Source organism: Lynx canadensis, chromosome E2 (assembly GCF_007474595.2).
Source record: "Lynx canadensis isolate LIC74 chromosome E2, mLynCan4.pri.v2, whole genome shotgun sequence".
Lineage (NCBI taxonomy): Eukaryota > Metazoa > Chordata > Mammalia > Carnivora > Felidae > Lynx > Lynx canadensis.
In genome coordinates this window covers 239844-459558 of record NC_044317.1, presented here as the reverse complement: position 1 = coordinate 459558, position 219715 = coordinate 239844, and the positions used below count along the sequence as shown (strand labels likewise).

The 219715-nt window shown below is 53.4% G+C and overlaps 10 protein-coding genes and 2 long non-coding RNA genes across 25 annotated transcripts; 7 read left to right on the top strand and 5 right to left on the bottom strand.

Moving 5' to 3' along the window:
- The first annotated feature begins 8038 nt into the window (after positions 1-8038).
- Positions 8039-45158, top strand: SPIRE2 (spire type actin nucleation factor 2). 2 transcript variants are annotated; one of them, XM_030298852.1, is made up of 15 exons: positions 8039-8349; positions 20959-21002; positions 26142-26498; positions 29522-29602; positions 29730-29894; positions 30633-30719; positions 30965-31088; positions 31177-31346; positions 31959-32148; positions 33293-33414; positions 36626-36760; positions 36890-36957; positions 42571-42598; positions 43662-43802; positions 44114-44295. In XM_030298852.1, exons 1-15 carry the CDS (start codon positions 8079-8081, stop codon positions 44201-44203), a joined length of 2073 nt encoding a protein of 690 aa, XP_030154712.1. In that variant the 5' UTR covers positions 8039-8078; the 3' UTR covers positions 44204-44295. The 2 variants fall into 2 exon arrangements, with proteins under 2 accessions (XP_030154712.1, XP_030154711.1); XM_030298851.1 differs by having other exon boundaries at positions 8043-8349; positions 43662-43777; positions 44114-45158.
- A 3081-nt stretch (positions 45159-48239) lies between these two features.
- TCF25 (transcription factor 25) lies at positions 48240-72114 on the top strand. The gene is given in 21 exon segments (XM_030298850.1): positions 48240-48608; positions 55230-55379; positions 56358-56432; positions 57113-57231; positions 57804-57869; positions 61013-61095; positions 62154-62284; positions 62733-62832; positions 63624-63717; positions 64870-64962; positions 65086-65191; positions 66324-66353; positions 66356-66404; positions 66407-66487; positions 67936-68023; positions 68978-69102; positions 69105-69135; positions 69287-69377; positions 69825-69904; positions 71443-71515; positions 71801-72114. Coding segments are annotated over 21 exon segments (2199 nt in total). The 5' UTR covers positions 48240-48257; the 3' UTR covers positions 71984-72114.
- An 870-nt stretch (positions 72115-72984) lies between these two features.
- TUBB3 (tubulin beta 3 class III) lies at positions 72985-93719 on the top strand. Its single transcript, XM_030299203.1, is given in 12 exon segments — positions 72985-76663; positions 76666-76755; positions 76758-76899; positions 76901-77211; positions 77214-77505; positions 77583-78150; positions 81868-81977; positions 82443-82572; positions 84142-84249; positions 90827-90935; positions 91459-91569; positions 92297-93719. Coding segments are annotated over 12 exon segments (3144 nt in total). The 5' UTR covers positions 72985-76566; the 3' UTR covers positions 93373-93719.
- Positions 93720-96847: 3128 nt separating this feature from the next.
- Positions 96848-97870, bottom strand: LOC115502973. The gene is made up of 2 exons (XR_003965265.1): positions 97833-97870; positions 96848-97420 (listed from the first exon to the last, which is right to left on the bottom strand). It is a non-coding gene; the product is annotated as an uncharacterized LOC115502973 (long non-coding RNA).
- A 3085-nt stretch (positions 97871-100955) lies between these two features.
- On the top strand, positions 100956-117708 carry DEF8 (differentially expressed in FDCP 8 homolog). Of its 7 annotated transcripts, XR_003965264.1 has the most exons (13): positions 101284-104357; positions 104928-105061; positions 106526-106623; positions 109095-109244; positions 110142-110283; positions 111589-111753; positions 112286-112413; positions 112606-112719; positions 113288-113368; positions 114163-114303; positions 114445-114554; positions 114806-115371; positions 115631-115710. XR_003965264.1 is itself a non-coding variant. In XM_030298848.2 (12 exons), exons 2-12 carry the CDS (start codon positions 104938-104940, stop codon positions 115731-115733), a joined length of 1356 nt encoding a protein of 451 aa, XP_030154708.1. In that variant the 5' UTR covers positions 100956-101025; positions 104928-104937; the 3' UTR covers positions 115734-117708. The 7 variants fall into 7 exon arrangements, 6 of the variants coding, with proteins under 6 accessions (XP_030154708.1, XP_030154709.1, XP_030154707.1 ...); XM_030298848.2 differs by lacking the exons at positions 101284-104357; positions 114806-115371 and adding an exon at positions 100956-101025 and having other exon boundaries at positions 115631-117708; XM_030298847.1 differs by having other exon boundaries at positions 115167-115724.
- A 3546-nt stretch (positions 117709-121254) lies between these two features.
- Positions 121255-124975, bottom strand: CENPBD1 (CENPB DNA-binding domain containing 1). The gene has a single exon (XM_030299572.2). The coding sequence runs from the start codon at positions 124368-124370 to the stop codon at positions 122745-122747; it is 1626 nt and encodes a 541-aa protein (XP_030155432.1). The 5' UTR covers positions 124371-124975; the 3' UTR covers positions 121255-122744.
- A 204-nt stretch (positions 124976-125179) lies between these two features.
- LOC116737776 lies at positions 125180-135611 on the top strand. Of its 3 annotated transcripts, none has more exons than XR_004342944.1 (6): positions 125180-125299; positions 131727-131843; positions 132191-132284; positions 133229-133376; positions 133476-134602; positions 134737-135611. It is a non-coding gene; the product is annotated as an uncharacterized LOC116737776 (long non-coding RNA). The 3 variants fall into 3 exon arrangements; XR_004342945.1 differs by having other exon boundaries at positions 133476-134851; positions 135216-135611; XR_004342943.1 differs by lacking the exon at positions 133229-133376 and having other exon boundaries at positions 134360-135611.
- A 1874-nt stretch (positions 135612-137485) lies between these two features.
- Positions 137486-154768, top strand: LOC115503156 (AFG3-like protein 1). The gene is given in 12 exon segments (XM_032591430.1): positions 137486-138000; positions 138003-138203; positions 140318-140452; positions 141136-141139; positions 144555-144622; positions 151235-151342; positions 152142-152220; positions 152223-152267; positions 152270-152334; positions 152430-152688; positions 153859-154040; positions 154371-154768. Coding segments are annotated over 10 exon segments (1101 nt in total). The 5' UTR covers positions 137486-137808; the 3' UTR covers positions 152634-152688; positions 153859-154040; positions 154371-154768.
- A 505-nt stretch (positions 154769-155273) lies between these two features.
- DBNDD1 (dysbindin domain containing 1) lies at positions 155274-164451 on the bottom strand. Of its 2 annotated transcripts, none has more exons than XM_030297221.1 (4): positions 164357-164451; positions 157424-157591; positions 156924-157064; positions 155274-155991 (listed from the first exon to the last, which is right to left on the bottom strand). In XM_030297221.1, exons 1-4 carry the CDS (start codon positions 164385-164387, stop codon positions 155834-155836), a joined length of 498 nt encoding a protein of 165 aa, XP_030153081.1. In that variant the 5' UTR covers positions 164388-164451; the 3' UTR covers positions 155274-155833. The 2 variants fall into 2 exon arrangements, with proteins under 2 accessions (XP_030153081.1, XP_030153082.1); XM_030297222.1 differs by having other exon boundaries at positions 157424-157570; positions 164357-164450.
- Positions 164452-164793: 342 nt separating this feature from the next.
- GAS8 (growth arrest specific 8) lies at positions 164794-189121 on the top strand. Of its 3 annotated transcripts, none has more exons than XM_030297218.2 (12): positions 164794-164891; positions 168896-169268; positions 171610-171696; positions 174910-175107; positions 176090-176296; positions 178161-178215; positions 179094-179299; positions 179838-180005; positions 180468-180554; positions 183231-183440; positions 186158-186223; positions 187843-189121. In XM_030297218.2, the coding sequence occupies exons 2-12, from the start codon at positions 168996-168998 to the stop codon at positions 187990-187992; spliced, it is 1707 nt and encodes a 568-aa protein (XP_030153078.1). In that variant the 5' UTR covers positions 164794-164891; positions 168896-168995; the 3' UTR covers positions 187993-189121. The 3 variants fall into 3 exon arrangements, with proteins under 3 accessions (XP_030153078.1, XP_030153079.1, XP_030153080.1); XM_030297219.2 differs by lacking the exon at positions 164794-164891 and adding an exon at positions 165219-165363; XM_030297220.1 differs by lacking the exons at positions 164794-164891; positions 168896-169268; positions 171610-171696; positions 174910-175107; positions 178161-178215 and having other exon boundaries at positions 176239-176296; positions 187843-189075.
- Positions 188235-191049, bottom strand: LOC115502054 (5-hydroxyisourate hydrolase-like). 2 transcript variants are annotated; one of them, XM_030297223.2, is made up of 4 exons: positions 190918-191026; positions 190344-190483; positions 188972-189107; positions 188235-188507 (listed from the first exon to the last, which is right to left on the bottom strand). In XM_030297223.2, the coding sequence occupies exons 1-4, from the start codon at positions 190975-190977 to the stop codon at positions 188418-188420; spliced, it is 426 nt and encodes a 141-aa protein (XP_030153083.1). In that variant the 5' UTR covers positions 190978-191026; the 3' UTR covers positions 188235-188417. The 2 variants fall into 2 exon arrangements, with proteins under 2 accessions (XP_030153083.1, XP_030153084.1); XM_030297224.2 differs by having other exon boundaries at positions 188425-188507; positions 188982-189107; positions 190918-191049.
- A 3824-nt stretch (positions 191050-194873) lies between these two features.
- Positions 194874-216805, bottom strand: LOC115503155 (cadherin-1-like). Its single transcript, XM_030299200.1, is given in 12 exon segments — positions 194874-195060; positions 195263-195504; positions 204530-204712; positions 208592-208720; positions 209551-209649; positions 209652-209731; positions 212034-212178; positions 213415-213570; positions 213677-213820; positions 213900-214001; positions 216400-216458; positions 216721-216805. Coding segments are annotated over 12 exon segments (1611 nt in total).
- Between the last annotated feature and the right edge of the window lie 2910 nt (positions 216806-219715).

Below are 219715 nucleotides of genomic sequence, written 5' to 3'. Positions count from 1 at the left end.
TATGTGTGTGTGTGTGTGTATATATATATATATTTATATATACGGGTGGGTGATGGGCATTAAGAAGGGCACTTGCTGTGATGGGCACTGGGTGTTCTACATAAGTGATAAGCCACAGAATTCTACTTCTGAAACCAATATTGCACTGTGTGTTAACTAACTAGAATTTTAATCAAAAATTGAAGAAAAAAAGAGATAAAAGTATGTTTATTTAATGGATTCAAGGGTTGTCTTGATCACATCATCTTTTATTGCTTTACTCAGAAAATTATCTTTTTTCTAAGTTTATTTTGAGAGAGAGAGAGAGAGAGAATGAGCAGGGGAGGGACAGAGAGAGAGGGAGACAGAATCCCAAGCAGGCTCCATGCCGTCAGCTCGAACATGGGGCCAGATCCCATGAACCGTGAGAGCGTGACCTGAGCCAAAACCACGAGTTGGACGCTCGGTCGTCCGAGCCACCCAGGTGCCCCAACTCAGGAAATTCTTTAGAAGAATTAGCTTTTCTTTATTTCTTCTCTCTCTCTCTCTCTTTTCCCTTCAGCACACGGTGGTATGTAATGTAATAATTACTACTACGGTTTGGTAGCACAGCCTTGATCCGTGCTAAGGTCCCGGCAGTTTTGCTCCCTATAGAGTTATATGGCAGCCCCTGGAAAGAACTGTCCATGTCCTACCCTGAAATCTGTAAATGTGATCTTATTTGGAAATAGGGTCTTTGCAGACGCAACTAATGAAGGGTCTTGAAATGAGATCATTCTGGACTGTCTAGAGTGGGTCCTAAATCCAATGACAGGTATCCCCTCATTCACTGCTATACCCTTAGCAGTTAGAACACTGTCTAGCACTTAGAAATGGATACATAAATACTTGTTGAATTGAATAATTTTTTAAAAGAATCTGTTGTTCAGCTTAACTTTAATAAGAGAAATGGAAATTAAGCGACTCTTCACCCATCAAAGATTCAAAAGTGTAATCATACACTGTGAACTTAGGCAAGCAGACCCCGCCCAACATTACCAGTGGGGAACTGGTACAGCCTCCGTGAGAGCTGCTTTAATAATACTTATCGAAATTCTGAATGTGTATATCCTTCAACTCAGCAAATCCATTTCCTAGAATTTGGAGTGAACACATAGAGGGGCGGCTCAGTCAGTTAAGTGTCTGCTTCAGCTCAGGTCATGATCTCTAGGTTCGTGGGTTCAAGCCCCACATGGAGCTCTGTGCTGACAGCTTGGAGCCTGGAGCCTGCTTCAGATTCCGTGTTTCCTTCTCTCTCTGCCCCTCCCCCGCTCGCGCTCTGTCTCTGTCTCTCCAAAATAAATAAACATTAAAGAAAATTGTACTGAACACATATAAAAGGATAAATGTCAACTGTACTCCCACAGTGTCTGAGGTACTTGGAACAGCAGTATTAAGCCCAGAAAATCCTGGCCATCATGGAGCCCATGCTATGTATAAGGCTATTCACTCAAGACTGGGAACATCCTACGTGCCCACCAGTAGGGAACTGGACGGGGAGATTATGGCGTCCCCACGAAGGGATATGCAGTTGCACAGACAGGTGCAGAGGGTCCTTACACACTGATATCAACCACTCCCCCCACACCGATGAATGGAGAAGCAGAGCACAGGACAAGGTGTATGATGTGCCTCTCTCTGTGTGAAAAGGGGATGTGTATGTTTGCAGCAGGCGTGTGGCATTTCTGGAAGGACCGATAAAAGATCAGTCACGGTGACTGCCTGGGGCCAGTGTGTGGTTGAAGACTTCTCAATCTTTGCACATCAAGTCATGTCAAATTAGCCAACACCAATTTGCACAGTTATTTCTATATTCTCACAGAGGGCAGGCCCCACACAGGCATCTGAGGCTCATCCTATCATCAAGATAATTGTCACTTGTGATGTAAAATTTCCTTTGCTCCAGGCTGAGAAAGATGTGATGAGAGAGAGAGAGAGAGAGAGAGAGAGAGAGAGAGAGAGAGAGGTTCATACAGCAGCTAGTGTTTGAGTAATAATTTGGAAAGTCCCGGACTCATTTTTAACCATCCTGCATTACCTGTTCATAACATAAATAAATTCAAACTTTGTAAATGACCTTGAATGTCTTCGGTGGGAAGCAAATAGTGTCCTCAAGTATTTACCCCTGATCCCCCCTCCTTGTCCTGTGACACACAGAACGGCCCTGCCTGCTGTCTATGACCTCCTAGGGTTTCCTCAGTCATCTTGGCTTAGCTCTGGAACTTTAGTCCCCATTCTGTGCTCTGAATGTCCTCCTCCTCTTCCCTTTCCCTCCTGCTTTCTCCGTCTGTTCGGGCTCAGCCACGTTAGCCTCTGTGTCTTCACAACTACTAGCCTTCAAGGAACACCCAGGCTCAGGGTCCTTCCCTCGGGACTGTCCTGCGCTCCCTTTCAGAGATGAAACACAGCCGGGCTCTATCTGACACCCATGGGATTCATGGCCTTTATCATCATCCCAAAATAAACCTAACGTACAAAACCACTGCCTATCAAGTTTCAGCTTTTCCTCCCAGACCCCTGAGCCTTGCCTGGCTGCAAGGAGCATGACAAAGGGGACATTCAGGGGCCTCTGAACTGCGGCCACAGGGGGCCTGGGTGCTCACTGCCCTGTGTATGGGTCCCTCGGGGGAAAAGCTGACCTGCTTTTCAATCGGAAGTGGAGTAAGGTGTGGGCAGAGAGAAACTCTGCACTTCGCTTGCCACAGGTGAAGTGGTTCTCCCTGTGTCTAGGGGAATAGAACTGCCCGTGCACTTGACCCGCTCTGAACTTTGTCTCAGAACACGCAGAGCACTCTCGTGATGCCACCCTGGACCCCGGAGCCCTGTACTGCTCTCCTGGAATCATGTAACTGTAATCCACAAGCGCACCTGGGAATCCAGCCCCAACTTATCTTTTTGAACCCCAGGAGCCTAAAATTAGGACTCTAGCTTCTGTGTCTGCAAAGATGCTCAGAGGTGTTTTGTTTTGTTTTTTTTTTAGTTTTTTTTAATGTTTATTTTTGAGAGAGTACAAGTGGGATAGGGGCAGAGAGATAGGGAGACAGGGGATCCTAAGTGGTCTCTACACTGACAGCAGAGAACCTGATGTGGGGCTCAAAGTCGGGAACCATGAGGTCATGACCTGAGGTAAAGTCGGACACTGAACCAACTGAGCCACTCAGGTGCCCCTTTTCAAAAAAATTTTAAAGTTTATTTTCTTATTTTGAGAGATAGAGCACAAGCATGAGTGAGTGGGGAAGGGGCAGGGAGGAGTGGTGGAAAGAGAAAGACAGAGAGAGATTGATTGAGAGTCACAAGGAGGCTCCACACTGCCAGCGTACAGTCCTATGCGGGGCTCAAACTCAGGAGCCATGAGCTCAGTCCCTGAGCCGAAATCAAGAATCAGACACTTAACTGACTGAGTCATCCAGGGGCCCCTTAGAGGTATAATTCTTAGAGCTTTTGGATCTATGGCTAACTGCAGTTGTGAGCCACCCACCCCTCCAACTGCACTCCCATGGTATGGGCACGATCTACATAAGGCCCCTGCAAAGCATCAAACACATGGTTAAAAACAGCATAACCAGTGGGGCTCCCTGCTCACATCAAGCACCTGTACCACATCCATTTATGTGGAGTGCTATTATTCGCTCACAAGGGGCAGGGAGGGACATCAGTGGGTTTTCTACTGGTCCTTCCCAGGCAGAAGACATCAATGCTTGGTGCTCCCCAGTGTTGTGAACATGAACAGCCTACCCCATAGAGTGAATATTTGGGGAGCATCTTTGCTAATGTGATGAATTGATAAGTAACTCTCCAATTCCAAGCATTGGTGTGGTTGGTCAATGCACTAAGTGTTCCTATCCTGTCCCCAAGCACAGCAGCCAAGAGAGGGAGATGCAGAATCCGAAGCAGGCTCCAGGCTTCGAGCTGTCAGCACAGAGCCTGATGCGGGGCTCGAACTCACAGACCACGAGATCATGACCTGAGCTGAAGTCGGACGCTTCACCGACGGAGCCACCCAGGCGCCCCTTCACTACCTTTTATCAAAAGTGTGGGCTGGGGGAGTGCCTGGGTGGCTCATCTGGTTAAGTGTCCAACTCTTAATTTCTGCTCAGGTCACGATCTCATGGTTCGTGAGCTGGAGCCCCAAATCCAGATCTATGTGTCAGCGCAGAGCGTGCTTGAGATTGTCCCTCTGCTCCCCTCTGCTTGTGTTCTCTCTCTCTCTCTCTCTCTCTCTCTCAAAAATAAATAATTAAACTTAAAAAAAATATATATGGGCTGGGCTTGGTACTCCCCCACAGGAAGGACATGGTTATCTTGACTGTGACTTGTGACTAACAGATAGAACTTGTCACTGCACCCAGAGTTCCCACCACCCAGGTGAGAAGTCGGGTGCGCCCAGTTGCTAGAGCCACGGGAAAATTTTATCAGGTTTCTCTTCCAGTGGATTCATGCCTCATTTCTTATTATTGACTTAGAAGCTGCTCTTGGGCACCCTGTCTACAAGCTTAGAATCCCTCTCACTGCTGCCAGCACCCTTAGGCCAATGTCAGCCTTCCTCCTCACTGTAGGCCCATATCTACGTCTCATCCGGTACTTTCTGGGAGGCTGCGTGCATAAATGACCTAGGAGAATAAGCGATGTAGTTTCTACAAACATCTAGAGAATTGACTGATGCTTCTGGTCCCTCATTTTGGTCACGGCTAAGGGGACAAAGCTTGAAACATCAAGAGATAAGTACTCTTTCGGCATATGGATTTGGTTTGATTTCCATCATGCTGTTTTGCATAGCTAAAGCACTGTAAATCTTATAATTTAAAAATAAATTACTTCGGCATCTGGGTGGCTCAGTCTGTTCAGCATCTTGTTAGGTTTCGGCTCAGGTCGTGATCTCACAGTTTGTGAATTCAAGCCCCGCGTTGGGCTCTGTGCTGACAGCTCAGAGCCGGAGGCTGCTTTGGATTCTGTGTCTCCCTCTCTCTCTGTCCCTCCTCTACTTGTGCTTTCTCTCTCAAAAGTAAATAAACATTAAAAATTTAAAAAAAGGGGGGGAACACCTGAGTGGCTCAGTTGGTTCAGCATATGGTATCAGCTCAGGTAATGATCTTGCAGTTTGTGAGTTCGAGCCCCACATCCGGCTTGCTGCTGTCAGTGCAGAGCCTGCTTTGGATCTTCTGTTCCCCTCGCTCTCCTCCTCCACTGTCACTCTCAAAAATAAATAAAACATTAAAAAAAATTTTTTTTAACTTTTATTTTTTATTTTTAAATTTTTTTTTCAACGTTTTTTTAAAATTTATTTTTGGGACAGAGAGAGACAGAGCATGAACGGGGGAGGGGCAGAGAGAGAGGGAGACACAGAATCGGAAGCAGGCTCCAGGCTCCGAGCCATCAGCCCAGAGCCTGACGCGGGGCTCGAACTCACGGACCGCGAGATCGTGACCTGAGCTGAAGTCGGACGCTTAACCGACTGCGCCACCCAGGCGCCCCAAAATTTTTTTTTAACTTTTAAAATAAAAAAATAAAAATAAATTACTTAAGGAGCTCCTTGTTGGCTCAGTCAGTAGAGCATGTGACTCTGGGTCTTGGGGTTGTGAGTTCAAGAGATTACTTAGGAAAGAATAATCTTAAAAATAAATAAATGAATAGCTTAAGAACAAAAAAAAAAAAGGAAAAAAGATAAAGAGAACCTAACTTTTTTTTTAATGTTATTTATTTGAGAGAGAGGCAGAGTGCTAGTGGGGGAGGGGCAGAGAGAGAGAGAGAGAGACACAGAATCCGAAGCAGGTTCCAGGCTCAGCACAGAGCCTCACATGGGGCTCAGACTCATGAACCGTGAGATCATGACCTGAGCCAAAGTCAGACGCTTAACTGACTGAGCCACCCAGGTGCCCCTAGAACCTAACTTTTATAAAATCCCAGTAAAATCCCTGTTCTGAATCTTTCTGGCTAATGTCTTGGAAGGTGCTCAGGGACTCCTGAAAGAACAGAGCCAGATCAGAAAGAGTATTGTCATCTCACACAGGTGAACTCAAGGGCCACTAGTCAGCTAGGTATGAGTCCACTACATGAGGCCCCTTAGCAAGGCCCATGCTCATCAAATAAGATCCTAAAACCATGTGGTCAATTAGGGAAATCTGAGACCCTTTGAAGAACGGGGAAGGAATGTCTTGCTACAACCTAACCGGCTTCCAATCAAAGTGATTATCACCTTCCGCTCTGTCCACTCACTGCACCTAAGGGTGCCCCTCCTGAGGGTGCCCCTGGCTCCTGGAAGGGGAGGGGTCAGCCAGGCTGTGGTGGGAGCAACGGCCCTGGTTTCTGAAGAGTTGGTGGTGAGAGCTACACGACCAGAGGTGTTGTGAATGGAAGTCTTTATTTCCCTGGAATCTGAAAGCAAAAACCACTCCTTGTTTGGGTCCACTGTGTTGGGAGAGGAGTTTCCAGATCACATACACCTGGCATCGTGTGACCTGAGGCAGGAACTTTCCTAAACCACTGTGCAGAAGCTACTGCTTGTGCATTAAGTAAGACTCTTCCCTGAAGGTTTCTTGCTACTGCTGTCCTAAAGTAGCCGTGAAATTTCTCGCTCACCCTATTGTACCCATGGTTGGTGGGGTGGGGGGTAACGAGCAAAGGCCAGACAGGAAGATTAACCTGAGTCCTAGGTTCTTTGCACAATTTATTCAGGAGATAGGATATTCCTCCACCCCATGTCTCTACTTTTCCTTCTACAAAGCACCAATGCTGTTATTTTTGGCTGTGTAAGCTTGGTGAACTGAAAGTTGCCCAGCTGTTGAATGTAAAAACTTTTGGCACAATTCATCTTTATCAAATTCCTTTCTGTTCGAAAATTATACATCCAGATGGGATGATGTGACATTAGGGCCCCAGGGGGCAGCCTACACCCCTCACCAAGTGCCCATCCCCTTTCCCCAAAGTGGAAATTGCCACCTTGCTGTGGCGATCCCCTCTTCCCAGGGACCCAGGTTTGGGGCCAGTCGCCTTAAGGCCAACTATTTTCCAATTGCATTTGGGCCCTGCTATCCTGACCCAGTTACAACTATGGCTCAGGAGGTCTCGGGATTTGCGTGAGTAAAGTTACTTGTGTGCCGGGGTGCCGCCCCTCCCGTGAGTGAGCTGGCTTGGAATGCAGGCACAGATAACTTTCAAGTGAGAGCTCCGCCTCTGTTTATTTTTCTGGGAGACACTCGAGCATTTAATCCAGACTTGGGTCTCCTGCTACAAAGGGTCCTTCATCGAATACTTCATAGCGCAGGGTCTCCCTGGCTCACATCGCTCTGTAGTAAGTGACCTCTTGAGGTCACCTTGCCAGCCGGCCCCCACAGAGGCCACTGCAGGCATTTGCTCCTCCGAACCAAAATCGGATGTGTGTTTGTGCGGGGTGGGGGTGGGGGGTTCACACGCCTCTTCACTGTCTCCCGCATTCCAGCATCAATAGTGCCCGAGGCCCCCAATCACTGCAGTGTCTTGGACGGGGTGCCTCCTTACACAAGCGTCAGAGAGCCTGGGGAGCGCGCCTCCCTCCGGCCCCGGCTCTGCGCGCCCAGCCAGCCCGCACCTCCCCCACTCCGCCTGGCCCGCCCGGTCCCCCCAGGGCCGGGAGCGCAGCCTTCCCAGCCTCCCTCCCCACCCGCCACACCGCGCCCCTCCCCACCCGCCACACCGCGCCCCTCCCCACCCGCCACACCGCGCCCCTCCCCACCCGCCACACCGCGCCCCTCCCCACCCGCCACACCGCGCCCCTCCCCACCCGCCACACCGCGCCCCTCCCCACCCGCCACACCGCGCCCCTCCCCACCCGCCACACCGCGCCCCTCTCCTCTGCGCCCTGCGCCCCTCCCCCCCCGCCACCGGACCGGCGCCCCTCCCCCCTCGCTCCCGCGCCGGCCCCGCCCTCACCTGCGGCCGCTGCGCGGGGCGGGGCCGCCCGAGGATGACAAAGCAGCGGCCGGCGGCGCGGGACCCGCCCCCCGCGCTCGGCGGGTGCGTCGGCCGCCCCGGCGCGGCTGTTATGGAAACAGGCCGGGCGCGCAGGAGGCGATAATGGGGCGGCCATGGCCCGGGCCGGCAGCTCCAGCGGCGACGCGGCCGCGGGGGAGCGGGCCGGGGGCGCGGGGCGGCCCGAGCCGTGGGAGCTGTCCCTGGAGGAGGTGCTGAAGGCGTACGAACAGCCCATCAACGAGGAGCAGGCGTGGGCCGTGTGCTTCCAGGGCTGCCGCGGGCTGCGGGGCGCGCCGGGCGGCGGGCGGCGCATCCGGGACACGGCCGACATCCTCCTGCGCCGGGACGGCTCGGTCAGCGCGCGGCGGGAGCCAGGGGCCGCGGGTGAGGGCCGGCGGGCGCGCGGGGGTGTGGCCGGGCGCGCGGGCCGCGCCGGGGGCGGGGGTGGGGGCCGGGGAGCGCGCGCGCGGGGTGTGGGGGGATGGGCTGCGACCCTCCCCTCTCCTCGGCCCTCTCCTCCTCTCCCCTCCTCTCTTCTCCTCTCCTCCCCCTCTCCCCCCCTCTCCTCTCCCCCCTTCTCCTCTCCTCTCTCTCCTCCTCTCACCTCTCCTCTCCTGTCCTTTCTCGTCCTCTGCTGGGTGCGAGCCCTCTCCGTCCCCACCCTCCCTCTCGTGGACCCGAAGCCCCCTCTCTGCACCCTCCCTTTCTGGAACGGTGCCCCCTTCCACACCCTCCGAGTCCTGAACCCCTGCAGGAGCCCCCTTTCGTACCCTTCCACACCCTTCCTTTGCTGGACGCCTTCTCCCCATCCTTCTCTCTCTCACCTGGTGTTGGGATACCCCCTCCCTTTCCTAGAACCCTCCGCCGACCATCCTCTGGTTGCCGGTGGGCAGCCTGCGGTTCGCGTATTTAACTCACAGGAGAAGGATTTTGGCTTTTGATGGTTGAGTACCTTCCATAGACCCAATTCTGCCTCTCCTACCCCCACCTCTCCCCACCTGGCGCTGGTTCCTTCTGCTTTGGGGTCTGTAGCCCTCAGTCTTTTTCATCCAGTGATTCCTGGTGTGGAACCCTTGTTGCTGGGTGACTGCAGATGCCTTACGCTGGAAAGGAACGAATGAATGTCTTCTTGGAGCTTTTTTTCGTGGAGGTGAAGGTCTAAGGAGGAAGCTGTGTCTTCTTTGGAATCTGCTGAATTTACCAGTTTCCTGGGTTTAATAGCAAGAAGAGTGTGTAAAATTTTGGGAACAGTCTGCTTGGTTTTCCTGCTCTTAATCATCAAGAACAAATAATCCCTTGAAAGATATTTGAAGTCTACTCAAAATAGTGAATCTAAGTGATTCTTAGCCTCTTTCTTAGGAAAAAAAATAACGTATTTTCTTCCCTGGAGGACTGTACTACTGGTCTAGAGCATATGGTGATTAAAAAAAAAATTTTTTTTTGATGTTTATTTATTTTTGAGAGAGAGAGCGCAAGCAGGGCAGGGGCACAGAGAGAGACACACACAGAATCCAAAGCAGGTTCCAGGCTCCGAGCTGTGAGCACAGAGCCCAACGTGGGCTTGAACCCATGAACTGTGGAGACCATGACCTGAGCCGAAGTCAGACGCTCAAGTGACTGAGCCACCCAGGCACCCCTAGAATGTTGGGTGATATTAACCCAAAAGCTAATGCTGTGTAGGAAACACAAAGGCCCGCTATGTGTGCTGGAGGAGAGCTGGGCCCTCTCTAGTCCTGAGACTATGGTTTACACGAGTCCTCATGGAGGACACGAAAGGACCAGCACAAAGCTGCATAGGAGCTATAGCTGCTCTGGTCACAGGAGGGTCTGTTGAACCCGCCCTGCGACCATCACTCTATTTCTCCCAAAGTCCTTCTCAGCCCTGTGCCCCGCTCCTACCTCCCTCTACACCTTTGCTGAGACATTTGCAAGTTTCTGTATTTTGTACACAAAGCACCAAGATATTTGACAGGTGAAAACAGTGAGTAGACACTCAAATGGTATTATTCCCATTTTACCAGTTAAGCTGAGGCTCAGGCTTCCCCAAAGCTGCACAGAGAGGAAGGATTTGGATTCAGCCTCCATCTCTTGATGTTTGCGTGCAAGGTCTCCATAGGTGGGCCTGAGAGGCTTGCCCTTGCTGAATGGCCTTATCCCCGCCCTCCTGCAGGGGTTGGGGGGGGGGGGCGGCAGCTAGACTCTGCATATTCACAAAGAGCTTTTCTCCTGAAGCTATAGATTCCTCCCTGTGTCCCTCTCCATCCCTGGAGATAACAATATATGGGGTGCCTGGGTGGCTCAGTCGGTTAAGCAGTTAAGCCTCTGCCTTCAGCTCAGGTCATGATCTCATGGTTCGTGGTTCCTGGGTTTGAGCCCTGCGTCAGGATATCTGCTGTCAGTGCAGAGCCGGTCTTTGGATCCTCTGTCTCCCCCTCTCTCTCTGCCCCTCCCCCACTCACATTCTTTCTCTCAAAAAGTAAATAAACATTAAAATAATTAATAAGAAAAGAGTGGGGCGCCTGGGTGGCGCAGTCGGTTAAGCGTCCGACTTCAGCCAGGTCACGATCTCGCGGTCCGTGAGTTCGAGCCCCGCATCAGGCTCTGGGCTGATGGCTCGGAGCCTGGAGCCTGTTTCCAATTCTGTGTCTCCCTCTCTCTCTGCCCCTCCCCCGTTCATGCTCTGTCTCTCTCTGTCCCAAAAATAAATAAACGTTGAAAAAAAAATTAAAAAAAAAAAAGAGTATAACCCAAGATGTGGCTCCTGGCACCACAGAGCGGGACGGGACTATAGGGGCCTGCCTGGTCTGACCCTCTGATTTTAAAGATTGGAAAAGTGAGGTACAGAGTGGTAGCTGGTTAGCAGAGAGCGCAGCTCTCACAGAGAAGTACAGCTCTGTGTGAGAACTGGGAGAGAGTCAAGCCATGTTTCTCATTGGTCCTCCAAAATGCACCTTGATGGCTAACGTTGTTGGGAGTCACCAAGCTCCCTCCAGTTCCCAGGATGTGTCAGCTCCTACTTCCTGCTGCCTCTACACCCACAACCAGGCCAGAGATCCAGGCTGGGGTTTCAGGCTCACACCTGGCCTCTCTGTGGAGACTTACGAGCCCAGGACATCAGGAAGCCCAGTTCCATTTTCCGTTCAAGGCAGTCTTTGGTTTCGCTCATAAACGTGTCTCATAAAGGTGGATAAGAGATGTGACGTGCTGGTCTGTAAAGATAAGGGAGAGTGGATTGCCCTGAACTTTCTCTTCAGTCTTGTTGAGCTTTCTTGAATCAGCTGAAACTTTAGACCAACTGCCCTCAAGGGTGGCTAATCCACCATTTCGCTGGCACTTGAGTGGTGAATTCACTGAAGGATAGGTGTTTATTTCTTGCCGTAAAAAGCAATCGGGAAAATCAGCATCTTTTAATGTTACCTCACCTGGTCCCTCGGTACAAAGTGCTGGTAAATCTAGCCTTAAGTAAGTGTTTAAAATAACTTTAAAGGAATCCGCAAAAAAAAAAAAAAAAACCACATTTTGGGGAATGATTAATGTATGAGCATACATCTCGCCTCTAACAGCGAAGTGGAAACAAATCCTAACCTTTAGTCTGAAGACTTCATAACTGCTTGGAGTACTTTTTTTTTAAGTGGGGAAAACGTGTTAACGTGAAGTTATTTTTTTTTTAAGTTTATTTTATTTATTTTGAGAGAGAGAGAGAGAGAGAGAGAGAGCACATGTGAGCGGGTGGGGGGGGGGAGGGGCAGGGAGAATCCTAAGCAGGCTCCCAGTTGTCAGCATGGGATCATGACCTGAGTCGAAACAGAGTCAGTCGGTCACTTAACTGACTGAGCCACCCAGGCGCCCCACATGGGAAGTTATTTTTAAGAGGCCATTATTGAAACCTCTTGATGGGGAGAGGGTTCCTTTTTTTTTTTTTTTTTTTTAATTGAGGCAGGAAACTCTGTTAGGCATCGATGTGAATGCCTGTGTGGAGCCGTTCCCTGGGGCACAGCTAATTCCCTAAGTGCAGCTTGGTCAGTGATCCTGTGACCCTGGAATGCTTTTAGTGGCTTTTGTCCACCTGATGCTGTCCTGGGCACTTCCCCCCAGGAGAGTGACTGCTTCCCTTCCCTGTGTTTGGCTGTCACCTCAATGGAAAGACCGTCTGCCTTTCTGGCCTACCACTGCTCGGGAAACACTTCTCCAGGCACCGGGCCGTCCACCATAACTCTCTTGGGCAGGCAGAGGTGGGACGTGAATGTGGGTAGAGGTGTGTCTGAGACGGGAGTGAGCTCATCACCTCCCACCTTCCCCCTCCTGTGGATGCTAAGGCACACACTGCCCTATTATTCTGATTTTTTTTTCTTGTCAGTTTTGGTACTAAAACTTTTCACAGGCCCTACTTTTCGGCTTGGGCGCCGCACGTGACCTGTCCACCGGGCCCCATCTGCCTCTCCAGCCCCTTCTTGTTCCTTCCTCTTCTGCCTGGAGGCCAGCTGCCCCCATGGCCCCCATAGCGTTGGCACCTGCCCCCAGGGTAGGGCTCTCGGAGTGGCCACCACTGCACAGACCCAGGGCCCTCCCATTCATCTCATTTTCAGCCCCAAGGTTCAAACACAGGAACGATTGATAGTCTGTCGTGCATTGGATGGTGGTGTCCTGTGTCATGAGCTCTATGGGGCTTGGAATTTTTTTTTTTTTTTTTTTTTTTTTTTTTTTTCAGAAATGTTTGTTTATTTCTTGTGAGAGAGAGGGAGTGTGAACAGGGAGGGGGCAGCAGAGAGAGAGGGAGAAAAAATCCCAAGCGGGCTCTGCGCTGCCAGCACAGAGCCTGATGTGGGGCTCAAACTCATGAACCATGAGATCAAGACCCCAGCTGAAATCAAGAGTCAGACACTCAACTGACTGAGCCCCCCAGGTGCCTTGGGCTCGGAATTCTCTCTTCCACCTCGGCCTGGCAGCTAGAGCAGCAGCCGAGTTTGGCATCTCACCATCACCAGTGCCCCCCTCCTCCATAAACTGGTGTGCTGGTAGCACATGCTGGGGAGGGGTGAGGACGAGTGAGGGAACACCAGTACAGAGCCCTGGGCCCGGGAAGTGTGTGTGCACACAGGCACAACACACACACACACACACACACACACACAGATGCCCCCTCGTTCGTTGTCTCTGCGGTGCTCTGCACAAGTACGGGGGGCTGCTGGCCCCGCTGTGGATGTTCCTTCCGGTCTCCTGGCCCAGTGCGTCCTCTCCCTTTCCCACAGGGTGGGATCCGTGGCCACTAGGATTGGCTCTGGGCCGCTGGTTTGGGAGGCCCCCTAGTCCTGTGGGCTTTAGGTGTTCAAGCTGGACTCCATAGACCTCACTGGGAGGTCGCCTCCTGAGTGACTGAGGACCTTCTCTTTAGCTTGCCTGTATTTTTTTTATTATTTATTATTTTTAATGTTTATTTTTGAGAAAGAGAGAGAGTGTGTGTGTATGTGTGTGTGAATAGGGGAGGGGCAGAGAGACGGTGACCGAGGATCCAAGCAGGCTCCGAGCTGTCAGCACAGAACCTGACTCGGGGCCTGAACCCATGAACTGTGAGATCATGACCTGAGCCAAAGTCGGACGCTGAACCGACTGAGCCCCCCAGGCGCCTCGTTGCCAGTATTTTTTTAAATGGCATTTGCACAGATGAAGGTGGATGAGTGTCCAGTGATGTTGTCCCCTGATATGCTGGGCAGAAGTGAGAGCTGGTTGGAAAGATGAAATCCTGCTTCCCTCGTCACAAGTCTCCTCACAGTCAGAATATTTCTGGCTGAAACTCTCAGGTCCTGCTCCTTCTCCCACCAGTGCTGTCTGTGCTGCCCGCCCTTGCTATCACACAGGACCCTTGGCATTTGGGGACTCTTTGTGCCTTGGTTATGCTTTGTGAGGGTCACCCAGGCAAGGCGCGGTGTGGAGATGAAGCCCAGCCACCCAGGGACAGGTGGGCACTTTGCTTTACAATCCAGGGTGGCAGCGGCTGACATTTTCAGGCTCTTGCAAGAATGTGCTGGGCCCACTCATGTTTACGCCTCTGACGCTGTTCTGATCCCCATTGCACAGATGAGAAAACTTGTTCACGAAGCAACCATCTCGTCACCTAGTGGGGAGGGGTGGGGGCAGGACTGGGAGTGAGGACTGCGGCCTGGCCTCGGGGAGTTACTCCTCTTCTTTGCACCTCACGGGCTGTGCTAAGCCTTGGACGTGCCTGGTGTGGTAAAGCACTGGGTGCCACAGGAGTGGCAGTGAGTCTCCTGTCTCTGTTTGTACCTCGCCCAGCAGCCCTCCAGGTGCACGTGAGTGCCTTCACAGGATTTCGGGTCCTAGTGTTCGGAAGAGGAAGGGGCTCTGTAGAGTGCACCTGGTCAGGGTCCCGTGCGCATTTCTCGGTGATGTAAAACATCGTCCATGTGCCCTGTGATCTTCCTGGCCTCTACCTGGGGAGGGTGTGAGCGCTGGGAAGGACACCTGCCTGGGTGTGACTGTGTGAGCCAGGTGTTTGTAGATCTCATTCCTGATTCAGTCTCACCTCTGAGCAGAGATTACCTCACAGGAAGGCGTCCCCCAATAAGCCGTGCTCTCTGTCCAGACATCTGTGAGCCTGGGGCTGGCTGTCACAGATGACCAAGAGAAGTCTGTGTGGCCACTTTGGCTGGCCCAGTACCTAACTGGCCATTTGCAGCCTCTGCCCTGTGCTCTTAGGAGAGGTTGAAGCTGTCAAGGTGTCTTTGGGGTCCCTGTGTACCCTCGAGATTGGCTTATGAGACAATCAGGGCCCTGGTCACCCCCACTGCAACCCCCACCACCCAGGTTTTCACAAAGAAGGGGTTCTCTGTCCCCTGTGATGGAATCAACTATCTTCTCACTTGGGCACTAGGGGGTGACCTATGGGGGCCGGAAGTATGTGAGTGGCTCCCACAAAGGAAGCATTGTGGTATTGGTTGGTCTGGTCCTGGGATGTGGCCATTTGAACAAATATGCCAGTGAGTATCAGCTGCAGGAAGGCGCCAGGGTTTCGCTCTGATCCTGTTTGACTCCTCAGAGGGAGTTTGACCTCCAATGAGGACCTAGTCAAGGAGGAAACTTGCCTGGAAACGGCAGCCCAGTAATTAGGCAAATCAGCATGCGTGGAGTCCGGGGCTCCTGTCACTGTCTTAGCTCCGTCTGGAAACCCCACTTGTTCGGTGTCGAGGGCATCTGGGTCTGCAAAGGAGAGAAGGCAGAACGGTTTACAAGCAGGGGATAAGGGTTTCCTTTGGCTGCTGTAAACAAGTTACACAAGCTCACTGCTCAAAACAGCTCGAATTTATTCTGTTACAGTCGGAGAAGCCAGGAGTCCAGGATAATGTCTTTGCCTTAAGGTCAGCAGATTAGCAGCCTTACTCCCAAATGCTACCCCAGTCCCCTTGCAACTTAACATAACACGTCCACAGGTCCCGGGGATTGGAATGTGGACAGGTTGGGGGCCATTATTCGGCCCACCGTGGAGGGGAAAGTCACATGGGTAGAATGGTCACTGTTCTGTCACCTGGATTCCATCATCAGTGACATCAGAACACTGGTTCTGGAATTATGTTCCATCTAATGCTTTACAGGGGCTGTTCTCACTTGAGTCCAGCGGTGGATGTGACAGACCCTCAGATTGCTAGGTCTCACCCTGATGAGCCCGATTCTGCCTGGGGCTGGGGTGGCCCTAAGATCTGCATTTTCAGCAGGCTCCCCATGATGCTGCTGCTGCTGGTTCCAGGACCCACTCTGTGACCCCCAGTCGACCGTGTGTGGTTTCCCCAGGCCACACTCTGTGTTGGGACACCCCCAGGGCCAAGACTCCTTTCACTTGAGGTGACTGGGATGGTCATTGAGCGAGGGGGACAACGCACGGTCTGGGTGTTGGCTTCAGAGCCAGGCTAGCCGTGGATTGGATCTCAGCCAGGTGACCTTGGCCAAGTTCCTCACCCTTCCCGGGCTACGCAGTGGGGCAGCGGGGAGGACTACAGGAGGGGATCCCTGAGGAGCACTCAGGGAGTGCAAGTAAGCCATCCTTAGGCGAGCCGGGAGGAACGCCTCCGAACGTACTGCATTTCAAGGCTGCGGCCCGTGTGCCGTGGCCATGAGTGGGGCCTTCCCGGGCTTAGCCCCAGGGCACACTGGCGGGCACTGGGTGGGGAAGTTCTGCAGGAGCAGAGGAACGCCGACCGTTCCCTCACCAGGACTGTGTGAAAATGCAAGGGTTAACTGATCCTTACGCTTGCATTGTGGGAGTTCTCTGGCCCACACGCATTTCCCTGACTCGGGTCTTTCCTGGAATTGATTCGGGTGACGTTGGTCCTGGGTCCTTGCTGCTGGGCGAGGACACCCCACCCTGCGGTGTCAGTTCGCGGACAAGCAGGTGGGTGTCCGCCAGAGCCTGTGGAGGTGAGCACGGGCGGAAGTGAAACGGAGGCTGGGGGACACGGGCGCCGTTGCCCCACGGAGCTCTCTGTTTGCTTTGCAAACACACAACTTCCCAGTCTTGAGCAGGCATTTTCCTCTTAGCTTTGGTTGCTGCCAGCTCGTTTCTAGACACCAGTGCTTGATCTGAGGCATTACTTAATTTAAGTTTTAAAATTTGACATTGAGACAAGCATTTATGGAAGCATATACTAGGTGCCAGATACCACGTGTGTTTTCATTTCTTTTAAGACTTTATTTTTAAGCAGTCTCTATACCCAACATGGGACTTGAACTCTCAGCGCTGAGGCCAGTGCTCCCCTGACTGAGCCAGCAGGCCCTGTTTTCATTTAATCTGTATAATCCCCTGTGTGGTAGCCGATAGCTGTTTGGAAAGAGGACTCCAAGGAGGCTCAGAGAGAGCCAGGGACTTGCTCCGGACCATGAGCTCCCGTCCTGGATTGAGAGAGAGCGAGGTGGGTGCTGTGTTCTTGCCACTGTCACGTGCACGGAAATTAATTTCTTAATGCCGTAGCACACGTTCCAATTTCAGAAAGTGTGAAGGCAGCGCGGTGGGAGTCTCCTGCCAGCCTTCTCACAGTAGGAGAAGGCCCGGTGTGTTTTACTTGTTGGCCAGCGTGTGGCAAATAGCGCCCCTTCGCAACTATTCCCCCCAGTAGGGGCTCTGATCTTCTCATTACCAAGGACACCTCCTCCATGTCGGTGGCTGTCCAGTGCCCCCTTGTGCCGACATCATGTCGCGTGTCCAGTGATTGGCTGTTAGGGTGATTGGGGATATTCGCGTCTCCGGCGATTGGCTGTTAGGGAGGCACCACGCGAGTAGACTCTGGTGTCACGGCACCTGAGCACACCTGGTGAATCAAGACAAGCAGGGGTGGTAGTTTTATTTATTTATGTATCTATTGGTTTATTAAAAAACTTTAATGTTTATTTTTGAGAGAGACAGAGTGCAAGCGAGGGAGGGGCAGAGAGAGGGGGAGACACAGAATCCAAAGCAGGCTCCAGGCTCTGAGCCGTCAGCACAGAGCCCGACACGGGGATCGAACCCATGAACCGTGAGATCATGACCTGAGCTGAAGTCAGACGCTTCACCGACTGAGCCACCCAGGGGCCCTAATTATTATTTCTTATCTTGAGAGGGAGAGAGTGCATGAGGGGGAGGGGGCAGAAGGAGAGAGAGAGGGCCTTAAGCAGGTTCCAGACTCAGCTCAGAGCCCAACACGGGGCTCAGTCCCATGACCCTGGGATCACGACCTGAGCCAAAACCAACAGTCGGACGCTCAACTGACTGAATCACGCAGGCGCCCCAGGGCTGAAGTTTTGAGAGATGCTGCAGGCTGCCTTCCTTGGGGTTGTTACCATTTTCCACCAGCATTGAGTGTGGGCCCTGCAAGGGCCTTGGTCTCCCCACCGTGCTGTTTAGCCGCACGGGGGTACTGAGGAAACAGCCTGAGATCTGGAAAGGCAGGGGCCCCCTGGGCTTGAGCTTGGACCCTGCCCTTTGTGGAGTCTGCATTCATTGTCCATAATTAGGGACCTCGGTTGGGGGGGGGGGGGTCCGGCCTGGGAGGCCTAGTGTAGCTGCTGCTTTGGCTGGCCTGCCCCCGACCCCCGCACGTGTGCGGTCTCCTTCTGGGGGGCTGAAGAGGGCGTCTCCTCCATGGCCACTCCCTGTCCTGACCTCAAGCCTAAAGAGAGTCAGGCAGGATGCCCTTGGTCTGAAACTGGCCGGGAGGTCCTGGCGGTCCTATGGTCATCATAGCACAGTGATGCCTTGCACATCCTCACAGGCTATGGCGCCCTCAGAAGTGTCTGCATCCGTTCGTTACCTCACCTGTTCTTTGAGGTGACACCGTGTGCCTCACCTGTTCTTTGGGTGACGCCGTGGGTTAGCTTGGGCAGGTATTGCCTCCATCCGTAGATAAGGAAATGAGGTCAGAGGCAAGACCCTCAATGTCGTCATCACAGGTGGGAGTCTGGGCTGAACTCCTTCCCATACTCCCCACTCAGGCACAGAGGGGTGAGGCTGTCAGACACCTGTCCTACCTCTCGCCCCACCCGCTTGGGGGGGGGGACACTTCCTCTGGGAACTCTAGCCTGCGAAGGCCTCACAGACTTCTCCAGATAATCTTTCATGCTACGCTACTGTGACACATGATCATTTCCAAGAAAAGTCCGTAGCGTCTTGGTTTCTCCTCATTTGTCATTTTGTACACAAGAAGTCGCATCGGCTTTTCTTCTCCTGTGCATCTTGGTGAGGGTGCTCTTCTCGGCAGGGAGGGAGAAGCACCCAGTGGGGGGGCAGCACCATGGAGACCATGCGTCCTGGGTCCAGCCCTACCTCAATGAGACATTGATGGACATGGAGAACCCTTCAGTCCTAGATGCCTCCTGCTTCGGTCTGGGTCTCACTGCTTTCCCTCCAAGACAGTTGTGGGGTTTTTTATGTTTATTATTTTTCAGAGAGAGAGTGTGTGGGGGAGGGGCAGAGAGAGAGAGAGAGACAGAATCCCAAGCAGGCTCCAGGCTCTGAGCTGTCAGCGCAGAGCACAATGTGGGGCTCGAACCCACGAATCGCGAGATCAGGACCTGAGCCAAAACCAGGAGTCGGATGCTTAACCGACTGAGCCACCCAGGCGCGCCAAGGCGGTTTTTGAAATAAGGAAAAGGGGGTTTGTACAATGCTATGTGATCAGCTTGGTGACAAAGTTACCGTAGCTCCGTGAAGTCATATTTGGGTGTTCTGGGTGGGCAGTTCAGGAGGGTGCACTTTGGGGTCTGGCAGTGCTTGGGAGGGGTCCCCGCTCTGTCATTTTCTAGCTGTGTGGTTTTGTGTAATTTTCTCAATCTGCCTGAGTCTCGGTTTCCTCATCCGTAAGGAGGGAGTCATGGCACCAATCTGTATGTGGTGGCTGTGGATTGAAGCCGTAATGAATCGTTTGTTAGTTGTGCAGCAAAGAGCTGGACACAGCGTCTGCCCTGAACCTCCCAAGGGGACAGCCTTCTCATCAAAACCCAAAGACTCCCCAAGTCCTTACAACGTGAAGCACAATTAGATTACTAAACACGTACTTTTGTTAACATACGGACTGCTTAAACCGGGGACACAGGCATTAAAATTATTCCAACCAGAAGGCTTCCCGTTGACCAGAGGACTGTATGGTGCTCGGTCTGTAAAGGGCACTGAAGGGCTGGCTGGCCCCAACCCTCCCCCTCTTGGTCCTCAGGATGACTCAGGGCCCTGGCCTCTTCCAGGGAGCACCTCTGTTCTGAGTCTGTTTTCTTCTTTCCATTGCCCCAATCCAATCACAGCTGCAAACACTCATGGAACTCTCAAACACGGGCCACAGTCTGCCACCTGCTGCTCACTTCCCGCTCTCTTGATGTTGGAGTGGATGGTTTTCCATTATTTTAAGGGATCAGCTCAACACAAACTCTATCTTTGGCAATCTTCCTGGTTCTTAATGGCATTTTGAAAATATTTGTGGAGTTAGCAGGTTCACTTAGCAGAGAATTTCATGGTGTATGTTTTTTTTTTTTTTTCATACCCTACCTCATTCCAAAAAGAATTAAGGCAATTCAAGTTCATCTCTTAGCACAGATTCCACCTACATGCTTCATTCAAGGAAGGTTGCAGAAGTAGGTGGGTTTTCTCTGTTTCATCCAGCCTGGCATCTTGAGGGACCCGGGGGGTGGGGTGGGGGGTGGGGGAGCAGCTCGGGCAGATTCCGGGGCCCCTTGGCCTGGCCTCACCACTTACTAGCTGTGACAACTTCCGGGAAATGAGCTCAACACTCTGGACCTCGGTTTCCTCATCTGTGAAATGGGTAACAGAACCACCTACCTCCTGGCTTGTGTACGGATTACAGCAGATGAGCATTTGTAAACACATTAATTCAGTGCCATGTTTTAATAATGAAATAAAATACACAGTGCTGAATTGAGCTCCTGGGCTTGAACCCAGAGACTCTGATTCTCTGACGGAGGCGCTGACAGTCTGGGGGCAAATCTCTAAATCTGCAGGTAGCGGCCGGATGCTGGCTTACCCAGCTCAGCTCTTAGCGATTCCGGAGCAAAATCTGTTGTTTCTGTTGAGCCTGGGTTTCTCATCTGACTCTGCTATGATTCGGGGGCACATTCGGGGGACTGTGAGTTTCAGACCATGAGGTCTTTCCTACGAAGGAGGAGGCTTAACTCATTCTCTCTTGCCTCCAGCCTCCAAGCACGCTTCCCCAGGGGGCCCTGCTCCCCGCTGCGTGGTCACTTTGGGGTGTGACTGCTGTGTGGGGTGTGGGCGGGGTGTGTGTCACTCTCTGGCCCCTCACCTGGATGTCCACGCCCAAAGATGGGTCTGCAGGTGTCTGTCCAAATGAGTGGCGGCTTGGCCTGTCGAAGCTTTCGGGGGTTCCAGTGGAGAGTGTGGAGGGTATGCCGTATGTCCCTGAGGGGGAAGGTAGGGGGGGGCAGTCCATCTGTTGGTTCCCGGGGATGCTGAGGCGTGTCCTGACTGCCTGTTATCTCCTCTTGCAGAGTCCACAACGATGGTGTTGTCACCAGCCAGCTCAGAAGCCCAGGTACCTTTAAAACAATTTTTAAGTTTACTTGGTACACATTAAAACTAACACGCGTCGTATAATGTAAATTAGAAAGCATATAAAGTTACACGATTGTTCCCAGGAGGTGGGACACAGACAAAATACTCAAAGGCCTTAATCGAAAGGACTTGATGAAGAGAGCGGACAGGTGAGGACAGAGAGCCCACCAGGGCGGTGCGGAACCTGGCAAGCCAGGAGAGCCTGAAGGGGAAGGGCATCGATGACACCCCGTCTGCCTGTCTTCTAGGCCCAGACTCCAGGCTCTGCTTCGCACCGGCCGGGGGAGGGAGCAAAGGTGATGTGGTCTGTAGGCGAGAGCCCCTGGGTGCAGAGTGTCAGGCGGAGTGGGTCTGGGGGGCAAACAGGAAAACCAGCCCAGTGGCCAATGTCCAGGAGCCCCCGCCCGACCCAGAATTCAGATCTTCCCAGGAGCACTTCTCTCTGTGTCTCCCTGTCCCATCCACCTGCCCCCCGGGGAGTTCGTCCGAACTTGACGTTTATCATTCTACCGCCTTTAAGAAAGCTCTATGCAAATGTGTTTATGTATTAAGTACAGTGTTACACCAAGGGTAGGGGGTGGGCACAGGCCAAAAGAGGCTACATATTCTGTTGTGGAGAATTTAAAAACAATAATAAAGTCATCCCAGAGTTTTCCTCTTTTTTCTTATTACCACATGCTTGCAGTTTTTTTAATGTGTATTTTGACAGAGGGAGCACTCGAGGTAGGAGGGGCAGAGAGTGAGAGAAAGAGAAAACCCCAAGCAGGCTCCACTCTGTCAGTGCAGGGCCCGACTCAGGGCTCAATCTCTTGGTTCCAAGAGATCATGACCTGAGCCGAAATCAAGAGTCAGACGCTTAACTCACTGAGCCACCCAGGCGCCCCTACATGCTGGCAATCATGTCAGTGATAAGGGGCGCCTGGGTGGCTCAGTCAGTTAAGCGTCTGACTGCGGCTCAGGTCATGGTCTCACGGTTTGTGAGTTCGAGCCCCGCGTCGGGCTCTGTGCTGTCAGTGCACAGCCTGCTTCCGATCTTCTGTGTCTCCCTCTCTCTCTGCCCCTCCCCTGCTTGTTCTCTGTCTCTCTCAGAATAAATAAATAAACTTAAAAAAAAAAATCTTAAAAAAAAAAACGTCAGTGATAAGATACCGTTCCCAGCAGCACATTGCCTGTGGTTACCGGAGCTCTGAAGCGGTCTGGTGTTGTCACTATATGTTGCTTTCTGTAATTTGTTTTGGAAAAAAGAACAACATGTTTTCAATACTCCTCTCCATTCCTGGCAGGGCTGTCTGCCCTCCGAGTGTTCTGGATACTTTGTTTATCCACGGCCCGGAACACTCCCCTGCCTTTCAGATGGTGCAACCAGGGCTGTCCCTACGGCCCAGAGTCCCCAAGTGAGTTTGTATCCGCTACCCAGCATTCCAAAGGAGACCTGTTGTTATCAAGTTTGAAAGTATTTACGAGGTAGATACACACAAACTTTGTACGTGGAGGTCGAATCTGGACTGTTGTGCTGGGGGGCCCAAAAATGAACCATGCCAGCCACTATGGCAGGGCGGCCACTCGTGTTAACCCAGATTCTTGCTACTGGCACCGGGGTAAAGCTGGCCTCCTGTGGCTACTGGGCGCCTGTTCAGTTCCTGTAACTCCGGGCAGGTCGGGCTTAGGTTCTGAGACTCTGGCTGGCTGCCCAGATTTTTCCTTATGGGAAAGTACGGGCTCTTTGCCTTTCAGGGAAAGTTTCCAGGGACCGGGCTGGGGCACAGAGAAGCTTTTAACAGAGCACCTATCAGATAAGAGGCTCATGTTGGAGTTAACCCTCTAACTCTAGGCCAGCTACGAGGAGAAAGAGGCATGGCTGGGTTGCGGTGATACTCTGCACTGCACCGGGGACTGCGGGGGACTTTCCTACTTGGCCCCTTTGTCTGCCTCCATGCGGTAGGGACCAGGGCAGAGCCGCCCTGGGGTCGGCAGGGTCTCTAGAGCTGAGTGGGCGTGAACCCCCACCATCGTCTCCTTCCTGGCACCTACCTCTGGGCCAAGAAAGAACCAGGGGCAGTTGTAGTCCTGGCGGGTATTAGGGTACTCTCTGGAGATCTCATGCCACAGAGGACTCCCCCTGGCCCTAGCCTCGTGCCCTCCAACTCATGATTTTGGGTGGTGACTTAAGAGCTGGGTCTGTGACCCTCGCCTGCGTAAAGCAGAGATAGGACCGCCTCCAAGTGGGGCTGGGGGCGGGGGAGACGGGTGTTGACTTTGGGCTGGAACTTTGCTCCATTGGAGCCTTGTTCTTCCCAACAGGCCCGCCCCTCCCCCCACGCTGGCCCCCTCCCGGCTCAGGGTGTTTCCTGAGGCACTTCTGCAGGACGAGAAGGCTGTCTTGTCCGCGTCTCCTGCCCAACGTTGGCTCCCTGTGTGTCCTCCTCCAGCTCTGCTTGGGGCTGCCCCCACCCTCCGGGCCCCAGGCGGTGGCAATGCAGGAAGTGAAAGGAGATGCCAGAGGGCCCCCCACCCCCTCAGGCCCAGTGGACTTGGGGGTGGAAGGTGAGGGCGTGGCTCCACGAGCCACCACGAGGCCTTCCGTCTTGGCATCGCCGCCAGCAGGGCCCCAGCCCTAAGTCCAGCTTTGCCCGCTGCCAGCAGTGCCCTGAGGTCCTGTGCCTCCCTCCTTACCTATAAAGCAGCCATTGTCTTGTGAGTTATGTTGTCCCCTAGGTAAGTAACAAAGGGCTCAGAGTAGTAGTTAATGACATGAGAAGAGCCACTGTCATTTTGTATCCTTGTCGTAAAGGGAAGATGTGGAAATAGGAAAGCCGTGCGGAGCAGAAGTGGGGACCCTGGAGGTGCCCGCGCCCTCTGCGTTCAGCTGCATGTGGCGCTTTGCTGTGCGAACCGATCCGACTTTTCAGGGCTGTGTTCCTGTGAGCAGGGAGTGTCAGGTGCGGATGGCATTTGAACAGATAAACGAGTGACAGTTGGCAGATGCCCTCCAGAGAACACGGATTCCCCAGTTACTAATGGTGGTCCGTGAAAGTAGGGTTTCCTGCCAAGTAAAATTGAGAAGTGCTGAGTGAAGAGGTCTCCCTCCTGCAAGACTCACACATTTTTTAACGTGCTAATACGCTTTTAAAAGAATTAATTACGGGGCGCCTGGGTGGCTCAGTGGGTTAAGCGGCCGACTTCGGCTCAGGTCATGATCTCGCGGTCCGTGGGTTCGAGCCCCGTGTCGGGCTCTGTGCTGACAGCTCGGAGCCTGGAGCCTGCTTCGGATGCTGTGTCTCCCTCTCTCTCTCTCTCTCTGCCCCTCCCCTGATCGCGCTCTCTCTCTGTCTCAAAAATAAATAAGTGTTAAAAAAAATTTTTTAAAAAGAATTATGGAGAATTTCAAGCACTCACAAACAGTTGCATTGTGGGCCCCAGCCATGCCTGGCTGGGCTCCTGCAGTCACTGTGACACTTGTTTCGGGGGGTAGCCCCTCCTTCTCCCCTCCTTCTCCCCTCCTTCTCCCCTCCTTCTCGCCTCCTTCTCCCCTCCTTCTCGCCTCCTTCTCGCCTCCTTCTCGCCTCCTTCTCCCCTCCTTCTCGCCTCCTTCTCCCCTCCTTCTCCCCTCCTTCTCCCCTCCTTCTCGCCTCCTTCTCCCCTCCTTCTCCCCTCCTTCGCTCAGGTGCCAGTATCGTTTTGTTCTTTTCTTTTTCGGGTTACATTTATACACATTGAAATTTGTGTGGAGTTTAAAATATTTTGAAGTGAGAGGATGCCGTTTTTCATGAGTTCAAGTGTCAATACTTTAAAATTTGTAGTTAACTATTCTAGCAGCGTTTATTAAGGATGCTAACCTTGTCCTCTGATTTTAAACGTACTGGTACATTGGGGCGCCCGGGTGGCTCAGTCGCTTAGGCGTCCAGCTTCAGCTCAGGTCATGATCTCACGGTCCGTGAGTTCGAGCCCCGGTCAGGCTCTGTGCTGTCAGTTCAGAGCCTGGAGCCTGCTTCGGATTCTGTGTCTCCCTCTCTCTGTGCCCCTCCCCCACTCATGCTCCCTCGTATCAAAAAATGAATAAACGTTAAAAAATTTTTTTTTCAAATTAAAAAAAATAAAATATACTGGTACGTTACATTAAAAGCTAATATTTAATTAGATTGTCTACTTATTTAAATACTTATTTTTGAGAGAGAGAGAGAGGGAGCACAGGAAGGGGAGGGGCAGAGAAAGAGGGAGAGAGAGAACTCCAAGCAGCCTCTGCGCTGTCAGCTCAGAGCCCGACGCGGGGCTCGAACTCACGAACCACGAGATCTTGCCCTGAGCCAAGATCAAGAGTGGGGCCCTCAACCGACTGAGCGACCCCGGTGCCCCAGGTTGTGTATTTTTCAGATCACATTGACTGGGGTTTACTTTGCGTTCAGTGAGCTTGATTAGTTCTGGCAAACACAGTGCACACCGTGTCCCCGGTACCATTGGCCCAGAAGCTCCTGTGTCCCTTCCAGTCCCCACCTCAGCACTCAGCCGCCCTGCCTTCTGTGGCTGCAGATCAGCCTCACCTAGAGTTTCGTGTAAATGGAAGCACGCAGCACGGAGGCTTTGGTTCCTCTGCTCTGTGTTTACTGTGGGTGTAGACGAGCATGTGCGGTTTGATCCGCCGGGCCTCTGCCCGGTACCCCGCTGTGAGGATGGGTCGGCTTTGGTCGCCATCTGCCAGTTGAAGACATTCAGACATCCCAGGTTTGGGTGCTTGGGCCTTCTAGGACCAGCCCTGTGTGGATGTGTCTTTCCTTCTTCCTGCTTAGACTCCTCCTCAGACTCCCTCCTGGGAGAGGAGTGGCCCTTGCTTCTCGCGGTGACGGCATGTTTGATTGTAAGACCTGGCCCGCTTGCCCACCTGCTTCCCATGGGGGCTGTGCTGTTGGGGGAGCGGCTCGGCCGTCGTGGGCGTGTCAGCTTGGCTCCTGGCACATGGCCGTGTGGCCGGCTGGCTGTTAGAGGCTGTGCTGTGCTGTCGCCTTGGGCGGGTTGTCCCGTGACCCCTGCGGCTGCTCTCCTCCCCCTGCCCCCCCCCCCCGCACCATCCTGTGTCACCCCCCCGCCCCCACCCCCCATGACGCTCTGGGCCCCTGTCCTGCAGATGGTGCAGTCCCTGGGCTTTGCCATTTACCGCGCGCTGGACTGGGGCCTGGACGACAGCCAGGAGCGAGAGCTGAGCCCACACCTGGAGCGGCTCATCGACCTCATGGCCAACAACGACTGTGAGGACGGCGGCTGCGGGGCTGCGGATGAAGGCTACGGGGGCCCGGAGGAGGAAGAGGAGGCGGAGGGCGGCCCCCGCGCCGTGCGCACCTTCGCCCAGGCCATGCGGCTCTGTGCGGCGCGCCTGACGGACCCGCGGGGCGCCCAGGCGCACTACCAGGCCGTGTGCCGCGCCCTCTTCGTGGAGACGCTGGAGCTGCGGGCCTTCCTGGCCAGGGTCCGGGAGGCCAAGGAGGTGACTGGGAGAGCACGTGCTAAGGAGGGGGGGGGGCTTCCCGTTGTGGGGGGGCTCCCTGAAGGCCAGGGGTGGAGCAGGTGGAGGGGCAGCGGGGCACGAGCCAGTGGCCTCCCCAGGTGGTGCGCAAGTGGGAGGAATCACAGGAAAGGGGGAAGAGGCCACCGAGGTACCTTTGTGGCCCTCTTCACCACCCCCCCCGCCCAACGCAGTGGTCCCTCTGTCTCTCCAAAGGAAGTGGAAGTCCTCAGTGCAGGACTCTGAAAAAACTAGCCTCACTGTCTGCACTCAGTGTGGGCGCCGTCCTAGATGCTCTGCAGGTTTTAACTCAACCCTCACACCTACTTCGTAACCGGTTTCGCACAGGAAGGGGCTAAGGCTCAGAGACGTTAAGGAACCTGCTCCCAGCCTCTGGCCCCGGGCCCTTCTTCCTGTTGCCTCCTCATGTTTATATCTTCCCATGGGGCTGGCTGTCCTCCCCTGTGCTGGTTTCTTCTGGAAACGGGTGCTAACTGGCACCGCTTCCTGTAGCTCAGTGCACCCAGGTGTTTGGAGTTTGGGGGAGGTAGGAAGTTCAGTGACAGTTGCCTTTTGCAGATAAGCAAACGGAGGCTCTGAAAGGTGTCCCCTTGTCCCAAGCCAGCGCTAGTACAGGCAGAGCTGGGGTCTCCCCAGGCCTGTCCTGTCTCTTTGTGGTCTCAGAATTAGTAGCTGACAGTCTTTCTTCAACTTTCCAGCTTTCCCCTTGGTGGGACCTGACCTGTTTCCTCGAAGCAGGGGTCTTGGCACAGGGACTCCTGCCTCCCATCAGCAGTCACGAATGAGAAACTGCAGACTTTGTAGAGGTCAGGGCAATGGCAGAAGCTTTTTGAAATTGACTGATGCTGGTCCCTGGTTCCACCCTGACCAACTTCCCCGAAGCTCTGGGCCTGAGTAGGTTCTCAGGATTGTTCTGATTAATGGGGCCTGGGACCCAGCCTGGGACAAGTCAGAGATGTGCTTGCACCACTGGGCCCTTATCTGCAGCCCAGTTGATGGCCCAAGGGTGGGTAGTTCCTCTGCCCACTCCCTGTCTCCCCTCCCCACTCCTCCTTGGCATCTTGGAGATGTTCTACTTCTTCTTCTTTTTTTTTTAAGTTTATTTATTTTTGACACAGAGAGGGAGCATGAGTTAGGGAGGGGCAGAGAGAGAGGGAGACACAGAATCTGAAACAGGCTCCAGGCTCCGAGCTGTCAGTACAGAGCCTGACGCGGGGCTCGAGCCCATGAACCATGAGATCGTGACCTGAGCCTAAGTCAGAGGCTTAACCGACTAAGCCACCCAGGCACCCCTTGGAGATGTTCTTCTAATGCACCAATTAGTGGATGGGTCTTTTTTTTAAACGTTTGTTTATTTTTGAGAGGGTGGGAGAGAGAAAGAGTGCGAGCGGGGGAGGGGCAGAAAAAGAGGGAGACACAGAATCCGAAGCAGCTCCAGGCTCTGAGCTGTCAGCACAGAGCCCGATGTGGAGCTCAAACCCACAAACTGAGAGATCACGACCGAGCTGAAGTCAGACGCTTAACCGACTGAGCCACCCAGGCACCCCCGGATGGGTCTTAATGCTTTTGTCTTTCTTGCTCTGAAGTCACCTGCTCTGTTGCTAAGATCAATTCCTTATGCAGACAATAGAAGCTCTTTCTTTAGCAGGAGCAAACATCTCTAGACTTCCAAGTAATTGACCCAGGAGATGTCCAGGGAGTTGGTAGTGACGGGGAGTGAGAGGAGGGTCTGTCGGTGGGACACATCTGGGCTGGCATTTTAGGAAGAAATGGCCTGTTCAGGGACAGGGGTAGAAACTACAGGAGGGATGAGAGTCCCACCCTTCATGCCCTTCGCCACAGGGACTGCCACATCACGCACAGGTCTATTTTTAGAATTACACACCTTGTGCTGCTCTGAGACTTGGCAGCATTTTCTAGAGCGTCCCAAAGCAGTTTAGCAAGTAGCTTGGGGTGAAAGCCAGGGTAACCGGTTCTGTCTTAGTTGGGGGGATGGGGTGGGAGCTGTGTGCTAAAGGTTAGATGCTTCTCTAGGGTAGGAGAGTTGGTGAGGACAGAGGCTCCAGCTGCTGCCAAGATCCAGGGCAATGGAGGCAGTGAATGTAGCAGCTTCCCAAATTTTCAGCACAGAACAGTTACCCGACAACCCTTGATGTCCTTCTTTGGCCCTCACCACGATGGTGGCATTTCCCCCACGTCATTAAATACGTACCCATGTCTGTTTCCCAGGACTTGCTGAGTAACTCACCCTCTTACCCTTATACCCATCCATCCACCCATTCAGCTGTCCGTCCACACACCCACTCATCTATCCAGCCATCCATTCATTCTTTCAACCGTTATTTAAGACTTAGCGTCCATCATGCTATGCTAGGAGCAGAAATACTAAGGTGGGAAAAAACCAGAAACTAAACAAGGTTCTGGCCTTCTGGAGCCAATAGTACGGACAACAGTCAAAGAAACAGATAAATGTAAAACTCCAGCTGGGATCACGTGTCGAGAAGCGACCATGGGTGCTCTAAGAGGGTGGGTGTGTATGTGCCCTGGGAGCTGGATCTGAAGGAAGACTGGGAACACTTCACGGATGGGGGAGAACGGGGCTTTCCCCTGCGTCCGCCATCTCTGGAGGACACAGTGCCTCACTGGGCTGTGTAGATCAGGTGAGAGAAGGGTGCAGGTTCTTTTGCAAACCAGAAAGTTCTATGTGGGTGCCAGGTGAGTGTTCTACTCTCACCCTTGCCCTTGCCCAGGAGAAGCTGCCAGAGACAGCTGACGGGCTACCAAGTGTCCCATGTGGTTCCAAAGCTAATGGCTTGGTTTCTCTAGATCCTTCTGAGCCCAAAGCCTTGGCCAAAATGGCCGCTTGTCCCTTTTCCCGCTGGTGGAATAGTAGTGCATTGGGAAGGAAATGTCCCCAGACGGACAGACCGGCAGGGCCCATGTCCCCCTGGCTACCATTCTCTTACCTTCTCTTGGACGCGCAGATGCTGCAGAAGCTTCGGGACGATGAACTGCAGGTAGAGAAGCCTCTGGCGGAGCTCGACAACCTGGGACACACAGACTGGGTAAGATGTGGCTCCGCTCCTGACCCGGAGCACTGGGCTCAGCCCCCACACCCCGGGGTCTGTGCCTGGAGGGCCTGGGGCAGCCCTGCTGGCGCTAAGGGCCGTTTTCGTCTTCTCGGGGGCCCAGGCCCGGCTGTGGGTCCAGCTCATGCGGGAGCTCCGCCACGGAGTGAAGCTGAAGAAGGTGCAGGAGCGAGAGTTCAACCCCTTGCCCACCGAGTTCCAGCTCACCCCCTTCGAGATGCTGATGCAGGACATCCGCGCCAGGAACTATAAGCTGCGCAAGGTCATGGTGAGCTGGTGGGGGAGGGGCCTGCCAGCGGCCTTCTGCCCGCTTGTGGCTACTGAGCCGGGTGTTTAAATGTGCACAGGCGGACGTGGCCCTTATTCCCATAACTCACTGGGCACAGTGTGACATCAGGGACACAGGGAGGGACAAGGGCAGGGAGGGAGAGGGGATGCATGGAGGGTTCCAGAGGACCAGCGGCAGGAGTTGAGGCTGCGAGTTGCCCCATCTTATGTTTACACGGCTCTTGCCTTGTGCTGGCTGCACTCGACAAATTAAAAAACTTTTTTTAACGTTTATTATTTACTTTTGAGAGAGAGGGAGAGCAGGGGAGGGGCAGAAAGAGAGGCAGACGCAGAATCCGAAGCAGGCTCCAGGCTCCGAGCTGTCAGCACAGAGCCCGACGCGGGGCTTGAACCCACGAACCATGAGATCGTGACCCGAGCCGAAGTCAGACGCTTAGCTGACTGAGCCTCCCAGGCACCCCTCACTCGACAAATTCTCAATGTGCCAGTTATTTCATTCTTTTGGCGACCCTGTCTGGGGTGTCACTGGCCTTCATTTCCACGTGAAGAATGGAACACGGTGGTGCCACTGCTGCCCTTACGCCTGCCACGCAGCCCCTGAGGGGAGGGCTGGCGTGAGGCCCTGGCCCTGCTCAGGGCTGAGGGGGCCCTCCCACGGCCCCAGCCCATGTGGGTATCAAGCCCTTAGCCTTGGTCTTCTCCCCATCCTCCCCAACAGGTCGATGGAGATATCCCTCCCAGGGTGAAGAAGGATGCCCATGAACTCATCCTGGACTTCATCCGCTCCCGGCCTCCGCTGAAACAGGTACCGGCTGTGCGTGGCCTCCATCCACTCTTGGCCTCCCCTCCCCCAGGGCAGAGTGGAGTCTCCACTGAGGGAGGCGCTGGCAGGCTGGTCCCGAGATGGACCTGCCCCAAGACCACGTAGGGCACCTTCCCGTCTGCCTCCTGCTGGCCGGCTGCTGATAGGCGTGGCTGTATCCCAGGGCTCCTCCCCGCTCCATTGTGTCCCTGCCACCCCCTTCCCTCACGGAGCCGTACTCCCTCCAGGTCTCAGAGAGAAGGCTTCGCCCCTTACCCCAAAAGCAGAGGACCCTGCATGAGAAGATCCTGGAGGAGATCAAGCAGGAGCGGAGGCTGCGCCCGGTGGGGGCCGAGCGCTGGCGTGGCCGGGGTGAGCATGGGATACCTCCCCCGCCTGCCCCCTCCCCCCTCCCCCCCCCTCACTGTCCTGTCCTGCCCTACCTCCCTGCCTCCCCCAGGGTTTGGCTCTCTGCCCTGCATCCTCAATGCCTGTTCTGGGGACACCAAGTCCCCTTCCTGCATCAACCTCTCTGTCATGGACGCCGGGAACAACACCCAACGCCCACGGCCCCGGGTCCTGCTCAAGGCGCCCACCTTGGCTGAGATGGAGGAGATGAACACATCTGAGGTCAGCGCCCACAGAGTCCTGGAAAGAGGCCAGGGAGGAGGAGGAGGAGGAGGGCAAGTGAGAAGGGCTGAGGGCAGCACTCTTCTTTGGAGCTGGTGTCCTGCTGTGGGGCTGGGTCTGTCCCGAGAGCAAACATGGTGGGACTTGGGAACACTTCCCCATGTTGGTGGCTCAGACGGGTGAGTGGAACGGTGGCCTTGGGCCGCCTACTCCCATAGTGCAAAAAGGGCTGGAATGGGCGTGTTTCATCATCTTGGGGCTGGGAAGCTGAGCAGCCCCCTGGCTGATGTGAAAAGCCGGTGTGTCTCATTGTGGCCCTCTGTCATCCCCTCACTGCCTGCTGAGCTCAGGGAGACCTAGGGCAGTAGCTCTCTTGGTGGGCCGCACCTGACACACACCTGTCACCTTCAGGACTTTCCACAGGCCTCAGCGAAGTGGTTGGTTTTCGAGGTACTTGCCTTCCACTCTGCTAGAGGGTGGTCAGGCTGGGCAGTGAGTAGAGGATGACCCCATGGCCTCAGTGGGTCCAGCAGCACCCCCTGTGTCCTGTGCCTCAGTCCAGGGACAGGCAGGAGGCGCTGGTGGTCAGGGCTGGGTCTGGTGTGTCCACAGGAGGAAGAGTCTCCGTGTGGGGAGGTGACACTGAAGCGGGACCGCTCTTTCTCGGAGCATGACCTGGTCCAGCTCCGGAGCGAAGTGGCCTCTGGCCTGCAGCCAGGCACTCAGCCCCAAGGAGGGTTGGAATCATCCCGGCCCCGCACGGGCAGCATGCACGCCTGGAGGCCAAGCACCCAGGAGCAGGGCAAGTGGTGGCTCTCACCCCCTTCTCCCTTGACTCTATTCCGTGGGCACCATGTCCTGGCCTGGCCCCATTGTCTTCCTGAGGAGGCAGCATCCAGAGGGTATAGGGAGGTCATACCTGCAGGAAGGGTGTTTAAAGTTCAAGCCCGGACTTACCTCATTGCCTCAGGCAGGCATCCCCCACTTTCTTAACTTGAAAACTTTCTTATTAAGTCGGTAATCCACATTTATTATAAAAACACTTTTTAAAAAACTTTAAAACATTCGCATGACGCTAGTACTCAGGGATCATTACTAGTAATATATTGGTATATGAAAAGAAAATTGGACAGATGGAGGATGGGTGGATGGATGGATGGATAGACAAATAGCTAGGTGGACAGATAGATGATTGACAGATCCTTCTAGTCTTTTTTTTTCTGATCGGTGAAAACTTGTCCGCAGTGAGCCAGATGGGCCGTGCCACACCCACCACTCTAGAACCTGACTTGTCACTGTGTTTCCCTGTTCAGCACACAGGACAGAAAAATCCTACTGGCCACACAGGGTCAGTTCGTCCCACTGTTGTAGGGCTGTGCTCCACAACGTGCTGACGGGACATGGGGTTATCTTCCCCCATCCACTGTTTCCTACTACACGTGGCCAGGCCACCCTTTCTGCTCCCAGCGTTATCTTGAGCCCCCCTGTTCTCTTGCCAGTCTCAAGGCGGTCCAGCTTGGTAGCTGATGCGCTTTCTGGAGTGAAGAGGTCCAGGCCAGGCCAATTCCGTACTTCACTGTCCTTGTCCCCCCACAAGTGTCCTGAAGACTCAGAGCTGCCTCTCTCGTCCTGCTCCACCCCTCTCTGCGTGAAGTGCAGCGAGTGGCACTAGTGACGTCTTCCTGCGTGACTGCTGCCATCTGTCTTCACTTTTGGCGGCCATGCGGCTCCTGATGTTGGCTCGTTCACCGGGATAAGATACGGGGCCCCTGCAGGTGTCCCTTGAGCCTGCCACGCTGACGTGCTCTCTACATGACCTTCTCCTTGATTACTGCCCCCATGGCCCCCTACTGCTTGACCAGCCGTCTCCATCACCCCCTGGGCACAGCCCTCCCACGCAGTTTCTGCCTGGTTGTCCTGACGGGGCTCCTGTGCTCTCACTCTAGGTTCCTTCCCTGTAAGTGTCCAGGTCCAGCCTGACCCTAGCTCTCTACCACACAGTGACCTGGGCTCAGCAGAGGACCGGCCGGGGGCTTCTGCAGCCCCAGACACCAATCATCTGTGGCTGGTGAGTGATGGAGGCGTTGTCGTCCAGGGTGCTGGGTGGGGGCGCCCCTTGGGCCCTTATCCTCACCTCTGCCCTGGACAGGGCCCAGCAGGGGTGGGGCAGTTCCTTCCGTGGGTGTGGCTCGGTCTGCTCCTGAGCCACCAAATCTGAGGTTGGTCTTTGCTGCTCCCTTCTGGGACTTCTGGGAACTGCAGCCCCGAGGCCAAAGAAAGGACCTTGCTAAGGGGACTGGGGACATCTGAAGTTCTTAGTTCCCTGTGGGGGCTAGGACAGACGAGAGACTGGAGCTCTGTGCCCGAAGGCGGCGAGATGTGACAGCATCTTATAGGGTCATGATTCTGGCACTACGCTGCTTACCCTCTGCATCTGGGCTTTCTCAGCGGTGGGTTTTATCTGACTTGTGACTGGGAGGAGCTAACACCTGCTGGTATTTTGAGCCCCGCCCCCCTCCTTGGACATGAGCCTTGGTGTATGCTTTCATCAGAGGGACAGGTGAAGTGCCTGGTGAGCACAGGGCATCCGGATGTCAACAGTGTCGTTACCACCATTTCCTTGAAGTTTTGTCAAGAGGCTTAAATGAGAACACACGTTAAAATTGCCTTGAAAAGTGCCCTAAAATTATAAGGTAGTGTTACCACTGATACTCCCCAACCAAGTTCCGTATCATCTACTGCTGCATTAAAAATTACCCCAGAACTTGAAACTGTAAATGACAAACACTTATTATCTCACACAGCTTCTGAGGGCTAGAAATCCAGAAGTGGCTCGGCTGGGCGGCCTGGTTCAGGGCCTCCCCGCAGGGGGCTCTTGGAAGGTGGCTTCTCCTGTGGCTGTTGCCGGCAGGCCGAGCCTCCCCTGCACGTGGACCTCTTCACGGGGCTCTCGGGTGTCCTCACAGCATGGGGGCTGGCTTCCCCCAGAGCTGGTGGTCTGACAAACAGCAAGGCAGAAGCCAGTGTCTTCACGACCAAGTCTCAGAAGTGACTCATTGCTATCTCCAGCTTTCTCTGTTCATTAGAAGTGAGTCACTGAGTACATCCTCAGGGGAGGGGGATTAAGGCCCACTTTTCTTTATTTTTTTGTGGGAGGAACAAGGACCACGTTTTTTACCTGCTCATTTCTCGCATTGGAAGCATTCCTTGACGACCTGCTTGGCCTGAGACCCTTTGCCGTAGTCCTTAACCACCACACGACTACAACCAACCACCGTACAGGGTTTTTCCTGTCACTTTTACAGAGGCCGACCCACTCCCCTCGCGTCTCGTCGTCATCACCAGTACTTGGGTTGACCTGGTGCTCAGCACGAGGTGCCTCCGCCGCGCGGACACTCACAGATGGGTGTGGTCCTCGTGCGAGGCGTTGGCAGCTCCCCAGAGTGCACTCGCTGGGCCACCACGGGTGAGGGCGGTCTTCAGCCCCTCTCGTAAAGCAGCGATGCCTCCCTCGGCCATGGCGGTGGGAACGGGTGGGGCTGAATCGTGAGCGCACTCAAGCCCCTGCTTAACTCAGGGCGGCAGGGAAAGAGGAAGGCCACTTCTTGAAGGGAAGTCAAGGAATTGGGGGACACGTATGTGTTCCTTTAATTAAGTATTCAGGGTGGGGAGGCCCATTTTAAAATGGCAAGTGCCATAAGTGTATTTTTTTTTTAAGTTTATTTCTTTATTTTGAAAGAAGAGAGAGATCACAAGCAGGGAGGGGCAGAGAGAGAGGGAGAGAGAATCCCAAGCAGGCTCCACGTTGTCAGCATGGAGCCTGACACGGAGCTTGAACCCACGGACCGTGACATCATGACCTGAGCCGAAACCAAGAGTTGGACATTTAACTAACTGAGCCACCAAGGCACCCCCCCATAAGTGTACTCTTTTTTTATTTTTTGACGTTTATTCATTTTTGAGAGAGAAAGAGCATGAGCGGGGAAGGGGCAGAGAGAGGGAGACACAGAATCTGAAACAGGCTCCAGGCTCTGAGCCGTCAGCACAGAGCCCGATGCGGGGCTCGAACCCACGGACTGTGAGATCATGACCTGAGCTGAAGTCGGATGCTCAACTGACTGAGCCACCCAGGTGCTCCACTCTTACTTTTTTTTAAATGTTTATTTATTTTTGAGAGAGAGAGAGTACGTGAAGGAGGGGCAGAGAGAGAGAGAGAGAGAGAGGAGACAGAGGATCCAAAGCGGGCTCTCTGCTGACAACAGAGCCTGACGCGGGGCTCAAACCCATGAAACCGTGAGATCATGGCCCGAGCCAAAGTCGGACGCTTAATTGACTGAGCCTCCCAGGCACCCCCGTAAGTGTCTTCTTAGCACAGATGTCAGGAGTGCTTTCTGAGACGTTTGGCTGTCAGACCTCACGTAACCTCCACACCCATCTCTGCCCTGAACACGGACTCACGGCCAATCTGATGAGCAACCTGCTGGTCTCCGCTCCCAACAGGAGCAACCCTAAATAGGAAAATCCACCAGCAATGTGAAAGAAACAAACCACGCGTCCCAACCCCCGTCTCTGTGGCCCCCTCGTGGGGGGCCGCCCCTCATGATGCCTCATCTCCGTAGCTAATGATTTGGGGTGCCAGGTGTGGCGCTAAGGACTTTGTGTGTTATCTCAATGAAGCTGGAAGACACCCCACTTTATAGGAGAGGAGCTGAGCAACCCCTCCGGAGGGTGGGCAGAACGAGGCACAGTCACTGTGGTGGCCCAAAGGGGTAGGTGGCTGTGGCAGGCGGGACACATACCACCTACAGATGGGCAGGCTTGGTGGTGAGCACCGAGTCAGGCAGCATGCAGGAGGCGCCTAGGGCCTTCAGCCGCCAGGGGAGAGAGAGCTCTGTGGTGAAGGCCTTCAGAAGGAGAGGAGGTGGGCCTGGGGCCTCTGGACGGTTGCGACCGGTGGTGGTGTGTGTTTGCAGGTGGGGAACGAGGTGGGAGGCAGATGTTTCTGGTCTGGAGAGCACCGTGAACAGAGGCGGGAATGCTAGAGGGATGTGGTCATCAGCAGGCTGGGTGCGGGCCAGGTGACGGGAGTAGCGTGTGTGGGTCCCAGCAGTAGATGAGCTGAAGGCTGGGGTGTTTTAGGAAGTTGCTAGGTTTGGGTAGACTGAGGCCAGGAAGATTCCAGAGTCCTCAGAGAAGAGAGACCCTTATGGACAGACTCCTGAAAGGCCTCGTCCCTCAAGGCCCCAGGAGCACTGACCCCTTGACCCTTTTATCCCCAGGAGTTCAGCCACCCCGTGGAGAGCCTTGCTCTGACCGTGGAGGAAGTGATGGATGTGCGCCGTGTGCTGGTGAAGGCTGAGATGGAGAAGTTCCTGCAGAACAAGGAGCTGGTCAGCAGTCTCAGGAAGGGGAAGGTGAGGTGGCCCGGACCCAGCTGCTCCCTCAGCAGGCGGGAGCCCTGGGTTGAGGGCGGGCCAGGCAGCCTGGACCCTGGATTGCTCCCTCACCACGCAGGACTAACTCATCTGGTCCTTCGCTTACAGATTTGTTGCTGTTGCCGAGCCAAGTTCCCGCTGTTCTCCTGGCCACCCACCTGTCTCTTCTGCAAGAGGTAAGCCTGTGTAAGCACCTTGGCTGTGAGTAACACGGGAGGAGCAGTAAGGTTTCTAAGCCAGCACCGTCCGGTAGAATTTCCTGTGATTGTGGGGATGTTTCTTCATGCACTGTGGCTAGTGCAACGACAGAACGCTAATTTCTCATTCGTAAGTTCATGTTAATAGCTAAGGGGCTTCCATTTTCAGCCAAGGTAGGGTAACAGGCATCAGAACAGGCACCTTCCACCTGAAACAACCAAAAATACCCACAAAAAGTAAAAAACCCAAAGAACAGGAAACAACGGTTTTCAAGATATTGACTATCGGGCAACAGCAGGAAGGAGACAGGTGAGCCCAGTGATGGCCTCAGTTGCCTGGAGTTTCTAGGTCACAGCCCAGAGGCCACTCGGCTCCTTGACTGGAGGAAGTAAAGCTGAGAAGCCAGAGGGACCAAGGCAGCCGGAGGTCTTAGTGCAGATTTCCAGCCGGGGGAGAGCTGTCCCCAGGGCAAGCCTCGGGCCTGCAGGAGATTGTCCTGGAGTGTTCAGTAGGGGACCAATCAGCACATACAAGCAAAGGAAGCTCCTGAAGGCTGGGAAAGAATCATCCTGAAGCAGGTACTGGCAGACTCCGGCCCCCAGGCCAAATCTGGCCTACTCCTTGCCTTGTGAATGAAGCTTTATCGGAACAAAGCCACACCCATTTGTTTATTATTCATTTAGCCATATCCAAAATGTTTGCTCGGTGACCCTTTACAGAAAAAGCGTACTGACCCTGTGCTAAAGCTTTCAAGGAACAGTACTAGGAGTAGTGTGTGCTCCCACCAGCCATGGTGGAAATGTTGTAATTCACGAACCATTGAAGGTCTTGTTCCACTAGTGGGGAATAAGTGCCCCCAGACTGAGCATTGTTCCAAACCTAAAAGTTCATAAAAGCAAGACCTGGAAATAGTTTGGAAAGGACCAAACTATTCCTAACTATCTTATCCAGCACTCAGCAAGAGAAAATGTCTAGCATCCAATCAAAGATTATCAGGCATGTCAAGAAGCAAGAAAATACGCCCCATGATAGAAAAATCAGTCAAAATCGCCCAGAACTGGGGCACCTGGGTGGCTCAGTTGGTTGAGCATCCGACTCTTGATTTCAGCTCAGGTTGTGATCTCACAGTTTATGGGATCCAGCCCTGCACTGGGCTCCGTGCTGAGTGTGGAGCTTGGTTGGGATTCTCTCTCTCCCCCTCTGCCCCTCCCTTCCTTGCTCACATGCACGTATATGCTCACTCTCTCTCACTATTTAAAAAAAAAAAAAAAAAAAAAAGAAAGACTCCCAGAACTGACACAGACATTCGAATTAGCAGTTCTGAAGTTCTAAACTATTTCATATGTTCAAAAAGTTAGAGGCATGAAAGATAAAAAGACACAAAGTTCCAGACCTGGAACTAGAATGTTTGGATGAATGTTTGGAATTACACTGGATTAGATTAACAGCAGATTGAACATCCAGAAGAATGTGCAGAAGAAAACATTAGTGAACTCAAAGACCAAGCAATAGAAACCACCTAAAATGAAAACACTGAGAGAAAATGTTATTTTTTTAGAATGTTTAAAAAGTTTACTTATTTAAGTAATCTCTACACCCAACGTGGGGCTCAAACTCATGACCTCAAGATCAAGAGTCCCATCCTTTAACGACTGAGCCAGCCAGGCGCTCCAGAGAAAAAATAACTTAAAAAGTGAAAATGGTCTCAATGACCTGTGGATTAATGTTAAGCCTAATATAGATGTAATTAAAGTCCCCAAAGAAAAAGGGGGGGGGACACAGAAAAAGTATTTGAAGAAATAATAGCTTAAAAAGTTTTCCAAATTTGATGAAAAATATAAACTTACAAGAAACTTAATCCCAAGCACGAGAAACATGAATAAAATCATACCAAGGCATATATTAATCAAATTGATCAAAACCAGTAATAAAGAGAAATTCTTAAAATCAGCCAGCAAATAAAGACTTCTCACTGAGAGCAAGAGGACAGTAAACCAGCGTTTCTGATGGACTGAAAAACTGTCAGTCTAAAACCCTAAACCAAGAAAGAGTATGCTTCAAAGATAAAGACAAGGGACACCTGGGTGGCTCAGGTGGTTGACTGTCTGACTCTTCATTTCAGCTCAGGTTGTGAGATGGAACCCAGCACGCTCAGCCTGGAGCCTGTTTGAGATTCTCTCTCCCTCTCCCTCTCTCTGCAGCACACAAGCACCCTCTCTCTCTCTCTCTCTCTCTCTCTCTCTCTCTCTCTCTAAAATAAAACAGGGACACCTGGGTGACTCAGTCGATTGGGCATCTGATTTCAGCTCAGGTCATGATCTCGCGGTTCCTGGGTTCGAGCCCCGGGTCAGGCTCCGGGCTGATGGCTCAGAGCCTGGAGCCTGCTTCCGATTCTGTGTCTCCCTCTCTTTGCCCCTCACCTGCTCATGCTCTGTCTCTGTCTCAAAAATAAGTAAACCTAAAAAAAAATAAAACAAACGAACAAGCAAAAACAAAGACACAAATAAAAACATACCCAGAAATACAAAAACCAAAAGAATTCTTTACCAGTAGACCCACACTACAATTTTCAACAAGGTCCTTCACATAGAAGGAAAATGATAGCAAATGGAAAGAGAGGGAGAGCACCAGAAACAGCAAGTACGAAGATGACGTAGAAGAGTATTTTGTTATAACTTTTTACAAGGTAAATCAATATCTAGCACCCAACAGGGTGAAATTCAGTGCTTGGTATCCAATTGATGATTACCAGGCATGCCAAAAAATTAACAGCAAGGTACTGTAGGACTTGTATCTGTAAGAAGTATCATAACCGTAGCATTAAGGCCAAGGAGGGGACCAGAAGTATGCTATAGGAGATTTCTTGTGCTCTACGTGAAGTGGTAAGATATTATTGAAGGTAGAGTTAAGGAGTGTAGTGTAAGTCTGAAAGCAACCACTAAAACAATAAAACAGAGGAATAGCGTGGAATCATAAAAAATAGTCGATTAATACAGGAGGCAGAAAGGAAAAGGGGACAAAGAACAAATAGGGCCAAAAGAAAACAAACAGCAAAACAACAGCCCTAAATTCCACTGTGTCATAATTACCTTAACTGTGAAAGGTCTAAGCAATTGGACTAATAGGCAGTGTCCCAGATTGAGTGAAGAAAGCAAGACTGCTGCCTGCAAACACGCGCTTTATGTATGTATGTATGTACTTCTTTATTCATATATGTATGTACTTCTTTATGGATGTATGTGTGTATTTACATATTCATGTATGTATGTATTTATGCGCAGATGAGTGAGGGGCAGGGAGAGAATCCTGGGAGGGGCAGAGGGTGGGGGAGGGAGGGAGGGAGGTGGGGGAGAGAGAGAGAGAAGTGGGGCTCAAGCTCACCCAATGTGGGACTCAAACACACAAACCCTGAGATCATGACCTGAGCCAAGGTCAGATGCTTAACAACTGAGCCACCCAGGCACCTAAGACATGTACTTTACTTTTTTATTTATAAAAAAAATTTTTTTTAATGTTTATTTATTTTTGAGAGACAGAGTGTGAGCAGGAGAGGGGTAGAGAGAGAGGAAGACACAGGATCCGAAGCAGGCTCCAAGCTCCAAGCTGTCAGCACAGAGTCCGACTCAGGGCTCAAACTCTCGAACCATGAGATCATGATCAGAGCCGAAGTACAACGCTTAACGGACTGAGCCACCCAGGCGCCCCTAAGACATGTACTTTAAATAAAAAGGCAAAAGTTGGTTAGGAGAAGAATGGAGAAAGATATGCCATGCCAATACCAGTCAAAAGAAAGATGACACATTAATATCAAAGTAGATGGCAAAGAACATTACTGGAGATAAAGGAGTCCCTTTCCTAACGACAGAGGGAGGAAATAACCCTTCTGAGCATTTCATATAACTAACCAGAGATTCAAAATACATGAAGTAAATATCTGATAAAGTTGCAAGGCAAAATAGATAAATCCACACTTAAAGTGAGAGATTTCGATAGCCTTCTCTCAATAATTGGTAGGACTTGTAAACAGAAAAAAACTACGAAGATTTGAATGACACTGACGACCAACCTGATCTGCTATCCATAGAGCACTCTGCCAACCACAGCAGAGTGTACATGCTTCTTATGTGCACATGGGATATTTACCAGAATACACCATATTCTGGGTCAGAAAACAAGTCTGAAAAACGTGGAAGGACTCAAGTCATGGAAAGTAAGTTTCCTGACCGCAGTGAAATCAAATACAATTAACCTAGAGTTTTCTTGGTGGCAAAACCATTATGAGACATCCATGTAAGACAGCACGGTCCCTTGCTTTAAAAAATGAACTTGAGGGGCGCCTGGGTGGCGCAGTCGGTTAAGCGTCCGACTTCAGCCAGGTCACGATCTCGCGGTCTGTGAGCTCGAGCCCCGCGTCGGGCTCTGGGCTGATGGCTCAGAGCCTGGAGCCTGTTTCCGATTCTGTGTCTCCCTCTCTCTCTGCCCCTCCCCCGTTCATGCTCTGTCTCTCTCTGTCCCAAAAATAAATAAAAAACGTTGAAAAAAAATTAAAAAAAAAAAAAATGAACTTGAGGGGCGCCTGGGTGGCTCAGTCGGTTAAGCGTCCGACTTCAGCTCAGGTCACGATCTCGCGGTCCGTGGGTTCGAGCCCCGCATCAGGCTCTGGGCTGATGGCTCGGAGCCTGGAGCCTGCTTCCGATTCTGTGTCTCCCTCTCTCTCTGCCCCTCCCCCGATCATGCTCTGTCTCTCTCTGTCTCAAAAATAAAAACGTTAAAAAAAATTTATTTTTTTTATTTTTTATTTAAAAAAATTTTTTTTTTCAATGTTTTTTTTAATTTTTTTTATTTTTGGGACAGAGGGAGACAGAGCATGAACGGGGGAGGGGCAGAGAGAGAGGGAGACACAGAATCGGAAGCAGGCTCCAGGCTCCGAGCCATCAGCCCAGAGCCCGATGCGGGGCTCGAACCCACGGACCGCGAGATCGTGGCCTGAGCTGAAGTCGGACGCTTAACCGACTGCGCCACCCAGGCGCCCCTAAAAAAAATTTAAAAATGAACTTGGACCATCTGTCCTAATGCAGAGGAGAGCCCCAGATGTATCTTTATAGAACAGTATGCATAACACCCCACTTCATTTATTTTTGTTTCATTTTAAGCGTGTATCTTTGTCCGTCATACTTAGATCTAGAGAAGGGGAAACCCGTCACCAGGGTCTGCCACGGAGGGTGGGCTTCACGATTTGCAGTCACGGCTCTCTCTAGTGTCTGAATTTGTACAGGAAGGTATTTGTGTTTTAAGTCAGCAGTGGGGATTCAAAAGATGTTAATCACTGCTTAAGGCTGAGCTGCTGGGGCGCCTCTGTGGCAGGAGGCATCAGGCACATGCAAGTGCAGAGGGCGTGGAAAGCTCCAGGCCGAAATGTTTCAGAGAAAAAGCCAGCTGTGAGGGGCAGAAAAGAAAAGATTTGGGGGGGGAAACAAGTAAAGCACTGAGGTAACTGGTCTCTAGCAGAAGGGCGGGCAGTTCGCCGGGTGGGGATGGTCTCTCTGTGGCTTCTTCGCTGGTGACCCCGCGTCCCTCTTCTTTCCCTCCAGGGCTGTCTGCACTTCCTGCAGCATAAAGGTGAGGATCGTCTGGGGTCTGAGCGAGGCCCAGGTATCTGGGGTGTCCTGTGGTTGACTTGGCTTGTCCAGGAGGGCAGAGCAGGGGGACAGAGGCTCTCCTGTCTCCTGTTGGCCGGTCAGACGTGCACCAGTCACTTCGTCTGTCTCCTTCCTCCACACAAGACCCATCCCTACAGTTTCCAAGACTGTAGTTTTTAAAGACCCTTGTAGGTGTTGTTTTGTTTTTTTTTTTTTAACGTTCCATGTTAGCAGGCTACTGCCAAGAAAAACCCTTCATTTTCCCTCTAAGACTCCTACCTTCTTTTATTTTTAAAAAGTTTAATGTTTATTTATTTTTGAGAGAGACAGAGCAAGCAGGGGAGGGTCAGAGAGAGAGGGAGACACAGAATCTGAAGGAGGCTCCAGGTTCTGAGCCGTCAGCACAGAGCCTGACATGGGGCTTGAGCTCATGAACCGAGAAATCAGGACCTGAGCCGAAGTCGGATGCTTCACTGACTGAGCCACCGAGGTGCCCCTGGACTCTTACCTTCTGACGCTACATCTCCCCTGAGTGTTTCCGGAAAAGTTCTTTGTAGCAGTCTGGGCACATCTGCGTATATGCAGGTGTGCAAACGTAGAAGGGTAATCACACCTAGAACTCTGTCACCCCACCACACCTCCGCCTGGAAACCATGGCCTGCTGGAAAAGGGTTTTACCACCAGTTTTCAAACCCTTTGCGTTTTGCGGTTTCAGCACTGAGCAACCTCCAACTCATCAAGTATCTACTGCGTGCAGGGCATGCTGGCGGGCCCTCTGGGTACGCCCGTCTGGATGAGCAGCGTGTGGTTGGGTGTGGGGAACGAGTGAGGAGACACATGCCTTCAGGTGGGCGGCATGGGGTGGGCATCTAGAGAGCACACACGGTCACAACGGCACCCTGCAGACACTCCCCTGCCGCCCCACAGGCCCAGAGCAGGCAGCTGTTCGTGTGTGTGTGTGTGCGTGCACGCCCGCGTGCACGCTTGTGCCCCCGGCCGTCCCTGTTGGGGTAGCCTTGTCCACATCTCCCTCTGTGTTGTAGATGAAGATGCCTTCTAAGAAGTTTGCACACATTCCTGTCTACACGCTGGGCTTTGAGAGTCCTCGGAGGGTGTCAGCTACCAAAACGACGCCGACCCAGAGAAGAGATGCCTTCCAGTGCGTTCCTTTGCCCTTTGCTGAGGTCACTGTGGTGATCAGGCATCGAGAGTAATACAGGAGCTGGGGTGGGTGGGGTGGTTTGCTGGGACACTGCCAGGACACAGAAATCCAAGGCACTTGTCCAGAAAGGGATGTCTCAGAGAGCTCTGGGGGCTAAGTAGTGTGAGCTGGAAACTGAACCGGGTGGTCAGATCCTCTTGAGGAACAGCTTTTGCTGGGGGCGGGGGGTGGGTGGGAAGGGTGCGTGTGTGTGTGGAGGGGGGGGGTGGTAGGCTGTGGACATGGAGAAAGGAACCAGAGGGAGACTTCCCTGATGGCTCCGTCCTGCTCCAGATCCCTGCAGGGGCCCCAGTGGCCGAGTGTGGAGGAGGCATTCCCACACATCTACACCCACGGCTCTGTCCTCAAGGACGTCTGCAGTGACTGCACCAGCTTCGTGGCAGACGTAGTGCGCTCCAGCCGCAAGAGTGTGGATGCCCTCAACACCACGCCTCGCCGCACCCGCCAGACCCAGTCCCTGTACATCCCTAACACCTGGACTCTCAACTTCAAGTGATGGCTCTCAGCCTTCCTGCGACACCTAGCCAGAGGCTTTTCAAGGTGGCCAGACCTCTGAGGAGGAGCCAGGCTCGTCCTGGACCTGGCTGAGAAACTCCCTATCCTGAGGCACAGCTGCTGGCCTGCCCTCCTAAGTGTGCATGTACATATATACATATATAGATACATTTATACGATATATACACACAGCCTATATATTTATATACATCTGTCCTGGCCCTAGAGTGTATTTGGGGTCAGGCTCGCTGCAGGACCCTCCCTGGGGGAGGCTGTTTCCTGTTGGGAGACCTTGGGTGGGATGGGAGTGGGTTTTCTCACTCGGGAAGGGCATGTTGGAGATACAACAGTGGATTCCAGATGATGGGGCTCTGGAGAGACCCCCCACCCCCATTTTTGTTCTTTCCTCCATCCCAAGGATGAGAACACGGCAGCTTCCCCTCCCTGGGTAGACGTCCAGGTTGGGACAGGACACCGTGGTTCCCAGGTAGACGGGAGCCTCCTGCTGGCCTCTGCACTCTGAGCAGGAACCCGGGCAGCAGAGGCCACTGGGGAAGACCGTGAGTGGGCTGATCTTCTCCTGGTGGGTGTCACGCCCTTCCACTTGGAAGGCCCAAGGCCAAGCTCACTCCTTGCTCCCTGCCCAGCATCCACGCCCCAGCCGGTATGCCACACGGCTGGTGTTGCCATCCTCACAGACTCAGAGGTCCAGAGATGGTGCTGGTTCCAGGGCCCTGGCGATGCCGGGGGTCCCGGTACAGGGAGGAACTCTGTAAATTTGTACATGAGGCCACTCTTGGCCTAATAAAGGTGGTCTCACAGTCTTCTGTCTGGGGTGTGGAATGAGGACTATTGAGCCACAGTGGTGGGCACATTCTCCAAGGGCAGAAGCTGGGCTCTGAGGGACAGCCCGCCCTCTGGTGCGCACTGGGCACACACGGGCGTCTCAGGATGCCCAGCAGGAGATGGGGGTGCTCAGGCCCCTCCTACCCATGATGCCCAGCTTCACGATCTGGCGTCTTGGTCCTCTGGCCAGCAGGGCTGCATTCGGCTCAGCCTGAGGCCTGCAGCCTGCCAGCCTGGGAGACCCTGTGGCCTCATCCCCAGATGGCTACTCCTGTTCTCTGGGCACATGATTCCTTTAGGTTTGCACCTGTGTGCTCTGCCTGCCTCATGCATCTGGGGGGGGGGGGGGTCTGTTGTCATCCTACCTTCCGGATAAGGAAACCAAGGCTCCAGACGGAGGAAGGAATTTGCCAAAGATACACAGCTCACTTGGGATCTCAATTCAGGCCTATCCAATGCCAGGCTCTAATGTTTGCCACACTGGCCCAGAGGAGGCCTTTGAGGCACAGGACTTGTGACAGATGGGCCTACAGGGGAGGGTACTTCGTCAGCTGGGGTCCAGAACATTCAATGACACTAAATTACAACAGCCAGTAAAAACAGCCAGCTCTCAACACTTGTTCTAGGTACTTCATGGGCAGGGAGTATTATTATTCCCATTTAAACATAAGAAAGCAGGCACAGAGGGGCACCTGGCTGGCTCAGTCAGTTGTGCGCCCGACCTTGGCTCGGGTCATGATGTTCGTGGGTTCGAGCCCTACATCAGGTTCTGTGCTGACAGCTCAGAGCCTGGAGCCTGCTTTGGACCCTGTGTCTCCCTCTCTCTGCCTCCCCCACTCTCACTGTGTGTGTCTCTCTCAAAAATGAATAAACATTAAAAAAAAAAAACAGGCACAGAAAGGTAAAGAATTGCCCATGGTCACACAGCCAGCAATGGGAAAGCTGACATTTGTGCAGCACCCTCCACGGGGAGACGCTCCTGGGAGGTGAACACCGTCCTCATTGTTCTAATTCCATAGCTGAGGAAACGGGCCAGGGGACAGGTGCAGGCACACGTTCCCAGTAGGGGAAACCAGAGTTCTAACCTATATTTGGAATATTTGGAAATAAAAACCCGTCTTGGGACAGTGGAGCTGAATGGCAAGCTTGAAGGTGAAGTCAGAATGGAGCCAATGCAGGGCTCGCCGCCTGTGGACCCCAGGCACTGAACACGGTGCCGTCAGCCCACCGAGCCACCTAACTCAGACTGTGACAAACACAGGTCGCTTTCTCTAGAACTGTTCACAACCTAATTCCTTACTGAGGACCACGCCTTTGGTAGTACAGGCAGAAATGTACGTTCAGGGAGGGCACCACTCAAGCTGGGCCTGATGTTGCCATCTCAGTGTCACCTGGCCGCACTCCTGTGGAAGGCAAAGGAGAAAGCTCCTGCAGGTTGAGACTCCCTAAGTTTCCATCCACAGGCAGGGCAAAAAACCTGTATAAATTGGTCACATCACTTTAGGGGTGACAAAAAATCTATTTAATAACTAGCCTGGCCCTGGACAATCCGAATGGACGAGAGTGGTGTCCTGGAGGGTCCACCTGTGCTGGGCATAACCCTTTAATAGTGGGGTTATGGGAGGTGATTATGGGAGGGAATTATGGGAGGGAAGGAGGGTAAGTTCTAGGGTACTCCAGGGGAGTGGATGGAGGAGGAGGGGCATGGGGCAGGCTTCAGAGAGCAGCCATGTGCCCTCCAGTGCTGTCTTCCTCTGTGTGTCTCTGGAGACTCAATTCCCAATCTGAGAGAGGAACATGCAGTCTTATGAGGGAGGCAGGATGCGTGCAGCTCACTCGTCAAGAGACGGGGATCCGAGAGGGCATGACCCACCCCGTTCCGGCCTCCCTTTCTTGGTCCTTCCTCATTTGAACTCTAGACCCACCAACCTGCAGCAAATCCAGGTCCTACCTGGGCCAGTCGTTCTCTGAATCCCAGTTTCTTTACCTCTAAAAGGTGGGGATACCCACCTCCCAGGACGTAAGAATTTAGTACAGTGCCACCCCCACACTCAAGGCTGCCCTGTATTCTCTTCTAACAAACTCACACCAGATCGTCTTGCTCCTGCATTAGATCTCTGTGGTTCTCAATCTTGCCTGCACATTTTAATTCCCCGAAGAGCTTTTTAAAAAATATTAATGCCAGGGGCACCTGGGTAGCTCAGTTGCTTAAGGTGACTTCAGCTCAGTCATGATCTCTCAGTTCGTGAGTTAGAGCCCTACGTGGGGCTCTGTGCTGACAGCTCGGAGCCTAGAGCCTGCTTCGGATTCTGTCTCTCCCTCTTTCATGGCCCCTCCCCTGCTCGCGCTGTGTCTCAGAAATAAACCTTAATTTTTTTTTTTTTTTTTAATCAATGCCTGACGCCATTTCGGAATTTCCAGGGGTATGTCCTTGATCTTTATTGCAAAAATCTCCCCAGGAGGTTATGAAACACAGCAAGGGTGGCGAGCCTCCACCTTAAACCACAGATTCCCATACGTAAACAGGAGAGTCACCCGGGACGCATTAACGACAACAAAAAGCAAACTTCCAGGACCGCCCCTAACATTCGGTTTCAGTCTATCCCGGGGAGGCGGATGTCCAGAAATCCGTCCGCAGCTTTGGGAAGCTCCTCGATTTGGGTTGCTTACTTTTAATAAGGAGGAAAATGTCCCACCTGCAGCTGTGGAGGCAGACTGAGAGGAGTCACGTGCAGAGCGGGCACTAGGACCCTCCAGGTCGCCCAGCTGTCACCTGTGCATCGCCCCGGCTGGAACACCACGCGGCAGTACGCCCACCTGCGCGCACCCTCTCCTCACCTAGCCCTACCTGCGGGTTCCTCCCGCCCAGCCAGCCCGCACTCGGAGAGCAGAGTCTAGGTCCCCGGGTGCAGGTGGCTCGGAGCCCGTGAGCCCCCATCCCCGTCCCAGCCGGACGTCGGTCCCGGGCACGCCTCCGGAAGACCCGGGGACGCCCAGCACCGGGGCAGCCAGGACTGCCGCGCGGAGGCGCCCAACTCGCGCGAGAACTCGCCCGGACGCGCCCGCACTTTCTTAGATGCCACTGTTGGCGGAGAGGAAGTTCCGGAGGGCCGCAGCACGCAGACGCCAGAGCTCGGGCTCGCGCCAGCGCGCCGTAAGTGCGCAGGCGCGCCGGTCGTTCTCTTTTCGGCTCTTCCTTCTCCCGGTCTCCGGACGTCAGCGGCCGTTGGGTCCTATGTCGCGCCGGGCCCTCCGGAGGCTGAGGGGGGAACAGCGCGGCCAGGAGCCCCTCGGGCCCGGTGCCCTGCAGTTTGCCCTCCATGATGACGATGATGCGGAAGAAGAAGGTCCAAAGCGGGGAACAGGCGGCCGGCGCCCCCGGGGCGCAGGGAAGGAAGGCGTCTGCGTCAACAACCGGTTCGAGCTGGTGAGAAGCGGGGCTGCCTGGGGTGGGGGTGGTGGGAGGGGGTACTGTGCCAGGCGGGTCGTGACGTCAGGGGGCGGGGCACACAGGTCTGGGCTGCGGTGGGGGCGGGGCCAGGGGCCAGTGGGTGGAGCAGGTGATGGGGTGGGCGGGGCCACGGCGGGTTGGGCGGGGCTGTCGGGGGGTCTGGGCTGCAGGGTGGGCGTGGTCTTGACGTCGAAGGGCGGGTCCGCATCACAGTGGGCGGGGCCTCACTTCCCCAGGTCTGGGCGCTGCATTTCAGGACCGAACATTGCCTACGTTAAGCTGTTGCAGGGCCATTGCTGACATTCTTGTTTACTTCTCACAACCCAGGACTTGGTGTTTTCCTCATCGCTGCATTAGCTGCGATGGTGTTTAGCTCATCTCTGCACCCACAGCAAGTGTCTGACACAGAAATGACACCGTAGATGTGAATTGAGGAGTAAACGCCCACCGGGGTTTCTTTAGCTGGCCTCAGTCTGTACTTTGGCATGTGCGCGCATCGCCTTATTCTTGCTTTCTGACCTCTGGCGGGTAACGTGTCCGTTTTGCTCACCTTGTATCCTCTCCTCGATGTGCCCGAGTGGTTGAACAAACAGCAGTAGGTCTGAAGATCATGGAGAAACCAGTGACTCTTTCTTGGTCTTGTGATTGCTGCTTGCTTTATGGAAAGTTGGCAAGTTAGACACCCATCATAAGATGGCGGGGCGTGTGGGGCGTGTGGGCTTCCAGTCTGGGAGATTGGTTTAGAGATTATTGACCTTCCCTCTTAAGGTGAGAGACAGCCTCACCCTGTAGTCTCTGGGGGAGTTGGGACGAAGCGCTTTCTTCATATTCTCCAGTCTCCCTCCACTTGTTCCGATTCCGAGATGAAAAGTAACTCCTTCCCCGCTACCTGTCTCTTCTCATTTCTTTCTTCCTTTTTGGCATTTTTATCATAAAAAATTTCAAACATGTACAAAAATAAAAGTAGTATTAACCTTCACGTGCTCATCTCCCAGCTCCCACAGTTGGAAACACGGCCAGTTGTGTCTGCCCAGTATTTCCGTCACATCACGTGTCCATAAATTTGCCACTTTTCTGACTTCTCTCAAAATACTGAAGTCTTCCTTCTCATCTCACTTGTCCACGGGCTGAAATCAATTTGTGCTGTAGGCAGCCATTTCCACGGGCGTTTTATCTGCTTGTGCTTTCTCTTTCCCCATGTCCCCAAGATTTAGCCCTTAACACCAACAGCTGCTCTTTGGAGGACATTGAACATTGCAGGTGCTGCTGCTGCATCATATGATTCTCATAGTCTGGGAAGGAGATCGTGTAGTCCCCCCTGTGCAAATGACATGCTAAGTGACACTTGGAGAGTAAACCCAGGCTTTCTGACCTAAAATTTGTACCCTTAACCATGTCATGGTTTTTGTCTCTGAAGCAAAGTTAATGTTCCTGCTGAAGAAGAAAGGAGGGTAGATGGACAGGGGGGCAGAGTGTTTGGGAGAAATGAAAAAAATGGCAGATGCTTGCCTGTGTGAATGGAGGAAAAGAATTCTGATGTGGACCTCCCCATGACATCATGTCAGAGGGACTCAAGGTCTGTACCTGCTCAGGACTCTGCTGTTTGTGTGTTCCCTTCCACTTTCTGACACTGGTGTCGCCAGCTCAGATGTCCTTCCTGGTCTTGGGATTCATACCTCCGACTCAACGTCTGTCACCTCTTAGACCTTTCACAGACATCTCAAACCCAGTGTGTCCAACTGTTAACTGCTCTTTCTGCCTCCTCCAGCCTTCTCTATCTCTGTTTTTCCTTTTGTCCACACCAGCAACCTGAAGGTATCCCTGATCTTTCTCTCTCTCAACAGTATACGAGACCATTCTGAAGTCCGGTAGCACCTGGGTGGGGACTGTTGCCTCTGGCCTGGATCACTGTCATCCTTCGGCCCAGTCCTTCTCTTGTCGTTCCTTTGCCACCTGTCTGAATGCAGCAGCTACAGTCACACATACGTCTGACCTCAGCCCTCCTTTCTTCGCAACCCCCCAATGATCCCACGCCGGTCTCGTTCACCCCATGAGCTCTGCCACCTCATTTCCTTACAATCTTGCTCGCTCTTCTGTAGCCATAGTGACCTGTCCCCTTTGCTGTCTCCTCTGCCTTTAACACCTTGTATTCAGATGTCCCGTGTCTCACTTCTCCTTCCTCAGGATTCGCTCAGAGGACGCCTTCTCAGTCTTGCCTACCCTTCCTACCTGCTTTCAGAGTGGAGCTAACTGCACATTCCCATTCCCTTTCTTCTGTTCTCTCTCAGTTTTCCCTGGCAGCTAGCATAGAACATACCGTACAGATTCTCTGTCGGTTCTTTCTATTTGGTGTTACTTTCCTTCCTTGCTCTCTGATGAAGTAGAAGCTTTGTGGGAACAGAGACTTTGCTGCTCCCTAACATGTCCCCACCACCCTGTGTCTGGCACCCGGATATGCAGAAAACTTACTGCATGAATTAGCATTTCCTCTAAGCGGACCAGCATGTACTGTCTCCAGCCACAATGTATGTGCACAGGCGTTGGAGTCAGAAGGACCTAGGTTTGGATCCCAGCCCCATCTCTTCATAGCTGTGAGAACGTGGACAAGATATCTAACATAAGCTTCAGTTTCCCTGTTTCTTGGCGATGATCTCACTTCATGGGATTTTCATGAGTGATAAATGAAGTAATAACGTGTGTCGCCTTTAGCCCATACTGGGCAGACAGCACTCTGCAAATGTAGGTATTACATGAAATTGAAAACCACGGTAGGAACGTGACCTGAAGTGGTTTACTGAGAAGCCTTTCCGGGGCACTTAGAAGTGCTCTCCTGGAGAGAGGGAAGCGGAGCAGGAGACATTCTTCGTTGTTGGTTCATGGATTTATCCTCACAACTAGCCCTTGGGTGATTTTGTTGCTGTCGTTGCTGTCGTTGTTGTTGTTTTGGCTTTAGATTAGAAATCCTCTCACTCTCTTTTTTAAAATTCTGCATGTAAGTGGACCGGCACATTTCAAACCTGTGTTGTTACAGGGTTAACTGTATGTGTATGTGTCTCTGTTTTTATGTTCAATATAGTGGTCATGCCTGGAAAGTAATTGAAATAAGCATCTAAGTTGTAAAATTAAATAAAAAACCAAACTTCTTCCAAAATAAGTTTCGGTGATTAGGCTGCTGCTGTTTGGCTGGAATAAGGACTTGAAATTGTTCAGTGATCTTTGAGTTGGTGTTTCAACACGTGTCATCTTTGATATCGAGTTGATTTTGATCCTTTGTGTTTTGGGTTTTTTTTAAATTTTTTTTAATGTTTATTTATTTTTGAGACAGTGACAGAGCATGAACAGGGGAGGGGCAGAGAGACAGGGAGACACAGAATCTGAAACAGGCTCCAGGCTCTGAGCTGTCAGCACAGAGCCTGACGCGGGGCTCAAACCCACGAACTGTGAGATCATAACCTGAGCTGAAGTCGGACGCTCAACCGACTGAGCCACCCAGGCGCCCCACAGAAACAATACTTTTAAAGTAGTTTTTCTTAGAGACCATGCAAGCAGGGGAGGGACAGAGAGAGAGGGGAACAGAGGATCTGAAGGGGGCTCTGCGCTGACAGCAGTGAGCCCTATGCGGGGCTCGATCTCACAAACCACAAGATCATGACCTGGGCCAAAGTTGGATGCTCAACCGACTGAGCCCCCCAGGCGCCCCTCAACATAAATCTTGTGTCTTACAACCCAGTGATTCTACCTCTGCATACTTACCCAAGAGACTTCTGCAAAAACGCTCACACAGTAGCTTTCTTCCAAACACCCGCAGATGGGAAGACCCTCAAGCGACTTCCTCTGCCTGATGGGTAAGCTAACATAGCGCGTCCACACAAAGGAGTACTGGTGACCAATAATATGGGCACCAGCAGGATAAGCGTCAACACATTACACTGTGTGAATGGAGCTAGACACAAAAGAAGGCATACTCTGGCTCTTTCTGCACCAAGTTCTAAGACAGGCACAGGCCATCTCTGGTGGAAGAAATCTTAGCAATGTTTGCCGGAGTCATCAGGAAATGTTAGTTGGAGATGGTAGGAGGCATATATTTCTGGGGTAATGGGAGCATCTTACATCTTGGTAAGAGTGTGGGTTACATACTTATGCAGTTTCCAAAACTCATACTGTGCGTCCGTTTCAAGCCACATAAATTATACTCCAGTTCCGTGCTCCTCCCCCCAAAAAAGACGAAATTCCCACCCGGTGTTTATTGAAGTATCGATCAAGCCTTATCCCCGTGGAATAGCAGAGAATATGTGTGTAGTGAACAAGAACCTCTTGAAATTGTTACCCATTTGAGACCGTGAAACTGATGAAAGTACCAGCTTTTGGATACCAAATGAGATTTATCTCAGGATGGTGGGTGGAGAGTCCTTGAGTGCTGGTGCCTGCTGATACAAATAGCAATGAATCATGCGCAGTTAGCAACTCTTTCCAGTAAAGAAACAAGACTGAGTATGTATATCGTTGGAGGTTTGCACATGTGCGCACAGACCCAGAATATTTCAGGTGAAGCTTAGCTTGGCATAGAGCTTATGCATTTGAATTTCTCCGAACACCTCAAGTTTCCAGAAGGGGCTCAAAAAATAATAACTTAGTGGGGCGCCTAGCTAGGTCAGTCAGTGGAGCATGTGACTTTTGATCTTGGGGCTGTGAGTTTGAGCCCCATGCTGAGTGTAGATATTGCTTAAAAATAAAATAAAAAATTCTTGGGGCACGTGGGTGGCGCAGTTGGTTAAGCGTCAAACTCTTGATTTTGGCTCAGGTCGTGATCTCACAGTAGTGAGGTCTAGCCCTGAGTCGGGCTCTGCGTTGGACACGGACCTTGCTGAAGATTCTCCCTCTCCCTCTGACCCTGCCCTGCTCTCGCGTGTGCATGCACCCTCTTTGTCTCAAGAAAATTTTTTCTTAAAAAAATTTCTTTAAGGAAGCGGACGTGACTTGAAGTAAACCAGCACCCGGCTTCACTAGAGGCATTAGGGGTAGAATTCCGTTGAATACCGGAGAAAGTGTAGGTGCCAGTTCCCCAGTGCATCCCCCACTTGTTTAGAGGAAATGTCCCAGGAGGCCACGTTCTGGTTTTCTTCCTTTGCTCCAACATCCAAACCAACCAGACCACACATGGGCCTCTGGCTTTACAATGCCACCACTCAAAAGAAGGTGTCTGCAGTAGGAGTCCCCGCAGTATCGGCGACGCGGGGACAGAAACTATTGTGCTAGAAGTCGAGCATTTTTGAGTCAGATATGGATTTGTAGACAGACTGGCATCACGTACTTCTGGGTTGTGTCCTTGGTAGGCTCCGTTGGTAAAGAAAGCAAAACCAAAGGACACAAAAATTTGTTCCCGTGTTCTTTTCTTTGACAGTTTCCCAGCTGAGACAGTAGGCCAAAAGAGAACCATCACTGAAAAACTCACCGGCTGCGGTGTGACCTCAAGTTTAACAAGAAATTGTCTCAGGGTTGTGGGGGTTAAAACATGTTATTTTGGGGTGCCTGGTGGTTCAGTTGGTTGAGTGTCCAGCTCTTGATTTTGGCTCGGGTCATGATCTCGCCATTTGTGGGATCCAGCCCCACATCAGGCTCTTGCTGACGATACTGAACCTGCTTGGGATTCTCTCTCTCCCTTTCTCTCTGCCCCTCCCCTGCTCGTGTTTTCTCTCTCAATAAATAAACAAACAAATAAATAAGTAAATAAAAAAAATAGATGTTATTTTTATTTTTTAGCTTTATATTTTTCAGAGGTTCTAAATTGAACGTACGGTTTTATTTTTGTGTATTTTGTGTATTTCAGTGTACTAGATTGGGTCCATCCCATCTCATCTGGTTTATGAAGCATAGTTAGTATTCCTGCTAACCTCTCTTATCTGTTTGTTCATTGACTGGCTAAAGGGCCAGAACTTCCCCTGTAACTTGTACCCACCCCTGCCCTGTCTCGCCTCCAGGGTGTGTGTTTAGGGTGTGCGGGAGTGTGTGCACGTGTGGATCCTTCCTTTTCGCTACTATGTAAGGTTCTGTCCTGAGTTATTTTTATTATGGTGTGTTACTTTTATCAGGGAAGAGTTTCCAGGTAGGTCAGTCCTTGGGTACTGTTTCTTCCCCCAGGTTCTTGTCCTGTCTGCTACTGTAGATGAGCTACCTAGTGTCTCCAGTAGGAGGAAAGAATATTAATGCATCGACAGAACAAATGTATATACGAATCTTTGTGCTAGGGTTCTGTTCCATAAGGGAGGTAAGTTGTAACGTTTGGGGGTTCTTCATTATGTCCCCTCTGAAGACAGAGACCCCGTGGGGCCATGCGGTGCCCAGCATTCTCTGGAGTTTATTGACTAAAGTAACCGTGAACCAGAGCTGTTCAGAAGGTGAGCAGTACGGCTCTGCTAGGCACACAGACTTACGTTTCTTCCTCCTGTGACCTCAGGGTGATCCTGAACGTGTCTCCCCGCCTCCCCTCCCCACCCCCGCCCTGTCCTGCTCTCTTGTCTCTAACACAGTTCAGTATCACCATGGGATCTGTGACCAGGACACCCGTAACACCCTTGTTCTCTCCCATCTGTCTTCCAGATAAACATTGAGGACCTTGAGGAGGGACCAGTGCTGAATGGGGAGAGACCCGAGTGTCTGCTCACAGGGAACAGAAGGAGATCCCAGAGTGGAGGTGCAGATGCCAAGAAAGCTGGAGAAATGGCTGGCAAGGCAGCACCCCCAGAGCAGGTGTGGGGACTAGGAGGTGCCAGCCACATACACCCTCTGCTGTCGTTTTCTGGGTCCCAGTCGTCCCCACTTTTCCTTGGGACCCCTGATAAGATTTGCATGACACCCTCAAGACGAGTTGTGGGCATCGAGGAGGCCCCACACAGCGTCCCCGAGTCAAGTTTTCTTGGCACAAGAGTGGCCTCCACACTCTGGGAGGGTCTGCTCCTCCCTCCCCAGGGGGTGTGTTTTTTGTGACTGTGTGTCTGTAGCTCTGGTCAGGTGGTCAAGACCCTGGGTGGACGTGCCTTGAAGAAGTACGTAGGTCAGGTTAGCGTTGGGGTGTGGCTGGTGTGCGCGACGGCAGCGCGGGAGAGGGTCCCTCAGGAGATCTTTTGCTTGTTTGCTCAGTAAGTGCTTTTTGTCAGCCTACCGGGTTCTGGGGACAAGTCTGCCTTCCTGGGGCCTCTGGTCGAGAGAGCGACAGATGAGGACAGACAAGTGCAGCTGGAGGGACCCTGACTCGTGGCGTAGAGAGGGGCACCTGCCTGAGCTTGGGGTGGTGTAGTGCTTCACGTTGCGGGGAAGGAGGTGGCCAGGTGAAGGGGCGAGAGCGATTCGGGCAGAGGCACCAAGGGTGTGGGGGAGTGCAGTGCGGGGTCCCAGTCTCCAGGGTGGCTGAGCGTGGCAGGGAGAGTGGTTGACAAAGTGAAAGATGAAGGCAGAGGGCAGGTGGGTGGATGCTTCACACCCTGTGAGCCTCTTGAGGTCCTGGGAAGCCACGAGTTCTGTCAAGAAGGAGAAACTTGGAGGGAACCAGAGTTGTGGGCCAGTGGGAGGTCTGTGTTGTTGAAGCAGGTGAGCTCACAGGACGTTCAGGGTGGGAGGGAGGGGACCCTAGCCTGTGTTCCCGTGTCCCTCTGTAGCTTGCTGCTTTAGTTGTCAGCAGGTAAGATTTTATCGTCTCTTTCATTGACTAAAATGTGCTTCTTTTGTTAGTCTAATGTAAGTGGCAAACTCCGAAAGAAGAAAAAGAAACAGAAAAATAAGAAAAACACTACGGGAGAAATTCTGGTATGTGCATCTGGCTGTTTCTCGGGGCAGTTCATTTTCATTTGATATTTTGATTCCTTCCCGTTAGGAGCCTAACTCGGAGGTCAGGGAAGGTCACTTACCAAATCTCACTCGTGTTTGTTCACTTTGTTCCTTGAGGGTCAGACCTCCCTCTGTGCTTTCTGTTTCCTGGTGACATCTGAAATGATGCTCTCTGGGTGGTGCAGCCTCTGTCACTGGACTGCCCCCGTGCCCCGACCTTTCTCTAGTGCTGATGGACTAATCCGATGTCGAGGTGTGAGCCTCCGGGTCCAGTCGGTTGTCAGAAAATCCGTTTTCGTTATCGCCTGCGGCCCTCATCACCTGATTCTGTGTGTCCTGAGGAGGCCGTGGCCCTCTGTGCCTGTCACTGGCAGTTACAGCCCAAGTCCCACCTGAAGAGCTTGGCGGGCACATCCGAAAGATGAGCAGTGTAGGCTTGTGACTTGGTCATTTCAAGAGTCCTTCTGGTTCTATGATCTCGCCGATTCTGAGCTCCCTCTAACGAAGCCTCTCTCCTTTTTTTCTCAATATGTGTGCAGTGCGGCGTTCAGGAAGCAGACCCGATATAATGCTTCTTCTTTGTAAAAACCGTTTTATTGTTGATCTTACACTTAAAATAAAGTCTGTGTGGTGATTAGATGTTCTTCTGGGGCTTTTAGGAAAATGGGCTGGAAGATATTGATCGCATCCTGGAGAGGATTGAGGAAGGCGGTGGTTTAAGCCGCCCAGGCCCGCCTCCCCTGAGCTCAAAGAAGCACGTCCTGTATGTGGAGCACAGGTTAGCCCGTCCCCCTCCCGGCTGACACAGAGCCTCTTTGCAAAGGGAAGGTAATATTTCAAAAAGAAGGAAACTTACTGTCTTGATCTAAAAGTGATGTAGGTTTATCGCCAAACATTGAGGCGGCAGGGGCAAGGACAGAAGGCGAGGGAGGCCCCTCTGTTTCCAAGGACCCATCACTTAGCTTTGTAGACCTCTGGGAGTGTTTTTTTCTCGGAAGGTGCTGAAGTCAGAGGTCATCCTGGGACAGGTTATTCCTGTCCTGTCCTCATAGATGCCTATGAAGAGCCTGTCCCTACTGAAGAGATGTCGCCAGTGTTGAAAAAGCCATCTCTTTTCGTGAGTCAGTGAGCACACCTTGATCTAGTCGCAGGTCTGAGGCTGCTCTGCTTTGGCCCCAGGACCGGCTGCCTCTGCTTCAGGTTAGCGTGGTTTTGAAGGAGGCGTGCCGGTTGTCTTCCTTCCAGAATGGCTGTTCCCTCTGCTGGGTTTTATGTGACCTTCCAGAATTCCCAGATTCAGTGTAGAAGAACTCAATTTCCTTTCTGTTCGTGAAATTTTCACTTCTCTAGACACTTGAATCCAGACACAGAACTGAAAAGATATTTTGGTGCTCGAGCTGTCCTGGGGGAACAAAGGTAAGATCAACACTGGCTGTGTTCCCAAGGAAGGGAGGGAGGTTCTCCGGATGGGTTAGACCCTTGGGGAGGGGAAGGGGGAGGGGGTCCTCGGGGAGGGGGAGGGAGTTTCTCCAGGTCGGTTAGACCCTGGGGGAGGTTAGGCAAAGGGCCTTACAGGAGGAAACCCTAAGGACTTCTGGTTCTGAGGGATCTGAAGGGGGCTGGGGAGAAGTTGGTGTTTGACCTTTTTGATGGCCATTGGGCTCCAACCCTCACACTGCCTTTATTAGCCTGTGAGCCAGCGTTTTACAGGGATTCTGGACGTCCTAAAATTTTGAGCTTCTAGCATGGAAATCTTGGCCAACTTCATTTTTGTTTCTTAGCAAGCAAAACCAACATGAGGTTTAGGTTCTGGGATCAGTTTGATCTTTGTTAATTTAATGGTTCTTAGTGGTAAACCCAGGGGGAAATGCTCTGTTTGCAGACCTTTCTGTAGGAGGTGTGGGTGTTCAGCTTTCCCAACGCTCCAGCACCGAGTCCGTTCTGACCAGGAGCTGTCACGCCGGCAGAGGCGTTGTCTTTTCAAGTACTGTCCGTGTGTTTTCTAAATGTAGAATGAAATGCTTTTTATAAAAGAAAAAACTGAGGCAATTCAGAATTGTCTCCTCTGACACCCCTGAGGATAACCAGTCAGGACAGCTTGCTGCCCCTCTCCGGGGCCCCTCTGCACACACTCCTCGTTGCCCGGAACCACAGGGCGCTGCTGGCGTCTCACACCGCATGGTTCTTCATGGTTGGATTCCAGGCACCATTTTCACGCCCGGTGCACGAGGGGAATGCCCTCGCCCCGGGGGACAGGTGCCGGCTGGTGTGCTGGCTGCACTCGTCCTGTGTCCGTGTGGTCTTTTCTAGTGCAATTGCACAGGAATGGGTATTCCCCTGTGGTGTTAGCACCACGTCTCTCCGCTGCCTTCCAAATACCTGTGTGCCTTAGCCTACCCACCGCCTGAGTGTTTCTGCCTCCTCTGACCTGTCGTAGAGTTAGGGGTTTTAGATTCTGTCATAATGTACACGTGGAGGACTTTTCTTGTTATTTGCTGGTGGTTTTTGGTTTTATCTCTGGCGTTAGGTTATTCAGGACACAGGGGTTTCTGACTTTATGTCTTCTTGTGGAATATTGATGAAAAACATTTTCACTTAAAAATGTTCCTCTTGGGGAGCACCTGGGTGGCTCAGTTGCTTGAGCGTCCGCCTCTTGATTTCAGCTCCGGTCATGACTTCACGGTTCATGAGTTTGAGCCCATGCTTGGGATTCTGTCTCCCTCTCTCCCTCTCCCTCTCTCTCTCTCTCCCTCTCTCCGCACCCCCCCCCCCCACTTGTGCTTTCTCAAAGTAAAGAAACTTAAAAAATAAATAAATACATAAAATGTTCCTCTTGGTCTGAACATCGTGCCTCTCCCCAGCCTCGCTCCATTTGTTTGCATGTGCTTGGCCTGTCTTTGCCGTTTTCTTCACACTTATGCCTGGTCTTGTTTCTGTGCAAATGATACTTAATGTAATTACATTTATTGTTTTTATAGTATCATTATACTTTTTAGGGTATTGATTTGTTTAAAAATTTAAGTCCCACCGAAGGCTTCCCTGAGAAGCCACGGTTCCCTCGTACCCCTTGTGTGCAGACGCACTCAGTGTGTTTCTGATTGTCCCTCTCCGGTGGCCGTCTCAGAACGTGCAGATGGCCTGTGCACAGCTCTTTCTCGGAAAGCTTCCTATGACAGACGCATACGGCATACTCGCCCTCCTGCTGCTCTTGTCTCCCCCCCCCCCCCCCCCGCTGCCCCCCACCTACCTCCCTGCCTCCTCTCTGTTCTGTGTGGACAGCTCACTGCAGGGCCGGGCTGTCCCTGGGCTTCCATAGACCAGGCAGTTCTGCATATCCAGTTAATCCTCCTCTTTACACCCTACCAAGCTCCCGGTCAGAACTGGGCTCCGTGCTGGAGCGTCTGGAAACTTGAACACCCACACCTCCTACAGAAAGTCCTGCCAACGGGCCTTCGTGCACAGAGCGTTTCTTACTGCATCTACCGCATGATGCCAACCGCTAAGAAGTGTTAAGTGGACAAAGATGAGACTTACCCAGGTTCTAAACCTCACGTTGGTTTTGATGCCGGTTGAGAAGCAAAAATAAACCTGGCGAAAGTTTCAGGGCCAGACACTCAACATTTTAGAGGTAGTCATTTGAGTGTTCTTCACACTATGACTGTGCTTTTGAGGCACCGTGTTTTTTTCTCCTGCATTTTGCCTTCTTGGTGGGATAAGAAACCTGCTTTTTTATCCTGTTTGTAATGCAGGCCAGATTCTTACTCATCTTTATTTTCTTAACGAAATGGTTCATATTATCGAGAAAATACACAGAATCACATACACATGTCCACATGCCCGTTACTCAGCTCAAGAAAGAAAGCGTCAGTGACGGAGCAGAAACGCCTCCCTGCAACCACCGCTTTGCGGGGGGCGGTCTGGTACCGCCGGAGACATCCCCGCCCAGCGAGGCAGGAGCACCGGGCTGAGGGATGAGGGCAGTCTGTGGGCCACATCTCGGGGAGCTCAACCTCCCTCCCCTGCCGCCCAGTGGTGCTGTCTGGCTCGTTCTCACCCAGGAGTGTGTTGGTGTCAGTGTCCTGATGCCCCCCCCCCCCCACCAGTTCCTTCCGTGGTTCCCCTTGTTCCCTTTTCAAATCCTGTTCTTGCGTCGCTGGCGTCTTGAGAGGCGAGGAGAGGACCCGCCTCAAGACAGAGGTCTGCCCTCTGCCCTCTGTGCTCAGCCAGCGGAGCATCTGTCCAGCCCGGCCCCCAGGGAATTGCGTCCACAGGCTTGCTCTCCTCCTCATCTCTGTTTTTGGTCTTCAACTTCTGTGCCCTTTTTACCTCTCTTTCCTGCCATTTTGCTAGACCCAAAAACTTCCGGCTCTTTCTGTCTCTGGTTGTTTGGTTATTTAGATGCGGCGTTTAGTTTGGCTTGGCACTGCTGACGTTCTGTGAGTGCTGTCGCATTCTGTCCTGTCCGTGCCCTTCCCTTCCCCTCCCCGCGGTTTTGCTTCCGAGCTCCCTCAGAGGTCAGGCAGCGAAGATGAAGCCGTGACCGTGTCCGTTCTCCCCAGGCCGAGGCAGCGGCAGCGTGTGTACCCCAAGTGTACGTGGTTGACGACCCCCAAGAGCACCTGGCCACGGTACACCAAACCAGGTGAGGGCTGGCACCGGGCCGCGAGGATCTGCGCCCGTTGGGCCAGGCCGCTGCCCTGTTTGTGCAGAGCCAGCGTGCGGGCGTGTGAGCGCGCGCCCCGGCCTCGTGCTGGAGGACGGAGGGCCCCCCACCCCCCAACACAGGCCAGCTGTGTGTTTTCTCAAATACGGTTCAATGCAGCTTCTGTCTACCTTTTTCTTTTTTCCTGTGAATACTGTACCACGGGAGGCAATCAAGTTCATCTTTCAAGCGTGGTATTTTATGTTCCGTTGCCATGTAATAAGTGCGCGCATCTGAAGAGAAACAGCCACAGTGCAGAAAGCCTTGCTGTGTGCTTGTGGTTGACATCATGACACCAAAAGGAGGAGCACCCTAGAGCCTTTGGGCCGGTCGGGGGGGGACAGAGGGGAGGGGCCGGGGCGCCCACTGTGATGGGAGCGTGTGACAGCCACGCCCTGCTTCCGTGTCTCTGGGGTTCTGCATGATTCCTGTGTGCTGGCAGCGAGGACACCCCCACTTAGCTAGCAGAAGCCCCCGAGCCACTTTGAACAGACAAAGCTCCTGGCTCTGTGGCGGGGCCGTCAGAAGGGACTGGGTCGAGGGTAGCCTGGAACCACTCACCTGTTCTGTGGAGGTAAGTGGTTCCTCAGAAGAAACTGGGCCTCTACCCAACACGTGGTACAAAGAGAAAGGCCGTCCACTCGTGGGGTGTAGATCGCCGTTGCTTCAGAGGCCTGGCTGCAGCCCCTGCACGGTCTCCCATGCCCACCTGGATCTGGGCTCCGACCGCTGTTTAGGCTAAGCCAGATGCCATGGGGGTGGCGCCGTGTGTGTCCTCACGTTTGTTGTCCTGGGACATTAGTGATCGATCCACACCCCCGGGGGGGGGGGGGGGGGGGGACATCTTCCTAGGAAAGGCGTAGATGGGACGTGGTGCCGGTGTGGACCGAGCCCCAGGCATCCTGGGGGAGCAGACGCTGTGACAGGGACTCACGCTGGGTGCACGCAGAAATTCCTGTCCAGGAACACCACGGGGCCTGACGCCGCACTCTCCCCAGGTCTGTCGATGCGGCTGCTGGAGTCCAAGAGAGGCCTCTCGTTCTTTGCGTTTGAGCACAGTGAGGAGTACCAGCAGACACAGCACAAGTTCCTGGCCGCCGTGGAGTCCATGGAGCCCAACAACATCGTGGTGCGTGTGTCCCCACGAGAGGGTCCGCGCCCAGCCCACACCCTGCCCACAGTTACCCAGGGTGCCCCGGGCCTGGGGCCCAGCCTGTGGTCACTCCGCCCGGAAGCACCTTGCCCTCCTGGCTCCTCTCACGTCCAGTATACGCCCGGGTCATGGGGGCTGAGGGCCACGGCAGGATGCTTCCGAGGACTCGCCTCATCTTCCAAGGGCTGCTTGTGTGGGGGGTGGCAGAGGGTAAAGATGGGGGTCCCGGGGCACAGAGGTCCCGGTTCCCACCACAGGCCTGGTTATGAGCTTGGTTTGAGGGGAGGGTATCGTGGATGCCACCGCTGGTAAAATCTTCGCGAGGTTTACGTGCCTGAGAGAAAGGCCTGCCTGGGGCTGGGGCCTCGCTGGCTGCCGTCCAGGGGCACCACCTGCTGCCCCGTCAGTGTCCCCCTCCTCGCAGGTTCTGCTCCAGACCAGCCCGTACCACGTTGACTCGCTCCTGCAGCTCAGCGACGCTTGCCGCTTTCAGGAGGATCAGGAGATGGCCCGAGACCTCGTAGGTAAGGGGGCGCGTGGGCACCCCGCCCTGCTGTTCCTCCGCACCCGCACACGCCTTCGCTGGCGGAGCACAGGCGTCGTATAAAGCGATGGCGGGGACACAGGGTTTGCCAGGGTGTCTTTTAAACAGCGGCTTTCTTGAGGTACGGTTCATAGACCATACGATGCTGCCATTGATGGCGTATGACTCGCTGGTGTTCAGGTTCTGGCAGAGTCGTACAGCTTTGTCACCACCGATTCTAGGTCATTTACGTGACCTCTAAAAGAACGCTTGCCCGTCACCTGACGCCTCCCCACCCCCAGCCCCTGGCCACCCGGTGCGCTTCCTGTTTCTGTGCATTTGCCTGTTCCGGACATTGCCTGTGAGTGGAGTCCTGTGACACACGTCTTCAGAGCTCCCCTCTCGTACGGCCAAGTGATGCTCCATAGTGTGGATAGACTCATGTTTTGTGTGCCTGCCGGCATGTGGGGGACACTCGGCGCGTTTCCACTTCCTGGATCGCGTGAACAAGCTGCTGTGGTCGTGTGCTTGTGGTGTTGTGAGCACGTGTGCTTGTATACAACCCTGGGGCCGACAGGTGGTCTGTGGGTGAAGCAAACGCACGGAGTGGCTTCGGTGATCCCCAGGGTCACATCTGTGGCACGCCGCCTTTTCCCAAACCCTCGCCGTGTGACCTCCTCCCTCTGAGAGCTTCTCTGTGAGCCGGGGCGGTGGGGGGGGGGGGGGGTGGTGGGGTTGCACTTGCCACACGGTGGCCCCGACCCCCTCCCCTGGTGTTTGTGTGGCCTGCAGAGAGAGCGCTCTACAGCATGGAGTGTGCCTTTCATCCCTTGTTCAGTCTCACCAGCGGGACCTGCCGGCTGGATTACCGCAGACCCGAGAACAGGTGGGTCTCACGGTGGCAGGCGTGTCGAAGCTGTCCTGCGACGGGAGATGGCAGAGGACTGTCCCCGAGGCGTCCCACCTGCCAGCTCACACTGGGGCGCCTCACTGTGTACAACCTGAATGCAGGATGGCTGGGCTCACGGACGCACCGATTGGGCCAGCCTGGGGTTGCTTCTGTCCTTGTTACAAGTGAGTCTGATAAGCGACTCCGCTCTGTCGGGGCTGTAATTGTGTTTTCCTCGTATGTGTGGACAATAGGATCTGTGCCACATGAGTCGAGAATGCTTTGGAATGCTTTGCGGGCAGCCATACCGTCCAGTTCCTAAGCCAGTTAGCTGCTTGCACTTGGCTTGATCCTGTTCCCGGTGTTAAGCGGTCATGATTGGTGCCAGTCTTCTCGCCAAGCCCCACTCTGGCACCAGCCCTCACTAGTGGAGCCCGAACAGCCACAGTGGCTTCCCTGTTGACCTCACCCCCTGGCTTCTCGCCCTCATGGGGCTGCGGGGGGGTGGGGGGGAGGGTCCTCTGTTGTCCGGTGCCCTCGCCCTCACGGCCTCCAGCGTCTGTGCTCATCTCCAGCACTGGACGCCCTCCGCACCTTGGCAGTCAGCCTGGGCACGCTGACCCCGACTGCACAGATTGTCTGGCTTTGTTTGTGTTAGTCTTGTCTCTCCAGTTAAGTTCTTAGTTCCCAGAAACAGGTTATAAAATACTAACATCCACAGGCAGGGTGTTGGTCATTGATGCAAATAACAGCCTACCAGGATGCTTCAAGTCCCAGAACTGGATGCATCCAACAGCAGTGCCCCTAGCAACTGTTGAGGTTTGAGGGCAAATTAAGGTGGTAATTACAGTAGGAGACGTTGACCTGTCCTCTGAAGCGAACAGCAGGAAACAAAAAACACGATGGTTGCAACTCCCAGATAAGCTGGTTTTTCTCCACACGGACACACACGTAACCGCAAACAACAGGCAGAGCGTCACCTTCTCTGCAGACACAGGAACGCTCGCGAACACTCGCGGTGATTAGGCCGCGCAGGAAATGGCCAGCGCAGCCAAGGAGCAGAGGGAGCGGCGGTGCAGGACGAGGCTTCCGGGCAGTGCGGCTCTGGCGGCTGCCGCTCTGGCTCACGAGGAACTGTCTTGGATCTAGGAGCTTCTACCTGGCCCTCTACAAGCAGATGAGCTTCCTGGAGAAGCGCGGCTGTCCCCGCACGGCGCTGGAGTTCTGCAAGCTCATCCTGAGGTGGGTGCCTGCCTCTGGCGCCCGTGTGCTCGCGGCCTGGGCCCGTGGATGTCCACGCCGGCCCACTCTGCCCCTTGTCTCCCTTCGCCTCCCCCCCCCCACTCCCTGGGCCGCCTCCGCAAGCCTGGAGCCGGACGAGGACCCTCTGTGCATGCTGCTGCTCATCGACCACCTGGCCTTGCGAGCGCGCAACTACGACTACCTGATCCGCCTCTTCCAGGAGTGGGAGGTAGGCGTGCGTGTACGCCGTGTGACGCGGGGCCAGGGCCCCCCCACCCCGCTTTTCCCCCCGTCCAGGGTCTGTGCGCCCCAGGGCGGTTCCGCGAAGCAGTGGGGAGGCTTCTTGCCACACCCCGCGTGCTCCTCCCTTTTTGTCTCCACTGCCGCCCGTTTCCCCTGCAGACGGGCTCTGCCTCCAGCCTGACGTCGAGGCTGAGACTGGGCACGAGACCTTCATAGTGATTTCGTGCGGAAGTGATGCTATTTTAGGAATTTGGGTTAAATAGAACATTAGTAAACGTTAACTTCACCTGTTCTCTTTTTAATTTGGCTTCTAGAGAACGAGTGTTCCTGTTGGCATGCTGTCCTGGGGATGTGTGAACCTGACCACCTTTAGGGGGCGGGGGTGGCGGGCAGGGAATCGAACAGCTTACCTTCTTGATCTCCGAGCTGGAATCTTTTGTCACCACGCAATCTTTTGTTCGTGCCGCGATTGAAAAATGACTACGTAGATCATTTGAATTGTGTCGCTGGCTACTTGGCTGAGGAGTCCCGCCTCTGGGGATCTAGTTTACAGAAGTTCCTGGAGCACCCCCATCCCCCCACAACAGGGCTGAGGAAGAAAGTTTATATAACCGTGGAGACCATGGTCCCATTTTTAGCGGAGGAACGGCACGCCACGTGTTGTCTGTTCCCTACCCATGAGGAGAAAGGCAAGGAAAGTGCTCGGCCACGAGAGCAGACTTGATCGGGTCCTGGCAGCAGGAGGGACATTCTTCGTTGCCGCCCCGACTCGCTCAGCTTTCCGCTGTGACAGAGCACAGGCTGGCTGCTTTCAGAGCCGAGCCCGTCACGAGGGCGGGCATCTGGCTGTGACCCCACCTGACTCCGCTTCCCCCCAGGCCCCTCCTCTCATCCATCCCAGGCAGTTTTCTACCTCCCAGGGCCTTTTGCTTGTTTTCTGCCCCGAGGAAGCCCCCAGACGTAAACACAAATTCTCGTTCGTGCCAAGTGACGAGATGCCAGCACGACACTTGTGTTCATCACTGGGCGCGTCCAGTGACTTTGGAGCAGCTGTGGGTCTTGAGTCTTTTGTCTTTGGCACAGTAGAGCTCCAGGTTTTGTGTTTCCGCCCCTTTCAGGCTCATCGAAACCTGTCTCCAGCTCCCGAATTTTCGCCTTCTCTGTGCCGTTGGCCTATTTTCTGCTGAGTCAGCAAGCAGACCCCCTGAGCAGGAGCTCAGCTCTGCGAGGGAACAGGCCTCTCTCCTGATCCGACAGGCGCTCACCATGTTCCTGGAGGTGGGTTTGGCGGGGCCCCAGCGCGCCACTCCACTGAAAGAAGGGCGTGGTCTTCAGGGCTTTTGGACCAGGCGTAGTTACAGTTCACAAGCAGAAAATGAGTCAGAAGCGACTTTGGTGTTCAGGTGTCTTGGGGCTTCAGGATAAGTTTCTGATATGACTGTTTGAGAAAAACTTACTTTCTGAAGGTGTGGTATTTCTTTTTTTTAAGTTTCTTTTTAAGAGAGAAAAGAGACAGCACGAGCGGGGGAGGGGCAGAGAGAGAGGGAGACACAGAATCCAAAGCAGGCTCCAGACTCTGAGCTGTCGGCACAGAGCCCGACGCGGGGCTCAAGCCCACAAACCGTGAGATCATGACCTGAGCCAAAGGTGGACGCTTGACCGACTGAACCACCCAGGCGCCACCGTGTGGTGTTTTCTAGAGAGATAAGTGAGCTGCTGGTTCTTAGCAGAATGTGCAGGAGGGCCCCCAGCTTTATGTTCGTGTCCTCAAATCCCATCTTTCACTGGGTTGAATAACTCGGAGACAGGGTTGTCCTGGGATTGCTCAGAGAACCTCCAGGCATCCTAGAGTAGTGGGCTGGTGTCTGTGTGGAGACAGAGCTGTGTGGTCTGTCAGGGTCCCGCTGGGGTGCAGTCCTCCTACCACGTGCATTTTCACAGAGGGCCGAGTCCCGGGGACGGGCCGTGGGGACTTACGCACGCTGTCCCCCCCCCCCCTGGAGGAGCAGCCCAGGCTCTTGAGGTGACCCCTTAACCTCAGTGAGCCTGCTGCGTCCCAGGCCGGGAGAGGAGGTGACCAGGGTCCCCGCTCCTGGGGCTCACATCCTTGGGCGGGAGAGTGGCAGGTAGTACCAGGTGCTGGGGAGAACACAGAGAACACAAGCATGGTGAAGGTCTGAGGAGCAGCCAGGGCAGGGCTGAGGCCCATGTTACTCGGGGCGCCCACTGGACAGTGTTCTCAAGCTCTGCCTGTGTGTCCAGGCCCCGCCCCACTCATCCGTGCTCACACGGGGCTGCCTGGCCAGGCCGTAGGACAACCGACCCTTCCCCATCAAGGTGCGTGAAGTTACGAGGCGAGGCCCTTCGTGGGCACTGGCTGTTTGTGTGGGATCGGGGCATGAGCCGCCTGTAAAGTCACTCGGAAGACAGGGTTCTCCAGGTGACCTCCTGTGGGGAGGCCACTGCTGCTCAGGGAAGAGACAGGCTCTGCCCCAGGCCTGAACCCTGCAGGCCGGCCTCCCCACCAGCCTGCGGAGGGAGACTGTGATGTCAGTGGTTAGAACGCCTTGTGCGTGTGCCTGGGGGCACGGGTGCAACCCCTCAGATGCAGACCGGGCCACTGGGAGGCAGCAGGACGCACGACCCCCTCCAAGGTGGCAGAGGCTGGTGTGGGTAGACTGGCCTCACCCTGGTGTCACCGTGCCCATGGGGGCCCTGCTTTCTCTGCAGCCCTCCTCCCTTTGCTCGAGTACTGCAGCGTGCGGCCAGATGCCGCTGTCGCCACTCACAGCTTTTTCGGACCGGACGCTGAGATCAGGTAAAGACCGACGGGCCCTGGGAGGACAGTGCCCACCTGTGTGTGAGTCGTGGGGACGCTCCTGGGGGCAGACCCTGGGAGTCTGGCTGTCACTGCTCTCTCCCCCTACTGGGAGGGCCTGGCAGGTGCTCTCTGCTCGAGACTCCGGCGGCTGGACTGTTCTCCCCTTGGGTGGCCGGGTCCCGGTCCAGGCGGGGCATCGCCTCAAGGGTCAGGCACAGAGCTGGCCGGTGCGTGAGCAGCCTGCGGCCTAGAGCACAAGCCTTCCTGGTGAGGAGTGAGCAGGGCACGGGGCCCACTGTGCCCGCAGCTGCTGGGTGGGGTTAGTATCAGTACACTTGTTAGCGTGGTTCATGCGTCTGCATGGCACGTACTGCGTTTTCCAAATTTCTCATTAGAAAACGACAGAAAAACGTGCAGTAAGGGAGCCAGCCACCCTCAGACCCTGTTTGTAAACCACAGCGGTTCTTGCGGCGTCTCTGTGCGTGCATGTGCATGTTCTTTTTCTATTTTATGTTGCTGTTAAAAACTCATACTTTTTATTTATTTATTTTAATATATTTAAAAGTAAATATTTTGAGAGAGTGAGAGACAGACAGAATCTGAAGCAGGCTCCAGGTTCTGAGCTGTCAGCACACCGAGTGTGACGTGGGGCTCGAACCCACAAACTGTGAGATCACGACCTGAGCCGAAGTCGGACGTTCAACCGACTGAACCACTCAGGCTCCCCAAAGAACTTGTGCTTCTTAAAAAACATGTACCCTGGATAGAAGTAACCGCTGTGTGTGCCCCCGCCCCACTCCGGGTGATTGCCTGCCCCAGTCGGCAGCCCCTCCGGGCGGTCTCCTGTCACCCCCGGCTGCTGGACGGGGCCGGACGCTGCCCACAGGCGCCGGCGGGTGCACGCAGGCCTCGCCCTGGTGGATTCTGCTCACGGGCTCCGCTCTCCCGCAGCCAGCCCCCTGCCCTGAGCCAGCTGGTGAGCCTGTACCTCGGAAGGTCGCACTTCCTCTGGAAGGAGCCGGCCACCATGAGCTGGCTGGAGGAGAACGTCCGCGAGGTTCTGCGGGCTGTGGACTCCGGGACCCTGCGGTGGAAGCATGTGAGAGCAGGTGGGCTTGGGGCCAGGGGTGACAGGGCGGCAGGTGGCCTCAGGATCCTCGTGGGACGAGGCCCACCTGCTCAGGTGCTGCCATCACAAACGGGGCAGCAGGGCCGGTGCGGGCTCCATTCCACGTGCTGCCGCTTTACTCCCGGCCCTAGGCGGAAGGTGCTGTACCAGCGTGCGCCCAGAAACATCCACCGCCACGTGGTCCTGTCTGAGGTCAAGGAAGCCGTTGCCGCCCTCCCCCCGGTAAGGCAGAGGGGATGGGGGTGGGAGCTTTGTCACATGCCGGGCCCTTCCCCTCACAGCCAAGGATTTGAGAGGTGGCTGTGACCTCACAGGGCTCAGAGCAGTGACCCAGCCATTCGGGGCCCTGGAGCCTGCGTCCCGTAGCGCTAAAGTGGGCTCCTGACACAAGTGACCATATGATTCTGTCCCTTCCCTACAGCACACACACTTTTGCCCACGGGTGTCCTCTGTAGCCCTCTGAGCGGGCAGAGTGAGTGTCCCCGTGGAAGAAAGGCTCTCCCTGCCCGTTCACACCGTGGCTTAGGACGGTACGCATAGCCTCGCAGCCGGGGACCGTTTCTGTGTGACCGATGGACTCTTAGCAGAGAGGCCGGTCCGGGCTGGAATTGGCTGAAAGTCTGCAGAGGGGAAGGCAGGGGCTCACGGCAGGTCTGCTTCCCTTTGAAGGATGTGACCACGCAGTCTGTGATGGGCTTTGACCCTCTGCCTCCTTTGGACACCATCTACTCCTACGTCAGGCCAGAGAGGTACGTCTCCGCCTCCTGCTTTGCTCCTTTGCTCGTACAGCTCTGAGGTCAGTGCTTTAGGGCTCACTGTCTCCCGCAGACACAGACACAGGCCTGCAGAGGACGGTGCGGTTTGGGGTCACGGGTCAGCTCTGCCAGGCGTGTGCTTCCACTCCTTTGTCGACAGCGGGAGCATTTTTGGGTCAGCTTCTAGAGCAGGTGTTGGAGGTAACAGTGGGAAGCAAGAGTAAGGCATTCCCCGTGTCCTCATGGAGTGTTCACAGGGCAGTGGGGAAACACGTTCGTTACGGAATCGAGGCTTAAATGTGGAGTCAGAACTGCAGTGAGAAACTTCTGGTGCACATGACTCTCCGAGAAGGCCGTGGTCATTGCTGTGTGAAGGAATAATAGACCTTCGACAAGTAAAGGGGAGGGAATGTCGCTGGTACATGAGAAGAGTCAGCGCGTGCAAAGGCCCTGTGCAAGGAGCACGGCACAGGGCACGTTCCAAGAAGTAAAGAAGACCCACACAGCCAAGCCAGGAGGGCTGCAGTGAGAGCACAGCGGAGCCCAAGTCTACAGTGGATTTGTGGACCGCGGTTAGCCTTGAATCGTGGACTAGCTTCTTTTTCCTCGCCTCTAGTCTTTAAAGCTCTGAGTGATTGACTTACCAAGAGCCTTGAGCACAGTCCTGTAGATCTGGAAGTCACAGACAGATTTGCCCATTTCGGGAAAGCGTGTGGTTTCCAGATCTCAGTAGAACATTATGTAGGGAAGGATTTTTTTTTTTTTTTAATGTTTAATTTTGAGAGCGGGAGAGAGAGAGAGAGAGAGAGCGAGCAGGGAGGGCAGAGAGAGAGGGAGACACAGAGTCCAAAGCAGGCTCCAGGCTCTGAGCCGTCAGCAAAGAGCCCGACGTGGGGCTCAAACTCACGGACTGTGAGATCATGACCTGAGCCGAAGTCAGACGCTTAACCGACTGAGCCACCCAGGTGCTCCTGAAGGACTTTTTCTTAACTGAATTGTGCTATAACAGTTAGACTACGTGCTTCTAGGGAAGTAGTTCCCAGTTGAATTTATAAGTAGAGTAAGATGACAGTCAGGAATTTGTGACACTGGAAGGTTCAGAAAGAAAGCGGACTGGCTGGACATTGTCGCCCCGACCTGAGGAGTGCCGAAGGGCTCTGCCCAGCAGAGGCTGCCGGTCCTTAAAAGTCCGGCTGCAGCTGCTTACAGCGTGGCGTCTTCTCAGGGGGCACTCTCCAGCACACCCTGGAATCTTCCCTCGATGTGACCCGTTTGCACCCCTGCACAGCTCTCCTCAAGAGTGACCCTCCTCCCTGCTCGGCTCAACCAGCCGGCCCTGAAGGGCCCACCGCCTCTCGCCATTCCCCGTGAGGCCTAAGCAGCCCTCACCGTACCTCTGGCGCCCACTGCCCACCCAGAGCTGAGCGGGAGTCTTGGTGGTCCAACCCCGTGTCCCAGCTGGGGCTCGGGCTGCCTTCCTGTCCCTCCCCTCCCTCGGGGGCACTTTCTGACCTTCCTTCCTCCTCTTCCAGGCTGAGTCCTGTCAGCCACGGAAACACAATTGCCCTCTTCTTCCGGTCGTTGTTGCCCAACTACACCATGGAGGTACGTGGGCACGTGTCGCCGGGTGGGTTCAGGCAGGGCCACTGATTGTGCACGGGTAGAGAGCCTTGCTGGAGCCAGCGGCCGGCCTGCTCGGGAGGCTGGGACGTGCCCGCCTGACGATAACCACCACCTCGGCCCCTCCACCGGACGCTCTCCCTGACCGCGCGCTGGGCCTGGTCTTGTTAGACACGCGCGTTTGGGTCTGGGGGCTTCCTCTTCTCGACAGGGTCCTGGGCAGGCCGGTTGGGAGCACTGGGCCTCAGGCCCGGGACAACCCCTGCTCAGACGTCTCCTTGCCGCAGGGGAGAGGCTGGAGGCTGGAGGGGCTGGGGTCTGAACCACAACCAAGGCTTGAACAGGCTGATGCTGGCCGTGCGAGACATGATGGCCAACTTTCACTTCCACGACGTGGAGGCGGCTCGTGAGGACAACCCCGAGGGGACGGGGAGTGGGACTAAGCCCGCGTAGATGCCGCACCCCAACGCTGTACAATTATGTTCCCGATTGCTGTTCTGGTCGAATTGGCCGGTTCCCTGGAGTGGAAATGCTGATGTGTTGTCCGCCTTCCTCCTTTGTGTCTCCTATAAATGAGTGGGTTACGCTGTGTGTGGCCTGGGCTCTTCTTTTCCGGGGCTGGGGTCAGTGCCAGTGTGAGGCAGGTGGGTCCTGGATCCGCACAGCCCCCGAGGTTTCCCAGGAGAGAACATGACCCACGGTCACACACAGCCACGCCCAGGCTCCGTGTGAGCTCTCTCCTTGCCACCCTGCCCCTCCACGATTTGGGGCACAGAGCAGAGACAAGGTCCCACAGGCTTCAGTGCAGCATCCCTGCTGAGAACGCCCCGGTGTTTGACCCGACCCCCCCCCCCCCCCCCACCCCCCCCCCGGGAACGTGGAACAGGCTGGCTGGGAGCCGGAGGGGCTGACACCGGAGTCCTTGGGCTGGGCTCCACAGCTGCGGAATCTGCTCACGCCGACAGAGTGGTTTTATTAGGACGCTTCAGGGCAGCCCCGAGCTGGAGGGAGGCTGAGACGCAGGCTTTGGAAAGGCTGTCCTGGCCACTCTGGAACGTCATGGCGGAGGCTAGGGGGCATTTGATTAGGGAGTGAGCACGGCATGGGGGGGCTCATCACCGGGCGAGTCCTGGCCCTGGCCCTGGGCCGCCTGACAGCTTGCCACCAAATAGGGCTGCCTCTGACTCAGGAGCCTGACTGGCTGTGGAAGGGCCAAGGTCCCTGAGCTGGGTGCTCTTGGCTGCTGGGTGCCCTCCCAGCCCTGATCCCCACCCTTGTAGGCGGCAGACGAGGCGGGTGGGCGGGGTGCTGCTGGCGTGCTCTGGGTGGGCCAGGATCGGTGTCTTCTGAGCCCTGGTCCGGAGGCCTGCCTCCTAGGAAGTCCCTCTTCCTAGGAAGTGTTCTTCCTGGCCTCACTGTGCAGTCACCTGTTGGGGACGTCCGTGAGGTTATCTGTGGGTGAACAGAAGCCTCTGCTTTGAACACCCCTGGCCAGGGCATGTGTCCCACAGATGTGTTGGTGTCTTCATTCCTTGTCCCCATAACTGGATTCGGTAGGTGGGATTGAGTGTGAGATCATCCCAGACTGTCCTGGACGCACAGGTCTCCTGTTAGGGTGTCCTGCGGTAAGCTTCAGCCTATAGGACAAGAGTCTACTGGGTTCCTCCACGAAGGGTTTGTTCTCTGAAAATGACAGGCAAGCAAGGAGAACTTGGCACCCTGCCTCTTCCAGCCTTAAATACATCCAGATGGGGAGGTGATGTCCAGAGCTGCAGCAGCCATTTTGCAACCAGGAGTCGGCGGCCTCCAAAATGAAGAGCCAGTGTCCTAGGGTAGTGAAGCAGAGAGAGGCTGGCCCCAGCCCGTGATGAAACTGCTCACCTCTGGGCCTGCTGTCCTGAGAGACTAACAGCTCATCAGTGCTCAGCCAGGCTGGTTGGGTTTAGGTTATTACTTGCAGTTCTTTGTTTTCTTTGGAGAGAGAAGACAGCCAGGTCCCACGTCTGAACATCCGCTCTAAGACTCGACCTGCCCCCCGGTGTCCAGGTGAGCGTGAATCGGCTCCTCCCGGGGCTGATGCGTTGTGCCCTCTCCCACCAAGCCAGACCCTACCTCAGGTCTCTGGCGCGGACACTGCAGGGTGGGCGCAGACCTTCCCCTCCCTGATTCAAAGAACCCCTGTGACCCCCTGACCAGGCCTTCCCGAGATCCTCCCCCCACCCCCACAGCCCCCCCTCGCCGTGTCCAGTGTCAGGGGGACCGGGCTGCACGCCCCACATGTCTGCTCATGCGGCCGTGTCCCCCGGCTGGCCCTCGGGGGTAACCTCTGTGAAGGACAGGGCCTGGGCCCGTGGTCAGTGACCCACCCCTACCTCCTGCTGTGGCCACGGCTAGCACAGGTATCCCACCGGACTTTGCACCCCAGCCCCCACACGGAGCTCCTCGACCCATCGAATGCTCGCGTGTTTCGGCCTGCGTGCGCCTGGCACTGCGCTTGGTGCTGGGGACACGACGACTGAGGGGTTTCTGCTCTTAACAGCCTCCTCACGTGTGGGTCAGGCACGTTGTCTCATGTTGACACGTGCTCCGAGGGGACAGTTGTGTCCACCACCTGTCCCCTGGCCGTCCCTCAGTTTCCCTTAGGGGCACTGGAGGTCGGAGTTGCTATAAGAGGCCTTGGGGATTATCTGTGATTTCCTTTAGACCCTTCCCCTCACAACCGTAACTAATCACAACGCTGACTGTCTCCCTCCCGTGAAGTCCTCAACAGGCACATCAGAACCAGATGGGGAGTCTCGAGGCCTCACCAGGAAGAAGACTGGTTGTCCGCCAGAGGCTGTCCAGTTCTCAGGCCCTTTGAAGTCTCAGGCCGGGGGGGGGGGGGGGGGGGGAGGGCGCGTCCATCTTAAAGGCCTCATTTGTGGAGCTGGAAATACTAACAGCCCTGAAGTGTGACGGCACAGAGGCGGGGGACAAGGCTGCTCCCATGACAGACTCTTGGTCGGTGCCCCCACATGTGGAGGTGGTCAAGAAGCTGGTCCCTGGTGATGGACAGCCGCAGTGTGAGTCCTGGGGCCACCCCCACTGGCCGTGGCACCACCCTGTGGTCCTGGGAGCCTTTGCTCCCTTTGGAGTTCTCCATCAGGCGAGAGAGTGGGAGGTGGAGTCCACAGAAGGCATAAAGCTGGGACGGGCCGGGGTCGGGGGGGGGGGAGGTTGGTGTGTTCCATCATGTGCCTGGTTCCTGGGGGGTTTGGGCTTTTCGTCTTCTATGGTGGGGGGGGGGCGGTGCTCGTGCCAGAAACAGACACGTGCGTTGCTAGGCGTTGCCCCGCGGGAGCCCTTCCCTGTGTCCACCAGAAGATGGGACAGGAACGCCTGGCGGGTCTGGGGAGACGTCCAGGGTGCTCTGTACGCCAAGGACCGCTGCTCGCACCCGCACGGGTGTCTGAGCGCGAAGCAGAGGAAAGCGGGAAAGCACACACACAGAATTCACTGGTGGTCATGGGGTGGCTCCCAGGGCAGGGGGGATGCCCCAAGGGTTCTGGTGCAGTTCATGTTTGATGGCTTGATCTGGGTGCTGCTTTCCCGGCTGTGTGGAGTTGGGGCACCCACTCACCTGCACTTTTTATGATTTGTGTACTTCTTACGTATGAGGTACTTCAATAAAGAGCACAAACCAAAGGGGGTAAAGGAGCTTTGTGAGTTTGTGTGATGAGTATACAAGCGGGTACTGACGTGTGGTCACACGTGTGGGCCCTGCCATCAGAGGCCACCTGGCTTCAACGGGAACGTCACAGATACGCTCGAAACACCGAGACCTCCCTCCCGGTCCCCTCCTGGCCCCACCACCACCACAGAACGAGCCACTCCCCTTTCTCGCTCCGGATTTTCTCTGCCTGTCAACCAACAGTTCGATTCCCCCGCCCACCCTCGCCCTTTAGAGGAGAGATTGCAGTCTTCGGTGAGAAAGCACTGGGCGCTCTGGGGCGAGGTGCCCGCAGGCTGCGCGGTGGCTCGGGCAGCGCACCACGTGGTCGCAGACCGAGGTCTGCCCTTGAAGTGGTTTCTTCCGCAGAGGAAATGGGGCTTGCCCCTCCCCCAGTGGAGGATGAGGCCGGGCAAAAGGCTGTTGTGACCAGGATGCCCTGCAGCAGGTCTCAGTGAAGGGGGTGGGGTTCTCGGGGGCAGGGGCTACCCTTCGCATTTAACGTGGGGTGTTGCAGGCCGGGGTGGTCAACAGCCAATGGCTGTTCCCAAGGCAGAGTGGTATCAGGTGGGTGTCCGGGATCAGAGATGGCTCCAGGAAGGGGTGTTTGCAGCGGGCCTGGAGGAGGTTAGAAGTCTTGGGGTAGATTTAGAGGAGAACCCCCCCCCGCCACCCGTCCCCGCCCACATGCAAACAGATGCCGGGAGCAGAGCCAGGCTGGGAGTGATGGTGGAGCACAGGTGACGGGAGATCCCCAGCCGAGCCCTGAAGGGCCCTTGAAGGTCCAGGGCCCTTGGAGTGAGGACGGCCCTGGATGCCATTTGTGTTGCCTGGCAGCAGGCCGGGGTACCATGGGTGCTCTCTGATGGTGCGTCCAGGGTGCACGCCCATCATGTGGCCGCCCTCAGGAGGAGGGGCTCTGGGGACTTGGAAGAACCGGAGAAAGGCTTCATTCTTTCTGGGACCTCAGCCCACCCCGGGCCTGGGGAAGCAGGAGGCCTGGCCGGCCACGAGGCAGCAAGAGGCACAGAAAAACGTATGTCCGGACCCGAGCCACCGCACCTCCACGGAAGAGGTGGGGAGGTGGGCCGAGGGTCCAGAGAGACTAGAGGTTGGTACAAGGGAGCTTGGGGTCCTGGCCGAGAAGTGACCGCTCTGGTGGGAGGCTGGGGTCTTTCCAGCTGCATTGTGCCTGAGCTGACATTTGTCCGGACGGGGAGAGGGTGACTGCGAGGGCGGCCCCGGGAGACCGACGAAGCCTGCTGGAAGCACCGTTGCTGAGCAGGACGCCGCAGAGTGAGGCCCCGTTCCTGTTCCCTGGCGGACTATGTCCGTGCAGGGCCCCCCGAGGAGGCTGCTGGGCTCCCTCAACTCCACCTCCCCAGCCGCCCCGCGCCTCGGGCTGGCCGCCAACCAGACAGGGCCCCGTGCCTGGAGGTGTCCGTTCCCGACGGACTCTTTCTCAGCCTGGGGCTGGTGAGCGTGGTGGAACGTGCTGGTGTGGCCGCCATTGCCAAGACCGCAACCTGCACTCGCCCATGTATTACTTCATCTGCTGCCTGGCCGTGTCCGACCTGCTGGTGAGCGTGAGCAGTGTGCTGGAGACGGCCGTCATGCTGCTGCTGGAGGCAGGCGCCCTGGCCGGCCGGGCCGCCGTGGTGCCAGCTGGACGACGTCATTGACGTGCTGGTCTGTGGCGCCATGGTGTCGAGCCTCTGCTTCCTGGGCGCCATCGCCGTGGACCGCTACATTTCCATCTTCTACGCGCTGCGGTACCACAGCATCGTCACGCTGCCCCGGGCGTGGCGGGCTATCTCAGCTATCTGGGTGGCTAGCGTCCTCTCCAGCACGCTCTTCATCGCCTACTACCATCACACGGCCGTCCTGCTCTGTCTCGTCAGCTTCTTTGTGGCCATGCTGGTGCTCATGGCCGTGCTGTACGTCCACATGCTCGCCCGGGCGTGCCAGCACGCGCGGGCATCGCCCGGCATAAGCGGCAGCGCCCCGTCCACCAGGGCTTGGGCCTCAAGGGCGCGGCCACGCTCACCATCCTGCTGGGCATTTTCTTTCTCTGCTGGGGCCCCTTCTTCCTGCACCTCTCGCTCATGGTCCTCTGCCCTCGACACCCCATCTGTGGCTGCGTCTTCAAGAACTTCAACCTCTTCCTCACCCTCATCATCTGCAACTCCATCGTCGACCCCCTCATCTACGCCTTCCGCAGCCAGGAGCTCCGGAAGACGCTCCAAGAGGTGCTGCTGTGCTCATGGTGAGGCTGCGGGCTCGGGGCCAGGGTGCCGGGCAGAGGGAGTGGGGATATCCTATGGCCTGATTCCTGTGCGACAGGGGCAGGCACTTGCCAAAGGGGACGGACGAGCCGATCTCTGGCGGTGCGGAGGCATGGACCCTCTGGGCCCGAGAAGGGAGAGAGCACAGACCTCCAGGAGTTGCTGTGGAGACTGGAGGCTGGGGAGATGGCGGGGCCGCAGGCACTAGAGGTGGGTCCTGGGCCCCTGGACGGGGACTCTGCCCACCCCTGGAGCGCTCCACCTCCAGCCAGGCACCAGGCAGGACACCCACCTTTGCTGCCAAGTCTTTGGATCTGTGCCCCTTGGCCTGTCGGGATGCGAAGTCTCTGCGTGGGCCGAATGACAAGCGCTGCTCCCCGGGAGGGCCTCTGGAAAAGGGACTCTGTGACCAGCCGGCCTGGCTTCACAGGCCTGCTTCAGGAAGAAGTGAGCTGCTGTTTCAGGCAGAGGGACCGTGTCTGCACGGGCTCCAGCGGAGGGCGGGGCTGATCCAAGGCTCAGCGGTGACCAGAGAGCATGGGGGCTGGGGTGGCCATCTGTGTGCACCCCACGTATCTGGCAGACGGCGCCGGCCAGTGCCTGCTCAGGCCAAGGCGGGGTTGTCGGCCTGAAGCAGTGAGCCAGTGTCAGCCCAGGGTCTCAGGGCTGGGAAGTGGCCTGTAATAAATGCTGTGCTCGCTGCATCACCTCCACCATCCGTCTTGCCTCTTTCTGGAAATTGCTTGCAGCCAGAGGGAGGAGGAAGGGGGAGGGGCAGGGGTGGGGCTGAGGGTGAGAACAGGGTGAAGTGAGTCCCAGAAACCAGCCAGAAACCGTGGCTGGCCTGCCCAGGTGAAGAAGCCACAGCCCTGAGCGGCTCAGTCAGCTAAGCGTCCCACTCCTGATTTCGGCACAGGTCACGATCTCACCCTTCCTGGGACGGAGCCCTGCACGGGGCTCCGCGCTGACAGCACAGCGCCTGCTTGCGATTCTTCCTCCCTCTCTCTCCACCCCTCCCCTGCTCATTCCCTCTCTCTCTCTCTCTCTCTGTCAAATAAATAAATATGTTTAAAAAAAAAAGGCATAAACACAAGAGACTCTTAAATACGGAGAACAAACAGTTACGGGAGGGTTGTGGAGGGGGGATGGGCTGAATGGGGAAGGGGCACTGAGGAATGTACTCCTGAAATCATTGTTGCATTGGGCGCCTGGGTGGCGCAGTCGGTTAAGCGTCTGACTTCAGCCAGGTCACGATCTCGCGGTCCGTGAGTTCGAGCCCCGCGTCGGGCTCTGGGCTGATGGCTCAGAGCCTGGAGCCTGTTTCCCATGCTGTGTCTCCCTCTCTCTCTGCCCCTCCCCCGTTCATGCTCTGTCTCTCTCTGTCCCAAAAATAAATAAAAAACGTTGAAAAAAATTAAAGCCTGGGTGGCGCAGTCGGTTAAGCGTCCGACTTCAGCCAGGTCACGATCTCGCGGTCCGTGAGTTCGAGCCCCGCGTCAGGCTCTGGGCTGATGGCTCAGAGCCCGGAGCCTGCTTCCGATTCTGTGTCTCCCTCTCTCTCTGCCCCTCCCCCGTTCATGCTCTGTCTCTCTCTGTCCCAAAATAAATAAAAAATGTTGAAAAAAAAATTAAAAAAAAAAAAAATGAACTTGAGGGCGCCTGGGTGGCGCAGTCGGTTAAGTGTCCGACTTCAGCCAGGTCACGATCTCGCCGTCCGTGGGTTCGAGCGCCGCGTCGGGCTCTGGGCTGATGGCTCAGAGCCTGGAGCCTGTTTCCCATGCTGTGTCTCCCTCTCTCTCTGCCCCTCCCCCGTTCATGCTCTGTCTCTCTCTGTCCCAAAAATAAATAAACGTTGAAAAAAAAATTAAAAAAAAAAAAAAAAAAAAAGGGGCGCCTGGGTGGCGCAGTCGGTTAAGCGTCCGACTTCAGCCAGGTCACGATCTCGCGGTCCGTGAGTTCGAGCCCCGCGTCGGGCTCTGGGCTGATGGCTCAGAGCCTGGAGCCTGTTTCCGATTCTGTGTCTCCCTCTCTCTCTGCCCCTCCCCCGTTCACGCTCTGTCTCTCTCTGTCCCAAAAATAAATAAACGTTGAAAAAAAAAATTTAAAAAAAAAAAAAAAAAAAAGGGGCGCCTGGGTGGCGCAGTCGGTTAAGCGTCCGACTTCAGCCAGGTCACGATCTCGCGGTCCGGGAGTTCGAGCCCCGCGTCGGGCTCTGGGCTGATGGCTCAGAGCCTGGAGCCTGCTTCCGATTCTGTGTCTCCCTCTCTCTCCGCCCCTCCCCCTTCATGCTCTGTCTCTCTCTGTCCCAAAAATAAAAAAATGTTGAAAAAAAAAAAAAAAGAACTTGAGGGGCGCCTGGGTGGCGCAGTCGGTTAAGTGTCCGACTTCAGCCAGGTCACGATCTCGCGGTCCGTGAGTTCGAGCCCCGCGTCGGGCTCTGGGCTGATGGCTCAGAGCCTGGAGCCTGCTTCCGATTCTGTGTCTCCCTCTCTCTGCCCCTCGCCCGTTCATGCTCTGTCTCTCTCTGTCCCAAAAATAAATAAACGTTGAAAAAAAAAAAAAATGAACTTGAGGGGCGCCTGGGTGGCGCAGTCGGTTAAGTGTCCGACTTCAGCCAGGTCACGATCTCGCGGTCCGTGAGTTCGAGCCCCGCGTCGGGCTCTGGGCTGATGGCTCAGAGCCTGGAGCCTGCTTCCAATTCTGTGTCTCCCTCCTCTCTGCCCCTCGCCCGTTCACGCTGTCTCTCTCTGTCCCAAAAGTAAATAAAAAACGTTGAAAAAAAAATTTAAAAAAAAAAAAAAATGAACTTGAGGGGCGCCTGGGTGGCGCAGTCGGTTAAGCGTCCGACTTCAGCCAGGTCACGATCTCGCGGTCCGTGAGTTCGAGCCCCGCGTCGGGCTCTGCGCCGACAGCTCGGAGCCCGGAGCCTGCTTCCGATTCTGTGTCTCCCTCTCTCTCTGCCCCTCCCCCGTTCATGCTCTGTCTCTCTCTGTCCCAAAAATAAATAAATGTTGAAAAAAAAAAAAAATGAACTTGAGGGGCCCTGGGTGGCGCAGTCGGTTGAGCGTCCGACTTCGGCCAGGTCACGATCTCGCGGTCCGGGAGTTCGAGCCCCGCGTCGGCTCTGATGGCTCAGAGCCTGGAGCCTGTTTCCGATTCTGTGTCTCCCTCTCTCTCTGCCCCTCCCCCGTTCATGCTCTGTCTCTCTCTGTCCCAAAAAAAATAAATAAACATTGAAAAAAATAAAATAAAATATATAGCCTTGGGGCACCTTGGTGGCTCAGTCGGTTAAGCGTCCGACTTCGGCTCAGGTCATGATCTCACGGTCCACGAGTTCGAGCCCCGCGTCGGGCTCTGTGCTGACAGCTCAAGAGCCTGGAGCCTGTTTCCGATTCTGTGTCTCCCTCTCTCTCCGCCCCTCCCCCGTTCACGCTCTGTCTCTCTCTGTCCCAAAAATAAATAAAAAACGTTGAAAAAAAAATTTAAAAAAAAAAAAAGAACTTGAGGGGCGCCTGGGTGGCGCAGTCGGTTAAGCGTCCGACTTCAGCCAGGTCACGATCTCGCGGTCCGGGAGTTCGAGCCCCGCGTCGGGCTCTGGGCTGATGGCTCAGAGCCTGGAGCCTGTTTGCGATTCTGTGTCTCCCTCTCTCTCTCTCTCTCTGCCCCTACCCTGCTTGTGCTCTGTCTCTCAAAAAAAATAAAAAACGTTGAAAAAAAAATTTAAAAAAAAAAAATGAACTTGAGGGGCGCCTGGGTGGCGCAGTCGGTTAAGCGTCCGACTTCAGCCAGGTCACGATCTCGCGGTCCGTGAGTTCGAGCCCCGTGTCGGGCTCTGGGCTGATGGCTCGGAGCCCGGAGCCTGTTTCCGATGCTGTGTCTCCCTCTCTCTCTGCCCCTCCCCCGTTCACGCTCTGTCTCTCTCTGTCCCAAAAATAAATAAATGTTGAAAAAAAAAAAAATGAACTTGAGGGGCGCCTGGGTGGCGCAGTCGGTTGAGCGTCGACTTCAGCCAGGTCACGATCTCGCGTCCGGGAGTTCGAGCCCCGTGTCGGGCTCTGGCTGATGGCTCGGAGCCTGCTTCCGATGCTGTGTCCCCCTCTCTCTCCGCCCCTCCCCCTTCACGCTCTGTCTCTCTCTGTCCCAAAAATAAATAAACGTTGAAAAAAAAAAATCATTGTTGCACTATATGCTAACTAACTTGGATTAATTAAAAAGAAATAAGAAAAGAAGGAAAAAGCCCATAGCCCCAAAGGACCCAGAGTGCCTGCAGCCGGCCAGGGGAGAGTGTGGCGGGGGGGGGGCACTCACACCTGCTCTGAGCCCGTGTCCGCTTTTCTCTTCAGCTCAGAGCAACCAGAGTGAAGAGACAGCAGGAGCAGCACTGCACCGCCCCAGACACCGCCATGGCGCCACGACTCGCCACTGTCCAGGCTGCAGCCAAAGCTGGACCCCCGTGACGCATCTCGACCTCAGCCCGAGCACACCCCTCTCTCGGCCCGGTCATGGCACCCCTCCTCCTGTCTGCTCTGAACAACGTGGAGGGGCCCACAGTGTAGAGTGGGCTGCGGGCTGGGGTCTGCCCTCCCCCAGCACTGCCCTTCTGGAAGGCGGTTGTGGCTCAGCCAGCTCTGGGAAGCGTTTGGGCAAGGCCTCCCCGAATGGAGTGAGTCTGTCCAGGCCTGTCCCAGTCCACACCCCAAGGGAGTGGACATCTGGGCTGAACCATGCTGCCTGGTGCCAGAAAGCCTTGGGTCCCCCCTCTTTGCGGTCCTGGTTTCTCACTGAAGAGCCCACCTGGTTTGCTCCGCACACACCGAGCGCACAGACGACCCCCTCCTCATACAGGTTCGGCGGAGGCCAAAGTGACGGTACCAGCCAGTTTTGAAGGCAGGTCTAGTAACGCTGAGGGCTCCTGCAGCCCCCGGCCAGCCGCCCCGCAGCGCTGCCCCAGCCAGCCCCCACCCATGCTGGCAGCTTCAGCCCAGACCGCTGGCCTCGAGGCCAGGAGCTGGTTCCCGGCAGGGCCAGCCTTTGCTGGAGACAGGATGGTGAGTCAGCTTGAACCTGGCACCAGAGCCCTCTGGGATGGAGGGCGCTGGCCTGGCCTGAACCATCACTCAGGGAGGCAGGGCATGTGGGTAATGGGTCCTGGCCAGCAGGGTGCCGCAAAGCGCTTCCTTCGCTCAGACGGGGAGGTGCAGCCAGCTCCGGGGAAGAGCCAGACGCTCACCAACGACCCCTGAACAGGTGTGTGTCGGGGGGGGGGGAGAGGCAGGGAGGGGCCCCAGGCAGCCAGAAGCCAAGGCTCACCACCCCCTGAACAGGGGTGTGGGGGCGGGGGGGGGAGGCAGGGAGGGGCCCAGGCAGCCAGAAGCCAACCACGGAAAGCCACATCGTGGACGTGTTGTGGGGGAGGGGTGTCTCTGGGAGAACAAAAGACCCATTTCTGGACTAGCCAAACTGGAGACTTCAGGAGGGAAAGAGGGCTTGTGCACAGCCACACCCAGGACACACAGGCGCACCGCCGGCTGCTTGTGGAACCTCCGGGCACTGTGACTGAGGCCCTGGAACATTTTCTTACTGAAACATCAGAAGGATGGCATCGAGACGTGGCACAACGTCCGCGCGGCTCGTCTGCCTCTTTCTCTCCCTTCTTTTCTGACCAGGGGACCCCCTCCCAGTTTTTCCCCCAAGAGCCCCAACCCCTCTGCCTTAGGCACACACCATCTCACCACATAGACCCCCCCCCCCCACCACCACGTTGTGCTGGCCTCACTTGGACCAAGGGTCTAGGGGTACAAGTGAAGTCAGGAGGTGAACCAGACAGAACCCACTGCCCACCACCCCCCACCCTGTCAGTCCCTGGACTGGCTTGTGTCCTTGTGACCGTTCCTGACACCGGTATTCACTGAGCAGCGGACCCATGGCAGGCGCTGTGGACATGTGCAAGGTCCGTCTGGAATCGCGTGGCAGGCCCCTGGGGAGGAGGAGGCAGGATCGCAACCCCCTGCAGAAGCTGCCACCCTCTCCCACCGCCCTTCTGACTCGGCGTTTCTGAGCCCTGCCCCCTGCTCTCTTCTGGAGGGTTCGGTGACTGCTGCAGCCTTTCCCCGCGTCCCCCACCCAAGGATCCGGCAAAGCTCCGAGTACCTTGTTTGTCCCTTCCTGCCACGCGACAGGGAGCTGAGAGGCGTCCATCTCGGTCTTTTGGGGTGGGAACGTGGGGGGGTCCCTGAACGGGTGTGGGGGAGAAAGGCTGTCCTTGCAAAGCCTCAGGGTGGGGCTGCCGCTGCGCTGGGACCGGGGAGGGCGGCCCAGGCGGCGTCCGAGAGCGAGAGGGCCTCTATTGTCCTCCCCGGAGCCCGCAGCCCCTCCTTTCAGTGTGCGGCCCACCCACCCCCGCCCCCCGCCCCCCGCCCCCCCGCGGGCCCCAGACCCCGGCGGCGGCGAGGGAGGCCGCAGCGCGCGGCCGAGTGGGGATGCGCGGTGCTGATTGCCCGGTTCCGCATTCTGCGGCGGCGCCCTCCGATTGGCCGCGCCCGGTGACGCCAGGCCGGGCGCGGCGGGCGGGGCCCGGCCTATAAGAGCGGGCGGCGGGGACGCCCGAGCCTCCGCAGCCAGCCCCGGCCTGTACGCGCGTGTCCCGCAGCCGCCCGCCGCCCGCACCGAGCATGAGGGAGATCGTGCACATCCAGGCCCAGTGCGGCAACCAGATCGGGGCCAAGGTGAGGAGGCGCGCCGCCGCACCCCCGCCCCGCTCCGGGCCCGAGACCCGCGCGCCCCCGCACCCCCACCCCGCGCCGGGCCCCGGAGGGAGGGAAGCAGGGACGCCCGGGCCCCGCGAGCCGCACCCCGCGTCGCACTCGCCCCTGCGAAGCCGAGAGAGAACAAAGGGACGAGCCGGGCCCCGCGGCGGGCGGGCGACCGGGGCATCGGGATCCCCGCCCTGCCACCTGCACGCCGTGTGTCCTCTGTCCCTGCCCGGGCACCTCTGTCCTGCCGGAGCACGGCTCGAGTCAGCGGCTGCGGCTGCGGGGACTGTCTGGGCGTGGCCCTCTTCTCCGGGGTCCCTACGCAGCCTTGAGCCTGATGGATGGGTGGACAGGTTTGGGTGGGGCGTCACCCTTCAAAGCCGTAACGATTCTGTCGGCCGTGCACCCACTCCGCCCGCCCCCCCCCCCCCAACCCCCCAGCAACAGGATGTCCTCCCAGCGGCCAGGCCACCCCCGTGTCCCTAACCTCCCTCTTACAGCCCTGGGCTTCCTGACCCCACCCTGTTCCTTTGTTGGGGGGAAGGGTTGGGCACAAAGTCGGGGTGACCTTGGTCCGGGCCGGGACTCTCCTTCGGCTCAGCCCAGCCTGGTCAGAGCACCCGGTGGAGCTGGGTGGGCAGTACCCACCCCGGGACCGCGGAGTCTGGGGGTAGGACGCGGGAACAAAGCCCGGCTCCCGGGATGGACAGCTGCATCACCGCCCGGCGCCTCCCCTCCACTGTTGTTAGCCCACCTCACAGATGTTGGGACTGAGGGGAAGAAGAGGTCCTATATTCCCCGCTGGAACCCAGGAGACAGGTGTCAGTCACATCCTGGAGATTGTCCCTTGGCCAAGGTCACACAGCAAGTGCGAGACAGAGCCACGCTCTGCAGACGGCCAGCCTAGGGCTCAGGCTGGGTGGGTGCTGCTGCCCACTGGGGCACCCCTCAGAACAAAACGGGGCCGCAGGAGCGGCTTTGTCAGGGACCAAGGCCAGGGACGCGGGGTGGGAACGGTGGAGGGCGGGTTTCCCGAAGGAGGCTGTGGGAGGAGACAGGTCTTGGAGGGGAAGGGGCCTAGGAAAAGGTTCCTCTGGAGGCTGTTGCCATGGAAACCAGGCAAGAACAAAAAGCTAATTACGACAGGGCTGGGGCAGCCTCGTGGCTGACATGTAAATTGCAACTTCTCTAGGGTGGAGGCGACTTGGATGGGGTGGAGGGGTGGAACCAGGGAGACTCCCTAATCACCCAAGGAGACAGCTGTGTCTGCCCCAGGAAGGGGACCTGGGGGAGGGGGAGGCCCGGGGGATGATGGCCTCAAATCAAATCAGGGCTCCTGGGGCAGTCACTGACAGCTGCCCTGGCCAGGTGGGAGGGGCGGAGGGCTCACTAATGTGGTCACAGGGGCCAGGCCTGCCCTGAACATCTGCTTGGGGGGGGGGGTGTCAAGGGTCACTGGGGGGAGGAGGGCAGTCCCCAGTCCTGCCTGAGCCTGGGGGTGTAGTGAGTCCAGTTATGCACCCCTCCCTTCTGTGACCGGGACCAGGACAATGTACAAGGCAAAGGCAAGTCCACGCCAGAGGTATTGCTGAGGTGGGGGGACGGCCAGGAGGGCAGGGTGGGAGGAAGAAAGGCAGAGGGCAGTAGCCTGAGTGCCAGACAGTGTCCTCCGGGGAGATTTTTTTTTCCTGCTTCTTAGAGATTGCTCATTACTTTTTATTCCTTTTGGGTTGATTTTCTTACTGTATGTTGTTTTAAACATTAATATCTGATCCTTTCTAACAGTTCAAACCAGGGAGAGATGGGTTTTGCAGGGAGGGGGATTGCTTCTCCCTTTCCCACCGCTGCCTTCTTTGGTGACCAGTGGCAGCTGTCAAGCCCTTTCCTTCTGGCCTCCTTGTCTCGGAAAGTATTCAAAGCCCCTGGGCTAGGCCCCATGTACGGGCTTAGTGGATGCTGCCATCTGCCCTGTGGACAGGCAGTGCACTGGCCATTTCAGTCTCCTAATCCCATACTAGTTTGGGGGTTTGGGGCTCCCAGGTGAGGGGAGAGAGCAAACTTTTCCTTTCCATCACGATCAGCAGGCTTGCAGGTCCTTGGGTGGTGCTTGACTCAGCTTGGGTCCCTGCTCTAGGGAGGGGCCTGGCTGTGGGGGATCTAGGGCAGTCAGGGAGACTGGGGCCAGGAGAGAACACATCTGTCCTGAGGGTGAGCTTGGCGCATTACTGACTCATGACAATGGTCGCTGCGTATTGAGCGCTGTGCCAGGTGCTCTAGGCGCACCACCTCGCAGGTATGTGGTGAGATGGGGTATCGCCCTCCTCCAAGGGTCGCCTCCAGGAAGTTGAGGCAACCCGCCCAGGGGGGACACGGCGGGAGTTTTGAGTTTAGGTCTGCATGGATATATCGGGTATGCCCACCCCCCCCTCCACCGCGTCCATTCAACAGGCGGATGAATCTGGGGGCCTCGCCCTCCTCCCCTGGGGTGCAGGGCCGGCCAGGAGCCTTTGTCTGCACCCCCTTCTCTCGGCCGCTGGGCGGAGCCTGGGAGGGGCGGGCCCGGACCCTGGCCCTGACGGCCAGTGGGGGGAGGGATTTCCGGTTTCCCTCGCACCCGCCTCCTCTCCCAGCGCCTCCTAAATGGGTCAGGGTAACGCTCTCTGTGCTCGAAGCGGGGAAAGACATCGAGGACCTAAAAGGGTTTAACGCCCCTGAATCGGCTAGCCCTCCCTTCTGGCGGAGCTGCTGCGCCCACTGCCTGGGGCTCCTGTGCCCGCCCAGACACTTGGCCGGCCCCTGGGCGCGGACGCGGCAACGGATCAGCACCACGGACAGCGCCGCGGGGCGGAGGTGGGGGGTGGTGACGGTGTCTTGAGGTAGGAAATGCGGCCTGGACCCTGGGGTCCACACACCATCTGGCAGTTTTCTCAACTGTAGTGATGGTCGTAATTTTTATTTAATTTACAAAATATATTTCATTTTATATTACATTATTTTACTAATAAGATACTTATTTTTTCTGAAGATTTTTCAGAGTTTATTTTTTTGAGGGAGAGACCACGCTCCAGCAGGGTAGGAGCAGAGAGAGAGGAGAGAGAATCCCAGACAGGCTCCACGCTGTCAGCGCAGAGCCTCAGACGGGGGCTCGATCTCACTGACCGTGAGATCATGAGCCGAAATCCAGAGTCCGATGCTTAACTGACTAAGCCACCCAGGAGCCCCAAGATCCTTATTTTAAATCACATTTTATTAGTTTTAACTTCAAAAGCAATTCTTAATATATTCTTCTAAAAAGTGGAGATACTGCAGATGAGGCCAAAGTGCCTACCACCTCCTTCCTGCCTCCACATTCTGCTCTCCTTGGGGGACAATTTTGTTTCCATCTTCCAGCCTGTTTCCTGTGCATGTTATCTGTGTATCTTTGTAGAGAGATACAGCATCTTTTGTGAGGTTTGCTTTTTTACTCCATGCATCATTATGCAATATGCCTTTCCCTCAAAGATGCGTCTTGGAGATCGGCTTCTATCAGTGGTGTTATTTTACTGCACCACACTATCTCAAAGTATATGATTTTTTTTAACTTTTATTTTTATTTATTCTTTCTACATATGACTTTACAAATTTAAATAGCGTCTAAGGGGGGTGGCTGGCTGGCTCAGTCAGTTAAGTGTCTACTTGGCTCAGGTCATTATCTTGTGGTTGTGGGTTCAAGCCCCACGTCAAGCTCTGTGCTGACAGCTCAGATCCTGGAGCCTGCTTCGGATTCTGTGTCTCCCTCTCTCTCGCCCCTCCTTTGCTCTCTCTCTCAAAAATAAATAAACATTAAAAAAAATTTTAAATAGCATCTAGGGGCACCAGGATGGCTCAGTCACTTAAGTGTCTGACTTCGGCTCAGGTCATGATCTCACAGCTTGTGGGTTCGAGCCCTGTGTCGGGCTCTGTGCTGACAGCTCAGAGCCTGGAGCCTGCTTCGGATTCTGTGTCTCCCTCTCTCTCTCCTCCCCTCCCCTGCTCACGTTCTGTCTCTTTCTCTCTCTCAAAAATAAATAAACATTAAAAAAAATTTTTTTTAAATGGCATCCAAGGGGCATCAGGGTGGCTCAGTTGGTTAGGCAACCGACTCTTGATTTCAGCTCAGGGCATGATCTCAGGGTTCCTGAGTTTGAGCCCCACTCAGGCTCTGCACTGACCCTGTGGGGCCTGCTTAGGATTCTTTCTCTCCTCTTCCCTCTCTCTGCCACTCCCTCACTCACCCCCCTCCATACACCTCTCAAAATAAAGAAATACAACTTAAAATTTCTTAAAACATAAATAGCATCTAAGACCTTTTAACTCACTGAAGCCAACATTTGCTGAATGCATCAGGCCTTGTGCTAACCATGTGATGTGGGTACTATTATCGTGTCCACTTTACAGTTGAGAAAACTGAGGTCCCAAAAGCTGGGGTCACTGGCACACACTGACTGGTGCTGGATGGATCTGGTCGTCTTCTCCTGGAAGACCGTGCTTCTCACAGATGCATTTTCAACAACTTTCTGTAGATATGTTGATGGCAGGGTGACTGAATCACTCTCTGCTGGCCCCACACTTGTTGTCTTGAGCTCATCACTCCTCTACAGGGGCTGCGGGTGTCCCTGAAACCAGAGGTTTGAGGTGTCTTGGAGCCCTGGGGACCAAGGCCCTGGCTCAGGCTCTCACAAAGGCCTGGGAGTGAGGAGGGCAGTGGTAGGAAGCTCTGATCAGGCCGCAAATACCTCAGTGACATTTCTGTGTGTTTGTTTCTAATTACAAAATTAACAGACACAGTGTAAAAGAACAGTTAACAATGACAAACGGGGAATAAGTCCAGCCCCTGTCCTCACTGAGGGATGACCTCCAAACACACCTTCTCTGGACGAACTACAAGACTTTTCATGCATTTTATAATAATAACACTGTTGATAATGATCAGGGTTTTAAATTTTTTAATGTTTATTTTTTGAGAGAGAGACCGAGCAAGAGAGAGGGAGAGAGAGAGAGAACATGAGCGGGAGGGGCAGAGAGCGAGGGAGACACAGAATCCGAAGCAGGCTCCAGGCTCCAGGCTCCAAGCCGTCAGCACAGAGCCCGACGCGGGGCTCGAACCCACAGATCCTGAGATCAGGGCCTGAGGGGAAATTGGACGCTTAACCGACTGAGCCACCCAGCGTCCCATAATTATCAGGGTTTTAAAAATGGTTTTTAAACTAATCTTTTGTTGTTTAGAAATTAACACATGACAGAGAATTCCACAAACCCCAAGGGTACCCAGTGAAAAGAACTCTTCCCCAGCCCAGAACCACACTGCCAGGCACAGCTCCCTGGAGCAGACCTCTGTGTGCCTGTTAGAGACCTCTACATATAGACGAGGACGAGCACACTGGTTTCTTGCTGCTTTTTTCACTGAGCCGTCTTTTTGCCAGCACACGACTCACGTGTAGAGGTCTGTTATTTCTTGAGCCCTTCATCCCATTCATCTTCTGAAAGTCACTCCAACCCTGGGGAGCAAAGGGGAGGGGCACCGGGAAGTCCCACAGCGTGTGACCAGTGACCCTCCCTGAGTGGGCCCACGGTATCCACAAAAGCTTGGAGATGCCCTTGGGGTGAGAGCAGAGCTCTGGGCAGCCTTCCCTCCCCCCGGCGAGTGTGTCTTTGTGTGCTCACTTACAAGCCCCCACTCACACGCTCCACACAGATTAACTCGCTTTACTCCTAGGAAGCCTTGTTTCCCCCATCCCGCCTACCGAACGGATGAGGGCCCCGAGGCACAGAGAATCCTCAGGACCCGCCCAGGGTCACACAGCTGGAAAGAGGTGGTGCTGTTCCTGAATGCAGGCCCCGCTCTAGGCTTTTGGGCCCTGCTACAGCTGCAGGAGTGGAGTCGGAGGGGGGGCAGTGTGGACGGCAGGAGGCAGTGGAGGAAGGAAGCCCTGGGGGTTGGGGCCGGGCCGGTCTTTGAGAACTGGCTGGGGGGCCCCAGGCAAGTCAGTCCCCACTCGGGGCCCCTGTGGTTCCTGGTGGCTGAGGCTGATGGTGTCCTGGGCACTGCCGGACCCTGTCTCTGGACAGCCTTTGCCCTGACACCGAAGGGCACACATATCCTGGACCCTGTCACTTGCTGTGGGCAGTTCTTGATCTCTGTGCCTCAGTTTCTTCATCTGAAAAGAGAAATAACGAAAACCGCTCCGCGAGGGTGATTATTACTACCCCTTCATGGAGGAGTGGCTGCCCCAGGCCCCTGGTTAGCAAGTGCAGGGCTGAGTCTGGGGGCCCGGGTCTGTGTCAGCTGAGCCCGGAACCACCCTGAGGGCTGCAGGCCGCGCCCGCCGTGCAGACAGTGGACGTGCCTATTTGCTAGGACAATCTTCTGGTAGATGACAGAGCTTGGGGGCTCTTCTCCAAAGTCACCGAAAGGAGTGAGTGCAAGCTCTGCATCCAGGCCCCTTAATTTATACCCAGGGCTGAGTCCGTGGGAGGGGAAGGGCCTGGTGGGGGCCGCAAGCACCTGCTGACCCTTCCTTTCCCCCTGCAGTTCTGGGAGGTGATCAGCGACGAGCACGGTATAGACCCCAGTGGCAACTATGTGGGGGACTCGGACCTTCAGCTGGAGCGCATCAGCGTCTACTACAACGAGGCCTCTTGTGAGCTCCCGCCTTGCCCCGTGCTCGACCTGGGAGGAGTGGGGAGAGGGCTTCTTGCCTGCCGGGTCTCGGCATCTCTGCCCGCCTAGCAGCAGCTTGGCAGATGCAACCCGAGACTCACAAAACAAAGACAAGGGACCCTGGAAACTGCCACCCTAGTGAGATTCAAATACGTGTAATGGTCGCACGACACATACACAGTCCAGGGGAATGGACAGGGCTGGGCAGGGTCCTGGAAGTCCCGCAGGAGGCCCCTGGGAGGGTCCAGAGCAGGGGCTATTTAGCAACTGGTGTAAAATGATGTCCACGGCGAACTGGAGAAATGTCAGCCTGCCCACGTTGACGTAGGATGAGGTCCCGGCTGTCTGAGGTGTTGACCACGATCCCCGTTTCACACGTGGTTCCCACCTCTCTGGTCCCAGAGAGTCTGAGCACTCATGGTGACGGCATGACTCTGGCGGGACAGGGCGGTAGGCGTCCCTTCCCCTGTGTGACCCACATAACCCACCCCTTTCCTCCTCAGCTCATAAGTATGTGCCTCGGGCCATTCTCGTGGACCTTGAGCCTGGGACCATGGACAGTGTCCGGTCTGGGGCCTTTGGGCACCTCTTCAGGCCTGACAACTTCATCTTCGGTAAGTTTCCCCTGTCCCACACTCTGATGCAGACCCCCACCACAGGCAGATCCAGATCAGGGAAACAACAGAGCAAAGTCGCCACTTAGCAGGACAGAAATGACCTTCCCGTGTTGCAGTGGGCCCAGAGAAAAGGCTCTGTGCAGAGAATAGAAACCACTTGTGTATTTCAGGCAGAACAATGTGCAAGGCAGAGAATTAAGCTTACGAGACTGTTACAGAGCTGGCAGGACACGAGTCAGTCTCCAGAGGATTCAGGTTCATGGGCAGGCAGCATTGCTGTGATCCAGAGACCCTCACCCCACTTCTGTCTTCCAGAGCTCAACACCCCAGCTGAGGGGCTCGAATCCACATTCAGACCCCAAGCCGTGAGGGATTCTGGGGTTCTGGAGGCCACCGCTTACACTGCCAGCATGGCCAGCCAGAGGGTGGGTGGGCTGCGGGGGGGGGGGGTGGTGGGAGGGGGACAGGTAGATTCACCCAGGACCCCCGAGGGAGGCAGAGCGAGAGCTGCAAGCCCAGGTCCTCAATTCCTGTCTCGAGCCCTTGACACGGGGCACCAGGCAGTGGGGTCCCCGGCACACAGCATGGAGGGCCACGGAGGGAGCGTGCGGGTGTGGGCACCCCCACTGCACGGAGGGAGACGGGCACAGGGTGTCCCCAGTGGTGCTCTGAGTGGCCTGACTAGTCTCGTGCTCCCCCTGCCCCCTCTCCCCCTCACCCACAGGTCAGAGCGGGGCTGGCAACAACTGGGCCAAGGGTCACTACACGGAGGGCGCCGAGCTGGTGGACTCAGTCCTGGACGTGGTGCGGAAGGAATGTGAGAATTGCGACTGCCTGCAGGGCTTCCAGCTGACCCACTCGCTGGGCGGGGGCACGGGCTCGGGCATGGGCACCCTCCTCATCAGCAAGGTGCGCGAGGAGTACCCGGACCGCATCATGAACACCTTCAGCGTGGTGCCCTCGCCCAAGGTGTCGGACACGGTGGTGGAGCCCTACAACGCCACGCTGTCCATCCACCAGCTGGTGGAGAACACGGACGAGACCTACTGCATCGACAACGAGGCCCTGTACGACATCTGCTTCCGCACCCTCAAACTGGCCACGCCCACCTACGGCGACCTCAACCACCTGGTGTCGGCCACCATGAGCGGCGTCACCACGTCCCTGCGCTTCCCGGGCCAGCTGAACGCCGACCTGCGCAAGCTGGCCGTGAACATGGTGCCCTTCCCGCGCCTGCACTTCTTCATGCCCGGCTTCGCCCCGCTCACCGCCAGGGGCAGCCAGCAGTACCGCGCGCTCACGGTGCCCGAGCTCACGCAGCAGATGTTCGACGCCAAGAACATGATGGCCGCGTGCGACCCGCGCCACGGCCGCTACCTGACGGTGGCCACCGTGTTCCGCGGCCGCATGTCCATGAAGGAGGTGGACGAGCAGATGCTGGCCATCCAGAGCAAGAACAGCAGCTACTTCGTCGAGTGGATCCCCAACAACGTCAAGGTGGCCGTGTGCGACATCCCGCCACGCGGCCTCAAGATGTCCTCCACCTTCATCGGCAACAGCACGGCCATCCAGGAGCTGTTCAAGCGCATCTCCGAGCAGTTCACGGCCATGTTCCGGCGCAAGGCCTTCCTGCACTGGTACACGGGCGAGGGCATGGACGAGATGGAGTTCACCGAGGCCGAGAGCAACATGAACGACCTGGTGTCCGAGTACCAGCAGTACCAGGACGCCACGGCCGAGGAGGAGGGCGAGATGTACGAAGACGATGAGGAGGAGTCCGAGGCTCAGGGCCCCAAGTGAAGCGGCTGGAGGGGCGAGCCGGGCTGCGGCCAGGGCCACGCGGCCTGTCCCCTGGCGCCACGTCGCTACTGACACCACCCCCAGGCTTGCCCCCACCAGCTCTGCTCACAGCACCCTAGGGCCCCCGAGAGCTTGTCCTCCAGTATTTACGGCATCCCCACCCCACGTGAGTCCTGTCTTCCCGCCATAGGTCACCTCCATTTTTGTGTCTGCTTTATTGTCAGCTGCAGGCCTGATGTTTTATGGCTTGTTTTGTTTCTTTTGTTTTGTTTTTTTGGTTTTTTACTGGTTTGTGTTTATATTTTTGGGGGAGGGGATACTTAATAAATTTATTGCTGTCAGATATCCCTGCCCGGTGCTGGAGATTTCATTTTGTTCTGGAAAGTTGGGTCTGAAGGGGTGAGGAGGGGCAGACGGGGAGGTCTGTGTGGGAGCAGGGCAAAGAGGCATCGTCTCCCAGGCCGGTGGCTGAGAAGGGCTATGCTCAGAGGCTGCCGGTGCGTCAAGGCTCAGCCCCTGGGGAGCTTCTGGAAGGGGGGTCCTGGAGACGGAGGCTCATCCCGAACACCAGGTGCAGCTCACCCTAGATTGAGAACTATCTCTAGTCTCCCACCGGGAGACGCACTCCGGAGCTTCTGTCTGGTTTACCTGTGTGCTGGAAGTTAGGGTGCAGACAGCCAGAGACCCCAGTGGGGGTTGGAAGGGAGGACTTTGAACAAACCACCCCCCCCCCTGCCCCCACCGCCCGGAAAACTATGGCGTGTTGGAGGATTGTGTCTTGGGCCCCGGGAAGGGGCTGGTGGGGGTTAGGGAGCCGTGGCCACCGCACCCAGGCACACCCCTGGCAGGGAGCAATGTGCTGGCCCTAGGCGCCCCCTGGTGGCACTCCTGTGGCTGTAGGGCGACCAGTGTCCAACTACAAGGGTTTTGGACCCAAAAAGAGTTGAGAGACACCTGCCCAGTGTTGAGAAAAGTCCTTCTGGCTCCTGACATTCACAGATGATCCTGCTGGGCCCCAGGTCCACTGTCTTACTGGGGCTCCTCCTGAGAGCTCAACACAGACACCTCAGGGAACCTTCACGATGATGCTACGAGGAACATGTCATTCTTACCACATTTCACAGGCCAATAAATGGAGGCTCCGAGAAGTGAGGGCACTTGCCAGCTGGCAAGTTGCAGAGCCGCGTGTCTGGCCCAAGGCTGTGCACGTCTCCACTTAGCTTAAAACGGCCCCAAACTGCCCTTCCCTCCCGAGCACCTGCACCCACAAGAACTTTCTCTTCCTCCACATCTCTCCGATGAGCCTGGCCTGCTTGGGTCACCCTGCCTTTGTGGGGCTGGCTCTCGGGCCAATCCCTTCCTTCCTTCTCCCAAGGCCCACAACCCGGCTTAGCGCCAGTGCGCAGGGCCAGTTTGTGAGGACTGTGGTGGTGGGGGTGTGGGGAGGTGAAGGCGTGGGAGCCCATCGCTTCCGGCCCCCTAGCACATCTCTGCTTCTCCGCAGACTTCTTCTGTGGGAGGGGCTTCGTGCTTCCTTTTTTCCAGCCCTCTCCCCTCTCCTTCAACTGACTCTCCCCCATGAACCTCTAGCTTTAGTTTCTTATGAGGAGTAATTTAGGTCTCTGCTGTTTTCCTACACTGCAGACATGGGGCAGAGACCAGCCAGCCCTGTGCTCTACGTGAGTTCCTGACTCACAAATTCCCGAAGCATAATGAAATGGCTGATGCTTTATGCCACTGAGTTTCTGAGGGGTTTATTACACAACAGAAAGCAGGAACACGCGTGGGGAGTGGCTAGAACAGCATGTGGCCCATAATAAAGGCCACAAATGTAAGCTCTTAAGTGTATCTGTTATTGTTAGTAAAGGGAATTTGTCTCCAGAGGGGCACCGGCATGAGGGCGCAGGAGAGGCCAGCTCAGTGGCTGCCCAGTCTTGCAGACCCTCCTACGAGAGCTCTGATTGGCCCAGCACCCTTCAGTGGGAATGACCCTATTGGCTGGCATTTGGGACGGCCACTTCATTGGCTGCCTCACCCTTAGGTCCGCCTGTCCATTTCAGCCTAGGTGAAGGACCGGGGTGGGGGGGTGTCCGGACCTGGGCACACTGCCAGCCCTCATGGGGGAGAAGCCTCAACCCTCCCTAACCCTCTGCCTGGTCCCCTGCAGGAGGTACTCGGGCCAGGAGATTAGTTCACACTTGGAGAGGGCGGCCAGGACAGATACAGGACACCCAGTTAGTTAAATTGGAATTTCAGACAAACAACAAACAACCTTCCACTTGAGGGCATGATTATGCCGAGCAATTATGCCTCAGTTGCTAAATCCAGTAATCCTAGCCTAGGACTCTTCAGCAGCCCTGCAATTGGGCCAGGCAGGGTCAGGCAATCTTGAGCTCTTCACCTCCTCGTGTGCTCCTCGCGTGACCCTGTGAAGCAGACGAAGAAACTGAGGCAGGAGACAAGCAGAACTGTCCCAGGGTGTCCAGCTGCCAGTGGCAGGGCCACAGTTTGAACGCAGGAGGCTGGGGGCTGAGTCGTCACCGTTCCCACCACCCCTGGGGACAGCAGCAACCTGAGGAGAGGAAGGTGAGTGCACCAAACGGAGGTGACCTCGGCTGCTGCCCCGCTCCTTATAGCCAGGCCATCTCCCCTCTTAAGAGCACTTTTCCCAGCCGCAAAGATCAGGTGCCTGCTTGGACTTTAGATTCATTGTGCTCGCACAAGTCTTTGAAAACTACTTGCTTGGATAATAACAAACATGAGTGTATGCCCTGGAGGCTGCTGAGATCCAGCCTTTAGAGACTGCCAGACGCAGCCGTCGCGGCCGCCGCAAGTGGGGCGTGGGGCAGGGTGGGAGTTCTCCCACGTAAAGAATGAGCCAGGCTTCCGTGGGATTTGGAGGGATGGCAGGCTCAGACAACACTGAACGAACTGAAGTCGAGTCGTTGTGGCCCAGTGTGAAGATATGGGCCTCTGACCAGGACTTGGAACCTGACCAGAATCCCACTTCCTGGGGAAGTACAGAGTTAAAGTAGATACGGGGTGTTGGGGAGCAGCTCACACTGGGGCTCCCCTGAGTCGGTGGCCAGTGTGACTTTCATACCCCAGGCGGGAGCTGGACACCCGTTGCCACTATTATGATCGCAAACAGTGTTCCTCAGCCTGTGAGTTTCAAAAGCAGGGTTTCTCAGCATTGCACCTGCTATGGAATGAATGCTTGTGCCCCCCCCCCAAATTCGTATGTTGAGGCCCTAACCCTTATGTAATGGTACTTGGAAGTGGGGTGTTTGGGTCATAAGGGTAGAGCCAGCACGAATGGGATTAGTGCCCTTTTAAAGAGATCCCAGAGACTTCTGTCAACCTTTCCACCTTGTGAGGGCACCAGGAGACAGCAGCGGTCTGCAAACCAGAACATCACCCTCACCGGCACCCAGCCGTTCTCGTGCTCCGACCTCAGACTTCCAGCCTCCAGAGCTGTGAGCGATAAATTGTTTATAGGTCACCCAGCCTGTGGTGCTCTGTTATAGCAGCTTGAACAAACTCAGAGCAACCTTAATGCTAATTCACAAAAGCCATTTTTACAGGTGTACCACGCTTGGTCTGTGACAAGTGCCTGACTGAGATGGTGTCATTTACCGCTCCCGGCAGGGTCATAATTCATACCCGGTCTTCATCTCTGAGCCCACCAGCCAGGAAGCTCATCACCAGGGGCCCTAAGGTGTGCGTAGGAGGGCATCACACAGCAGGACTCTGGTGGCAACATTCAAGGTTCTGAAGTTGAAGACGCCAGCCCAGCAAAGCTGCTGCTGTTCCGCGGAGGCCAGACATGAGTGGTCAGATGTGGAGTGGGACTTCCCGGTCCCGGAGCCAGTATGGAATGCTTCCATGTGGCTCCTGTCTCCTTCTCTGAGGGTGTTTGGTGGAGGACTGGATTCGTTGCCAGCAGAAACCATTTGTGACAGTCTTGGAGTCTTAGAGTCTCTCTCCAGGATCCCTCCACTTTCCAGCACCCGTCATATGTGTAATAACCTTCAGTTTTCCAGGATGGCTGAATGTCACAGGAAAATTATAGAACAAAAATTAATAAAGAGAGAAAATGCGAGAGTCGCCCGTGGTTGCAGTGACGCTGGAAACTCGCCAGCATACCCCAGAGAGGGGAGCGGGGGAATGTCCAGACCCTCCCTGGAGCCCTGGCCTGGCCTCTGGCTGTGCTCCTGGCCAAGTCTCTGGCTGCAGGGGGTTAGGGGTGAGGCAATAGTGGATTTTCTTATATGGCCTTTATTATGTTGAGCTAAGTTGCATCTATTCCTAACTTTTGAGAGTTTTAATATGATGGGGTATTGAGTCTTAAAAAATACTTTCTCTACATCTATCGAGATGATCCTGCGATTTTTACCCTTCAACAGACGGCATTTGGAAATTGGATATCCATATGCCGAGTATTAAAACTGGACACTTACTGGGGCAGCTGGGTGGCTCAGTTGGTTAAGCGTCCAACTTTGGCTTGGGTCATGATCTCACAGCTCGAAGGCTTGTAAGTTCGAGCCCTGCATGGGGCTCTGTGCTGACAGCTCGGAGCCTGGAGCCTGCTTCAGAGTCCGTGTCTCCCTATTTCTCTGCCCGTCCCCTGCTCTCACTCTGTCTCTCTCTCAAAAATAAACATTAAAAAAATTTTAAAAATTGGACACTTATCTTACACCATACACACAAAAACTCAACACTTAATATAAGACCTGAAACTATAAAACTCCTAGAGGAAAACATAGGGGGGAAGCTTCATGACATTGGCCTTGACAGTGATTTCATGGATGTAACTCCCAAAGCACAGGCAATGAAAGTAAAAAGAGACAGGTTTTCATCAAACTAAAAAGCTTCTGCACAACAAAGGAAATAACGAAGTAGAAAGTCAGCCTGTGGGATTGAAGAAAATATTTGCAAACTGTATATCCATAACTGGTTTGTTTCCAAAATGTATAAGGAATTCCAACAATTCAATAGTAAAAAACCAACCTGATTACAAGATAGACACATGAATAGATAGACAAGATAGACATGAATAGACATTTCTCCAAAGGAGATATACAAATGGCCAAGATGTATAGAAAAAGATACTCAATGTTGGGGCGTTTGGCTGGCTCAGTTGGAGGACCATGTGGCTCTTGATTTCAAGGTCATGAGTTTGAGCCCCACGTTGGGTGTAGAGATTACTAAATAAATAAATAAATAAATAAACTTAAAAAAAAGATGCTCAGTGTTACTAATCATCGGGGAAATGCAAATCAAAACCACAGTGAGATATCATTTCGTACCCGTTAGGATGGCTATTACCAGAAAAATAAAAGACGACAAGTGTTGGTAAGGATGTGGAGACACTGGAACTTTTGCACACTGTTCATGGGGATGCAAAATGGTGCAGCCACGAGGGAGAGCCGTGTGGAGCTTACGCCAGCAGTTACGAGGAGAGCTACCACATGACCCAGCAATCCCACTTCTGGGTATTTATCTACAAGACCTCGATTTATACTTGAATAAAGCTGTTAAGAAAAAAGAACCCTCCAGTGGCTCCTGTCTTGGCACAAATCAAAGCCGATGTGGGTACAAATGCTACAGCTTTGCTTCTCACTTCACCTTTCACCAGGCTTCCCATTTTACCAATCTCTGGCCACACTGACCTGCTTTCTTGTCCACGGGCACACTGGATCTTTCGGTTCCTCGAGTGTTTTGCACTGTGCTTTTCCCCAGTCCTTCAGTGGTTCTCACCGTCCTACCCTTTGGGTCTTACCCGGAGCCTACTGTCCTCCTCCCCTGGCCTTTTCCACCGTCTGGTCACCCTGTTTATTTCCTTTTTGGTGCTTATCCTATCTCTTATTAATTTGTATCTTTGCATATTGTCTGTCTGGCTCCTTGAGTGCTAGGACCTTGTCTGTCTTTTCTCTGCTGTGTCGCAGTACCTCAGCCAAGGCCTGGTTTACCAGACACTGATTCAGTTCAACAGCTGGTGCTAACACACCTTTGTGGAAGCCTCTCTCACTCAAGGCTGACCTCACTCGCGGACTTATTCCTTCCTCAGCCCATGTAAGGAAGCACCTCCTGTATCCAGCCACTGTTCTGGGCAAGCAGCCCTGAAGAAAGTAAACAGAACGCTTGTCCATAACCCTTGGTTTCTGGCGGGGGGAGGGGTGATGGTAGAGACAGACAGTAAGCAAAAAGGTGTGAGGCAGGGGTGCCTGGGTGGCTCAGTTGGTTGGGTGTCTGAGTCTCAGTTTTGGCTCAGGTCATGATCTCACTGTTTGTGAGTTCAAGCCCTGCATTGGGCTCTCCATTGTCAGTGCAGAGCCTGCTTTGGATTCTCTGCTCCCTTCTCTTTCTGCCCCTCTCCTGCTCATTCTCTCTCTCTCTCTCTCTCTCTCTCTCTCTCTCTCTCAAAAACAAACAAAAAAAAACAACAAAAAAACCCACAAAAACAACCACACATTAAATACTACTACTAAGTATATGAGACCGAGGACATCCGACAGTGGTGAGGATTATAGAGAGAAATGAAGCAAGGGCACGGCAAACCTAGAAAGCAGTAATAATACCAGCTACTTCAGATCTAGGCTTCACCAACGTCCCTTAACCCATCCTCCACCGATTCTTCCCCTGGCCTCACTGTGCCTCAGTTTCCTCTTCTGTAAGACGGAACAGAACGCAGCGCTTCCCTTCCCCCTCCCTCAGCAGCGGTGAACACAGCCCAGGGTCGTGCAGGTGCCCTCCAGCAGCGGCTGTTCACACAGTGATTCCCACTTCCCTTTTCCCCTCAACCACTGAGCTTTGTTTTTTGTTTTTTTTTTTGTTTTTTTTTTTAAAGAAATTAAATACCACCATTTTTTCCTTAAGTGTTGTGGTTTCGATTTAAACCATGACTTTTCTGGGGAGCCCTGGTGGCTCAGTCGGTTAAGCACCTGACTTGGGCTCAGGTCACCATCTCACAGTTTGTGGGTTCCAGCCCTGCGTGGGGCTCTGTACTGACAGCTCCGAGCCTGGAGCTGCTTCGATTCTGCGTCTCCCTCTCTCCCTCCTCCTTCCCCCTCCCCCTCCCCCCCCTCAAAAATAAATAAACATTTAAAAAACGTATATGAGGGGCGCCTGGGTGGTGCAGTTGGTTGAGCCTCCGACTTTGGCTCAGGTCATGATCTCACCGTTGGTGAGTTCGAGCCCGGCATCGGGCTCTGTGCTGACAGCTCAGAACCTGGAGCCTGATTCCGATTCTGTCTCTCTCTCTCTCTCTCTCTCTCTCTCTGCCCCTCCCCTGCTGGTGCTCTGTCTCCGTCTCCCTCTCTCTCTGCCCCTGCCCGGCTCCTGCTCTGTCTCTGTCTCTCTGTCTCTCTGTCTGTCTCTGTCTCTGTCTCTCTCTCAAAACGAATAAACATTTAAAAAGATAAACCATGACTTCTGTGATTACAGGGAACACAGAAAATGCAGCACCGCGCCGCGCCGTCTGGAACAGGGCGGGCGAGGCCTCACCCATTTCTCGGAGGCGGACGTGGAGGCTGCGGGCTCGGCCGCCTGTCATGAGCCTCCGGGCCGCAGGCGGCAGCAGCGGGCGGCGGCGGCTGCACTGTGGCGAGGGCGGCGGGCGGGTTCCAATGTGGCGAGGGCGGCGGCGGTCAGGTGAGCGGCGGAGGGGGGAGTCGGGGCGGGCCGGCTGAGGGGCGGGGGTGCCGGGGGTGCGGGGAGCAGGGGCGCTCGGCCCGCGGGGGCTCTCTCGGCCGGCCGCGGCGCCCCCTGCCCGAGGGCGCGGGGGACGAGCGACGGGCCCCGGACCCCCGCCCCCACCCGGGGCGGGATCCAGACCCGACGGGTCGGGGCGCGCACCCTCCGGGCCTGCCTCGGGCGCAGAGGGCGTCGGCGACCCGCGCTGCGGTCCTCCGCGGCTCGGACGCGTTTATCACCCGAGAGGGGGAATGCCGCCCCCTCCCCGCCCACCAGGTGACGGTGTCACCGCTTCCGGCCTCGACGTGGGGCCCGCGCCACCTCCCAGGACTGTGCCACTGTCCGCGAATGCTGGGCCGCGCCGAGCCTCAGTTTCCTCGCCTGTGAAATGGATGCGCGCCCGCCGCGGGTTCGCGGGGGTCCCCAAAGTGTGGCCTGTTGTTGTGAGCCAAGTTGGGGAAGGTGCCTGTTCCCGAGGCGGCCAGCGGCCACTCCGCCGGCGTCAGTGGCAGACAACCCCCTTCCAGGTGTGGCGGGGGTGACGCTAGACCCTTTTTGGTGGCTGTGCCCCAGGCAGGACACCGAGGCTGGCGGAGTCACGAACCCCGAGCTTTATCCTGAAGTCCCCTTGATTGCGAACTCGCGTTGTCCTCCCCTCACTTCTGCCAGAGAAGGGTCGTCTCGGAGGAGGGCAGAGGTGGATAGTGGGCTTAGTGGCTTCCTTTCGCTTTCCTTCCTTTCGCTCAGTCTCCTCCCTCCTGCCTGTTCCGTGGGAGGCCAAGCCTGAATGTGGGGGCAGGGCTCTCTGAGGGGTGAACCCGCGGGGCGCGGTGTGTGGGTCCGAGTCAGCTGCTGTGTGGCTGCGGTGGCCCAGTATGTTGGGACATCACCTGTCTGTGCTCGGCAGCCCTGAGCGAGGCGTGATTCTCCAACCTGGCAGTAGAGAGACTGAGGCTGAGGGGTCAGGGTACCCTCCATCCATCCATCCATCCATCCATCCATCCATCCATCCATCCGTGGCCTCTGTGCCAAGCCTGGAGCTGGCACTACCCCTAAGCAGGCAAATGAAAGATGCTTTTCCAAGGGAGCTTCCAGCCCAGAGGAGAGCTGCTCAGAAGAGCACAGGTGTTCCCGCCTTTGAGCTGCTCTGGCCATATTTTAAAATGCTGGGAGGTTTCCTGGGGGTTGGGCTGGGCATCATGTGATGACAGTGACAGTTTGGTTAGGAGCACCTCTGGGCTGTGGGCTCTCCTGCCGTATTTAACTACATACTTGGTCCTTCTACCCACCCCAGTAGGTAGGTATTCTCCCTTATTTGTGGGCAAGAAAATGAGATCGTATAGCTCATCACTGGGAGGCCCAGAATGTAAATCAGGGCCGTATGATTCTTAATAACATTAGGAACAATGATAATGGTAAGTTGTAGCTGATATTTATTGGATGCATGCTGCGTGCTGGCCAGGATACTCAGACCTCTGTATTTAATCTTTGTGATAATCCTATACAGCGGGTACTATTATTATCCCCATTTGAAACATGAGAAATCAAAAGCAAAGAAAGGTTGAGGCATTTGCCAGAGACCATGCACGTCAGCTGGGAGCTGGCAGAGCCGGGATTAGGAATAGCACCAATTCGTTTTATTACCACAAGGCGCTCAGGGCGGCCAGACAGGGTCTGTTTTGGATGTAAGAGACAGAAATCCCTCTCCCAAACTGAAGTTTATGTCTGTCTGATTTGAATGAAGCCTGGGGGTGAAGCAGCTCAGGGTTTCTACATCACAACCCAAGGTGGCTACTCTAGCTCCACCCATTACCTCTGCATCCCAGGTGACCAGAGTTAGAGCTGAAGAGGGGCAGTGCCTCCTTTTAAGAACAATTCTCGTGAGATCTTTCTGTTTAAATTCTATCGGTCTTAACATAGTCACATGAGCACATCTAGCTGTAGGGATGCTAAGCCAAAAATCTAGCTCCCCCACAGTCAAAGAAAACACAGACCTGGATAGTTGTTAAAAATAGTAAACACAGATTTTATTGAGGGCTCTTGCAGTAGGGGAAAAGAGCCGTTGGTCTTGAACCCAGTTCGACGCCGAATACGGCATGGGCAAGTGGGAGTTTATAGCCAAGGAGCAGCTTAAAATCATTGCGTGGAAACTTAATGCGGGGGGGACGTCAGGGGCTCGGGGAGGATTCTGGCTAAACCCACCCGACAGGATCTTTGCTGAGGGCAAGCCGGGTGATCAGATGTCACCTGGGGGTGATACCAGATGTGAGGCTGACCAGGCATCAGAGTGGGGGACTCTTGCTAAACTCAAACAGCAGGGTTTTGTTGAAATTGGATTTTACAGGAAGGGCACAGGTGGGCCTGTGATAGATTTTGGGAGCCTGACTCAAGTCTGGTCAAGTAAAGAATCTTTGTCACCGCTTGGGAAGAAGAGGTGAAGGAGTATGGCCCTTCCTGCACCCCGGAGTCCTGCTTCATAGGACACTGTGGCCCCTGCCATTTGGAGAGGCACCAGGCATGGGGGCCCAACCACCCTGTGTGAGCCGCCCCAAGCTGTCAGGTAACAAGAGAGAGGAGGCTTAAGCCCATGGCACCTGTAATTTCCCGTGTTTTGACCCAGGGGCAGCCAGTCAGTGGGTGCCGGTTTCTGCCGGACCAGAACTCCTGACCCACATCCTCCCTCCAGAGGCCAAACAGGCAGGACAGGTCTCACAGTGTGGGCGTTTCTGACCCAGATGCAGGACAGCGGCCAGCACTGGGCAGGGGTGGGGGGTGACTTACCAAGGCCATCCGTCTGGGCTCAGTTCTCTTTCTTTTGCAGGGGGTGCAGATAGGGGTCACAGGATTATCCTTGATAATTGCAAGTTATTTCAGACTAAATGGCACGAAGAAAGCAACTAATACCTGTCACTTTCTACAAAGCTGTTTTGCAAAACATCTGACTTGCTGTCACCCTGGAGGCAGGGAGAGGCTAAGGAATGTGGCCCCACCTAGGAAGGAAACCCCTGACCTCACCAAAGCCCCTTTCTCCCTGTCGGAGGCCATCAGCCCTGTGTGTTCTGGACCGAGCCCTCGGGAGGGGAAGCAGCACCAGGTGGTGAACTAAGAACTTCCTCCCCCTTCCTGGGAGCCCAGGGTGTGGGGCCATGTCCTGACTCAGGCCACATGGAGCCTCGGTGGGAATCCAGGCCAGGGAGGTGCCACCCTTGCCGACATGATGATTACCGAGCGATGCCGGGGTCTCCTCTACGTGGCCAGCAGAGAGCTGGAGCTCCGAGGGCCCTGGGAAGGTGGGTCCTGCCCAAGGCCACGCTGCGGGTGGCCGAGCAGGCCTGGGCTCTGGGCTCCAGAGGGTACAGCACTGTGACCTCTGGCAGTCTTCACCGGTGGCTCCGCTCAGGGGCTGTGGTTTTGGGTTGCTCTGACAGAAAGGGAGCACGCGCGACTGGTTGGGGCCGGAAGTAAGGAACCGGGTCCTGGGAGGTGGTGTCTCACGGGGGCAGCCAGGCCTTTCTTCCAGCTGGACTGGGGATGAACGAGGCGTCTGGGGCCGACGGGAGGCGAGGGGCCCTCGGGTGGGTCGTCCCCCTGTCCTAGCTCTGCTTGTGTCACCTGTGGGATCTGAGTGGGTTGCTGTTACTGAGGGGGTGCTGCCGCTGGGGCCTGCGTGAAGGGGCTGAGCTGGCTTGGGGCCGGGCAGCAGACGGCACCTGTGGTGTGGGGGTGCCCCACCTGGCCCCTCCTGGGGAGGGGAAGGAGGCCAGGCATCCCCTCTGAGACCCCAGGAACTCGGGAAGGGGACGGCAAAGCAACGAGTGTGGGAGCCGGGCGGTCGTCTCTGCCCCCCTCTTCCTCTGCAGGTGGGCTGCTATGGAATATGATGAGAAGCTGGCCCGGTTCCGGCAGGCCCATCTCAACCCCTTCAACAAGCAGCTGGGGCCAAGGCAGCATGAGCAGAGGGCCAGCGAGGAGGCCCCAGACTTCGCTTCTGAAGGCGGGTGCTGGGGGGAGGCCTGCGTGGGCAACCCGACCCCTCACATTGGGCCCCCCCTTCCTAGTTCCTCTTGTGGAGCACGCTGGCTTTCCCATGGAGCTGGGCTCGTGCTGGCCACTTCCCTTTTGTCCACAGCACAAACCACTTCCCACCTGTTCTTTAGTTTACTTATCTCTGCCCCTCCATGAGAACGCACAGTCCTGGGGCACCTCTGTGGCTCAGTCGGCTGAGTGTCCGACTTCAGCTCAGGTCATGATCTCTGTGAGTTCGAGGCCTGTATCAGCCTCGCTGCTGTCAGCAGAGCCCATTGTGGATCCTGTGTCCCCCTCTGTCTGCCCCTCGCCCACTTGTGCTCTCCCCAGAATAAATATTCACACACACACACTCCCGAGGGCAGGGATTTGTGACTGTCTTGTCACTGCTGTGCCCCAGGGCCCAGCACATAGCAGATGCTCGTTAAAGGAACACTTGGAGGGGCGCCTGGGTGGCGCAGTCGGTTGAGCGTCCGACTTCAGCCAGGTCACGATCTCGCGGTCCGGGAGTTCGAGCCCCGCGTCGGGCTCTGGGCTGATGGCTCGGAGCCTGGAGCCTGTTTCCGATTCTGTGTCTCCCTCTCTCTCTGCCCCTCCCCCGTTCATGCTCTGTCTCTCTCTGTCCCAAAAATAAATAAACGTTGAAAAAAAAAAAAAAAAAAAAAAAAAAAAAAAAAAAAGGAACACTTGGAGCGTAAGCTCAGAGCTGAGGTCTCATCAGGGAGATGTTGGAACGCGCTGAACAGAGGCCCAGCCAGCAGCTTGGGAGGTCAGGAGGGTGCGAGCTCTACGAACGGCAGACTGAGTCACCTCGGGGTATCCAGGGTGTGTGTGGGCTCGCGCGTGCGCACACAGAGGTCTCCTACCATTAGGAATTCTGTTGTTCAACCATCTAGCAGCCTTCAACCCATATACACATATGCAAAGTATGCCTTAGAAATTGGGGTGTTTTTCTGATACCGTTTTGTACACCTCTTCTTGGCACTATGTGTGTCTTTCCACCTCTTTTTATTTTTCTGTTTATTTTTTATTTTAGAGAGAGAGAGAGAGAGAGAGAGTGAGTGTGTGCATGCAGGGGAGAGGGGCAGAGGGAGAGGGAGAATCCCAGGCAGGCTTCACACTTAGTGCAGAGCCTGACGTGGGATCATGACCTGAGCTGAAATCAACAGTCTGACGCTCAACCTCAACCGACTGAGCCACCCAGGGTCTCCCCACCTCATTTTCTGGAAAGGCTCTCTCTTATTTGTAAGGGACATGGGTGCCTTTGCAAATGCAAACAGGGCAGCTGCAGGGCAGGGCCTGGTTCCCCTCAGCGCCTCCTGTGGGCTTCTGCCATCTCAAGGGTCTTTCCCACCCCAGCCTACTCCTGGTGGAAACACAGGTTGATTTTTCCTTCTCTCTCTGCTGTGCTCCACCCCTGCACCCACTCCAGAGGCCCTGCCTGAGTTGCCCCCTGGAGAGCCAGAATTCCACTGCACTGAGCGAGTGATGGATCTCGGCCTTTCTGAGGACCACTTCTCCCGCCCTGTGGTAAGGTTTGGGCCTGGGCGAGCCCCTGAGGCAGGGGGAGCTGGCCGTTTTCTTGTCTCCCCGCCCAGTCCACCTGAGCTGGGGCTCCTGGGCCTTGGACCTGAGACCACATGACAGCTGAGTCTCACCCTGAAAACCTGCTTGGGAACCAGAGATGGGCTGACCTGGGGTTTGGGGCCTGGAGCTGCTCTTCCTGTGTTGGGCCTTCCCCCTCCCCATGCTCCGGGTTCCTGTGAGGCAGATGTGGTTCCATGTGGGGTCCTAGGGAATCCTGCAGCAGGGTGAGGGAGGGGAGGGGTCCTCCTGCCCATCTCCACTCAGCTCTGCAGGGCCATTCTCCTCCGTTCGATATTTTGTTCCATGGAAACTTTTCGTTTTGTTTTGTTTTAATTAAAGGGCTCTAATGATTTCTTTTTAAAAAGTTTGAAAATCAGAGTGTCTGTGTGGCTCAGCTGGTTTAAGTGTCCGACTCTTGATTTTTGCTTGGGTCATGATCTCATGGTTCAGGAGTTTGAGCCCTGCATCGGGCTCTGTGCTGACAGTGTGGAGCCTGCTTGGGATTCTTTCTCTCTCTCTCTCTCTGCCCTCTCCCACTTTCATACTCTCTCTCTCTCTCTCAAAATAAGTAAATAAACTAAAAAAAAATAAAGTTTGAAAGTGTTTTAGTTTTATGCAAGGTATCCTCAACTTAAAAAAATTGTTTTTTAATGTTTATTTATTTTGAGAGAGACAGAGCGCAAGGGGAGGGGGTAGGGACAGAGAGAGAGAGAGGGAGACACAGAATGTCAAGCAGGCTCCAGGCGCCATCCGAGCTGTCAGCACAGAGCCCGACGCGGGGCTCAAACTTACCAGCTGTGAGATCACGACCTGAGCCGAAGTCGGATGCTTAATCGACTGAGCCACCCAGGCCCCCTGTGTATCCTTAACTTAAAAAAAAAAAATGTTTATATATTTTGAGAGACAGAGAGAGTGAGTGCATGCCGGAGCCAGGGAAGCGCAGAGAGAGAGAGAATCCCAAGCAGGCTCCATGCTGTCAGTACAGACCCTGATGCAGCCTCGGTCCCATGAATTGTGAGATCATGACCTGAGCTAAAATCAAGAGCTGGTTGGTTGCTCAACCGCTCAACTGATGGAGCCACCCAGGCGCCCCAGTATCTTCAGCTCTTATTTGAGAGAAACATAGTAACATTCAAATGTAACTTAAGTCAGGGGCGCCTGGGTGGCTCACTCGGTTGAGCGTCCCTTTGAGCGTCCGACTTTGGCTCAGGTCATGATCTCACGGTCTGTGAGTTCGAGCCCCGCATCGGGCTCTGTGCTGATGGCTCAGAGCCTGGAGCCTGCTTCCGATTCTGTGTCTCCCTCTCTCTCTGCCCCTTCCCTGCTCATGCTCTGTCTCTGTCTCAAAAAAAAAATAAAAAAAATAAAAAAACGTTAAGAAAAAAAAATTTTCAAATGTAACTTAAGTCAAAAAAGATTCACCCAGAAGCCCCCAGTTCTCACTGACGTTTTATTTCGAATATGGTCTTTAAGTTTTACTGGTACGGATATGTATTTCATGAAAAAAATTTTGAGCCCCTCCTATGGGCCGCCCACTGAGATCCAAGAGTAGGGGTGTCACCTTCTCTTTGCCTGGTCTCCTGGCGAAGGGCGGCTCCTGAGGGCAGCTGTCTTTCCTGGTGTGGGATCTGCCTCAGCTCCCCAGCCCAGTCTGCAGCCCGGTCTCCTTCCACGGTGGCAGCAGTGTCCTGAGACTAGGGGCTTTGCTGGGCCTTTGCCCTGGGTCCTTGTGAGGTGCTGGGGCCAGGGGTGTGTCTCTGGGCTTGGTGATTAAGCTAGAGGCCACTTCCTCTCCTTCATGACAGGCCAATTGTCGTTTCCCCAGCTTTCATCCAAGAGGAAACTCTGTAGAAGTAAGGAAAATAGCATAGTGAGAAAAGTGATTCGATTTCTCTATTTGATTATTTTTTATTTTTAAAATTCTTTTTTTATAGTGTTTACTTATTTATTTGGGGGGGGGGGCAGAGAGAGAGGGAGACACAGAATCCGAAGCAGGCTCCAGGTTCCGAGCCGTCAGCACAGAGCCCGATGCGGGGCTCGAACTCATGAACCGTGAGATCATGACCTGAGCCGGTCAGACGCTTAACTGACTGTGCCACCCAGGTGCCCTGCAGTTCAATTTCTGAAAGAAGGAAGTTGTGTTTTGAAAAACATCCTGAATCAGGTTTTCAGGGGCCTGTGAGTAGACAGGTCCAGCTGGGGGTCTGGTTGCATGGGGTGGTTCTGACCTGTGCTGTTCACTTTCCTGGGCCTTGAGCAAGTCCTTGGGCCCCTCTTGCCAGGCTCCAGTTTCTCCATCTAGGCGAGTGAGGAGCAGGGAGGTCTGCTCTGGGCTTCACCTTCACGTGGAGAGCGTGCACGGTGGGCATTTGATGCAACCTGATGCCTGCCCCCCCCCCCCCCCCACTGGGCAGGGTCTCTTCCTGGCCTCTGACATTCAGCAGCTGCGGCAGGCCATCGAGGAGTGCAAGCAGGTGATTCTGGAGCTGCCCGAGCACTCGGAGAAGCAGAAGGATGCCGTAGTTCGGCTCATCCACCTCCGGCTGAAACTCCAGGAGCTGAAGGTGTGTGCTGACCTACCTACCATGGAGGCTGAGGGGGGAATGTAGGAATCTCCCCTTCCAGATGCTGAGGGGCTGAAAGGGTGGGCCCTTGCCCCTTGTGGAGGCTATTTCTCTATTATTAGTCTGATCTTGATTGGCCAGTCCTGGTCACATGCCACCTACTGGAGCAAGTAAGTGAGGTAAGGCCTGCCTCGAACCTCATTACCTAGAGTTGGTGGGTGTGTGTGGGGGGGTGGTTCCTGAGGATTTTGCAAAGGGGACAGTGGTAAGGGTAATGGATTCTGGAGGCCAAAACCCATAGCTGTCCTTGAAGTCCTTGAGTGTGTGCACTCTTTAGCTTGGCTGCCATTGGGTCCCTGACTGGCTCATGAATCCCTGGGAACTTAGAAACTAGAAGATTCACTAGGATATAGGTAAGGGTATGGTAACAAAGATGCCCCCACATCCAGTGGTTTAAAGGAGTCAGATGTATAATTTTACTTATGTAGAAACCCTATAGGTGGCCTAGAGCCCATACGGCAGCTAGTGGTGTTGGGGATCCCAGGCCCTCCAGTCCTTGTGAGAATCCAAGATGGCCTCATGGCACTTTGGGTCTGTACTTAGCAGAGAAAACGTGGGAGGGGGGAGAAGGCCATGTCACTCCTGCTCACACACCCTTGGCCCTAACATGGTCCCAGGACAGCACCTAGGTGCAGGAGATGTTGGGAAAATCAATCTGTGCTCTGGGTGGTTCAGGCCTGACTCATCACTGGCGATTTCGTTCGCTAAAGGGAAAAGGGGGTGTGACGTTGGGGGAGCTCACAATATGTGCTGTAAACGGTACCTGGAGGAACTAGCCCCAGGGGCTCATGGGAAGGGAAAGGAGTTACAGCAGGCTCACCTGTCTGGTCTCTCTAGGACCCCAACGAGGACGAGCCCAACATCCGAGTCCTCCTCGAGCACCGTTTCTACAAGGAGAAGAGCAAGAGTGTCAAGCAAACCTGTGACAAGTGCAACACCATTATCTGGGGGCTCATTCAGACCTGGTACACCTGTACAGGTGGGCTGAGCCCCAGACCTGCTCCTTCTGGGTGGGTAGTCCTGGTCCCCAGGGCAGGGCAGAGACCTTCAGCCCTGCTGCCATATCTGGGCTGTGTTCCGGTGAGTTCCCTGCAGTGTGCTCAGTATTTGCTGAGCCCTGAGGAATACTGGGCATAAAACAAGGGACAAGAGACTCAAACTCCTGCCTTTATCCGGCTCACATCCACATTCGGCTTTCTAGTATAGTAGCCACGAGCCACACGTGAACTCAAACTGATTCAAACAAGTAACGATTTAGTTCCTTACTAGTGCTGTCTACGTTACAAGTGCTTAATGGCCACATGAGGCTGGGGGCTGCCATATTGGTCAGTGCAAAGAAAAGGTTTCCATTATGGCTGAACATCTCTATGGATGGTGCTGTTCTGAACGAGCATATGGTGTGTTAGACAGTTGAAGAAACGTAAGGAAAGAGAATAGCGTAGGTCAGGGAGTGTGATGGGTGTGACTTTAGGGTGGAATAAAAAGGCATCACGTGACATTCAAGCAACACTTGGAAGTCAGGGAGCAAGTCAGGAGTATATGTGGGGAAGGATGCCCCTGGTGGGGGGGACTTGGCTTGATACACTGGCTGGTGTGTGTCCAGTGTCTTCCGTGTGGAGCAGAGCAAAGTGTGGCTGGGCCATTGCATCGGAGAGGAGGTTGGTAGAGGTGGGCTCAGAGGCGACCAGGTACTTTCTCTAAGTGCACCGGGGGCCGTAGGTCGGTGCTGGACATGCTTAGGTTTTAACGAGATCACTCTGGCTGCTGAGCTGAGCACCAGCTGAAGGAGAAGTGCAGAGATGGACAGGGAGGATGATGGCACTCTGATCGGGGTGGGGCTGTTTTGGAGGAGAAGAACCCAGGTGCAGCACTGCCTGAAGGGCTGGAAATGGGCATAAGAGTGGAGTTGAGATGATTTACAAATTTTAGTCTCAGTAGGTGGAAGGTTGGAGTCACTGAAACGCGAGGCGGGAAAACCATGTGTGGGAGGTGGGTTTGTCAAGGAAGAATGAGAATTCCATTTAGACTGAGCGAGTCTGATGCCCTTCAGGCATCCAGGTGGGAATGGCCGGTGGTCTGGAGTTGAGGACGAAGGCCCGCACGCACCCACAGGGCAAGGCTTGGAGGGCCTGACAAGGTCTTTCAAGTTCTGGGGCCTGCGGTGGGGCCTGGAGAAGCTCTCAGGTCGATGTGGGAATCGGAGTAGAGCTGAAGGCCAGTCCAGGCTGCAGGATCCCCTCCCTCCCCCGTCTGAGAGGCACGTTGCTGGTCCTCCCCACCCCAGGCTGTTATTACCGCTGTCATAGCAAGTGCTTGAACCTCATCTCCAAGCCCTGCGTGCGCTCCAAAGTCAGCCACCAAGCGGAATACGAGCTGAACATCTGCCCCGAGACGGGGCTGGACAGCCAGGATTACCGCTGCGCGGAGTGCCGGGCGCCCATCTCTCTGCGTGAGTGCCCCCGGAGAGAGCAGGGCGCAGGGTGAGGGAGGCTGCTCTGGGCAGGGTACCCGGCCAACAGCTGTGAGAAACTTGGATCAGTCAGACGCTAAGGACGGCTTGGCTCCTGTGGATGGTGTCCTGCTCTCTCTCCTTGAGGAGTGAGAAGGGGCTGCTACTGGTGCCTTTTCTCTTCCCGCTCAGCAGACCGGGCTCCCGCCTAGGTCACGTGGGAGTGCTCACAAGGCTGCCCTGCTCCAGCCTCCCCGGCGGCCCCAGCGTCACAGGAAGCCCGCCTGGACGGAAAAACGGCACGATAGTCGCTCGCTCGTGCGCCATGTTAAGCCTTCTTCCAGAGAGTTACTGATGTTAATTTATGGGGTCCTCTCAGCAGTCCCGTGGTGGGGGTTATTGTCCCGTTTTACTGATGACAAAGCTGAGGGTAGCCGGGTGCCTGATTTGCTTCAGGTCTTGGGGCTCAGAAGAGGTTGCGTCAGGTCTGGAGGGTGGCTGTTTCCCTGTATGTGGCCCCTTCCTTCCACAGGGGGCGTGCCCAGCGAGGCCCGGCAGTGTGACTATACCGGCCAGTACTACTGCAGCCATTGCCACTGGAATGACCTGGCTATCATCCCTGCACGAGTTGTGCACAACTGGGACTTTGAGCCGCGCAAGGCAGGGGCAGGAAGGGGGGGGGGGCGGGGTGGGGCTCGTATACAGGCTGAGTGGGGAGGAACTGTAGCCCCAAGGACGGAGAGCCAGTGCTCAGGCCTGGGGGGTGGGGGGAGCGGATCTTGGTCCTGGGGGCGGGGGCGTGGGGGGGTAGTATGTGTAATGCTGGAGGTGCCACTCCATCATGTCCCCCAGGTGTCCCGCTGCAGCATGCGCTACCTGGCACTGATGGTGTCTCGTCCGGTCCTCAGGCTCCGCGAGATCAACCCTCTGCTCTTCAACTACGTGGAGGAGCTGGTGGAGATCAGGGTGAGGCTGCAGGGGGCAGGGTGGACGTTGTTCTCCCCACCTCCTCCCCCCCCCCCCCCCCCCCCCCCCCGTGTCCTGGGAGGAGAGATGCCACCTGCTGAGGGCTAGTGAGGCCCCTTGGCTATCTTTAGGGTTAAAGACACTAGAGCAGTGTCCGGTCACAATGACAGTAGACCCAGAGGCAATTTGAAATTTTCTAGTAGCCGCCTTAAAAGTAAAACGCAGGTGAAATTAATTTTAACAATATATTTTATTTGATCCAATGTATCCAAAAGATTATTGCAACATAATTAACGTACTACATTATTGAGATGTATTGCATTCTTTCTCTTTTTTGTACAATGTGTCTGAGGATAAATGCATCTCAGAGTGCAGTTGGCCTGGACGCTGTGATTTGAACTTGAGCTCGGCTGCAGCTCTCAGATCTGGGGGCATCCCGGGGGATGTGACCTAGGGGATGTATCCTGTCCCCTCTTGACCTGGAGTGCCAGCCCCCTCGGCCACCCAGATGTGCCAGGGTGCAGCTCCGCCCTGGCCGAGAATGCCCACCTGCCCCTCTTGTCCTTAGAAGCTGCGCCAGGACATCCTGCTCATGAAGCCATACTTCATCACTTGCAGGGAGGCCATGGAGGCACGTCTGCTCCTGCAGGTCAGGCCACTGGAGCGGGAGCTGGGGGTCCGGGGTCAGGGAGGAGGAGGGCACATGGGAAACAGAGAGCCAGGGCAATGAGGACACGCTGTGCCCAAGACTTTTTCAGACGAGTCGATAGCTTATGTGTGCTGTGCATTTGGCACAGGGTCTCCCAGACTCCCAGGGGACGTGAGGTCTTCAGTAAGCAAACAGGCATTCTGCCCACAAAAGCGTTCTCTGATTACGTCCGTGCGAGAAACACTGGGAGAAGCAGGTATTGACCTGAATCTCCACGCAGCGGACCAGGCACAGGCGTGGACCAGGCACAGGCCTGCCCAGGCAAGACTGACCACGAACACACTTTTCCAGGCTCACTTATTTGTCCAACAAATATTCGGGGGTATTCACTGTTCTAGATCCTAGGGAGCAGGGAACAAAACAGGTAGGGATCCTTGCTGTCACTTCAGGGAGCACCCTTCGGGTGGGGAAGAAAAATAAGCAGCACGTCGGGGCGGGGGTTGAGGTCTGTGGACGAGATACGGCAGGGAAAGGAGGTGCAGAATGTTGGTGGTAAACAGGGCCAGGGCCGGGAGGAGGTATGGCATGCTGGGCAGAGGTGGGGGTGCCCGCTGTGTTGGAAGCAGCAAGGTGACCGGTGTGGATGGTGCAGGGGGTGCTCTCTGGGGCCCAGACACCCTCTGCAGCCTGTTGCTTCCGTGAGCACCCGTAGGGCCCAGATGTCGGGAGTGTCGGGGTGGGCAGTGGAAGGGGCCCTCACCTGGTATTGGGGTCACAGTTGCTGGGACCCACAGCTCCAGGACCGGCAGCATTTTGTGGAGAACGATGAGATGTACTCTGTCCAGGACCTGCTGGATGCGCACACGGGCCGCCTCAGCTGCTCGCTCACGGAGACCCACACACTCTTTGCCAAGCACATCAAGCTGGACTGTGAGGTGGGCCCCCTAGCCCGGACCAGGGGGCATCGCCCTCTGCTCCCAGTCTCAAGGGCAGGGAGGATGGGAAAACAGCTTGGCCCAGTGTGCCCTTCGGAGCATGCGCTGACCTGCCCCCCACTCTCCACTGTTGCCCCCCAGCGGTGTCAGGCCAAGGGCTTCGTATGCGAGCTCTGCAGAGAGGGTGATGTGCTGTTCCCCTTCGACAGCCACACGTCCGTGTGCACCGAGTGCTCTGCTGTCTTCCACAGGTTAGTGTGGCTCCGACCCACCCTGAGGCCAGGTGAGGGGGCCACCTGCCACAGTGGGGGGCATTTAGGCTCAGGTCTTTGCTGCCTGATTTTCAAAGCCCTTGGCTTTGATCCTAGATACGGGGTTAGACCCTGATGTGAACTAAATTCAAAGTTCCCCTGGGAACAAGCACCTGTGGGGCTGGGGAGGGTGCTGCAGCCCGGACCCCAGGTGTGCACACGGTGTCTGACCTGCTCCCATTTTCCACCAGACCTGAGACGTAGCAGAGGCCAGAGCTTCCTAGACTTCCTGGTTCCTGGCACCCTCAGTGTCCTGGTGATTTTTTTTCAAACATCCCTAGGCCGAAAGAAATACCAACATTTTTATTAAGTACTTAGATCCAAACAACTTAAGCATTTGTGACAAAAAGACTTAGTGGGTTGTTTGGAAAAAGAACACACATATGTTGGAAGAAAAATAATTTAATTCTCTAATAAGCGCAGTCACTAATACTAGGTGATGCCTGCTGGGCCCTGCGTGACTTCTCACACTGGACTCAGATGGCCACCCCCCATTTCTGTCCCCCATTTCTGTGCCACGGGTTTTTGCCTGGCACTTGCTGTTTGTCCTAGCATCCAGTGACACCGTGGAACTGGGATTGCCGTCACCGTAGCAAAAACACATGCTGCAGGCGTGGATTCCCTTGAGCTAGCAGTGTGTGTGCCGTGTGACAGATGTCAAGCATTGCTGTGTCACCACCAAATCTTAATAGTCCCCGGGACCCTGTGCCCCCCCAGTGCCCTGGGCGGAGGCTCGGCACAGTGGTGGTAAGCACAGGTAGGGAAGCCGAGCGGTGAGAGCGCCCAGCGGATGGTAGCCAGCGGGCAGGTGTGGACCCTGTGGGAAGGCCTGCGCTGAGAGCCGGATCGCAGGCCCGGTAGACACATCTGGGTGCCCACCTGGCTTCTGCCCTTTGGGAGAAGGGGGATGTTAGAGCCTGACTTAGGAAGCCTGTGAAGGCTCAGCGGTAGAATTTCACATGCAGGGAGCCCGGACCTTTCCTAGGGCTGACCCCCTGTCCCCCCCCTGCCCCCAGGGACTGCTACTATGACAACTCTACCACGTGCCCCAAGTGTGCCCGGCTCACCTTGCGGAAGCAGTCACTCTTCCAGGAGCCTGGTCCAGATGTGGACGCCTAGAGCAGCAGGCACCCCCCCCCCCCCAAGCCTTTCTGGCATCCAACCTGCTGGTCATTGCCAAAGTCAAGGTGTTTTTTGTGTTCTGGAGACCCCAAGGGTGCAGCCCCTGGACGTGTCCCTTGTGCTGGGCCGGAGGGGTGTAAGCAGCACCATGAGGCCCGTCATCTGTCTCCCAGGCATTTGCTGGGATGTGGTGCAGCGTGGCTCTTTGCTGGGTGTGCTGCTGTGAAGGCTTCAGGGCTCCGTAAGCACGGGAGTGGGCAAAGGGCGTCTCACCTCCCCGGTGGCAAAGAGCCTTGGGGCCGAGGCTGCTGGGCTTTGGCCACCCTGAAAACCCAGAGAGGACTTTGTGGGAGTAGCCAACAAACCCTGGGGATGCTGGCTACATACACCCAGACTTGGCCTGAGGAAAATCTGCAATGGATGATTTGGATCTACCTGGAGGCTCCCATCCCCCAGCCCCTTGTCTGTTTGGAGACTTCTAGTTGTCTCTGGCTGGGGTCGTCCACAACTGTCTCCTGAGGGCTCTGCCCCTGCCTCTTGAGGTTCTGTCTCTAGGTTCTCCTCTGACAGGACCAGCCCAGGGGTTACCTGTTCTGTACAATGTGGGGGGAAGGGGGCCGTGGTCTCTTCCTCCTACTCCCCCCGCCGCTGCTCAGCCCAGCCTACCCTGGTGCTCCAGGCCGGGTGGCTGGGGGTCCAGTTGGAAGAGGCTGTCCTGCTTCCCAGTTTGGAGCAGGGACTATGCCCCTGGGGGAATTCTAGGTTAGGCAACGGGGTTGGCAGCAGTAGGCCTGTGTGGCTCTTCTGGGAACTCTCTGCCTGAGGAGCTCCATGCTACTGCCACAGTGCCTGCGGAGGGCTCCGGATGGCCCAGAGACCACCAGCCAGTGGTCTTTTGCTTGGGGCCTGGAGGTGCTGGGAGTATTTGCTCAAGGGAGCTTTGGGCAGGAATCTTAGAGCCCATGTGGGAAGCCTGGAGCACAGGATGTGGAAGGTCCTGTACACCAGCTGACAAATGGGACCCTTAGGCAGAAGGTGAGAACCCACAGGTTCTTCACTGGTGGAGCCACAGTCAACCTCGGTGTTTGCAGGGACGTTTTGTGCTTTAGAGACCTTGCCATTGAGGGGGGAGTCCTGTGGGAAGGGGACATTTCAGGATGTGGCTCTCCAGCCTTTTGTGCCCTCTTGCCCAGACTGTGGTCAGCTGTTGATGCACATGGTTGACATACATATGTGGTGGGGGTGGGGTGGGCAGGGAACATAGCCACTTGGGTATCCATCACCTTTGGCTAGGAAACCCAAGAGGAGATGCTTCAGCCAGCAGAAAAGTCGGCTTAGCCTGCTGGAGGATCAGAGGGGTGGCTAAAGACCGTGTCCCCTCCTCCTGGCTCTTCTGCGCCATCAGAAAAGCCTCCGTTGGTGGCTTTAGGCAATCCTCTCGCTGAGTGTTCTGATCCGCCTTGGGGTAACAGTGAGAAGCAAACATTGGTGAGGTTGGGTCAACAGGTCCCTGCCCTGCTTCCCCTTCCTCTTGAGGGCTGAAGAGGGGCTTAAGGTCCAGATGCCCTTTTCCTGCACCCCCAGATTCACACATTTTCCACCACTGCTTTCCATTTCTGTCAGAAGGATACTGGCCGTTCCCGGCTTTACCACGTAATGGACGTCACATCATTGTAGTTACAATCACCACGTCCATAGAAAGCGTTAATAAGTTGCCATCTGCCGGACGAGGAGTTGGCCCCCTTTTCTTTTTAACAACCCCCATTCCCTCCTCCCCCAATATCGCCATCTTCCCCTTCTGGATGACCGAGTCTTTAAACAAGATCACGTGTGGGTCTTGGAATCCAAGCACTGTAGCCAGAACCCACCAAAGAGCCAGTTTGCACGGCCAGCGCTTCACAGAAAAGCAGCAAGGGACACCTGGTTGTACTGACGCCATAGCCGCTGTCTCATTAAATCTGTGTTCTCTAGACTCTCGTGTGTGTGGTGAATTGGGGACAAGACAGGATTTATTGACATGCAGACCAACTGCAGCCTTCCCCATCCAGTGGGGCCAAAGGTGATTTGGTTTGGGGAGTTTGTGATGAGTGTCAGAGGGCTGAGTGTATGGAGTCCCCTCAGCTCCGTGTCTATGAAAGATGAAAACACATAACTCGGGGTTGTTCAGGCTCTAGGAAGCATCGAGCACTGAGCCTGGCGTGCAGAGAATGTTCGGTAAGTAGAAACTGTGTCTTCTGGAGTCCTCATGGTTGAGGGATTATCTCATAACCCAGTGGAATCAGCGGGAAACCGGCTGATCATGCAAGTCACATGTCCAGCTCCTGGCAATCTCTTTCACAAGCTAGACCCACAGAAGGGCCCTCACTGCAACTCAGGACCATTCCCATTGCCCTGGGCTTCAGGAGAACCCTAACTGCCCCTCTCCCAAATTACATTCAAGCCTCTGTATATGTACATTCTTTTCAGAGAGATGATCTACAGTTTTGACCAGGATCTCAAAGGGGCCATGACCCAGCGAATATAAGGAATCTTCTGATAAGACTGTAACCCTAACCCTAAAGAAACCAGAGAGCTCTATGGGCGCAAGCGGAAGGGAGGGAGGAATGGTGTGGGAGGGCTGTTTGTGGGCCTGGTCTTGGCATGTTTGAGCACACACCTCCAACTACAAGTAACTAAAGCTATACTTTGGATACTTGATGTAAGATGAGTATGTTTTCTCTCTCTTTTAGGTGATGAAATGGTATTTTCTTTTTACCATTAAATTTTTTTTAATGTTTATTCAGTTTTGAGAGAGAGAGAGAGAGAGAGGGAGATACAGGAGATAGGTCCTTTTAGCAGGGGAGGGGTAGAGAGAGAGGGAGATACAGAATCTGAAGCAGGTTCCAGGCTCTGAGCTGTCAGCACAGAGCCTGACATGGGGCTCGAACTCACAAACCGTGAGATCATGACCTCAGCCAAAGTCGGATGCCTAACTGACTGAGCCACCCAGTAGCCCCTCTTTTATCATTTATATATTGGCAAACTTAGATATACAGAACCATTGCAAAAACATTCCCATTTACCTATCTCCTGGATTCCCTAAATATTTTTTTTTTTTTTAGCATTTATTTATTTTTAAGAGAGAGAGACAGGGCACCAGCAGAGGAGGGGCAAAGAGAGAGGAGACAGAATTTGAAGCAGGCTCCAGGCTCCAAGCTGTCAGCACAGAGCCAGATGCGTGGCTTCAACCCATGAACCGCGAGATCATGACCTGAGCTGAAGTAGGACACTCAACCGACTGAGCCACCCAGGCACCCCTGGAGTCCCTAAATATTAACATTTACCTCATTTGCTGTATTCTTTCTGTGTACGTGCACATTTCTTTTTCTGAACCATTTGGCAGGGAGTTTCAGAGATGATGCTTCTTTGCCTCTAAATACATGCGTCTTCCTGCCAAACAAGGACGTTACAAGGCCACAGTGCACTTATCACTGGGAAATTAACATGGACACATCACAGAACCTACAACAAAACTTATTTAGATTTTGCCATTCAGCTGCTGTGTCTGTTTAGTCTTCTCTAATCTGGAAAGGTGCGTGATGGACCCCTTTAAGAAGCACAAGGTAACTGGGGCGCCTGGGTGGCTAAGCCGGTTAAGTGTCTGACCCTCAGTTTCCGCTCAGGTCATAATCTCACAGTTTTGTGGGTTCGAGCCCTGTGTCGAGTATGGAGCCTGCTTGGGATTCTCTCTCTCTGTCTCTCTCTGCCTCTCCCCCACTTGCGCTGTCTCAGTCTCTCTCAAAATAAATAAACTTAAAAAAAAGCACAAGTTAGTAATTTTGAAGACTATCCTTCAATGCGGGTTTTTCTGATAGGATTCAGGCTTCGCACGTGGAGTGAGAATTCCCCAGAAGTGACGCTTTGATCTACTTGTCTCCTGCGTCCTTTTGACACGTTTCTGTCATTCTTTAGGAACCGCTTACTTTCTAGCGTAATAAGGTGTTCTTGGTTTTTCTTGCACTTTCCCACTCCTAGCCCTGAAACCAGCCATTTCCTCAAGGAGCCCCAATAGCTGTTAGTGGACAGTGGTAATTCAGTAAACAAGATGTGGTCGTCGGGTGTGCTCAGTCCTACTGGGCTGTCACTGCTTCTAGGTCCTTTTACCAGACAGGAAATAGTAGCCCTTCATCGACATCTAGTCCTCCATAAACATATTAAAAACATGAGTTCACACTGATACTCCCAATTTCAAGGTAATGCTACAAGATTCTTTCCCCTTTTTAATATTTGTGATTCCCTTCCTTGACAGAAACCTGGCTCTGTTATCTATAATTATTTATTTGCTCAATCCTAGAACACACAGAGAGTACCTTCAGCATTGCCAACCTATGCCTCTGTGAAAAAGAAGCCTAGAGTTTAATATTTTTTTTGAGTTCCTTTTTGTATTTAGTTGAGGGAATACAGTCAAAACACAGCATTCAAAATTCACTCGGGTGTTTCTCCCCTTTCACTGTGCATGTGTAATTCATGAGAAATATGGTTCCATTCATGTACTCCGTTTTATTTCCCTATTTTAATTTTTTTTAAATTGGCTTCACACCTAGTGCAAAGCCCAACATGGGGCTTGAACTCACGACCTTGAGATCAAGAGTCAGAAGTTTAAGCAACGGAGAGCCACCCGGGGGCCTCTTATTTGCCTATTTTATTGTTGTGATATATTAACATGGTTCCTAAAGTCAGAACTTCACAAGAGGCCACGGTGCCTGGCTGGTTCAACAGAGACTTGCCTGTCTCTCTCTCTCTCAAAAATAAACATTAAAAAAAAATTTTTTTAAAGGCACTTTAAAAAATAAAAACCTTTATAAAAGGTTCGTCAAATATCTTCCTCCCCCGTTCTTTGCTTCTTTCCACCCCTTCCCATCGGGTAACCAATATCTTTGGTCTCTGGCTTCTCCTTTCTGGGTTTCTTTTTGCAAAAATGAGTATGATACATGTCTATTTTCTTATTTCGTTTACCCCTTTTTTTAAATAATTTTTTTAACATTTATTCATTTTTGAGAGGTGGAGACAGAGCATGAGTGGGGGAGGGGCAGAGAGAGGGAGACACATCAGCTGAAGCAGCTGTCAGCACGAAACCCGACTCAAGGCTTGAACCCATGAACCGCGAGATCATGACCTGAGCTGAAGTTGGACGTTTAACCAACTGAGCCACCCAGGCGCGCCCCACCCCCCACCTTTTTTTTTTTTAAAGTTGGTTTTTTGAGAGAGAGAGAGCGTGTGAATGGTGGAGGAGCAGAGAGAGAGGGAGAGAGAAGAGAGAATCCCTAGCAGGCTCTGCACTGCAGCACAGAGCCTGATGTGGAGACTGAAGCCATGACCTGTGAGATCATGACCTGAGCCCTGAAGTCAAGAGCCCGATGCTCAACCCACTGAGCCACCCAGGAGCCCCTCCCCCTTCTTTCTTCCACAAAAATGATAGCATACTGTTTTTTTGCACGTTGCTTTTTTCAAATAATAGTATACCCTGGAAACCATTCTCTATCAGTCCAGAGTTCTTCCTCCTTTATTACTGTTATCATCATTTACATCTAGATTATATCCCATTGTATGTAATAACCATTTCATATTTGACCATTCTTCTATATACGAATATTTAGGCTGTCTCCTCACTTTTGCAGTAACAAACAAGGATGCAACAATCTGGGCACATGTATTTTCTTTTGTTGGAGGTGTATCTTCAGAGTATACTCCTGAAAGTGGGATTGTTAAGTCAAAAGAAACGTATTTTTTATGAGTGTCTGATGTCCCTCCATATTCGTTGTAGCAATCTGCATTCCCATCAGCAATGTAGGAGGTCCCTGTTAGCCCAGAACATTACCAACAGAGGGTGTGGCCATACTTTTTGATTATCTGTCAATCTAATTAGTGAGACACAGTATCTGTGTAGCTTTAATTTGCATTTCTCTAATCACGAATGAGGTTGAACATTTTTGTTTCAAGACCTAATTTATTTATTCATGAATTATATCCTTTGTCCACTTTTCTATTGGATTTCTGGTATTTTTTCCTCCTCAATCCTAAGAGTTCTCCATATAGCAGGGATTAGCCCATTGTCTGTGAGATGTTGCAAGTATTTTCTTCCAATTTATCAACTGCTTTTGACTTTGTAGTGTTTCTCCCATGGAAAAGCTCTTTTGTTACATTTTTATACAGTCAAATTAACTTTTCTTATTTCATCTGGATCTTAAGTCATGGAAAATTTCCCAGCACCCAGGTCAAAGAGGCATTCATCTATGTGTTTTTGTAGTACTCGTATGGTTTCAATTTTTATTTTTGGATCCACGATCTGTTTATTTAGTCTTGTGTATGCTGTGAGGCAGGGATCTAATTTTATCTTTTTCCAAATGATTAACCAGTTGTCCCCCACCATTAAAAAAAAAAATCGGGGCTTCCAAACTTATTCCACAGGTCTGACTACTGCACTGACTTACTCACTGAAGTTTTATAGTTTGCTTTAATGTCTTAGAAGAGCTAGTCTCCTCCTTGCAGTTTTCTCTCTCTTTTTTTAAAGTTATTCATTTTGAGAGAGAGCATGCACACAAGCAGGGGAGGGGCAGAGACAGACAGACAGAGGGAGAGAAAGAATCCCTAGCAGGCTCTGCGCTGTCAGTGTGGATCCCAACGTGGGGCTTGATCTCACAAACTGTGAGATCGTGACCTGAGCCAAAATCCAGAGTCAGATGCTTAATAGACTGAGTCACCCAGGCACCCTGCAGTTTTCTCCTTTTGAAGCAGCATTTTCCTGGGTATTCTTGCATGTGATTATTCTAAAGCACGTATTTAAGTGAAATTTTAATGACAAAATTTGGTACTCTCAGGTGTCAAAATGAAAATACCAGAAACAAGAGTTTCCAAAGATGTAAAGCATCTGGAAGTAGAGAGGCGTGGCTGGATCTCATCCGCTGAGGTCATCTTGTTGCTTCTGGCTTTATTTTGATTAACGTTTGGTCGCACACACCGGAAAACGACCTAAGATAGTTGCTTTGAGCGCCGCTTTTTCTCATTGTACAATTCCCTGTAGCAGTTGATCGCATCATTGATTGCTCCCGAAACTTTCAGTTTCCAATCATCATTAGAGCCGTCACTTGTAAGGACCTGTAGGCCTGCCTCGAAATGTGAGAAGGCTGCTGAGAGTCTTCCTGTGGTTAGCTGACGCAGGGCAGGTGGGGCATCTTCACTCTCCTCTTCTGCAGGCTCCTGCTCTAGCTGCATCAGTTCCGTGTTCGAGAGATCCTCCTCGTGGGACCTCAGCAACTGGTCCACGTCGGCTTCTACAACCTCTTCGAAAGCCACATTCTTGGCAAGGGTCACAATGTTTTGTTGAAGTTGTGCAATGTTATCTGTTTGGGAAACGCTCTGGAACCGAACACACTCAGGCCAGATCTTCTTCCACACGCTGTTCATTGTTGCCGGTCTCAGCGCCTCCCAAGCTAGTGCAATGTTGTCTACAGCATCCATGATGCTGTAGTTTCTCCAGAACTCCCTGATCATGGCTGTATCCTCCCCATCTGTTGCTTCTAGGATGTGCTCAAAAGTTCTTCTCACGTAATGAGCTTTGAAGGCGGAGGCTATGCCTTGACCCATGGGCTGGATGGAGTCAGCTGTACTGTCATGAAGATATTCCACTCTTACATTATCAGACAGATCACTCAAATTTACTGGGTGGCATGGGGCATTGTCTAGGATGAGCAACGCTTTGTGGGTGAGATTATTCTGGGCACAGTATCTTTCAACGGCTGGGCAAAAAAAGTATGTGAACCATTCCTGAAAGATGCTCCTGGTCGCCCAGGCCTTTTTGTTTGAGCGCCAAATTACAGGCAAATTGGGCTTGGAGTATCCTTTCAGAGCCTTGGGGTTTTCCAAGTGGTACACCAATAGGGGCTTCAACTTAAAGTCCCCAGCTGCATTGCCACCAAGAAGCAGCATCAAGCGATCTCTGGATGATTTAAAGCCTGGCTCAGCTTTCTCTTCCACAGAAATAAACGTTCCTTCAGGCATTCTCTTCCAATAAAGCCCCGTCTCATCTACGTTAAAAACCTGCTGGGGGGTATACTCACCTTCTTCAATGATGCTTCTTAGCGCTTCTGGATATGTGTCCTTGTTTCCAGGAGCCGTGCTGTTTATCTTGAAGTGGGGCAAACAGTGGCGCTCCTTGAATCTCACAAACCACCCTTTACTTGCAGTAAACTTTTCTGTTTGAGAGCTTGCACCTCTTTCACGCTGTAGGTCATCAAACAAACTCTTAGCCTTCTCCTGAATAACTGTGACACTCAGGGGCACATTTCGCTGGCTCTGGTCTTCAAGCCACACATGCAGCAGGCGCTCCATGGTCTCCATGACTGCACTTCGATGCCGAGTCAACCGGGAGGCTCTCAAAGGAGTAGCTATTTGCGAATTCGCTTTGATTTTTTCCTTATTATCTCGGATTGTAGCCACTGTAGAAACAGCAAGGCCCAAGGCCTTCGCAATTTGGCTGAGCTTTTCACCAACTTCAAATCGTCTCAACACTTCCAATTTTATGTCGAGGGTAATTGCTTTCCGTTCCCTTTTGGCACTTGGGATGGCCGATGCATTTAGGGACCTTTTCCCAGGCATTTTCCCTTCCAGAATGTAGTAAAATCACAGCGGTCTCAGGAGCAAGAAGGCCCGTGGCTATTCTCTGCTCCCTTGCAAAACGCGGGAGAGAAAATGGGGCCGCCAAGAAGCGCAGGCGGATGAGAAAAAGGTCACCAAAGGCCTGCCCGGCCCCCTTTGCCAGAAACAGGCTGGTTCACTCTCGATTGGAAGGCAGGCAGCGTAGGCCTCCGGTGTCAATCAGAGTGTCCAATCCCCAGACAGCACATCTGCAGGAACGTTAAAACCGGCGTGGGCTTCTGGGATCCAGAAAACAGAAAAAAATCCGTGCAAGTTAATAACGCTGCATAGCACACACCGAGTCAGTGCCTCCGTTCTAGAGGGACATCGAAGCAGCAGGTAGCCGGGTAGCGGGCTCACGAGAGGCGCCGGTAGCAGCGGCCGGGGGTGGGGGTGGGGGACGGACCAGGGACTGGTGTTGTCTTTTGTGAACCGCTTCCTGTGGAGGACCCGGGAAATATGTGTCCTTGGAGATGCCCGACTTAAAATAAGTCTAAAGGCGCTGGGCATCCTCATAGCATCTAGCCCGAGTCGGTCGCTGGGATTTCTGCGCTCCGCTGTGTGGACAGGACCCGACAGCGCTCACGTTCAGATCTTTAAAAAGTCAGGTGGTAGGGTAGACAGCTGACGAGAGGTCCCAAGCCGGCGCCTAGTCCTTACCGCGCATGAGCGACGCCTCCAGCGCCCGCGGGGACGGCTCCGGGGGTGTGGCGCCTCTCTGGCTTTGTTGCTGTTCTGCGCGTGCGCGCGCCCCAGCGGCGCGAGGGCGGGGGCGGGGAGTGTCGCGCCCGCTCCGGGCGGCGGCCGGGCGGTCTGGGCCGTGCGGCGGTGGCCGAGGAGGCGGCGGGGCGGTCAGGGCAGGCGTGAGAGCCCTCGGAACAGCCCGGCAGGTGAGCGGGGAGGTTCTGCCCGCAGGTGTCGGGAGGCGGGGGCGCGGGCTCCGCTCGACGCCTTGGTGACGCCGCCCGGTTGCGCCGGCTGTCGCGGGGTAGGGGTCCGGGGGAACGGACTAGAGGGGCCCGGCTGCGGCCACCACCACATCCCCAGCCGGCGGCTCTGTCCCCGCGGCTGAGGTGGCCGTCCCTTGCCCTCCGCGTCCCTGCCCTTCCCCTCGCGGCTTCTTGCCGCCTTCTGAATTTCCCGCCGCCTCCCGGGCCCTGCGCAGTGCTGGCTCCCTCCTCTGCCGCCTCAGTCCCCTCTCCAAAGAGCCCCCACGTGGAGCGATTTGCGTTCGAGTCACGAGTCCCTGCAAACCTACAGCATCTCCTCGGGCACCTCGCTTCGACTGCGAGCCCGTTTCCCCCTGGGCCTGGAGGTAATGCTTGCTGTAGCCCAGAGTTGCTCTCTGAGCCGGATGTGATACTGCACGTGGAAGAGTTTTGCCGGCTGTTAGTGTTTCTCACGTGTGGAGCCCGGTTTCACCACTCTCATAGCAGCTAGTACTGCTGCCAGCCTTCCGTGCTAAGGGCTTTACACGAACCCTCTCATTTGAGTCCTAAACCCTTCCTGCACGAAAGCGCTGCCATAACCCTCTTTATAGAAGAGAAAACGTAAAAGCAAAACTGGCCCCTTGCAGTTCAGGGCCATCTCGCTCCAGTGCCTTCACTTTTAGGTATTTCTGGGTTGTGTGCCTTTCCTCCAGTTAGATACTATGAAATGGGATTCCGTGTTTTTTGTTTTTTTTTTTGTTTTTTTTTTTTTTACGTTTTTTTAAATTCAGTTTTGAGAGACAGAGTGTGAGCAGGGGAGGGGCAGAGAGAGAGAGACGGAGACACAGAATCCGAAGCAGGCTCCAGGCTCCCAGCTGTCAGCATACAGCCTGGCTGGGGTCTCAAACCCAGGAACTGCAAGGTCATTACCTGAGCGGAAGTCGGAAGCTTAACGGACTGAGCCACCCAGGCGCCCCCCTGGGATTCCGTATTTTAAGGTTCTGTTTCTGTATTGGTTGATACATCCCAGGGTGCAGTGATCACATTGGCTTAATTTTTTCTCCTGCACAAATGTGAGGTTTCTGATTTTTGGTCCAAGAAAGGCATCTTGGTTTCCAGACAGCAGTGAAGGAGGAAGAAGGATTCCGTGGATTTATCTCCTGTCTTGTCTTCAGGAATGAGCTTTTCCCTCCCATCCCTATTCATTTTGGAGATGGTACAAGTGAGCTCCGTTTCTGGAACTATCGATGAGAGCAGAGCCTTTCGCCTGGGACGTTTCAGCATTGCAGAGGCTGTTCTGGTTGTTAACACGTGGTGGAAGTCAGTAATTGACACAGCTGTGTCCTGGGTCACTGAACCTCCGTGGCCTCAGTGGTTTCAGTTACGAAGGAAGTTGGATGATCTTTGAGGGTTTTTTCCCCCAGACTGAGTTGTTGATCTGTTGAGAGTCAAGAAGTGAACACAGGCAAGGGCTCTGTCCCTCGGCTCCTCTCCTTGGATTTGTAGGCTGGGGGTGGGGGGGCTGCCAAAGCTGGAGAGGCGTCACAGTGTAGTCAAAAGTACCCTATCAGTTAACACTCATCAAGGGAGGCTTATGTTCTAGAGGCTTCCATGCAGTTATTTTCTCATTCAGTGATCTTGCTGCACCATCCCTGCTGTGCAAGGAGGAGAACGAGACAAGCAGGACAAGGGAAGTAGAAAAGGAAGAGAAGGGAATGGAGAGGCATAAATGCCGTATCAGTGTGGGTGGGATAGTTGAGTGCTGAAGGAAGTGAGCTCCCAGCACATTGAAGAGCCACTGCCTGGCGGGCTTGTGTCTGCGTGAGTCTGAGACACCAGGGTAACCTGGCTGATGATCTGACGGGAAAAAAAGGACAGTGGCCCTTTGCCTGTTGAAGGGTCTTACTGTGCCCAGCCCCACGTCTTGGCATTGCGTATGCTCATCACAGCCAAACACCAGTAACAGACTGTGTCTCTGAGAACTGCCTCTGACCTAATGTGGTTCCCTAACCCATGTCAGAAGAAGATTAAGTCATGAACTGAAATAAAGGAATTGGGAGTTTTATCAAGTTTTGGAGGCCTGAAGCACAGTACTTAGCACTTCTAGGGCTGTAGGCCACCAGCCCTGCTCTGTTTGGCGTGGAGCTGCAGAAACCCTGGGAGGCTTGGTTTCCCCTCATACGCCTCCAGCTCCCAGTTGCCTTCAGGCACTCACTTACCTCTCCAAACTTTTCCACCTCTGCAGGGGGCGCGGTCACACCTACTTTTTTAGGGCGGATGGTGAGGATTGGAGGAGGTGACAGAGGAGCACCCACCCAGCAGGTGCACCACCTTCTGTGCTCCTTTGTCTAAATTTCCTGTTGCGGTAAAATGCCTTTGTGATGTCTTCATGGTCTCGTGATTCCTCCACATCAGGCTCTGGTCCTTTCGTGCGGGGTGAATCCCTGCAGCAGGCGGCTTCATTCACGGTGTGGAAGTTCTCGTGGCCTCATCACCCTTCCTGGTGCATCTCCTTGCTGAGCTTCCCCGTTTGGGTTTCTCCCTGGTTTTAATATCTTTCTTATAGCTTACCTTACTTGTGAGTCCACTTTGGCTTTTGATAGGGATGTTTGAATAATTTGGCTTATTAGCAAGTTAATAACCATTGGCAACGAATTTACCGTGGGGAATGGCCTGCCTCATCATGAGGGACAGCATGGTTGAAATAACACGGGTGTTGTCACCTGTATATCTATTTTCATTATAATAGAATATTGGGGATGATCCAAATCTTTGCTTATGTTGGTTTTTTTTTTTTTTTAATATAATCAATATTGGGTTCTTGACTGTACTTAGATTTTGTTGTCTTAATATGGTGGCTTTTCTTGAGCTTATTTTTGTTCTAATGGCTTTTGACATATAATAGTGAAAAATCTAAGTCGTCTTTGGTCTTGTCCTTAACTGGTGTTAAATACTGTTAGCTTATGGTGAAAACTGGCATTTTCTTCTTTGAGGACTGAAGAAAATACAGGATCTGGGAGAGCACTTGCTTTCTTTGGCCTGACAAAAATACTAATCCTTGGTTGATCAAAGATAAATTATAGTATCCTTTGCTTTTAAAATTTTATGTGGCTTAATCTTAGAATCATGTTTGTTTTTGAGGCTGTAATAGTTTCAGTGGCCAAAATTGTCTCAGGCAAGAAATGGTTAGGGAATTGGTGGGGGTGGGAGTGGAGGCATTGACAGCAATAGCTGTGAAAATTCTTCATGTGTTTCTGCAGTGAATTTAGTTCCTGTTTATCCTGTTTGAATCCTATTTTAATGGGACATTTAAGCGGATAAGCAAAGGCGGCAAGCTAGCCCCTTAGCCCACATCCGGGTCCCTTCCCACCTGTAATGCCACCATGAGAAAATGGCCCATCACATGGCAGAAGGTGTTCATCTTCTCTCACTTTTCACTGCCTCCGGGGGACCTGCTTTCAGCAGCTGCCTCTTCGGGGAAGACTGACGTCATTTTCTTAGTGGCTGTGTTCAAAACCACCCAAAGGTACCCATCTTTCTTCTACCATCATTAGCATAACGTACGAGAACCAAGTGAGGCTTCCTCAGTGTCTCCCCTGTAGTGGGGGAACCAGGGGACAGGGTGTGTGTTGACGCAGGATGCCCTGTGCCTCCTGCCTTTTCTAGTTTCCATATTGAGCCTTACTTCAGTCTTCCCGTTTCTGGGTCACTGCACCCTGTCTTTATGGTTTTGATAGGACAGTGAAAGAGAAACTCTCATAAGAAAGTTTCTAGGCGAATCTTTTGGGATGCATGAGAACAAACCTTTGTTTCTACATATCTGAGTGACTCAGGCTGAGCCTCATGTTTGGGAAGCACAACAGAGATGATGTGCAGACTACAGTTAGCTTGGAGCATATCTGCCTCTCACAGTGGACTGTAGGACTGTGCTCAGTGTCCCCTTGGACACCCTGTATGTGAGGCTTGTAGGTGCATGTTGATCGCATCAAGCAAGGAGTCAGGGCAGAAAACTGGTTTCTCTTGTACTCTCTTTCCTCGTCTTACAGGATGGTTGCTTATGTGAGTGTGGTCTGTGCTTTTAAAGTACCAGAACCTCATCATTTTGTCCCTAAGGGTTTGAGGAATTCTTTAGAAGAAAGAGACTTAGAAAAAGCAGCAACTCCAAGAAAAGGTACAAGGGTCAATTTGACATTTTAATGGACCGAACCACCCAGGTGTCCATCAATTTAATGTTTTTTTTTCTTTCATTTTTTTTTTTTAAACGTTTCTTCATTTTTGAGATAGAGAGAGACAGAGCATGAACGGGGGAGGGTCAGAGAGAGGGAGACACAGAATCTGAAACAGGCTCCAGGCTCTGAGCGGTCAGCACAGAGCCCGACGCGGGGCTCGAACTCACGGACTGTGAGATCATGACCTGAGCCGAAGTCTGATGCTTAACCGACTGAGCCACCCAGGCGCCCCTCAATTTAATGTTTTAAAACTGTGAGAGTTTTGCATTTTTAAGGCCTTCGCTACTTCCCGGGTTAATCTCCTTGGGAGATGACAAGCAGGCGGCCCGTGCACGTGTGGTATTGGCCTTCTCTCTCCTTTGCTTGTCGTGCCCATCGCTTCCAAGTCACCCCCTTCCTCATTCAGATCCGAAGCCTCACAGTTTGGTGATGTGGATTGGTGAAGTGGGTATTTATCAGGTGTGGTTCTCCTGTGGAACGTCTTCTGCTCAGTTACCTGCAAGTGAGGAATAGGAGGAGGCCCATAGAAGCATGTTGGGAGGTGTGTTTACATGCTTTACAAATATAGCAGTTGGTTTTGCAGCGTTGTCGTTTATGCACATTTTTACTCTATCCCGTAATATGTTTGTCTGTTTCCGGGTCACCTAGGCCTTGGGCCTCCACGACTTTGATTTGGGGTTATTGGAGTGGTGTGCATGTGACGGGGCAGGACTGTGGCTTTGTTTGTCCTGCGACTTTTTGGGCTTCTTGCTTAGGCCCTTCCATTTCCTGTTGCCTGGCTGTGGAGGATCATGGCCATGGATGGATCGCTGCCTTAGAAGCCTCTGTGAGACCACCTTTCCCTTACTCAGGGGAACGATTGTTTTCCTAAGTTTTGGGTTAGTTTCCCAGGTTCTTAGGAACACATGCATTCTTGTGTGGCACCTCTGCGACTTCATTTCTGGTCACAAATGTGTGGGCGGGTGGTGGTGGGGGGTGGTTTCCCCACCATGCAGTTCTGGGACACCAGCTGGGTGTCCTACAGTTTAACCCACTTCTGACACCATGTACCTGGAGTTAGCACCAGATTCCACAGGCTCAGGGCTCCGTCCTGAAAGACTGCCTCCGCCTCCCACTCCCTGCCTTCAGATGCTGTTCCACTTCCAGATTGTCACGTGTGCTTCTGACTGACTGGCTGTAAATCAGGTTTCCATGACCCCCTCTCCTTGGGTTCATTTAATTTGCTAGAGCTGCTCACAAACTCGGGAAACCGATGTACTTACTAGATTACCAGTAGTTCATTACTGGATGAATGAGGATGTTAAAGGATATGAATGAACAGCTAGATGGAGAAATATGTAGGGCAAGGTCTGGTGGATTCCCTGGTGTAGGAGCTTTCTGTCCCCTTGGGGTTTAGCACAGAATGTGGGTACTTTCTTGTCTACCAATCTAAAAGCTCTCCAAACCCTGCCCTTTTGGGTTTATATGGAGGCTTTGTTGCATAGGCATGTGATTGATTGAATCATTGGCTGCTGTGATTAATTCGACTTCCAGCTCTTCTCCCCTCCCCCCTTCTCCCCCAGAGTCAGGGGTGGGGCTGAAAGTTCTAACCTTCTAATCACTTGGTTGCTTCTCCTAGGAACCTGCCTCCATCCTTAAGGGTTTTCCAAAAGTCACATCATTGACACAAACTCAAGTGTGGTTGAAAGAGGCTGGTTATGAATAACGAAAGACACCTTTACCACCTAGGAAATTCCAAGGGTTGTTAAAGCTCTGTACCAGGAGGACCAAATGTATACTTCTTATAAATCGAGTATCACACAGGTCAAACAAAGCTAAATGCCTGGCAGACACCGTGATAACAATCATTCGTTTTTGTTTCTCCCCCTTGTCTTTTTGTGTGTGCTAAAGCACCTCTTGGAAATTTTAACTGGAAATTGTACTTGATGGAGTTACATGGGGAGGGGAGAGTGTTTCTTTGGGTGTGCCTAGCTTTCTAGGACCGTTCAAGCCTCCTGATCCTCAGAGTGTACTTGGAGGAACCCTAGGTGGGCATGTCCCGAATCAGAGCCATGTCTCCCGACACATACTTTGCACCCGACAGAATGGTGGGACAGGGGTGCTTATGGGGCTGGATTTGTGTACTCTGAACTGCTTTGTATTTTACGTGTGTGTTGCAGGAAGAGGCTTGCAAGGCTGGATTCAGTCATCTAGTTTGTGGGTCACAGTGTTCTCAGAAGGGGTATCGTGCCCAAAGTGCCAGCTGTTTAACAGTAATGCCCCCTGGATCGTGCCTGGTATGTATGTTCCATTCACTGGTGATTACCTGGAGATTTTAAGGAATTGTTTTAAATTTCCATCTTGTCTGGAAATGTCTGGGGTTGGTATGGTCTAGTAGTCTTTTCCACTCTAACCTGTGTCCTGAGTTGGGAAGGGCACAGCAGGCTTTTCTCCTACACTTCCGGACAAGATACTTATGTTTCAGCTCTGCCCAGCCTCTTCCTGTCCTGCTCCCTGTTTACCTCCAGAAGGCACCAGTGTTAGGAAGATTGTATGTTAGAAGGCATTTTTTTGTTCTCTGAAGCCTCTTTCTCTAGGAAGTTGTAATTATTGTTACCTGGTGTCAGATTCTGTTTTCTCTTAGGAACTGGTGAGCCAAAGGATGTTGGGGCTGGAACAGAGGAGGCAGGAGAAGAGGAAAGCAGGGTGACTTTGCCTGGTGGAGCCGGCTGCAGAAGGTGTGTGTGCATCCGAGGACTAGACCCCACGCGGCCCATCACGCACCCAGGGGGCCGGTCACGCTCATAGACCCCACGCGGCCCGTCACGCACCCAGGGGGCCGGTCACGCTCATAGACCCCACGCGGCCCGTCACGCACCCAGGGGGCCGGTCACGCTCATAGACCCCACGCGGCCCGTCAGGCACCCAGGGGGCCGGTCACGCTCATAGACCCCACGCGGCCCGTCAGGCACCCAGGGGGCCGGTCACGCTCATAGACCCCACGCGGCCCGTCACGCACCCAGGGGGCCGGTCACGCTCATAGACCCCACGCGGCCCGTCACGCACCCAGGGGGCCGGTCACGCTCATAGACCCCACGCGGCCCGTCACGCACCCAGGGGGCCGGTCACGCTCATAGACCCCACGCGGCCCGTCAGGCACCCAGGGGGCCGGTCACGCTCATAGACCCCACGCGGCCCGTCACGCACCCAGGGGGCCGGTCACGCTCATAGACCCCACGCGGCCCGTCACGCACCCAGGGGGCCGGTCACGCTCATAGACCCCACGCGGCCCATCAGGCACCCAGGGGGCCGGTCACGCTCATAGACCCCACGCGGCCCATCACGCACCCAGGGGGCCGGTCACGCTCATAGACCCCACGCGGCCCATCACGCACCCAGGGGGCCGGTCACGCTCATAGACCCCACGCGGCCCATCAGGTACCCAGGGGGCTGGTCACTGCTGTGCTTGGGCTTTGTGCAGTCGCTCTGCTTGTTCTTGGAGCAAGCTGATTCAAAGATTCTAAGAAACAAACTTAAAATTACGACAGCGTGGAGATTTCCATCTGAATTTTAAAAGACCCAGATAAGAGATAACCCCCGAAGTGTTGGCTCTTTGTGGGTCTTCTGCCTCTCCCAGGTGCTTTGCTGAGCTGCTGTGTTTGCTTTGTTTACATGTGCCAAGCGGAGGCCTTTCCTCCCAAGGACCCCGGCTTTGGCTTCACCACGCACACAGCATGGTGGAGTGTGAGGAGGGAGCATTTGATGATGTGTCTCATAATATCTGATAAAAGAAGTCGCTGTTTCATGAAGGAAACCACCCTCGTTTAACCGTAAAATGTGTTCTCTTGTCCCACGGTGGGGAGGCGGGGGGGGGGGGGCATTCCCCTGGGACAAGCAGGGTTTCTGCAGTCTTGCTGTTTCGGGGGCAGGTGTTGCTGTGGGATTTTTCTACATCTGTTTTCGAGACCCTGGGAAGGAAATCACCCGGAAGCAGTTCATGCAGTATTACCTGGTGAGGGGTCTGGTGAGGGCACTTACAGTCTGTCCACCCAGGAAGGAGCTGGTACCTATGGCGGCGTGCCCACCCCTGTGGTCTGCAAGCTCCGATCCTGAGCATCCCAGCCTTGGGGTATAGACAAGACCGGTTTTTACTTTTCCCAGTAGCTCCCTCACTGAACGCTGAATGTCATGCCCACATTCTTGCTGGGCGGAGGTCCCTGTAACATCGTGGCCTAACTTCATCATTGACTAGCTTTTGCTCCTAAGACCTCATTCTGTTTTTCTGTGAACTCCGATCTTCTGTCTGATTGGAAGCTTTTCTCCTAGTGTAGTCCTACCCTGACCCTGAGCAGGGTGGACCAGCACTGTCCACCCCGGGCTTTGTGCTGTGCTCGCAGGGTCCTCCCTGGCTTGTCCTTCTGAGTGCTGAAGTCAGGTGGAGTGCTCCTCCAGCTTAAGTGTAAACACAGATAGGAGCGGAGGACTTGCTCCCCCTCTGCCCATCGCCCTAAATAACACACAGTTAAGATCCGGACTTCCATCTGTGTGATGATGTTTGTAGAAAAACCATTGTTTCCCACCAGGGTCTGTAGCTGAGGCCTTTGTTGTCTGCCCGCACGTCTGTCCTCAGAGAGGCCCTTGCTCCCTGCTGGGTGGGGGAATGGCAGCTGCCTCTCCTCTCTCCCAAGGATCTGCCTCCTGCTGGGGAGGAGGGGTGAGACAGGGGTCCTCCTGTGTCTGCATTCTGGACAGATTCCAGAGTTCCCTCAAGGTCTGGCACCGCTGACAGTGACGTGTTTGTTCCGAGGCACAGCCTAGAGCACTGAACGGGGACGTGTTCCCTCCCTGGCTCACCTCACTCAGCGCTGCGCTCAGCCCCCGTGGTGCACAGGGGACGGGCAGCCTCTCCCCAGGCTCAGACCAAAAACCTGATCTTCGTCACTCAGAGGAACTTTCAGGTTGGCTGGAAAAGTCCAGCATGTGAGTGCTGCACCGTCTCCCAGCTCCTCCGCAGCTGTTGTGAGATCACCGGATGACATCTTAGGGTGTCACAGAAGTAAGTAAGCTGAAGCGCAGCCCTCCCTGAGCGCCTCATGCATTTGGGAATAAAAAAAAAAACACAGTATCCAGAAACTTAAGTAGCAAACTTTGTTGTAAAATAGCTTTGTTATTTCTCCTAACTAAAATTAGGAGGACGTTTCCTTCCAATTTTTAAAATGAGGAGAAAGTATATTTGCAAAAAATGGGAAGTAAATAAGAATATAAAGAAGGAAGTCCCTGGCCTGCTCTGAGCAAGGTTACACAGGTGGGCACTGGTCTACACCCTGCCCCTTGGGCTTCACCACGTTGAGCTGTGTACCCAGGTGATAGTGTAATTGTGTCGGAGAAAGCAAGACTGGCCAGCCGGGCGGTGATCCAAAAAGTAAGAGATTGAAACATGATGGGGGCTGTAAGGATGTCCCAAGCTCTTGCCTCTTTAATGTGAGAGTCGGTGGAGTCTCTGGGGTCTCTGTTGCAGAAAAGCTGGGGTGTTCGGCTGCTCTGAGGCGTTTCTTTAACGAGCATTAGGCTGCACTATGGAAGCATTGAGCTTTGTGGGGTGGTCATAAGATGCCACGGTTGGGAACACGTCCTCATCACACAACCCTGAGTCTTTATTTACTTTCCAGAAGGAGCATTGTTGTAGTGATCTGAGATGCTGTCGAGAGCAGATGGATGGCAGAAGGAACCAGGGCACACCCCTGAATTGTGTCTTTGAAGAGCTTCCCAGAGGAGCATGTCTGCGTGCAGATGGTTGGGTCCAGAGGCACCAATAGCTTGTGGGCCTTGGGGATTACGTTTTCATTCTCCCTGGCACTGTTTTCTTGTGGTACCTGCAGCTGGGTGGACAGAATGTTCCCGAATCAGCTCTGTATCTTAGGACTGCCCTGTAGTCAGTGTAAGACTGTTGTTTGTGTGCCTTCTGGATTTCCAAGGCAGTGTGGAATCTTAGTGCCTGGATGTACCAAATTTTAACTCCTGTTGCTGAATTGGTTTCTGTTTATTAAAATGGAAATAGGTTCATACCCCAGGCTGAAAGTATTCATGTTAGTAGAAAAACAAAACGGATCTGTTCTGCAGAGCGTAGGCTGAGGTAGAGCCACAGTCTGGGTCTGTGGAGCACGTCCGAGCACAGAAGCACGTGGTTTGCTGCCGAATGCCCTGCTCTGCAGGTCTGGCGTTCTTTCTCCGAGGTGGACTGGCTGGAGGTTGTGAACAGTTTGTGCGTGGCATTCCTGCTCCTGGACGGCATCTGAGGTGAGGGGTAAGTTCAAGGCTGAGTGTTCCTCCGTAGGGGTTTTTTTTTTTTTTTTTAACGTTTATTTATTTTTGAGACAGAGACAGACAGAGCATGAATGGGGGAGGGTCAGAGAGAGGGAGACACAGAATCTGAAACAGGCTCCAGGCTCTGAGCTGGCAGCACAGAGCCCGACGTGGGGCTTGAACTCACGGACCGCGAGATCATGACCTGAGCCGAAGTCGGCCGCTCAACCGACTGAGCCACCCAGGCGCCCCACGTAGGGTTTTTTTTTTTTAATGTAGAGTGTAGGGGCACCTGGGTGGCTCAGTTGGTTAAGCATCCGACTCTTTATTTCAGCCCAGGCTATGAACTCATGGGTTCTTGCGTTTGGGCCCCACGTTGGGCTCTGTGATAGTTTGGAGGCTGCTTGGGATTCTCGGTCTCCCTCTCTCTCTGCCCCTCCCCTGGTGCATGCTTTCTCTTTCTCTCTCTCCCCCCCCCCTTCCTCTCTCTTTCAAAAATAAATAAACTTTAAAAAAGAATTGAAAAAGTAAAGTGTAGTTTCTGTGTGTGTGTGTGTGTGTGTGTGTGTGTGTGTGTGTGTGTGTGTGTTTTCAAAAACATGCCTCTCTTGGTTTCACTACCCAACAGCGGAGGTTTCAGTTAAGAGGATCTTCACAATTCTGCCCTGGCAAATGCTACTTCCCATGATTAATAACCCGTGTTAAGGGGATCGTTTACCACATCAGTGTGTAGCAATAGCAGAGTTCCAAGTAGAACAGAATCCCCGTGTAGGGCTCTTTTTTAAAATTTTTAAACAATTTTCATTTATTTTTGAGAGAGAGAGAGAGAGAGAGAGAATGTAAGTGGGGGAGGGGCAGAGAGAGAGACACACACAGAATCCGAAACAGGCTGCAGGCTCTGAGCTGTCAGCACAGAGCCCGACGTGGGCTTTGAACTCCTGAACCATGAGATCACGACCAGAGCCGAAGTCCGATGCTTAACTGACTGAGCCACCCAGGCACCCCACACCCGCCTAGTGTAGGACTCTTAACTGTGACTCAGTTTTGTCAAGTAACATGTAAGAACCATGATCTGAGAGCTGGGAGGAGAGAATGGCACAGGGACAAAGAAGAGACAGACAAACCTTCGCAGTTGTGGGAGCTTCTTATACCTTCATCCAAGACCCAAAGCCTGTGGTTTTGTGAGGCCAGACCCAGGCTTTGCTGGAGGAGCCCCGGTGGGGGGGTGGTGGCTGGAGGGGGAGCCCAAAGCTGCTCTTGAATCTTGGTCTCTGCAGAAGTTTGTATGGTTTAACATCAGCAGTGTTGACACCTTTGAGCGGAACTTGGAGACTGCTCACTGGGAACTGGGCATTGAACTCCCCCAACCAGACGGCAGTGGTCTATGCCACCGAGAGCGACGGGTGAATGTCGGGCTCCAGTCTGGAGTCTGTGGTTCTGAGTACAGAACAGTTCAGTGTTTGATCAGTTTTGGAGGGGCGCCTGGGTGGTTCAGTCAGTTAAGTGCTTGACTCTTGGTTTCGGCTCAGGTCATGATCTGGCGGTTTGTGGGTTTGAGCCCCTTGTTGGGCTGTGTGCTGACAGTGTGGAGCCTGCTTGGGATCCTCTGTCTCTCTCCTTCTCTGCCCCTCCCCAGCTCACTCTCTCTGTCTCTCTCAAAATAAATAAATAAAAACTTAAAAAAATTTTTTTACCAGTTTTGGAGTGTGCTTTCTTTGAGCATATTATAGGCGTCTGCTAATTTACTATATATAGTGAAATGAATAAATCTGTTTTCATGGAGGAAAGAATCGATCGGTGAAATATTTAGGCAGGCAGCCCTTAAGAAATAGTATAATAGGGCTCAACTGTGAGGGGGCTGTGCTGGGTCTGCTGGGTCCGTCCTCCTCACCCCCAATTTCAGGTGTCTGGGCAGACAGACGTGTGTGGGGTGAGAGGCTCAGGATTGGGGAAGGCTGGATGCTGTGTCCAGGCTCTGACATGTTTTTAAAAGATACTGCTCCCTTGTGTAGCATCGGTCTGCTCTTCACAGCCTTTCTCCCGAGGGAACTGATGAGTGGTTTTCTTGGATCTTCTAGGTTTCCCTTGCGAAGCCTGGTGTCCGCCCTTCTCCTAGTGGGCATCTTCTTCTGTGCTGTGAGGAGGGGGCCCGATGGGGGCTGGGCGTGGCAGGCAAGGACAGGGGCCGCCTCTTCAGTGCTGGGGAGACACCTGCCAGGGTCTTAAAGTACAGTGTCAACGTGTGGTTTGCGGATGTAGCTGGTTGTGAAGAGGCCAGGCTGGAGATGATGGAGTTCGTGAATTTCCTGAAGAATCCCAAGCAGTGTCAGGACTTAGGAGCCCAAATTCCAAAGGTATTGATTTCAGAAAACATGATAATGCTCTGAGCTCCAGGTCACAGTCAGAGATCACCATGGGTCAGTGTGGACAGATACGGGACAATTGAGCGTTTTCTACAGATCGTGTATTTTATTAATCATGGGAAGTAGCATTTGCCAGGGCAGAACTGGGAAGATCCTCTTAACTGAAACCTCTGTGAGTTTACTTTTTTGAACTATGAGCTTGTGCAATTATAGGAACAGTCCCATACCCAACTGAAGTGTGTTTGTGTTCACTTGAAGCACAAACATTATTGGCTTTTCATTTAGAGGCCAGTCTGTCCGTCTAGTTTGGTTCCAATGATCAGAATCTTTTGTTAAATGTCCTGCATAAGCCACACGTTACCTATAGTTTTGTTCTCTAAATGAAGTGAGAACTTAGAGCAGTCTGAGTGTAGAACCGTGTATTTTCTTATGACATTTTTCTTAGAGTTTTCTTTCCTCCTCAATTTGACATTTTTTTTAGCTGTTTGCCTTTATTGCTTTGTTTTCCAAAGCTTTCAACTTAGTTTTTGAAGAAACAACCTTTTTTTATTCCTGTTTTTTTTTTTAGTTCACACAGTGTTAAATTACATAATTAAAATAGAAGTACAGCTTGCATAAACAGGTTTGGGATCAGATACAGCTGCCTTATGGTGAGCCCTTGACCCTGCTCTGGACAGAGGGGTGGGGTTGGTGTGGGTCAGGGTTGTTGTACAGCCATTGTGATTCTGGCTGCTGTGTGTTTCTGCTGGTGCCTCTTTGTGTCATGGACCCTTTGATGGCTTGACAAACTTCGACTCCTTTTCCCAGAATGATTTGCATCTTAAAGGAAATGGAGTCACAGACCCTTCAGTCATCCCCGGGCTATGTGGACCAGGCTAAGAGCGCCTAGTGTAGACCGCTCTTTGGACACAGACCCTTGTAGGAACCCTTGCTTTCTCCAGCTCCTCCATAGTGTGGCCGCCACTAGACAGTTTGTTCTGAGCAACAGCAACAGGTGACAGACCGCTGGGAGCCTGGGGACTAGAGGGTAGGAGGTGCTGTCCTGTCTTACAGGCTGGGGAGTGTTTGCTGGAAAGCATGTGTGTGCGACAGAGGTGCAGCTCGCCCTGGTGCTCCCTACTGGAGATTTGCCAGCACCCGGCCCAGATGTTGGTCCCCTCGGCTTTGTGGTTGGGTGCCGCAGGGGGTGCCTCTCTTTGCTTCTTAGGATGTCCAGCTGCTTGTATGTACTTGCAGAGTGGGTGTGATAAGCGGTGTGGCGGTCAGGTCACCAAGAAGGGCCTCTCACCTGGAGTGCGACCCTCCAGCAGCGTGTGGGCTTGAGGGAGGCGTCTCTGTCATTCTGTGTGGTGCCTAGGACATCAGGGCCCACATGGGTGTGCGCTCCTCCTGGGCGTGAAGACCTCCAGTAGATGTGGACACATGTACCCTGGACTCTCAGTTGTGCGTGTGGTCACACGACTGGCAGAGATGGATTCATGGCGCACCGTGACCTCAACCCACATTCACGGGAACATGGGGTCCAGCACCATGTTGTGGATCTGAGTTTTGTGACTCCTTCTCCCTACCTTTTCGTGAGTACTTTGTTGTTGTTTTTAAAGACTCAAGGAAAAAACACTGTATGGTCTCCTCTGAGGTAACTAGATGCTAACCCACACCCTTGACTGGAAATGGGGCAGTAGAAATTCCCTGCTTTAAATTTCTTTTCAATTTTCAGGTGTGATGGTAGTCCATAAAACGAACACCGAGGTGTGTTACCAGAGTGTGAATTGCTGTCACTGTTTTGTAGAGCAGTTTGACGGCACCTGTTAGACATTCAGACCCTTTGACCCAGCAAGCCCTGCCCTCGGGAGCTCTTGTGAAGACACGGCCTGCTTAGGTGGATGGGCTTTCGTGTGTCTGTGGTATTTGAACTTTTTATGGTGAACATGGTTTAATTTTCTAAGAAAATATTAGAAGGAGAACCTCGGACTAGAAGAATGGTGCATCATCTCATGGGATTCTTGTTAGTGACGCCTGGAAGTCACCTGTTTAAATCAGAAACGGGCCTGTCTTTGGGTCCCATCTGTCCCCTTTAAGAGCCCGGCATCACCTTTCTGTTTCAGGGAGCCATGCCCACTGGTCTCCTGGCACTGGAGCTGCTTCTTGCCACAGCCACTGCGGGGAAGGCCAGTGTGCCTTTCATCACCGTGAATGGGTCAGAGTTCCTGGAAACATTTGTCGGCATTGGGCCAGCAAGGGTAGGTGGGCGCTTGTCCTTGAGTCAGACAGCCCCGGTCTTTGTGTGGACCCGGCAGTGAGCACAGAGCACGCCGCAGATTGAGATAAGGGTTGGGTTCCGGAGAAGAGAAGAAGAGACTTGGGTTAACAAACACTCATTTTTGTTTTCATACCAGGAGCAAAATAGACTCTCTGTGTGGATTCCTACTTTAGGTTCGTGACATGTTTGCAGTGGCCCAAAGAAACGCTCCTTGTGTCTTGTTCATTGATGATATTGATGCATTTGGCAGGAAACGAGGCCGAGGGCATTTCGGAAGCCAGAGTGACCGGGAGAACACACTGAACCAGATGCTTGTGGAGGGATGGATGGTGAGTGCACGCTGCTGACAGCCGCCGAGAGCAGGCCTGTCCTGTCGGCACTGCCACATCTCGCGTGACCCTCCTCCGGCTTTTGTTTCTGTCAGCTCCCTGGGTGAGTGAGCATCCCTGATGGTTCTGTTTGTAGGAAGGCTGCTCTCAGGCAGACTTAATGGAGAAAGCTATGTTAGATCCACAAAAGCCCCCCACTGCCCCCTCCCCACCAGCAGGAGGGGTTAGTGGAGATGGGGTGGTGAGATGAGGAGAGGTGAGGCCCTCCTGGGGAGGTGGACCAGGTAGATGAGGGCTCCCCCACCTCTCCTAGTGTAGGCCTTGGTGCCTGCAGGATGGTGTGGTTGGAGCCTTGCTCCTTCCCCTCTGAACCTCTCTCATGCTGCCCTTCCTGACGCAGAATCTCATGGGTGTGAGCCCACTCCACGTACCAAAATCTCTCTCTTTCTTTCAGTTGAGACTTTTCCTCAAAGTGATTCCAGCTCAGTGTGTCTGGTAGCTTGTCAGGCGTGCTGATATTTCACTGGAAATGTCTACTTGGTGAACGTTTTTCAAATTTGGAGATGCTTTCAGTGGTCCCATGGCAAGTTTTCATCTTCATCTTGGGGCTGCCAAGAGTACCCCTGGTTTGGTGATTCACTAGGAGGACTCCTAGGACCCCATGTGCAGCTGTACCCACGACCACGACTGGTGACAGACACAGAGCAGAATCCGCGCAGGGAAGAGTGTGGTGCACGGAAGCTGGCTGCGGCTTCCCTCAGGACGTGCAGGAGGCACCGACTTTTCCTGCCATGGAGCTGTGACGACATGTGGGCGTGTAGTTGACCAAGGTTTTCAGTGGGGGCTGGTCCTGTGGCACTCTCTGCCCAGTATGTACCAAAATCCCAGCCTCCCGGGAGGAAGGCAGGTGCGCAGCAAAACCACGCTGTACAAACAGTTTAGGCCTAGGGAGCCCCTCTTATCAGGGCGCAGTGGAGACCCTCCCCAAATCTCAGGTCCCAGAGCCAGCTGGGGGCCGCCTTATAAGCAGAGCTTGAGAGGCTTACTGTGTTAGATTCTTTCTGCCCAGCCAAGACGTTCCAAAACCCTTTGTTATACCTCGTATCCAACCGTGATTCTAACTAGGTTAGTACTCTGTTCTGATGTCTCAAGGGGCTGATGGGAGAGAGCATTCAGGGGGAAAGAGGGTGGGAACACCACCACTTTCTCTGCTGGCGGCCCCTGTTCTCTGCAGTCCCGCCTGCCCTTGACTATTCCAGTTCCCTGGGCCTTACGAGCCCACCAGGGCTGGGTGGATGGGGACCTTGGGAAGTAGCTGGGGCACTGACACCGTGGAGAGTCTCCTTGCTCCCCGGGGGTTGGGGGGTGGCATCGGGTAGTGTCAAGCTGTCAGGAACCAGTGATGAGTCAAGATGGAGGTCCACACGTGGGCCCAGGCCCTGGGGGGGTCCCAGTTAGCCGGGGAACGTCTGATTACTCTCTGATGGAGACGCGTCTCAGCCAGAGCAATGGGGTCTGTCAGAACCAGAGCCAGTGGTGTGCTGTTTGTGTCCTGCCCGTGAAGGGTCAGAGGGAGGGGCCCCAGAGCCAGTGCAGGGCGGCTCGGGGAGGCCAGGGTCCCTAGAAGGATGAGCAGGTGTGCAGAAGAGGACAAGGCGTCAGGACCAGAGAGAGGAGGAGAGCTGTCTGGGGATACAGCACTACCCCAGTGGGTGCCAGCCGAGCCCTCTCCTCGGGCGCCCTTGCTTCTCATGTCCAGGGTTCACCTCGTTCACGAACGTTGTGGTGGTGGCTGGCACCAACCGCCCTGACCTCCTTGACCCGGCTCTGATGCATCCTGGCCGGTGTGACTGACTGATCTACATCAGCAAGCCTGCCAGTCACATGGCGCTCAGGTTTGGGGCTTCATGCCCTTGTGCTAAAGGTTAGGTTGGTTAGATCATTACCTGTGTATTTGGAGGCAATTTCTTTTCTTTTCTTTTTTTTTCACTTCTTCCTTTTTAAGTAGGCTCCATGCCCAGTGCAGAGCCAAATGCAAGGGTTGAACTTTTCACCCTGAGAGATCAAGACCAGAGCTGAGGTCAAGAGTCGGGCCGTTAACCGACCGAGCTACCCAGGTGCCCCTGGAGGTGGTTCGTTTGATCAGGGCCCTGCAGTGGTTAATATTAACATTTGGAAAAAGTGGAAGCTCGTGGATGCCCTTGGGTGCTGCTAGTTGCTGTCTCCCGGCAATCCACTTTTGGGAGTGACAGGTGTGGCCGGGCCTGCAGAAACGTCACTTCAGCCCATACAGGTGGGAGTGCTGGGACACATCCATGTATTCTGGCACGGTGTTGTGAAAACTTAGAGGGTAGACAAGAAGAGCTCACCCTCACCTTTTGCTCTGACAACTGACATCACCTCTTCCCTGGCCCTTTCTGTTTGTGAGAGTGCGTCCATCCCGCGTGGACTTGCCCTGGCCCTTTCCATTTGTGAGAGCGCGTCTGTCCCGCATGGACTTGCCCTGCTGCCCAGGGTGGTCCTCATCTTGCTCACTGTCGGCTCATGGCCCCGGGAATGGATTTGATGTTAGAGGCAGCACAGTCATGAAGGTGTTTTAATGCATTCAAGAGCTGAGTGTACTAGGGGGCTCGAACTCGCGAACCATGAGATCGTGACTTGAGCCGAAGGTGGACACTTGACCGACTGAGCCACCCGGATGCCCCTGCCCTGATTAATGATAGTTTTGCTGGATATAGCATTCCTGTTTGACTTTTAAAAATTATTCTTGTCTCACTGCTTTGAATATTTTGTTCCACTGCCTTCATTTTACTATTTCTGATGAGGTGCCAGGCACCAGTCGTCATGTTGCTGTTATCCTCTATGTGATGAATCTTTTCTGTTGCTGCTTCAGGATTTCCTCCTTGTCTTTTGCGTTCAACACTGTAATTGCGATGGGTCTCTTGCAACTTCTGGGTTTCGAATTATAGTTAGAAAAGAATCTCTCCTTATTTTCATATTATGGACACATCTTTATCACGTTTATGACTTATTTTTTTTACATTTACGTCTCTGACCCATTTGTACTTTATTCTGATATGTAGCTTGAGATATTGCATAAATTTGATCTTTCTTCAAATAACTATCCTATCATTGCAACACCATTTTTAAATAGTTCATTACTGATGAAGAAATAGTGCATTATCTTGACTTTACCCACTGAATGGGAGCCTTTCCAAGGACAAAAGGAATTACAGAGAACATTTCAGATTTTCTTTAGTTGTATCACAGATAGTACTATCAACATTGTTATTTTGAAAGTATTTCATGTAGGGGCGCCTGGGTGGCTCCGGTCGGTTTAGTCTCCGACTCCTGGTTTCAGCTCAGGTCACGATCTCACAGTTTGTGAGTTTGAGTCCCTTGTCGGGCTCTGTGCTTATAGCACAAAGCCTGCTTGGGATTCTCTTTCCCTCTCTGCCTCCGTGCCCCCCCCCCCCCGCACTGTCTCTCAAAAATAAAAAAAAAAAAGGAAGTAAGTGTAGCTGACCTTTGGGATACTTCATCATTGCTTCCTGACTCCAAATAACTAAGTGTGAAGCAGGGAAGGTGCCTGGAGTCCCAGGCTGTCCTTGTAGAGTTTGCAAAGTGGCTACAGGTGACCCTGCTCTGACCGTCTGTGTGTGTCTGTCTTTGTTAGGCCCCGACATCAAAGGCAGATTGTCCATTTTCACAGCCCACCTACACCCACTGAAGCTGGGTGGGAGCCCCTGTAAGGACGCTCGCGGCGCTCCCTTTGGGCTGGGTGGGTGCTCCCTTTGGGCCGTCACGGTGCTCACTCACAGGTGAGTGTTGGCCCGGCCGGGGATGGCCTCGGGTGTTACATGCGCTTGGTAGGTGGTTTCTGGTTGTGGGGTTCCGTGCTGGCATGTGCCCACCTTTGTCTTTGGAACTTTGAATCTGTTGAGAGACATCAAAGGCCTCAGAGATGATTAGCCCCAGAGCTGATTTGTAGCCATCTGAAGTTCTAGTTTAATTCGGTTTAGACTTGGTGAGTTGTTAGTGCAGGGGCCTCCCTAAATGCCCGAGCACAGACCCACCGCAGTGAGGACCCGTTGCTGCATTATACGGTCTGGGGCGTCAGCTCCCAACCTGGGGGCTCCCCTTGCTTTTCTCTTTTCTTTGTAGTTGAAACCAAGATCCTGTACTAAGAAACTTGTTTCCCCACCAGGGTGGTTTAAGCACTGGGAGTTTAGGGTTTTCCCAGGGGGCTTCCTGCCCAGGTCATCGTCTATTCAGCAGCCCTTTGGAAGCCTAATGATTACTGTGATTACTGTGATGAGCCCTGCCATCCCCGGAACATTCTGCTGTGCAGCCTTGTCCCCTCCCACTGTTGTGCTGCCATCTGCCATCTCCCTGGTGTTCTGCCCAGTGCGGGGTGAGGGCTGGGGTCAGGTCACACATAGGAGTGCACGTTTGTTGGCTACAGGATGATGAGTGAGGCGTTCTCATCCGACCAGGCTGGTCTGTTTCCTGCAAAGAATGTGCTCTCTGTTCTTCCTCCTCGTGACTCCCATGTCCACTTACACACCAGAGTTAAGAAACTTGAATAGGCCTCCCAGACTCTCGTCCCAGATATACATTAGAGGCTGCCCAGACTCAGCAGGATGACCTAGGACCTCACCAGCCTCCTGCGGCAGCTGCCTCATCGCACTGCCCTCCTCTGTCAGGCTGGTCACGTGGATTCCGCTGTCCCTGAGAGGCAGACCCAGCCTTTGTGAATGTCGACATCGCAGGGACAGAGAATGGTCGGTCTGTCCTCACACACAGAAGGGGACACAAGAATTCTTAGAGGAAAAGAACTGTTGATACATTTTCAAGAGCCACATAAATAAGTGCAAACTGTGGCGCTCTGTGGTTCTCATATTGTTGAGCCTTCGTCTCCACGTGCGCCTCAGGCCCCTGTGTGGGAGATCCAGTTTTTTTAAAAACCTGGATGTTCCTGGGGCGCGTGGGGGGCTGTCGGTTGAGCGTCCGACTTCGGCTCAGGTCGTGATCTCACAGCTCGTGAGTTTGAGCCCCACGTCAGGCTCTGTGCTGACGGCTCGGAGGCTGGAGCCTGCTTCAGATCTGTGTCTCCCTCTCTCCTCTGCCCCTAACCCACTCACATTCCGTCTCTGTCTCTCTCAAAAGTAAATAAGCATTAAAAAAATTAAATAAATAAAACCTGAATGTTCCTTGGGAACCTGACGTGTAAAGTTCTCCTTTAACATTTTTGCTCGTTCTTTGCACTATAACGTAGTAACAAAAGTGAATGAGAAAAAAGACATTTTAAAACTTAGCTAATGATTCAACAAAAGATTACAAAGTATGCAAAGAAACAGTAAGTGTGGTTCATTCACAGGAGAAAGAAATGGACAGAAACTGTCCCCAAGGTAGCACAGACATTAGGTTACTAGAAAAATACTAATGTCACCTGTCTTAAAGTTGCATGCCTATAGAGCCAAAGGGGACCAGAAGAACTGTATGTCTCAACAAAGAGAATATTAGTAAGAAAACAAATTACAAGAAGTAACCAGATAGAAATTCTGGAGCAGAAAAGTACATGACTGAAAAGTTCACTAGGGGGCTCAATAGCAGATGTGAGCAGCGGAGGAAAAATATTGGCAAACTTGGAGATAGGCTAATATTACCCAGTCTGAGGGGCAGGAAGAAAAAGGAATGGAAAATGTACAGAACCTAGGACCAGATGGGACACTACCAACATGCATATTATGGCAGTCCCAGAAGGAGAGGACGGAGGAAAAGGGTCAGTGAGAATATCTGAAGACATAATGGGTCAGAACTTTCCAAATTGGATAAAAGACAGGAATCTACGTTCCCAAGATGTTCAGTGAATTTCAAGTAGCGATGAACTCTAAGATCCATCGAGACTCATCATCATCTGTTAAAGCCGAAGAGAGGCTTGGAACCAGCAAGAAAGAAAGGATACAGTGTACAAAGGATCATCAGTGAGACTTGATAACGGATTTCTCCTTGCACACTCGGAAGGGCAGAAGGCAGTGGGGTGACATGTTCCAGGTACTAAAAGAAAAAACCCGTAACAAAGAATTCTGCATCTGGCAAAACTGCCCTTCAGGAAGGAAGGGGAAATTAAGACGTTCCCAGATACTGAAAAGTTGAGGCAATTCATTGTGTTTAGACGTAGCCTACAGGAAATGCTAGAGAGAGTCTTCAGGCTGAAATGAAAGGGTGCTAGCCAGTCACTTGAAGCCATGTGAAGAAATAACAGTGGTACTGGTAAAGACAAGTGCATAGAACAATAATTCCAATTTCTGTGATGGGTATGTAATGTAGAAAGCTGTAATCTGTGACAATAACAAGGTGAAGGTGGAGGGAAGGAGATGTACAGGAGACATTTGTACGGTTATTAAAAGCCAGACATGGAAGAGCTGGTCTTAAAAGTCACACGGAGGGGCGCCTGGGTGGCTCAGTTGGCTAAGTGTCCAACTCTTGATTTCAGCTCAGGTCTCGGCCTCTGGGTCATGAGCTCAAGCCCTGCGTTGGGCTCCGCACTGGGTACGGAGCCCACTTAAAAACAAAAATGAGGGGCGCCTGGGTGGCGCAGTCGGTTAAGCGTCCGACTTCAGCCAGGTCACGATCTCGCGGTCCGTGAGTTCGAGCCCCGCTTCGGGCTCTGGGCTGATGGCTCGGAGCCTGGAGCCTGTTTCCGATTCTGTGTCTCCCTCTCTCTCTGCCCCTCCCCCGTTCATGCTCTGTCTCTCTGTGTCCCAAAAATAAATAAACGTTGAAAAAAAAAATTAAAAAAAAAAAACAATGAAACCAAATCCTAAGTAAGTAAATAAGTAAATTCACACGGAGCTGCAAAGTGCCCAAGTAGCCAAAACAGTCTCATGAAAGGAGACCGAGTTGGAGGACGCCTACGTCCCTAGTTCAGAACTTGCCACAAAGCTCGGTGCACAAAACACGGCCCTGACAAGGCGGACATACTGACAGAGGAAAACTCACGAGTACAGATGCGGCCTGTACATCTGTGCTTAGGTGATTTCTCTTAAGGTTGTGAAGACCGCTTAATGGGGGAAGGACAGTCTCTCCAAAAAAATGTGCTAGGACAATGGGATATGCACATACAAAGGAATGAAATTGGACCTTGGCACCAGATATAAAAGTTAATTCAAAGTGGGTAAAAGACTGGAATTTCAGAGCTAAAACTATAAAAGTCTTAGAAGAAAACATGGAAGGGGCGCCTGGGTGGCGCAGTCGGTTAAGCGTCCGACTTCAGCCAGGTCACGATCTCGCGGTCCGTGAGTTCGAGCCCCGCGTCGGGCTCTGGGCTGATGGCTCAGAGCCTGGAGCCTGTTTCCGATTCTGTGTCTCCCTCTCTCTCTGCCCCTCGCCCGTTCATGCTCTGTCTCTCTCTGTCCCAAAAATAAATAAACGTTGAAAAAAAAAAAAAATTAAAAAAAAAAAAAAAAAAAAAGAAGAAAACATGGAAGACCAGATCTTCATGACTCTGGACTTGGCAGTGGTTCCTTAAATACGATACCAGAAGCACAAGCAACAAGTGGAAAAATAAATCGGACTTAATAAAAATTGAAATCTTTTTTGTGTCAAAGGACATTACTGAGTGAATAAAAAGGCAAGTATAGAGAACAGAGGAAAATATTTGGAACTCATGCGTCTGATGAGGGTCTAGAATCCAGAACATAAAACCCAATCTAAGAATGGGCAAGGGGTTAGAAAAGACATTTTTCCAGAGAAGATGGACAACCGAAAACCACATGACAGAATGCTGAGTGTCATGATTTATTAGGCAAATGCAAATCTAATGAGGTAGCACTTCCATGCCGCGGACGGCTGTGAAAGACAGAGTTGGCGTGGATGTAGAGGTACAGGACGTCTAATAGGGCTGCTGATGGGAGCGTAAACTGGGCTGACTGGGCTTTGGGAGTCAGTTTGGCTGTTCAGAAAGTAAAGTACGGAGCCCTCATATGACGCAGCAACTCCACGTGTAGGTATCTACCCCGGAGAGTTGAAAACCTGTCCACACAAAGACGTGTACGTGTGTTCACAGCAATGTTCACACTGGCCAAAGGGTAGAAACACCCCAAACGTCCGTCAGTGTATGAATGGATAAACAATGGTATGTATGTATAATGGGATGTTATTCAGCCATCAAAAGAAATACTGGCACGTGTTACAGTAGGGATGAACCTCCAAATACTATGTCAAGCGAAAGCAGCCAGGCACAAAGGGCCATGTACTGTGTGATTCCATTCATATGAGAGGTTTATAACAAGTCCGCGGAGACAGAAAATACACGTGTGGCTAGCTAGGGTGGGCCCTGGAATCCCCCACGTCAGGCATAGGGTACCTTATACGTGATGGAAGTGTCTGAAATTAGGGAAGGAGTCTTAGACTTGATAAATTTACTAGAAGTCTTTGAGGTGCACCCTTAAACCAAAGTAAACCAAGCGCCAAATTTGGGTTTGGAAAACCGCCTATGGATCCTGTGAGCCGAGGCAACGCTGGGGCCCCAGGTCAGCCCGCGGAAGGCCCCCCACCGCTCCAGGGCTGCCCTGCTCACCTCTGACGAGCCTTTCAGCGGCCTGCTCAGAGTGCTTCTCCCGAACACAAGGACCCAGGTGGCAGGAGGCAATCGGGGCGGCTTCGTGGCCCTGATTAAGATGGGTGGATTTAATGTTGAATAAATTACACCTCGGTACGTTGCTTGACCAAAAAACCGGCCTGGCCCCAAACTGGTGACTGACAAAGTTGCTGCCTCGCTTAGCTGTGGTCCCTGTCGCGGAGCTCCTCTTGTAACACCCAGTCCCGGGCACTCATGACCAGTTTCTCCGTTCCCAGGTCGGGTGCTGACATTTTGGTGTCTGCCACGAAGCCGCTCCGGTTGCCTCCTGCCACCTGGGTCCTTGTGTTCGGGAGAAGCACTCTGAGCAGGCCGCTGAAAGGCTCGTCAGAGGTGAGCAGGGCAGCCCTGGAGCGGTGGGGGGCCTTCCGCGGGCTGACCTGGGGCCCCAGCGTTACCTCGGCTCACAGGATCCATAGGCGGTTTTCCAAACCCAAATTTGGCGCTTGGGAATCTGCCAGCAGCCTTCATGCTCTGTCTGGAGCTACGTTTAAAATCTCAGAGAGGTGGGGCCTGCAGGGCAGTGGCTCAGGCCCTGGTTTGGGTGCTAATTGCAGACCGGAGGAGGGGGTTCCCGGAGAGCTCCCTCACGGAAGCCACAAGGACAGCCCTCTGAAGGTGGGTGCTGGAGCGTGTGCTTCAGCGCGGGCGACGGCTGCCTGGCCTCCTGGCTTCAGCTCAGCAGCGCGGGGAACTGCAGTCAGCGGGTAGGGCTCTTGGGGAGCTATGGCTGGCAGTGGGAGGGGCTCGCTACCAGGAAGGCAAGGGCACTGAGCTGCAGCTACGGCCACAGGCCGCCTCCAGGGAGGGGAAATCCTCGTGATGCAAGGGGCCCCTGAGAACAAGAATGAGTATCCGATTGTTACATGGTTGGCCCCAGGTGTCAGGTGCCAGGCACTTCCCAGGCGTGTCCCAGTCTCCCCAGGGTTCCACACAAGGCACCTGAAAGCAGACAAAGCAGACCCCTGGGGGGGGGGGCATCCGAAAGCCCCTGGGGGGAGGGGCGCTCTGGAAGACTCCTGCTTTCCCAGCGACCCCCAGACCCCCACGCCTCACCTTGATGGTGGGTGGAGCTGGGCACCTTGGACCCCACCTTCGCGCACAGCTCAGTCAGGGCTGCGTGGTTACTGAAACCTGACTGAAGTTTGAAGGTAGGTAGCACAGGAGAACATCCTCGCACAAAAAAATTTAAGGCTAGAACTTAAGGGACGGAGATCAGGGAGGTGCCCAGGTAGCCAGCGGCTGCCCTTCCTGCGTCGTCAGCCCCACAGCCGTGAGAACCAGTGCTGCTTTGCTTTGTGTGTATCTTCTCACTAAAGCGTGACACGTATGGAAGGGTGGGGAGTATTGGGTAGCTTCTGGAGAGTTGTCTTGGCAGCTCGGGTGAGCCGTTGGTGCCTTTGTACTGCTAACCGCCTGTAAGCTACGGTGTGGGAGGCGTTGGGAACCGCTCCTTGTCTCCATGCTTCCTGTGTCACTTAGCGAGCCACAGAGCATAGCTAATCACATTGGCTGAAAATGGGCCACCTAAAGCAGTCTGCTGCGTGCAAAGTGCGTGAGTGGGACACATTCTTTGGAGGTGGGGAGGCGGGGCTTCTGCAGAGCAGAAGGCAGCATCGTGTCTGGCGTGGAGGGACAGGCACCAGACTGGGCCTGAGCCGTGTGTGTGGAGGCTGTGAGTCTGTACTTGCTGAGCAGAGGCTCTGACCAGCCCCCAGCGTTCCCTGAGCAGAGGGTGGGGATTTGGCGCCCACTTCCCAGATGTCCGTCTGTCCTCTGCCTCTCACAGGCCCGGCAACTTGACATGGAGGCCTTGAGAGGAAGACACAGGTCCTGCAGCCCAGCGAGAAGGCGACCGTGCCGGACCGTGGCCCACCACGAGGCTGGGTGTGCAGCGGTAGGCTGGGTCCTGGGGTGCGCGGACCCTCTGCCGAGGGTCGGTCTCTCCGCCCGTAGCCTCTAGGCCTGGGCGTTTGCCTTACCCAGGTGGCTTTGTGTGGCCTGTGGTCATGCGGGCACAGTACGTGTCACCGTGGCAGCACTTCTACTTGTCGAGGAATTAATTTAGGTCTAGAATTTGGTCCAAAAGGTTCCTTGGGGGGTGGGTGGCAGAGAGGAGGAGTGGAGTCCGGATGCCAGCCACCTGACACCCAAGAGGTTTGACACTAAATTTCCCTCACTTCTAAGCTTTGGACCTGGCTCTTCTGGAGCTACTTTGGGGTGGGTAGGGTGGAGGTTGTTTCCATGCTAATCTTTGGGGTGACCCTACCCAGACCTGCTAATTCTGGGTAGGGCCCAAGAGGCTCCTCTCCTCCCACACCCCTGTGACCGATGGTCACAGTAGGGCAAGTTGGTCTGGGGTGGGACCTGGATGGGGCAGGAGCTCTGTGTGCAGAGTGACCGGGGCACCTCCTGCCTGTGTCTTACAGGTGTCCATCGTCCCCCCGGGGCGAGGGGCTCGGCTCTGCCCAGTACTCGCCCAGGGAGCAGTGTCTACACGCAGCAGCAGTTCTCTGACCACGTGTGCACGATGCTGGGGGGCAGGGTGGCTGAGCAGCTGTTTTTTTTGGGGGGGTGTCACAGGTCAGGGGCCCAGGGTGACTTGAGGAAGGCCACCCAGAGCGCCTATGCTCAGGTAAAGGGCAGGGACCCCTGCAGGGTGGGATCCAGCTAGGTTCACCCCCAGCTCCTTCCAGATTGTGCAGTTTGGGATGACCGAAAAGCCGCACCACGTGTCCTTCGACTTGCCCCGACAAGGCGAGATGCTGGTGGAGAAGCGGCTAGTGAGGCCGCCGCCCAGCTCACTGAGGAGGAGGTGCGGTGCCTGTCGGCTCCGCCTGTGAGCAGGCCCCGGCCCCGCTGACCGGCTGCTGAGAGCCGGTGGAAGAGGTGAGTGGGGCAGGTCCTGGCTTGGGTTTGGGGCTTGCCTTCGCAGGGCCTGCTGTCCTGGGAGCGGCTGAGTGATAGGCAGCTGTGATTTCTAGGCGGGCAAGCGGCTGCTGGAGAAGGGCAGACACGGTGAGTTGCTGGGGCGCCGGCCCTTTGCGGAGAAGCCCGCCTGCAAGGAGTTTGTGAAAGGCACCAGCAGCCTGGAGGAGGACGCCTCCCTTCCTGAGGGGCTGACGGCCTGGAACCAGGGGCGGGAGGAGGGGGCTGCAAAGCGCTGCGTGCAAGAGAGCCCAGCTTAGCAACCCTGGCTTTGAAAGCTGCTGCCACAATCACCGGCAAACACCTTAAAACCTGGTAAGGGCAAACGAGCATTTTGGATACCTAGAGGATGGGGTCCCGAGTCAGAGGGACGGGCCGTGAGCCGTAACTCCCCTGCCCCACAGGAAGCAGAAGGCACACCTCTTCCTGGCGGAGCCTGAGTTTAGACCTTCACGGGCCTCCCTTGAGGGGAGGGGGGTGATGGGTGGATTTGGTGGGGACAGGTGTGAGTGCTGGTGTCCTTAATCGCCCCAAGGAGCAGAGGCTTTTGGCTCAGTTCAGAAATGTCACGGTTTAGTGAAGTGGCAGAATTAAGGGAAAAAGCAGCCAGTTACCGAGGGGAAGTGTTGGGTTAGGGTTGGTGGAAGGCCTGTCAGTGGTTCTGAAGGAAACGCCACACTTCCCACAGCGGCGTGGTGGGGGGGAGGGTCGTGGAGCCATGGGGGGCCCTGAAGCCCACCCCGCCCCCAGCACCTGGGTGCTGCTCTGAGCTCTCGGGAGGCAGTCTCTCCGCCGAGGCCAGCACCCATTCTCAGGGCAGACAGCTTCACTGACCAGGCTGTGTCTGGATTTAAGTCCCTTCTCCAGCTGGCCGTGTTCCCTGTGACCCCCTTTTGTTAGGATCACAGAGAGGGAGGGTCTGGACCGAGCTGGGGACCTGTGGGTTGTGTGCAGAGAGTCCTGCTGTCGCTGCCCCCGGTAACCCTCTTCCTGGTGTTGGGCGGCTGCCAGACGAGAGGAAGGCCAATTCTGGCTTGTGAGCTCTAGGCCTCTGTTGCCTTAGATTGTCTGGTTGGTCTGAGAGCGCGGCAAGGGCCCAGCCCGGGGAGAGCTGGGGTCAGGACTGGAAGCCTGGGGTCAGTGGCAGCATCCCTGCTCGCCTCCCAGAGTCCTCGGCACCACGACAGTAAAGGGGTGTCAGCCGCTGCCTCTCAGGGGGCGGGTGGATGTCTGGGACCCCGGTGACACCTGCTTGCCTCCCAGCTGTTGCTCACGGCACCCCGGGTGTGGGGGTGGGGCGGCTCCACTTGCCACACGTGACCTCTGTTCTCTGCTTGGTCAAGACCAGACGCTGGGATTTGGTTTAAAAATTTCCGAATCATTTGTTGTGTTTGCCTCAAAAATAGAATTTCCAAGTTGGGACAAGCACTTTCCGTTTTTGTTGTGTGTAAGACATGCCATCGTTGAATTTTTTTACTTTTCCAGAGCTCACCGTGTCATGAAGTCTCCACTAAACTCAGCCTTCATTAGCTGAGCTAATGGGACCCTCTGACAGAGGTGGGAGGTGCTCTCCTCAACCCCGTGAAAGCCCCATGATGTCCAGGACCTGGACGTTGGTCCATTTTGGGGCTTGGTGCAGCCTCCTCAGGCTCACACCCCCAGCACACGTAGGTGAATCCCAACCCCTGCTGTTTTTTTTGTCTTGGATACCCTTGCGCTCGCTCCCTCTGGAGTCTCCTAAGCCCTTTCCTTCACCCCTTCACCCTGTTTGGGCCACCTGGCCACACACTACACAGGCTTTGAGTCAGTTCCTGGGCCCAGGGATGTGGGAGACCTGGCCTAGAACCTTCCATCAGGGAGGCTCGGGCTTCCCTCCAGAGAGGCCAGCAGGAGGAACTGCCTGGCAAGGAGCCCTGGGCCTGTTTTCTGGGCCCCTTGTTACACGGGTAATCAAAAGAATTGGGGTTTGGGCCTCACCCTTGGCCTTCTCCTCACAGGCCCAACCTGCTGGCTGCCTCCTCGTGACCAGTCGCTGCTCTGGGAACCTGCCTGGGCTCAGAAGACTTGCCGGGGAGCTACCTCGGGCCTCTTCTGGCCTGGGCGTGTGCGTGTGCATGCGTAGGAGGGGATCTTCACTTCCTAAGGACTAGAAATCCAGGGCACTTGTCCCTGACACGTGACCCATATAAGCAGCCCAGAGTACAGCACCGAGGAACCCCCAGTGGCTTCAGCTGGAGAAGGCCCAGCGCAGTTTTGCTGCTAGGGCAGCTCCTGTACCCTCGACACGCTCTTCTGAGCTCTGGTGTCACCTAGAAAGGAAGAGACACCGGTTGGGCCTTGGGAAGAGGTGAGATTTTAATCCCAATGTTTGTAAATAAACTCTGCGGAAGCCATAGCAGGAAGGCTAGAGATGGAGGGAAAAGACGCGAGGGGCGGGGGGGCCATGCAGCTGCCCTGACGGGGTTTGTGTTTAAGCGGACTTCTGGATGGTGCCTGGCAGACATCCTTTGAGTTGGTCCTCCTCGCGTGGAGGGAGCAGGCCTGTGTTCTCAGCGGGGGACTTGCCTTTAGCTGTGCACAGCGGGCCCAGGGCACGCCCGGGGCTTCCATAGGAGGGCAGGTTCTCCTCCCGTAGAAACGTTTCGGTGGGAAACGGGTCAGGGCGGGTTGGCCTGGGGACCAAAAGCAGACTTACGTATTTATTTTTAAACTGTTCTTGGATTTGCTGTCGGACCAGAAGCCTCTTTCATCCCTTAGCTCATAAAAAGCAGCATTGGGAGCAGCTGAGCCTGATGCCCTTAAGTTGGGGCCTGGGGGCTGTGCGAGGGCCCCTCATATTCCCAGTCCCCCTCGGGCGTCTCTACCCCAGGCCAGGACGCCAAGCAGGGGCACAGATGCCGGACTGTGCCTTATTTGGTGTTACGAACCACGGAGGGTGGGCTCGGCTGTCACACGGGGACCAAGACAAGCAGGGTCTTAGGGCCTGAGGAGGGGGCCCTGGTGCCAGCATTGCTCCCTGGGTGGCAAGAAGAGGATGGGACTGAAATGAAGGTGGCATTGACTCCCCTACCCACACACTTGGCTGGATAGCAGAGCATCCCGCGGGCTGGAGCACGGTGTGGCCATTCCCAGACCAGAACCCTGAGGCCCTCAGGGGGTTTGCAGAGAAGCTGTCTCCGACTTAGGTCCCCCTCACCCCACACCCCCTCGGGATTCTTGTGGCAGATGAGAGCACCCCTCCTGCAGACAGAAGTTTCCAAAAGGCCTAGGCCACTCCCACCTCGTCCTCAGCCATTGTTGTCCGAGACTCAGGGACTGGGACGGAGGGGGACATAAGGCCATTGGGCTGTGCTTGTGCTGGGGCACCCCGAGAACCTGACCCAGAGCCACATGGGTGGGCAGTGTCCATGGGGTCAGTATTGTCCGGATTTGTCCTGCCTGGGCCCCGGGGCCAGCTGGCCTAGTCCTCCTTGGGCCTCTCCACGGTGAGAAATGTGTCCACAATTGCTGGTTGGCGCTCCTGGTCACCAAGTGGCTGCTTTTCTCGGTTCTGCTCGGCCCTGGTTCGCGTCCAGGAGGGGGAGCGCAGACAGCCAGACCGGGGTAGTGGGTGCAGGCCTGATGGGAACATAAGGGTCAGGTCATTCCTGCAGCTACTGGGCTGGGCCCCCGTGTGCCTCTCACACGGGGTCTGGCTGCACACTGGGGTCCCACGGGTGTTTAGGAAACACAGATGCCAGGCCACCAGCATTGCGGACATGGGGGTCTGGAGGCGGCATGGGCAAGGGCGTTTGTGATGCCCACAAAAAAGAGGGTCTCTGTGCAGCTGAGATCCCACCCTGGCTGTGAACCTGGCCCACAGCATCTGAGCAGTCCGTCACCCTCCCAGGGTGCAGGCTGTACAGTACAGAGCTGGAGCCTGAGCCCCCCATTCCACCCCCTGCCTACACGAGGTGCGATCAGGGAGAGAAAACGGTCCCTGGGTCCCCATACCCCCACTGGCTGCGTGACTGTTTCTGGAGCCCTATAGGTCTTGGGTCAAGGGCAACACTTCCCCAGCAACTGAAGGGGAAACAAAGGGCTGAACTGTGGTGCCGGGGCCGATGAAGGCCACCCTGCTTGGCTTAGCCTAACTTGTGAATGATTACATTCACATTTAGTAAATTTCACTTTTTGGTGGGACTATGGCTTTGGCCTTTTGTTGGCATTTGGAAAGGAGAATTGAGGAAAACAGGAGGGAAATTCCTTAAAGTTGGGCAAATAGACATGTAAAATGCAAAAATATTGGGATGCTTGGCTGGCTCAGTTGGAGGAGCATGCGATTCTTGACCTTGGGGTCGTGAGTTCGAGCCCTACGCTGGGGATAGAGATTACTAGAAAGAATAAAATGCCAAAATCTTGAACGAAACGGTACAGTGACAGACACTGATTTTGACACACATGTGAGCAACAGTTATTTTCCGAAATAGGGGTTTGAGGAGAGCTGTGTTTGGTCGGCTTGGGCCCCAGGACCGCCCCACGCTGCTCACTGCGCCCCAACGCCAGCCCACCTGCTGGCGACTCGCTGGCCAGGCTCTCGTCGTCCGAGTCAGCAAAGACCTCAGCCAGCTCCTGGTCGGACATGTCTGTCAGCTCAGTGAGATCCAGGAGGTCAAAGTGCACCTCCAGGGAGGAGACGCTGCTCAGGGGCTCTGCGGGGCCGGGCAGGGGGATGGCTCGTCATGGGCGCAGTCCGTCCACCCAAGGCCCCCCATGAGCCCCAGGGAGGAAGAGCTCCGGGTGAAGCCCTGTGTGGCCAGGATAAGACGGGGCAGACCCAGACACCCCCGTACTCCACACACTCAACCCTAAACACCTCCTGGGGTCCCCCACTCTGCAGATGGTACAGCCAAAGCCCACAGAGCCGGAGCTGTGAGAGCTCAGCACCACCACCACTGCCACCCTGGACACGCCTGGGGCACTGTTTGGACAGGATGGGGACCCTGCCCTCCATTTCCCAGGGGTTCATGGTCCCCGTGGGACACACGCTGGGCAGGTCAGCTGTACTTACGCCGCCTCTCTGTGACCTGCAGGAGCCCCGGTGCTGGTATCGGGATGCCCACCTCCTCCTCGGCCGTGGGCGAGTGGCAGCTGTCTCCTGTCCCATGGGCCAGGGTGCCCAGGGCTGCCTGTGGCACCTCAGCCTCCTTAACCATTTCTGCAACAAAGACGGTGTTACCTGGGAGGAGAGATGGGGGCGGGGAAGACCTGGGTGTTTGGTTCACTGAGCCCCCCTTTGAGGCCCCGGGCAGTGAGCAGGGTAGCCTCGGGTAGCCTTGGGCCCGGATGCCAGACGAGGGCCACTGGGCAGTGGCCTCCTGTGGATGGGGAAGGGGGTGTCCAACAGCGTCCTCTGTCTCTACTCTTAAGTCCAACCAAGGGTGCAGTGGTCTCTCTAGCATTTCCTTGCCTTTTGGGTCCCTTTGACCCAGAATGGCCTCTGCTGGCCTGCCTGCCCTCTGTGGATTGACTTTTAAAGTCCTATGCTGTTGTGTTTGAATGCTGAATAATGCATTTTCATAGTAAGAGACTGAGGAGTGTTCCTCCAGGTTTGCAGAATTTTTTTTTTTTTTTGAAAGATGTCATTACTCGTGTTTTGCATTTGATGATTTTCTCAGATGAGAGCAGGAGGCCCTGTGGGCAGTCTGCTTGGTAGAGGCTGAGCCGCTCAGAGATGGGGTCCCTGCCCCCAAGGAAGCACCAACTGCACCCTTCCGTTCCTCGGCCCAACACCTTGTCTTCTCAGCTCACGTCCCTCCATCCGTACCTCCTACCAGCCTCTCCAAAATGTTCCAGAACCCACCCATCTCCCCCTCCTGCTGCCTGACCTTGTCACTCCCTGAACTCAGCCAGAGGACCTGTGAGGCACATCCCTTGAGGCAGCTGGACCCCTTGGTTCCTCCGTGTCCCTACTGTGGCCCCCAAAAGAGTGAACAAATGCCTCCTGACTCCCCTCAGCAGTGCTCTGCAATGCCCCAGCGTCCATGCCTGTCCCACGGGGTCAACATTGAGAGCTGGGTGTGCGCGAGGCTACAGGAGCATCTGCCTTGAGTGTTGCATCTAGGAGGGTCCAGTCGGGCCCCCCACTGCCAACAGCTGCCTGTTAGGGGTGGGCCTGTCCCCCCCAACAGGGTGGTCAGCAGTCTGGATGCCGCCCAGCAGGTCCTGTGGGTCTCAAGGGTTTCCAGCTGAGTGGGAAGATAATGCCATCCATTCACAGCTGTAGGGCTCTCTGGGTAACACCTTGGCCTCCTCTTGGAGGGTACCACTGTTCCTGGGAAGTATAGCTGAGGGGAGATGGGACTGGGCCCTGCCCATGCTGTGTCATCACATGGGGCTTGGAGCTGGATAGGGGCTCAGGGGATCTGGCTTCCAGCTCTCTGACACATTTGGATTGTGGCTTTGGAATATCCTTGGAGGATACAGTTACACCCACCAGTGTCCTGGCCCTCCCAGCCCAGCAAGGACACCTTCCCAGCAAGATGGCACAAGAGATGTGATTCAGACCCTGCTCTGAGCTGGGGTCAGCAGGGACGCCTGTCTTGAACCTCCAACCAGCCATCTGAGAATCCCTGTCGAGAATCCTCAAGGAGCCTTTACTCCATGGGACACTGCTTTGTTTCCTTGAGGTGGGGACTACAGAACCCCAGTCCCTCTCTCTGAGGGTGTGACTATCCATGGGCTCACATCACGCTGGTGTGTGTTGTCGTAATTCTGAGACACTTCTATACCCATGGCCCATGGTGACGGGTGAGGCAGGGGGACACAGCAGGGGATGCACATCACACAGATGTCATCAGGACCTTGGCTGCTACTCTGAGTGAGCTGGGAGAAGCCGCCGAAGGGTTTTGAGCTGAGTAGGATGACAACTACCTCCATTTATGTGAGATGCAGGCCAGGTGGGAAGGATGAAGTCCATAGGTGCTGAGATAGTATGAGGTGGGGGACGAGCATCATTACAGATGCTGGGGTCCAGGGGTCTTGGACAGCCTAGCCTGTTGTGCTGACTGTAAGAAGCACATTTTGACAAATTTCAACATCTCTGAAATAACAAAGCATCTGCGGTCGATGGTATCATGGAGCCAACAAAATGGTAGCCCTGAATGTTTCAAAGTCATCAGGTGTCTAGTTTTTTATTCCTTTCCATGTCTCTTGGCAGTTGGGGTGGTCTGTACTCTGTAAACCCTGGTCCTTGGCCTGTGTCAAAGCTGTGGGGGGATGAAAATGCAGAAGATGCAACTTTTGCCATAAAGGACACTCACTGATCTTTTGTCGGGAAGAATGTAATGGAGATGAAGAGTCAAAATGCCAGGGCAGAAGAGGCCGGGGACAGAGAAGGTTCTGGGCCCCCCAGAAGGAGCAGGATTGACCTTGGCATGTAGAGTGGTATAGCCATTGTGGAAAACCATCTAGTGGTTCCTCAAACGATTATATATGGAGTCACCACATGACCCCGAAGTCCCCTTCCTATGCTTATAACCACGATCGCTGAAAGCACACATCCACACAAACACTTGCACACGAATGTTCGCTGAAGTATGACAGTAGTCAAAAGTGGCGTCAAGCCCAGATGTCCATCAACGGATGATGTGTGTCCATCCACACCATGGGATGTTACTCAGCCATAAGAAGGGAAGCACCGATATAGGCTCAACAGGCATGAGCCTCAGAAACATGGTAAGTGCAAGAAGCCGGTCACAAAAGGCCATGCGCTGTGGTAACGTTTATATGAAATGTCCAGAAGAGGCAAATCCATAAAGGGTAGAAAAGTGGGTTAGTCAGTCGGTGTAGCGTGTGACTCTTGATTTTGGCACTGGTCATGGTCTCACGGTTCTTGAGTTCGAGCTCCTGACTGGGCTCTGCACTGACAGTGTGCAGCCTGCTTGGAATTCTCTTTCTCCTCTCTCTCTGCCTCTCTAAATAAACATTAAAAACAAAAAGTGTGTGTTTTTTTTTAACATTTATTTTTGAGACAGAGAGAGACAGAGCATGAACGGGGGAGGGTCAGAGAGAGGGAGACACAGAATCTGAAACAGGCTCCAGGCTCTGAGCCGTCAGCACAAAGCCCGACGCGGGGCTCGAACTCCCGGACCGCGAGATCGTGACCTGAGCCGAAGTCGGCCGCTCGACCGACTGAGCCACCCAGGCGCCCCCAAAACAAAAAGTTTTAAAAATAAAAAGAGTAGATTAGAAAAGACATAGAAAGTAGGTGGTGGTTTCCAGGAGCTGGGGTGTGTGTGGAATGGGGAAAGAACTAATGGGTATGGGGTTGCTTTTCGAATTGATGAAAAAATTTACACACACACGCACACACACACACGTATGTATGTATATTTTAGCTTATTTATTTTGAGAGAAGAAGCACAAGCAGGGGAGGGGCAGAGAGAGAGGAGAGAGCGAGAATCCTCAGCAGGCTCTGCACTGCGAGGGCGGGGCTCGACGCGGGGCTCAAACTCACGAACCGTGGTATCACGACACGATCGTGACTGAGGCTGAACTTGGACACTTAAGCCACTGAGCCACCTAGGCCCCACCCCCACCCCGCCGAGTTGACGAAAATATTCTAAAATTAGATGATGGTGGTGGTTGCACAATGTTGTGAATACGCTAAAAGCACAGAACTGGATGCTTTAAAAGCATGAGTTTTATGATATGTGAGTTACACCTCAAAAGAAACCCTCAGGGGTGTCTGGCTGGCTCAGTAAGTACAGCATAGGACTCTTGGTCTCGGGGTTGTGCGTTCGAGCCCTGCTTTGGGTGCAGAGATTACTTAAAATCTTAAAAAAAAAAAAAAGAAAATCCTCAGTGGAAACAGCTTGATTCTGGCTGGAATTGAAGGGCAAATCCAGGAGGACTCAAGACATCCACTAACAACTGCTGTGCACCTGCTACGCACCAGGCATCAGGCTCAGAGCCTGGGAGTGGGTAAGAGAAGTGTGACCTCTAGCACCTAGGTTTGGTCCTGGCACACAGTAGGTCCACCATAAATGTTCGCTGAATGCACGAGCCAGCCCAACACCCAACCGCATAGTTACTAGGCGGCTGTGCTAGGAATCACCTCTCCACGGATGAGACCCACAGCTCTTCCAGGGTATGAGACAGGAGTGAAAAGCAGGCACGGGGCAGGTGTGCTTGACAGCCAGGCTCAGCAGCCCCTGGGTCACCTGGGGCCAGGGGGTGGGGTAGCAACACTGTGATTCTCAGCTCAGCACAGCCCCCATTAAGCCCCTGCAGGGCCACTGCTGCGCTGCCCTGCCCTGTGCAGACAGCGAACCAGTGCCCCATGGGGACCGCAGTTGGGTTACCACAGTCCTGCCCCCCAGCACTGGTGGCTGATGTGAGTGGATGGATATGATAGGGTTACCTTGTGCCATGTGGCTGACCTATTTTCCGGCACATTTGTGTGAGCACTTGGCCCAAATTTCAAGTTCCCTGCTGCGTGCCCTGGGCCTTGCCCTAAGCACTGAGTAGGTGCACTGCACGAACAGTTGAACAAATTAATGAAGTGAATGAATGAATATATATGACACAATTGCAGTGGGGAGGGAGAGATGGTCACAGAGGTGGGGGGCACTCACACCCCATTTCCCCAGCCCCTTGTCCTTGGACTTTGAGGATGCTGGGTGGGCCTTGCCAAGGCTCCACCTCTTCGGTGCAGGGCCACGGCCTCTCCCTGTGGCTGTTCAGACAGACTTGGAGTCCGGTGGGCCACAACCTTGGTTTTCCCCAGCTGGGGTCCTTCAAGAAGTGCACCGCCTCCCTTCTCATTTCCATGTCTGCGCACTTGGGTATGAAGACATTATTGTTGGGGTGCCTGGGAGGTTTAGTTGGTTAAGCGTCTGAGCTGGTTTCTGCTCAGGTCGTGATCTCGCGGTTTGTGAGTTTGAGCCCCACGTCGGGCTCTGTGCTGACAGCGTGGAGCCTGCTTGGGATTCTCCCCCCCACCCCCATCCCCGCCGCTTCTGCCTCTCTCTCTGCTTCTCCCCCACTCATGCTCTCTCTCAGACATTAAAAAAAGAAATCATTGTTAATTTGTTTAGATGCAAAAGACATTAAAAAAAGAAATCATTGTTAATTTGTTTAGATGCAAAAGCTTTTCCTTATGCTCTGTGAAGACCTGATCTTTTAGAGATACTTTCAGATGAAATAGTGTGTCTAGATTGGCTACGAGTTACTACTGAAGGGAGGATGCTGGTGGTCTGGTAGAGCAGGCTGGGAAGTGGCACACAGAGCTCTACTGCACCGTTCTACTTATTTGTGTGTCCCACCTGCTCCAAAATAAAGTTTTCAAAAGTCAGTGAGCCGAGAGAATGACAGAGCCACCCATATGTGACCTCATGAGATCCCACAGAATGGAGATCGCCAGGCCACCGTGTAGGCAGGAAATGGCTACCAGGTAACAAGAGTTATGAGCCCCGTCAGTGTGGCCCCATCTGCCCCTGCCGTGTTCCCACCGCTGCTCCTGCACAGGGTGGGCACCTGATAAATACATGTTTGTGCACTCAGTAAGTGAGAGTCGGAAACTGAAATCATAAAGCCCCTCTCCCGACCAAACACCTTCCCTCCTTACCTCACTCAGGGCTCCCGCGGCCCTGCAGGGAAGTGAATCTGTCCCCACCGACAGAAGTGGGCATGAAAACTGAAGGCCAGGCTGCTTTCCCCCCATCTCCCAGTTCTGTGCTCCCCAGCCCTCACCTTTCCCTTCACATCCCCTCAAAGCTGCCACGGGGAAGTCCTGGGGTTCTGGGACTGTCAATAGCAAGAAAAAGGTGGATCCCTTCCACAAATGACAAGACAAAGAAAACCCACACGCACCAGCTCTGGGTGTGTCTGGTGGTGCTTGCAGGGAGGGTGACAAGGTCCTCCAGACAGTTGTCTGGGACGCACCTGCCCAACTCAGACTGCAGACACAGCAGTGGGTGGGCCCATTGCTTCAGGACACCCCTCGAGGCCATCCCTTTGGGCTCCAGATGAGGTCGCTGATGTGGCTGGTGTCCCTCCACAGGTCCCTGTGCGGTCAAGAGTGGCTCCCTGGGATGGGACCTCCAGGAAACCCATGATGCATCTGGGGCCTGGCCAGGCCGGTGGAGGCGCCGATGGCGCCCAAACACTCTTCCTGAAAGGACTCTGAAATGGGGTTCCTAGAGTTTTCTTCTCATCACCAGCTGCCACCCTGCCTGGGCCAGACTCCAAGAGGGGAGACCTTGGTAGAATCTCAAACGCCAGAGTCACCGGGAGCTGACAGAGGCTTCCAGGAGGTCTCCGTGCACACCTGCCCTCCCAGATGTGAGCGCCCTGTGCCTCACCCAGGCCGACAACCCCGGCTAGCCTGGAGGCAGGCGCCCCGAAGGCCCTGCCGGGTGCGCTGCCCCCCCTCCCCCCATCCACCCAGGGCCTGTCCAAGCGCGGTGCCCTGCAGGATCCCAGAGGCGGCCTCCCTGCCCGAGCCCCCGGTGAATAGCGACTTGGGCGAACAAAGCAGATGCGCGGCCCAGGAGGGCAGCGTCGACCCCACGCCTCGCCGACCCGGACCCCAAACCACGGCCCAGACACGCCCCATGCCCTGACCCCCAGAACCCCGGCTCTGCTGGGATGGGGTTCGGCACGAAACTCTGGGCCAACCACCCAGGAGCGCGCCTGGCGGCTGCCGGGGCCTGAAGCTCAGAAGACAAGGGGGCGGGGACGCGGTGTGTGCGCCCCCCGCCTAGCGCGGGGGCCGTTCCCGGGAGATGCCCCCGGCGTGGCTTCCCCGGCGGCAGGCCAGGCTTCCACCCGCTCCGGCCAGGCTCGACTCGGAGCTACCGGTGGGTGTTTGCGGCCCCCGGGAGCGGCCGATGAGTGGGCCCTGGGCCGGGCGAGGTGGGGGCGGGGGGGTGGGACGGGGCTATGCTGGCTGCGGGGAAGGAGAAGCTCGGGGACTTCTAGGGACTGGGGCCACACTCACCTCCGGGGCCGGCGCCCTCCGGGGGCTCCATGCGGCCAGCGGGGTCTGGGAGGGGCGCGGGCGGCGTCGGCGTCACCCGGCCCGGGCGCCCCTGCAGCTGCGGCGGCGACGCGGCCCCAGCTCCCGGCGCAGCGCATCGGGGCAGCAGCCGGGGGGCCGCGGCGGCGGGGAGGAGCCCGCGGGGCGGGGCGCGCAGCTGCTCCGGGGCCCGGGTTCCCCCTAGCATCCTCCCCCCGAGCCCCGCAGCACAGGTGCGGCCCCGCCCGGCCCCGCGCGCGCCCCCTGCCGGTCCCGGGCCCTGCGGACCGTGTCTCCCGCTGCGGACCCTTGCGCATCCGGCGGCGGCGTCCCATCGCGGGTGCGGCTCTAGCGCCCTCTGCGCCCCCAGCGCGCACGCTCCTCCCGCAGCCGCGCCGACTTCCGTCCATTTGTTCACCCCCAGATATTTACGGGGTGCCAGCTACTCGTCGGTGCTTCGCTGGCCATGGAGGGGAGGCACGAGGAGAGGCAAAGGCGGCGCCCACACCCCTGGCCTGTAAGCAAAGATTTGCAGATTGTGGCTAATACTATGGAGAACCCATGTGGGTGGGGTTGGGCGGGAGTGTAACGGCGAGGCCGGAGTGGGGCGCGGGTGGGGGATGGGAGGTAGGGAGGTGGGAGCGGGCAGCCAGGGCGCCCCGGGAAGGCAGGCAGGATCCGGGCGCGTCGAGAACCGCACACACACGCCCCTGGAATGCGTCCCTGTGTCAAGTTCTTTGTGCGCAGTATCTCATTAATTCTCCCAGAGATCCAAAGAAGACGGTGTCCTGTTTTTCCAGGCGCAGACGTTGAGCACAGAGAGGGTAGGTAAGCTGACCAAGGCTGCACAGCCAGGCACTGGAAGCCAGAGGGTCCGAATTCAAGCCCAAAGACTGCACTTGTATAAAAACAAAACCAACCACAGAAGAGCATCAGGGAGAAAGAGTTTGTACCCAGCTGGGAGTGAAAAAGGCCCGCAGAGGAGGGAGGTGGGTATGAACTTGGTGTTTGCAGGACAGGCACCCTCTCGAAGGCAGGTGGTCCATACAGTTTCAGCCACTCGAGGAAGGCCCTCGCTGCCCAGCCCAACTCCAGTCACAGGGAGCCCACAGCCTTTGAGACTGTCAGTCCCCGAGGCTGGCTAATGGTTCCCATTGTTCTTTAGTTTGCAAAACAAGTGAAAACAAAAACTGCAGTTTGCAACCTTCTAAAATGATTTCGTGACCCTGTAGAACCAGCCCTTGCTGTGAGCCACTGGCCTCCATGTGACCCCAAAAGGCAGAGATTTGGCTTTCCAGGGACAAAACTGAGTTCTAGGATGGGTGGTGGGGCCATAAGCAAGCCAGTGAGTGCCCTGGGAAGTTGGGACAGGGGATAGGTACTGGCTGTTCAGAGTGAGCTGGGGTGGCAGATTGTATTTTCTCAAAATGGTCACATTGGTATTTCTTTAAAAAAATTTTTTTGATGTTTTTAGTTATTTTTGAGAGAGAGAGAGAGAGAGAGAGAGAGAGAGACAGAGCATGAGAGGGAGAGGGGCTGAGAGAGAGGGAGACACAGAATTCGAAGCAGGCTCCAGGCTCCGAGATGTCAGCACAGAGCCCGACGTGGGGCTCGAACTCACAGACCGCGAGCGAGATCATGACCTGAGCTGAAGTCGGACGCTCAACCGACTGAGCCACTCAGGCACCCCCAGATTGGTATTTCTGATTCCATTTCCAGAACCTTTCCACTCCCCTCAAGACACTCCCTCACCTATACTTTTCCTGCTTGAACCTGGGCAAGCCTTGTGACTGCTCTGGCCAATAGAGTGTGGCAGAAATGATGCCATGTGACTTCTAAAGTTGGGTCATAAGGGAGATTCACCTGTCCCTCAGAAGACCCCCTGGAACCTGGCCACCTTATGTGAGGAATTCCAGGCCACTCAAGACGCCAATGTGTGTGTTCTGGCCAGCAATAGCCAGTAGACCGGACTTAAGTCCTCAGGCCATGGGGCAGACATGAGACCCGCCTTTGAGCCACCCCTCTGGGGGTGTTCTGTGGAGCTGAGGTGAGCTGTCCCCCACTGAGTCTTGGCTGAACTGTAGACTCATGAGCAAAACCGATATTGTTACTGTATCAAGCCATTACTTTTGGGGATAACCTGTTTTGCAGCCACAGTAACTGTAATGGCAATTGTTTAATAATTTTCCCTATTTGAGAGATGGGTAGGTGGGTACAGAGGGGGTCTTGTCTAAGGCATTCCAGCTGGTGACCAGCAGGTGATCTGATTCCAGAGCCAGTGTTTATTTATTTTGAACTTTTCATTAAGAACATTTTTAAACAAAAGGAGAGAGAATAGCACAATTAACCTGCTTGTACCCAACACCCAGACTCAGCAGTTACTAACTCATGGCTGATCATGTTTCCTCTCTACTATCAATTACCTCCCTTCACTGCTGGATTTTTTTGAAGCAAATCCTACACATTATATAATTTCATTTGTAAATACTTCACTATTTATCTCTAAATGAGAGTCCAGTCTTCTCAAGTCCTCTGTTATCTTTTTTTTTAAAGCTTATTTATGTAATTTGAAAGAGAGAGAGAGGGAGGGAGAGGGAGGGAGAGGGAGGGAGGGAGACAGAGAGAGAACAAGCAGGGGAGGGGCAGAGAAAGAGGGAGAGAGAGAATTCCAAGCAGGCTCCTGTTGTCAGTACGGAGCTCGACACGGGGCTCGATCCCACGAACCATGAGATCATGCCCTGAGCTGAAATCAAGAGTCAGACACTTAACTGACTGAGCCCCCCAGGTGTCGCTGAAGTATTCTATTACCTTAACATCCAGGCATCTGTTGAGTTGACGTAGTGGTCTGCACTTGATCTTAGCCAAAAGGCCGAGAAGCGATGATGATGTAGTGGTCTGAAGCAGTTTACCTAACTGACCAAGTCAGCAGGCATGAGGAAGAGGCAGACATTAGACAATATGGTCAGGGGGTTTGTCTATGTTAACATTTGCTCTGTGATTTTGCAGGAAACTCAGATGCCATTTATCTGGGTTTTGGAGCTGCACAGCTTGATGCTGAATAAAAGTATCTTGAGCCACACATGTGAAGAAAAGGCTCTTTTCTAAGAATCTGAACTCAAATCCAATATGAAAAGCACAGGTCACTGTGGGCCTGTCAGGAGCCCGGGGAGTTGTCAGCCAGGGCTCTCTGTGGAACTATTCATCTCTGCAATCCATACTGATAAACTAAGCGATGCTGCTGCTTTTGACAAATGAATTCCCTGTCTCGTTATCCTGAGCTCACCTTCTTTTTCTTGCCCTTTTTGCTGAAAGAAATTCTTGTTAATGCATTTATTTAATTCAGAACTCCCAGACTTCTAAAGCAAAAAAGCCAATCAGCATGAGGCACCTAGCATATTGGGTCTGCCAAAGTAAGTGTTAAATAACAATAATTACCCCTCCGTGTTACCCAGCTGCACTGTCTGGCCTGCCAGATTCCCTCTGGGAGGCCCTGGCATTGGGGGAGGAGGCCCCTATCAGGCCAGTGGTGTAGGCACAGGGACGTGACCAGACCTCACAAAGGCCTCAGGGCCTGCTATAAATAAATCATGGCTCTGTGCAAGGTGGGTCCTTCCAATTGGCTGCTCCAGTCCGAGAGCAGTCATGGCTTCTGTGGGTAAACCAGCAAGCCCTTCAGGGTCCTCACTGTGGCTCTCGGATCACTGCCTGTGTGTGTGTGCCTGGGGCCTAAGCAAGCCCAGCTAAGGAGGCATCTTCTTCCTTGGGTGGGATTGGCAGATCCCTTCTTCATTACTCACACTTTGTCCCCAGTGCAACTCTCCAGGGCGAAAAAATTCTGGAATCTTCTCCATCCCCAAACAGATGGGAACATATGACCTGCTGCAAAATCACTAGTTAGGAAGATGTTAAAGGAGAGGGTGTACAAACAAAGAGGACAAATGGTGTGTAAAGATGGGCACTTGCTTATGACACATTCTTAGTCTTCTGATTGACAGGGAGTGATACACGTGGGCAACAGGGTGGTGGCGGGGGTTGGAAATTCACCTGCAAAATCATATAATGATTTGCAGTTTTCAGAGCAAGGGGTTGGGAAAGGGACCTCCTAAGGCTTTTTCTGCAGTGCCTGTCTGGAAACCCCTGGCAGAGGTTTCTAGTTTTTCCTCACCATGAGGACCGGGGGCCACAGAGGAGGCCTCCTCTGGCAGAGCAGTTTATTTTTGAGGAGACACTTGCCGACTTCAAAACTTTGGAGCTAGCTGGAAAATACTTTTCTTTCCTATTTTTGTTTTGTTCTGATGGTTTGCGGAAACCCAGCTACCTTCCACCCTCACCGCGGCAGCTGGTGGGAGGAATTTTCAAAGGTGGGAGGGGGTGTGGCCCAGGGGCGTAACCTCGGCCCAAATTTGAATCCGATTTGCATAGCGTCTGGGAGCCTTGGGCGGCTGATCTGTCTTTCCTTGCGGTCTCCCTCCTTCGTTGAAGGCACTCTTACTGAACACCTGGTATGTACTGTTGTTCTAGGCGCTGTAGGTAAGAAGTGGACGAAACAGTTCCTCCCCCTCCGGGGAGCTTAAGTTCTAGTCGGGGAGACACGCAAAAAACACCATAATCCCCCAACGAAATGCGCTTAGGAGCTTCGGGAAGATCCAGAGTGAGGTTGACACCAGGCCGCCGCAAGACCTACTCGACTCGGGCAACCCCGGGTTCCGCCCAGCGCGAGTTGCTAGGAGCTCGCCTCCGCGGCGGCGAGGGACTGTACCGGCCGGCCGAGTCTCGCGAGGATCTTCGAGGTTTCGCGCGGGACCGCCCATCGGTTGCCGGGAGACGCTGCGGCCTCCGTCGGGCGGGCGCCTCTGTCTGCAGGTCGCGGCGGGAATCCACCGCGAGAGCCATGGTGAGGAGGCGCGGGGTACCCGGCTAGGGTCCCTGAGGGGGCCAGGGGCTCCTCGGTTAGACAGTCCTGCGCGCAGAGAGACCCCTGGATGGGGAGGCCTGGGGTCCCGGGACCTGTGCGCACTGAGACCCCAAGAGTGGGCAGGCTTGGAGCTCTGGGTTCCTGGAATTGAGGCCTTGGTGCTCTCCTGGCGTTCCCATGAGGAGAGCGTGGGGCGCTACGCTTGCCACATCCCTCATCCCGCACGCACGTTGAGCTGATAGATCTGGGATCTCCAGGCTCCTGTGCTCACCGCCCCCCCCCACCCCCACCCCCGCGCCGAGATCCAGGGTTTGATGTGCAAGCCGTCCAGAAAACAGAACCTGGGACAAAAAGATTTCCCATTTGTTATGGAAGTCTCAGTCCTCCGATCCTTGGGCCCTAGGGTCTGACATTATAGGGTCCCATGGAGCACAGTCGGGGTCAGGGGACACCCTAGGACGCCCAGTCTCTGGGATGGAGAGTGAGGCATACCGCAGTGGCTGGAGTTCCCGCTACAGCAAGGAGTACTGGACAGAGCCCCAGGATACAGGAACCGCTGTTTCCTTGGAGAACCCCGTGGGAGGCAGGCCTGTCCGAGCAAGACGGGGAGCTCACCGCCTCTCCAGTTCTTCCTCCTGCCTCTCTCCTGTACTGGGGCCCTCAGCTGCCCTGGCACCCATGGTATAGACGCGTTCAGTAGCGCATTTTCTGGGATGTAGCCCGCGGGCCATCAGCTGGCGGGGAGAATGCCTCTCCAAGTCCCTGCGGTTGGCTGTGAATTGCCAAGTAGTGGTGAACCTTTGGGACCTTCTGATGGGGTGGACTTCTCGAAGGAGGAAAGATTTTAGTGGATGGGTCTTTTAAAATCAGCTGGAAAAGATCGCTAAAATACTTATGTGTATCACTAGCTTGTGGGAATATGGGTGATTTTCCTATTCACTTTTTGCTTTTCTGTGTTTTCCGAGATATCCACGTAAAACTTTTTTGTAATCGTAAACATGTTACAGAGGCGTGTAGACATGCATGTACACACATGAAAACATTAATAGGGACGTTTAGACACACAGATATGTTACAAAAACATGTAGATTCATGCACATGCAAAAGCATGGGTCACAGAGTTGGGAGAAGTCTAGGCATAAAGACAGGGATTTGGAAATTCAGTACCTGCTTGAGTGGCCCTTGAGAGGTGAGTGGAGGTGGGAGGTTTCTCTCATCTTGTCAAAGTTGTTAAAAGCAAGTGACACTAAGAGCAGGTCCGTGTGGTGAACCATTTATAGCACACCCGTAGCGAGTGCTGTCTGATTCAGCTCCTGACAAGGCTTCTTTCAAGGATTTATTTATGTATTTATTTTAATGTTTAAAATTAATTAATAATAAATAATGTTTATTTACTTGTTTATTTGTTTAAATGTTTGTTTTTGAGAGAGAAAGAGAGACAGAGCGCGAGCGGGGACGGGGCAGAGAGAGAGGGAGACACAGAATCCGAAGCAGGCTCCAGGCTCTGAGCCGTCAGCACAGAGCCCGACGCGGTGCTCGAACCCACGAACCGCGAGATCATGACCTGAGCTGAACTGGGGTGCTTAACCGACTGAGCTACCCACATACCCCAAAGATTTTTTTTTTTAAGTTTATTTATTTTGAGGGAGAGACAGCGGGAGCAGAAGAGGGGCAGAGAGAGAGAGAGAGGGAGAGAGAGAATTTAGAGCCTGACGTGGGGCTTGATCCCACAAACTGAGATCATGACCTGAGCTGAAATCAAGAGACGCTTAACTGACTGAGCTACCCAGGCGCCTCTGATTCTCTGAAGGAGTTTTATATTTGGAAGAAAGGAAGCCTTCTATTACCACCTGTGATCATTGCTATGGAGACATTTCTCCTTAGACTTATTGAACAGTTTCTTGCAGGTTTCTCTATGGTGGTGACCAAGCATTATAGCCAACATAGTAACATTTGGCAGTGTGGTATCGGGGTTTGTCCTGGCCAAGCACATTTTGCATCTACACCAAGGAGGTCTCTGCCACGTACCAAGGAATGGATTTGGAATGAGTTCCCCGTCCCTTCCTTTCTGAGGGAGAAAATGTTCTCTTCTAAAAAGGAAGATTTTTTTCCCTTGTTTCTCCAGAGGTGTCAACAGAGAAATGTGTGGGTGGTGAAGGGTGGGGAAACCTTAGGGCGGAGTGATGTGCTCCAGGTGGGGCATGAGACAGTGAGCAGTAGGACAGAGGTACCACGACAGGTATTCCTCTTCCGGTGAGCCCGGGAATTAATCAGAGCCGGGCCTCCCTGTCTTACCCGATCATCTCTTCTTTAATCAAAGGCGCCCAAGAAGAAAGGGAAGAAAGGGAAAACCAAAGCTACCCCGATTGTTGACGGGCTTGCTCCGGAGGACATGAGCAAGGAGCAGGTGAGCAATTAGGTCGGGATGGGACTGGCGAGTGTCGTTCGAAGTTGTCTCTGGCTGTTTGTCTTTCTGAACTTCTTTTTTTTTTTTTTTTAATTTTTAAAAAAAAATTTTTTTTTCAACGTTTTTATTTATTTTGGGACAGAGAGAGACAGAGCATGAACGTGGGAGGGGCAGAGAGAGAGGGAGACACAGAATCGGAAGCAGGCTCCAGGCTCCGAGCCATCAGCCCAGAGCCCGACGCAGGGCTCGAACTCACGGACCGCGAGATCGTGACCTGGCTGAAGTCGGACGCCTAACCGACTGCGCCACCCAGGCGCCCCTTTCTGAACTTCTTACAGACTGTTGCCCACTGCCTCCTCGCCCACCTCCCCTCAGTGTGCTCCTGCACTCGTGTCCAAACCAAGATGACACCTCTTCCCATTTCCATACTTTTCGTCGGCTCCAAAACTCTCAAGCACAGTACAGTTTAAAAAAGGCATCAGTACACTGAAGACATTTTTAAATAGGGTGGTAGCAATTTGGAAGGAAATGATTTTCCAAAATAAAAACTATTTTTAGTTTTCTGTATATCCTTTCAGTCTTATCCTTTTATGCACCTGATGCTTACTGAGCTGTTATATGCATATATAATATTGTTTATTTTATTTGCATTAAACAGTAGGAATTATTTTAAGCCACTTACCCATTTTGACGACATTAGGGACCAGAGAACGTAATTATCTAATTATAATTCCAGTGAAAAACTGCAGCACGTGGTGAACCATGAGAGCAGGTGTGGTGGCCCCTGCAGCCTTTGTGTTGGTGACTGACCCGTGAGTGAGTGTCTGCTATAGGCCTCTTGAGGGTCCCATGTCAGCTTGTGGGTTGGTGTTAATAACTCCCTTGATAGTTTTAAGACATAAATACAAAGGAGACAGGGACAGTGACATGAGCTGAAGTTGATGAGCTGGACAGAGGCCCTTGTACACTAGTGAAGGTTGCTTTATTTTACATGCGGGGGAGCCTCAAGCCGTTTAAGGGGATGGTGATGGGTTCCGGTTTGTGTTTTGGAGAGAGGGTGGGGCTGCTGTGTGTGGAATGGACGGCACATCACATTGCCATCAGTTGAGCTGTTTCTCGTCTCCCTGTTTACTTCTTGTCCCCGTGGATACAGAACTGTGACACAGCAGTGGTTAGGTTGCACGTGTGGGCACTGACACCTCAGAACTGTCTAGGGTCCGGGCAGGGGTGAGGGACTGGGGACAGCTGCAGTCAGTTCACTGGATGGTTACCTTGGGGGCACTGGGCTCCAGTGTGGTCTGTTTTCTGCTTTTCAAAGAGAAGCTAGAAATCTGGATATTTATAAGAAACCTAAATATTGAGGGAAATCTAAGACTGTGAGTCAATCGAACTAGGTAGGAGCCTGGTTTAGGCTATCTGTTTGAGTCTAGATACGAAAGGTCTGTGCCATGAGGACACTGTCATCTGCTGAACCCCTCATCAGACCCCCATGGGGAGGCAAGCCCCACCCAGGTTCCTCACCACAGAGCTCTGGCTGCCCCTCCTTGGGGGCTTGTTATCTTGGCCTTCTCTCTTCTTAAAGTTTTTAATTCATTTTATTTATTTATTTTTACTTTTATCTTCTAATGTTTTATTTCTTCTTGAGAGAGAGAAAGTATGAGCAGTGTAGGGGCAGAGGGAGACGGGGACAAAGGATCTGACAAAGGATTTGCTGAGAGCAGAGAACGCGATGTAGGGTTCGAACCCATGAACCGTGAGCTCATGACCTGAGCTGAACTCAGACGCTTAAGCAACCGAGCCACCCAGGCGCCCCTCTCTCTCTTTTTAAAAAATGTTTATTTATTTGTGGGGGAGAGGGGCGGAAGGAGAGAGTGGGAGAGAATTCCAAGTGGGCTCTACTTTCAGTGCAGACCCTGTGCATGACCCTGGGGTCATGGCCTGAGCCGCCATCAAGAGTCGGACGCTCAACCAACTGAGCCACTCAAGCGCACCTTGGCCTTCTCTTGAAGTGAGAAGTGTGGTTTCCCTGTGGGGAGTGGGGTTATCAGGAGAGAAAAACTTGACAGTGAGTAGCCTGAAGTTGTGCTCCGAAGATGACTAATTCTTGTTGGAGATGAAATTCCCAAGAAAGCCAAGAGCCAGCCCCACGTAAAAAAAAAAAAAAAATTAACCTATTTGGAGATTTGCAGTGGGCTTCAGACAAAACCTTTTTGACTGTTAGGGGTTCTTCTGGGTTTGTATATTTTTTTTGCTTAACATACCTTTAAAGGTGAGCGTTTGTTTGTTTGTTTATTTATTTATTTAAAGTTTTATGTACTTATTTTGAGAGAGAGCAAGGGAGGGGCAGAGAGAGAGGGGGAGAGAGAGAATCCCAAGCAGGCTCCGTGCTGACAGTGCAGATACGGGGCTTTAACTCTCGAACTGTGAGATCGTGACCTGAGCTGAAATCAAGTCGGATGTTTAACTGAGCCACCCAGGCACCACCACAAGGTGAATGTTTTTTAATTTAGCCTTGTTTTGTTAACGTGTGTACATGCTCCATCATTTTCATATTTATGTGTCTTTGGGCCATATAACCTTTTAGTAGATTTACTCTAATTTCTCAGCCATTTCCCTATTTAAAATCATCTCAGATTACTTCCTTTAAACTTTTCTTGCTGTTGTAATAATGGTGTGGCTAATGTCTTTGAGCAGATAACTCTTGTATTTTTTGGTTCTTTTTTTTTTTTTTTTTTTAAATTTTTAATGTTTATTTACTTTTGAGAGAAAGAGAGCATGAGCAGGAGAGGGGCAGAGGGAGAGGGAGACACAGAATCGGGAGCAGGCTCCAGGCTCCGGGCTGTCAGCACAGAGCCCGACGCGGGGCTGGAACTCACAAGCCGTGAGACCATGACCGGAGCCGAAGTCAGACGCCCAACTGACTGAGCCACCCAGGCGCCCCAACTCTTGTGTTCTTTTGAGGAATTCCTCTAGTATAAATTCCTGGGAATGGATGAAAAGATACAGTCATATTTTGATTATTGGTTACATTCAAGGTACTTCTGCTATTTTCTGAATTATGTCCTGTCCTCGGGACCTTTCTAGCATCATATTTTAACATCTCACTTTTAGTTTTTACTTGTTTTTAGGTGAGAACGGCCTTTCTCTCTTCTTCGCAGCGGGCGGGGTGGGGGAGGGCCCTGCTGGGCCTCACGGCTGCGCTCTGCCCGGCAGGTGGAAGAGCATGTCAGCCGTGTCCGCGAGGAGCTGGACCGTGAGCGTGAGGAGCGCAACTACTTCCAGTTGGAGCGGGACAAGATCCATACCTTCTGGGAGATCACGCGGAGGCAGCTGGAGGAGAAGAAGGCCGAGCTGCGGAACAAGGACCGGGAAATGGAGGAGGCTGAGGAGAGGCACCAGGTTGAGATCAAGGTAAATGCAGCTGGCCTGCCCGTCCCTGCTGGGCATACCGTATGGCACAGAAGAACGGGGCTCGAGCAGGGGGGCATTTTGTTGCTTGCTTTGGGGTCACAGCCCTTTGTATCCTTTACACTGGGAAATGAAGGTTTGTTGTTTTTTTAAGTTTATTTATTTTCAGAGAGAGAGAGAGAGAGAGAGAGAGAGAGAGAGAGAGAGAGAGAGAATGAGTGGGGGAAGGGCAGAGAGAGAGAGAGAACGAGTGGGGGAAGGGCAGAGAGAGGGGGAGAGAGAGAATCCCAAGCAGGCTTCATGCTCATCGCAGAGCCTGACATGGGAGATCGTGACATGAACTGAAATCAAGAGTTGGACACTTAGGAGCGCCTGGGTGGCTCGGTCGGGTGAGCGACCAACTTCAGCTCAAGTCATGATCTCAAGGTTTGTGAGTTCGAGCCCCGCATCGGGCTCTGTGCTGACAGCTCGGAGCCTGGAACCTGCTTCCGATTCTGTGTCTCCCTCTCTCTCTGCCCCTCCCCGACTCATGCCCTGTCTCTCTCTGTCTCAGAAATAAATAAACATTAAAAAAAAAAAAAAAAAAAGAGTTGGACACTTAACTGACTGAGCCACTCATGAAATACTCATGAAAGTATTTTTTATAAAAGGGTATGTGCACGGGGCACCTGGGTGGCTCAGTCGGTTAGGCGTCCGACTTTGGCTCGGGTCATGATCTCCTGGTTCGTGAGTTCGAGCCCCACATCGGGATCGCTGCTGTCAGCTTGGAGCCCATTTCAGATCCTCTGTCCCCCTGTCTGCTTCTCCCCAACTTGTGCGCTCTCTCTCTCTCTCTCTCTCTCAAAAATAAATAAAACATTAAAAGAAAAAAAAGGATATGTGCCTGCAGGTGAGCATGCACGGGCAGGTGAGCAGGCGAGTGTGCGTGTGCCGCGGTGTGGGTGAGAGTGTGCAGGGAAGCAAGCGGTGCTCTCGCTGCCTGCAGGTGTACAAGCAGAAGGTGAAGCACCTGCTGTACGAGCATCAGAACAACCTGACAGAGATGAAGGCTGAGGGTGCCGTGGTCATGAAGCTGGCCCAGAGGGAGCACTGCGCACAGGAGGGTGCGCTGCGCAAGGACATGCGGGCGCTGAAGGTGGAGCTCAAGGAGCAGGAGCTGGCCAACGAGGTGGTGGTGAAGAACCTGCGGCTGGTAGGTGTGAGGGCCGCCAGTGCCTGACTGGCTGCTGGGGACCGTGAACTCCCGATTAGTCAACTTACCTGGGAATTCATATTTTGCTTAGAAGCTTCCTGCATTTTGGGAATTAGTTGAACTATTTAAGAAAAAGACAAATCCCATTTGGGGGCCAAGTACAGAATTTTATTTCAGATCTGAGCAACAAATGGACTTCCCAAGGGGAAAATCCAGCCTAGGGTCCTCTTCATGTGCTGCTGACACCTGACACCTGGCTGCTTTCCCAGGGAGTCTGTCAGGTGCATTTAGAAACATACAGAACCGGGGCGCCCGGGTGGCTCAGTCGGTTGAGCGTCCGACTTCGGCTCAGGTCATGATCTGGAGTTTGTGAGTTCGAGCCCTGTGCCGGGCTCTGTGCTGACAGCTCAGAGCCTGGAGCCTGCTTCAGATTCTGTGTCTCCCTCTCTCTCTTCCCCTCCCCTGCTCGTGCTCTGTCTCTCTTTCAAAAATAAACAAACATTAAAAAAAAAAAAAGAAACCTATGCAACCATTAACATGTCTGGTATGCCAGCCCCTCCGTGGCCATGGCAGTTTGTCATGCAAGCTGGGTTCATAAGCACCTGGCTAACTTTTTGGTCCTTTCTGAGTGAGGCTTGGGGGTTCCAGGTGGAGGTTGAGATTCATTTGCCTGGTGCCCATAAGGTGCCAAGCCCTGTTCTGATCTCTGGGGACATATAGGGAACAGGACTGAGAGAATGACTGCCCACGTGTGGTTGACAGTCCAGGAAGGAGACAAAAGACAGAACGAAGTGTTGGATACGTGGAGCACGTCCACAGTCATAAACGCTGTGGGGAGAGCAGTGCGGGAAAGAGGATGCAGTGGGTTGAGGGTAGGGTTGTATTCTTCTCCAAGGAATTCTGGGAGTGTCTCATTGAGAAGGTGACATTTGGGCAAAGGCTGGAAGGCGGTGGGGCTGAGCCAGGCTTAGGGAGACCAGGTCTGGAGAAGGCACAGGGGATGGGCTGTTGTGGAGGCCCAGAGGAGCAAGGGGCAAGGTGGCTGGGCAGGTAGGTCAGAGCTTGTCGGCATCAAGAGCCACAGTCAGGACCCAGCTGTTGACCTGGGTTTAGTTGGGGGAACTTTGGAGGTTTTGGGCAGAGGGAAGATGTGTCTGACTTTGGTTTTCTAAGGTTCTTCTTGGCCGTGGGTTCGGAAGACTTTGTCAATACGTTTGCCTCATGCTGGAGGCACCGCAGCCTCAACTAAGAAAAGACTTTGCAGTGAAGGCTGACGGTGAAGTCTTGGACCTATAAGAATAGTCTGGTCTTTGCTGACAGACAGATTTCCAGTGAATTTGGTGATGTGAGGCTGTGTGCTTACCTGAGGCCTGGATATGGAGTAGTTATGTGGTCAGAATTCCCCTTTGTGCAAAAGTACTATCCTATAAAAAATAATTAAATTTTCTATTCAAAACCTCTCTATATAACTGTGAAAATAATTGTGAATGCTGCTCTAAGTCACAGTTGAAGCAGGCCGTCAGGCATCTGGAGAGAACCTGCAGCTCCGTGTAGACATGGCCCGTGCTCTCCGACCTGTGGGCAAGCTGAGTGAGGGGCCAAGCACGGTCAGTGTTTAGCACGTCTGTTAACATTTGGTCACTAACCAAGGAAAGTGAATTATGAAACACGGAAGTTACCAAAACCACGTTATTCTGAGCATGGTCCAAGAGCTCGGAGATGAGGGGAACCCAGCACCCTCCAGAAACAGCGCAGAGTTTCCGGAGTTGGATTTTCCATACCACCGAGGAGCAGGGCCAGCCCCAGGGAGAGGCTTCTGTGTGTGTCTGTCACCTAGTAACGGCCTGCTTCTCTGCCTTTGCAGAAGCACAGCGAGGAGGTCACCAAGATGCGGAATGACTTCGAGAGGCAAGTGCGAGGTCAGTTCCTTACATGCGTCCTGTCAGAAGGAAATTTACCTCTAGGGCCTGCTCACCCAGGGCGCAGAAACCAGGTTAAAATGGCCTAGACACGCAGAGAGAAAATGTAGTTTCCAAGGCTGACGGATTGCCCAGAATCCCGAAACAACTTACTTCCACGCAAGTTGGGGAGGCTGTGATTACCACCTACGTCCCTACTCCTGGCACAAATCAGCAGTTTGAGGCACGTGGCAGTTATTGTCTTGTGGGCAGTATTCTTAGAATAGTCTTTTCATGGCTTCTGGCCCGAGGAGGCTCCCGTTTGAGAAGTCTGTCGGGTTCACTAATAAAGCTCTAGAGTCGGCCTGGATGACCACCGAGCCGTGGGATCAGCTGACACTTGGTTTTGGGAACCCTAACCCTGGGATTGATTATCAATGCCTGCTACAGGCAAAGGAAGGCAGACAGTGGTGTGTGTGTGCTGAATATGTCATCTGTGAGCCTCAGCAGAGAGAGGTCCACTCAAACCCGTCCTGTGCTTTGCCCGCTCTTGTGTGCACAGCCTTCATCCCGGTGGATGTTCCTGGGCCGTGTTTAGAAGTCCCATCTATTCTTTTTTTTTTTTTTTTAATGTTTATTTTTTGAGAGAGCATGAGCAGAGGTGGGGCAGAGAGAGACAGAGGGAGAGAGAGGATCTCAAGCAGGCTCCATGCTATCAGAGCAGAGCCGGACATGGGGCTCGAACCCATGAAACAAGAGATCATGACCCGAGCCGAAATCGAGAGTCGGACGCTCAACCTACTGAGCTGCCCAGGTGCCCATAGGTTCCATCTATTCTGATAGACACTGGGCCACCTGTTCCTCTGCTAAGCTGCCCTATATGTGCTTCTGCCTTTCAGAAATTGAGGCCAAGTATGATAAAAAAATGAAGATGCTTAGGGATGAACTTGACCTGAGGAGAAAGACTGAGATCCACGAGGTGGAGGAGAGAAAGAACGGCCAGATCAACATGCTGATGCAGCGGCATGAAGAAGCCTTTACGGACATCAAGAACTACTACAACGACATCACCCTCAATAACCTGGCTCTCATCAACTCCCTCAAGGTGCTGCGCTAGGGCCGGCTGGGCCGGGGGCCCCAGACACTAGGTCTCCATCCCGTCGGGCCCATTACTCTCCTTCTAAAGATGTTTGATGGTGCCCCTCTGTCCTTGTTTGAATTCATAATGGAGCCTCTCCACACCTGTGGCTGGCGGCAGCCAGGATGTTGCCCTGACTGTAGCGTAGGTGGGGCTCGTGAAAAGGACACATTCGACAGGTGGAAGCTTCATGTGGAACTGTAGTGGGAGCCCCAGCGTGGCTGCACAGGTGGTGTCATCACCACGCAAGTGCTGGCAGGGACAGAGTTCCCACGGTGGGGAATGCCCCTCGGGTCCTGGAAAAGTGTAATCTCAATTTGTGTGGAAGCAGCCTTCCTAGAAGATTCAGAATAAGTGAAGACTGCAAAATTACTCCGTGTTTATACACAGAACAGGTCTTCAGGACCGTCCTTGGTGGGCAGGAGGGCTCCTGGCTCTGCCCTCTGAAGACCTCGGCTCTGCCTGTCGAACCCCTGCCGCACCCCTGCCGTACTTGTGCCAACAGGAGCAGTTGGAGGACATGCGCAAGAAGGAAGGTCACCTCGAGAGGGAGATGATGGAGGTGTCCGCGCAGAACAAGCGCCTGACAGACCCTCTCCAGAAGGCTCGGGATGACGTGACTGAGATGCAGAAGAAGCTCGGGAACTATGAGAGGGACAGACAGACCCTGGTTGTGAGTTTCTGCCTGACTGTGCCTCCCTCCTTGCACTTCCTCCTGGGCTAGGAGAGGAGAGACATCAGCAAGGTGTCTCCTGGGTCCCAGAGCAGGGTCGGCCTTTAGGGCAGGACTGGGGGGCTGAATCTCAGCTTCTCTGACTGGTGTCCTCCATGGACAGGATGTTAAGCTGGTGCACATTCTGGGCAATAGGTGTTTCCACCAGCCTGCTGCGGGGGGCGCTCAGCTGCTTGTGTCCTTGAGCCAGTCCTTCGTTCATTCGTTCGTTCCTTCATTCATTCTATCAATCTCTACACTGAGGATGGGGCTCGAATTGACAGCCCTGATCCAGAGACACCAGGTGCCCCTGAGGCAGCTCTCTTCCACAATTATTTTTGGCCTTGCCATCCCCCAGGAGCCTGCATTACGTGGACGCCTGGTCCTGAACACTTTGTCCTCCACCTTTCATTTTCTCTCCAGCGCACAAAAGCACGTTTGAAGGTTGCCGAGAAAGAGCTAAAGGACCTGCAGTGGGAACACGAGGTGCTGGAGCAGCGATTTCTCAAGGTGAGCAGATGCCAGGCCGGCATCCCAGGGACCTCCAGTCAGGGAGAGACCCTTCCTGTAACCCTGGCTCGGCCATTGGTTTCAGGAAGCCTTAAAACCGCGGCTGGGTTTCTAGGTTCGAAAGCTGGGAGTCCTGTTGTCCACTTCTCACGCTCTGCAGCCTTATGAGGCAAAACCCTGTGGTACATTCTAGAGAAGGCCCAGGGTCTCACAGAGCAGGTGCCCTGCTGGGAGACCATCACCCCCAATTCTCTTTCCCCCCGGCTCACCTCTGAAGTGAAGGGTATGTGGCCCTTGCATCGAGGGTCTTTTCCATGTATGTACATGTGTTTAAGTAGTAAACTGTCGGGCACACATTGTAAAGAAGTCCTGGAGCCCTGCCGTCTGTGAGTGAAAATGAGAGGGCCCTCCTGCTGTGCAGTGCTGGTTCTCACGAGTGGTAGCAGCTCCTTGAGTTTTGTGCAGACTTCTTCCTGTGCACCCTTATGTACGGGTGGCTTCATGCCTGAAGAACGCTGTGCTTTTTTTTTTTTTTTAACCTCACCTTGATTGTGCTGTCTCCAGATTGTACACACAGAACGGTCATGTTCGGCTCTGTGCCAGAATGCTCCATTTAAAAAAAAACTTTTTTTTTTACATTTATTTATTTTTTGAGAGACATAGAGAGACAGAGCACAAGTTGGGGAGGGGCAGAGAGAGAAGGAGACACAGAATCCGAAGCAGGCTCCGGGCTCCAAGCTGTCAGCACAGAGCCTGATGCGGGGCTCGAACTCCCAAACTGTGAGATCATGACCTGAGCTGAAGTCGGCCGCTTAACCCAGTGAGCCACCCAGGCGCCCCAGAAGGCTCCATTTGTTATGCAGCCACTTCCCCTGGAGAGGTGTCTTTGTTTTCGTCCTTTGCGGTTACAAACCACTGCCACTGTCCTCCTTTTAAGTTTACCTTTGTGCAGGGGTGAGCATCTCTTTTAAAGTCAGTCCCTAGCAGTGGCTTGTTGGGCCAAAAGGTTTGTGTTCCGAATTTGGGTAGAGGCTGCACAGAGCGTTGTTCTGAGTTATGACTCTGCCCAAAGCACCCAAGGGGCCACTTCCTGCCTGAACCAGATGTCACTAATTCAAAACTTGCTGATGTGATCGGGTGGAAGATGTCTCGTTGAATGTGCTTTTCTGAGGTACCCCGTGAGTGGCACACATGCCAGGCAGAGCAGTTCCGTCTTTGTAAACTTTGGTTAATTCAGGTTTTGTTCCTTTTCTCGCCTGATTGAGATTCATGCTCACAGACAGTGATTATGGAATGGTCCAGATTCCTCAGGTACATCCCATCATCCCATCAGATCTAGAGTCACCTTCTTCAGAGATGCCTCTGAGGGTCCTGCAGGCTGCTGGCCGGCCAGGAGAAGGACCCTTGAGTCACCAGTGAGATGTGCCCTGCGCCCCCCCGTCCCCCCCGCCCCCGCCATTGCTGGCTAAGGGGGTGTGCATTTGGGGAGGAGGAAATGGAGGCTGACTGCAGAGGCTTGCGTTGGAGCCTGTGCACTTTGCCCCCTTCTCTTCTGTTTGAGTGTCGTTCGTGGTATGTGCCAAAGTCAGTGTTTCCTGAGAAAACCAAGCGTGTCGATGTGTCAGCAGATTTTGAAGACCAAAGGGATGGACTGATTGAAGTGAATCGAGGGAAAACTGTACAGTAAGGAGAAGGAGAAGGTGCTACAGGTTTGAGCATAACCCTCTTCTCTTCTTAGCTGTAAGACATGTTTTTTTTTTTTTAATTTTTTTGAATGTTTATTTATTTTTGAGACAGAGAGAGACAGAGCATGAACAGGGGAGGGGCAGAGAGAGAGGGAGACACAGAATCGGAAGCAGGCTCCGGGCTCTGAGCCATCGGCCCAGAGCCCGACGCGGGGCTCGAACTCACGGACCGCGAGATCGTGACCTGAGCTGAAGTCGGACGCTTAACCGACTGAGCCACCCAGGCGCCCCAAGACATGTTTTTAAACACGTAGAGAACATTCTGGAAGGAGTTACATCATGGATTCACATGGAGGCCTCTGGGAAGTTGGGTTAAGGGGCGTTCACGTTTTATACTTACACACAGTCTTGATTTTTCTTTAAGGTGCTCAGTTAAAGGAAAAAGAATCGGAAGATGAAAAAGAACACTTCTATTTATTGACAGGCTGGTCTCCAGATGTGCCTCGTGGGGCATGTTCTAGGATCCAGGGCTGGCAGAGGGAGTGGATGGATCCCCACGGGCCCCACTCCCAAGCATTGCTTGCTGGAGTTTGATGCCTTGGATGTGACGTAGGGGTGATCAGGGACATGACTTTCCTGAGCCTCCTGAACAAACCCAGGGCCCCAGCCTCTCTGTGGGGCTTCTCCAGCTCTAACGAGGGTGCCTTCCTACCTCCTGAAACAGCTTAGTAGACGAGGGTCCAGTTAGTGTTTCCTCCTGCTTTCCACAGTGTGGATGGCTGCAGCCCTTTAATCCCGTCACAGAGAGTGGGTGTGGCGGCAGTGTAAATGACACCCAGCCCCCCCATCCGTGGGTGGGCCCTGGTGAATGGAGTTCACTCGGCAGAAGTGGTATGTTCTGGCCCAGGGAAGAGGCGGGAGGGGGCTTCTGACCAGTGAGATGCTTCCGGGGGAGGTGGCCTCTTTGTCCACTGCAGCCTGTCCCTTGCAGGTACAGCAGGAGCGAGATGAGCTGTACAGGAAGTTCACCGCGGCCATCCTGGAGGTGCAGCAGAAGGTGGGCTTCAAGAACCTGGTTCTGGAGCGGAAGCTGCAGGCGCTGAGCGCTGCTGTGGAGAAGAAAGAGGTGCAGATTAATGAGGTGCTGGCGGCCTCCAACCTGGACCCTGCTGCCCTGACCCTTGTGTCCCGCAAGCTGGAGGTAGGCCCCAGGCGGGCTCCTGGGGGGGTGCTGGGCTGGAGCCTCACGTCCTTGCCCCCCAGTAGGTGTCCTGAGCTTGGGTTGGGGGTCGCTTGTTTCGTGTGTTTGTGTCCAGCCTCCGTCATTCCGGTGGGGACCCTCAGGTGGTGTTGGGAGGGTCATGGGTTTCCTGTGGCCTGAGCATAGATGGGGCTGCAGATGTCTGCTCACAGGCCCGTGTGTGCCATCAGACTCCCCAGGTTCTCTGTTACTGGCTTTGCTCAGGTCTGAGGTCTTCCGGAGTCCCCTCCTTAACCTCTCAGCCCTTCTGGCCCTGAGCCCACTGCCCGTCCAGTTCTCGAGATGGGTTTAGTTCAGCCTATCAGGCCCTGGGTTTCTCAAGCTGCTGTGGGCCGGCGCTCCTCGGGAATTTGGCAGCAAACCTAGAGACGGGCCTGGGGGACAGTCGGGCCCATGAGCTCTCAGCTGAGACTACTGCCACAGTCTGCCTGGGTTGCTTTGATGTCCGGATGTAGGCTGTGGGCAGTTAGGACGGGGAAGTGCAGGGCCGTGGGCAGTTAGGACGGGGAAATGCAGGGCCGTGGGTGCCCCTTTGTGGTGGCGGGTGCTGTGGCAGGGTTCCCAGAGGGAGTTATGTCTGAGCAAAGGCCACGAGTTCACAGTTCCTCGTGGTGCTCCTCTATGCTGGAACCATCTTGGGCACTGGGGACAGCAGTAAACAAGACAGATGGGGCCCGGGTGCCCATGGGCTGGTGGGGCCAGCTGAGGAGCCCTGGCAATAGCTGCCAGCTTTGGCTCAGCGAGCAAAAGCCTGATAGCACCTGGCAGGCCGTCTTGCCTGGAGCCGGGCCTTGTGTCTCTGTTCCCTGGGCCTAGTTGGGGCACGTCACAGAAAGAACGGGTGAGGCTGGACAAGGGGTCTCTGGGCTGCCGCGGGAGTGCGGCTGTGCAGGGGTCCTGGCCACCTGGGTGACCTACTGTAGCTGCCAGGCCTGAGACAGCCCCAGGTGCAGTGCCCTTGGGTGCCTGGGAGACAGACGCGGGTGTGCATGGCCCCAGAGAACGCAGCTGGTCTGCATGTCTTTATGGAGAGGCCCAGTGAGGAGAGGCCAGCTTGTCCCAGAGGTGGATCCTTCCAGGATAGACGGTGCCTGTGTGTGTCTGCTTTTCCTTCATGGAGAAACCGATCTTCGGAGTTAGGGGCTGCTGACTGCTTCGGTTTGCGCAAGCGTGTTTCATCCTGAGAAATGGCACACATAGCATTTTAAAAAAAATGTTTTATTTATTTATTTTGAGAGAGAGAGAGCGAGAGAGAGCGAGAGCGAGCAGAGGAGGGGCAGAGAGAGAGGGAGAGACAGAGAATCCCAAGCCGGCTCTGCACTGACAGTGCCGGAGCCTGATGCTGGGCTCGAACCCACGAACCGTGAGACCATGACCTGAGCCCAAACCAAGAGTCCGACGCTTAACTGACTGAGTCACCCAGGTGTCCCTACACAGGTAGCATTTTTTAGGTGATTTGTCCCTGTGTAGTTCAGCTGAACATAAACCCCCCTTTGCTCACATGACACCCAGGCCCTGAGGATTAACTCTGTGTCAGGCCACTTCATGTTTATGTAAAGCATCCTGCACTGGCCTACTGCCCACCTGGCCTTGACCTTAAGCTTGCAGCTCCCACTTGGTTGTATCCTTGTGAGCCCCTTGCTGCTGCTTGGGTGTTGGGGGGAGTGCAGGGCTGAGGCGAAGGGAGCAGAGCCAGAGGGATGGGGGTGATTCTCACGCTGTTGGCTGTGCCCCTGGGCTTGGGGCTGGTAAGGAAACATGGAAGGTCCTGGGTGGGGCAGACTGGATCAGAGAGAACCCTCTGGGAAGGTGGGAGGTGAGCTGGCACTGAGTAGGGGTGAAGGACTTATTGCTGGTGGAGAAGTGCTGAGGAGTCCAACGTTATGTAGTGCCCATTTCTGGATGAGACCAGGTGCTGCTTTCGGGCAGCAGTGAGTCCTGGCTCAGGGGGTGGCAGGGCCAGGAGGGCCTGAGTCACTCAGGACAGGCTCTCAGGGCCTGTGGTGGTGCAGCCACATGGGAGGGGCCTAGTCTGGGCTGGCAGCACCATGGACTTGGGTCTGGGGGCCCATCTGCGTCCTTGTCCTTGTTTGTGTGTGAATCCCCGTGAACGCCGGCCGGCGGGGAGCGAGGGCCCTGTTAGAAAGGTCAGGACGGCTTTCCTGCCTCTACTTTTGGGAGGGGCAGCTGGTCTTGGAGCTGGATGAGGCTGTGTTGCCGGCACTCATGATGAAATCAGTCCGGTCCTCAGTGGTTGCTGCAGCTGGGCCTGTGGGCCAGGGTCACTGTGGGCCAGGTGGCAGCTCTTGCCTTTTCTGGACACTTCTCTGGCCAGGCAGGAACCCTCCAGGCAGCAGGCAGGGGTTCCAGGGGCCTTCCCTGGGCCGTGGTTGGCCCGGCTTCTCTAATCTCTTGTCCTCACTTCCCACCATCTGGACAGTCGCCATCTGGAGAGGCAGATGGTATTTTCCCTTTCTCCTCTGAAGACCTTTCTGTGTAGGCTGGCTGCGCCCTGTGTGGATGCACACCGTGATGGGGTCAGGCTGCCATTCCCTGGATGTCTGAGGTCCCCTGCTGGAGCTCCCAGACCCCTGCCAACCCCTGTCTACCTCAGCTCAAAGACAAGCTCTAACTCACATCCACCTTTCTCTCCTTAGAATGTTCTAGAATCAAAGAACAACACTATCAAGGACTTGCAGTATGAGTTGGCCCGGGTCTGCAAGGTATGAGGAGCCTCCTTGACCCTCTCTCAGGGCCCCACCCGATTTACACCTTGAGGCATACACAGCCTGAGGCTGTCTGGGCCTTCTAAGGGTCACTGTGTGTGTGGACTGGGTCTCTGATGCTGCCACGGGAGCGCGGTTGTGCTGGCATCCTGGCCACCCGGGAGACCTGTAGCTGCCAGGCTTGAGACAGCCCTGTCTCAGCTGTGGCCATGGTCCTGGTGTCCCTCACAGGGGCCTGCCCAGTGGATGTCTGCTAAATGAGGGCGCTCTGTCCCTGTCTCCCTGTTTGACCCTTTACTCTTGCTGACCTGGCCTCTGGGGTGACTGGATGGGCCTCCTTTGCTTCTTCTATGTAGGGGACAGTTACGAGTCTAAGCTTCTCTCCCTCCTTTGTAAGTCTGATGAAAGCTGCACCCCGTACCCACACCAAAGCCACCGGCAGTGTGGAGGCCTCCCGCTGTTGGGGAGTGGCAGGGAGTGCCTTGACCCTTCTGTTGTCTGCCTCATGAGCCCCAGAGGCCTGGGCCCTCTACCCAGTATTCACTCCTCTGTGGGTGAGCCCCCAGCTCTGCCTTGGCTTTGCCTGTGGGCAATGCAGACATAGCGCTGCCTACAGATACATTTACCTCGAGCAGCCACCCCGGGAGTGTGACTCAGATAAGCCCATAAACCTGCCGGTGGACATTGCATCCTGGTTCTACTGTGCACCCTGGGTTGTGGAACCCCAGGAGGGAGGCAATGCCTGTCACTGGCGCTGGGCTCCAGCGCCCGTGACCAGATCTCCCTGAGCCTTTCCTCAGCCCTGCCCATCTGGACACTTCCCTTATACGCTCTGGCATCCCCTGATACTTAGATCTACAAAATTAGAACCATCTACTGGTGTGTGCAGTTCTAAGGGAATGTATCTGATGGTCAGGAGGTCCGACCCCCAGAAAAAGGTGAGAGCCAGGACCTAGCCCCCAACTTCTGTCTGGAGCCCAGCCTGAGCTCACCCTTTAAATCTCAGCTCCAAGCATCAGCACCTTTTTCTTGATAATGGTGAGGATGAGGTCAGACCAGGCTCCAAGCATTTCCTGCCATTTCAATCCCTTGTAACCACTCCGATGCAATTAACTCTTTAAAAAGTATCCATTTTCCAGAGCAGGGAACAGGAACCTTGCCTGTGTTGGCCCCACCAGCACTGTTGCCCAGACCTTAGCCTTCCTGGGATCGGGGATGGAGGGCCGCCTGCACTCTCCACCCACAAGGCAGGGAGGGTCACATACACGTGGAAGGTCATGCCCGTGAGTCAGGGATGACCGATTTGAATGAGAAATGCCTGGCAAGGAGCCAGGAGCACGTTCAGACTCTAGTTCTGCTCTGAGTCTGTACCTCCTGCTTCAGTTTCCCCATCTGTGAAACAGGAATAACGGCAGCGTCTCCCATTGTGGGTTAGCTGAGTTATGTACGTGAAGGTGCTTATGATCAGGTGTGGCGTACCGTGAGCCGTTGGGAAAGGTTAGCTTTAAATGGTTTTCCTCCACCACCCTCCTGCACCCTCCCGAGCTGAGTAAGGCCTGGGCTGGAGTCACCCTCGGTGTGGCTCCGCCCCTCCCGATGCTGCTCTCACCCCACAGGCCCACAGTGACCTGCTGCGCACCTATGAGGCTAAGCTCCTGGCCTTCGGAATCCCTCTGGACAACGTGGGCTTCAAGCCTCTGGAGACGGCCGTGATTGGGCAGACGCTGGGCCAGGGTCCCGCGGGGCTCGTGGGCACCCCAACGTAGTGCCCGCCCGGGACTGCTCCCTGGATGACACTCCCTTTCACCAAGGACAGGAGCGGTTTGTCTTTCTATTTGTATCGTCTGCAAATGAAGTTTTTCTACATTTGCTGTGTGTCCTGTTGCCTGGCTACGTGGAGGAGAGGCACCTCCAGGACCCATGGTACCCTGACCACTTCCTTCCCTGCCGCCCTCCTTCCCACCTCGGGCCAGGGCAGCAGCAGCCGAGCCCAGGAACCGCAGCAGCCTTGCTGATGCCAGCACTGACTTTATTGATGCCTGAGACTCCGCGGCTACTGGAAATTGGGGGGCCAGAATCTCCCGCAGGGAGTGTGAACTGGTGCCCTCTGTTGAGGAGTCCCAGTGAGCTGTGGGGATGGGATTGATGCTCACAGGCCAGCAGTTGTCCAGAGGAGGCGATGGCGCAGCCACTAGCTTCCTCGATACGTGGTGTAGGACCACGGGCTCAGCAGCAGGGGCACATGGAACCTGTGGGTCTCGTTGGTGATGGTGAAAACGACCTGAGAAGCAGAGAGGGCACCGGGACAGAGTGAGGGTCCGGTGCAGCACACAGGCAGCCCAGACTGTGGACCAGGGGCAGAAGTTAAGTGGGGCTGGAGCCCCGAGGGCCAGATGAAGCCAGTGGAGAACTGGAAAATGGTGAGGGCTGCGGATGGGGCTGAATCCTCCCCCGGAGAAAGCCCTCGGCTTGGGGAACTCGAAGGATCCGCCCTGAACAGGGTCAGGTGAGTGCCTCTGTCCACAGGGGCTGAGTCACTTTTGGCCCTGCCCCACAGCTTTACCCAGGGACAGGGCAGGGATGGGTGTGTTGTGGTAAAATCCCTGGACACCTTTCTTCTGAGAGCTCAAAGCAGGTGAACTCACTGCTTGCCACCGCCCAGGGAGAGGTGGGACCAGCCTGCCCACTGCAGGAATCTTGGTGAATCACAGGCCTCCACCCCTCTGGCCCACCCCCGGCCCTCACCTCCACATACGGGTAGAAGCTCTCCTGCCCCCTCTTCTTCCAGTAGCCCTCAGTGTCAAAGGACAGCTTGTAGGTGCCTGCCTTCATCGGGCCTGGTGGCAGGAGCCCCGGGCAGCGGCCATCCGAGTCGGTGTAGCTGGGGAGAGTGGAGTCGGAGGGAGTGAGGAGTCACCCCTGCCTGGCTCTCCAGGGTCGGTCGGCCCATGGCCTCAGACGCCTCCACGACCTGAGTCACCGGGAATGCCCTGCAGCAGGCCACGTTCTAGGGCCTGGGGTCTGGAGCAGCTCGGGGACACCACTGCAGTGTCTTTTTAGGGAACTCCAGTACAGAGAAGCAGAAAAGGAAAAAAAAAATCTATTCCATGAGCAACAATCCCTTTATACTGGCATATATTTTTTCCAGATTTTCTCAATGCATAACTATGCTTATTCATAAACTTGGAAAAATACTCTAAAATGGATTATTCTATTCATACTGTTTGATAGCTTGCCCTTTTCATTTAATATATTCTGTGTGGCTTTCTGGATCAGTAACTGTCCCCAAACCCCCATCCTCATGGTGGCCTGTTTCCAGCTGTACCGAGTGTCTGAATGGAGGGTTCTGAGGGCCTGGCGCTTTGCTCACTGATTAGCCCCCAGTCACGTCTGGAAAGTTCTCCCATCGTTCCTGCCACCTGTGCTTTCAAGTTTCTGTGCTGTGACTGGAAGGAGCAGCATGTACCCACACAGTTTATGGGGGAGAAGTTGGGAATGGGTCTCTAGGACCCTGCGGGGGACTCCATATACTCCTTCGAGAACCTGGAACCCCAGCCTCTGCGAAGGGGCGGGAGATGAGCTCTCTGTCCTCAGGCCCTGAACCCTTGGGGCCCAGCCGTCCACTCCCACCACCAGAGGGAACCTGCCTCCTTCAGGAGACTCACAGGGCGGCCCCAGCGCTACAAGGCAGGGCCTGGGCTGGGCCTAATCCAGCGGAGCCTGGGGCAAGGGGCCAGGGCCTGCCGAGCCGCCCACCTTTTTTGCTTGCCTCTCGCTGCCTTAGTCTCCGCGACTATAAAAGGGGTAATTATGGAGCCTGGCCACAGGCTGTAGTGAGAATAAGAACACAAGAAAAGTGTTCAGTGCACTGCCTGGCACAAGGTTACCTGTTAATCACGGGGACAGTGAGGCGTTCAGATGACACTTCAGGCCTCAGCCAACCCTGCCCTCAGGGAGAGGCAAGCCCTGGCTCCCGGCCCAGTAGGCACTGGGGCTGTGAGGCCGCACCAGTGTGTTCTTTGGCCCCAAGGCTGAGGGGACCATAGCACGGTGGTCAGCACTGCCATCCAGCCCACACTTCCTGGCTATCTGGACTCTCTGTGACCCTCAAGCCTACCTTTTTCTCAGCTCCGTCCACTGCTGGCCATGGTCCTCGAGCCTGGACAGACGGAGGCAGAGGCCCTGGGCTGGGAGCCCTGAGGCCGTGTCCAGCACATGCGTGGTCAGCGGGCTGCTGACCAGCTCCATGCCTCTGCCCTGAACCACGAGAGAGGGACAGGGATGAGCGTGTGGGGCCCAGCCCTGTGTCCGCACTGGCGTAGAGACCGCAGCCTCGGAGTAAACAGCCCCAGAGGACAGAGTCCCCAGCTGCCCCTGGACCCTGGAGGGGGCGGGGTTGGGCTGGAGTCGCTGAGTCAGCCACGTGAGGCTGTGGGGCTAACACACTGAAAAACATGCTGGTCTGACCCCCATTCCCCCACACTAGACCCTACTAGGGCCCCCTCCCCCCCGCCCAGCCACTGAAGGGCATCTCCACACACGGGCTTCCTTCTCCAGCCAGTCAGTGCGGGCAGGGGCTGGCCAGACCCCATCTCCTCGTTCTCCCAGAGCCCCTGGCTCATGCGCCACCTCGGACCTTAGCCCCCAGGCCGCGACGAGCCAGGAACCCAGCGTCCGGACCCGCCCCCTACCTCCGAGGAGCCCAGGTGTCGCTGGAGCGCCCGCAGTCGCGGAGCGGCCCCCGACCTCATGCCGGAGCCGCCCACGTCCACCACCCCTAGAACGGTGGTCCTGAGCGGTGGTCCTGGGACGCAGGTAACCTGCCCGAGTCCGCCCCTGCCCTCACCCTGGCCCCTCCCAGGACCCGAGGGCCACGTGTCGGGCCAAACCCAGGTGGGGGGCGCGGCGCGGTGGCGGGGAGGGCGGCTACACCTCGGTGTCCACCAGGAGTGTCCGAGGGGGCTTCGCTGCGGAGCTCTGGCGTGGCGACGGGGGCGCACAGACCTGCGGGGGCCGCGGAGGCTCCTCCCAGGGCCGGAAGTGAAGTTGAGGGCACCGGCGGGAGGTGGGGTTTGGGGCGGGGCGGGGCGGGGGGCGCGGGGGCGGAGGGGGGAGGGGCGTCCGTTCCGGGTCTGTTGCGCTGCAGGCGGGGCGGGGGCGGGACGAGTAGGTCTGGCGGAGATCAGCGTGGGCCGCGGGCTGCCCTGACTGCCCTGACTGCCCTGAGAGACCACGTGACGGTGCCTCAGTTTCCTGTCCGGTTCTGTAAAACCCTCGGCAGTAACTCCCAAGGCTGAGATGAGGCGAAGCTGTCTACCTGCCTCTCTCCCCTTACGCCCCTCTGGCCCCCCCACCTCTAGGGAGGCTCTGCACACTGACAGCTTAGGGCCTGGGAGAGAGGAGCAAGTGACAGAACCGAGCGGACGGGCACCAGTCCATCGCCATATTGAAGTTCTTGCACATAAAATATTTTATGTAACATAAGTAAGGGCACTCTATATTTAAAATCTGGAAAGGTCTACACCACCATGTTGGTTGACTGGTTGTGTTGCTCTAGGTAGGGAACCTTTTTCTTGCTGTCAAAGGGCATTTTCCAACTACTGGATGGTGAGCATGGACTGTGTGTAGGTTAAGAATCACACCCCTCCAAGTCAGGGAAGGAGACCCTCCTAGCAAAGGCTGGGAGTGTGCTGGTTACACCTACTTTGGAGTTAATTAAGAGATCTCTATTTGCGGGGCTCCTGGGTGGCTCAGTCGGTGGAGCCTCGGACTTTGGCTCAGGTCACGATCTCGTGGTTTGTGAGTTTGAGCCCCGAGTCGGGCTCTGTGCTGACGGCTCAGAGCCTGGAGCCGGCTTCGGATTCTGTGTCTCCCTCTCTCTCTGCTCCTCCCCTGCTCACGCTCTCTCTGTCAAGAATAAAGATTTAAAAAAAAAAAAAAAAAAAAAAGAATATCTATTTGAGGGGCGCCTGGGTGGCTCAGTTAGGTGTCCGACTTCCTCCCGGGTCATGATCTCACTGTTCGTGGGTTGGATCCCCGCATCTGTCTCTATGCTGACAGCTCGGAGCCTTGAGCCTGCTTCCGGTTCTGTGTCTCCCTCTCTTTCTGCTCCTCCCCTGTTCATGCTCATGCTCATGCTCTGTCTCTCTGTCTCTCTCTCAAAAAGAAATAAACTCAAAATTTTTTTAAATAAAAAAATATCTATTTGAGATTTAAACACACATGACGTTTGGCTGGGATTATGTTTACAGGAGATAACCCCAAAGAGAGGCTCACACCTGTTTTTGCCAACACCCGTGGGTACGATGGATGAGAAACAACCAGATGTCTCCAGTGGGGACAATTAAATAAATGAGCTCTGTTACAGACCGGCATGCTCTGCAGCCCATTAAAGAGAATGAGGTCCATTTGCGTGTAACAGTGTCCTGGAGTAGTGACTAGCCGCAAGGCATGACACAGGGTGTAAACAGGGGGAGGCGTCTATAGCTTTCTGCTCTGAATGTGTGTATAGCTTCAGCTACATTAAAAGCTTTGCTCACTTAATCCTCACGGCCACCTCATGATGTAAGTATTATTAACCCCATTTTACAGAGGAGGCACAGAGAGGCCAAGACCTGGAATACTTTCTAGTATGCTACCAGCAGACTTACGCCAGCGGCCATCTCTGGGACAAGCAATTGTGGATGGGGTTACTTATTTTTGCTCTTTAACCTTTCTTTGAACTCTTAGATCTTTTATTTTTGTACTCTTAGAATCGTTAAGTCGTCTCAACTGCCATAAGTAAACTGACAAGAGCAACACGGAAACCTTTGTGGGGGTGTGCCCTGTAACTCCCTTTCTAGAGACCTGACACTCTTTGCCCCAAGAGAGAACGTAGTGGCCCGGAGAGAAGGTGGGGGGAAGGGAGTTGTCGCAGTTCCTTCCAGGGCCTCCACCTGCCTCCACCCAGACGGGAACTTCAGTGTCTAGGGCCCCTGCCCCTTTCACAAGTCACTTGAGACCCTCAGCCCCTGCCTGGCATCCTGGCAGCCAGCCCTCTCTGAGAACCAAGGTTATCATGGGGACATTGCATACTGGGAACTTCCCTAATGAGAAGGTGACAAGGTCCCTTGTGGCACCTCTAGGCAAATTAGAATAAGGTGCTTCATCTTCAAGGTCCTCATCTACCAGAAAATTGTCATAGTAAATGTTTAAATGGCTCATCTGTGGATTCAAAGTTATAACATTTGAAAACACTTAAAAATGATAAAAACACTTGCAGTGTGAGGTATATATGTATCAGGTCAGTGCACAGTCTGATTGGCTGTGCATGGTGCCTTGCCGATCCTGGTGACAAGGCTGCATACTCACCTGGGAGCTCATCTTGACAACCCATGGGGACCCTAGAAAGGCAAGCGTTTGGCGAAAGGCCCTGGTGGCCCATACTTACAGCCTCAGGCTCTCATCCCCGCCGGCAGATGGAAAGGCACTGTGAGTCTGCCACTGGACAGTCTGTGTGAGAGAAAGTGAGGAGAAGGGTCCTGGTCCCCATGGCTGGAGGTTGCCCTAAGGGGGAATGAGACAGAGGAGATCAGACCCTACAATTGTGAGCCGCTACAGTTCCTCCAACTTAAACACCGTCCCATGAGGTCTGCTTTCCCCCCCGGGGCCCCTCCCCATGGTCCTATCTCTCACTGGGTGACTGAGCCAGCCTGAAAAGGGGCTGCTTGATCTTACCGTTTATCTCCTCTCTAATCTAACTCTAAACGCAGCTTTGGGGCACCTGGGTGGCTCAGTCGGTTGAGCGTCCGACTTCGGCTCAGGTCATGATCTCGCAGCCTGTGAGTTCGAGCCCCGCATCGGGCTCTGTGCTGATGGCTCAGAGCCTGGAGCCTGCTTCGGATTCTGTGTCTCCCTCTCTCTCTGCCGCTCCCCCGCTCATGCTCTGTCTCTCTCTCTCTCTGTCAAAAATAAATAAAACGTTAAAAAAAAAAATGTAAACGCAGCTTCTGCACGGCGCCCTGAGTACTCACTGGGCCCTTAGCACCACCATTTATGGGTACGGTTTGCCAGGTGCTGGTGGCCACAGGCAACGTGACCTGAGCAGGGTCTTATGAGAGTGTGTGTGTGAGTGTGACAATTCGTGTGAATGTGTATGATGTGTGCGTGTGCACGTATGAGCTTATGAGTCTGCATGGATGTTAGTCTGAGGGAGTGTGCATGAGTGACTGTTTTAATGTGATCTATGTGAATGTGAGTGTGCACATGTGAGTGTGCAAATGGGTATTTGTTGAAGGTGTGTGTGACATGGGCCTGTATGTGTGCACTTTGTCCCTTAGGGTGTCTGGAGGCAGATCCTGCTACTCTCTTCCCAGCGCGGGTGGTGCTGTGCCCACGGTCACCTTTGTTGTAACACAGCAGCCAGGCTGGACCCCCTGAGTGATTTTGCTCGGAAGCCTGGACAGCCTGGCTCAAGCCCCTCCTTGCCCCCTGGGATGCTGGGAGGATCGTTTTCACTCCTCAATCCTGTGTTTTCATCGCAATCTCAATCCTGTGTTTTCAGTAAAACAGGTAAGAGAACACAGTCCCTCCTCGTCAGCTTCTGGGAAAGATGTGTTGAGATAATGTACGCAAGCTCAGCCGCAACGTGGAGCTGGGCGTCAGAGCATCACATCAACAGAGGGATGTGGCCCAAAGATGAAACATCCAAGCCCCTGCCATTGTCTACAGCTATGACAACAGCCGAAAATGTGTGGTTCTCCACGCTGTCCTCGTGCAGACTGGCTCGAGTGGAAATGACGCCTGTTCCTGAGTTGATGTTCAGCTGATGGCTGGGGTCGTGCCCTATCTGGTACCTGAAAGGGATAAACCCTCGTTCTTACAGGGCTGGGGCCATGTGTCCCCCAACCACCCTCCCGGGGCATAATGAGCTACCGGGGGCTGACAAATTTAAGTATTTCCTCCGGCCAGCTCTCCAGGCACGTGGCTGGGTCTCAGCCCTGGGTGCCTTGAGCAGGTCCGAACGGCAGCAAGGCCAAGCCACACCTCCAGTCCTACCTGATTTCCTGAGAGCGGAAGCTGTCTGGGTCCTGGGCCCTGTAGGATGTGATCTCCTGGCCCACACTGATGTCCTTGGGCATTTCCACCATCTGTATCAGGGGTACAAAGACAGGGGCCTCATTCACGTCCAACACGTCCACGGTGACCGTGGCCGTAGAGGTGAAGAGAGATGCCAAGGGCACTGCATCCACCACTGTCACGTAAAGGACGTACTGCTGCGTGGTCTCAAAATCCAAGCCCTGAAGAACATAGCAGAGGGCGGTCAGGGGACTCAGGCACATAGCTTTCCAGGACTTGGCACAGGAGGCCTCCCTTTTGCTGGCCTGCAAGAGCACTCAGGCCCTGGCTTGCTACCCTCTGCCTGTCCTGAGGGAAGGCCACAGCTTGGTATGGCGGGCTGTGTTCCAAAGATGGCCACAGAACATCACCCTTCGCACGTGCTTTCCTGAGCGCATCACCCAGAAGCGGGGCCCACGTCCCCTTCCCGTGAACCCCAGCAGGCTTCCGTCGTGGTTTCTCCTACTGCAGGTTGCCAGTGTCATGCATTCTGACTTCAAGGCTTTGTCATCCAAGATGAGGCACCCCGCCCTTGCTCACTGGAGCGTGAAGTCAGAGAGCCCTGAGGTCACCATGCTATGAGGAAGCTCATGTGAGCCCCCGGCCTCCAGTCCTGGTCACCTCCAGTCCTGGCCACAACTGTGGGAGAGACCCTGACTCAGAATCACTGAGTCTTTCCTGAATTCCTGACCCATGGGGGTAAAAAACTGTTGCATTTTTTAAGCCACTGAGTTGTGTGTGGGGTGATTTGTTATGTAGCAATAGCGGCTGGTAGAAGGAGCAACCAGGAAGCTTCCATTTCTGAACTCGGTAGGCCAGTTCTCATTTCAAAGAACTGTGGTAGAGGTTTCATATCATCATGCACCCCTGGGCTAGTCCTGAGCCAGAACTCCCCGACGGCCACGTGTGTCCAGCCGTGTGAGTGCACTGGGGTAGAAGGCCCAGCCCCTGCCTCAGCGTGGACATCATCCCAGCCACGAATCTCAGAATTCCCTCTGGCCGAGGCTGGCCTGCCCCGAGACCCATTGGCAGGGCAGAAGCGGCCATGACAGGGAGCGCTCTGTGCTGAGCTGGCGCTTGGATACTTCGCACTTAACATAGCAGTGAAGAGGGGGACTGTGGTGAGGGTTTTGGCTTTGCCGCTTACTGTGCAGCCCAAGCAGGTGACCTCACTGCTCTGTACCTCATTTTCCCCATCGTCACCTGTCCATAATTGCAGCACTTCCCTGCTGGAGTGAATACTGAGTGTGTTAGTACATAAACAGCCCGTGGCACTTCTTGGGACCCTGTGTTAGCTCTCTGTTTTATTATCCTGCACAGGGACAACATGGGTGGTGGGCCCTGAGCAGAATTATCTGAAAGAGTCCCCAGATGGTTGGGCCAGGAGTCAGCTGGGATTGGGTCCTCCTGACTTAGGCCTCGGCGCCACCCGCGAGGCGTGTGGTTATTCCCAAGGGGTCGATTTGCCGCCTGCTGGCACAATACTCCGGTTTCATGCAGGTCGACAAATGTTCCGGGGCATGTCCTTGGTGGAGCTCTTGATTGTTAGCCCTTCTGTCCCCCAGCCTTGTCGAGATGCCGCCTTTGGCCTTTTCCATGTTTATTCTAGGCGTCCTGGTGTTTTGGCACAAGGAGCAGTAAGTGACTACTCCCTCCCCAGTCACTCCTCAGCCAAGCAGAAGTTCTTGAGATTGTCCTTCTCCCCCATGACTCCTTACATTCCCTCTTGGTTTTTTTTATTTTAATTTTATTATTATTTTTTAAATTTACAGTCAAATCAGTTAGCATATACTGCAACAATGATTTCGGGAGTAGATTCCTTAGTGCCCTTACCCATTTAGACCATCTCCCCTCCCACAACCCCTCCAGTAGCCCTCTGTTTGTTCTCCATATTTATGAGTCTCTTCTGTTTTGTCCCCCTCCCTGTTTTATATTATTTTTGCTTCCCTTCTCTTATGTTCATCTGTTTTGTCTCTTAAAGTCCTCATATGAGTGAGGTCACATGGTATTTGTCTTTCTCTGACTAATTTCTTAGCATAATACCCTCCAGTTCCATCCATGTAGTTGCAAATGGCAAGATTTCATTCTTTTTGATTGCCGAGTAATACTCCATTGTATATGTATACCACATCTTCTTTATCCATTCATCCATCGATGGACATTTGGGCTCTTTCCATACTTTGGCTATTGTCGATAGTGCTGCTATAAACATTGGGGTGCATATGTCCTTTCGAAACAGCACACCTGTATCCTTTGGATAAATACCTAGTAGTGCAATTGCTGGGTCGTAGGGTAGTTCTATTTTAATTTTTTGAGGAACCTCCATACTGTTTTCCAGAGTGGCTGCACCAGCTTACATTCCCACCAACAGTGCAAAAGAGTTCTTTCTCTGCATCCTTGTCAACATCTGTTGTCGCCTGAGTTGTTAATGTTAGCCATTATGACAGGTGTAAGGAGGTATCTCATTGTGGTTTTGATTTGTATTTCCCTGACAATGAGTGAAGTTGGGCATTTTTTCATGTGTTTGTTGGCCATTTGGGTGTCTTCTTTGGAGAAGTGTCTGTTCATGTCTTTTGCCCATTTCTTCACTGGATTATTTTGGGGGGGGGTGTTGAGTTTGATAAGTTCTTTATAGATTTTGGATACTAACCCTTTATCTGATATGTCGTTTGCAAATATCTTCTATTCTGTCGGTTGACTTTTAGTTTTGCTGATTGTTTCCTTCGCTCTGCAAAAGCTTTTTATTTTGATGGGGTCCCAGTAGTTCATTTTTGCTTAGTTTCCCTTGCCTCTGGAGATGTGTTGAGTAAGAAGTTGCTGCGGCCAAGATCAAAGAGGTTTTTGCCTTCTTTCTCCTCGAGGATTTTGATGGCTTCCTGTCTTACATTTAGGTCTTTCATCCATTTTGAGTTTATTTTTGTGTCTGGTGTAAGAAAGTGGTCCAGATTCATTCTTCTGCATGTCGCTGTCCAGTTTTCCCATCACCGCTTGCTGAAGAGACTGTCTTTATTCCATTGGCTATTCTTTCCTGCTTTGTCAAAGTTAGTTGGCCATACGTTTGTGGGTTCCTTTCTGGGTTCTCTATTCTGTTCCATTGATCTGAGTGTCTGTTCTTGTGCCAGCACCATACTGTCCTGATGATTACAGCTTTGTAATACAGCTTGAAGTCCGGGATTGTGATGCCTCCTGCTTTGGTTTTCTTTTCCAAGGTTGCTTTGGCTATTCGGTGTCTTTTCTGGTTCCATACACATTTTAGGATTATTTGTTGTCACCCTGTGAAGAATGTTGGTGTTATTTTGATAGGGATTGCATTGAATATGTAGATTGCTTTGGGTAGTATCAATATTTTAACAATATTTGCTCTTCCTATTCAGGAGCATGGAATCTTTTTCCATTTTTTTGTGTCTTCTTCAATTTCTTTCATAAGCTTTCTATTGTTTTCAGTGTATAGATTTTTTACCTCTTTGGTTAGATTTATTCCTAGGTGTTTTATGGTTTTGGTGCAATTGTACATGGGATCAATTCCTTGATTTCTCTTTCTGTTGCTTCATTGTTGGTGAATAGGAATGCAACCGCTTTCTGTGTGTTGATTTTATATCCTGCCACTTTGCTGAATTCATGGATCACTTCTAGCAGTTTTTTGGTGGAATCTTTAGGGTTTTCCATATAGAGTACCATGTCATCTGCAAAGAGTGAAAGTTTGACCTCCTCCTGGCCGATTTGGGTGACTTTTATTTCTTTGTGTTGTCTGATTGCAGAGGCTAGGACTTCCAATACTATGTTGAATAACAGTGGGGAGAGTGGACATCCCTGTCTTGTTCCTGACCTTAGGGGGAAAGCTCTCAGTTTTCCCCCATTGAGGATAATATTAGCATTGGGTCGTTCATATATAGCTTTTATGATCTCGAGGTATGATCCTTCTATCCCTACTTTCTTGAGGGTATTTATCCAGAAACGATGCTGTATTTTGTCAAATGCTTTCTCTGCATCTATTGAGAGGATCATGTGATTCTTGTCCTTTCTTTTATTGATGTGATCAATCACATTGATTGTTGTGCGGATATTGAACCAGCCCTGCATCCCACCTATAAATCCCACTTGTTCATGGTGAATAATATTTTTAATGTATTGTTGGGTCTGGTTGGCTAATATCTTGTGGAAGATTTTTGTGTCCAGATTCATCAGGGAAATTGGTCTATAGTTCTCCTCTTTTGTGGGGTCTCTGTCTGGTTTTGGAATCAAACTAATGCTGGCTTCATAGAAAGAGTTTGGAAGTTTTCCTTCCATTGCTATTTTTTGGAACAGCTTCAAGAGAATAGGTGTTAACTCTTCCTTAAATGTTTGTTAGAATTCCCCTGGAATTTCCCCTGGAAAGCCATCCGGCCCTGGGCTCTTGTTCTTTGGGAGATTTTTGATTACTAATTCGATTTCTTTACTGGTTATGGGCCTGTTCAAATTTCCTATTTCTTCCTGTTTCAGTTTTGGTAGTTTATATATTTCTAGGAATTTGTCCATTATTTCCAGATTGCCCATTTTATTGTCGTATAATTTCTCATAATATTCTCTTATTATTGTTTTTATTTCTGCTGTGTTGGTTTGATCTCTCCTCTTTCATTCTTGATTTCATTTATTTGGGTCCTTTCTTTTTTCTTTTTGATCAAACTGGCTAGTGGTTTATCAATTTTGTTAATTCTTTCAAAGAACCAGTTTCTGGTTTCATTTATTTGCTGTTCTTTTCCCAGCTCTTTAAGGTGTAAGGTTAGGTTGTGTATCTGAGATCTTTCTTCCTTCTTTAGGAAGGCCTGGATTGCTATGTACTTCCCTCTTATGACCGCCTTTGCTGTGTCCCAGAGGTTTTGGGTTGTAGTGTTATCATTTTCATTGGCTTCCATATACTTTTTAATTTCCTCTTTAACTTCTTGGTTAGCCCATTCATTCTTTAGTAGGATGTTCTTTAGTCTCCAAGTATTTGTTACCTTTCCAAATTTTTTCTTGCAGTTGATCTCGAGTTTCATAGTGTTGTGGTCAGAAAATATGCATGGTATGATCTCGATCTTTTTGTACTTGATTTGTGTCCCAGTATGTGGTCTATTCTGGAGAATGTTCCATGTGCACTGGAGAAGAACGTATATTCTTCTGCTTTAGGATGAAATGATCTGAATATCTCTGTTAAGTCCATCTGGTCCAGTGTGTCATTCAAAGCCATTGTCTCCTTGTTGATTTTTTGATTAGATAATCCGTCCATTGCTGTGAGTGGGGTGTTGAAGTCTCCTACTATTATGGTATTACTATAGATGAGTTTCTTTATATTTATGATTAATTGATTTATATATTTGGGTGTCTCACATTTGGTGCATAAATGTTTACAATTGTTAGGTCTTCTTGGTGGATAGACCCCTGGATTATGATATAATGCCCTTCTGCATCTCTTGATACAGTCTTTATTTTAAAATCTAGATTGTCTGATATAAGTGTGGCTACTCTGGCTTTCTTTTGTTGACCATTAGCATGATAGATGGTTCTCCATCCCCTTACTTTCAATCTGAAGGTGTCTTTAGGTCTAAAGTGGGTCTCTGGTAAACAGCATATAGATGGATATTGTTTTCTTATCCATTCTGTTACCCTATGTCTTTTGATTGGAGCATTGAGTCCATTGACATTTAGAGTGAGTACTGAAAGATATGAATTTATTGCCATGATGTTGCTTGTAGAGTTGGAGTTTCTGATGGTGTTCTCTGGTCCTTTCTAATCTTTGTTGCTTTTGGTATTTATTTATTTATTTATTTAATATTTTCATCTTTTCTCCTCTGAGAGAGTCCCCCTTAAATTTTCTTTCAGGGCTGGTTTAGTGGTCACAAACTCCTTTAATTTTTGTTTGGGAAACTTTTTATCTCTTCTTCTATTTTGAATGACAGCCTTGCTGGATAAAGAATTCTTGGCTGCATATTTTTCTAATTCAGCACATTAAATATATCCTGCCACTCCTCTCTGGCCTGCCAAGTTTTGTCAAAAGGTCTGCCGCAAACCTGATCTGTCTTCCCTTGTAGGTTAAGGACTTTTTTTCCCTTGCTGCTTTCATGATTCTCTCCTTGCCTGGTATTTTGTGAATTTAACTATGATACACCTTGTTGATGGTCGGTTTTTGTTGAATTTAAAGGGAGTCCTCTGTGCTTCCTGGATTTTGATGTCTGTGTCTTTCCCCAGGTTAGGAAAGTTTTCTTTTATGATTTGCTCACATAACCCTTGTACCCCTCTCTCTCTCTCTTCCTCTTCTGGGACCCCTATGATTCTGATGTTGTTCCTTTTTAATGAGTCACTGGTTTCTCTAATTCTTAAATCGTGCTCTTTTGCCTTAATCTCCCTCTTTTTTTCTGCTTCATTATTCTGCATAAGTTTGTCTCTGTATCGCTGATTCTCCATCCTTGCTGCCGCTGCATCCATCCGTGATTGCAGCTCAGTTATAGCATTTTTTATTTCATCCTGACTAGTTTTTACTTCTTTTATCTCCGCAGAAAGTGATTCTAATCTATTTTCAACTCCAGCTAGTATTCTTATTATCATGATTCTAAATTCTGGTTCAGACATCTTGCTTGTATCTGTATTGGTTAAATCTCTGGCTGTCATTTCTTCGTGCTCTTTCTTTTGGAGTGAATTCCTTTGTTTCATCATTTTGAAGGGAGAAAAGGAATTAATGAGGTAGAAAAAATTAAAATTAAAAAAATAAAATTAAAAAATTACACACACACACACACACACACACACACACAAAATCGAATACGTGATGCTAGATCCTAGGTGTGTTTTGATTGTTGAAAGTGGCTTGATAGGTTAGATAAAAAAGGTGGGAAAAAAAGGAAATCATTTGAAAACTTGAAAAAATGAATACACTGAAGTAGACTAAAATGAAATGATGGAAGTAAAATAGAATTTGAAAAAAATTTACACAAAAGTAAAGAATATAGTAGAAAAAATTAAAGAAAAATATTTTTAATAAAAATTGAAAATAAAAATGAATTTTTTCCCTTTCTGTTTTCAAGAAAAAGAAACAAAAAAGAGAAGAAAAAAGAAAATTGAATAGATGGACCTGCTAACAGATTGAAATAAGACTGAAATTACTTCGTTTTCCTGTAGAAGGCAGACTATGAAGCGCTTTATAGTCCATAAACCAAGCCGGTGGTGAGTCTTGTGTTCCTGAAGAGCGAAGTTGGCCCAGTTGGGCGGGGCTCGCTGTAACAGCTCCGCTCTCCACTAGATGGCGCTGCTAGCCTACTGGGGTGGAGTGTTGCAGGTAGGTGCGAATGCGCATGTGTGGGAGTGGTGAAAATAGCGCCGCCCAGCTATCCAGCCTGTTCTCCCAGATCGGCAATCGCGCACCGGTCCTCTGTCTTCAGCTCTCATCCACTCCCTGCTTTTTCACTCTCCGTGACCAGGCCCCAGTCCGTAACTCTCTCCTGAGTTTTGTCTTAGACGCGGCTGTTTTCCCTGGCCCCTTATTTCCGAAAGATTGCGGCTTTGACCCGTTCCGCCCCTCTGCGGGAGGGTCTCACCGAGCAATGGCCGAATGAGCAATGGCCGAATGTCGGCTGCACCCAGGAGCTTCTGCTGGAGCCCGCTGTTGCCGGTACCCCGAGACTGCGGCCAGGTGCCAGGCCGCCCCCCAAAAAGTTCGCGAGACAGTGTAGCAGCAGTGTTTTAGGGACCATGGGAAATCACAACACACATGTGGCACCAGGCTTCACCCTTACTGACCTTGTTCCAGCACCAGCGAATGTGGCCGTTCTCTGGGGTCTTCTGCGACCAGGTGGCCTCAACAGTCTCTACCAAATGTTCTTCCAGCAGGGGAACCACTTTTTCCCGTGTGGCCCAAGAACCTCCCGGACTCCACTCTGCTCCTGGGGATTCACACTTCGGACCCGAGCACCACCAGGTATGGAGCTGTGGAGTTTCAGACTCTGCATTCCCCTTGGTTACAGTCTTAATGGAATTTAAACCCTCGCCTTTCTCCTTGTTTAGTTCAGTCCCTGCGGCTGTTTCTAATTTTCCGCTTTCTCTCCAGCTGCTTTTGGGGAAGGGTGCTTTTCCCGTATTCTCCCCCCTCCCCAGTCTCCGTCCTCTCTCTGCCCGCAGAAGCACCTCCCTTCCCGCGGTTTCTCTCTCCCCCAGTTCAGCTCTCCGCGCCGCATCCCTGCTGAATTCTGTGGTTCAGGTTGTGCAGATTGTTGTGTTAGTCCTCCAATCAGTTTTCTAGGTGTGCAGGATGGTTTAGTGTTGGTCTGGCTGTATTTCATGCATGCGAGACACACAAAAAACTTCCATGCTGTGCCGCCATCTTGGCTCCCTCCCTCCCCTTCTTGTTTTTGTTTGTTTGTTTGTTTTTGTTTATTTTTTTATGTTTGAGAGAGAGAGCGCGAGAGCGAGTGCATGGATGTGCATGTGCGCATAAGCGGGGAAAGGGCAGAAAGAGAGAGGGAGAGAGAGAATCCCAAACAGGCTCAGGACTGCCAGCAAGGAGCCCAACGTGGGGCTTGAACTCTCCAACCATGAGATCATGACCTGAGCCGAGATCAAGAGTCTGACACTTAACGGACTGAGCCGCCCAGTGGCCTATCTTTTTGTTTCTCTCTCTCTTTTTGATAGTTTATCTTCAGTTTATCCGGGGGAATGGGGAGTAGATGGTTCCAGGCCCCTGTGCCCACTCTGAAGACCACTGTGGCTCAGGGGACCTGGCTTCCTGCCTCTAGGGGTAAAGCAACAGTTCTAAGCATGAGGGAAGGGAGACAAATGTCTCAGATGAGACGACTGCTTAGGCATTGCTCACAATGACTCTGGAGGCCTGAACCCTCTATTCTTGAGCCTCCTGTTCTCTCCCCACTTCCTGTCCCACTCACCCCTTCTCAGTGCTCCTGGGGCCCCTCCCACTTTTGGAGGAACCCAAATGAAGACCCCTGTCCCAGTTTAGCTCTCTGAAAACATCCCAGGTTAGTGTTTTTCTGGGAAAAAGCTGTTAATTAGGCAGCATTTCTGAGGTCCAGGGTGATGGCACGGCTGTTTTGACGCAAGGACCGGGGGGGGACCCCATCGCAGTAGAAGGCCCCCACTGGGAAACTGCCTTCCTGGTGTGAGGAGTGTGGTGTCTGCTCCTGTCTTGGTTCAGGGTGGACAGAGCCAATCGATCATGGCGGCCACCTCCTTAGAACTCACACCTACCTTGGCTGTTTTCAAAAGGCCGTTGTTGGTCTCCGGGTCCATGGTGACAGTGTAGAGGCCTGCTCTGTCATTCAGGATGGAAAACACTGCCTTCCCTGCTGGAGAGCCTGGGGCATCTTCTCTCTTCACCTTCAGTCTCAGTATCCCTGCATCCACCTTGTTTTCAAACACCTGGCCCGTGTACTGCAAGAGAAGGACACAGACCCTCATTCCTGACATCCTGTGTGGGGACCTGGGAAGCAGCCTGTGGCAGCCTCAAGGGATCTTCAGCAGGATGGGCCATGGTAGAAGGGTCTTTTCTTTCTTTTTTTTTTTTTTTTTTAATTTTTTTTTTTCAACGTTTATTTATTTTTGGGACAGAGAGAGACAGAGCATGAACGGGGGAGGGGCAGAGAGAGAGGGAGACACAGAATCGGAAACCAGGCTCCAGGCTCTGAGCCATCAGCCCAGAGCCCGACGCGGGGCTCGAACTCACGGACCGCGAGATCGTGACCTGGCTGAAGTCGGACGCTTAACCGACTGCGCCACCCAGGCGCCCCATAGAAGGGTCTTTTCTTGAAGCAGGTGTCTGTTGGCCTGAGCGACAGTGAGGGGCACCTGCAAAGGCCCTGCTCAGTACCCTGGATGTGTGCGTCAGCGGTGGGGCTTCCAACAGCTCAGTGTCTGCGTTCACTCTGTGCCAAAGGGACGGGAAAGGTGAAACCGTGTCTCCTAGCTCCTGAAGCTTGGATCCCAAAGTGTGCATCAGCCGAGGAGGATATGTCCCCATGGCCAAGTGCAGCCATTCCGGGCTCTGTTCTCAGGTTGCAGCCACCGTGAGAAGCTCCTCAGATCCCAGCTGAGGCCATTAGCCCCGCAAGCTCAGGAGCCAAGCGAGAAGTTGGACCTAGAGTGGCTCCTCCAGCCTGTCCCCCGCACCTCGCTGTCAGGTCCCTTCCGACTCAGTCTCCGTGGGAACAAGTGTCTCTGTCTTACATCTTGCACACGAGACTGTTAGGAGGGCTCTGCTGGAACACCTTCCAGGCTCAGGTGTGACCCTGACTCCAGCCCTAGTCACCTTGGGAGGGACGCTGGGTTTATTGCCCAGGACTCTGTGGATGATATGGTAACGTCTACAACTGTCTCTGCATTTCGGTTATAGGGAATTCAGGCATGTGAGTCTCTGCTGTTCTCTGTCTCTTTGTATCCTGGCGTACCTGTCTTGGGAACAAAGGACAGAGAAGGATGGGCTTCCTAATTGTAGCATGTCCAGCAATGGGTTCAAAAGAATTAACTCAATTATTTTTCGGATACATCTTCCAGAGTAGAGACAGTGTGCTCTCTGAGGTCAGACTGGTTCCAATTCCAGCCCATGAATGAATTCCTATTAGCACCTTCCTGTACGTTATTTACTGTGGTCCTCATATACCCCCAGAGGACAAAATCACTGCCCCCCCCCCCTTTCCATAGATGATAAACACAGGGAGGTCAGACAACTTCTTCTCCATTCAACAAGGCTAACTGATCTGTATTGCTGTCAGGGTAGCACCAGTGGGAGCAGACAGACCCTAATCTGTACAGCAGTTTAGGAGACCAGGGCTACTATCACCTCTGATTTTGGGGAGGGGCACAGAAACACTAAGGTCACAGCTACAGGACTGAGAAGGGGATGCTTGGGACCTAAATCCAAGGCCCACCGCCTTGAGCACATCCCTGGACTTTATGCCAAGGGTCTGGCCCATCTCCCCTGAGAGAAAGCAGCTCAGAGCCTGGGGCTCTAGACACCCAGGTGACCACCCTGTCACCATTCCCAGTGGCCTGAGCAGGGCCAGCCCATGGAATCCAGACCCCATGTCCCTGGGCTTAAGCCAGGTGACCACCAAACAGGTAGGCCTTGGTTAAACCCCTCAAGGCCTGCAGGCTTTGCCTGGAACCTTCCTCATGACTCTCCTATGGCATTGGGCTGCTTAAGAGTGGGCAAGGGGGTCCAGCCTAATGGGGTCAGTGCCAGTTATTCTGTTATTCTCACTGTGTGATGCCCTGCTCTGTAATCCCTGCTACCTAAACAAATTCCAGCCAGGGGTGGCCGCATACCACATTCTGGCTGGTGAGGTCAAAGTGCAAGTCTACCTGGTGGAGGTTATGGTAAAAAGACACCCGGCATGGCTCTTGATCTCTTCCCTCCCTCTTCTAACTGGGTCAGTGGTCTGGTGTAGCAGCCACCATGAAGACAAAACTCACAAGCTAAGGAAGATGGAACAAAAAGAAGGAATCTGTGTCCCTGTGTTGCCGCTTGGTGTGCCCGGAAGCTGGGGCCTTCTGTGTCTGGATTGTGTTACATAGAGCAATAAACCCGTCATGGTTTTAAGCCAGTCCTGTTGACTTTTCTGGGTGTGTAGATAAAAGGATGTCTGCCTCAGGAGGTTGAAATCATGCAGGTAAAATGTGTAGACATAAACTGCTCAGTAACTTGGAACTGACGGTTGTTCTTGGTTGGTCTGCACCCTGAGCAGGTACAGATACCTCTGTTTCCCAGTGAGACACTACTGGTGTGACTGCTGCCTGAGTTAGCACTGAGAGCTGGGAGGTTCCTGCCCTACCCTGAGCCACTGGAGACGCCCACATGGGACTGCCCACTGGGGCCCCACTGAGACACTGCCCTTATCACAGGAAGGATGCCTGTGCCCTGCCCCCGGCTCCACACCCTGTCTAGAGAGTCCTCTCAGGCCATTGCGATGGGGATTTGTGGCTGGAACGCAGAGACTTTGATTCCATTCCAATTGTTGCCTCAACTGAGAATACATAAAGGCACCTGGGACCTTCCTTCCTTGAGGAAATATCGAGGCAGCATCGCTAGGTGCACTGACGTGACACAAAGTGGCAAGAGGAAGGGACAGTCCTAAAGACCTGAACGAGTACAACAATCAAGATGGTGAGATGAGCTGAGAGTGAGCTTTGGCAGGGGGTGGCAGGCAATGGGTTTGAGTGTGGTCTTCTCCGAGGAGGAGGGAAGTGCTGAGACAAGGGCATGACTGGCATGTTGAAAGACCAGCAAGGAAGCTCAAAGGCCGGAGCTCAGGGAGGGCCAGTTGAGTAGTGAGGCCAGGGGGATGGGCAGGGGCTTGAGGGCCACAGGAAGGTCATGTGTCCCCTGGGAGAATTTCATCTCCCAAAGACCCGGAGTTTTTGTCTGTGTCATCACAGATGTCCCCATGCCTGGGACAGGACCTGGCCACAAGTAGGTACGAAGTAAATGTCCAATGGTTGAAGAGATAGAATGACTACGCAAATATGCACAGACAGAGTCAGGCTGCAGAGTGAGAATTAAACAGATGTATAAAGATGAGACAGTGTGAGGGAGAGGGACAGACAGACAGACAAGGTGACTTGGATTCCTAGGGGTTTCCAGACACTGTTTTCTAGCCCTCATAAGGCTCAGCTGCCCCCAAGCCTGTCTGTCCCCCACTCTGTTTCTTTACAATAAACTCCTTCTATCCTTTTGCTCATCCAAGTGTCCTGTACCGCACGTCCTCAAAGAATCCCTGTGTCAGTTCCTGCCACCTGGGCCCGAGGTCTCTTTATTCTTAACCAGTGGGATGGGGCTCCCCGTGAACGATTGTGCCCCTAGGACAATGACATCTTGCCTGTGTCATGGACTCTGTCTTTCACACTCATCTGCCCATCTGAGTCACCACCTGGCCCAGAGCAAGCAGCCCTTTCCCTGGGACAGGGAGAGTTTCACCTTGGCTCACCACTCAAAGAAGCAAACTTTGGTGAATTCAGATCATCCCCTCCCAATACTGACCCATATACTGACAGTTTCCTGGATTGGGGTCTGATCAATATATTCCCATTCCCAGCACTACACCTGGGAGTCCTGGGTCTCCTTCCGTTATGTGTGCAACACTTATGGGGGCGGGGGATGCTTGTATTTTCCTATTTTCATCAGAGAATGTGGTCCAGAGCGTTCTCAAACACAGCCAGGCTGAGGCTTGAATCATGACACTGCCTGTCAACACAGTGACACATAATCCACTGTAGAACATAGGTCACGAGACATCCATTGACTTTGGCTGGACTTACCAAAGTTGGGCTGAAGCCGGGAGGGTTAGCATTGCTGTGGGTGACTGTGGTCACAGCTGTCCCTGTAGAACTTAAGCCTTCACCTTGGAGGTCAGCAGCTTGAATTGTCAGGGTGTATACGGAAGCGATCTGCAGACAAGCAGGGGCAGTCAGCACTGGGGATGATAGACGCAGGTTTGGCTCATGTACCCAGTGGCACCCAGAGAGTAAATGTGGAATGCCTGAGGCAGCAAACCTGGTGGACCCTCCCTTCCAGTAAATGACTGGCTCCCGGGAGCGACGGTCCTGTCAGGCTCTCAAGGAGAGGCTGACATGCTGCCCCGTACCTCAGCTTTCACCTTGGCTCACCACTCGGAGAAGTCAACTTTGGTAAATTCGGACCATCCTCTCTCAAAACTGACCCAGGAGGAAAGTTTCCTGGATTGGGATTTGATCAATATATTCCCACTCCCAGCACTACACCTGGGAGTCCTGGGTCCCCTTCAGTTATGTGTGCAACACTTATGGGGGCGGGGGATGCTTGTATTTTTCTATTTTCACCAGAGAATGTGGTCTGAATCCCTGGGAGACAGAATCATTTCATTTCGTCAGTTACAGGAATTGTCTTGTGGCTCACATTTCTAATTCACCCCAGTGATACCTTAGGGCTTGCTATATGCCCAGGGCTCAAAGTCAGCCAGGCGGGAGGGGGGGGGGGCATCAGCGGGAACCCTGTCTGTGGCAGATAGATGCCTCTTCTGATTGGTTGGTTCATGGTCTAACAGTCAGGAGTCTCTTTTGATTGGTTGAGTGCCTATTCTGACTGGCTGGGAACCTGTTCTGATTGGCTGGTGTCTGCTCCGATTGGCTCACGTTTGTTCTGATTAGTCAGTGTTTGTTCTGACTTGTGCCCGAGCCTTACCAGCTGGGACAAATGTACATTTAACTGCACCACCCGGTAGCCCCTCTTGACCCCTGACCTGTTGGTCCAACCCAGAAGTGAGCACAGCGATGATTCCTGTGTCCTGGTTGATGGTGAGCATGTTGGGGTGAGGCACCGAGGGGTCTTGGCTGAGGTCTTGGCCGAGGGGTCAATGGCCGCATTGTAGGTGTTCTCATGGTCATCTGCGTCCGTTGCTGTGATTTGCATCACGGAGGTTCCTGCAAGGACAAAGGGGAGAAGAGTTGATGATCTCAACAGCTAACAACTGGCAGGGCAATACAAATTAACACAGAAATCTAAAATTAAATGTGTTCTTTTTTTGGTCTATTCACTATACAGGTGACAAAAGTACTTATCAAGTGGTATAAGTTCTAGTTCAAATAATTCACCAAATTATTATAATAATTTACAAATGATTTGTTTACTTTTTCCAGAAATCTTTAGGGCGTCCTTTAAAATTTTTTTTAGTTATTTTTCTTTTTAAAGATGTATTTATTTATTTAAGTAATCTCTACACCCAACATGGCTGTGGGTGAGTGTGGGGCTTGAACTCAAGACCCCAACCGAGAACAAGAGTCGCTCATTCCGCTGACTGAGCCAGCCAGGTGCCCCAGGGCATCTTTTAAAAAATGTATTTTATTTTATTTTCTAAGTTTTTATTTCAATTCCAGTTAGGGGCGCCTGGGTGGCTCAGTCGGTGAAGCGTCAGACTTCGGCTCAGGTCATGATCTCGCTGTTTGTGAGTTCGAGCCCCGCGTCAGGCTCTGCGCTGACAGCTCGGAGCCTGGAGCCTGCAGCCTGCTTCGGATTCTGTGTCTCCCTCTCTCTCTCTGCCCCTCCCCGATTTGTGCTCTGTTTCTCTCGGTCTATCAATCAATCAATCAATCAATAAATAAATGTAATAAAAAAAATTTAACAAAAATAAATTCCAGTTAGTTAAAATACAGTGTAGTATTAGTTTCAAGTGTACAATATAGTCATTCAAAAATTCCACACCTCCCCTGGTACTTATCTGGACAAGTGCAGTCCTTAATCCCCGTCACCTATTTAACCCATCCCCCACCCCGCTCCCCTCTGGTAACCATCAGTGTGTTCTCTGTAGTTAAGTCTGTTTCTTGGTTTGCCTCCCTCTCTCTTTTGTCTTTAGGGCATCTTTTGACATGGCTGTCGCTGTGGGATCTTGTCCCTCATTAACATGATACTTCAGGGTGCTGAGATGTTATTAGGTGCTCAAGGGGAGGGTCAGGTGACCATTTCATGTCTCATCTTTCCAGCTGTTCTACTGATCTCAGGCCTCTTGTGTCATTCTTCCTTCCCTGCCATTGTCAGCGGAGTCCCGTCTGGCCACTGGCCACACATCTGAGCTAGAGCCAAGCACGTAAGCCAGGTGGAGGGAAGTGGTGAGAGAGTGGACAAAGGCAGGTGGGGGCAGTGTGTCATGGTAGCTAGAACCAAGCCTCTAGAGTTTGGTCCGCTGAGAGAACCTGAAACAGACCTGTCCCCTACGTGGGTGATCAGGAGACAGCTAGTGCTGGCCAGTGAGCCATGATTTGTGGTAGGGCCAAAGGCAGCACGAAGATAGAAAATACAGAGAAGAGGAGGAAGAAAGCATTAGTGGCTGTGATGGCAGGCCAGAAGGGAGAAGAAAGCATCCATCATAATGTCATTTCACATGAAACACCCTGTGATTTTTCGGCTTCATTTATCTTCAGTCCGAGAGAATGAGGACCTCAACATCCATTCCCAAAATGTCCGTTTGGGAGTTGTGAGCATGTGGTCCTGTCAGTGTTGCCTGTGATGCCGTCATGGGATCCACAGGTTTAGTGTCATGTCTGGAAGTGTAACAACAGCTCCTCGATGTGTAAGTAAGAGCCTGTTGAAACCAGAGTGGCCCCCTAATCAAGAATAATCAGTCAGATTCGTGTTTGTAGGAGCATGTATGAGGAAATATGTAGGGAGAAATGGAAACTGACGCAGAAAGGGTGTGTCGAGGGAGCTAGGAAGTGAGAACGGCCACAAGGGGAGGAGGGTCTGCCAGTGGCACCAGTTACAGAGATGCAGAGACCAGCAAATGCAGACAGGACATAGAGACAGAATTGAGGCAACCAGTGAGCATCACCTGGACAGTAGCAGACCCATGATTCCTGGACTTCCTTGGCCCCAAAAGGACCTTCTTGCTTTGTGGTCCCTGTTGGCCCCTCTTCGTGGGATCCTTTCCACCTGTAGCCCTCCCCAGTCCCGACTTTTTTGAGCAAGCCTCAGAGGGTTTCTATTGCTTGAAACCCCACCCTAAAAAAATAAAAAAATAAAAAAAAGAAGAAAGAAAGAAAGAAGAACAAGTCATTGCAGCCCTTGATCTGTCCCTTCCAATCTCCAAGTAGAAACTTTCCATGCACTGGAGCCCAGGGTGTGGATTCGTAAGATCTCCTCTGGTTTTTGCACTTTAGTTTCCCAGATTCTTTGTATCTCCCCTGATTTTACTGCCATGTGTCACTAAAGCCCTCCATTGTTCAAATTAACCTGGGTGGGCTCTTTCCATCACAGACGCCTCAAAGACCACCCGGGTGAATTCAGGCGTGTTGTCATTCGGGCCTACCACTGTGATCACAGTCTCCGTAGGCTCTTCCACAGCATTCCCAGTCGAAGACGCAGCATGAAAGAAAAGCTGAAAAGCAATAAAGGTGCAGAAGAGGCCCGCCAGTGGGCATCTGTCCCACAGAAGGCCCGTTGCAGTGAGAAGCCACTTTCTTTGTCTCATGTTTCAGTTACCTGGGAGTCTGAGAAAACAGGACTTATTCCAACCTCGTTAATGTTAGTAAGGGTTGCATCTGTTGTCTCCTCAGTGTCTTCTGGTGTGATGCTCAGGGTCGAGTGCTAGCTGTCAGCTTGCCCACCTCTTCCCTTTTCCCTAGAAATTGGCTCAGCCACGCACATTGCCTCCCACGCAGCTGGATGTGACCGTGTGACCACGTTCTCATGGTGGGATCATGAGGACTGAGGGCTCTGATTTCTGCAGCACTTGTCTTTGTCCTTCTCAGGTGTGGAAGGTGGACCTGATGGGGAACTCACTTAGACTCTGTGAATGAGGGCAATGACCTTGGGAGGAGAGCAAATTGAGGCTCTATTTGGGTCTTGGTTTCCCTCAGAGGGGTATGGTGGAGAGTCTGCCGGACAAGACACCCCAGAGAGCTGTATTTAAGGGATGCTCAGCTGACATGCATTGAGAATTTACCCAGGACCAGTCGTTGTTCAAAGTGCTTTACATATATTAACCCAACAGCAAAGGGGGTTACTGAGGGGGTCACTACCACAGCCAGGGCTACAAAGTAAAGAAGCGTCAGAGCTGGGGTCTCACCATGAGTTGTTTCGCTCTGGATCCTACACTCTTAACATTTGGAGATTGTCTAGAATGTTCCAATCTAGAGTCACACAATGCGCTCATTCTCTCTGCTCAGCCCTGTCTGGCCACTTTCTCTCCCCCTGCTGCACCTTTGTCTTTGCTGCAAGAGTCCTGTCTTTTTCCCCTCTAGAATGGGACTCTTCATTATGCGTCTTTGTAGCTAACAGCAGTGGCAGAAACTATAACAACAGTCTGCATCTCCCCCCAGTATCGCTGTCTTCCCTGAGCTCGGAAGCTCGCATCTCACAGCCTCCTCACCTTAGTGAGTCTTGGAACTTGTCCACAGCTGCAGAGCTGGTTCTTAGGTTACAAATCCCAGATCTGTACCCCAGCTCTGCTCTGCTCTACCCTCTTAACCCTCCTGTGTGGTACCTGGAATATAACAGATGCTCAAAACATGTTCCATAAGTAACTTCAAAAATTCAGTGGCTGTTTGAAATGTTTAGCAAATGAGATGGCTGCCAGTGCTCCGGCCCCTACGGCCATATAGGAGACGCTCGCAACATAGTGGGACTCCTGCTCTCTGTCCAAGGGCATCGTTACCTTTAGCCATCCTGTTTCTCTGTCCATTATAAACACACCACAAGGAGGTTTGTCAGCCCCCATGCCAGTGATGCTGTAGAAAACCTGGATTTTCTTGCCTTTGTCAGATTTGACCTGAAGACAACGCAGAAGCAGAAAAGCAAAAAAGGACCCCAGTCAGGTATGAATCTGTCTCCATAGGGAACCCTAGAACGAAACCAGAGTCCTCCCTTTGCAATACCTGAGCCACCATTTTTGGGAATGGGCCTTTTTCATTCTCTCTGATGGGGATGGGAGGGATAACCCAGTCTCTCTTCTGCCTTCTGAGACCGTAGTGGGCATGAGGGAACATCAGCACCTCCGTCTGGTGCCCAGAGAGAGTACCCTAAACGGACAGGGGGTGAGGGACCACAGCACAGGCTTAACCGTTCAACGAAGCCGGCTCTTGTAAACACCCCACTGACCTGCTGGAGGGTCTTGTCGCCGCGTAGATCTTTCACCACCAACCCCAGCTTCTGAGGTATCTCGGGAGACCCCTCACTAAAAGGCATCCACTGGGCAAGAAGCTGCGAAGCCATTGATGAAGCAGGTTCAGAACACAGGGGACGGTCTTCAGGACAATGCCTGTGGTCCAGCCTGGGTGTCACTACTCGTTGTCTTGTTTCTTCCCAGAAAACAATGGCTTCCGCCTCCACATGGTCTCCAGGCTTTCCCAACACCGTCCTGTGGACAGGAAGGCTGAGAGGGGTGCTCTGAGACATCATGGGAGGGGTTAGGTGGAGTGAACGTATTCTTCCTAAACCCATGAGATCAGAGAACTTTCTTGAGGACTGAATACAGTGCATGTTTCAGTCTATACCAAAACTAGGCTAAACTCTGGTATACAAACTCTTTTTGGAAACACCTTTCACGTCCACCGACAGGGTGTTGGTTCAACCACAGCCCAATCCCGGACATGACGTAACAGTGAAAACTGCAAGCAAGGTGTTCAGGATATTTTGTGAAGGGAAACAGGCAGGTGAGAAAGTTAGATAAAGTAAGATAAAGAAAGTAAGATAGGGGCTCTGGAGGGTTTGGAAAAGAAAAACGTGCAAATATCCAAGCGTGCGTGCAGTTGTTTTTGTTCGATGAACAGAAAAGCTGTAACTTGCTGTATTAATTGATATTCCCTCTGAAAAATGAAATTATTTACTGGGTGGTTTTTATTTTCAGTATTTTCTTAACTTTTATTTATTTTATTTTATTTACTTATTTTTTTAAAAAAATCTTTATTTATTTGTATGCACAGGGGAGAGGCAGAGAGAGAGAAAGGGAGACATAGAATCCAAAGCAGACTCCAGGCTCCGAGCTGTCAGCACAGAGTCTAATGCAGGGCTCGAACCCACAAACTGCGAGATCATGACCTGGGTGGAAGTCGGATGCTTAACCGACTGAGCCACCCAGGCGCCCCGTATTTACTTATTTTTTAATGTTTATTTGTGTGTGTGAGAGAGAGGCAGGGGAGGGGCAGAGAGAAAGCGGGGACAGAGGATCCGAAGCAGGCTCTGTGCTGACAGGAGCGAGCCCGAGCTCCATGTGGGGCTCAGACTCAGGAACTGCTAGATCCATGACCTGAGCTGAAGTCGGATGCTCAACCAACTGAGCTACTCACGTGCCCCATTATGTTTAAAGATTTTATTTTATCTTTAATTTTTTTTGGTTTATTTATTTTTGAGAGAGAGGGAGAGAGTGTGAGTGCGGGAAGGGCAGAGAGAGAGGGAGACACAGAATCTGAAGCAGGCTCCAGGCTCTGAGCTGTCAGCACAGAGCCCGACGCGGGGCTCGAACTTGTGAACCGCGAGATCACGACCTGGGCTGAAGTCAGATGCTTAACCAACTGAGCCACCCAGACGCCCCTAAAGATTTTATTTTTAAGTAATCTCCACACCCAAAGTGGGGCTCAAACTCAGGACTCAAGAGTCACATTTACTACCGATTGAGCCAGCTAGGCATCCCTGTGTTTTCTTAACTTTAAAAATCATAGCCACTGCATATTTTCAGAAAAAAACAACCAAGTTGTTGCTGTGAAGTATGAGAGCAGGGCACCTGGGTGGCTCAGTTGGTTAAGCGTCCGACTTTGGCTTGGGTCATGATCTCGAGGTTCCGTGAGTTCGGGCCCTGCATCAGGCTCTGTGCTGGCAGTTCTGAGCCTGGAGCCTGATTAGGATTCCCTGTCTCCCTTTTTCTCTCTGCCCCTCCCCTGCTTGCACTCTGTCTCTCTCTCTCAAAAAATAAATAAACATTAAGTTTTTTTTTTAAAGTATGAGAGCTTGCAAAATAAAATCTTTTTTTTTTTTCCAACGTTTATTTATTTTTTTTGGGACAGAGAGAGACAGAGCATGAACGTGGGAGGGGCAGAGAGAGAGGGAGACACAGAATCGGAAACAGGCTCCAGGCTCTGAGCCATCAGCCCAGAGCCTGACGCGGGGCTCGAACTCACGGACCGCGAGATCGCGACCTGGCTGAAGTCGGACGCCCAACCGACTGCGCCACCCAGGCGCCCCGCAAAATAAGATCTTAAAGTGCATGTATCAAAATGTTACAGGATTTTTCTCTGGGTGATGAGATTAATAGCCTCTTATAAAAAAGTATCTTAAAAAACTGTCTTTAGTAAATTTTAAGCAGTTTAATAATCTTTGAGGACAGCATCTGTGGGTGACATTATTCCACAGTGATAGGTCTTGTTTCAGATACTGGCTGGGTAATAGGACTGGGGCCAGATGGAGTGGAGTCTGAGAATCGAAGACCAATTTAGTAAGTTTCAGATAAGCTTACTCTCCTGTGTTGCTTGGCTTCTGGTTAGGCTTGTCCTCACCCCAGATGTGGAGAGCGTTCTGCGGTTCTGGGTTCTTTGTCAACTGTCCTGGTGAGTGATGCCCTCACCTGCCCAGCTATTGTTCCCAAAGAAGCCGGTAATGTCCCTACCTGGATGGCAGACAAGCAGAGCAGAAAGCAGGTGGGGCCAGCCATAGCTGTGGTACGTGCTGTGGTCACAGAGTGGTGTGGGCCAGAGGCCGCTGGCCACACCGTTCTGTTGCCTCAGCTGCTGACATCCTGTGGCCCAAGGACTATTGACCTACGCGTCCATGGCGATCACAGTGTCAGGGGGAGGTGCTGGGAAGCCAGCAGGTGCAGAGGCCCACCAGGTGTCACAGGAACAGGACAGTGGCCTCGGCTAAGGGCTTCCCCGCTGTCTACCAGGGAACAGAGACTTGGAATCCAGTGGATGTCAGTTAGCAGTCATACCTCTGAGCCTCCTCGTCAAAATGAGGATGATGGCCGCCGGCAGCTGGCGGTTGGGCAGGAGGGGGAAATTAACACTTAGCTTCATTGCACGAGGTGATCTGGGACCTCGTGAAATAGTGAGAGCAAGGCCGAAGCCACTTTGGGCGTCATACGCCGTAATTTTCACAGCACAGGTCAACCCTGTTCTGTGAAGGTGGGAGTGCACGAAGGTGTGGTAATGAGAGGTAGGTTTTGGGGGGCCATCTTGCAGGCTGGTGGCCACACTGGCAATGAGGTTTTGCTGAAGGGGAGGAAGAAGGAACAGTCCTGTCCTCATCTTGAAGTGATCAGCTTCCCAGAAGAGTTTCAGGTCAGTTCTGGTGGGAAATGGAGGCAGGAATCACCTGGCAGCTTGGGGCTTCTCCTCCCCCTATATTGTGAGCTCCTCTGCCAGCATTATTCCTAACTCTGCCCCTTCTGCAATGGCTCATGCTAAAGTCACAGAACATTGAGGGTTGGGCTGCTTTCTCAGCATGAGGCTTTACAGGGAAGAGAATTGTCCCCTCTTCCTATAGGGAAAGAAAGCCACAAATACTCACCTTCCCTTACAAAAGCATAAGGGACTAGAGGAAATAATAATGAATATTTATTATTGAAATCCACATAGTTTATGTAGAGAATGTTCACAAGCCAGGCACAGGGAGAGGGACAGAAGGATCACTGTTGGAAGTCATGGGGTTTGGGTGCCCCCTGGATGGCCCATACTCCTTTTGGTATCTCCTGTAAAGTGTGGGACTTGGGATTTAGCCTCCATGAAGCCATCCTGTAGGAACTGGACTGAGATGCATACGATTCCTCAGAAGCAGGAAGCTAACTCCTGCAGGAGGGATGTGATAGTGGCTCTCGTTCATTGTGCTTCCTAGAACACCATTGCCTCCTCTTTGTATTGGAAGTCAGTTCTGGTTCTAAGAAAAGATGTCAACATCCCCGCTTACCCAGTGGTGCATGTAACATGCTTATTTCATGTTCCCTTGCAGTCTTGCTACTTCCACCCATTGTGTCCCTGGGAATTGTGTGCTCCCGGGGCGGGTGGATCTTGCATGTGAGTGGGTGGCCGTTCACTTGTGCATATCTGCCCTGCTCACGGCATGCTCCACTGTCCTTTCAGGCTTCACTTACCGTGCACAAGTCTAAAGATAAAATAGTTAAGAATTTCAGATGACCACAGCTGTGCATTAAACCATATGGGGCCCGGGCACAAGGTAAGTGTACTGTAGAAGCTGCTGAGCCATGGGCTCTGTGAACATTGTATGCAGATGGGCCAGTGAGTGAGATCAGAGACTCACTTACTGTACGTCCAGTTCCTGCGGATGCTGACCCCACAGTCTCTTCTCCGGAAGGGCCGGGTGAGCGTCTGGGTTTACAGGTTATTGTCGGTACTGCCTGCCTGTGTTGAGGGGGGTTCAGAGCTGCTCAGGCTCAGAGGGAAGGGCAGTGGCCTGGAGGGAGATGGACCCACCCACTTTGCATCCCTGACCTCACAGCTCTTTCTCAGGGTAGCTGAGTCTGTTCAGAGAAAGCACTGGTGTCTGTCCAATTTATGAATCTGGCTCCCCGCCCCCTACCCTACCTACTCTTTTTATCTTCCTTGTGCAGCGCTAAAGCCCTTGAAGACATGGGCATTGGAAGTTGTGCAAGAGAGAGAGTAACAAAGAGGGAGGGACTTGTATTCTTGGCATCTCTGTACCAGATTCTGCCTATGCTTACTCAACTTTGAACATCAAACCAAGGGCTGGGGTCACCATTCCCATTCTCCAGCTTATAAAACAGGCACAGAGAGGTTGAGTATCTTGCTCTATGTCACACAACTGGTGAGGGCAGATCTGAGAATCAAACCCACTGTGGGCTGATATGGAATTCATGTGCTGTGCACCTGATGCCAGCAAGGAGAGAGTGAGAGAGAGGAGGTGCCCCAGACTGAGCCAGGCACATGGATGTACATACACATAGGTATGTATACATGCACACGTGTGTGTCCCTCGCCCCACCCGGTGTTCACCTCTGAGGCTACAAGGGAGGAGGGACACCAAGAGAGGAGCCGTGAGAAGCCAAGGGAGGAGGGTGGCAGCAAAGGACAGGCGTCTATTAGGGGAAAACACCATGTTTCCCAGGAGACTAGGGCATTCCCTTCCCTGATGAGTCTGTCTCAAATCTTAAATTTCTCTCCCTGGCCCAGAAATTCTCTACTGGTCTAACTAGATTCACTCCTGACTTTTATACCTTTCCAGGGGTTAAGTTCCTGTGGAGACCTGGGCCAAGAGCATGAGTTCTCTGGCCCTCCTGGACCCTTCTGCTTTCAGCGATAAGGGGGGAAGAGGTACATGCTGTGGAGTTTGGATTTGAATGCACACAAAATTTATTAGAACAGGAGGCCAAAAAACCATGGAGGGGATTGGCGTCAACATAACCCAGAAACACTCAAGGAACCTTCCCCCGTTTGTATACCTCATCTCTTGCCCTGAAAGTAGAGGATTTGTTTAACCTGTTATATCTGCTCTCATTATATTCTTGGGGAGTGTAAGGGGTCAGTAGGCTTCTTCTGAACCTCCCTCAGAGCTGGGGTATGGAGTGTGTGGTGGCTACATTTGTTCTCTGGTAGCTGAGATGCAATTTACTGGTAAAGCCTTGTCCATCCTTCCTGCAAACATAGGGCTTCTTCCCTGTGTGTGTCCTCTGGTGTGTGAAGAGATTTGACCTCCGTGTAAAGCCTCGCCCGCACTCCCTGCAAACATAGGGCTTCTCCCCTGTGTGTGTCCTCTGGTGTCTGAAGAGATTTGACCTGTGTGTAAAGCCTCGCCCACACTCCCTGCAAACATAGGGCTTCTCCCCTGTGTGTGTCCTCTGGTGTGTGAAGAGATTTGACTTCCGTGTAAATCCTCGCCCGCACTCCCTGCAAACATAGGGCTTCTCCCCTGTGTGTGTCCTCTGGTGTGTGAAGAGATTTGACCTCCGTGTA

What these genes read in the sequence shown, in the direction of transcription:
- LOC115502054 (XM_030297223.2), bottom strand. Translation starts at nt 190,977, where the DNA reads ATGAGGTCGGGGGCCGCTCCGCGACTGCGGGCGCTCCAGCGACACCTG. An exon ending in GACACCTGGGCTCCTCGGAG is followed by an intron (nt 190,484 to 190,917) that starts GTAGGGGGCGGG and finishes CTCGTGGTTCAG; the next exon opens with GGCAGAGGCATGGAGCTGGT. An exon ending in GCTTCTACCCGTATGTGGAG is followed by an intron (nt 188,508 to 188,971) that starts GTGAGGGCCGGG and finishes TCTGCTTCTCAG; the next exon opens with GTCGTTTTCACCATCACCAA.
- DEF8 (XM_030298843.1), top strand. Translation starts at nt 104,233, where the DNA reads ATGGAGCCTCGGTGGGAATCCAGGCCAGGGAGGTGCCACCCTTGCCGA. An exon ending in TGAAACTCCAGGAGCTGAAG is followed by an intron (nt 109,245 to 110,141) that starts GTGTGTGCTGAC and finishes TGGTCTCTCTAG; the next exon opens with GACCCCAACGAGGACGAGCC. An exon ending in AGGAGCTGGTGGAGATCAGG is followed by an intron (nt 112,720 to 113,287) that starts GTGAGGCTGCAG and finishes TCTTGTCCTTAG; the next exon opens with AAGCTGCGCCAGGACATCCT.
- GAS8 (XM_030297218.2), top strand. Translation starts at nt 168,996, where the DNA reads ATGCGCTTAGGAGCTTCGGGAAGATCCAGAGTGAGGTTGACACCAGGC. An exon ending in CTTCGAGAGGCAAGTGCGAG is followed by an intron (nt 178,216 to 179,093) that starts GTCAGTTCCTTA and finishes TCTGCCTTTCAG; the next exon opens with AAATTGAGGCCAAGTATGAT. An exon ending in CTCTCATCAACTCCCTCAAG is followed by an intron (nt 179,300 to 179,837) that starts GTGCTGCGCTAG and finishes TTGTGCCAACAG; the next exon opens with GAGCAGTTGGAGGACATGCG.
- DBNDD1 (XM_030297221.1), bottom strand. Translation starts at nt 164,387, where the DNA reads ATGGAGCCCCCGGAGGGCGCCGGCCCCGGAG. An exon ending in GGAGGGCGCCGGCCCCGGAG is followed by an intron (nt 157,592 to 164,356) that starts GTGAGTGTGGCC and finishes CTCTCCTCCCAG; the next exon opens with GTAACACCGTCTTTGTTGCA. An exon ending in GCAGGTCACAGAGAGGCGGC is followed by an intron (nt 157,065 to 157,423) that starts GTAAGTACAGCT and finishes CCGGCCCCGCAG; the next exon opens with AGCCCCTGAGCAGCGTCTCC.
- CENPBD1 (XM_030299572.2), bottom strand. Translation starts at nt 124,370, where the DNA reads ATGCCTGGGAAAAGGTCCCTAAATGCATCGGCCATCCCAAGTGCCAAA.
- SPIRE2 (XM_030298851.1), top strand. Translation starts at nt 8,079, where the DNA reads ATGGCCCGGGCCGGCAGCTCCAGCGGCGACGCGGCCGCGGGGGAGCGG. An exon ending in GCGGGAGCCAGGGGCCGCGG is followed by an intron (nt 8,350 to 20,958) that starts GTGAGGGCCGGC and finishes CTCCTCTTGCAG; the next exon opens with AGTCCACAACGATGGTGTTG. An exon ending in GCAGTCTCAGGAAGGGGAAG is followed by an intron (nt 36,761 to 36,889) that starts GTGAGGTGGCCC and finishes CTTCGCTTACAG; the next exon opens with ATTTGTTGCTGTTGCCGAGC.